Source organism: Micropterus salmoides, unplaced genomic scaffold (assembly GCF_014851395.1).
Source record: "Micropterus salmoides isolate LMB-PRFRI ecotype aquatic unplaced genomic scaffold, ASM1485139v1 Ms_hic_scaffold_8, whole genome shotgun sequence".
In the NCBI taxonomy this organism is placed as follows: Eukaryota; Metazoa; Chordata; class Actinopteri; order Centrarchiformes; family Centrarchidae; genus Micropterus; species Micropterus salmoides.
In genome coordinates, this window is record NW_024044570.1 from 3,680,079 (window position 1) to 3,945,152 (window position 265,074).

The window sequence follows — 265,074 nt, forward strand, 5'->3', positions numbered from 1 at the left end:
GTAGCGTGCAGCGTAGCGGGATGGTTGTAGGACAGAACGAACCAGAGGCCTGTTTCTGCTGACTTTAATCTTTTTATTAAACCTTTATTTGACGGCCGCTCGGCTCTCTTTACATCTTGTGTTTTCATCTTTCAGGAACTTGATCATCGAGGAGAAGAGTTTCGTTCCCTGTGAAGACCTGAAGTACGGCCGCATATCGTTCAAGGGCTTCAATCCAGAAGTCGAGGTGGGTGTTGAGCCATGTCACTGACCCGTCACACGATTCCTCTGCATGAGCGTTTCTCTCAGGGACCCAGAACATCAGAGAGAATAAAAGTTTCCACAAGAGAAACGCGCACGTCACTGTGTTTAAAACTCAGCCTCTTAGGGAAATGTTTGTTTGTTAATCTGCGATTGCAGCCCTGACCTTTGACCTCCTGGCCGTCTGTACGGCTCTGAGATTTACAAACCGAATCTCTGAGTTCAGCTGTAGAACATCGTGGAATCTGCCAACATGTGGACGCGTTTTATTTAAATCTGGTTTTCCCAGCGTTCTCTCCACGCCGCCGTCCTGCCGAAGAGAGTCGGCGTGCTGACCGGAGCTCGTCACTTCAACAAACTCTGAAAGTATATTCGCAGGACGCCAGCTCGCTGTGCGGGCGGAGTCAAATGCTGCCCCGTTGAGCGCCCGTCAGAGCCGGTGTGTGTGATAGTTTCCTTCCTGTCCTGGGCTGTTAGACCTCCTGAAGCAGCCGCGAGGATGGAGAGGACAAAAAGTCGTCAACATTTGTCTTAAATCTGGAGAAATGTGTCTCCGGGAGGAAGCTGGCAGAGGGAAATAAAAAGCAGGAGGCTTTAGAAGTCTGCTCTGGATGTTAAGAGGAGAAGCGGTGAGGGATTTTTTTTTTTTTAGTATCTCAGGTGAGCACCTTGATCTCTCTTGTGGGTTCTGCTGTGTGTTGAGGCGGATCTGTCAGAGCGCCCTCTGGTGGACAAGCACTCGAGACCCGAATGAAGGATCCGACCAATTAGCACCAGCCTCCAGCACAGTGCTGGTAAAACATGGAGGTGTAGATTTTTAAAAACTAATTAGATTACAAAAAAGCATCGACACGGACATTTATTACCGTCGCACATTGCGCTGTGAACACGACGGGATTATGATGGCACTGTTCGCAAAGTGAAACTGGCGAGGAACGAAGACTAAAGTGTCCAAAGTCTGGGATTATTTCAAGCTAAAGAAAACAACTCGAGTACGTCGATCGATGAAATAATCTGTAGAATCCTCGATCACTAAAATCATCGTTAGCTGCTAGTAGATCTGCTTCACTCTGAACTGTTGAGCTGCAGCGTTCACTGGCCTTTTGGCTGATGCTCAAAACGTTGATTTAAATTGTCATGATGAACAGAGATGAATCTGCAGCGAGCTGATGGAGGCCATCCTGCAGGATTAAAGTGTCTCATGATCAACAACGATGCTCTTATTGTGAAAGTACAACATTTGCATGATATTGATAGATATTCGTCCTCCACATGACTCCACTCTGTCTGCTGACAGCTTGGGTTTGTATCGTGACAGTGATGCATCACCTTGTGAAAGTAGAACACAAGTGTCTCTATCAGTCAGAAACTTTACTTATTGAACGTTGGCCTGTAAATCCACGTCAGACGCTCTCGTCCGGTCGCCTCCTCGTCTCCTGCGATGTCGCTGAAACAAACGTAACCCGTTCCTAAAGATGAAGTTCTAAATGACAAACAGCGGAGATCCGATCTGAAGCAGCGGCGCTGACGTTTCATTGTGTTGCTGGGTCACAGAAACTGATGGCGCTGATGAACCCGAAGGACGAAGAGGAGGAAGGAGAGGAGGAGGAGGAGATCAGCAGGATGCAGACAGACGTGACAGACGAAGAAATGGCTCTGAGGTACGAACTGACGTTCTGTTGAGGTTTCACCTTCAGACCTGTGAGTGAGCAGCTTAGCTGAGTCCATGTTTCCTGCTCGCTGTTGTGTTCAGGATCTAAAACTGTACATGTTGAGAAGCCGCCAGGAGCTCGATGAAGATCACGTGTGCGTTTGTTCTGTTTCAGGTACGAGAGTTTAGTTGGAAGCATGAAGAAGAAGTTTGCAAAGAAGCGCGAGAGAGCGACAATAGAAGAAGACGACGTCAACCACAACGTAGAAACCACAACCAAGAGAGTCTTTCTGAAACCTCAGGACTGACCCCCCCCGGACTTGAGTTTGGACCCCCCAGTGATGGACTGTATTTTTATATGAATGTTTTTATATTTCTTTTTTTACGTCCGCTCAGCTGTGTGGAGTCTCTCGGGGGTTTGAAGAGTTGTTCACGGCTGACTGGATGTTAAACGTCCTGTTTTAAAAGAGTTCTGTTTTTACCGCCTGTGCAGCTTCATTAAAAGCTCGGCTCCGTGTTTTCACGTCTCTGAGGTTCTTTAAACAGCTCTTAGAACAACAGTTCAGCGTTCTGATAAAGACATGTTTCCTCGCCAGGTGGATCTATATGCTAAGCTAACCAGCTGCAGCTGCAGCTTCATTATGAGCCTGCAGGCTTCTGCAGAGGAAATGGATTATTTCAACAAAACGACCTGTGGACGAGGTCATCTTCAAATAATCCACATGAAACAGCTCCACACTGTTGGAAACGGGCCTTCAAACTGGCCCGAATAAACCTTTGTTTCCGTCCTTTTAAATTGAGATGAAAAGGTTTTATGTAAAAACTGAAGACGAGGCAAAATTCTATTATTGCTATTAAATGTTTTTAAAACATGAAAGTCAATTGTTTTCTAACAAGTTGCTTATTAATCAACTGAAACACTTTCTACCATCACCCTCTTCTGGCCTCCAGGGGCCTCATTTATAAACCGTGCGTAGAATCCTCACTAAAAGTGTCCGTGCGGCCAAAAGCCAAAAATGGCGTACGCTAAAAAATATTCAGACTTCTAAAACCGTGCGTACGCACGCCTGTCAGCAAGTTCCCTTTATAAATCACAATCTGTGTGAAATGTGGCCCCTGTGAGGGAGCTCCATGTCCGAGCCTCCAAACGGCCACAGCTTCCTGTAGGCACTCAGTGAAGCTCTTTAATATTAATCCGTCCTGACTGCAGGAAGAAAAGGAGGCAGACTCTGAAAACGGGGCCCCCCTCTGAGTAGTGACGTCTCTGGCTGGAGGGGGCCACACAGACAGGATGACCCAGGTACTGATCTGGATTCCCCCGTTTGAAAAGAGGAAACCAAATGACTTCCTCTGAGTTTAAACATTTATTTCTACAAACAGGACGAGGCTGCTGACGAGTTAAAGAAATGTTTGTTTTATATGCCACACACTGAAAGATTTCTCTAATAAAGTTATATTATAATAATAGTTATTTTCTATAATGTGTTTTTACAAGCAGCGCATCATATCCACACGGTGGCGCTCAGCGTCTGGCTCTAAGGAAACGAACATCTGATAATAACAATGCAAAGAACTATGCGAGTTGTCTGTGAAGGTTCTCAGTCATCCAGGTCATAGTGATCCAACGAAGGTTGAGCTCGAAGGCAACTTTTTTTTCTTCTACAAAGTTCCGTTGCCTTTGACCTCAACCTTCGTTGGATAAAACTCTGCTCTCCTATTAGCTCGACTGATGCACTCAAAACAGCATCAGTTTAAATGTAATTTGTCTCCTGTTCACCTTATTTAGGAGAATAAATTAAGTATTACTCCTGGTGACTCCTGATTAAACTGTCCAACATGTATAACGTTCTTTTGCAGAAACAGAATCTCCGTTTGTGTTTCTGATCCTGAATCTGGATCTTTTTGTGGCTGCAAATGATCTTAATGATGATTTTTTGCCACTTCAGAGAAAATCTGTCAAACGGCTGATTGTTTATTCAGAAAGGCTTTAAGCCTGGAATACTCAGAGGGAATATTTGGATTTATTTTACACAGCAGTAGGCCTCTTCATTTCAAACCGTTTCATCCTTCTGCCATGTGAGGCGCCGTTTCTCTTCTCGTGTGCATGATTCAGAGTTTACTTACAGGACGCACGGTTTGGTTTTATAGATCACAATGTTTGCTTGGGAAGTGGCGTCCGCACGTTTCCAGCACTGTTTTGTACGTACACACCGTTTAGAAATGAGGGCCCTGGTTCTGACAGGGTTCGGGTTCTGACAGAGTCCTGGTCCACAGCAACACAGCTTTTATGGATCAACATTTTTTATACAGCCTTTGGATCATTGATCTCTGGGAGGACAGCAGGACCGTTAGAAGATCTGATAGCGTGTCAGACCCTGACTGGACCGCCAACTTTATTTTTATTTACTTTGTTTTCTCATTTGTTGGTTTGCTGGTAACGTCGGTGTCACCACATTATGCTGGTGGTTAGCCAGCTGAAAGCTAAAAACAATCCAAGTACAACTTTAGTAATCAGCCCTTAACACTAGCAGCTTTATTTATTTCACGGGGGAGACAAGACCGAGATACGGAACGATCTCTGTGTGAAAACAGCCGACATGGCGGTTCCGCGCTGGTTCTGCACATTTGTTCTGTATTCATTAAATCCGACATGTGCGGATATTCTTTCCCACAGATCTCCGTCTGAAAGCGGCTCCTCTCCCGACTCCACTAACGCCCAGCCCTTACAAATCTATGCCAGTCCAACACAGGTAACATGAAATGAACATCAACAACAAGCAGTGAACGCCGCTAATCCTTGTGCTACACGATTTAAGATCTCTTGGTGCTAATTTCCATCTCTGGGTTTTACCAATAAACCAGTGCGGCAGCTTCCGAAAAATTGCCAAGATGCCGGACAAAGAGGCCGGATTTGTGTTCAAATATACTTTTTTAAAGGTTTTTGGTAGTTTTCTCGCACTGATTATTGAAAAGTTAGCGAGATCTAAACCCTGAACTGTCATATCAGCCCGCGACCAAAACCAACCCAGTTTGTTCAGTCTGGTGTCAGAGACGTCTGTTAGCCATTTGGCTTTTCACAAGGTAGCTAGCTGATGCTAAGGCTAGCGTCTCTTCTGACAGCCAGAAGAGACGGCAGACGGCGTGCTGACGAGACATGATGCCGTCAGTACTGAAGGCTGTTGGAAACCGATGTTAAATGAGACCTATTATACTGCTTTTCCAGTCCTATATTGTAGTTCTGTGACTCCTGTATGGCAGCTTTGCATGATTCAAAGTTCAAAAAATATATTTTTTTCTTATACTAATTCTTCATGTAGGCCTTAATTTCAGCCTCTGTCTGAACAAGCTGTAGATGCTCCTGTCTCTTTAAGCCCCCCCCGCCCCCTCAGAGCCCACTGTCTTCTGATTGGCCAAGAAAAGAAAGCATGTTACCAGGCTGTTGTTGTTGCTCGGCGGAACAGGCAGACTGAGCGTTGCCCTTAGTGTGGGAGCACATGACCATATATGTAACACCGGCTCCGTCTGGCTCGCTATTGCATAGAACGGAGCCATTGGTAGAAAATGGGGAAAAGCATAAGAGGTCTCCTTTAACTGAGATGCCTTCACTTGAAAGTGATGGCCTCTGAGGCAGCTGCCTTCTGTCTCGGCATTGAGACTAAAATCTAATTTCTAAGTGATCAAACATCAAACAGGCAACAACGCCAACTCCAGGTAGAACAGAAACAGAGAAACTAGGCCTGATGTTTAGTCACGTGTTTATTGGCTGAAGTAGCTCAGTAACGACTGCAGACTTCAGCCTGCAGACACCAGGATGATGATGATGGGGGACTGCCCTAAACCCTGTGGTCCTGTGTTTCTTTAACTTGTTGCGAGCTCGTTACTCTCTGACCTCCGCCACAGGATGGTGACCTGTCTGCTAAATATTCACATTTCCCATGAGCCTCAGCTTCTCCTCAGGCCTGCTGGTTCGCAGTTGGTATGTTTCACGATGCTCGTGATGATGGCGTCGAACACGGAGGCGGGGCAGCAGCGGTGGAGGAACGGGAGCAGCCACCCCATCTGTCCAGGGGTGTACACGGGTCTGGGGTGGACCGAAAGCAGAGCGTGACGCATGGCGTCCAGCACCGGAGACAGATCCTCCGCCGACTGCTGGGACATCTGGGACAGGCTGCTAGGGAGAGACGAGATGTACGCCTTCCCATAATCCTCTCTGGCCTCAGAGGAAGCGGCGTTGAGGATCTCGTCTCTGTAGCGAGCAACGTCATCGCTGTTCCCAAAGATGCCTGAGGGAAAGAGAAAGAGGCTGACTTTATAACGAGGGACAGAGACAATCAGGAATATAACAGAAGTCTTCAGGTTCAACATGTGTATCTGTATGTTTATAAGCTGCGTTATTTCTAGTTTCTGATAAAACGCTTCGTCTTCGCCGCGTCACGCTTCTCAAAACAGGAAGCTAGAAGACCAGACAGAAATAACGTGAAACCAGAAGCGACAGAGACTCAAAGGTTGTGCCTACTGTTATCTGGTGATGTTTCCTGGTCCAATCCGTAACAACGATAAGGACGACAGAAGTGATCTGTGTATCCAGTGTGAAATGCGCCTTAATACAGCAGAGTGCACTGGTGGATTCTACTTTGGCCAGGCATCTCTTGATCTTTTTATGGAATTGAGAAATGAACATTCGGCGGTGAAGATGGCGATAATGGCGAACACGGGTGAAGATGGCACAAAGGATGGCATGTGGAATGGGGAAACCCCGTCGGCGAGTGGACCTGCTGGGACTGAGCAAGGAATCAGACCTGGAAGTAATGAGGCGATTGGTGAAATGTTTGTGCAACATGATCATGGATATAGATGCAAAGATGTGTCAACGCAAAAGAACGTGTGTGGGACAAAACTACAAACAGACGCGAATCGACGGAGGTATAACACTTCATTTTTCCAAATGCATAATCATGCTAAAGTCAGATGGGATATTCGATCAAAACCTAGAGGCTTACTAGGGTCACATTTAAATATAAGAAGCATTGCATCAAAGACTGATGAAGTGGAGAAACTCCTCACGGACTCAAACATAGACTTTCTTTGTCTTTCTGAAACTCGGTTAACACAAACATCCTCACATGCGGCGTTTGTTTTCCCAGGGTAGAGTATATATAGGAGAGACAAAAAGAAAGAAAAGTTGGAGGGTTACTTATTTATGTAAAAGATCATATAGTGTATAAGTGTAAACAGATAGAGATAAGTGAAAAGTTGCAGACAGAAACAGAATGTTTGGCAATCACCATAACCTTATGACCACAAAGGTCATTTATATTGGTTGGTATTTATCGACAACCCTCTTCAGATGTTACTTTTTATAACTCATTTAAGGATATTTTAAAAGATATGCAAAGCCATGGAAAGGAGGTGATTGTTTTAGGGGATTTTAATGTCAACTGGACAGATAAGAAAAGTAGGAAAAAACTGAAAGAAATTACTGGTCAGTATGGTTTTAGCCATGATAAATGGACCTACTAGAATAAATCGAATAAGTAAAACTCAGATTGATCTTGTATTTTCCAATAAACCTGAGAGAATTATCAAATCTTTTAATTTTGATCTCAATCTAGTACTCATTGCCAGGAAGTTAAGGTTTATTTTTTTACACTTTAGGATATGGAAGAAAGATTGAAAAACTCAGATTGGGATAGGTTAACTACTACTACAATGAAGAAACAAATGTATTTTGTAAGGCTTTTATAGATACTGTCAACAATGTTCAGGATAAATTTATTAAGAAAATAGATAATAGACATAAAAATATAAACCTACCTTGGTTGACAGAACATATTTGGAATTTGATGAAGAAAAGAGACCATCTACTCAAAAAGGCATTAAAATCTGGCATTGAAACTGATATGCGTCTCTTTAAAGAATACCGTAACAAAGTAGTAAATGAACTTAGGAAGGCGAAAGCAAACTTCTTTATTGACCTCATTAAACAGACTAAAGGAAATAATCACTTACTCTGGAAATACATTAATAAACTCTCTCGAAAGGAAAATAAAAGTATTAAGTTTTATGAGATGAAGATCAACAATATATTAACACAGGAGGAGAATGAAATCGTTTGTTTTTCAAAGACTCTGTTCATGCTTTAGTTGATCAATTTGGGATTAGGAAAATCAATATCATACCACCACATAGCACCTACCCTGTTTTTTCTTTAACAGAGGTCTGTGAACAAGAAGTTCTGAATATTTTAAAAGGTTTAAAGAACTCAACAGCTCAGGATATATATGGGATGGATTCCTGCTTGATAAAGAGGAATGCCATAACTTTGTGTTCCTCAGTTACAAAACTGATAAATAACTCTTTTGGACAAGCTGTGTTCCCTGAGAGTTTAAAAGATGCAGTAATCACTCCAATTTTCAAGGGGGGGGGACCATTCTGAAATTGCCAACTACAGACCAGTTAGTATCCTGCCAGTAACATCTAAGGAAATGCAGTTTAGACCGAAACGTTCAACAGAGACAGCTCTCTATTATTTTGTGGAACAGTTAAAAGGCATGTTGGATAAAGGAGGGGTGGTAGGAGCCATCTTTTTAGATTTAAATAAGGCATTCGATACAGTCAATCACAATGTGCTGTTCTCTAAATTATCAACTCATAATGTCTCAGCAAATGCTAATGAATGGATGGCTTCATATTTGCGTAATAGACAACATTGTACAAGAATTAAAGGAACAACCTCTTCATTCTTAGATTGTCCTACTGGTGTTCCGCAAGGTTCAGTTTTAGGCATGCTCTTATTCATATAAATGATCTACCATCTATCTGTCCAGAAGTTAATATGCAAATGTATGCAGATGATACGGTTATTTATGTCCATGCTAAATCTAAACAGCAAGCTGCATCTCTAATCACAGGAGCTATGGAGAAAATCGCAGATTAGATGACATACTCCTGTTTGACACCAAATTTATCCAATACGGTTAGTATGTTTTTCTCTATTAGAGGAAGTAAATGCACTCCTCCTGAGATTAGTATTAAAGGACAAAGGGCACAGGATGTTCAGCAGGTTAAATATTTAGGTGTAATTATTGATAGAGGTCTAACCTTCAAAACACATTAAGGTATAATCTGGCTCATTTCAGATTTAAAAGAAATCAAATGAATACAGATGCAGCAAAACTGTACATGCATGCAATGATACTGTCACATTTTTCATATTGTAGCACAACCTGGTCTCAAACAAGTGCATCCACTTCAGAGTCTGTATAAACAAGTATTGAAAGTCATGGATAAAAAAACCTAATTCTCCTCATTATTGTAATATAGTCAAAAAGCATAACCTGTTGACTTTTGAAAACTTCCTGTTTATGTCCAATGTTGGGTTTGTATATAAGATCGTTCATGACTTAGCACCACAACCTCTCAAACAGGATGTAACAATAAGCAGACTGGGCTCAAGGTTAACAAGAGCTTCCTCTAGAGGGGACTGTTGTGTTAAGTATTGGTCTACGACATTTGGACAAAACTGCTTTTCAGTAAAGGCAGCTGGGATGTGGAATTGTTTACCACTGAGTGTCAGAGAATGCAGTACACTCAAAAATTTTAAAGGTAGTGTGAAAATATGGTTGAAGGACAATCAGGTATGTAGTCACTGAGCTATGAGACACTGAATGTGGTCAGTGTGTTTTTTACTGTGTATGGTAAAATTTTTGTAATGACAGTTTGTTTATTTTTGTATTTGGATAGTTGATGTTGTTTATTATGGTTTTGGGAGGTTTGGTATTTTTTAGTTTGTTAGATTTGGCTTATTTCAATTGGTTGACGTTTATATATATATTTATGAAATGTAAGGTTTGGTTTTGGGATTATTATTATTTATTTTTTTTTTTTTATTGTAATATTTTTCACGCTATTGGCACCTGGCCAGGGACTACAGATGGGAATTAGATTTTAGCTAAATCTGGTACAGTACATATACTGTGCATTGTCCCTGTTAAATAAATAAAAATAAATTTTAAAAAATCTTTCATTTTGAATGTTTTACACGCTAATTTCGCTTCCAAAAAGGAAACGAATTGACCGCGGTTCACAGACCCTCTTCATTCTTTGTTCAAAAAGGATAAAATAAATTTCCAAAACAAATAACAGATATATGGTGGTTTTGAATTACAAATGAATTACAGATTACCCAATGATACCTGGACCGATGGAGCTCCTTTCACTGGTGACTTTGTGTGTTCGTTTAGACTTTTAATTGTAATATTAGCTTTAATTTAGTGTCCATAAATGTCTGCTGCTGTGAGCACGTCATCTTCGTGGTTAACTCGTGGACTACACACCACACCTGTACTCAGAGTTAATGAGATCTATTAATAAAATGTCTTTAGACTTGATCCTGACTTGTTCCTCTGCATCACGTTCAAACAGCAGCCCAGCCGAGATTTAGTGAGGAACTCTGAACTCATTAATGGGTTCTTAGATGGGGTCCATCTTTATAGGAATGATTCTAAATGTTTTCATTCACCCCCTCTCCCCTGCCTTCTGGATGCTTTTACTACAGTGGACCTATGTGCAGTTTCACCTTTACATCTTAATCATATTATACATAAAAGAAGAGTCCATAAAATACTAAATAAAGAATTGCAACACTGAAGATATTTACAATTTTACTTAATGCCCTGCCAACAAGCCTCCCCACCTCTGTCTGTCGCCACAGTGTCAGATTTAGCCGTTAACGTGTCTTAAAACTCCTCATATCCTGATACTGTCATCTGACGTTCTTCTGGGGAAAATACGGAGCATGCCACGTTATGAAGAAAACTTGAACACGCCCCTTTAATCCAAATGCGCACCAACTCTAAGTGTAGCGTCAGAGTTTGTTCCTTGATAACCCTGAGTTAAATCTGAGCAGGTCAAACTGCCTTCGTAATCCAGACCTCACATGAGCCACATAATCATTTCCTGTCTCTCTCTACTGGCTGTCAGAAAAATAAACGAGTGAAACAGGTGGAGTGTGACTGAGCAATGAGAAGGAGGTCTGACTTAAAGACAGGGTCGGTTCATGTAAAGTGTCATGGTGTCAAATCACAAGCGTTGATTTAGTTCCGTTGCACAGCAGGAGGTAGTTAACACAAGTTTAAAAGCAGACCTACTTGTTCTGAAGCCTGCAGGTTGAATTAAAGCCACCTTGACGCCCCACGCCGATAGCTCCATCCTCATCACCTTGGAGAAAACGCTCAGCGCTGCCTTGGAGGCTCCGTAAGCAGCAAACATGGGCATAGGCACCTCCCCTGCAGGAGAAGCATGAACACACAGCCATATGTTCATGAAGACTTTAAGAAACGTTCTCCCCGTTCCCTTTCCTCACGGCCGTTCATGTTCCTGTGAGGAGCTCCGATCCCTGAAACCGATAACCTAGTATGAAAAGGACAGACTTCAGTAAAGTACAAGTACTGCAAAGTTATCCAGTACAAATCTTAAATTTCACCTCTGACTGAAAGCAGAAACTCCCCTAAAATCCTCCGTTTGCTGTGGAAAACTGACGGCAGCCCATAAGTGAAACTGATTTGTAGTTCTTAAATGAAGACACGCCGCGGACCATTGAACCTGTATCAGGCCTACCTGCCATGCTGGACACATTGACGATGCGTCCTCTGGACCTCCTCAGCAGAGGGAGGAACACCTAACACATCTTCACAGCCGCCAGGAAGTTCACCTCCATACAGCGTCTGTAGGTTGTGAGGGGGAGGAGCTCTGCGTCCACAGGACAGTAAAGGACTCCTGCATTATTCACCAAAGCCCACAACCCTGCAGGGACGGGAGACAAGAACACTTGTTGGTGCGTGCAGTGTCTATTATTATATATTTACAGCAGCATGTCTCAGTGTGTGGTGTCAGTCCAGACTGAAATACACCTATTGGATGGATTGAGATGACTGAAAAGGTTTACACCCCCACCTGTCACTGACGCAGTGTTCAAGCTTACCTGTGTCAGCCACCTGAGTGCAGATGTAGCGGTGTGCTGTCTCTATCTGGGAGATGTCGGTCACGTCGAGCTGCAGCACCTGCAGGTTCTCAGATCTGCGTTCTCTCAGCTGCTGAGCTCCAGGTCCGTTCACATCCAGCACCCCAGCAAACACCGTCAGTTCGGTATCACTGAGCTGCTGAGCCAGAGCCAGACCGAACCCTGAGTCGCAACCTGGGATAAGAAGAAAAATATGTTCAGCAACTAGACCGAACCCCGAGTTGGAACCTGGGACAGGAAGAAAACAAAGTTCAGCAAGTAGACAGAACACCGAGTCGTAACCTGGGACAAGAAGAAAACCACGTTCAGCAACTAGACCGAACCCCGAGTCGTAACCTGGGACAAGAAGAAAAATATGTTCAGCAACTAGACCGAACCTCGAGTTGCAACCTGGGACAGGAAGAAAACCACGTTCAGCAAGTAGACAGAACACCGAGTCGTAACCTGGGACAAGAAGAAAACCACGTTCAGCAACTAGACCGAACCCCAAGTCGTAACCTGGGACAAGAAGAAAACCACGTTCAGCAACTAGACCGAACCCCGAGTTGCAACCTGGGACAGGAAGAAAACCATGTTCAGCAAGTAGACAGAACCCCGAGTCACAACCTGGGACAGGAAGAAAACCATGTTCAGCAAATACACAGAACACTGAGTCGTAACCTGGGACAAGAAGAAAACCACGTTCAGCAACTAGACCGAACCCCGAGTTGCAACCTGGGACAGGAAGAAAACCATGTTCAGCAAGTAGACCGAACCCCAAGTCGCAACCTGGGACAGGAAGAAAAACACGTTCAGCAACTAGACCGAACACCGAGTCGCAACCTGGGACAGGAAGAAAACCACGTTCAGCAACTAGACCGAACACCGAGTCGCAACCTGGGAGAGGAAGAAAACCACATTCACCAACTAGACCGAACCCCGAGTTTGTATGTTAAGCTTGATGTTTGATTATAGATATTATGAAATGTGTGCTGTGCTCTTTCAACCAGCTGACTGATGCTGGCAGGTTTCAGGTCTGTTTATGTTGCACATAAACGTTAGCGTAAGACGTGCTGCAGTGTTCCTGTTTTTCCTGTCTGTGCAGCTGCTGCTTAGCAAGGCAGACTTATTCATAAGCACCTGAACAGGAAAGTTCAGTTAGTGTGAAATATTATCACTTTTCAAAATGGGAAATGTTTGCAGACCAGCTGGAGAGAGACCACCTGGTCTTCCTCAGCTCGTCTCCACAGAACTCTACTCTGAGCAGTTCAGAAAGAACAGCTGGGTCTGTAACAACTGAAGCTGTCTTGAGACAGCGTCTTGAGTGTGTTGTCGCCTATGTAAATCAGACGTGTTGATTCTCTGTATAGCGGCCGCTTTAGGATGCAAATTTGACCTGCCCTACTCTGCCTCTGATTGGCTCTCACATGGCCCTTGCTGAAAGAACAGGAAGCTGTTTCTGCTTCTTCTACACGCCGTCTTTCAGTTCAGTGGCAATGGCAGTCTGCCCATTGATCCATGGGAGATCAGGTGTTATAGGTTTGTTGAGTCGTGACTCCTAACAGAATCAGAATTCGGTTTATTGCCAGGTACATTTTCAAATACAAGGAGTTTGCCTTGGTATAAATTGGTGTTTACAGTACACCATCCATCCATCCATCCATCATCAACCGCTTATCCTGCGTACAGGGTCGCTGGGTGCTGGAGCCAATCCCAGCTGACATCGGGCGAAAGGCGGGGTATCGCAGGGCCACACATAGACAAACAACCACTCACACTCACACCTAAGGACAATTTTAGAGACACCAATTAACCTAACCTGCATGTCTTTGGATGGTGAGAGGAAGCCGAAGCACCTGGAGAGAACCCACGCGGACACGGGGAGAACATGCGAACTCCACACAGAAAGGCCGCGGGCAACCAGGGTTTGAACCGTTTGCAGTACACAAGAACATAAATAAAAATTTACATATATAAAAAGTAAGGAGTTGGGGAGGGGGGCCTGATAGTCAGTGACAGTGGGGGTCCCAGGTCTTGTTGAGTAGGCCCACTGCAGTCAGAAAGAAAGTTGTTACGGCGGTGTAGAAGTGCATCATCATTGACTTTGTCAGGCTGAACTTCTTCAGCTGCCGCAGGAAGTACATCCTCTGCTGGGCCTTCTTGGTGATGGAGGTGATGTTCAGCTCCCACTTGAGGAGGGAGATGATGGTGTCCAGGAAGCCAAAGGAGTCCACAGTTGCGACGGGGGGCTCACCCAGGATGATGGGGGAGGGTGGGGCTGGGCTCTTCCTGACGTCCACGACCATCTCCACTGTCTTCTGAGCGTTGGACTCCAGACTGTTCTGGCTGCACCAGGTCACCAGATGGTCGATCTCCCATCTGTAGGCGGACTCATCCCCACCAGAGATGAGCCCAGTGAGGGTGGTGTCATCTGCAAACTTCAGGAGCTTGACGGACTGGTGACTGGAGGTGCAGCTGTTCGTGTACAGGAAAAAGTCAGTGGTGTGACGGGGGATGGTGACAGGTCTGGCCCATTGTTTTCAAAGCGACAATAAAACTGGTTCAACTCGTTGGCAAGGCGTGAGTCGTTGGATGGACTGAGGGGATTTAGGTTTGTTGCTGGTGATCTGAATCTGAATTCTCTCCAGACAGAAGCAGAGTAATTTCTTGAGAACTGGTGCTGTAGTCTCTCTGAGTAAGGCTGTTTAGCCTCTCGCACCGCCTTGCTAAACCTGTACTTTGACTCCTTAAACCTGGCCCGGTCGCCACTCCTATACGCCTCCTCCTTTTCCAACCTCAGCTGTCTGAGTTTAGCCGTGAACCAGGGTTTGTCATTGTTATAACTCACCCTGGTACGTGTTGGTATGCAGGTGTCCTCACAGAAGCTGATGTAGGATGTAACAGCCTCTGTAAACTCATCCAGATTGTTGGTAACAGTCCTAAAAACATTCCAGTCAGTGCAGTCCAAACATGCCTGGAGGTTCTCTACAGCTTCACTGGTTCAATGCTTTGATGTGCTCACTACAGGTTTACACAACTTTAATTTTTGCCTGTAAGCAGGAATCAGGTAGCTCATGACGTGGTCAGAGTGTCCCAGCTCGAGGGACGGCGTGACAGACACTGGTAACTGTGGTGTAGCAGTGATCCAAAGTGTTCCCCTTTCTGGTTGGACACTTCATGAACTTTCTGGATTTGAGGAGTTCATGGCTGAAGTTTCCTTTGTTAAAGTCACCAAGAACAATAACTAAGGAGTCCGGGAATGTCCGCTCTACCTACAGTATCTGGTCAGCCAGCGTGCGCTGTGCGTTGTGCACGATGGCATGCGGTGGAACGTAAACACCTTTTGTTTTGAGTTCCATGTTCCAGGTCCGCTCTGTAGACCTGGAAGCCAGCCAGCTGCAGCGTGGAGTCTGGTATCAGTCCACACAGCCACGTCTCCATGAAGCACAGAACAGAAGATGAATAAAAGTCTCAGTTTTAACCACCAGAAGCTGAAGTTCGTCCAGATTATTGCACAGTGAGCGCACAACGTCTCTCCTTCCTCCGACCCCACAGACAGGAAGTCAGACACACAGGAAGTTAGACAGGACAGTGTAGCCACCCTGACGTGTTCTCCATGTTTCTCAGACACCACATGCGAGTAGCAGCCACACTTTGGAAGGTTTTGGTGGCGTCTCTGCACGCTGAACTGCAGACTCGACTTCACCACTGACCGAATGGGCTGTAGCTGCTGCGGTAGCGGACCAATCACACGTCGCATTAAATCAAAGAATGCCGGTGCTGATGGCTGTGAGCAAAACCTACAAATAGTATTTTATTCCAGATTTGGTGAGAAGGGTCAAAAAGCAGGAATCATGTGACTGGAGACGAAGAATACTTAAGTCAGTACCTTTAAGGTATTGGTACTCAATACCCAGCAGTAGTCTTTGTGTGTGTATTAGTGTGTATCTGACCTGTGATCAGCACCGCCCTCCTCGCCGCCGGCAGCTCTTGTCTCCTCTCAGCCACACAGATCAGGATGAAGCTGTAGCTGAGGAGGGCCCCCCCACAGACAGCTGGAGGAACACTACAGTACAGAGCGGCCCCGAAGGCCCCGAGGGCCCCGGGCCAGTACCCGTACCCACAGGCCCCTCTAACCCTCCACAGCACGGTGAAGATGAACGCAGCTGCAGCGACGACACACACACAGATTTCCATCCTCCGACTGACTGACGAGGAAACAGCGTGTCGGTCAGAAGTCAAGTGTAACCTGAAACCTGGAGCCCCGCCCTCTCTCACCTGCACAGGTATGTTGCTGCCAACAGGTGAGTATGTGTCAGGACAGGCAGGTATCAGCCCCCCAAACAACAACGGCGGGCTGATAAAGATCTCAGTCTTGTTGTTACAAGTTTTCTTGTTTCCTGCCTGATTTTAAATTTACCCACTACTGCACTGAAGTACAACTTTGAGGTACTATGAATACTTACTTAATGATGATGATACTGCGATGCCGAACGTAACTCCGCCCCTGCTGACTTATTACCTCGTGGCCTGGATTTACCATGAGGATCTTGTATTTATTATCTGTCTGGGTAGTATAACATCTGCTGAGCCGTTATTACCTCCCAGATCAATAACGTTGGCAGAGTGGCCGACTGATCAGCTGATCTGATTATGTGACATCCCAAACAGGTGATGTTTCTAAGGTGAGAAGCTGCAGAAGAACTCAGGTGTTTTAAATATCCAGTACATGAAAGTACTGAAGCATGTGAGTATTTGTTACTTTACCCTGCAGACTGACTGCATCAGTACATGAAAGTACTGCAGTATGTGAGTATTTGTGATTCTTGCTCAGTTTCTGGACTGAACCAGACCAGCTGGAGAAGTGAGACCATCATCCTGGAGTTGGTTGGTGAACCTGCCTCAGGACGGGGGGGGTGAAGATCTGCTGAGGAGGGACCGTGACGCCGAAAGGACTGGTGGGTCTGTCTGTGGATCAGTAAATCTGTTGTTGGCGTTCACTTTGTAACATACTTCGTGGTTAATGTCTGACGTAAAGGTTCAGAGGTGTTGGGAAGGTCATGCAGGAAGTTCAGGTGATCTGCGGTCTTCCAGCGTACCTGCCGCAGTCTCACCTGGATCGTGTGACGGGCTGTGTTATTATTGGGTATGTTACGGTGCTCTGGTGTTGATTGGTTCATTCAGGACTCTGAGGACTCCAGGATCCACCTCACATCTCAGTCTAGCCTCGCTGAGGATCACCTGACACCTGAGTCCAGGAAGCTCCCGTTCCAACAGGTGAGTCTCACTTTGACCATCAGAAAACTGAACCAGGTAGAAACTGAGAACCTGCAGGTTCAAGAAACGCCCTTTCCCTTCCTTCCTTCTTCCTCCCTCCCTCCCTCTTTCCCTTCCTTCTTCCTCCCTCCCTCCCTCTTTCCCTTCCTTCCCTCTTCCTCCCTCCCTCCCTTCCTTCTTCCTCCCTCTTTCCCTTCCTTCTTCCCTTCCCTCTTACCTCCCTCCCTTCCCTCTTCCTCCCCTCTTCCTCCCTCCCTCTTTCCCTTCCTTCCCTCTTCCTCCCTTCTTCCTCCCTCCCCTCTTCCTCCCTTCTTCCTCCCTCCCCTCTTCCTCCCTCCTTTCCTCCTCCTCCCTCCTTTCCTCCTTCCTCCCTCCTTTCCTCCTTCCTCCCTCCTTTCCTCCTTCCTCCCTCCTTTCCTCCTTCCTCCCTCCTCCCTCCTTTCCTCCTTCCTCCCTCCTCCCTCCTTCCTCCCTCCTTCCTCCCTCCTCCCTCCTTTCCTCCTTCCTCCCTGCCTCCTTCCCTCCCTCCCTTCTTCCCCTCTCTCGTTCCCTCCCTCCCTTGTTCCCTCCTCCCTCCCCCCTGCCTCTTTCCCTCCCTGCCTCCCTCGTTCCCTCCCAGTAAACATCGAAGGTTAATTGAGGACAAACTGAGATGAAACAAACAATCTTTATTTTACAGCTCTGATTGAAAAACCAGTCGAGTACAAAAGATGATAAAAAAACTAAGTGAAACATCTGATTTACAGGAGAACGCTGAATATTTACAGGAAACAAAACGTCTCGTTAAACTTATGACTTCAGTTTCCCGTTACAGCCGATCTGATTGGTCGGGGTCAGGTGACCTGACGAGTCGGGTCTTCATCGAGCAATGAGTCTTCGTTTGGTCGTCTGCTCCACCAGTTTGTGATAATCCTCCAGTTTGTCTCGAACTTTATTATAAATCTGAAAACAGACGACAGGTTTCATTAATACAGGACAAGCAAAGAGCTGCTACAGTCACGGGTTCGATTCCCTCAGGGAACTTCTGCTGTCAACCCGTAAGAGAATCGCCTTAAACAACCTCTTATGTAGCAGTGAGGGGTCAACAGGAGGCAACATGGCGAGGGGTAAAGGGGACGTGGTGAGGGGTAGGATGACTCACGTTGCTGTTGGTTTGCGTCTCGTTGAGCGTCTGCAGCAGCTGGTCGATGGCTGTGTACGGCAGCCAGACTGAAGCGGAGGTCGCTGAAAGAGGCCTCTGAAACACACGGAGACGCTTCATCAGTTCGTTTGAACGTCTCGTTCGTCAGCAGCAGAAACAAAGACTTTCATTCGATTAAAAACATAATTAAACATGCATGTTGGAAGTACACAGTATGGAAGTAGAAGTTGAAGTACTCTTACTTCTATTCCAAAGTACTGGTGTCCTCTCCCCAGCAGAGCGTCCACGTACTCCATCACCAGCTCAGCTGCAGCGTCCAGCAGGTCAAAGTTCAGGTAGAGACGCAGCAGAGACGCGGCGTCCACGGCCTGAAACACACGAGTGATCACTGCCGCAGTGCATCATGGGAAACTAACCAGCTTCTGTGCAGTCACACTCTAGCTGATCGCTCACCTTGTAGGCCCTGACCAGCCAATCCGGCAGAGGGACGCCGTGTGACATCAGCTTGTTGATGACACAGCGGTGGTGGTGCCCGTTAGCAGAGGGATACCTGTCCAGGTACGAGGCCAGCAGGCGCCACGCCTCATCTGTGGCGCTGAACACAGAAGAAGAAAGTCTGCTTATTCAACCTTTACCTGCCATAGCACGATACGTGTGACGCTCTGCAGCTGCAACGCCAAACGCTGCCTGCGGTTTCTTTGTTCCACTGTGGGGACTTCTTCCCGTAGTGCCCTGCGCTCACTTCCTGTGAGTCCTCTGCTAACCTAAATGGAGGTAAAATCATCGTGGGGCTCTTCTTTAATAAAGTTACCGACTGGATGGATCAAACTGACAGTGAGACGTGTCTCGAAGTTGAGTTTTGAGTTCTCACTTTAAACATCAGAAGTTTTTAAGTTTTGTTTTTTTTTCTGTTTGTGCTGTGACTCACAGGAACGTTTACCTGCAGCAGGTGTTTCTGTTTACAGAAATATCCGTGTGCTCAGAGAGGAGGAAGTACACAGCGTGTTTTAGAGGCAGACGGGCGGACTTCCAGTGAGATGAACCGACTGCAAGCTGCACGTCATCGTGGTGATTTAAAATCTTTGGTAAATAAAAAACACACCTGGACTCTTTGGTGTTGACGACAGATGACAGCTGATTGGCAGCCAACCAGGTCCAGGCTTCGTTCTGAGTCTCCTCCCCCCCGAACTGTAGCTTGATGCACCTGAAAACCGACAAGGAAAATTAATGAAACATGTCCCAGTTTAATATTCAGATCACAGTATTTCAGTATTCTAATTATTTCACTTGGTGACGTCAAGATTTTGAGTTTTACAGTTTTAAAAACAGGAAGTCATAGAATATATGAAACAGTTAAGTTATATTAAACAAACCAAACATTTAGATGAAAAGAATCAGAAACTTACTTGAAGGTCAAACTGTCAAAGACCGAAGTCAGACTCAGACTGAAGGTCTGGCAGACGGACAGAGCCGAGTCAAAGAGTCCGGCTTGAACCAACAGGGCCACCATCTCCTCTGCTGAGGCGCTGCCTGCAGACAGACAGGTGAGAGACAGGTGAGGGAGAGAGACGGACGGGCAGACGAGAGACAGGCAGGCACTTTGAAAGTCAGGCAGAGGTACTGAAGGTGGCAACAGGTGTTCTGATACCAGCGATGGCAGCCGATGGCGGATGGTGCTGGGCGAGGGTGAGGCGGCTGCGGGACAGGATGTATTCCTTCTCCAGGTCCTTGAGTTCCAGGATGTCGACCTGACGTTTGACTGCAGGAGGAAACAGCAACAGTCAGAGAAGAAGAACACCTGGACAGGTGAACCATAGCGTCAAGGGTCAACAGGTTTGCTGGGTGCTAACCCTGTGATCTATACGCTTTAAAATAATGAAACAGGTGAGTTAAATATATAAAGATCAACCGGGGAGAAAAGTCCCAGATGAGTTACGATGTCATTAATAAAGACGCTCTGACTCTGTCCACTCTCAGGTTGCTAATAAAGTTTTGTTAAAGTCTCTGAGGTCACCTGGTTCAGAGGCAAACTCTCCGTCGGAGTTTCTCTTCGGAGACGCTCCCGGACGCTCATACTGCAGAACACAAACACATTCATCAACTAGACTCAGTACAAAATATCACCAATTGTAGTATGTGTGAGTACTACGTGCGTACTGTGTGTACAATTACCACAGCTCCGGAGGCCGGCTGGACGATCCAGGCGTACTCTGGTCTGATGAGCCGGAGACAGTTGAGAGCAGCCAGGTAACAGTTCACCTGCTTCTGAAGGCCGAGACGGGTCCGAACCTCACGACCCAGACGCATCCCGAACTCGAACATCACCGTCCCCGCTACGCACACGCACACACACACGCGCACACACACACGCACACACACACGTTACAGTAACCACACAGTAGCTTCAGGCGGCACACGTGCATCGTCAGGTAAACGTGTGGCGCCCTACGCTGACCACACGTGCAGCTTCCTGCGTTGTACCTTTCCTGTAGTTGTGCCTGTTGATGTGGAAGGCGTACAGCAGCTCGTAGTAGTTGTGGGCCAGCAGGTCCAGTCCTCTGGCTCTGGACTCGATGATGCTGACGACCTGATGAAGACACAACAGCCAATCATCTTCCAGGGTCACATTAACTGTTTATGGATATTAACGTTCTACTTCCTGCGTGCTGGTGATGCAGACAGGTGTAATCTACCCACTCTTATAACTGAAGACTTTACTGACGGCGTTCTGCTGTTGTGACACCACAGACGAGCAGAAAAATGAAACGAGTGTGTTTTTATACCAACTTCTCTGCAGAAATACAAACGACTCTTTAAATAAATAAAAGGAGGTTTGTGTTTAATTTCTGCTCCGTTATATTTAGAATATTCATGTATTACGATGTTGCTCCCTCTGTTTCATGTTAACACGCGTTAGATTATTTCTATAGTAAATAGAAACTAATAAATATCAGTTACATATTTATTCAGGTGTTTGCTGTTCGAGCAGATGGTGTCATGTTACTCTTACACGTACTACATCCCTGTGTTCACTTCAGATTAGTACTGCAGTACTAGCTCAGGTACAGGTTTTACCTCATCGTGCAGGTTGACGTAGGAGAACTGGACCAGATCCTGGAGCTGAGAGCGTTCACACAGAACCACCACCAGCTGACGGAGACAGTCCAGCTGCCTGAGACCAGAACACAGTTTACACACAGATTACTACTACTGCTACTACTACTACTACTACTACTACTACACACAGTGAGAAGCATCAGTGAGTACGCACATGCTGCTGTCGGGGTTCTGAATCAGGGCTTCGTACGCTTCACTGTTGTGTCCCAGATCCAGATGGTGTTTGAAGATCCGGGTCCACAGAGCGGCCTGAACAGAACCACAGACTTTATTAAGACTTAGTCACGTGGAGTCATTCAGTGAGACTACTCCTGATTTACAAACACAGCACAGAATATTAAGTATTTCAGCTTTCTCCAGGTATTTACAGGTAGATCAGCTGAATATCTTAGAGGACCTTCAGTAACAGACCAAGAGAACAGGTGAGACTGCAGATAGCAGTGTTTCCCCACACAGGATCCGTCTGACTGTTACCTGGCTGTTGACGTCGCTGGCGGCCTCTGTTATGGCCAGGGAGGCCAGCTGGATGACCAGCTCAGGTAGACCCACGTCCTCCAACAGCCGCAGCACCTGAACACACAGAAACAGGAAGTGTGTGAAAGGTAGTTGTGTAGTTTCAGGGACTGATGAACAGCTCTACCTGAAGATCACCTGTGTGCTGCTGACAGACAGTAATTATTTTCATTGCTGATTATTCTCTCATTAAAATTGTAAGACGTCAGTTTTCAGAACGTTCATGTCTCTCACACACCTGTTGGCCTAACAGCTCGACATCTGACATGTTTAATGCTCAATACTTTTTTTCCCCAGATCTGATTTGTTAGACAGTTCATACTGTTTAAATGTGGCTCTTATCAGACTTCGTGAACTGTCCGCGGCCTGAAAGTGACCCGCATGCATGAACAACAACACAAAGTCCCACTTCTGTCGTACAGAAGTAAACAGAGCCACATAGGTTAGCTCCGGATCACTCATACTTGCGAACCCTCACGATTTTCACAGGAGACTCCCGTTTTTCATCGTCCTCTCCCGGTTTCCTCCCGGGGTCAAACTTCTCCTGAATTATGACAAATGTTCACAACTTCCCGTCCTTTCTATGATATTCATTACGGTTTCTGCTGCTGTACAACACATCTACCCCACAACACTCTCTCGCTCAACTGCGTCCCCTCGGACAGGTAGCATGCACATAACTCAGAAGAAAGTGACCCGGTGGAACTGAGGTGGCTTCCAGGTGTAAGAAAGTGAATCTTTGAGCAGATGATCGTGAGGTAGAGGTGGAGAGACACACGTTTAATTAATGGCTTTTGTGAAGCGGCTCCGTCTACAGCAGAACTGTGACAACAGCTGCTCTGGAGTGACGTCGAAGTCGCATCAGTTCCGACCCGAGTGTCCAGACTCAGGTTGCATTTAAACCACATATGAAAGTGTCTCAAAAATCCGACCTGGAACAGATCAGCACTTCAGAGTGGCTGAGAAATCTGTGCAGCGCCGTCTTCCTCCATGTTGTCTTTGACCCACATCCAGCCAATGAGAGCAGGCAGCTGGCAGAGATGGCAGCTTCTTTTTCCACTGCAGAACACTTTACTACCCTCCAGCTCTCTGTGGCTCAGACGATCCCTGCTACCTGAGAGTGCTAATCTATCCTTTCACCCAGATTCTTTGTCTTTATAATAAACAACAGCTGTTTCGTGTGTAGGTTTGCGTCATTTCGTGCCACAACAACTTCGGCAAGTTGTGTAGTGTGAACGTCATAGCGATCTGCCGACGCTGAAAGGCGTGTAGTCTGCACAAGTACTGAAGCCAGAGACGTCAGTGAGCCACGAAACTACTGGTGTTTTCAGCTCTCCAGGTGTTCTGACAGCAGACGGTGTGTCAGGTGTACCTTGTTGTAGTACTGTAACCTGGAGGTGGAGGCTGCCTCGTCCTCCTCGGTGCCCGTTAGTTTCATCAGGAACTCCTCCTTCTCCACCTCCGTCGCTGCCTCCTGGAAGCACTGCAGAGCCTGAAGGGACAACAACAACAGAGGATATATGAGGAGTAAACAGAGCCTCCATGTGTGGGGCCACATGGTCACGGTGAACAGGTCCGGCGGCTGTGACCCACCTTCTGGCCCTCCCCGTTGGCCAGGTAACACTGACCCAGCATGAAGCGGCAGGAGCCGATGTTCACCTGACACCAGGGACCAATCAGCCTCACGTACTCCTGCACACACAGAACACACAGGTGAGAAACACCTGAGACGAAGATGAAGAGGTCAGTGTGATGAGGAAGAGCGAGCGTTCAGTAGCAGACGGGCTCACCTGCAGCTGCGTGTACTGACAGTTGGCCATCAGACACTCAGGGAACTGGAAACCAGGGTTACTGGGCCAACTGGGAGACACCGGTTAAGATTCAACAACAAACAATGACCACTGAAGAAAACAGGAAATCCACTGCAGCGGCTACAGAGCCGCCGCTGGCAGCGTGTTGTTCGGCAGGTGAAGGATACAGCAGCTGAGCCAGCAGCTGGACCACGTTAGAGATCATGTGACTCCAGTTCAGCAGGGAGTTACTCTGCTGCTGCTGCTGCTGAGAGTAAAGCTGAGAGATGATGATCTTCCTGGCTGCAGTCTGATAGAAGAGCTCCACCACCGTCTGAGGACTCAAGGCTGCTGAGACAGGAGGCACTAGCATCACCTCATACACCCTGAACATCATGTGCATCTATCGATCCATCTTTTGTTATATTTGGAAGTCATTTCAACATCTTCCTGTTACATTAATGACCCACTCGTTTATTTGAAGGTGTTGGACACAGACAGGAAACAGAACAGTTTAGTTTCACTGACCTGATCTGCCGCTGGAGAGCGTCGGCGTGTCGGACAGCTCCAACACCGTGAGGTGCTGCAGGTTAGCGTCTCTGCAGGAGGTCAAAGGTCAGAGGTCAGCACACCTGTGAACATGTCTTACTGCCTGCTAGGGCTGAACGATTTCACGATTTGTTTCTTTTCGTCTGTTTTAACGGTTTATTGTTGATGTACGATCGGGAGTCTGGGTGTTTTATTTTAAAAAACCGACCGGATTCTCTTTGCCGTTCTGTGTCGGACTTCCTGTCTGGTTCATCTGCTGCTTCACACGGCTTCCGTCAAAAATAGACGGGCAGTAAACTTAAATAAATAAATTGCTAATCAAGTCGTCGTCACAACATCTGATTAGGGACGCAACGATTACAGATTTTGTTGGTACGATTATTGTCAGAGAAATAATCATGGTTTCACAATTATTATGTATTAATTTCACAACACTGGTAATGACTTAAGTTCATTTTTAATATTTAATTACATTAACAATTATATTTCTATAGTATGTAAGTATTATTAATATAAGAGGAATATTAACTTTTATCCCCCAGGGGAAATTGTTATAAAGGAGGGGAATAAACTGAACTGTTACCGTCTTCAAATCTCATCCATACATGTGTTTTAGTGAAAATGATTTGAGTGCAGTGTTAACTGAAATGCAGTTAATTGGTATAAGCTCCTGATGTTTGTTAGTGTTTTACACCTGGCAACATTTTCTCAGCACAGACTGGATGTAACGTTATATGTTCAGTGACTGAAGGTCTGTAGAGGACGACGTTCTGTCTTCCATAAAGGCCCTTTCAGAAAAGAAGCGATTTGCACTGCGTGGAAGCTGCTCAGCGCTAAAGTTGAACTACGACACAGCAACAAACCACCCTGGCGCAGCGCAAGCCAGTGAAAATAATGGGCCTCGTGGCGCAGCGGGGCTGTCGTTGCGGTGGGTCTGAAAGTTTATACCTGCTTTGTTTGTTTATGTTGCACTGAAAGCTCGACTCTCATTGCTACGGCATCGATTGTAAGTGACACGTTTATATTTAATTCCCTACCAACATGCTAAGTTATTTAATATAATGTATAAGGCCTACCTTTACTCGGGCGTGCAAAGCTGGGAGGTGAACCCGCAGGTGCTGCATCAAGTTTAATGTAGTTATTCGCTCCTTTAGCAGGAACCTTTTAACTCAAGTTTTGGAACAGGTGATCTGTCATCTTCAGTTAACGCCCTGGTAAGACTTGGTATACACGAAATGCTCCCACACAGTTTCGTTCCGTGCAACAGAAACATTCGGTGTAGCAGAGCCTTTACGATTAATTAACCGTGCGTAAAGCGCGGTGAATAGTGAAATCTGGTAATCGCTACATCCCTACATCTGGCAGAAAAACTGGAATTTTTTCCCCCCCGAATGGTTCAGCCCTGCTACCTGCTTACACGAGTTTACTGGAACTAACATCTGATATTATTTATAGAAACAAACCAAAAACACAATCAGGATCTCGTTAAAGACTCTTGACGACCACGTTCTGATGTGAGAGCTGCTGCATCAGCAGTGAAGAGTTTCTTCAGAGAGACGAGGACTCTGAACTCGTGACCTCAGGGATTAGTTCAGCTCCGACGCTTTACTCTCTGTGGTGATTAAGAACTCGTGTAATATTAGAAAGGTGTATCTGTGTGTACTCACATGATATCCACGGGCACAGCGGAGGCCAGACTCTGACTGATGTGTTTAAGGAGGTAATAGGAGGACAGGAGGTGGGAGCTGCGAGGGATCAGGTCCTGCTGGAGCTGCAGCAGCTGAGCCCCCCCACCCAGAAACACCTGCGACACACACACACACACACACACACACACTAAAATCAGCTGACTACAGTATAACAACCATGTTGGAATCTGACCTAAGACATAAAGAAATAAAGGAAATTGAAACTTTCGTTTTAACACAGGGGAAAACTAAATATTCAAACTTTAAAGTCTGGCGGTCCAGCAGAGGGCGCTCTAATCTTTCACTGTCAGCTTCAATTGTAAACTCAGCTCATCAAACACGGGGGAGCTGATCAGATAATCAGCACACCGAAGCACAGTTTTATCAATTAGTAAACAATTAAATGACTTATTTTGGGTTATAAACGACCAACAAAGATCAGACTGTTAGTGAATTAAGTTGCTTCAACTTTCAGAGACACATTGATTATAAAGCTGTGTGCGTACGTTGTCTCCGAAGCGCAGGTAGAGTTTTTGCAGGATGAGCAGGTCTCTGCAGAACAGGGCACGGGTCATGGTCATGTGACAGACGGCCTGACAGACCACAGACACGGCCGAGCTGCTGCCGTACAGCTGAGACAGGCTGATCCTGGTGTTCAGACTCTGACCTGCAAGACACAGATCAGGGGAAACACACAGAATCAGGACACCAAACGGTAATATCAGAATACACAAAACACATTTTCACATGAAGTTCTCAAACGCATCAAATTGGAGGGGGAAAAAAGGCAGCTGAGAAAGAGGTTCAGAGACGGTTTCAGTTAAGCTGCGTTTCCACCAAAAGTAGGATCTCATCGCAGTCTAAAGACCTGCGAAGATTAGGCACATTAACCAGCTGACCTAGGCTGTAGGCCTGCACGCCGTACAAAGAAACGCACAGGCATCATTTATTACCACTATCCATCAGCAACATTTATAAAAAGGTTACCCCCCCCCCCGCCGATCCAAGTTAATCAGCTGTTTCTTACCAGGCGTGATGGGTCCTTCTCCTCCGACCTCCGAGTCCGTCTCCAGGTCCATCTCCCGCAGCAGGACCATCATGGCCGCCATCGGGTTCCGAACGTCCTGCAGTTTGTTCTGGATGTCCTCGATCACGCTGTCACTGCGGGACACAGGACGCCAGCTGTCAGTCACGTGAAACGATACCCAACCCAATCAGAGCGCCGCTTGTACGGAGACTCACTTGTCATTGGACAGCATGTTTTCCAGGACGAGGTCGGCCGCCCTCTCCGGTGACTGCAGGTGTTCCAGAGCTTTCTCCATCTCGTACGCCATCTCTCCAGAAACGGCGTCACTGATGAGCCGCAGACACTGAACCATCTGCAGCACGTCGCGGCCCAGATCCAGGTCTGAGGACAGAGACGGTGAAGAGGTCCGTTCCTACAGTAAGAATCAGTTTCTGACTGAAGACGAGTCGAGTCAGGTAAAGGTGTGGTTACCTTCAGCGATGGGCGTCTCCTCTTCTGAGAACAGGTACTCGTCGTAGGACAGGTACAGATGATCCACAGCGAAACACGGTAGGAGGAACGACACGAAGCCCTGGAACACAAACAGCACTGCTTTACAGAGGATCTCTCAGGTGAGCCTGCTGTCTGTTAGAAACCAGACATGCCAAAAACATCTGGAGCGCCCCCAGGTGGCCGGCTGCAGTACAGGTCATAAACCCAGCCTCCTCCATCGTACCAGCTGGGACTTTAGGTTCTGGTGGTTCTGGTGTGTTTATACGTTTTTGTTTTAATTTATTATTGGATGCTATAAAAAGAGGGTTCACAGATGATAGTACATCAGTACTGTACTAGTATGCAGTATTCTGCTTTTCGATTTATTTTGCAGTCTGCTAGGCCAGTTTCTAGTTTTGCAAAGTGAACAACAGGAGTATAAATGTAATTTAATCTCATGTGAGGAGACAGTTAACAAGTTGACAGGTATCTTCCTCTTGATGTTGCCGCACATTTCAACAGTGACGTTGAAGCCGCCTGATTATATAAAGACGACATTAAAAACACAGTTGTTGTGATAATAATAATATTAATAATAATGACGACATAATGAACAGCTGGCTGACCTTCTTCAGCAGACAGGCCATGTTGGTGTGCTGGCTCACAGTCAAACCCAGAGGCAGAGACAGAGCTTCCTGGTACTGAAGACAGCAGGCATAGAACTTGGACCAGAACTCCACCTGCAGCTGCCGATACTCCTCCTGAGAAAACTCAAACTCCGTCACACTGCTCTGCAGCTGCGGGGGGGGAGGGGGGGAGATTACTGCCTGCAACATCACAAGACAAACTTAACAGCCGTCCCTCTTTGAAACATGTCAGGGTGAAGTACCTCGCTCTCCACCGCCACTGTCACCTCCTTCTTCAGAGACTCCCAGGACCAATCAGCAATCCTCTCTGAACCTCTGCGGTAGATCTGAAACACACAACACACCTCATCATCCTCTGCCACGCCCGCCTAACTATAAGCATCTTCTCTGGTAGAAGGATCAAACACCTCTGTTCCAGTCCAGGATTGAGTAGCTTTACCTACGGCGGGTAGTCCCTCACCGGCAGAGCTTTACCTACTACGGCGGGTAGTCCCTCACCGGCAGAGCTTTACCTACTACGGCAGGTAGTCCCTCACCGGCAGAGCTTTACCTACTACGGCGGGTAGTCCCTCACCGGCAGAGCTTTACCTACTACAGCAGGTAGTCCCTCACCGGCAGAGCTTTACCTACTACGGCGGGTAGTCCCTCACCGGCAGAGCTTTACCTACTACGGCGGGTAGTCCCTCACCGGCAGAGCTTTACCTACTACGGCAGGTAGTCCCTCACCGGCAGAGCTTTACCTACTACGGCAGGTAGTCCCTCACCGGCAGAGCTTTACCTACTACGGCGGGTAGTCCCTCACCGGCAGAGCTTTACCTACTACAGCAGGTAGTCCCTCACCGGCAGAGCTTTACCTACGGCGGGTAGTCCCTCACCGGCAGAGCTTTACCTACTACGGCGGGTAGTCCCTCACCGGCAGAGCTTTACCTACTACAGCAGGTAGTCCCTCACCGGCAGAGCTTTACCTACTACAGCAGGTAGTCCCTCACCGGCAGAGCTTTACCTACGGCGGGTAGTCCCTCACCGGCAGAGCTTTACCTACTACGGCAGGTAGTCCCTCACCGGCAGAGCTTTACCTACTACGGCGGGTAGTCCCTCACCGGCAGAGCTTTACCTACTACGGCGGGTAGTCCCTCACCGGCAGAGCTTTACCTACTACGGCGGGTAGTCCCTCACCGGCAGAGCTTTACCTACTACGGCAGGTAGTTCCTCACCGGCAGAGCTTTACCTACTACAGCAGGTAGTCCCTCACCGGCAGAGCTTTACCTACGGCGGATAGTCCCTCACCGGCAGAGCTTTACCTACGGCGGATAGTTCTCACCTGCAGAGCTTTAACTATGGCTGAGGCTGTGAAGCGGAGAGGTGAGAAGAGAACCTCCAGATACGTCTCCTGTTAACACACAAACAGTTTTTTTAATCAGACAGTAAACATGATCAATAAACAGTGAGAGTTACCATGACGACATACCTGATCACCTGTCAGTCAGGATGATGATCTGGGTGCAATGTTTTACATCAACCGTAAATACAGAAACACTGTGAGCCTCCTGATTGGTCAGAATACTTGATTAACAATTACAGCTCTATGTTCAGCTTTAACTAATCATTCATCTGTTTAATAGGGCTGTAACGTCCCAGTCGATTAATTGGTCTGTACGTTCTGGTTCGACCAAAATTCTGATTGGTCGATTTTTTGCCGCATTCATTTCATCAGTTTTCATTTCATCAGTTTTGCCGCGCTTCATCAGGTGGAAACCACTAATTGCTAATGGGGGTGTTTTCAGAGCACCCCTGTTTCACAGGTAATAGTCTGTCTTAAGAACACCCCCCTTGTTTTTACTTTTTTGGATTAGCCCAACCCACCGGAGGAGAAGAGAGACAGAAGTAGGCTATAGAAGGTTTGATGCTAAATAGGCCTATTATTTATCTATAATTAACTGTGAGAGTGTTTATTAGTCAGTCTTCTAACATGTCAACAACAAAGAAATAGACAGTGTGGAAGCACTTTGTTAAAATTGACAACGGGAAAAAGGTTCAATGCAAAATTTGCAACCAACAGTTTGTTGTTTCTTCCACAGCTCGATGACAAACATGACGTACCATCTAAAAGCGGTAAGCTAACTTGTCTGCGTTAGGTTGCCCTGTCTGTATTTTGAGTAGGCTATATGAACATATCAAAATTCGAATTATTTCAATGTTTTAGTGTAATAATCATTTTATAAATGCAGGCGCATCCATCCATAATGACGGCATCCCCCAGACACACCCAGAGCACGCTGGATTTTAAGCCTCCTTTATCATTCAAACGGAAAAATAATATAACGGAAGGAATTGTTAACTTTATTGTTCAGGATATGAGGCCCATTGCTGTTGTGGAGGGCCAAGGTTTAAAGAACTTGTTAAAAGTTTTGGAACCTGGATATACCGTGTCAGCACGCCACACAATCACGCATGCACTAACCGCAAAATATGAGGGACTCAAAGAGAAAGTATCAGAGTTAATACAACACAGCGAGGGACTGAGCTTGACCACAGATATGTGGACATCTCTTAGAATGGAGTCCTATATGACAGTGACTGCCCATTTCATTGATGGAGACTGGAAAGCACAGAGTCTTGTGCTTGAGACAAAACAAATAGAAGAGGCGCACACGGGAATAAACATTGCTGCGCGACTATCTGAAGTTGCTGATACCTTTGGAATTCAAGAAGCAAAGAGAGTTTCTGTTGTATGTGACAACGCGGCTAATATGGCACTCTGTGTGGAAACACTAAAGGAATCACATAATTAAACATTAAAGTGGATGTGCCTTTTGTGTTTATTAAGAGCAAAAACTTTAAGTTAATCTATTCGTGTCTGCCGCCGCTCAGCTGAGCGCTCAGCTGCGCTCTGCTGAAATGATCATAGTGTCTAATAAACTTATTATTATAACATATGACAAAAATAATTGTCTAAATGATGTCGCATATTCCTCAACAATTCTTGTGATGACAAGCAACATAGTACTATTTTCGTAAATCGTAGGCTATGATATTGCACAGGTGCACGTGACGCATTGCTGTCAGAGCCGACAGACTCATTTAGTGCAAAATAATTAGATAAAAAACGATTTAATAAACTGCAAATAGCCTACTATTTTTTTAATGTTTATTTACAATTGATTTAGGCGGACAACAAGGCTACCAAGTACTGCGCACAGTGCACAGCTGACTAATTAAAAAATAATAATAATTAAGTCATTTTTAGTCGATTTTTAGTCGAAGATTTCAGGACTTTAGTCGACCAAGATTTTCTTTGGTTGATTACAGCCCTACTGTTTAATTTCCGTGTGTGTCCCCGAAAGGAGAGTTTTGTTTGATTGGTGGTTATTGGTGAGGAAGTGGTCTTACTCTGGGGTCCTGGTCCACTCCTAGATGGACTTCTTCCTCTGGTGGAGGCTGAACAAACACCTGGTTCCACTGGCCTGCGGTGTTACTGGAAAACACACAGTTACAGTTGCTGGCAGTCTTTTTCTCAGAGAGTTTTAGATCCACTCTTTATTCTTAATCATGTCCATCATTTCATCTTCTCCTGCTCACTCACGAGACTACTCACTGTTCAAAGTTGATGTATTTTACAACAGTTGTGTTGGAGTCGTCCACCCAGACGCCCCAGATGTCTGAGGAGGTCAGAGCAAAGTCCACCAGCGTCTCCTGATGACAGACAATAAATAAATACATGACGATACAAATATCTAAATGTCAGAACAGAAAACAGTGTTTCTCTGCAGGTCCTGATTCTTTATGGAGGAGCTCAGAGACTTGATCCTCATCTGAAATGTCACTTTTGTTTGGAAGATTGTTTTAACTTGGCTTCAGAAACGTAGCGTGAGTTGGTCAGTGTTTAAGATGGTTTCAGGAGGCTCGCAGAGGACCTGCAAAGAGCTCACGAGGCAGCAGGGCTGCAGTTTACCTGTGTGGTGAAGAGAGAGGAGATGTGGTCGAGGCTGTAGCGGTTGTTGTCGGTGGCGACCAGCTGCAGGACGGTGAACTGTCCCCTCTGAGGGACGGCCAGGTAGACGCTCAGACAGAGGCCGGTGGCGGGGGAGAAGGCCAGCCTCAGGCGGTGACCCTGCCCGGCCAGGTGCTTCACTCCCTTACAGGCCGGCATGTACTCCAACATGTCCGCCTCCAGCAGACACGCCTGCTCCTGCAGGGGGACACGAGTACTTGGTTAATGAAGCAGAACTCAAGTAAGTACTTCACATATTGGATCATCTGTACATCCGGTTACTGCACGCTTCATCAGAACTGTCAAACGCAGCTTCAGTGGGAAGTAAGATGACAAATCAAATCACATGTAGACGTCTAAGAACTGAATCTGTCAGATCAATAGTTTCAGACTGGATCACAACGTCAGGATCTCAAGGTGTTTTAACTTCAGGTCTGATCTGTGTGTGAAGGATTAGCAGCACTTTATAAAGACAGCGTAACACCTTCATGTTCATCCCGATAAATCAAACATGAAACATCTGCTGTGTGTGGAACGCCTCCTGCAGGTCTGAGGTGTTAGATCTGTGGTCTCACCTTGAAGGACCACATGCGCAGCTTGTGGTCCTGACACAGCGCGAAGATGAATGAGTCTTCCTCCAGCTCTCTGACAGCCAGACTGAGGACCAGGTCTGCTGGACTCTGCTCCCCACGGATCGCTGTGGGCATCCAGCCGGACAGCCTCTGCATCATGGAGCTCCTCTTCAGCTCCAGCACAGACACACTGCCTGCAACACAAACACAGAGTCCCTGTTCAGCTGTAGACCAGGTCTGACATGTTCAGACAGTCTCACCGGAGCTCAGCAGGATCCTGCAGACACTGAACCCTCAGACCAGCCTCAGATCAAACGAGGACAGAGGATCAAGTCACTTCAGGAGGAGGACTGATCCACAGCGGCATGTGGGCAGTGGAGTTTAAAATTAGGGGTGGGAATCTCTGGGCACCTCGCGATTCGATTACGATTCAGAGGTCTGCTATGCGATTATAAAACGATTATCGATGCATAATTTTTTATTTTTTTTTTATATACAGGATCTCTGGATAATTACTAAGCATTAAATTTGAGCATTAAAATCCAAAAGAAACATCTCCTAATTAGCTTAAAAGGACTACTCTGAATCCCTAATTTACCTCATTAACCTCAGCTCCATGGCCCTCATTTCTTTAACAGCCAGCAGTCAGACTGAAAACTGAGCTACAACTATCAGGATGTTCAGTCTGTCTACACCAGTTTGTTTTCAGCTTGTGCCAGAGGTTCTCAACCCTGGACAAGCAGGTAAGTTAGTAATGACATACAGCTGAGCTAATTAACATTACTTTGTTACATAACAGCTGTAAAAGGGAGATGTTAGCAGCCTTCACTTTTCCAGCAATTGGGGAAACTACAGACTTTTATTAACGGACACTCTGTGACCCTGCACGTTTACTGCCAGACTGAAACTTACCGCTAATATTTTTCTCCGTCATGTTGTGCCGCCCGCTCTCTCTCACGCAGGGTGGTGCCAGGCGTTGAGTGTCACCATGTGTGCAAGTTAAAATCATCACTAGCGCATTGATATTAATGATCGCGTGACATTTTAGTGAGGTTATCCATTCTCTATACATATCGCACACAAACCTGGCTCACTGCACAAGTTTGTTGTTAATTGTTAATCTTTGTTGTTGTTTATTTTTATATTGTCAATTTATATTTTTGTGTCCACAAAACTCTTCTATTGCAACACGTCTGCACAACACAAACCCAGAGTGATGCTCATGTAAATATCTGCCACGTTGTTCTTTCTCTGCAAATTGAATTGTATTATTTTTCTCTATTCTTTTTATTATTCTTCCATAACTTGCATCCGTTTATCCCAATTTTTTTACATTTATTTTTTTCTGTCAACTGTCTGTTTGACTGTGCGGTGTGGGGGAACACAAAGCCAGCCGGTCTTTACCCTGTGTGTCGTGGGGCGGCAGAGTGACCACCGTGATGCCTCCGGCGGGTGAAGCCAGAGCGTAGTGAGCCTCTCCGGACTGACTGAGCCAGGCCGTAGCGCTGCTGGGACTCCCCGTCTGACCCACCGGGCCCGGGATGACGGCGCTGTGCGAGGGGTCCTGCAGACTCAGCTTCCCCACATCGGTGAAGATGGACTGCATGTGGAGCTCCGTCACCAGCTCCTGGAGGGGACAGACGGGTCAGCAACACATCTACAGTCTGGAACACAGCCTCTGATTGGTCCACAGACTCGAGGCATCATGGGACTGACAGTGGATGGCCAACAACAACAACAGTTTTCAACATGTGGAAATGGATAACAGCAGACATTCAGCGTAGGGAAGTCATGAGAACTGTTCTCATTTTTCTAGGTTCTGAAAGTACCGCAGGTAAAACAAGGTCCAACACGAGGAGGATGGCGACAAGCACAGCTGCAGCTCCACCTCGCCATATGACGTTACCAATGGCTAAATGCTAGCATGTTCAGGCTAACTAACTTTTGGCACCACTGCTCTCTGTAAATTTGTCCATGACGGCTTACAGCATTCACTTAGCTGCTCCTCTGGCAGGTTAGATTGACAGGTGAGCAGCAGTAACTGCGGGGGCGGGGTTTAGCGGACACTTTACTCACGCTGCGGTACATGCGCGTGGGGTGAGGCAGCACCAGCCTGTGGACGCTCTGATTGGTGCAGACCAGGATGATGACATTGTTGAGGGTCTCCTGGATGCTGACGCCTCCAGGCAGCACGCTGCAGTGGCTGAACTTGAGTCTGATGGCGTTGTTGAGCAGGTTGGTGTCCAGAGACTGCTCCACCAGCTGCAGCGTGTCTCCTGACGTGGACCTGGACACAGCATGAACACACCTTTATAAAACACGGACTGTTTACAAGATAAGAAAAGCTTCCCGCTGCAGGACATTTAACATCACGTGTTGACTGTGAGATACTGGATGTGGTGAATAATTCATGGTCGGAGCGGATTCTACTAACCAGTGAACAAATCTGTTGCTGGTGACGGACAGCAGCTTCCCGCTCTCCTCATAATGAAATGCTCCGGCGCCGTCGGGAAACTTCACGCCACCAGGAAGAGCAGTCAGACCTGCAGACAGGAAGCAGTTATAATAAGGTTTCACTCTGACCTCTGTGCGTCTGCAGAGACCGTCAACACAAGACTGGATCACCTGACAGCTGAGAGGGAAACCAAACAGACGACATCATCAGAGGTGATGAGCCAACGTCAGGTTTAAGAAGGAAACAACAAATACTGTTCCTGTACTTTTCCCCCCTCTACTTTCAGTACTTCAGCTTGCTGTTATATAAATTTAAATCTTCTGCGTCTGTAATATGGGAAGATACGCCGCTTTTTGTAAGATCAGACTGGAATCTGTGGTACTTTTTACTTTGATACTGAAGTACTTTTAAAACCAGGTACTTCAATAACATTTTAGTGAGGAATTTACCACAGCAGGAGTATTGTTTCCACCGCTGCACGTGACGAACATCACAAAGATCTTCAGAAAGTTTTCAGCTGCTTTACAGAGTTATTTAGTGACTGAGTGAAGCAGAATCAACGATGAGCAGCTGAGACTCTTCAGATGCATGATGGGACGCAGAACATCACCAGACTAACTATTAGAGAAGTCCACTTCCTCCACTGCTGTCCAGCTGAGCGGACCGCAGCCAATCAGGAGAGAGGATTTCATACATAACCTGTGATGTTTGGTAGTGTTTAAAGCTGACATTAAAAGGGGAGTCAGGTAACACACGAGACTCCTGCAGCTGATATGAATCACTTATTCTCAGCTTTTATCATAGATTTGTTTTGTTTTTTATTTCATATTATTTGGCTTTTTATTGCATCTTCTTATTACCCTTCTCTTTCATGTAAAGCGGCTGCTGGAATACTTTTATTATTAATAATAATGATATTAATCATCATAATAATAATAATAATAATGAGCTGCATGAGAGAAAACACGTTAAAGTTTTTTATTACACGGACTGTGGCGCGTGCCATCGCTTTATGTCTCACTGCTCTTAACGTTAGCTGTGACACTGACACAACACTGTGCCGTCGGGGACCAATAAAGTGTTTCTGATGATGCTAAACGGTTTGACAGGTGAGCAACACGACCCCAGGTAAGGTAACCCAGGCTACACCAGGCTACTGTTATTATTACCCGGCTAACCGTCACTAGCCAGCGTGCTAACGGCGCTAACTGCTGTTAGCGTGTCACAACGTTCAGCCCTCGTTCAGAGACAAACGTGTGGATCCCGGAGAACCCGGAGCCGTGAAGGTCTGTGGGGAACCTTACCGAGGTTCACGGTCACTTCTCGGAACCGGTGCGGAGTTTCTCTCTCGAACCCGCAGATCTCAATGAAGCTGCGCTCCAACACCGCCGCCATCTTACCTCATGGAGCTGTGACGTCAGCGGGAGCGCGGCCGCGCGCTGGGCTTTCAAACGTTCACGCTGCGTTCAAGACAACGCGGAACTTTCAAACCCACGAAGCGTTCAAGACAACGCGGAACTTCAAAATTTCAATTCAGCTTTATTGGCGTCAATGTCTGTAAAACAGTATTACCAAAGCTCCAAGGAAAATACAAAAGAACTTTTTAATAAATACAGCTCATTAAAAAAAAAAACAACAAGATAAATAAAACAGTTAATACATGTGTGTTTGTGAGTGTTTGTGTGTGTAATGAGCTGAATGAATTCAATTCATACAGCTCATTAAATGAATAACATAAAACAGTAAGAGTGTGTGTGTGTTTAAAAAAACAATTACATTTACATTTATATTTCCTCATCTGGCAGATGCTTTTATCCAAAGCGACTTACATTTGAGAAACAACATACAAGCATCAACAAAGCAAACTGACAATATATGCTAGTAAGAGCTCATAACACATATATTGCATCTATGGGGTAAATACCTAGGGAAAGATGTACGAGTTAAATACAAGAATAGCACCGGAAGTGCATGTCAGAGGTTAGAGGTGTTATAAAAGAAAGTGTTCTTGGAAGAGATGAATTTTAATATATAGTTTAATATAGTTCATCAAATAAATGAAATAAAATAAAACAGTATCAGTGTGTATGTGCCATGGGTCAATAGTATAAAGAAGTAATTTTATGTTTAGGATCAATGAAGAAATTACAATATACTAATGAAAAAATCACAAGTATCAAATGTGAAATCTGAAAATAACAAACGAACTAACCGATGAAGTAGAGAGTACATCAAAAGGCAGAGTGAGCTGTGGCCAGACTAATGGCAGCTGTCATGTGCTGGTTTTCTCTCGGGCGGCGCTGACACTATTTTCTCCAAGTAGATGGTGCATTTTATTCTGCTCAGAGAGCGAATCAACATTTAATTTTTGTAAAGAACTTTGTTCTGATATCTTCATGTGTGTTTCAGCGTAGCAGGAAATGTTGCTCTGTCTCCACCTGAACTTTCGGACTTCCTGCTCAGTCTATGCTCCTACTGCAAAGCTCCACCCTGCGTTCAAGACAACTCGGGATTTCCAACCTCCAGCTAGCGACAGCAGCACTTGTAGAAGCAGCAGCCTATCAAACTTCACTTTTGTTTTTCATCAGTTTTTCCATCTTTGTTGCTGAAACACGTTTCCTCTGACAGAAATATAGTCACTGTTAAAGGAAGACGGGGTTTTGGATTAAAGAGTAGCGGACCACGATCCACCAACCGGATCAACTGGACCAGGTACCACGGCAGGTGACCACTCAGAGGAAAGAAAGCCGGGATAAGAGCCATGTTGGCCCAGCTTGGACTTACGGCTGCTCCTAAAGGTCCGGTCTGGACAAAAAGGGGCTCATGTTAGCCAAGAAACGGAAACCAGAGACTGTTGAGCCCACATCTTCACAGAGACCTGGTCCATCAGCATCCTGGATCAAGCACTCAGCGGGTGGTCCGTGTTCTGAGCTGTTAGATCAAGACTCCGGCCACTTTTATATTTCACTGACCCGGCAACCAAATTGTCCCCATAATTTAGTACAACAACATTAATTACAACAAACAGTAAACACTATGAACAGTTTGCACAAAGCTAACTGCGCTCAGCGCTGGAAGGAGATCGGCGGTGAAGTTCAGGTAACTGACAGGAAGTCAGCACACGTGCAGTTTGTAAAACGGATATACGTAGATATTAGGAGCCTAAATAATTCCCTGTCGTCAAACTGGTCTTCATCTAAAAAGTATCCAAAACTGTGAGCTGGATAACGTAGGACCAACACCAGCTACGCCCCCCTGCACCAATCAGAGTGAAGGAGAGGAAGGTCGGTTCCATCCTGTCCATGTTACACCTGAAGAAAGCTCCTGGACAGGACAGGCCCAGGTGCCACATGCTGCAGGAGTGCATCGTTCAGCTGGGCGGAGTGGTGGCACAGCTTGACAGCAGAACCATCTGCAGCTCAACGTGTCAAAGACGAAGGAGCGAGAATACTGGACTTGGCTGAAGATACTAGAAGACGTTTCGTCCCTCATCCAAGAGACTTCTTCAGTTCTGAACTGACTGGAAGGGAAACTCAGCCATTTAACCACTGGGATTGTTATCTAGGATTGTCGATACCGCTGGTTCGTTAGTGCTCCAGGCTGTGGTAACAACAATCGTCATGGTCGTTAGAGCCACTCGAGGCCAAGACTGAACAACCATCGTTGGCATCTTCACCTGAGGCCAAGAGGAAATGCACAAAATCATACCCAACAGCCTACACTTATGCTCTGCGACAAAAGGACACAGAGCCGGTATAATCTTGGAGAAAACACAACAACAGCTACTAAATGAGAGAGTGAGACAGATCCATTTCACCATTGAAGCTCTGAATAAAGAACCAAGAACTGGAAACACATCTGCCCAGTACAGTAATGGAAAAGGTCATGGATTTCATCAAGAAAGCTATCTCAACACAACAAGAGCAAATAAAGACAGACCTGAAAATTCCAAAACCTACAGGCAAGAGCCAGCAATGCAAACGAAACAGGAGAAGTGTCTTGGAGGAATAAGGACGACAACCCAACAAAATGGGGAAAAAGATAACAGATGGGTGAAAAATCTGTCAGATAGGTAACTCACCCAACCAGAGCAAGACATTTTGGCCAAAGGATTAAACCATCACACCACAGCAGCTCCCTATAGTGGACCTCATCACAGCTACAGAATTGGCCATTAAGAAAATCAAATTAACCGAAGCAGAACAGCTCAGGCTAACGTTTGTATCCTGGAGAAGCAATTCCTTGCATATATGGACTACCAAAAACACACAAAGAAGGAGCCCCACTCAGGCCAAGTATCAGCAGAATCAACTCTGCCACCTCACAACATTGCCAAACACATATCTACCATCTTAGCCCCTTTGGTTGGTAACACGCTTCATCACAACCAAAACTCCACTGACTTTGTAAACAAAGTCCGAGGACTGAAACTGGACCCAGATGAAACCATGGTGTCCTATGACGTGACTTCTTTGTTCACCTGCATCCCCACCATGGAGGCAATAGAATACGTAAGGAAACGGCTACTAAAAGACCTCACCCTGGACCACAGAACTAGCCTAAACCCTGACCTGATCTGTAAATTACTCGACCTCTGTCTAAACACCACCTATTTCCAATACAACAGAGGATTCTACAGGCAAAAGCATGGCTGTGCCATGGGTTCACCAGTGTCACCCAATGTGGCCAACATCTACATGGAAGAAGTGGAGAACAAAGCCCTCAACTCCTTCAGAGGAACAGCACCGAGCCACTGGTACAGATATGTGGACGACACCTGGGTCAAAATTAAAAGCCAGGAAGTGCAAGCCTTCACAGAACACATCAACTCTGTGGACAGTAACATCAAGTTCACACGAGAAGATGTTCACAACAACAGTTTAGCTTTCCTGGACTGTGCTGTACACATTGAAGAGGACAGGAGCCTGCAAATTGGGGTTTGCAGGAAACCCTCACACACAGACCAATACCTACTGTTTGATTCCCACCACCCACTGGAGCACAAGCTAGGGGTCATCAGAACCCTGCACCACAGAGCAGACCACATACCAACAAGTGCAAAAGCCAGAGAAAAGGAACAGAACCACCTGAAGGGGGCACTTGCAACCTGTGGATACCGTAAAAGGACCTTTGTGAAAACAGTCACAAAATCCAGGAAGAAGACCAACACTACAGGGGAGGAGGTCAAACGCAACAACATTGTGATTCCATACGTGTCTGGAGTATCAGAGAAAACAAACACCACATCCCTGTGTTATTTTAAACCCAAGAACACGCTAAGACAGATCCTGGTCCACCCCAAAGACCGCACACCCAAACACAAGAAAAGCAATCTAGTGTATGCGGTCCAATGCAGTGAGGAATGCACAGACCTGTATATTGGGGAGACTAAACAACCACTACACAAACACATGGCTCAACACAGAAGGGCCAACTCCTCAGGTCAAGACTCTGCAGTCTACTTACATCTGAAGGACAGAGGACACTCGTTTGAGGACCACCAGGGGCACATTTTAGACAGAGAAGATGGATGGCTTGAAAAAGGTGTCAAGGAAGCATCTACACCAGGGTTGAGAAGCCGTCATTGAACAGGGGAGGGGGTCTACGCCACCACTTATCCACCACTTACAATGCTGTCCTTTCATCACTTCCCAGGAAACTCAACAAGCATTTCCTCTTGGCCTCAGGTGAAGATGCCAACGATGGTCGTTCAGACTTGGCCACAAGTGGCTCTAACGACCAGGAGCACTAACGAACCAGCGGTATCGACGATCCTAGCTAACAATCCCAGAGGTTAAATAGCTGAGTTTCCCTACCAGTCAGTCAGAACTGAAGAGGTCTCCTGGATGAGGGACGAAACGTCTTCTAGTATCTTCAACCAAGTCCAGTTGCCCTTGACTTTGACCTTCTTTGGATAACTATGACCTGGATGACTGAGAACCTTCACAGACATCTTTATTGTCTATCTTGTCTCTACTTACAGGCTGCACCCCGGCCTGCTAGCAACCTACCCGCACTCTGGTTGATTAGACTCGGGTTCTTGAGCCTAAGCCTAGCCAGCGACCTGCCTGTCCTGAGCCTGGATTCCCTATCCCTTCTGCAGCCTTTTATGGACAAGTTGAGGAGTCATTCTGATGTCTAGCAGTCCACCAGCCCGACCGACACCTACTCCTTGTTCCCAGTTGGTGGCATGGCCTGCTGGCTCCTTGTTTGCTGGGTTCCAGTTCTGCACCTCTTGCCTTCTGCCTTTGTTGGTGTTCTCCAGAGGGTTTCCTTCTTCGTTTCTGGCCTCCAGCGGCGTCTTTCTTCCTGTTCTCCAAATCTGCATCTGAGTCTGCATTTGGGTCAGATTCCTTGTGTCACTGGTTACTCTGCTCACACAGTTAGTGAAAGCGTGTGTAGGCCTATTTGTGTGTGTGTGTGTGTTACAGTGTGAGTAGGTGTGCTACAGTGTGTGTGTGTGTTACAGTGTGTTACAGTGTGTGTGTGTGTTACAGTGTGTTACAGTGTGTGTGTGTGTTACAGTGTGTTACAGTGTGTGTGTGTGTGTGTGTGTTACAGTGTGTGTGTGTGTGTGTGTGTTACAGTGTGTGTGTGTGTGTGTGAAATAGATGAATGTTGGCAGCTTCATTCACAGATGAACAGAACCAGAACGAAGTTCTCATTTAACAAACACTCTTTGTGTCTTTTCTTCTTTCAGCTCGGGCTCTGTGTGGGTGTCTGTGTGCAGACGATGCTTTCACTGTTTCCAGGAAAAGTGTGACGTTAAAGTTCTGGAGAAGTTATGTGGACAACAGGAAGTCTGTTGAGTAAAAACACGCTGCTGGGACTGTGTGTGTATTACTATGATGAACAGATCACCATCAATTGGCAGGATGTAGTGAAGTCTGTTGCTGATGGACTGAAGCAGAGTCGTGCAGAGCTGCAGTTGAAACAACGTTCCAGACGACATCAGCGTTTCTATGGTGATGGCTGCAGAGCAGGGTGGAGCGAGCAGGGTGGAGCCAACATGGCTGACACTGAGAATTGTAATGATGCATCCCTGCAGATGTATGACTCTGGATGAACTGAACTTAAAAACAGTGAAGTGATACGAGCTGCAGACAAGTGAAGACTCAACCAGACAGACACACAGACAGACAGGTAGAGAGGACAGGTGAGACAGATGACAACAGGTGGATGCAGAGGAGAGACAGCTGCAGCCATGAAGAGCAGAAAACTATCATTTCTTGAGTTCTGGAGGAGCAAGAAGGAGCGAGGAGCTCTGCTGAGAAGAGCCAATCAGCTGAAACTCCATCCTTCACAGATGTAAGTAAAAAAATGGGTTCATGAAAATACAAGTTTGCAAAAAAATGTGAATAACGTGCACAGGTGACAAAGGTCCATGTGCTGAAATCTTAAAGCTCCCAAGTTTTCATTAGTGCAACATTTCAACCTGCAAGAAAAAAAACAGATATTCGATTTGAACATCAAAAATAAAACCAAATTATGTTCACCTCAATTAGATTTTCAGCCGATCTGCTACAGCTAACGGCCTCCTGACTGAATGCACGGACATGAGACTGATCTTCTCATCTAACTCTGCAAGAAAGTGAATAAGCGTATTTCAGAAAATGTCAAACTCATCATTAAGGCAGCAGCAGGGAATTCTTTTAAAAAGAACTTGTTTGCATATTTGTTGAAACTTGTGCAACATTATGTAGGTACAACTGAAGGTCTGTTACGCCCCCCAGAGGGCAGAGGCTGAAACAGACAGTGAGTGGAGTGTATGGGGCAGTTTTGAGTGAGCAGACTTTCAGAGAAGAAGTGAGGAGACTTGGCTCTTTGTTCTGTTAGGAATGTCTCTGAGGGCAGAGGGCAGAATCCCATCAGTCCGTTTGCATCTAGCATTCCTCCTCTGGAATTGCTCCTCCTCTCTCCACAGGGGGAGGCTGCTGGCTGACAGTGAAGTTCGGGCTGCGATACAGAATGGCAAGATGGCGTCTCTGCTGCCCCCTGTCGGAACGGAGGTCTTCAGACGCTTCACACCAGCCTCACTGGGCGAGATCCAAGAACGCCACGAAGCCGAGGAGAAAGAGCGAAAGAGGAGGAAGAAGAACAAAGAGGTACAAAACATATTAATCACCTTTAAACTGTCAATAACAAGTAATTAATACACTGAGAGAAGAAGTAATGATGTAATGCCAAATTCTCTCCTCTGATTGGCTGACTCTGTGGTTGATAGGTAGCGGAGGATGACCTGCCCAAACCAGTTGGTGACCTGGAGGAAAGGAAGCCTCTCCCCTTCGTATTTGGGGACCCGCCCCCTGAGCTTCTCTACACCCCATTGGAGGAGCTGGATCCCTACTACCAATCACAGAAGGTCTTCTGATACATGTGATCAGTTTGAAACCAGCTGTATAAAACATGATGGTCAGCGTGTACTTTGTTAAAGCAGCTTCTCAACCAGTAGATGACCTCTGACCTTTGTGTCCCTCTGCAGACCTTCATCGTGCTCAGTAAAGGAAACGTCCTCCACAGGTTTAGTGCTGAGCGGCCGTGTTACCTGCTGAGCCCGTTCAGCCCCCTGAGGACCGTCGCCATCAAGATCCTCATTCACTCATATCCTTTATGATGTCACACCGTACTCCTCCCTGATTGGGTTAAAGGATGAGCTTTATTGTCCTGATATGATACAGGACTGTGTGGCGTAACCTGACCCGAGTGGCTAGGAAGGTGGTAGGTAGGCAGACTCAAACATCTTGTTCCCAGAGGGGATCATTTTATTTACAGTGGCCTGCAGGAGGGCGTTCAATTACCACCCAAACTGCTTCAGCCCGTCTCATTCTGATGCAGGTTGATCTACTCCATAACCTTACTACATAGACATCACTTAACATTTGGAACTTAGTTATCAGTTCACTCCGCTCTCACTGACTAGAAAACAGGTCAGGGATCTTTACGCGTTTGTTTAGATTAACCAAAAACAACCAAAAGACACATTCCTACGAAGAAAGAAAACCCTCTACTTGGTTTGGCCCGGTGATGTCATCCCTGACACCACCCTATTCCTATAAAACAGGAAATGCTTAGGCCGGCCCCCCCCCAAACAATTGTCCTGCAAGTGGAAGTGAACAAAGGAACAAGTAAGTTTAACACAGGAAAACAGGTAAGCTGATGATACACAGAGTAACTTTTAGAGCAATCGTAAAGGGCAACATTGCCGTCAATGGTAATGAGTAAAGATTACTACCGTAATTACCCTTCCCCCACCACGCCGCTATACGTTCCCAACATAGCAAGATTGCTCAAAAAGTTGCCATATATCTCATCGGCTTTAAACTATGTTTGAACCATCAACCTAATAAAATGTAACTGAAACTAATGTATGTGTTGACTTATCACATGCTTTGCTGTACACTGTAACGTAATTCAAACACAAACAACCCGAGATTTTGTGCATCCCTGTGGTGGCTTTCTGTCTCTTTGTGCCTCTTTTTCATGTGGTTTTGTGTTTTTTTGTTTTGCAATGTTTTTTGTCTATCTGTGGTGACTTTCTGTCTGTGTGCCTCTTTTTCATGCGGTTTTGTGTGTTTTTGTGGTGTTTTCCATGTGTTTGTCACAGCCTAGCTCATGGACTGGACAAAAACGGGAGACACACGGGTAAACTAAATATCAAAGTGATTTATTAATAAGAAAATAAGCGAAACCAATGAGTGGGAAGAATCTGTGAAGTCAATAGTTTAGGGAGTGGATGAGTGAAAATGTGCTGTAAAAACAAAGACAAGAAACCAAACAAACAACAAAGCTGATGAAGGAGGTCCAACCCAAGACTGACTGCTGCTCTGACTTATATGCATGGGGCACACAGGGCCCATGCCGCTGATTACCCTGCCAATCTACCAGCCAGATCATTCCCCAGAATGACACTTATACCCTCAATCGGCAGAGCAGGGCGCACTGCCATCTTAACCTCACCCTTGACCAAATTACAGTCCAGCAACAATTTATGCAAACGACCTAGGAAACCTTCAAACCACGGACCGAGACAAACTGCCCAGTATCACTTTCCTGAGGGAATGGCAATGTTGAGGCCAAAACAAATTAATCCAAGGAACCAGTATCCCTCAAAATCTTAACTGGCACCCGTACAGAACTCCCCATTAATGATACAAAGCCATTTGACACAAATGGTAGGTAATCTGAAAGCTTAGCCTTCACATCTACCTGGCCACAAGACAAAGCAGAACCCGGCACAGTTCGAATGGATGCAGTCCCTCTCTCTCTCCTACTTTCTCCTGCTCGGTGTGTCAGATGTTCATTTACTCCTCTGCCTCCTTTAGCGGTACTGGTACATGTAATAAGTGTAGTTTATTTGTAGACATGGAGGCGAGGCTCAGTGATTTAGAAGTCCGGCTCCGCACCTTGGTAGATCAGTCCTTAGCTACTGTAGCTAGCCAGTCCCCGGTAGTCAGTGCGGAACGGCCTGAGTTAGCCTCTGGTAGCCGTCCCCCGGCATCTCCTGTGCAGCCAGGAAGGGGGGGCTGGGTGACTGTCCGAAGGAGGAATAGTCGTAAGCATTAAAAGCCCACGGGGCATCATCAACCTGTTCACGTTTCTAACAGATTTTCTCCACTCAGCGACACACCCGCTGAGAAACCAACTCTGATCATTGGCAGCTCCATTTTGAGAAACGTGAAGTTAGCGAAGCCAGCGGCCATGGTTAAGTGCATCCCTGGGGCCAGAGCGGGCGACATTGAGTCTTATTTGAAACTGCTGGCTAAGGATAAACGTAAATACAGTAAGACTGTTATTCACGTCGGAGGTAATGACTCCCGGTTACGCCAATCGGAGGTCACTAAGATTAATGTTGAATCGGTGTGTACATATGAAAAAACAATGTCGGACACCGTAGTTTTCTCTAGACCCCTGCCAAATCTGACCAATGCTGACATGTATAGCCGCATGTCGTCATTCCGCCGCTGGTTGTCGAGGTGGTGTCCAGCAAACAATGTGGGCTTTGTAGATCGTTGGCAGACTTTCTGGGGAAGACCTGGTCTGATCCGGAGAGACGGCATCCATCCCACTTGGGAAGGAGCAGCTCTCATTTCTAGAAATCTGGCCAAGTTTATTAGTGGACCAAATCCATGACAACCCAGAGTTGAGACCAGGAGGCAGAGTCGCAGTTTAACACACTTCTCTGCCCTTCTTTTTCAGCAGTTACCCACCCAAAACCCTACGCAGAGTCGCAGTCTAACACACTTCTCTGCTCCTCCATTTCAGGAGTAACTTAGCGAAAATCCTATAGTGACGGTGTCTGTCCCCCGACCATCGAAATTATTTAAAAAGGTAAACAGAAGAGGAGCTGTGCATAAAAACCTCATAAAAATTAAAACCACAAGAGCAATAGTGTAAACTAATAGGAGAGTTAAATGTGGACTGTTAAACATCAGATCTCTCTCTTCTAAAGGTGTACTAGTAAATGAACTAATATCAGATAATGATATTGATTTATTTTGTCTTACTGAAACCTGGCTGGGTGATGGAGAATATGTTGATAAATGAATCCACCCCTCCCAGTCATATTAATACTCACATTCCTCGAGGCACAGGCCGAGGAGGTGGAGTTTCAGCTCTCTTTGACTACTAATCTGCTCTAAACCTAAACTAAATTATAACTCATTTGAAAGCCTTGTTCTTAGTCTTTCGCACCCAAGTTGGAAATCACTGCAACCAATTCTTTTTGTTATAGTGTACCAAGCACCTGGTCCGTACTCTGAATTCTTATCTGAATTTGCAGAGTTTTTGTCAACTTTAGTCCTTAAAACGGACAAAGTTATTATTGTAGAGGATTTTAATATTCATGTGTGACAGCTTCAGTGCTGCCTTTATCTCTTTGTTAGATTCATTCCATTGGCTTCTCTGAGTGTTCATGAACTGACTCACTGTTTTAACCACACCCTTGACCTTGTTTTGGTTTATGGTATTGAAATTGAACCTTTAATAGTGTTCCTACAGAATCCCTCTTCATCCGACCACTGTTTGAGAACTTTTGAGTTTGTATTGCTGAACTACTCGCCATTGGGCAAATATTGTTATACAAGATGTCTGTCTGATAGTGCTGTAGCTAAATTTAAGGATGCGATTCCATCAGCTCTAAATTCATTATCAGATCACAAAGTAACGGAGGACTCCTATGCTAATTTCAGTCCCTCCCAAATTAATCATCTTGTTGATAGTGCTGCAGGCTCGCTGCGAATGACACTCGACTCTGTTGCCCCTCTAAAAAAGAAAATACTAAAACAAAGACGGTTAGCTCCATGGTATAATACTGAAACTCGCAAATTAAAGCAAATATCGTGGAAACTTGAGAGGAATTGGCGTTCCACCAAACTGGAAAATTCTTGTTTAATTTGGCAAGATAGTCCTAAAACTTATAGGAAGGTCCTCCGTAATGCCAGAGCAGCGTACTACTCGTCATTAATAGAGGAAAATAGGAACAACACAAGGTTTCTTTTCAGCACTGTAGCCAGGCTGACAGAGAGTCACAGCTCTATTGAGCTGTGACATAGCTCTCAGTAGTTACGACTTCATGAGCTTCTTTAATGATAAAATGATAACTATTAGAAACAAAATTTACCAAGACCTGCCCTCAACTGGCACCGACTTATCTCTAAACTCAGGAACCTTAGAAACAGCTGTAGAACCAGATAAATGTTTAGACTGTTTTGCTTCCCTCAATCTTTACCAACTAATTTCGATAATTTCTTCATCTAAACCATCACCCTGCCTCTTAGACCCCATCCCGACTAGGCTGCTTAAAGAAGTTTTACCCTTAGTCAGCACTTCTCTACTAGATATGATCAATCTATCTTTATCAACAGGCTATGTACCACAGTACTTTAAAGTAGCTGTAATTAAACCTCTTCTGAAAAAGCCCAAACTTGATCCGGATGTTTTAGCCAACTATAGACCTATATCTAACCTTCCATTTCTCTCTAAGATCCTGGAGAAAGCAGTTGCTAAACAGCTGTGTGACTTTCTACAGAGCAATAGTTTATTTGAGGATTTTAAGTCTGGATTTAGAGCTCATCATAGCACAGAGACAGCACTGGTGAAAATTACTAACGACCTCCTTATTGCATCAGACAAAGGACTTGTCTCTGTACTGGTTTTATTAGATCTTAGTGCTGCATTTGATACCATTGACCATCAGATCCTATTACAGAGACTGGAATATTTCATTGGCATTAAAGGAACCGCTCTAAGCTGGTTTAAGTCCTATTTATCAGATCGATTTCAGTTTGTACATGTTAACGATGAGTCCTCCATGCACGCCAAAGTTAGTCAAGGAGTTCCTCAAGGATCTGTCCTCGGTCCAATCCTGTTCACTTTATACATACTTCCTTTAGGCAATATTATCAGGAAATATTCCATAAACTTTCATTGTTATGCAGATGATACTCAGTTATATTTATCGATCACACCAGATGAAACTCATCAGTTAGCTAAACTTCAAATGTGCCTTCAGGATGTTAAAACCTGGATGACCTGTAATTTTCTAATGTTAAACTCAGATAAAACTGAAGTTATTGTTCTGGGGCCTAAGCACCTCCGTGATGCATTATCTAAAGATATAGTTTCCCTTGATGGCATCGCCCTGGCCTCCAGCACCACTGTGAGGAATCTTGGAGTTATCTTTGATCAAGACATGTCGTTTAAGTCTCACATTAAGCAAATTTCAAGGACCGCCTTTTTTCACCTACGTAATATTGCAAAAATCAGAAACATCCTGTCTAAAAATGATGCAGAAAAACTAGTCCATGCATTTGTTACTTCTAGGCTGGATTACTGCAATTCCTTATTATCAGGCTGCTCGAAAAAGTCCATTAAGACTCTTCAGCTGATCCAGAATGCTGCAGCACGTGTTCTGACAGGAACCAGGAAAAGAGATCACATTTCTCCTGTCTTAGCTTCTCTGCATTGGCTTCCAGTAAAATCCAGAATAGAATTTAAAATCATTCTTCTTACCTACAAAGCTCTTAATGGTCAGGCACCATCTTATCTTAAAGAGCTCATAGTACCTTACTACCCCACCAGAGCACTGCGCTCCCAGAATGCAGGGTTACTTGTGGTTCCTAGAGTTTCCAAAAGTAGACTAGGAGCCAGAGCGTTCAGCTATCAAGCTCCAGTCCTGTGGAACCAGGTTCCAGTTTGGGTTCAGGAGGCAGACACCATCTCCACATTTAAGAGTAGGCTCAAGACTTTCCTCTTTGATAAAGCTTATAGTTAGGGCTGGCTCAGGTGAGTCCTGAACCATCTCTTAGTTATGCTGCTATAGGCCTATACTGCCAGGGGACTTCCCATGATGCACTGAGCTCCTCTCTCCTCTACTTTCTCTCCCTCTGTATGCAACCTCATCCCATTATTGCATGTTACTAACACAACTTCTCCCCTTTCCGGTAGTCTTGTGCTTTCTCGTCCCTCTCCTCTCTCCTCCTATCACTTCCTGTAGGTGTTTCTGGCTCTGGAGCTGTGGAGTCTGGATCTGTGGCTGCGAGTCACCTGCTGCCCCCGTGTTCCTGCTCGACACCCTCTGCTGCAACAACTATTGTTACTAGTCCTCTTGTTATTATTGTTATTATAATCATTAATATTATGATTATTATCATTAACACTACTATAAATATCTGTACCATTTAGTCTATAGCAATATCACCTTTACTGTCTGTACCTCCTGTGTGTATATTGTGTAGGCTGCCTCCCTCCCCTCTCTCTCCTTTCTTCCATCCCTGTCTCTCTCTCTCTCTCTCTCTCCTTCACCCCCAATTGGTCGAGGCAGATGGCCGCCCACCCTGAGCCATGGTACTGCTCGAGGTTTCTGCCTCTTAAAAGGAAGTTTTTCCTTGCCTCTGTCTCCTAGTGCTGCTCTTGGTGGGAATTGTTGGGCTTCTGTAAATAACATCACAGAGTACGGTCTAGACCTGCTCTTTTATGAAAAGCGCTTTGAGATAACTGTTGTTGTGATTTGGCGCTATATAAATAAAATTGAATTAAAAAGTTCAGTGTTTGTCTGTGGTCATATTGTTTTGTCCTCTGGATTTGGGACACACTGTTGGTTTTCCTTAACACCCAAACTTTCTTCAGTTTGTTCATCATGATGACGCTTCTGACCAACTGCGTGTTCATGACGATGAGTGATCCTCCAGCATGGAGCGGGATTGTGGAGTGAGTTAACACACAAACCACCACAGAAGAAGAAGCAGCAGAGTTGATCACTGGCTCTCGTCTGGAAATAACATAAAACTGTAACTGGGTTCAGAGACAAAGAGTCCGTCTGTCCTCAGTGTCAGACGTCGTCTCAGAGCTAAAGCAGATGAAGGTCACTGAAGTTCACACATTTTCACCTCTGCAAAGTTTGAGCTCTGACTTGAATCTCTGTCCTCAAGAAATAAAACACTCTTTCAAACAGCATTTGAAATGAGTCCGGTGAACGGAGGCTACAATTTGCAGTGGAGCTGAACATGTAAAGTTTGTCCTGATGGTGGTGCTTGGGGAAACATTGTGGCTTCATATAAATGTAAAGTGAGATCAGCATGTTTCATCGCCAACTTTGTATTTCTACTTACCATCAGCTGAGAAGGGCCAGTAGACGTGGTGGAACAATGCCTTCTCATCCCAATTCTGTTTTTGTTTTTTTTACGTTTAGGGCTCTGTGGTTAAGTTTGCAAGACTAAATATGCAGCGGCTGGTTGGATTTCCAAAATGAAACTGTATATATATACTTATATGTATATATATATTTGACAGTAGATCAGTGCAGAAAACAAAGTTCTGTGTTCCTCTGAGACTGATGTGTTTTTTTGACCTTTACACTTTAATCTCTGTGTGTTGTGTCTTGAACAGGTACGTGTTCATAGCTGTCTACACGTTTGAAACCATCGTGAAGGTGGCGTCCAGAGGCTTCTGTGTCGGAAAGTTCACCTTTCTCAGAGACCCCTGGAACTGGCTGGACGTCATGGTCGTCACCACGGCGTAATAATCAGTAACACATCTGATTCACACTTATGCTTCACAGAGGGATTTTCGGCCCAAAGAGACACAAAACAAACCCAACAGAGGAGGAAGGCGGTTGATACATCTGCAGATATCAGAGCATCAGACTGATGCTTTGGTTAATCTGGAATTAATGAAAATTAAAATTGTATTTATTAATCGTCTCTCTGATGAGGTTTTTCATGTGTGGCCTCAGTTTGTTCGACTGACGGTGATGTGTCCTGTGTTTCAGGTATCTGATAATGTTTGTGAATCTGGGGAAGTTATCTGTGCTGTGGATGGTTCCTCGAACCCTGAAGCTCCTGGCGGTCATCCCAGGTGGGTGTGCGTGGAGATAATAATGATGAGAGAAATCTGTAATGATGAGATAGATCATAAATAATGATGACGCTCTGTCCTTCTGCAGTCTCTGGACTGAAGACGACTGTCCGAGCTCTCGTCCAGTCAGTGAAGAGGCTCGCCGGCGTCACAGTGCTTGCGGCGTTGTGCCTCAGCGTCATAGCCCTAACGGCGTTGCATCTGTTCATGGGAAGCCTGAAGCACAGATGTGTCATGATACCGTTGCATAGCAACCAGACGTCCTACGAGGACGTCACCTATGGTTACTACGACAACAAAACAGGAAGCAGTGTTTTCGATTTCAACGAATACATAAACAATCAAAGTATGATGATGATTAAAATAACAAAACAAATCAGAGCAGGAAGCAGCTGCTTCAGAGAAGCATCTCACATGTCTCTGTCTGTCTCTCTGTATTGCTGTGTCTCTCTGTCTCTCTGTGTCTCTTTGCGTCTCTCTGTGTCTCTTTGCGTCTCTCTGTCTCACTGTTTCTCCCTGTCTCTCTCTCTCTCTCTGGCTGTCTCTGTGTCTCTCTCTGTCTGTGTCTCTCCCTGTCTCTATCTCTGTCTCACTGTGTCTTTCTATCTCTCTCTGTCTGTCTCTCTATCTCTGTCTCTCTGTCTCTCTCTGTCTCTCTCTGTGTCTCCCTGTGTCTCCCTGATAGATAGCACCTACTTCCTGCCGGGTCAGGTTGATGCTCTGCTGTGTGGAAACGGCTCTGATGCTGAGTAAGTTAACATCACTGCATCCAGACATGATGATGAAACTGATAAAGATGATGATGATGAAGATGATGATGTGTTCAGGGTCTGTCCAGAGGGTCACCTCTGTGTGAAGGGGGGGAGAAACCCAAACTACGGCTTCACCAGCTACGACTCATTTGGTTGGTCTCTGCTGTCCGTGTTCAGACTGATGACCCAGGACTTCCGGGAGAACCTGGTGCAGATGGTAACAGACCGGTTCCGGTCCACTGACCTCTTGAACTGTTTCTCTGACTGTAGCTCTGTACCTGTCTCCCCTCACCTGTCTGTCTGTCTGTCTGCAGACGCTACAAGCTGCAGGTAAACGCTGCCTGATTTTCTTCGTGCTCGTCTTCCCCGTCTGTCTCTGCCTCCTCAGCCTGGTCCTGGCGGTGGTTGCCATGGCGTCAGGCGAGCAGGAGGAGGCTGACGTCGCCGAGGCAAAACAGAAAGAAAAAGAGTTCAGTCAGATCCTGAAGGTGCTGAAGAGGAGAGAAGAAGAGGAGGTGAGAGAGGTTATAAATCTTCGTAAGTGTAATAGGAAGCAGTTTGTCTTTGACTTAATCAGCAGCAGCATTTTTCTTCATATGTATTCAGCGAAATGCTGAAATGCGCTCTGTAGAGCAGTTTGTCCGTTTGGGCTACCATAGAAACATGGCGGTGAAACATGGTGATGTCTCTGTAAGAGGCCCCGCGGTGTGTGTAGATAGAAATGTCTCATTCTAAGGTAAAAACAATTCATTATGGAAGATTGTTACACAGCACTGAAAACATAGTTATGATATTTTCTTGCATTTCTGTCAGTAGACCCTCAGAAATATTACACACTGGACCTTTAATGCAGCAGGATTCAAATAAAGCTTTTCAAATGTGTTATTACAGCAGGCAGCCAGCAGGGCGGCGCTCTCAGAGGAACAAGAGGGTGAAAGCAGGCAGAGCCAGGAGCGAAGATCTACTGCCGTGGAAGGTACATACGCACACATTATCTGTTTCCCATCAGACTTTGGACAGCTCTGCTTCAGATTGGCCAGTACTCCAGCTGGCTAGAGGGTCAGGGAAAGCATAACACCACTGAGGGTCCTCTCAAGTATGGAAAGACAAACGTGTGTGTGTGTGTGCGGGTGGTATTTTAAGTCCAGTCCTGCCTCCTACTCTGCCTCTCATTGGTTAACCCTGAACCGAAACTTGATTCTAAACTGAACCTTAAAGAGGTTTGTGTAGTGGGGCTGGATGAGGTACTTATACACAGTTGGTGTATTACTTGCAGTAGATGGAGGTCAGCGTGTCCCTAGCTTGGAGAAGCAGAGAGTTGTACCAGAAGCTAAGCTACGTAGAACCAGTCCCTGAAACCAGAAGCTCTCTGAACCAAACAGTAAATGGTCCAGTGGGCTGCTTGCTGAGTCCATGTTAAAGGACGACTCCCCTCCTGCACGCTGAATTTCAGCTGAATGTTTATATTCGCAAAGTGCAGAACAAAGATGAAAAGAGCTTTGTTCTGTGATGACAGAAAATAGTTTCTCTTTACTTTGAACCTTTTTTATTTATGGACTTCTATTATTACTGTCTTATATTTGAACATGGACTGTCTACTGATTATGCATCGCTCTGCTCTGGGCCAGACGCTCGAAGCTGCTCTAGGACCAGCTGATGATTGTATTAGAACTTCATTGTTCTCTTCTCCTTTAATAAATATTATTATAGAATAAATATTTTATTTGCCAAATTCTCCAGCAGGAACAAGTTGCACAGATGAAGTAGAAGCAATATTGATTTGTTGATGATTGGAATCTTGAGTATACTCTCAACTGTGTACTGTGGATTGGCTGTATTTGTGAGGAGGATATATTCCCTACGAGTACAAAGTACCCTGAAGCTGAAGCTCCTGCTGTTGACAGGGTCAGCACCTGAAAGTAGGCCCAACATCAGATCAGAACTGCTTCTACAAACTGGGGACACGCTGTCCTCCATCTACTGCAAGTAATACACTGACTGTGTATAAGTTCTTCATACAGCCCCACTTTAAAATACAACCGCTATCCCTTTAAAACCAATTCTGAACCTTCTAATTCACCTTATTTTATTCAGACAGCAGCAGCTCACTTGTCATACAGAGCAGGTTTAGACCGGACTCTGTGGTAGTATTTACGGAGACACAACAGAACCCACCAGGACCAGCACTTGGCCACAGAGGCAGAAACCTCGAGCAGAACCTGGACTCGCTTGCTTCGACTGGGTTAAGGGGACAGAGAGACAGACAGACCTGACCCCGTCAGATAATCATCTTCTTGTGTTTCTAATCTCAGTGATATTACTCCTGCTGTCTGTTGATGTTCTGGTTGATCATGTGATTGTGTTTATTTATGGTTTGATATGAAAAAGGAAAGATGTCAAATCTTCTGGCTCATATCTAGATACCTGTCTCTGTCTCTGCTGGTCTCACTATGTTGCTGTGTTTCAGAGTCTGAGGAGGACCAGAGGACGTGTCCTCTGTGCTGGTTTGTCTTCGCCGACCTCCTCCTGAAGTGGAACTGTTGTGGTTATTGGCGGTGGCTCAAACAGCGGCTCTACACCTTCATCACAAACCCGTTCTTCGACCTCGGGATTGTCGTCTGCCTCGTCCTCAACACTGTCTTCATGGCTGCGGAACATTATCCAATGACGGAGGGCTTTTACTGGCAGCTAACTGTCGCTCATCTGGTCAGTGTCAAAGAAAATAATAATAATAACTCGTTTAGCTGACACTTACAGCTGGTCAGAGTCAAAGTCTGAAGTTTTAAACAGGAAGCAGCTTCAAAACAACAGGCAGTAAATGTAGTGGACAGGTACGTTACAGAGCTGCAAAGGCTGAGCAGGTGAACCTTGACCTCTGACCTCTGACCTCTCTCAGGTCTTCACAGTGATCTTCCTAGCTGAGATGATCCTCAAACTTGTGGCCCTGGGCCTGTACGGATATTTCCAGGTCAGACTTCCTGTTTGTTACCGCGTTACAGTGACCATGACGTCGTTCCCTTGTTTACACGTGTGTCTGTTCTGCTGCCATGGTTACAGGTGGGCTGGAACGTCTTTGACAGCATCGTGGTTGCCGTCAGTCTGCAGGAGCTGTTTCTGTTTTCTTATTTGCTGAATACTCTCCTACTGGTCAGTGACATCGTCATCGCCACAAACATTACCAAATAATGTTATTAAATACTAAAAATATAACTGTCACCTGTCTGTCTACCTGTCTCCTACCCGTCTGTCGACCTGTCTCCTGTGCAGATGCGAGTGTTGAGGCTGGCCAGGTGGTGGCCGTCCCTCCGCATGTTGTTAAAGTTCATTTGGACCTCTGTGAAAGCCCTGAGGAACCTGATTCTTGTTTTGCTCATTATGGTCTTCATCTTCACCATCGTTGGCATACAGCTGTTCCGCAAGGACTACAGAGACAACGTCTGTCACATCGCGCTTCCTCGCTGGCAAATGAACGATTTCTTCCATGCCTTCCTAATCATCGTCAGGATCCTGTTTGGAGAGTGGATCGAGACCACGTGGGACTGCATGGAGGCCTCAGGACAGACAATGTGTCTGATCTTCTTCATAATGGTCCTGGTCATCGGAAAGCTGCTGGTGAGTCTCTGCAGGTACACACTTTATGACCTGAACCTGGTTCCTGGACATCACTAATCATTCAGAGTCCTGCATCTCCGCTCTAGTTACAAACAGTTCCTGGTCTTGAATCTGTTACTAGTCTTGTTGAAGATCTTGAATCTGTTTTCACTCTTGTTGCCAGTCCTGCCCCTGCTCTAATGGCGTGTGGTAGCTTGTTCCACCATCGTGGTGTCACACAGCTTTGTGTGAAGGGAGCCAGGCAGTGTTCGTTGGAGGAGCGCAGTGGCCCAGAAGGAATGTAGGCTTGGATTATTAGGTAGATGGTGCAGACCCAGGAGTTACTCTGGATGCAGCATTAGGGACTTGGATTTGATTCTGGAGGCCAGTGGAGGACACTGAGTAATGGAGTGACATGAGTCCTTTTGGGCTGATCAAAAACCAGATGGACTGCTGCATTCTGAACCATTTCTAGGGGTTTCACTTTAGGATCGATCCGCACATCACTAGTAACGGCAGTCAGCACATTTTTTTTACCTTTCCTCTCTTGCCCCAGGCAGGTTACACCGATAAATCTGTATTTGGGGCTCGTTGTTTCCCTTAAATTAACTGAACAACTGAATTGTGGAGAATGGAACCGATCTAACGATTTGTAGCATGTCCATACTGACACATTGATCATACTTTTAAACATTAATATTTGTATTAACGATCTAAGCAGATTAGAAACAGCTAAAGCAGCGACCCGGCGGGTTTAAGATGTTTTATACATCCAAAGAACTTCTATAAAAACTAAACCAAGCGTCAAATTGAGGCAGGCGTTTATTTGTGAAAATATGTTCCCACACCAGGCCGGTAAACGGGATAGGTGGCTATTTGGGACTCTGCTATTAATTGAAGTTTTACGGGTATGTCCAAGAGACAGTCCGTGATCCGTGCCGAGACAGTGAGGTCGTCTGGGAAGGATAGGGTACATGTAGTGCCGACCTGTGCATCGAGCAGGCTGATTGGTTACTGTACCGTGGGTACATTTCCTCTCTGTTTCAGAGTTTGGGCATAGCTACATTTCAGCCTCGTACTGTCACAGTGATCTTTAACAGAACAGGAATCTCAACTCCTCTTCAAGTCACGTCACGTGGTCGCCCATCTTGCCATTTTCCGTCCCTTTATGTTGTCAAATCAAAATGATTTCACAGATGTTGTGGTTCATTCACACTGTCACCGGACTGGAGGTCCTAAATCTGTCCTTGAATTACTTCCTGGTCCTGTTTCAGGTCCTGAATTGGTTCCTGGCCTTGTTGCAGGTCTGCAGTGTGTTCTTGATTTACTTCCTGGTTTGTTGCTGGTCTTGTATCATGCCCTGAATGTTTTCTTGGTCTTGTATCATGCCCTGAATGTTTCCCTGGTCTTGTATCATGCCCTGAATGTTTCCCTGGTCTTGTATCATTCCCTGAATGTTCCTTGTCTGGTTTCAGATCCTGACTCTGTTCCTGACTTTATTTCAGACCCTGACTCTGTTCCTGACCTTATTTCAGACCCTGACTCTGTTCCTGACCTTATTTGAGACCCTGACTCTGTTCCTGACCTTATTTCAGACCCTGACTCTGTTTCTGACCTTGTTTCAGATCCTGACTCTGTTCCTGACTTTATTTCAGATCCTGACTCTGTTCCTGACCTTGTTGCTGAGCTCGGTCATCAGTGATAGTCTTGTGGCTCCAGACGAAAAGGAAAACAACAACCTGCAGATCGCCATAGGCCTGATAAAGAAGGCTGTGGCCTGGAACAAGACTTGCATCCTGGGATGTATCAGGACTTTACAGGGAAAGAAGGACCATGTCAACCCAGACCACAGAGGTAGGACCAGACCAAGGACTAAAGCAGACTTTATTTGATGACCTCTTTACTTTTCTCTCACTGTTTATAGTTGATTTGTTTTGTTATATGTTTTTATGTTTTGTAGTTTGGATGTTTTTGGGTTCAGGTGTTTCAGTTTGTGCAGACTGAATAATTTAACGTAAAGATTTTATGACTGAATGTATTTTGTGTGATTTACTGATTTTTTTTTTTTTCTGGTTGCATAATTTATCGGTAGCAGTTGACAGTATGGAAGAAAACAGGAAGGTGTACGTGGACTTGAACCTGGTGACTTCAGACCAGCCGGTGTCAGAGGTCAAGGCCCACATTGAATCCCAGAGGGTCCCCACAGCCGAGATCGAATTTAATAGGCCTGAAAATGAAGATGAACAGAAAAAGCAACAAGTAAACCATATTTTATTCTACTTCAGTATTTCAACTAATACTGAACTGTTGTGTCTGAAATAGGACGGATTCATACCTACTATCCTACATACTAGCACCCATACTACAGATGCTAAGACTAATACTTTATTTCCAGCCTTATTAATTTGCTGTCATTTTTAGACCATGTTGCTGCTGTCTCTCGCTTTACACAACATAAGAAAAATCAGACCTCACGCAATACACCAATTTCTCTTCTCAGCGACTGCAGTGCCCTCCTAGCAGGTCTTCCAACCACAGCGAAAGGGAAAATGGCAGTAAAACAACGACATGTAGTATTCACATTTTACAGAAATCAAACTCCGCCTCAGAGTTTTGTATCTCAAGACATCTCCATCCTTTTTGACATGTTCCTTTCCTGATAAATTTGATTCAGTGTTCAAGTGACTGAATGACATCAGTCTCTGGATGTCATGAAGTTTCCTGCAGCTTCACAGAGAAAAGACTCATATGTTCAGGATTAAAGGCAGCAGGTCTGCACCCACTTTGAGTCTTGGTCCCTTAGAACCACGACCACGTCAAACACCTGGGAGTTATTACTGATGCTCACCTGAGAGTCATCAGTGGTTTATCTCTGTGGATTAAAAACTGTCTGTCCTCCACGTTAGTCCAAACTGAAACATCAGCAGCTGTTGGGTGGTTGTGGTTAAATATGGTTCAGACCTTCATGTTTCCCTCAGGGTGAACTGTAACAACTTTTCTTCTAGTGGCATCATCAGGTCAACATGTAAATGTGTCCAACACTTTGCTTTATGACCAACTGATGTTGTCCCCATCAGCATCAGCTATACAGAAAGTGAAGCTCTGTGATTGGCTGTTTGGTAGTGAAATGCACCCTGGGAGTTGTAGTTGATGGCCCTCTGTCAGTTTTTACGTTCTCAGGCTTCTGGTAACTCTGACTTTTTGTCACAGCTGTTCATCTTTTGTTGTGAAGATTCAAAAGGAGAGTTTCATGTTGACCCAAACTGTGAGGCTCACATCGTTTCTGAGAAACATGAGGTCGGAAATAACTCCTCACACTACACACCTCAAATTATATATAATAAAAATAATAAATTTTATTTCTATAGTGCTTTTCAGGACACTCAAAGACACGGATGTGTGTGGGTAGGTAGTTCCAGAGGGTGGTGCCTGCGATGGTTAAAGCTCAGCCCTCCCCAGGTACATTGCTTGGTCCTGAGTGGTAGCGAGAGGAGGTTTGTGTCGGAGGAGGTTATCTGGGAGGGTTGTGGAGGTGGAGCAGGTCTGTGAGTGAGGAAGGTGCCTAGTTATGGGAGGGCTTTGTGGGTTCATGTTCAGAAACTACATGTGACCACTATAAACTGTTGAATCTGTTCATGGATCAGTCGACAGCTTCACCTCTCAGAACCTGAAATAATGCCTCCTCAACTCAAACAGGTCTGAGTGACCACCTGGAGTCAGGATAGTCCTGTAAACTGCTACAGGTGTTCATACAGAGTAACCAATCGCATCGCAGTTTACAGGACTGTCAGGACTCAATAATTAACATTACTGTCCGACTGTGTTTTGTTGCAATGTCAACATGAACATGTACAACACAGACTGTTGGTGATTATAACGAAAATAATGTTAATGATGATAAACTTTGTGTATAATCTGTTGATTGTTTTTGTTCAGTGTGATGACGTGCAGAAACATCCTAAAGTCCAGCAGGACGAAGACGATGAAGCTCGTAAAGGAAGCATACCTGAGGACTGCTGCAGCGACAGTATGAGTCTTTCTGTAGAACCGATGACGATCAGAAGCCAATCAGTGATCAGTAACAGTCTGATAAGTCTGCATGTGTGTTTCAGAGTGTTACCGTTGCTGTCCGTTCCTGGATGTAGGCACGTCCCAGGGCAGCGCAAGGGTCTGGTCTAACTTCAGAAGAGCATGTTTCTCAATCGTACAACAGAAATACTTTGAAATCTTAATCATCTTCATCATCCTGCTGAGCAGTGGCGCTCTGGTAAACACAAACATGATTATATTCATTCAATACAGATTTAAACAGCTGCTCAGAGCGGACCAGTTCCTTCACATGTTATCTGTCTTCTGAATTTGAGATCAGATGAAATGGTTGTAAAGGTGGTGGTGTAAGAAGGATGCTGTCGGTAGGCTGGTCAGGGTGGATGTATGAAGACCGGAAAGAGGAGACTCAGAGTGGGGGTTCCGTCTTGGAAGTGGTTTCGTCTGAGCAAGTTACTGGCCCCCAGATGTTACCTAGACGAGACATGAGAGTGGTGTGCAACGAGTTGAATAGGAAGGGATAAAGGGATGAGGGATAAAGGGATGAGGGAAGAGGGTATGGGGGGGAATAAGGGGAAAGACGAACGGATGAAGATGAGGGAAAGGGAGGGTGGGTCGAGCAATCTGAGACAAACGGTGCCGGCTGAGTAGCACGGGTAGATAGGCTTGACAGGTAATTTGAGGTGTAGTTGAATTTAGCTTTTGAGTATCAACTCTATTGCTAAGTAGATTCACACATATGAGGACTTTTGATAGATTTTAAAAAGTAGTAAAAAATTAAGTATAAAACTGACAAGATATAAAAAAAATATAATAGTAACATAAAGAACATGTCCAATGTTTCAGTTTGTGCAGTGATATGCAAAATATGTACATCGAATATACATTTGCAGACATTTACAGTATGTACTGTGCAGGTGTGGGGTGGGGGAACTCCCTAGAACCCCCTCAAGGACCCCTGGGGGTTCCAGAGACCCCACTTTTTGAGAACCACTGCTACTGTATATTGTCCGCATGCTGGGTTGATTTTTAACCCAGTGATTTTTATTGTGATTCTGTCTGATAATGACATGAGTTATAACATGATTTGATTATGGATTAGGGATAACATGTTAAAGTGAAGTAAAGTGTTAAAAGGATCAGATCTAAAGAGGTTGTCACTAAGTTGGCCACACTGTTGGAATCGTATATATATCAGTGTCATCTGCATAAAGGTTGATAGTGATGTTCAGATAGAAAGATGTAGATTATTAATATAAATGCTAATGCAAAGAACAACAGAACTTTGAGGCTCAGAAAATGTGTCATTTAATTCTTTAACATGTAAATATGATGCCACTTAGTTTTACTACATTGTGCATTATGAGCTGATAGTTTAGATAGTTTAAAAAGAACGTAGAATTACAAGACCAAAGCTTTGTCTAATAAATTGTATCAAACTGTATCAGGACCAGTGGTGGAAGAAGTACTCAATTCCATTCAATTTCAAGTAAAAGTACAGATACCACATGAAAAATGTTACTCAAGTAAAAGTTATCCAGTGTAAACATACTCAAGTACCTGGTTTTAAAAATACTTACGTAATCAAAAGTAAAAGTACTAGACATCAAATTCTATTAATCATACAAAACGCAGTCTATCTTTTTAAATTCAGGACAGGTTTGAATAGAGCATTATAAGTTATAGTAAATCACAATAAGGAAAACTGAGTCACTAGAGGACAAGTGGATATTTCCTATATCTGGGGAGGATAAGTCTGTGTTATTGCTCTGCTGGTGTGGTAGTGTCCCCTTCAGACCGTCTGACAGACACAGAACCTATTTTGGAGTTTGGGTATGTTAAGATGAGACAAGGAGGCGGAAACCAAAACCAACTGAAACACTTCTCAATTCACAATCGCATTGAAAATCCACACATGTTAACTTCAGGACCTTTCATAAAGTGAAGCTCACACTCCCACACAGCAAGGCTGTGTCTGGAATGGTCCCACAGATGTTTCTTGCTGGAATGTGGGAGTTTAATTACGTTCGCATGCATATGAACGCATTTCCACGCGCAACGCGGTCATCTTTTCCAAGCTAGTTTATAAACACCATGGCCCGTCTGCGTTTATTAAACGTAATAGTTATGTTTCACTCAACATTGTTCAGTCACAGTCTGACAAGCAACCAATACACAGAGATGTCAGAAGTCAAGTCTTTGAGCAAGAGTCCAAGTCAAGTCTCAAGTCTCTCGTGATTACGAATGTTGTATCCATTTACAGAGCACAACCATGTAATGTGCAATGCAATTGACGGCTTATTAAATACTGTAAGTCAAAACACTCCCCAGACTTTTAAACCCAGTGTACCGTTAACTGAATAAAACTGTGACATTGCATAAAAAATAAACCTGTAACCTGTTTAACTTACAGAGCACAACCATGCAGCCTAATGTTCAATTTGTCTACAATTAATGACTTATAAGCTTATAAACTACTGTAAGTCAACAAACCCTGCTGACTCTCAAACCCAGTGTAAAGTTAACTAAACAAAACTGTAAAGTTACATGGTCAATAAAGCTGTAACCTGTTTTTAACTTACCGAGCACAACCATGTAATGTTCAATGGAGTCAATGACAGCTTAAACTACTGTTAAGTCAACACATCCCCCACTCTCAAACCAGTGTAATGTTATAACTAAATGAAACTGTAAGGTTACAATGATCCACAATAAACCTGTAACCTTTTTCTAGCCAACGGTAATAATTAATGTGATGGCAGCCAGCGGGACGTAAATGATAACGTTAATTGACTACCAGTTTGGCAAGTATACAAACGCTCATTCATCTTTTCATAACGAACGACAGTCGGAGTAAACCTCTCGTAGGTTGTAGCTGAAGTAAGAAGCAAGCTAACATGCGTTCAGCACTTCTTTGTTTGGGTCTTGTTGTATGAAGTTTTAAAGCCAAAGTTTATGATGAATGGCTCAGCAGCTGTTTGTTGTCCTCTCTTGTGCGGCCGCGCACAGCTGAGACTATGTGTTACGTAGGCAGGTTATAGGTAACGGAAGGAGGGAATTATGGCAAGCTCATCAGAAGTTTCCTAAAAAATAAACATTGTTCACGAGTCCCGCACGTCGACTCTGAAGTCTTTTGAGGACGAGTCTCAAGTCACTGTGTGTGCACGATTTAAGTCGCACTCGAGTCAGAGTCTCTAACTCGAGTCCCCATCTCTGCCAAGACACAAAGAGACAGGAGCTGGTTAGCAGGACAGACTGCAGCTGCACATTAACATTAGGCTACATGTTATCTGCTGATCTCAGAGTTTGAGAGAAGAGAACACATGTTCACCCAGTTCACTCGCATTGAGTTTTTGTCTCGTTCCCAGAAGGATAAGAGTCCATATTCATCCCCTCGTCATAGTTGTAAACACTCGCTTTCACCTTTGACATGAGAGTGAGGCGGGGCCGTCCAGCTCTGCGCGAGAGTGACCTGATTTCTATCACTGCGTATGCCGGTGTTGCATCAGCTGGGCAAAGTTGATCCGCGCCGAGTCGGCTTTATCAGTTATACATTTGCTTTTCAGTGCTGCTCCACTCCGAAAAACACTACTTTGTTACTTTCCACCACTGATCAGGACTTTACTGATCCGTCTGCATGTCCTGGTCCTGCCACACCTGTCCAGGTGCTAACACGATTGTGTCTGTGAATAGATGTTTGAGGACATCCACCTGCAGCACCGTCGGGTCTTAAAGACGGTTGTGGAGACAGCAGACCAGGTGTTCACCTTCCTGTTCCTGCTGGAAATGTTTCTGAAGTGGATCGCCTTCGGACTCAAGAAATACTTCACCAACGCCTGGTGTTGGCTCGACTTTCTCATCTTAGATGTACGTACATGATAATAATAGTGCTAATGTACTGCACTGTAGTACTCAGTGTACTACATACAGAAGTGTCCAAAATGAGACACAATGTTCTTTGTAAAGTTGTCAGTGTTCGTTCCTTCAGTGATGCCAACTTACCTGCGACATGTTGTTTCTTCCAGGTGTCTCTGGTGTCTCTGACAGCTGACATGTTGGGATTCTCTCAAGTGGGAGCCATCCAGTCTCTGAGGACTCTGAGAGCTCTGGGGCCCCTGAGGGCCCTGTCTCGCTTCCGGGGCCTGAGGGTGAGAATAACACTAAACACAGACAGATAGTACCTGTACTAGGCATGGGTGTCATGGGAAACGCTGAGTGCAGTAGCAGGTATAAGAGGTGTGGACCCAAACGCAGACCAAAGGCGAAGGATGCAGTTCAGACAGATTTATTAATGCAAAAACAAAACAGGCTTATGTGCAAGCAAAAGCAAAATCCAAAGCTGAGATATATCCAAAAGCAATCCAAAGCACAGGCCGAGAAATCCAAACATGAGGGACTAAAACCATGAAACACAGAACAGGTAAAGAGAAGTGAGGGTTTAAATACCCAGGCAAATGAGCAGGGAGGGAGTGCACAGGTGAACAGCATCAAGTAATCAAACGACAGGAAACAAAGCTAGACAAGGATATAGAACTGAAGACTACAAAATAAAACAGGAAGTAAATGACACGGGAACACACAAGGACAGGGTTACCAAAGTAAAACGGAGAACGACTGCATACCAGGGCAGGGAACAGAGACAGAACCAAACAGGACTACACAAACATGGAGACATAGGACTAAAACACAAGGAGAGAACAGACAGGGCACAGTGATCAGAGGGGGAGCAGACAGAAACTAACAACCAAACAGAGAAACAGACAGAGACTAGGATGAAACAGAACACAAGGTACTGACACAGGAGAAGAAACAAACAGGAGCTGGAACACAGAACAGACTAAAACCTAATCATACAGATAGACTCCAAACTTAACCGGGAAAACAGACCGAACTAGGATCAAACAGAACACAGAGCAGACAAGGTGAAAAAAAACAACAAACACAGAAGCACACAGACCAGGAGTAAACACTAAGACATGAACTAAGGCACAGGACTAAGAACTAAGATAAGAGACAAGACAGATACTAAGTAAATGTAAACATGCGAATGAACAAAATAATAAACAATAAACGGCATATCCTACGGCAGACTTTGTCTTTTTCGACGGCTGCACTGACTTGAGGGGGAGGAGTCATGTTACTCTCTACGCTGCACACAACCTGCAGGATTCCTGCACAACAAATAAAAAGCAGCTCATAGTGCAGCAACGGTATAACAGAACATTTTAGTGGTTTTGAAACCTTGACTTTTTCACACCGCGTGATACTTTGACACCGGTAACTGGCCAATGCTAAACTATACCGCCCCCTTTACCTGTCTGTGTGCAGCTCGCAGTGGAGGCCGTGGTCCGGACCGTCTGCTCCACGTGGAACATGCTGCTGGTGTTTATGGTGGTCTGGTTGATCTTCAGCATCATGGGAGTGGATCTGTTTGCTGGACGGTTTTATCACTGTGTCAATGAGACGTCAGAGGAATCCTTCTCACCTTCTGTGGTGGACAACAAGACGGACTGCTTCTCTCTGATCAATGACAACTACACCGAGGCCCGCTGGAAGAACGCAAAGTTCAACTTCGACAGCGTGCCGAGTGGTTTCCTGTCGCTGCTGGTGCTGGTCAGTCTGAACACACACAGGAAGTGATTTGCTGTGAGCTAGACAATAAAAGCATCAGGAAGTGATTTGGTGAGACTAAACTTAAGGTTAGACTCTAAAACACTTGAGTGAGCCGCCACCCTGCTTGGTGTTCTCTGATGTTTCCACGGTTAAACAATGTTTTTCCTCTGCGTTCACTGCTCAGAAAGTAAGTCTGGTAAAGATCACGTCTGGGAGTCTCCTTCAGTAGCAACTCTCAATATCTGTTTCCATGGTTACAGAGCAAACAGGAACAGACCCTTCATGGTCCAAATTCTAAATGACCAAAATGTAAAGAAATGTAAGCACAAAGCATTCTGGGACGTGAAGCATCTCCCCAACTAAAGGACAGAAAAGGAAATGAACAAAATCCATAAATGAATAACATGATTATAATTTACTGAGACTCAGGTATTTACTGTGAGGCCACACAGGTTCAAATTCGTCTTCACTGAATACACTTTTGCTGTGATCTGAATGTAAATCTTTGTACTATTGAAATATGCAATAAAGTGCAGCCTCATGCATTTTCAATCACTGTCATCAAAACCTTAGCAAGTGTACATCAGAAAATACTTCAGAAAGTACATAGTTATACTGACCACATGGCTAATCATCGTTTTCGTTAACAATGACACAAGGGCTGTGTCCGAAATCACCCACTACTCACTATACAGTGACCTCGCCATTTTCTAGTGCTGTCCGAATGTATAGTGATAATTATTATACCCTATATAGTTCACTCAGTGTATCCCAGAATGCATTTTGAAAAGTAGTGTACAACCGATGGTCACTAACCAAGCCCTACATACCATCATGCATTGCGCTGATAGAAAACAACAGTCCACCAGCTGATGGTCTGACGGCAATGATGTACTTAGTGATAGCAGTAGAGTCCGACAGTGTGTGAGCTCACTATAGAGTGTGAGCTCACTATAGAGTGCTCTCCATACAGCTCCCCACAGAGGGGGTACGGAGTACTGAATGAGTTGTGATTTTGGACACAGCCAAGCATACATAAAGATTCACTTTTGAGACTGAGGATTTTGAGAAGGTTACAGGCTTTTGCAGGTAAACCCCTGTGTAGTGCTGTTTGTACGATCTGTTAAGGAAGAAATTTAAAAAGAGACTGAGAAAATCTGTAAACCGTCACCAGAGTTTAAAGGTGAGAGTTTGGCTGGAGAACAGTTCAGGTGAGTTAACATTGGAAACAAACTTTATCAATAATAAATTTCTGTGTTGTTTTTCTAACAGGCGACGTCCACACTCTGGACTGACATCATGAACGCAGCTGTGGACGCCAGAGAAGTCAGTATCCGACTGTTGGCTTCAGCTTTTGCCACCGAGCTAACAGCTGCTCAGAGTCCCTGTTTATAAAGGAGCTGCCCCCTGCAGGCAGAGAGCTGTAACTACACTGTGTGTGTGTGTGCAGGTGGACATTCAGCCGGAATATGAGGCCAATCTGCAGATGTACCTGTTCTACATCTGTTTCATCATCACCACCTTCTTCACCTTCAACCTCTTCATCAGAGTCGTCATTGACAACCTACAGAGACACAAGATATGTTTGTTTACTGACTGAGAGAGAGACAGGCAGAGAGACAGACAGAGAGAGAGAGACGGGCAGAGAGACAGACAGAGAGAGAGAGACGGGCAGAGAGACAGAGAGATAGACAGCTAGTTCAACTTTTATCTTTACTGTTTCTTTACTTTCACTTTGTTTGTGTCTTTACTCTGGAAGGAAACCTGTTTTCATGACAGAGGAACAGCAGAAAACTGTGAAGAAACTGTTCTTGGAGAAACCCCAGCATCCTGTCCCCCGACCTCAGGTGGTTTCACTTACTTCCTGTCCCACTGTGCTCAGAGTAAATACAATTGGGGAGCTCAGGTTAGACCAGGGTCCATATTCATCCAGCAAGTCAAAGAAAATCAATCTAGGGTGGTGCGATATATCAAAAGTTCATGTCCTGATATAGAACATTTTTTACGAAGCGAGGACACCAGGAAAAATGAACAACGACACAGTTAGTAATGTTACTAACGTTAGCTAGGCTGTGTAAGCGAAGTCACGCTACTTGCTGCTGCAAAGCTAACATGAGAAGACGAGACTGTCCCAGAGCAGCACCTCCTGCTGCTACAGCTAACATCACATCACGTCCTGGTCAACTACAAAGTAAGCTGTAACGCCACGATGCGCGTGTCACTCAGTTGACGTTCTAAGTTGGATTTTAGTTTTACATTGGATATTTGATAGATGTTGAATTCCAACTTCAAACTAATTTCCCTGCGGTGCAAAGCACTGTTCCCTCACCAAAATATTACGGTAAAGTGTGGAACTAATAAACGATAGAGCATTATTGTAAGCGATACATTTTTCTACCGTCAAACGATAGTGTCATATCGCACAGCCCCAGTTGACGTGATATCATACTGAAATTAGGAATGAAAATAAATGTAACTGCATGACAAACAGTGTAGATCTGCTTTAAAATTCAAAATAATTTCAGAATAAAGTGTGAGTAGTTTCTACGTTCCATCTGACCTTTTTCTGTCTCCGCAGAATCGCTGCCAGTCTCTGCTCTTTGACCTGGTGACCAGACCGTGTTTTGAAGTCTTCATGGTGGTGTTGATCTGCCTGAACGTGGTGACTCTGATGGTGGAGACGGACGAGCAGAGCTTGGAGAAAGAAGTCATCCTGTTCTTCATCCACTTCACCTTCATCATCATCTTCTTCATAGAGTTCCTTCTGAAGATCATCGCGCTCAGACAGCACTACTTCAAAGACAGCTTTAACATCATCGACTTTGTAGTGATCACCGTGTCCATTGTTGGTGAGTTGGCAGGTTTGATGACTGAAAATTCTCAAATAAACTATTGCTTTGTAGAAAGTCACAGAGCTGATGGGTGACTGCTTTCTCAAGGATCTTAAATGAGTTTTCTTTTGGAGAGGGGTTTATTGATTGAGTGAAAATGTTACGTTCTAGAGTGCAAGCAACAGTTTCGGTAATGGGGCAACGTGTCCTCCCCTCTCAGTAAGCAAAGGCTCTTTTATTATTTGCATTAGTAATGGAGCCCTTAGCAGAAATTATCTGATCTAATACCTCAGTTACTGGTATCCAAACCAAGGAAGAAATACACAAGATTTCTCTGTATGCTGATGATGTTCTTTTATTTCTGAGTAATCCCACATCCTCAGTCCCAGCTAATAATTAATGAATTTTAGGTGTTTTCTGGATAGAAGATGACTTGTATGAAATCTTTACTACTTGAATTTATGATGCTCTGATTTATTGAGCTACATTCCTTTTCAGTTGTTTCCTACGTGGTTCAGGTATCAAGGTATCTTTGTTTTTTTTATTCCTGATGATTTGATAAAAATTAATAAAGACCCAGCGGTGAATGAAATTTGAAGATGGAGCCCTTTATCATCATAAGTCCTTAAATGGGTTTGGATTACAAAGATGAATGTTTTACCAAGGATTTTTTATCCAATGCAGGTGTGTCCGAATTATGTTAGGCGTTTTTTAAAATCACTACATTGTATGATTTTGTAAATTTGTGTGAAAGTGTCCCAGACTTAAACTGGAGAAATTTACCGGTGGAAAAATGGGGAATAGCACTTTCCAGTATAATGTACTATCACTGGGTTTTCTCAAATTAGACAAATCACAGAATGGATAAAACATGACCTGCATTCTACATTTATGTATTTAGTAACTGCTGCATGTGATCCTGTCCGTACAGACGAGTCATTTATAAATAATGCAGTTTGTCTACAGTGTAACCCAGAGGAGGAACGGGGTGTTTCACATATCGTCTTTCTTTCCTTGCAGACATATTCTTGACTGACTTACTGGAGAAGTTCTTTGTCGCGTCCACTTTGTTTCCTCTGCTCCGAGTGGCTCGTGTAGCTCGTATCCTCCATCTCATTCCCTGTGCCAGGGGTACCCGGACGCTGCTTGTGGCCTTTCTGAAGTCACTTCCTGCCCTCTTCAACATTGGCCTCCTCCTCTTCATCATCATGTTCACCTTCTCCATCTTCGGCATGTTTAACTTTGCCTATGTGAAGAAGGAGGAAGGGATCGACAACATGTTTAACTTTGAGACGTTTGGGAACAGCATCGTCTGTATGTTTATGGTCACTACGTCATCCGGATGGGCCGGTCTGCTCCGTCCCCTCATGAACTTCCCTCCAGACTGCGACCCCAACATGGAGAACCCAGGATCCACGGTCACCGGGGACTGCGTCAACCCATTGGTTGCCATCGGCTTCTTCGCATCCTACATCCTGCTGACCATCCTGCTGGTGGTCCACATGTACATCGCAGTCATCCTGGAGACCTTCAGCTCAGGGGATGCAGAGACGCTGTGTGAAGATGATCTCCAGATGTTTTATAAGACCTGGAGGAGGTTTGACTCCGACGCCTCGCAGTGCATACAGTACAGGTGAGTCTAAACGCAGTGAAGCATGAATACCTTTCAGAGAATGATAACAATGATCACTTTTTTCAAACAACATGATTCTGTGATTGGATCATTGAGTTGGAGGAAGTTATTGGTTTTATGAGGACGTCAGACTGAACGTGGATCCAGACACACAAAGCTGTGTGACATTGGTGTAGAAATGAAAAGAAACCTTGTGATTTTCATTATTTGATCATGTAGACCTCGTTCCTCAGGTTTCTGCTCCTTCTTGTCTGTCAAAGACTCGAACATCCGTGCGAGTTTGTGGAAACAATCTTCATGTTGGGTTGTTCAGTCTTTGTTGCTTTAGACGACAGATAAAGATAACATGACGTAAGTCCTGTAAATGGATTCTAATGGACTCTGTCTTCCACAGTGAGCTGTCAGATTTCTGCGACTCTCTGCAGGATCCTCTGAGGATTCCCAAACCAAACACCATCAGACTGATCCACATGGATCTGCCCCTGCTTCCTGGAGACAAGATCCACTGTGTGGACGTCCTTCTCGCACTCGCCACACAGGTAACATCACCTGATCACTAGTTCTTCTTCTTCTTCATGTTCTTTATTATGATTATTCTTCCTTGTATTTGTGCAGGTCTCAGGTGATCCAGGAGAAATGGACTCTCTCAAAACCAGAATGGAGGAACAGTTAAAGGCCAACACACCCAAGGTTTTAAACTTTCTTTCTATTAGAGAGCAGTTTTGAGCTGTGATGTAAAGCCACTGTGTTTAAGCTTCCAGATCCTTCTTTTACATCAAAAGAGAGATTGTGAAGTAGATGGTGTTTTACTGGACTCTTTATGTTCAGCTCTCTAAATTAAAACACTGAGATTTATTTTGAAAGGTAATGTAACAGCTGGTAGTCCTTCCTGTCAGTGACTGGTTGTTGGTAGAAAAGCAGATTCTGCTCCTTCATTCAACACATTTCTCAGATCCGACTTGAACTCTTTCTTTTCCTTCCAGCCCTGAATTTCGCCTGTCAGGCAGAACGTTCAAATCAAATGTTTAGTCTGAGGTTTCAGGAGACAATTTCAGGGGAACTACACAGACTGTCAGATTTTATTTGACCTTCAGCTCGGATTTTTTCTAAGGTAATTTCTAAGGAAAAGGTGTTGAATGGTCATAATATTCAAACATTTATGTAATGTCACCTTTTTTTGGTTAAACTATTGTAACTTCTCTCACAAGAAAGTAGGCGTCATTCAGGGGTTCGTTCTTGCATGAGATTCCACAAGATCCCGTTTCTATGTTTAACAAACTGTCCTGAAGTCAAATGTGCAATGCTCCCTGATTTTATAGTTTCAGGTCTCTGTGAGTTTTGTTATCTGACCGTTTACATGTTCCCCTGTAGTTTTTATGAAAAGCACAATAACCAGTTTTATTTAAATGTTCTCATTTGCTCGATTTGACTTCATTGTGTCCCCATACTTCTGAAATCGAACATACACCAAATCTAACAGATAATTATTGTTGCCTGCAGGTGTCATACGAACCCATCAGCAGCACCCTGCAGAGAAAACAGGAGGAGGTGGCGGCGTCGGTGATCCAGAGAGCGTACAGGAAACGCCTCCTGCAGCACGGAGACGCCAAGGAAACTGCGCTCGAGTCTGTGGGTGTTAGCGGTGGTGTTTCAGGTTCCTCTCACCCGGGTGGAGCATTAGAGTGAGTTTACCTCCACACCAGTCGTCCCCCGAACGCTCCCGACTTCCTGCTCGATAAGAACCTAAGGGAGTCCTGCTCACCTGTGGACTGAGGGAACTCACCTGTGGACTGGCCTCCCCGTTAGCTTCTGCAGACGACAGCTTACACCAGCACAGATCCTGAACATCAACGACTGAACTGAAAATTTGCTGCATGTATTCCTTCGCTGCCTTCCTGCTTTGCATTTAAACACATTTTATTGCTGCATTTTAAAACCTTCTAACAAAGCTCACAGTGACTTTGAGGTCCGCTGAGACACTGTATTTAACTTCACTTAAGTAAAATAAGTACTAATCCAGGTTACTGGCAACACTTAGACATCATGTACTAGTATCATGTTATGAGTGATTTGAGACTGTAGGCTGTTAATCCATCTCCTCTTGTCGTTTCAAAAGTCTCGTGCCAGATCAGACTTTCAGTCACAACTCTGCGTCTCTGTTGGGCAGATCAGAACTCTTTGGTTTCGGGCTTCCTTTGGTTTCCTCCAGTCCAGGAGGCGGTTTTGTGTTTGGGAACTGACAAAAACACCTGAAGAGGAAACCTCAGCTGGACAGAGTGAAACCCTCAAACCGAGATGTGGTTTAAGCGATCAGACTCTGCAGTCAGAGATCTGATCCACCTGAGACACATGGAAGGCCTGGATAACCAATCACAGAGTTGCGCTTTGATGTGACATGTAAACAAAAGAGAAACAGTCCTCCACGATTCCACAAACATTTAAACCAGGCTGAGAGTCTGCAGCCGACCGAGCAGCAGATAAAAACCTGACTGTCTGTTCTCACTGCAGCTGTCTCTCAGATCCTGGGATGTTATTCTCCAAATATTACGACATTTACATTCATTTAGCTGACACTTTTATCCAAATCGACGTACAATTGCTTTATATGTCAGAGGTTGCACGCCTCTGGAGCAAGGGGGGTTAAGTGTCTTGCTCAGGGACACACTGGTGGACGTGTCACAGGGGGGGGATTTAACCCGGGTCTCTCACACCAAAGGCATGCGTCTTTTCCACTGTACCATCACCACCCTTAGCCACTGTTTTTAAATATAAATATAAAAAAGGCATTAGCAAAGTAACATTAGCATTAATGAAACATTACATTAGCACTAACAAAGTCATGTTAGCATGGAGGAGTTTATATGTTTGAGTCAGATCTGATCTAAACGTTTATTCCTCGAAGGCCAACATGTTCTGCTCTCACTGCAAAAAGAGTTTATATACGTTTCAAAGTCACAAAACAGATCACTTAGAAATCCCTGCATGTTTCACTCTGCTGTACTTATTAAGGTAACTACCAGTGAATCCACCAGGTGGCGCTGCTCCCTTTGACATACAGAGACCAGGGACAGGAGAGAGTGGATATAATGCTGATCTTCCGTTTTACTAAATAAAGTGCATTTGAGTACCTTTTGTTTATGAAATGTATCGTTGTGATGATTATTATTAGAGCAGCATGAAGCGTCTCCAGGGGCCTCCAGACCAGCTTCAGAGCTCCTGATCTCTGCTGGGGGTATGATCACCATCATTTCTAAACACTGTAAATATCACAGCCCCATTAGTTACACTCTTACTACTACTTTTTAACTCAAAGAGCTCCGACAGGTTCTGGATTTTGAAAATTAAACTAGCATTAATATTGTCCAGTCAGATGTGAGTGTTGACTCACTGAACTTTGGGATGTAAGTTATCAGAAGAAAAAGGGCGTGTGTGCGGAGAGAAAGTGTCTTCTTTAAAGCAGTTGAAACATGGACATGATCAACATATTAGACACTGCTGATAAGTCACTTACTCAAATCCAACTGAAATGTGGACACTTTGCGGTAAACAAGGTCTAGAGCCACCGGTGGAGGGCAAACCTGACACAGAACTCAAACTAATGTGGAACTTAAATCTTCAGTTGAAAGGGTAAGGAGGATTAATCAGTTGTTTTAACTTGAAACTGTGAGTTAGATTATTATTATTATTATTTTAACTCAAACTTAAAAAAAAGTTTGTCTTATAGTGCAGCTTTATTTAATCAGGTGGTTCAAAGACCAGATCCAGAGAGAGCTGAGGACAGCAGAGAGACAGACCGGAAGAGTTTAGATCATCTGGTGTCAGACACACTGCTATAGCTGCTCCAGAATCTTCCATATGTTCATCCTGAGAGGGTCAGGAGACCTTCCCGACCCTCCACAGGGACCGCTGCATCTCAGAGCAGCAGACGTGTCTGGGAAATAAACCATCACCGTGTTAAATAAATAAACTAATAAATAAAAAGCTGTCTTATACCCCCCTCCCCCGACCGGCTGCTGGACCCTGATTGGCTGCTGGACCCTGATCGGCCCTTAGAGCTGGTGGGAGGATGAAAGTTTGACTCAGTGTGAAACATGGAGAGGAGGTGGAGGGTTTAGTGTCTCCGTTATGGATTTCTCTGTGAACCTGGTCCAGATCTGCTGTTTGTTTCTTCTTCTGCTAGTCAGACTGAAGCCCTGCTCCGGATCCGGGTCCGTGCTGCTCAACGCCTCGGTGGGACCCGGTTGGATTTATCACATTGACCGGGATTTAACTCCCGGTTCCGTCCTCCGCTTCATCCACATCCAGAGACGAACCGGGGTCGTTTTTCTCTCTAAAGTGCCGAGATGCGGGTTCCGGAGGAGAAACTCTTTTCCGGTCTATGTTCAGCTCCGATCCCTGACTGATCCACAGGAGTCCATCGTGATCCGCCTCCGGCTGCTCCTCCACAGCCGGGACTGTGTGATCCGACCCGCGGGACAGTCCGTCAACTCAGCGGTAAGCGTTCACTTGACGCTCAGGTCCGGCACGGTGCCGCCATGCGCCCTCACCGACCACCTGCGGAGCAAAGTTCATCATCACCTGCCGCATTTCCTGCGCAGAAACCAACATTTTCAGATTTCCTGCGCAGCTAAAGGTAAGAAGAAAAGTTTCTCTGGTGGTTTAAGTCCTGAATGTTTGACGTCTGAGCTGGAGGCGGTGTGCGCGTTATGGGACGCTCGCAGCCACCGTACCTCCACGCTCGTGCTCCTGAAGCTCCGCCCCGCCGACCCACCTGCTGACGTAACTCCAGTGTTTGCTAAGCGCAGAAGACGTGCACCTGTGAACTCAGCGCCTCACTTCCAGCTGCCCAACTATCAGGTCTCTGTACCCGAGAACGAGCCAGCGAGGACACGTGTCATCACGCTGAAAGCTCTGGATGGAGACCTCGGAGCCGCTGGCCAGGTGAGCTACCACATGGAGGCTCTGTTCGACAGCCGGTCCAACGACTACTTCCAGATCGACCCGTTCACCGGCGGCATCTCCACCCTGCAGCCACTGGACCGGGAGGTCAAGGACACGCACGTCTTCAGGGTCGTTGCTACTGATAACGGAGAGCCGAGGAAGTCATCCACTGCGTACCTGACCGTCACTGTCAGCGACACAAACGACCATGGGCCGGTGTTTGAGCAGACCGAGTACAGGATCAGCATCAGGGAGAACGTGGAGGCTGGGTTTGAGATGCTGACCATTAGGGCGTCAGATGGAGACGCTCCGTCCAACGGCAACATGATCTACAGGATAATCAGCGAGGAGGACACCGCTCCCTTTGAGATCCATCCCAGGACCGGGGTGGTACGGGTGACAGAGCGTCCCGACAGGGAACGAGTAGCTCAGTACCGGTTGGTGGTGGAGGCCAGCGACCAAGGCAGAAATCCAGGACCTCTCACCTCCACGGCCACCATGTTCGTCAGTGTTGAGGATGAGAACGATAATTACCCACAGTTCATCCAGAGACGCCACGTTGTCCAGATGTTGGAGAGCGTGGCGGCGAACACCAGAGTGACTCAGGTGGAAGCCACAGATGAGGATGAGGGCGACAACGGCAAAGTCCACTACAGCATCATCAGTGGCAACGTCAGGGGCCAGTTCTACATCCACTCCCTGACCGGCGTCATCTTCCTCATCAGCCCTCTGGACCACGAGACTGTCAGGGAGTACAACCTGCGGGTCAAAGCTCAGGACGGCGGCCGCCCTCCTCTCATTAACACCACCGGGCTCGTGGTCGTCAGGGTGGTAGATGTGAATGACAATGCCCCCATGTTCGTCAGCACGCCGTTCCAGGCCACCGTCCTGGAGAACATGGTCATTGGTCACTCTGTGATTCACATCCAGGCCATCGACGCCGACTCTGGTAACAACTCTCACTTGGAGTATCGGCTGACGGACGCAGCGCCGGACGTCCCCTTCACCATCAACAAAAGCACTGGGTGGGTGACAGTCACCGGCGAGCTGGACAGGGAAACCACAGAGTTTTACATGTTCGGGGTGGAAGCCGTGGATCATGGAGTTCCTGCCATGTCGTCCTCCGCCTCTGTCAGCCTGACGGTCCTCGATGTGAATGATAATGTTCCCACGTACACTCAGGCGCTGTACAACATTAAGATCAACGAGGACGCGGCTGTGGGAACCAGCGTGCTGCTGCTGTCTGCCGTCGACCGCGATGCCAACAGCATCGTGATCTACCAGATCTCCAGTGGAAACACCAGGAACAGGTTCTCCATCACCAGCCAGAGCGCTGGCGGTTTGATCACCTTGGCGTTGCCGCTGGATTACAAGCAGGAACGACAGTATGTCCTGACGGTGACCGCGTCAGATGGCACGCTCCAGGACGCCGTGCAGGTTTATGTCAACGTCACTGATGCCAACACGCACCAGCCGGTGTTCCAGAGCACCAACTACCAGGTGATGCTGAGCGAGGACCGGCCTGTTGGCTCAACCGTGGTCACCATCAGTGCCACGGACGAAGACACGGGAGAGAACGCTCGCATTAGTTACATCATGGAGGACAACGTGCCGCAGTTTAAAATCCACCCGGGAACAGGCGCCATCACTACACAGACTGATGTGGACTACGAGGACCAGGCCTCTTACACCCTCGCCATCATCGCACACGACCACGGCATCCCTCAGAAATCAGACACCACGTACGTTGAGATCATAGTGCTGGACGCCAATGATAACGCTCCACAGTTCCATCGGGACCTCTACCAGGGCTCTGTGTTCGAAGACGCTCCGGTTCACACCAGCGTGCTGCAGATCTGCGCCTCCGACCGAGACTCTGGTGCTAACGGCAGAGTCAGCTACGCCTTCCACAGCAGTGAAGATGGAGACTTCTTCATCGAGCCGTACTCTGGCATCATTAGGACGGCGAGGAAACTGGACCGAGAGAACGTGGAGGTGTACCACCTCCGAGCGGTTGCTGTGGACAAAGGTGTCCCCCCTCTCAGAGCCACAGTGGACGTCCAGGTTTCTGTCCTGGACATCAATGATAATGCTCCTGTGTTTGAGGAAGACGAGATGAACCTCTATGTGACAGAGAACAGTCCTGTGGGCTCCGTCATTGCTCGAATCACCGCAACGGATCCTGACGAGGGAACGAACGCCCAGATCCTGTTTCAGATTGTGGAAGGAAATGTCCCCGAAGTCTTCCAGCTGGACATCTTTAACGGGGACCTCATCGCGCTTGCTGACTTGGATTATGAGTCAAAATCCAAGTATACCATCATCGTTCAGGCCACTTCGGCTCCATTAGTGAGCCGGGCCGCCGTCCACATCCACTTGCTTGACGTCAACGACAACGTCCCTGTCCTGCAGGACTTTGAGATCATCTTCAACAACTACATCACCAACCGGTCCGACACCTTTCCTTCTGGAGTGATCGGGTCGGTGCCGGCCCGGGACCCAGATGTGACTGATAAACTGAGGTTCAGTTTTTTGGAGGGAAATGAGCTGAACCTGCTGATTCTGAACCAGGCCAGCGGAGAGCTGCAGCTCAGCAGGGACCTGGACAACAACAGACCTCTGGAGGCCTCCATGAAGATCCGAGTGAGCGGTAAGAAACCTCAGAAACACCTCCGAACAATTTAATTCAACGCAACTTCATTTATCGGAGCAGAGGCAGACGGGGAAGGAAAGAAAACTTTAAGTTTAAAAACGGGTTCAGAGTCCTTCATTCATAACGTTCCTGCTGTCAGACTTAAACCTCGTATCTAAATATAACAACACTCTCAGAGATAGAGTCTGTATGGAGAAGGTGCATTAAGTGTTGGAGTTACTGCTCACTCTGAATTCAGTTAAAATCAATCAGTCCTCAACAGCAATATTAGGAATGAACCATTATTTGGATTATTGATTAGTTTGCTGGTTAAAATCTGTTAAATCAAACTCGGTGTAGTTGCATTAACTCTTCAGAGTCAGATATGTGGAGGCAGCTTCACCAGAAATGTAACTCCCCTCAGTTTACTGTAAAAAAACCTTGGTACTCCATTTCTGGGGATGTTCTTGTTCAGTCACTTTGAAAAAAGAATTTTATTTAGAAAACATTTTGACGTCTAAAGCTCACTGTGACATAAACTATTTTCCTCTCATGTCGATAGAGCCGTGTGAAGCATTTAGAGAGTAGAGAATGTTTTATCTCTGCCTCACAGTCAGATTCCAGGCTGCGAAGGAGGATTCAGGTTCAGTTAAAATAGATGAAGACAAACAGAAGACAGGATGATGTCACACAAAACACGCGCAGTCCAGCAGTGATCGATTAGTTTGTGTGTGACAGAAGCTAGCAATGCTATTTCCACATAGAGATTTTAAATGATTGTAATGGCAGCGGTAAAACGGATGAATAATAATAGTAATCCTGGCAGCGGGTGTAGAACATAAGGGTCCACCTGGAGCAAAGCTCTCAGGCTGCAGCAGCAGCTACAATCCAGGACCTTCTTTTGCTGTGTTCTAAACGTCACCCTCATTCAGAGAGAAGCAGTGTCACGCTTTTAGTTGAATGCAACATTAGGATGTGTGCGGTGAGGACTACAAATAGAGAGCCAAAGTCATGACATCACTTCCTGTCTACCCTCTGTTCCACCAGCTTCTGTAAGTTGTAACCTGAAAGTGTCTAACTGAAAAATGAACCATGGAGTTTCCTTTCTACATTACTGTTATTACAGATGGTGAACTAACACCAGGTTCTGGTTCCCCGTTGCTCTGTGTGGTGGATCTGCGTATGAAATGTCGTAGTTTGATCTTCCGGTGTTTGTCGGTTTCTCTTCTTCTGTGGTGTTTCTGACAGAGTAACTGCTGATGGGACATAAGTGTCAATTCAAAAGGAGTATTCTTCTTCTTAGTATTAGTAAAACATCAGACACAACTGAAACCAATTTGACTTGAATTATTAATTGCGATTAATCACATTCTTACGCGCTAAATTGAATAATAAATTCTAAAGTAGTGTGTTGCCACTTTTAATTGTGCTATAAACACAAAGTGCAATAACATGTGGTTTGTAAACACTTTACAAACCACATCGCCGAAGCTGAATTGTCTTGAATCTCTCACTGTTTGACTAAACAGGACACCAACAGGAGGGAATTCACATGGCAGAGCATCCCCGCAAAACTAGATGAAGGCCTGTCCGGTAAAGTTATTAGTTATGTAGCCTGTAATTTTAACCTAAGTTAAATAGGCTACAGCTGAGTAGCGCACAGAAGCCGTTGCCATGGTTACTCTCCATAGAGCGCCTGCCGTTTACTCGCAGAGCACCGTCTCCCTGTCTGATCACCTGAGAGAACCTAGCGAAGCCTCTCTCCGCTGCTGGTTTGGGTGGCTGATTCCAGGGGCGTAGGAGCGACATTGAACCTGGGGGGGACGCTGAAATGCTAAGGGGGTTCGGGGGAATGCCCCCCCCCCCCCCCGATTTTTATTTTAAATAAACTTAATGCTAATTTCTAATGACTTTTGAAAACAGAATGTACTTGTTAGTGTGGTTGAAAGAGGGTCTTTGTAGTGACAGAAGATGGAGAATTTTTTTCTAATCGTTTCTTTGTGAACATTTTAAGTACATTTCAATTGTTTATGGACACGTAGCAGAGACACATACACACCTCCTGGGACAAGTTTTTAAGGTCAAGGATGGTCACAGACGGAGGCAAAAAAGTGGCCCAGGAGTTTGTCCCTGGTGAGCCTGCTCTCCAGACAAAGCATTTGTCGGGCCTTCTTGAGAATTTTATGCAAGTAGAGTACATAACCAAATTTAAAAAACACCCATCTAACACTCCTAAAGTAAAGTAATCAGTAGATAACTAAATAAGCCATATCATCATCAATCTAACCATAAACTGCTGCTTTGGCCTGTGCTAGCTTTGACTCTGTTCTGCTCTTGCCCTCATCTCTGCTGTCTGTCTCATGTTCACCATGACAGCACTAGTGCTGGTCCCGCTGGCCAGTGGCAGGTAGAGTACTCAAAATCTTTTCTCAAGAAAAAGTACAATTACTCCCATAAAAAGTGTATAAATATAATAATATATTTTTTCTGCTGTTCATCAGGTTCGAAACAGCTGCAACATGGTTATTTCTAAGGAATGCAATTTGCTTTGCTGGTTGATTATCTTTAGCTATTTCTGTTTAATAATTATTTTTCTTTTTAAATCTCCATGAATGTGTTGATAAGATCACTTTAAAATATCAGTTTGCTGCCCAGCCGCTATTGTTGCCTGTATCTTTTATTATGGACATGTAGCCAACCAAACCGCTTGCTTTGCAGCAGCACAGGCAGCCAAAACAATCTGATTATTCCTAAAGCATCTAAATAATCTTTACAACGCAAAGAATTATTGTGGCAGTAACACGGAGCAGCTCGTTGCTGAAGCAGGGTAAACTGCATACAGAGGAAGCTGTGCGTCATGTGTAAAGCCCAACAGGACTGTTTTATCCACCATATTTTCTCTCTCTGTGCATCTCAAATATGATTGTTTCCTGAATAAATAACAGCTGGTAGCTGCTGAGTGAAGCCAAGATTCGTTTCACCAGCGACATTCTGTTTATGGACTCACTATAAAACAGGTGAATATCCATCAAAAGAAAGCGATGCTCTTTTCAACAACAGGATACTGTTAATTTCTCAGAATCAATCTAGTGATCATCTAACTTAGATGTTACAGTGTGAAGTTTAGGTTTTCTCTGCAGAAACTAAATACGCTTTAATACGCCGTTAATGGAAAGTGAAAGTAGGTGCCGGCCGGCTTGAGCGACGCAGGCTTTCCAACAGGCCACCAGTGCCAAGGTGTGCGCTCACTGGATTTCAGTTGTATCAGTAGAACAATTAAGCCTTAAACTGGGGTGGTGATGGCACATAGATAAGATGCTTGCCTTTGGTGTGAGAGACCAGGGTTCAATCCCTCACTGTGACCCATCCACCATTGTGTCCCTGAGCAAGACACTTAACCCCTAGTTGCTCCAGAGGCGTGCGACCTCTGACATGTATAGCAATTGTATGTTGCTTTGGATGAAAGCGTCAGCTGAATGAATAAATGTAAACTGCAAAGGTATTTGCCTGATTTTCTAAATGTTTTCATCTGCCCAGCTCATTCATCTCTGTGATAAGCGCCCGTCTCTGTACCACAGAGGAGACCTGGTGCTCTTCTGCGTAACTGCGCGCACACAGCCTGGCTGACAGCTCATTCGGTTAACGAAGCCTAATGCAGATTACAGACTGATGAAGGTATGAAGGAAGGAAAATGTAGCGAAATTTAAAGTATATTGCTGGCCCACAGAAAATACTGGAGTAAAGAGTAAAAGTAGGCTACAGTTTAAAAAAAGGAACGCGAAAAGGTGCCAATTACTTTATTTTATTTTATTGATTTATTTTGCAAAATTATGTTACTTGTAACAAGTCACTACACCCCCTGCAGCAGGCGTCCTCACTGCTGTCTTCAGGTACAAGAAGAACAGCACAAATGAAACGTAATATTGAGGCACTTTGTTGCACCTGCCTCCCTTAACTTTTCAGCACCACCTTTGCGTTGTGTCGCATGTTTTCTATCGGCCTATGTGATTTTTGTCCCGTTTCAACTGTTTAATTATGTCTTGATTGATTATTGATTGATTGACTCAAACTAGCCTGGCTATGAGCCCTCTCCAAAATCGCCAGAAAAAGTGAGGGGGACAAAACAGATTTTGAAATGTGGGGGGGACATGTCCCCCTCATGCATAATGGCTCCAACTTGTATGGCTGATTCTCAGGCTGATCAACATCCCCCAGAGCCAGCAAGCAGCAGACTTTCAAAATAATAATAAAAAACACATTGACGTGACAGAAAATAATTAATGCGTGAACGCGATAATAACGCGATAACGTGCACAGCTCTAGTTAAAACAGAACACACTGTCCTCGGCTTCTGTCTCTTTCTGCTGTCTTCAAGGTTCGATGTTTGGAGACTTTGTGCACTTCAGAAGGAACGTTGTGTCACGCTTTAATTTACCAGACGTGTTTTTACAGTAACGACATGAAGCGAGTTTAAACAGCAGCAGAATCTGGATCAGAGTCTCAGTAGGCGGTCTGATGGGGTCTCACAGGGAGGGGGTCTTTGGCATTCTATCAGAATGTGTCTCCATGGCAACAGAGACCAGCTCCATGTTTGGGACATGTTAAAGAAAAGGGGAGAGAGGGGGAGGAGGTCTTTGTCCTGATGCAGATTAAAGTGAGCTCGCGCTGATCTGTCTGTGAAGCTGCTTTGCTCGCACACCAACAGATGCTTACGGCACTTGTGTGAATAAGACGCTTGCGTCTGTTGGCTCCTGAGGGCCTCCTGAGCGTTTACACTGCACCGTCTTACAGGATCAGTTTGTTTGTGTCCAGGAGTTTCCCGTTAGACTTGGCCAGCAGGTCTACAGGAGGGCAGCTGGGACAGGCGGAGGTGTCAGGGTGGTGTTGGGGCGGGTGCAGAGCCGGGAGCGGGGACAGGGAGAGCCCCACGCAGGGGACGCAGGGGATGGTGGGCACGCTGGGCACTTGGTGACACTTTGGACGGTGGGCACAGTGGGGACGCTGGGCACACTGGTGACACAGGGGACGCTGGGCACGCTGGGGACATGTCTCCACTTTCTGAAGGGGCTCATTTTGTCTCCCCAAGCATAATTAGTTAAAAATGAAGAATATTTTGCACTAAGAAATGTAAACTGAGAAATGAGAAAATTAAATGCAAGTTGAACATAGAAGAAGAAAATGTGCACTGTCCAAAAAAAAGTAACTTAAACTAAAAAAAAACAATCTGATTAAAAATGACTGAAAACTAACTTTAGCAGCTTCTGCACTCAGTTTCTTCTTGTCCCAGTTTTCCGTTCTCTCCCTGTGAACATGACAAACTCGCTAACGAGGCAGTTTAACTGTTAACTTTGTTCCTGAAGTTGTTTCTTTGTTGTCAGATGTTCGGTCAGGGATGCTGGACAGGCCTGTTGTCTTCTCTGGGCTGACCTACTGTAGGCGTGGTTTTGCTGTTGGGTGGTGTTGTAGGTTTGGGTCTCCAAGCTGACATCTTTTATTCCAACAGCTGAAAAGATTTCTAAAGTTATGTTTCATGTCACAGTAAAGTGAGACTGAGATCCAGAACAGAGAACAAGCTAATTAATATTAATAAATAATTATTATACATGGCTTAACTTCAATTTCTGCTTCTTTGATCTTGTTCTACATTCAGTCAGAATTCACATGAAACCCGTCACGCTGATCTGGATCTGGTTTCCTTGTCAGTGTTCGGCTCAGCAGGTCCTGGTCTGCCCCTGGTCTCATTCGGACAGTCTGACTGACGGTTACTGTGGGAGACAAGGGGGACGTGTTGAAATCTGCCCCAGAGCTCAGAACTAAAGAGCCTCCGTCAGACCGGAACACAAAGAGGGATCGGTTCAGTCCCACAGAGTCTGAAAGAAGGTTCCTTTCAAGTCGCTAATAAAAACGAGGAGCTTTCTGCTGCAGCAACAGTTACTGAGAGTTATTGACAACATGAGATTTTCTGTGGTGGTCCAGGGATCAGATCTTCCTCATGCGGTGCTCACTTTGGTGTTTTAGGAACGTCACTCTGAGCGCACGCTCGCCCCCCTAGTTTTTCTGTTAGAACATTCTTGAGTTACGAAACGTCAGATTTTGCTGCGTTTAAGAAAAGTACAGAAAGCTAATGTTGCACTTTGTTAACAACGCGTTCTGTGCAAGAACCTTTTAACAACGTTTCTGATGTAGAATCCAAACATTAAAATCCCAGATAGGGTTGTGAGAAGTTCCATTAACAGTCTGTGAATTCAGAAGCTTTGACTTTCAGAGTTCAGTTCTTGCAGCTGCTGTGTGTCTGACAGTGATGTTTAGTCCTCATCAGACGCGTACAGATCTGTTGTGGTTCTGGTGGCCCGCTTCAGGATGAGGTTCAGGTAAAACATGAAATGTGTATGGGTCAGTTATCGCACTGAAGTTTCTCTGACCTCATGTATTATGACTTTTCTTCATCATCATCATGAAACATGTTTGTAGAATCAGAGCTTCACTTTGACTCTTCAGCCTTTAAGCAAGTTATTTTCAGCTTCATCACATTATTTGAACCAATCAGAGGCCCCTGTTGTCACAGCGAGTTTGTTTTACTGTTTGACATAATGTGAGCAGACAGTGGAACAGAGCGGACGGCTTGTTTCTTTTGTTCAGTCATTACAGATGGGGGTCTGTGGCTGTCGGGTTGGGGGGGGGGTGGCTCCTTCAGTCTGTTGGGATGCTCCAGACTTATCGAGTCTTCTGAGACTTGTGTTGTGTCTGTATGTTCTCTGATGGTTTCAGTTTCCTCAGCAGTTCCAGGCAGTCGGTGCTTCAAGCTAAAGGTTAAAGGCCGTTATGTTTTAGCGCCATCGTCACCACAAACTGGACTCACATCTTTCCTGAACTTTCAGGGTTTTGCCCACAGCACAAAGACCTGAATAAAAACAATCCAGGTGGACTAAAAAGAATCAACATTTTTCTTTTCTTACCTGAATTTTCACGTTTTGTCCTTTTCTCCCCCAATTTTGAAATTGGGCCTTCACCAGATGTACGGGATTTCCTTTCAGACTTGAATGAACAAAAGCTTTAAAACAACATTTATAATAATAATAACAATCTTTATTTATAGAGAACTTTTCAAAAACCATGTTACAAGGTGCTTTGACAAATGCAAAGACAAAAAAACAAACAAAACAGACGATAGGATCCACAATCCACAAAGCTAGAAAACACTTAAAATACAAGTAAAAAAAGAGTTTAAATAAATAAATAAAATCAGGAAAGGCTCTCCTATAAAAGTATATTTTAAGAAGAGTTCACTGACTCAGCCAACCCGGTTTCCTCGGGTTGTTCCAGACTTCAAACTACCTTTAGTTTTCAGTCACAACTCCGAGGATCTGATGGTGCGTGCTGGTGCGTTTGGGATAAAAGGTCAGAGATAGAACAGGGAGAGAAGCCATGAAGATCATAGCTCATCATGGTTCTTTGTTCTGGTTCTGCAGCCTGGCAGCTGAGTTCTGGACAGTCTGGAGTCCATCAATAGATTTTTGGGTCACTTCTTCTGAGGGGCAGGTAGATGATGCAGAGTCTAAATCAGAAGAACCCATTCGAGACAGTGTCCCTGATACCAACACAGAGCTCCAGACCAGAAATGAGAGTCAAAAGCAGCAGTCGGATCTAAGAGCACAAGAACAGCAGATCACCAGAACCAGTTAAAAAGATTAAAAACTCATGCACATCTAAAAACCAAGACCCACCAGAATCTTCATGTATAGACGGGTGGACAGTCACCTTACAGTATTTGGACACTTGGTGAACCTCTGTAGATCTAGGAAGGAGAAATATCCCCAGACAGGAAGTACCCTTCAGATTTGCCGTTAGCATTGCATGTGTTCACACACTGTTACCTCGCAGGACTCCGTAAAACAAGTCTTCATCCATCTTTGGAACGTCTTCGTCACACCTGAAGCTGGCTCACTTTATGCCTCTAACACTGTGACCCTTCCTCCATCGCCACGCTCAGGACAAGTTTGTCCACGCAGTGTCTGTCCCACTACTCATGTTGGTCTGTCTGTCCGTCCTCAGATGGCGTCCACCAGGTGACAGCTCTCTGCTTGCTACGCGTCTCCATCGTCACCGACGACATGCTGACCAACAGCGTCACCGTCCGATTGGACAACATGTCTCTGCAGCACTTCCTGTCCCCTCTGTTGTCTCTGTTTGTGGACGCTATGGCTGCCGTCCTCTCCACCCGCCGAGACCACGTCTTCGTCTTCAGTATCCAGAACGATTCCCAGGTGGAGGGAAACGTCCTAAACTTGACGCTCTCCGCCATGCAGCCGTCTGAGGACCATGATGCACTGGGAGGCGGCGTCTTGTCTTCTGAGACGCTGCAGGAGCAGATCTACCTGAACCGGACTCTGCTGACGCTGCTGTCCAATCAGAACGTGCTGCCGTTCGATGATAACGTCTGTCTGCGAGAGCCCTGCGAGAACTACATGAAGTGTGTGTCGGCGCTGAGCTTTCACAGCACGGCAGCGTTCACGGCGTCCAACACGCTGCTGTTCAGGTCCATCCAGCCGGCGGGGGGGCTGAGATGCCGCTGCCCGCCGGGTTTCACCGGGGAAACCTGCAACATGGAGGTCGACCAGTGCTACTCTTCCCCGTGTCTGAACGGAGGGACGTGTCACCGCACAGAGGGAGGATTCAACTGTCAGTGTCCTCAGAGACTCAGCGGTCAGTTTATTCTGTCCTTTTATCCACTCATTTCCTGTCAGTGTCCTCTTCTTCAGACTTTCACCTGATAATTGAACCATTTTCAAGTTCTTTCAGAGTAAAAGTAAAGAGGTGAGGGTTAACACTGATGGAGTTTTGATGACTCCATGACTTTTCCTTTAGTGCTGAACATCGAAGGTTTTTACAGATGAAATTATTCAACATGTAATTCATGCTAAACATCTTAATGCTTCATCTTCTGTCTCTGTCCAGGTGCACGGTGTCAAGTGGACTCTGGGTCTGGACGTTGTGTCTCAGGTGTGTGTAAGAATGGCGGCAGGTGCGTCGACCTGCAGGTGGGCGGGTTCGTATGTCAATGTCCTGATGGAGACTTTCAGACGGTGTACTGCGAAGAGACGAGTCGAAGCTTCCCGAGACGGTCCTTCATCACCTACAGCGGCCTGAGACAGAGGTTCCGCTTCCACCTGTCCTTCAGGTGAGACAATGTGTCCCTCAGGTGAGCAAACCTGTCCTTCAGGTCCAACATGAAGTCACTCAGTGACAGATCTTTCCCGGCATTCTCCGAGAGTTTCCATGAACCTGTAAGCATTGTCAACATTTTGTTCCCGTAAATGTGGCCTGGTTTTTCTTAATTTGAAAATGGAGTCGGGGGACCCTGTCCTTAAAGGGTAATGTTGGTATTTTTTAACCCTGGGCTGTTTTTCCACACATGTTGGTGAAATAACGAGCTGGTACAAAATGTTTTGGTATCCGTCAAAATGGCGTCCACAGAAAGAGCTTCTTGTTGCCAGTGACAGGCTCAGACTGTCACACCAGGTGTCTGATGGATCATCATGAGAAGGATCCCTATGAGGGACTCCCCCCATGACCCCCTTTGTTTTTAACAGGAAACTGAAGTCTCGCTCTGAAATCTCATGAGAGGCTGGAAGAGTTGTTGCAGGAAGACGCCGGTGGAAACACATCCATGGACTGTAAAAAAAATCATCTTGAGAAAAATGTGCTTCCAAAGAGTCTAAGCTTTTCTTGAAGCTTTCAAGCACATCTCATGGTCTTAAATAGCTGCTAAGCTATCATTTATTAAACTGTACGTAGGAAAGACTCCTAAAGGCACACAGGAAGTATGTGTACACAAAAATGGCACCTGCGCTCGTATTTGCTCGACCGAGGCAACAAAAACGGCATCAATTTAAATGAAATGTTTCCTCCTGTGAAAATGAATTGCACTGTGTGCAAGTAGACTATTAATTATTATGACTCCTGATTAAACTGAACTACATAATTGAGGCGTTCTTTTGCAGAAACGGATTTCTCTGTTTGGGATTATGATCCTAAATTTTGGTTCTGTTTGTGTGCGCTGCAAATAATCTTAAATTATGTTTTTTATTGCGCACTGATTAATCAAGCAGGTGTTTAGAAAGGCTTTCATCTGTTTTACAAATTAACTTTTTTTTGGTTTATACGTCTTTAATACTCTTTTGATTTATTTTACACAACAGTATCCATTTCAAATGTTTCATCTTTCCATCATTTGAGTCGCCGTTTCTCATTTCTCCAGTCTATGTGCGTCTGCATGTTCCAGGCAGCGACATTTCCCTAAAAGGAATCTTTAGCTAACTATAATTAGTGCTGCAGCTAACGATTATTTTCATTGTTGAATAATCTGCTGAGGATTTTCTAGATTCAACGATTGATTGATGGTCTGTAAAAAATCAGAAAACTCCGGAGGCGAATTGGCGTCTTCAGATTGTTTGTTTGCACCAACACTAAATAAAGAATCAGAAAGAGAAAAAATCACTGTGAGAATCTGGAACCCGCATATTTTTGTTATTTTGCATGAAAAGCGTCTGTTGATTGACTCGTTGATTGATCAGGCTTCAGCGGTAAATATCAGGTTTGAAGTAAAGAGAATCTGATCCACCTTCAGTTCATCTGCTGAGCTGCAGCCGAGTTCAACCCGTTCTCACTCCCAAATTGTCACAAATGGACGCACGGTCAAGACCCGTTGGCAGCAGTTTGTAACGCACTGTGGAGCCCCTTAGCGGCATAGTTCAACACACGTGAGGAAGCCCTGTAGCGTCATTTATGAACGGTAAAGGTAGGTATGGCATATTTAACAGAAGAGTCCAACAAAGGGGGTGGTTGGGATAGACGGTGGGCCAGAAACTGGACTTTCATCCAGTGTTCGTTTACTGTGTATAACAAAAAGACAACATTGAATTAACCCTAACACTAACCAAGTGGTTTTGGTGTCTAAACCTAACCAAGTACGTTTGGTGGTTCTCAGTCATCCGGGTCATATTTATCCAAAGAAGTTTAAAGTAAAGCGCAAACGAGCCCACTGAGGTTAAATAGCTTAGTTTCCCTACCAGTCAGTCAGAAGTGAAGAAGTCTCTTGGCTGCAGGATGAAACTGTAATTGTTGCTAACTTGACCTTGGAGCCCTAAACGACGCTAAAGGGTACCCAAGCCGCTATAAAGCGATGCCAACAGGTCTTGACCCCAGCCAACATTTATATGTGTGGCCCATGTGGGTAGTAAATGGGCTAAAAATGGGTCCTATATTGTCCATGGGTTCCATAATGGCCCAATGTCATTTGCTTACATGGGTTTTATGCAGCATTACACTGGGTCTTAGGCGAGCCCCAACTGGGCCCCATTTGTGTTGCCCATTGTAAGCCTATGTACTCGTTTCCCATTAGTGACTAACTAAGACCCACAGATTTGCCCATTTGGGACCTTCTTAGTTTACGCACATGGGTCCCAGATAATATGCCCATTTGGTACCCATGTAGCCCAAGCAAACCCAGATACACATGTTGGCTGAGACCAAGCGTCCATATGTGACGAGTTTGGGACTGAGTATATGTTGGTTAGTTTCAGGAGGATCTGATCTGAGGTCAGATCTGAGGTCTGATGATCAGACGTCAGACCAGAGGACAGGAAGTGATGGGTTGTGTTGGACAGAGACAACAGGAAGTGGCTCTCTCCTGTTCCTGTCTGTCCTTTATCTCTCTCTTTCCACATTCCTCCTCTTCCTGAACTCTACACAAAATTTTCCTGCTTTTAGAAATCACTTCCTGTTATTAATGTTGGCTGAGCTGATTAGATGATTTGACTGACCCTGTCTCTGTGAAGGAACAATATGACAACAGTTTATTGGCTGAGATTTAATAGGATTATAATCAAAAGAAATTTTTGCAATTTATCTGCAGAATGTTTTACAGTAAAAACAAAAAACTTTCGAGAATCCCAAGTTATTAAATTATTAGAATGAGATTATCATTTTTATAATCAATGAATCACAATATAAATATCTGCCAGTATACAGTATAACAGTATATCCAAGATAATGCTGATAAATGTCCGTCTGCTGGACAAAATGTAAATGACTCATTTTTCATTACATATCATTTAAAAAAAATCTAATTGCTTTATTTTACTTTACATTAGATGTCATGTTACATGTGATCTGTCATGTTATATGTGATGTTACATGTTATGTGTGACGTTTCATGTTATATGTAAAGTTACATGTGATGCTACATGTGAAGTTACATGTTATATGTGATGTTACATGTTATGTGTGACGTTTCATGTTATATGTAAAGTTACATGTGATGCTACATGTGAAGTTACATGTTACATGTGATGTTACATGTGATGTTACATGTTATGTGTGACGTTTCATGTTATATGTGAAATTACATGTAATATGAGATGTGTTTTTTCACTGCGTCAGGTTTGTGACCAGAGACAGGGACGCTCTGCTGCTGTATAACGGGCGATTCAATCACAGACACGACTTCATCGCTTTAGAGATCGTCAGCGAACAGGTTCAGCTCAGCTTCTCTGCAGGTAAAACTCTTCTTCGTCTTCGTCATTCTTCAGATTGTCTGTTGGGTATGAAGCAGCTATTCTGTCCTCTGCAGGTGAAAACCGGACCTCTGTGGAGACGTTTGTGGAGGGCGGAGTCAGTGATGGAGAGTGGCACTCAGTTCACCTGCACTACTACAATAAGGTGTGTACTGATACTACAACATGCCGTATTCTGTATTTCATTAAGCACAGAGTCAAACCAGCAACTGTTACAGAAGCTTCTCAGCTGAGCCCCAGACCTGAAGCAGTGTGTTGATATTTAAAAAGCTGCCTTTGGACCTGCTGAGCACAGTCGGCCTCTCTCTGCAGCTCTGACGGGTGATTTACTGAACCAAAACCACACAAGCTTCCAGTCCTGAACCCAGAGTGGTCTGACTGAGGCACGCTCCCAGATGCACCGGGGCGGTTTCCTGTAATTTTAAACTCAGGCCTGAGGGGCTTTGTTTCTAAGGGGTCGTCTGATACGAGAGTTTGCAGGAGAGATGTCTGTGAAGGTTCATCTAGGTCGGAGTTTTCCTAGCAAGGGTAAAATAAAGATACTTAAAGATGTTTCCCCTCATCCGAGACGCTTTTTCAACGTTAAACACTCACATTTGTGCGCCAACACCGGTCGTTCAGACTTTGCTTACGGTGACTCTAAGACTATTACGAGCAGCCAGGAGCACTAATGACCCCACAGAGGTTAAACAGCTGGGACTCCCTGTTGTCAGTCAGAACTGAGGAAGCCTCTTGGATGAGGGACAAAACGTCTTCGAGTCTCTTCAACCAAGTCCAGCTGCCCTTGATTTTAACTTTGCATCGTTTACAGGAGGGAGTTTGATGTCTCGGTGCTGATATGAATGATGGAGTGTTGTTTCTGTACTGTGGATGCTTGTTGTTGTTGTTCATGATGGAGGTCTGCAGCTCTCACTGAATCACCTGTTGCAGAGTTTGCATCTCTTCTGCGGTGGAGTTCAGTTCATATGAAATTCTTCAGTATTTGAATGCATGAAAAAAGTCTCGGCTCCGGTAGGATTTTCCCGGGACAAAGGGGGTCAGGTTCAGTGGAGAATTCCCAGGAAATTCCTCTTCATCGACCTGCTTTCAGTTTGAGTCTGTGGGGAGATTTTTGTCCTTCACTGACAGGAAGAAGGAAAAACATCATCCACGTCACAGAGCTGCTGCTGTGGTACGTGGTGAAGGTCTCATCCCTGACCCCAGTGCATTCTGGGAAACACCTGCTGACCTGGCAGATTACGCACTGACCCTTCATACAACAGAGGATTAAAATACTGCAGAAGCTATAACAAGTAGATTTTTATTAAAGACCGAAAACAAAGGACAGAAAACATGTAGAAGAGTCGTCACTACAGTGCGCCCTGCTGGTCAGAGTGAAGATAACACGCCGGTGTGATGAAGCAGCTGAAACGCAGCGAGGGGGCGAAAGTAGAACCGCAGGCTTAATCTCTAACATCATGTTTGAGCAACTGCAGCTGTCAGAAAACAAACAATACTTTAAGTATTAAGTACAAGCACTGAAGTACAGTAGGCCTACTTGAGTAAATGTACTAATAAAAGCAAAACTTCCGCGTAACATGTCAGAGTGTTCAGATTCAACTGGATCAGGTTTTGGGATCAGACTGTACTCACGTGGAGAGCCCGGCTGATAACAGGGCCTAATTAGTTATCGGCTGATTTGCAGATGGTGTCTGTGTTTATAACAGCTGATTAGTGACAACCTAAAAAGGAAGTGGAGGTGGTCCTTCATTATGAGTGTTGTTGCTGCACAGTTTGACCACCAGAGGGCGCTCAGCAGCACACAAAGCATCGATCAGCTGACATGATTAGCTGTAGGTTTCTTTTAAACTGCAGGATGTCATGTTATCTTGGTGAGGTAACACCTGTGGGAGAATCTGTGTTTCCAAAAAGAAGAAAAGAAGAATATCGGCCGTACAGGATATTTTTTTGTAAAATTGAATATCTCACTAGGGGAAATTTGTCTGCAGTTGGGAATTAAAAGATGTTTTAAAACCAAACTCTGTATCTTAACGTACCGTATCTGACGGCTGTAGTTTGGATGTAAACAAAGACATTTTGGATTATGAGTTTTCTCTTTCCAGAATGCTTTGCCCCCTGACCTCCTCCCTCTCCTCTCTCTCTCCAGCCGAGCATCGGGCGTCTCGGCCCATCTGGTGAGAAGGTGGCAGTGGTTGCCGTGGACGACTGTGACGTGGAGCTGGCGATTCGTTTTGGCAGCCGGATCAGAAACTATTCATGTGCAGCTCAGAGCGCTCAGACCGGCCCAAAGAAGTGAGGGGGGGTATTGTTGTGTAAATGGACCACATTCAGACGCTTCAGTTTCTTTGTGTTTTTCAGCAGCAGCAGTTTCTGGGTCAAAGGTCATTTATTTACATACACTGAGCTAAACTACGGCAGCCATTATTAGTATTTACAGTAAACTTGAAACTCACCCACTTGAACTAACCCTAACCCTGAAATGAAGTGTTCAATGAGGACGCTCAGACCCCCCACTCAGATATTTCAGCTTTGATTATTTCTGTAGTGTTAAAATATATCCTCGTCTTGGTCTGGTGAACAAACATTGTGCATCGTCACATCTCTAATCTGAGCCCTGATGTCGCCCTCGCGTCCATGTCTGTCGTTCTTTGTTAGTTTACTGATGCAAATATCACAATATAAACATCCGTGTGTCTTGTAGGTGACATTTCATTCAGTATTACCAGTAAATGATTAATTTTATCAATAACATTTAAAAGCATTTTATAAATGTAAACAGTGTAGCCAACGTGCTGCTTTATATTATTGTTGTTATGTTTATCTGTGTATTAAACTCAGGTGAATCTCAGGATTTAACATTCTCCCGTCCTGCAGGTCGTTGGATCTGACTGGACCTCTGCTTCTTGGCGGTGTTCCCGACCTGCCGGAGGATTTACCCGTCAGGAGTCGAGACTTTGAGGGCTGCATCAGAGACCTGAACATCGACGGACGGCAGGTGGACATGGCCCGGTTCATCGCCAACAACGGCACCAACGCAGGTACGACTGAACAAAAGCCCTCCAGGTGTGAAGGAACGAGAGACTGATCCCTGACAGGTTTGTTCTCCACTCGCTGCTGACTCTGGATCAGCCAACACGTTTACCTTCCATAGTATCGGCCAGCATGAGTGGAAGCTTTACACTGCTGACTGACTGGCTGTCTCGCTGCCTGTTTTACTTCCTTCTGACTGCCTGTTTACTGCCTTCTGACTGCCTGTTTTCTGCCTGTTGTCTGCCTGTTTGCTGACTGTTTTACAGCCTGCCTGCTGCCTGTTTCAGGGTGTTTGGTGAAGCAGGACTTCTGCAGCAGGATGTTTTCTCTGAAGGGAAGAAAGAACTTTGAACACTGTTCCTGTCTCGCTGACTGTTTTACTGCCTTCTGACTGCCTGTTTGCTGCCTGTTTTACTTCCTTCTGACTGCCTGTTTGCTGCCTGTTGTACTTCCTTCTGATTGCCTGTTTGCTGCCTGTTTTACTGCCTTCTGACTGCCTGTTTGCCTGCCTGTTTGACTGAGTGTTTTACTTCCTTCTGACTGCCTGTTTGCTGCATGTTTGCTGACTGTTTGACTGCCTGTTTGCCTGCCTGTTTTACTTCCTTCTGACTGACTGTTCGATTGCCTGTTTGCCTGCCTGTTTTACTGCCTTCTGACTGCCTGTGTGCTGACAGTTTTACAGCCTGTTTTACTTCCTTCTGACTGCCTGTTTACTGCCTGTTGTCTGCCTGTTTGCTGACTGTTTTATAGCCTGCCTGCTGCCTGTTTCAGGGTGTTTGGTGAAGCAGGACTTCTGCAGCAGGACGTTTTCTCTGAATGGAAGAAAGAACTTTGAACACTGTTCCTGTCTCGCTGTTTTACTGCCTTCTGACTGCCTGTTTGCTGCTTGTTTGACTGCCTGTTTAGCTGCCTTCTGACTGCCTGTTTACGGCCTGTTTGCCGACTGTTTGACTGCCTGTTTAGCTGCCTTCTGACTGCCTGTTTACTGCCTGTTTGCTGACAGTTTTACTGCCTGTTTTACTTCCTTCTGACTGCCTGTTTGCTGCCTGTTTTCTGACTGTTGCCTGCCTGTTTTACTTCCTTCTGACTGCCTGTTTGCTGACAGTTTACTGCCTGTTTAACTGCCTTCTGACTGCCTGTTTATGGCCTTTGTGTTGACAGTTTTACTGCCTGTTTTACTTCCTTCTGACTGCCTGTTTGCTGCCTGTCTTCCGACTGTTGCCTGCCTGTTTTACTTCCTTCTGACTGCCTGTTTGCTGACAGTTTACTGCCTGTTTAACTGCCTTCTGACTGCCTGTTTACTGCCTGTTTGCTAACTGTTTGACTGCCTGTTTAACTGCCTTCTGACTGCCTGTTTACTGCCTGTTTGCTGACAGTTTTACTGCCTGTTTAACTGCCTTCTGACTGCCTGTTTACTGCCTGTTTGCTGCCTGTTTTCTGACTGTTGTCTGCCTGTTTTACTTCCTTCTGACTGCCTGTTTGCTGACTGTTTGACTGCCTGTTTGCTGACAGTTTTACTGCCTGTTTTACTGCCTTCTGACTGCCTGTTTAGCTGCCTTCTGACTGCCTGTTTACTGCCTGTTTGCTGACAGTTTGACTGCCTGTTTTACTTCCTTCTGACTGCCTGTTTGCTGCCTGTTTTCCGACTGTTGCCTGCCTGTTTTACTTCCTTCTGACTGCCTGTTTGCTGACTGTTTGACTGCCTGTTTAACTGCCTTCTGACTGCCTGTTTACTGCCTGTTTGCTGACAGTTTTACTGCCTGTTTAACTGCCTTCTGACTGCCTGTTTACTGCCTGTTTGCTGACAGTTTTACTGCCTGTTTAACTGCCTTCTGACTGCCTGTTTACTGCCTGTTTGCTGCCTTTTTGACTGCCTGTTTAACTGCCTTCTGACTGCCTGTTTATGGCCTGTTTGCTGACAGTTTGACTGCCTGTTTAACTGCCTTCTGACTGCCTGTTTACTGCCTGTTTGACTGCCTGTTTGACTGCCTGTTTATGGCCTGTTTGCTGACAGTTTTACTGCCTGTTTTACTTCCTTCTGACTGCCTGTTTGCTGACTGTTTGACTGCCTGTTTAACTACCTTCTGACTGCCTGTTTACTGCCTGTTTGCTGACAGTTTGACTGCCTGTTTAACTGCCTTCTGACTGCCTGTTTAGCTGCCTGTTTAACTGCCTTCTGACTGCCTGTGTGTTGACAGTTTTACTGCCTGTTTTACTTCCTTCTGACTGCCTGTTTGCTGACTGTTTGACTGCCTGTTTAACTGCCTCCTGACTGCCTGTTTACTGCCTGTTTGCTGACAGTTTGACTGCCTGTTTAACTGCCTTCTGACTGCCTGTTTACTGCCTGTTTGCTGACAGTTTTACTGCCTGTTTAACTGCCTGTTTACTGCCTGTTTGCTGACAGTTTTACTGCCTGTTTAACTGCCTCCTGACTGCCTGTTTACTGCCTGTTTGCTGACAGTTTTACTGCCTGTTTAACTGCCTTCTGACTGCCTGTTTATGGCCTGTGTGTTGACAGTTTTACTGCCTGTTTAACTGCCTTCTGACTGCCTGTGTGTTGACAGTTTTACTGCCTGTTTAACTGCCTTCTGACTGCCTGTTTACTGCCTGTTTGCTGACAGTGTTACTGCCTGTTTTACTGCCTTCTGACTGCCTGTTTAGCTGCCTTCTGACTGCCTGTTTACTGCCTGTTTGCTGACAGTTTTACTGCCTGTTTAACTGCCTTCTGACTGCCTGTGTGTTGACTGTTTTACTGCCTGTTTAACTGCCTTCTGACTGCCTGTTTACTGCCTGTTTGCTGACAGTGTTACTGCCTGTTTTACTGCCTTCTGACTGCCTGTTTAGCTGCCTTCTGACTGCCTGTTTACTGCCTGTTTGCTGACAGTTTTACTGCCTGTTTAACTGCCTTCTGACTGCCTGTTTACGGCCTGTTTGCTGCCTGTTTGACTGCCTGTTTAACTCCCTTCTGACTGCCTGTTTACTGCCTGTTTGCTGCCTTTTTGACTGCCTGTTTAACTGCCTTCTGACTGCCTGTTTATGGCCTGTTTGCTGACAGTTTGACTGCCTGTTTAACTGCCTTCTGACTGCCTGTTTACTGCCTGTTTGACTGCCTGTTTGACTGCCTGTTTGACTGCCTGTTTATGGCCTGTTTGCTGACAGTTTTACTGCCTGTTTTACTTCCTTCTGACTGCCTGTTTGCTGACAGTTTTACTGCCTGTTTAACTGCCTTCTGACTGCCTGTTTGCTGACTGTTTGACTGCCTGTTTAACTGCCTTCTGACTGCCTGTTTGCTGACAGTTTGACTGCCTGTTTTACTTCCTTCTGACTGCCTGTTTACGGCCTGTTTGACTGCCTGTTTGACTGCCTGTTTACGGCCTGTTTGACTGCCTGTTTGACTGCCTGTTTGACTGCCTTCTGACTGCCTGTTTTCTGCCTGTTGCCTGCCTGTTTCAGGGTGTTTGGTGAAGCAGGACTTCTGCAGCAGGACGTTCTGTCTGAATGGAGGAGTCTGTGTGAACAGGTGGAGCTCTTACAGCTGTCAGTGTCCACTGGGCTTCGGAGGACAGAACTGTGAACACGGTGAGCTCGAGTATTGAAGTCCGATGCAGTTCAGACTTCAGCTCCCACCTACAGAGCTTTCAGCTCTCTCACATGGCCTTCATCATGTTTACCCTTGTCACGCTAGCTGCTGTCTGACTGGACATTGAGTTAGTAACATGCATTAATGGGATAAAGCCCTGGATATATTTACTTTTAATTACGCGTTCGCATACGCAAGATGGCTGCCACACGTTTCCTGCGTTCCTTAGGAGCGTAGGTTGTGGGCTTAAGATGGAGAGGGAGAGGAGCTCAGTACAGGGAAGTCTCCCTCTGAAGTTTACCTTTAACGTGTCTTTAACGTGTCTATAGTCATGCCGTCCCCCCTGAAGTTTAACGGCAAGGCGTTGGTATGGTGGGCGGAGCCAGAAGTGACCATTAGCGTGCCGTGGTACCTGGGTCTGATGTTCCGGACGAGACACAGAGCTGGAACCCTACTGAAGGCCGACGCTGGAGAATCATCCAGGATCCATCTGCTGGTGAGGAGACGGTGAACTGAACTTCATCTGAATCTCGTCTCTCTGACCCTGATGTAAAGATTTCAGAACATCAGGTCTTTGGGTTTTGTTGTGTCTGTTCTGGTGAATTCTTCTTCTTCAGCTGTCAGTTGGTTAACAGTCTACCTGTCCTCTCCCAGCTCAGCAGCAGTCACCTGAGTTTCCAGGTGTTTGTGGGTGTAAAGCGAGTCGCTCTGCTGGACTTCCATCAGACTCGAGTCGATGACGGAGAGTGGCACCATGTCCTGATGGAGCTGAAGAGCAGCAAAGACGGAAAGGACGTCGAATACATGGCTGAGGTGTCTTTGGACTACGGCTTGTTTCAGGTACTGACATTGAAAAACTCAAAACTCAGTTAAAAGAATAATCTGCTGCAGTCTCTGTACAGGAGGACCTGTTAGTGAGGAACAAGATGCACTGAGACCAGTTTATCAAGTACACCTAACACATCCAGTTTAATGACAACAGCCTGCAGTTGATATTTATTATGAATTAAAGAGCTGGAAAGACAAAGCAGGTGTCCCGCTGGAGTAGAGTAAACACAACCTGGACACCAAAAGTTAGCTCATTAATGGTTTCTAACTGATCTGTAAAGCATTAACTGTTAATAGCCCGAAGTCACAAATATAAACCCTTTAAAAATAGTTTGTTATTAGACAGTGAATGGCTCCGTACAGGTTCCCTGTGGCACTCCGCAAAGTAAAAACCAGTGTAATGAACTAATCCTCTATGAGACAACGGTGTTCTGTTTCTGTTCAATCAAAGATCCTTTGGTTTGAAAACCTCCTGATGATGATGACATCATGTCTGTATATTTCTTAGCGTTGGTTTAACTATTTCCTGTCGTGCAGCGGACGGTGGAGATCGGTAACGAGCTGCCGGGTCTCAGACTGAAGAGTCTGTTTGTTGGAGGATTGATGAAGAAGAATGGCTCGGTGGTGAACGGATGGAGAGGCTGCATCCAGGTGAGACTCTTGCTTCTGGACCTGTTCTGCCAGTAATCTTCAGCCTGATGAAGACGTTATCGACTTCAAAGCTCATGTTTTCAACCAGCTGTTATAAATATTACCTTACAGACTCATGTCAGGTGTCCCGTACATGACTCCTGCTGACAATCGCATCATTCCGTCCAAGATTTAAGACCGAACTCATTTTATAATTTACTAAATCAAGGTTCCAGCTGTGATGTTGATTATCACAGATCAATACCTCCTCAGGGTATAAGGATGGGTCAAACGTCCATGAAGCTGGCTAATGTTGACCTGCGGGGGGGCCAGAAGGTCGGAGTGGAGGACGGATGTGACGTGGCTGACTCCTGCAGAGACGCCGTCTGTCCGCCGCACAGTCACTGTAAAGACCTCTGGAAAGGTCACGCCTGTATCTGCCTGCCAGGTGATCATTACCAGCCTGATTAATGGTGAACATATTGATTGATTGATTGATTAGGTAATGGAACAGTGTCACGGTCCTTTATTTCACAGGATTCTTTGGGAGAGACTGTGTGGACGCTTGTCTCTTAAACCCGTGCCAGAACAACTCCACCTGCGTCCACCAGCCGAGCTCCGCCCACGGATACAGTTGTCACTGTGGAGACCGTTATCATGGAGACTACTGTCAGTACAGGTAGGTCAGATGTTTGATATGATTGATGACTGACTTTCAGTTTGTCAGTAGAACACCTGGAGATATCATCAGCATCAGTGTCCGTGAATGTTCTCAGTCCTCCAGGAGGGTTAAAACCAAGGGCAGCTGGACTTTGTTGAAGATACTCGAAGACGTTTCGCCTCTCATCCGAGAGGTTTCTTCAGTTCTGACTGACTGGCAGGGAGTCCCCAACAGTCGCTCTGTGGGTTGTTATCCAGGTGATGGATACTTGGTTCGTTAGTGCTCCTGGTTGCTGTGATGACAGACGATGTGGTCGACTGTCGTCACTATGACCTGGATGACTGAGAACCTTCACAGACATCTTGCTAAGCATTTTGGGATGAACACCCTCAGAATGGAGTGCAGGAAAACTGCAGACTACAGAAACAACCTAGGGTTTAACCAGAGATGCCAACAACATAGACTCATACCAAACAGCCTAGATCTAGGCTCCACAGTGAAAGGACGCAGAGCTGGAATGATCCTGGAAAAGGTACAACACTGGCTATTGAATAAGAGAATGAGACAGATCCACTTCACCACTGAATCCCAGAATAAAGATACTGACAGCTTACACCACAAACTGGAAACACATCTCCCCAGTACAGTTCTGGAAAAGGTCACTGATTTCATCAAGGAAGCACAGCTATTTCGACACACCAAGATGACGGACTTCCAAAACCTACAGTCAGGAGCCAGCAACACAAAAAACAGAAGAACTGACCTGGAGGAATAAGGGAGATAACTCCACACTGCAACCTGTCAGATAGGGAATTTATCCAACCAGAGCAAGAGTAGTGGACGTCATCACAGCAACAGAATCAACTTAACAGCTCCGTCCAACCTCACCATACAGGCAAGGATCAAAACATCACTATTTGTACCTGCTTATAAAGGAAGATGCACGGCGGTCCTAAACACAGCGGACTACCAGGCCTCGATCAACACACTCCTCAGTGATACTAACACATATAAGACACTGAGGCGAGACCCCACCAGTGGATACAAGAAAAAGGCCATAGAATGTCATCAACAGCTACAGAAAGAAAACATCATCACCTGTGATCAGTATTATCATTTGTATCCTGGAGAAGCCATTCCATGTATATACGGACTACCCAAGATACATGACGGAGGAGCCCCCCTCAGGTCCATTATCAGCAGCATCAACTCGGTCACCTACGACATTAACAAACATTTGTCTTCTGTTCCAGCCCTCTTGGTTGGCAACACGCCTCATCAGATCCAGTACTCCATAGACTTTGTGATCAAAATTTGAAGACTCAAACTGGACCCAGATGAAACCATGATGTCCTATGATGTGACCTCCTTGTTCACATGCATCCTCAACATGGAGCCAGTTGAAACTGTAAGGACACGACTGCTTTCCAGGAGGTTTAACAAACAGTCACACTTGGCCCCGGGGGTCTCCAATGACCACGACTGTCATTATAGCAGCCAGGAGCACTAACGAACTAAGTGATCTCCATCACCTGGATAATGACCCCCACAGAGGTTAAATAGCTGGGGCTCCCTGCCAGTCAGTCAGAACTGAAGAAGCCTCTTGGATTAATGTCTTTGAGTATCTTTAACCAAGTCCAGCTGCCCTTGATTTGATCTTGTGTTGATCGTTTAGTGGTGATTTCAGATCAGACTTGCCGTGCGCTCGGGGCTGGTGGGGGGGTCCAGTCTGTGGTCCCTGTAACTGTGATGTTTCTAAAGGATTCGACAGAGACTGTAACAAGACTTCAGGAGAGTGCCGCTGTAAGGTAAAAAGAGACAAAAATACATAGACATAGATTCTGTACAGAAACACAAAGCTACAGTGCAGAGCTGTGTTTTCAGATGGAACTTGTCTTTTCAGGAGAATTATTTCCGTCCACACGGCGGAGACTTTTGCCTCCCCTGTGACTGTTTCCAGCTGGGCTCTGTGTCTCGGACCTGTGACACTCAGACCGGTCAGTGTCTCTGCAGGACAGGTGTGATCGGACGTCAGTGCAACACCTGCGACAACCCGTACGCCGAGGTCACATCCAGAGGCTGTGTGGGTACGAACAAGGCTTTAATGCTTGACCACATCCACTGTGGTCTTATCTGACCACAGAAGCTGCTTAGTCACTTACTCAGCTCCATGTCTCCTTCTTTGTCTCCTTTTGTCTTTCTTGGCTTTCTTTCCTGTCTCTTTTTCCGGCCTCCTTGGCTTTTTGCCTGACACTTTCCTCCTTCCCTCCTTCCCTGGCTCCTTTCCTTCCTGCTTATTTCCCCATATCCTTACCGGACTCTTTTTTCCCCTCCCTCCTTTGTTGCTTCCTTCCTCCTATCCTGACTCCTTCCCTGACTTCTTGTCTAGCTCCTTGTTTCCTTTCTTGAATCTTTCCCAATCTCCTCATTGAGCTCCTTTTGTGCCTCCTTCTTTGCCCCCTTGCCCTCCCTGTTCTTGCCTGCGTCCTCCCTCCTTCCCCCCATTTATCTTTCAGTTGTGTATGACGTCTGTCCGAGGGTGTTTGAATCAGGACTCTGGTGGCCGAGGACCAAATTTAATCAACCTGCAGCTGTGAGGTGTCCCCGAGGCTCCACAGGTACACACATGTACATATACTTACACACATATACTGTTTATTACTATAAAATGTTTACATTCAAACTGACCAATCAGAAGCTCTGTTATCTCACTCCGCCCCACCTCTGCAGGTACTGCAGTACGTCACTGTGACGAGCAAAACGGCTGGCTTCGCCCCCTTCTCTTCAACTGCACTTCACTGAGCTTCAGACACCTGCACTACCAGGTACTACACTATACTGCGCTTCATTTTACTTTACTTTACCTCACTGAGCTTCAGACACCTGCACTACCAGGTACTACACTGTACTGCGCTTCATTTTACTTTACTTTACCTCACTGAGCTTCAGACACCTGCACTACCAGGTACTACACTGTACTGCACTTCATTTTACTTTACTTTACCTCACTGAGCTTCAGACACCTGCACTACCAGGTACTACACTGTACTGCGCTTCATTTTACTTTACTTTACCTCACTGAGCTTCAGACACCTGCACTACCAGGTACTACACTGTACTGCGCTTCATTTTACTTTACCTCACTGAGCTTCAGACACCTGCACTACCAGGTACTATACTGTACTGCACTTTACTTTACTTTACCTCACTGAGCTTCAGACACCTGCACTACCAGGTACTACACTGTACTGCACTTCATTTTACTTTACCTCACTGAGCTTCACACGCCTCCACCAGGTACTACACTGTACTGCACTTTACTTTACTTTACCTCACTGAGCTTCAGACACCTGCACTACCAGGTACTACACTGTACTGCACTTTACTTTACTTTACCTCACTGAGCTTCAGACACCTCCACTACCAGGTACTATACTGTACTGCACTTCATTTTACTTTACTTGCTGGTAAAATCAAATCTAACGAGGTGTAAAATAAAGTGAGTGTTTAGTTTTTATGACCCACATGGATTCAGTTCTGATCTCACCTTTGACCTCTCAGGAGGAGGAGCTTCAGAGAAATGGGTCACGGTTAGATGGTGAGAGGTCGCGGAGGATAGCTGTGATGCTGCGAGAAGCGACCAATGAGACGGCAACTCTTCACGGCGGTGACCTGCAGACGGCGTTCAGCCTGCTGAGTCTGTTGCTACAGTACGAGAGCCAACAACACGGCTTCAACATGGCTGCCACACAGGACCGCCACTTCCACCAGGTAAGCCTTTGTTCTTATATTTCATTTATGTATTTAGCTTTACAATCAATCAATCCTTTATTTACACACTGCACACAACAACATAACTAAGGACAATCTGGCAAGGGGAGCGGAAAGACCTGGTTTAGGACTGCAGGGCTGACGAGGCAGAGTGGGAACAGGTGAGCAGCATGCTAACATGCTCACATTGACAACGCTAACGTGCTGATGTTTGGCAGGTTCATCATCTTAGTTTAGCGCATTAGCACGCAAAGATCAGCAGTAAACACAGCGTGCAGCTGAGGCTGATGGGAACGTCATTAGTCCTGCAGATGTTTGGTCATAAAGCAAAGTTTTGGACACGTTAACATGCTGACCTGATGATGGCGCTAGAGGAAACTCAGACGATCATAAAAGTTATTCCAGTTCATCCTGAGGGGAACATGAAGGTCTGAACCACATTTCATCACAATCCATCCAAGAGCTGCTGATATGTTTCAGTCTGAACCAACGTGGAGGACAGACAGAGGTACAGACAGACAGGTAGAAAGATATCCATAGAGCCGCTCTGCTAATGTGGCTTGAAAACTGACTAATTTAAACACTTACAGTTAAAGGTTCAGTGTGTTGGTTTTAGTGGCATCTAGTGGTGAAGGTGCTAATTGCAACCAACAGCTCAGCCACCACTCACCCCTCCCTTTGCAAGCGGGCAGGAGAAGCTACATTCATTATGTAAGGTCTTTATACCCCACTGAAAACATAGTTATGGATATTAGGAACGCTATGTTATGTTATGGAAAGCTCCTTGATTCTGATTATATTGCGTTTCTTTCTCCTAAATATTACACTCTGGACCTTTAAAGTATTGAATGTTTTAATGCAGATTTATTCACGTCCAGTTCCTCTAGTGTTTTCTGCAACCTAAGATGTGTTGGAATCATTTTTATAAGTTCAGAAACAGTTTGAACCTCCTCCATATTCTGATCATTCTGATCATCAGTGAATAACTACTGTGTGTAGAATATCGTTCAGGCCGGTAGCGTCCTTTTGGAGCGGAGTGGCGAGCTGCAGCATCAGGTTCAAAGGTCAGAGGGCGGAGCTTCACGTCTGCTGACGAACTTTGAGCTTTATGCCCAAACTCTGGCAGAGAACATGAGAAAGACCTACCTGAAGCCCTTTATCATCCTCACGCCAAACATCAGTGAGTCTGCACTTCTACATCTTAATATCACAGGCGGTAGTAACATCTCTGTAAAGATAATAGCAGGTACATAAATAAAACAGAATGGTTACATAAAGTCCATCTTTAGATTGGTTAAACCTTCCAGTTATCTGTCCTGTGTGTCTTTAGTTTTCTCGGTGGACTTCCTGGATGGCAGCAGGATGAAGCCCCGCCTCTCTGACATCCAGACTGAACTTCCTGTTGACCTCCAGGCAGCCGTCGACTTCATTTCACATGATGACTTTAAAAGTGCGCCAGGTATCACAAACTGTCACTGGGAAAAAAAGTTTTTAATTTCATGATCAACAGTCAAACAGAAATGTTCTTTTCTGGTCTGTAGTTTCCATGGAGACGCCAGCTGAACGGCCTGGTGATGTGAGTCAGACTATGTTGCCTCCGTCTGATTTGTCCATTAAAAGGAGGCGTCACACGGAAGCCTGGAGCTCGCCGCTGGTTGCTGTGGTGATCGTCTACAGAACTCTGGGAGATCTGCTGCCCCAGAGCCCAAGGTGACAACAAAGCCCACAAGGCTTTACAGAAACACATTTCTCTGTTTGTAATCTCCTCGCCTCCTAGGCACCTCCTCGCCTCCTAGGCACCTCCTCTTAGCAGTTAAGCATGACATGTAGCTGAGCTGCAGCATCTGTTCTGCTCCAGCTGTGATGTCTGTCAGCAGATGTCAGCACCAGATCCAGAAACATGTCTGTCAGCATCATGACATGCAGAAATATCTCCAGGTCTAATAAACATTACAGCATCATCACCACACAGAAACGGTAAGTCCCTCCCAGGCTTCTGATTGGCTGTAAACAGTAGGTCATTTCAGCCCTGATGAGGTCATCGTTTCATCATCCAACTGTGTGACCACATGACCAGCAGGTCAGTGCTGAACGCTCCTCGAGGTGCATTTTAGAAACGTCCTTTAAGATGACGCTCTGAGGACGATTTCTGGGTCACATGCAGGACAGAGGAAATGCAGAAATGAGAAGAGCCCGCTGACAAAAGCAACAATTAAAATGAGCACCGCTGCAAAAACACGTTTTATTGTTGTTGTTGTTTCTTATCTGTCGTTCTGTTCAGAGCGGCGAGTCAGCCCGTCATCAAAACACCTGTTGTCACCATGGTAATGTCCGGCGAAGGTGTGTCCTGGCCCCGCCCCATCACCCTGCATCTCCGCCTACTGGAGAGCGAGGGCCGAGCGAGGCCGCGATGTGTCATCTGGAGTCACTCAGCAGGGTGAGCCACGCTAGGCTAAAAGTTTCCTTCTTCCATGCTGTGTCTCAATTCGCGCCCTTACTTGCAGTGCACTGTGGGTACCCGGATGGTGCACTCATAACGGCCAAAAAGTTGAGAGTGCGCAGTATACGCAGTGTACGCAGAAGTAGTCATTGTGCTAAGCTAGGCTAACAATTTCTCTGGTGTTCCAGGGTGAACGGGTCGTGCGGCTGGTCTTCTGCAGGTTGTGATCTCATCGGCAGGAATGAAACTCACGTCACCTGTCGCTGCGTTCAGGCGTCCAGTGTTGCCGTGGTGATGGATGTCTCCAGGAGAGAGGTAGAACCACGCCCACCTGAGACAGGAAGCTGTTTCCACCCCAACACCTGAATAAAATTAAACTGGTCTGAACTGTAAATAAAGTTGTCTGTTTTTGTCGTCAGCTACCTCTGAAGCGCCTCACCTTCACCTCCCTCTCCTCCTCGCTGCTCCTCCTCCTCATCACCTTCGTCCTCCTCCTCGGCCTCACTGACCTGCAATCCAACCTGCACAACATCCACCTGAACCAGTTGACCTCCGTCTTCCTGTCACAGCTTGTCTTCCTGCTGTCCATCGACCGAACACAGAACCAGTCCGTGTGCAAGCTGGCAGCCATCTTGCTGCATTACTGCTGCATGTGTTCGTTCTGCTGGATGCTGGTGGAGGAGCTGCACGTCTACCGCATGTTGACCGAGACCCGCAACATCAACCACCGCCACATGACCTTCTACTATGCTATTGGCTGGGGCATCCCTGCTGCCATCACAGGTGAGAAGACTTCCTGGAAAACCTGGAATCCCTTTCTGCAGTTTTGAAATCCTTGTAAAGTCTAGAATACATTATACATGTTATGAAAACAGCAACTTTCCCGCAAATGTCCCCACTTTCCATAAATGTCCCCACTTTCCATAAATGTCCCTACTTTCCATAAATGTCCCCACTTTCCATAAATGTCCCCACTTTCCATAAATGTCCCTACTTTCCAAAAATGTCCCCACTTTCACTTTAATAGAACAGATCCAACATGGCTGCCTGACACAATGTCCAACACCCGGTAGAGGACACAGAGTTCACCTGCATCATAAACTAACATGGTTCATCATTGCTCCTGGTCCTCCTGCAGGTCTCTCTGTGGGTCTGGATCCTGGTGGTTTTGGGAGCTCAGAGTTCTGCTGGCTGTCTGTTCAGGACTCTGTACTGTGGACCGTCGCTGGACCCGTCTCTGCTGTCCTCACGGTCTGTCTGCTCTCAGGGTGCATGCTGGGACATTTTAGAGTCTTTTTATTGCAGGTGTTTTAAGGATGCAGGTCTGGTTTCTGATTGATCTTGTCTTTGTCAGGTTACCATGGTTATGTTTGTCCTGGCTGTCAAACAGTCCGTAGGAAAGAAACAGCTGATCGCTGAGACGGCTGCTCTCAGGTCAGTTTCATGTTTCAAACTTTAATCTGTTTGTGAACCAGCAGATCACTGAGGTTAGACTCCTCCTCCTCGCCTCCTCTCCCTCTCTCCTCCTCTCCTTCTGTCCTCTCCTCCTCCTCTTCTCCTGTCCTCTCTTCCTCTCATTCTTTCCTTCTCTTCTCCTCTCCTCCTCCCCTTCTGTCCTCTTCTCCTCTTCTCCTGTCCTCTCTTCCTCTCCCTCTCTCCTCTCCTCTTCCCCTTCTGTCCTCTCCTCCTCCTCTTCTCCTGTCCTCTCTTCCTCTCATTCTTTCCTTCTCTCCTCCTCCTCTATTCTTCTCCTCCTCTCCTCCTCCTCCTCCCCTTCTGTCCTCTTCTCCTCTTCTCCTGTCCTCTCTTCCTCTCCCTCTCTCCTCTCCTCTTCCCCTTCTGTCCTCTTCTCCTCCTCTTCTCCTGTCCTCTCTTCCTCTCATTCTTTCCTCCTCTCCTCTCCTCCTCCTCCCCTTCTGTCCTCTTCTCCTGTCCTCTCTTCCTCTCCCTCACTCCTCTCCTCCCCTTCTGTCCTCTATTCCTCTCATTCTTCCCTTCTCTCATCCTCCTCTTCTATTCTTCTCCTCTCCTTCTCTCCTCCTCCTCCTCCTCCTCCTTCTGTCGTCGTCTCCTTCTCTCCTCTTTCAGCTCCTCTCTGAGGTCGGCCATCTTGTTGGTGTTGCTCCTCAGCGCCTCCTGGTTGTCTGGTCTGATGGCGGTCAACAGTGATGTCATTTCCTTGCACTACCTGTTCTCCACCTTGAGCTGTCTGCAGGTAAAAAGTAATTTTTTGTTGTCATGTGACCAGTGTTGGGTAGTAACTAAGTAGTGTAATTAATTACTTTTCTAAAATGGTAATATTATTACTAGTTACTAAGGCAAGTAACGCTGCGTTACTCGTTACTGTTGTTGTTCATGTCGCTGAGAGCCAAACCGTAAAGGAAGAATGGAGAACGAGGGAGAGAGACGTAAGTAGCTGCTGCCATTATTGTGTGTTCAACCGCGAACATTTCTACATCTGATTTATTGAAGCATCTGCTAAAGCAGCACAGCAACGTGAAACTTACAGAAAAAAAGTCCAGCAGCTGCTGTCACTGATGCTTGGACTTGTCGGGAGAGAGTGGCGTTATTGTAACGTTTTGTAACTACTGAATACTGCTCTTATAAACATGTGCAGTAAAACCGCTGTTTAAAAGTGGATGGGATTTACTTGCTTTATTCTTTTTATTTCAGCCGGTGGTGTTAAGAAACGTTGCTCCCTATGCTCTGTAAACACCACAGTCCTTGCTGCTGTTATGGATATGATTTTAGTTAGTCGGGAGAGACTGCTTTGTTTGGGGGTGAAGAGGGGTGGTAGGGAAGGCAGTGTTTCCCATAATTAAACAGTAATTTGGATAATTTTTGATTAAGGAGCTGTATTGAGGAGCATATATTGGACAAACCTGTCCAATGTTAGAATACCCCCCCCTCCCCCGTCATTCTGTGGGAAACACTGGAAAGTAATATAGTAACGTAACGAGTAACGTAACTAGTTACTTTTATCACCCAGTAATAAGTAAAGTAATAATATTACTTTTTTAAGGAGTAATAAGTAATTAGTAATATATTACAATTTCTGAGTAACTTGCCCAACACTGCATCTGACTAAAGAGAGAAACAGACAACACTATTTCCTGATTTGTTGAGCTGTCATCATGCTGCACTGTGATTGGCTCAGCTGCTTCAGAGCAAGGAGACCAATGATGTGATTGGCTGAGAGAATATTTAGTAATCACCACACTGTCTGAACTCTGAAGTAAAGCAGCAGGTGGCCCGGTGAGACCACAGCTGGCGGTCCACAGTTACTGCAGCCTTGCGTAGATGGATTTCCCATCAGGGGACAATAAAGTTTATCTTGATCTAAAGCAGCGCCACAGTCGCTTTCAGCTCGTCTGCTGGTTTGTGACGTTGATTTAAACTGCTGTTTGTTCAGGATGGTCTGACCTTTAACCTCCTCTGCGCCTCGCAGGGCGTCTGCTTCTTTTTCTCCTACTGTGTGTTCAACAGAGAGCTGAGGAGGAACCTGAAGGAGCTTTTTATCAGGAAGAAGTCCGGCAGAGAGCTCAGGAACAACCATGCCGCCGCCCTGACTGTACGTCACATGCTTTTACGTTTATTACAGACTCGTCATCAACTATTTTCAGTAGAAAATAAACGTTACTGTTTTGATTAGTGACCAACAGATTTTCACCACCTGTCCGCTTTTATTTTGATAAAGCATTAAGAATGATTTCATTTTATCTGGATATTTTTTGTTGTTCAGTGACAATGTTCAGTTTTATTCTTATTTTTTTTACGCTGTTAAGGGTTTTAAGTTTCCAATTCCTGTCACTGTGGCGTGAAGTCATCTAAAGGGAGGGGCGTGGAGGCGTGATTTACTTATGTGATTTGATTTATTTATTATCTGCATACTTATGAGCAAACGGGTTCACCTGGAACTCTCAAACAGGAAGTGTGTTTCTCTCTGCTGGGGGTTCGTCATGTAGAACCGGCTGATAATGTTATCTTTGAACTGATGTTTTGCTGTTCTACCAAAGGGAGATGGAGAACAAGTGCTAACGTTCAAAGTAAAGTTAGGCTCTATGTGAACCGACACAAACGATCAGTCGACTGCAGGCAAGACTTGACAATTCTGATTCACTATGTAAGCTCTTAGACAGGCCTCCTCAAAAAAAAAAGAGTGACATGAGGAAACGATTGTCAGAGAAAAACATGCAAAGCCCCCAACCACAGCTCCAGGCCCCACAGATCCAGACCCAATAGCTCCAGACCCTGCAGCAGATCCAGACCCCGCAGCTCCAGACCCCACAGTTTCAGAACCAGAAACACCTGCAGAAAGAGGGACAAGAAGTCTCTGGCTCCCGTTCTACTACATTTGAAAATGCTTTTTTATGTTCAAAGTTCATGATGGCAACATCTGATCGGCTGACAGAAACAAACCAGTTCATTGGTAGGTCTGTGTTACTTTTGTTCTCCAGCGCTCTCTGAACAGGAATCAGTCGTTCCCTGGGGATGAAGGTCTTTATCGAACCGCCATCGGAGAGTCAATGGCATCTCTGAACAGGTAAGTCTATCATAACAGCTGATAAACCTTTTCAACCAGATACACCTTAGACCACTGATACATGTTTACTGACACGTTTACTGTCATGTGTAAGTAAATGTAAATGCTCCGTACTTGTATAGCGCCTTTCTAGTCTTTTCGACCACTCAAAGCGTTTTTTACACTACATCATCATTCACCAGTCATACACATTTATACACTGAGCCTAAGTGATCAAACGGGAGCACAGCCGCCAGGGGAAATTCGGGGTTCAGTATCTTGCCCAAGGACACTCCGACACGCGAGCTTCCGATTAACGGCCAACCCGCTCTACCTCCTGAGCCACAGCCGCCCATATCACAAACATTCATACACTTCGAGGAGGAGATGGGGATTGAACCGCCGAACCGCTGATTAACGGGCAATCCGTTCTACCTCCTGAGCCACAGCCCCCCGCTGTGGACACGGTTACTGTCACGTTTACTGACGCAATTAGTGACGCATTTACTATCATGTTTACTGTCATGTACAGTGACACATTTACTGTCATGTATACGGACACGGTTACTGTCACGTTTACTGACGCGATTAGTGACGCATTTACTGTTATGTTTACTGTCATGTATAGTGACACATTTACTCTCATGTGTACCGTCATGTTTACGGACAAGGTTACTGACACGTTTACTGACGCGATTAGTGACACGTTTACTGTCATGTATACCGTCATGTATACCGTCATGTTTACGGTCATGTTTACGGAAATGTTTACTCACACGTTTACTGACGCGATTAGTGAGACGTTTACTGTCATGTATAATGTCATGTTTACGGACACGTTTACTGACGCGATTAGTGACACATTTACTGTTATGTTTACTGTCATGTATAGTGACACATTTACTCTCATGTATACCGTCATGTTTACGGACAAGGTTACTGACACGTTTACTGACGCGATTAGTGACACGTTTACTGTCATGTATACCGTCATGTATACCGTCATGTTTACGGTCATGTTTACGGAAATGTTTACTCACACGTTTACTGACGCGATTAGTGAGACGTTTACTGTCATGTATAATGTCATGTTTACGGACACGTTTACTGACGCGATTAGTGACACATTTACTGTTATGTTTACTGTCATGTATAGTGACACATTTACTCTCATGTATACCGTCATGTTTACGGACAAGGTTACTGACACGTTTACTGACGCGATTAGTGACACGTTTACTGTCATGTATACCGTCATGTATACCGTCATGTTTACGGTCATGTTTACGGAAATGTTTACTCACACGTTTACTGACGCGATTAGTGAGACGTTTACTGTCATGTATAATGTCATGTTTACGGACACGTTTACTGACGCGATTAGTGACACATTTACTGTTATGTTTACTGTCATGTATAGTGACACATTTACTGTCATGTATACCATCATGTTTACGGACACGTTTACTGACACGTTAACTGACGCGGTTAGTGACAGGTTTGCTGACATGTATACCATCATGTTTAAGGTCATGTTTACTGACACGTTTACGGTCATGTATACTGTCATGCATAGTGACACGTTTACTGACACATGTTCATGTTATGTGACATATTCGCTTCAGTTTTGTGGAATGATGAAAAAAGAAAGTGAGTTAAGATGAAGAGTAATGTTCATCTCACATGACTGTTAGTTTTCTTCTTAACATGCAGGCTGAATGTATATGTATTCTTTGTTCAGGAACCACTCAGGACTGAACTGCCCCCCCTCTTCTGGCTCCATCAGGAAGTGTTTCCACGATAACAACAACTCCCTTATCTTAACCCGGAAACAGTTCAGAAAAGGTTTGTATACTTTTATGTCTTAAAGAAAACATGAACATCTCAAAAAGTCCGATGTGGCCATCAGATACTTCACCTGTAAAATCCAGTGTCATCATCCAAGACATCACGTTCATACACAAACATACACACCTGGGCCCTGTTCTTCAAATGTGGCTTAACAAATTTGACCATTCATATGATTGGCTGAGTGCTGGTCATGTGATTGGAACAACAACAATTTACAATTAACAACAAATATGTGCAATGGGCCAGGTTCGTGCATGTTACGACATGAAGTGATATTTACATGTGCAGAGATGATTGTATTATTTAAGGAGGGAGAGTGTCAGTGGGGGGCCCGGGCCTTGTTGATGAGTTGCAGATGGGTAGAATCTGTTTTTGTGGCAAGAGGTTCTGGTCCTGATGGACCGCAGCCTCTTACCAGAGGGGAGAGCCTGAAACAGTTTGTGGCCAGGATGGGAGGCATCAGCTGCAATCTTTCCTGCTCGCCAAAGGAGTCCTGGAGGCGTGCAGGTCCTGAAGTGATGGAAGATTGCAGCCAATCACCTTCTCAGCAGAGCGAATGATTCGCTGCAGTCTGCCCTTGTCCCTGCCGGTGGCAGCAGCGTACCAGATGGTGATGGAGGAGGTGAGGATGGACTCAATGATGGCGGTGTAGAAGTGCACCATCATTGTCTTTGGCAGGCTGAACTTCTTCAGCTGCCGCAGGAAGTACATCCTCTGCTGGGCCATCTTGGTGAGGGAGGTGATGTTCAGCTCCCACTTGAGGAGGGAGATGATGGTGCTCAGGAAGCGGAAGGAGTCCACAGTGGTGACGGGGGAGTCACTCATTCATATTCATTCATAAGTCTTATTTTATGTGTGTTCCTTCATCTAGTTTAACGTTTTGTTTCCACACATTGATCATTGTTAAACATGCAATATTACCAATGACTGTGGTAAGACAACAATTAATGCTGCTGCATGAAAGGGGAGGTTTAACTTCTTTATTGATTATTTACATTAAAGTGGCGCCTCTAGCCGGAGATGCCCCAAACACATACAGCTTATTTCTATTATGGTCCTTTTAGGGGAGGTAGAGGGAGGAGCATCACGAAAAGGCAGCAAGTATTTTACTAGCAGCTTCTGAAATACATATTATTTTAATGACAATACAATACAATGATAGTTATCCATAAACAATCTTGGATAACTCATTTATCCACGTACGGAGAACGGAGCTCTACAGTTTAAAATAATTAAGTTTATATCTGCTGTATTTGTTTGTTGTACAGAAGTGTTCAGCAGAAACCTCCAAATCAACAGAGTCTCCTTGGAAATTCTTTTAAAATAATCTACAGGAAGCAAAATCTTGAAAACAAGAAAACTATTTTATAGTTAAAATGTCAGAAACATTGAACTTGGATGTGTTTCTGGACTCTTCAGATATTGGTTATTTAAGGTCTTTAGGAAATAGCTTAGTGCAACATGAAACCATATGATGATTCTCAAATTAGACAGCAGGGGGCGTTAGAGGTAACAGAGAGGTCTGAATCTTCTGCAAACAAAGACAACGTCACCAGAACAGGACGTTCACTTTTGAAGTAAATTTATTGAGTGTTTGGTTCAGATTTTCTCTTTTGTTGTCATTTCAACTTTAAGATTCTTTCATGAAACACTTTTGAGAGTTCATTCTATAACAGGATCAGTTTAAATGTGTGATCCTGGTCTGATCCTGATCAAGGTGTGTGTGTTGTCAGGGTCTTGCAGCTCAGACAGCAGCTCTGACGCGTCACTACACTCGTCTGACGGCGAGGACGAACATCTGAGGAACAACCAGAGACAAGAAGAGAAGGACAGCACCACACAGCAGGGTGAGACACTGGGACACCTAAGACCTCCCGCTGTCCAGGGACTTAAAGGGGTCCCCAACAAAAATTCCATTCATACTCCATACTCTATTCAGATGGGTGACCCTGGGGCAAAATCTTATCAAATGGAGGTCTATGGTCTAATCGATGTCAGTTTAGGGGTCATGACCTGTCATGTGACAGTTGGGTCTGCTTCTACTGGACAGACAGACAGCATGATGTGAGAATGTGCGTTTGTTCATCCTCTTGGATGACTTATTTATCCATAACCTGATTGGGTTGTGTGTACCAAATCTTATGGTCACTGATCTGAATTCATTCATTGGCTCTCATTTTCCCTTTTCTGTCTCTCACACCTGTGACTCCGCCTCCTCTCCTGTCAAAGGTCAAACTCTGTCCAATCACGTGAGGCCTTACTGGCAGGTAGAGCCCCCCACAGCTGCTGACAGCGAGCGGCTCAGTGAGGGAGGAGGTGTAGTTGGGGAGGTGAATCAACTGAACAACCAATCAGTTGCTGAGAATGAAGCCCTGCCCACCACACCTGACGGCAGCCAGCAGCCAATGAGAAAACGAGGTAAGGATCATGTGACTATCTGCCCAATCACAATGCTCTTCTGAATTTAACTGATGTTCAGTGTTTGTTTTCAGGGATCTTAAAGATGAGGACTCCTCCTTCCCCCACATTGGCAAACAGGAAGTACCTCCTCAGTGAATCCCCGTCCCCTGGCTGCCCTGCCGCCTACTCTCCATCCAATCTCAGCCTGCGTCAGGTTGCCGGGGGAAACAGAGTCCTCGTTAAAGTCATCCCACCATCTACACTGCTGCAGACACGCCCACCCCTGTCACCACGCCAACAGTACAGTGGCGTCACCAAGATGACCAGGACAAGGCTGGCGATTGTGGGCAGGACCGAAGACGAACACGAATCTGAGTGAGTTTCTCTATTTTGGTTGTTTTGGTCGCGTTTCTACCAGAACAGGAGCGTGACGCTAATCCCTGTGAGGAGAAAAGCTCTGATTGTTTCTGGTGCATTGTGGGACGTGTGCTCTAATCAGCTGATGGTGTTGAGTGTGTATCGGCCTCCAGATGGCAGGACAGCAGAATCATCAGCCTCTTCCTCAGAGGTCACTGTCTAAAGCGTGACACTGAAAACCAAAACAAATCTATGATTGACCAAACATAGAAGCATGATGATCAGTCACAGGTGGAGCCAGAAAGCAGGAAGATCTATTCTTTGGATTTTTGGTCACACAACACAAAAATATTTCAGTTTGGTTTTTAGATTTCTTTCTGAATGATTTCAGTCACTTTAACCTGAAGTTTCTGACTTCCTGTTGCCTTTCAGTTGCAGCGATGAAACTTCGGTCTGAAGATGAACCTGAAGCTGCTGAAACAGGAAATAGTGAAGAAGAAGATCATGTCACTTTGTTTGGTAAAAGCTGGAGGTCAAAGGTCAAACTCCATCACTCCAACATGGGAGGTGAGTTCTCACGGACCTCTACAGAGCAGCTCCAGACTCCACCTGGAGGTTTACCTGCTGGAGGTGGAAGGCTGCGTGATCACTTTAAATGACCTTAAATCTACGATCATGTCATTGGCTGAAGCAGAAGGAGCCCTCTGATTGGCTTCGGATAATTTCCTGTTGGGCAGTCTCAGTTCACACACACGACGAGCAGTTTGTTAATGCAGATATCACAGTTGGTGTGTAAATTTAACAACATCCAAATATCTGACATGTATTTAAAGCCAGGTCTGTTCTGTGATGCATCAAACGTTCAGGGAAGTCGATCTGTAAAGTTTGTTGATGCAGATGTGGTTTATTTTTGATATTTGTATGAATCAGACAACTGATGTTTGTTTTTTTAAATATGTGTTTGGATTATAAAATAAAAGTTTTTGATTATATCATTATTTTTAGTCTTCTTGTTCTTATTGCTATTATTCTTTTTTTTACTATTGGTTTATCAATACTATGACTTTAGATTTCTATGTAGATTGTGTTGCATTGTTCTGACCCAACACTACATACAGTGCTTCATCAGATCCACCTGCTCAGCCTCCTTCGTGTGGCGCTCCTGGGCTCCGCTTTGTTGATTACATCATGGCGGCTAAGATGGATTCGGGGCAGACGATAGGTAAGACTAATCTTTCCACACCAAGTGGTTTTGGTGCCTAAACCTGACCAAACTGCAACAGTTGACAATGCAAACTAGTAGTTTTATTTTGAAAGTCTAACCAGACGCTGCATATTTATTGTTGCTACTTTGACCATGGAGCCCTACATGTTATTTGGATACTTTCTAAATCTGTTGTTGGTCTCTCCAACGTTGCTGACCCCAGCTTTAAGCTAAGCTACATAATGTCTGTAAGCTGCGTAGCATATTTGTTAATGCTAACTTGACCTGACGTAGCATATTTATTGTTCATTTGACCGTGGAGCCCTGCACTTCCAGAAAAGACACTAAAAGGTACCCAATGATATGTTGTATGCTGTGTCTTGTTACCTGAAAACACCTGTGGTAGTTTCTGCTGAATACTAAGCTTCCTGTTTCTGTTTCATTTCAGAGTAATATTCTCTACTTGCACAGTGTAGAGTGATGTATATGTGTTTAACCGTGCACGTTTGTTTACTTCATCTCCACAGTAACGTAACAGTGCTTTTCACGTTCACTTCTCACTGTTAGCTCTGTATGTTTTGTATATAGTATTTATTAATTGTTTTTGGATATAGTGTTTTTGAACATTTTGATAATCACCTCTGTATCTTAGATAACCATTTAGCAACGTTAGCTAGTCAGCGAAGTAGCCAGATGTTACCCTGATGTCTTATTCACCTGTACGTGTACAGACACCCACTCAGTATTTTATTGATTCATTTTCAGGCTGTCATCTAAAGCATTACTGTTGATTATGAGTTCAGTGTTAAACAGCTCAGGCAGCACATGTATGTAAGTGAAACAGAACTTTATTGATATGTTCTTAGTGTTTCCATGGTGACTCTAGTAGTAAGAGTCCATGATGCGCCTCATGCTCATGAACCTCATGTTGCCCATGCCCATGCTCATGAAGTTCCTGTACTCTCCAGGCCTCATGTACATCATCCTGCCTCTGTAATGGGGCTGCTCGTACATCAGCCAGTGTCCGTCCATCACGTGACATGACATGCAGTTGGACATGCGGTAACGGTCCATGATGTTGTCGCAGTCGTCCATCATCTCGTACATCTGGCCTCCGAAGTTCTCCTTCTCATAGATCCTCATCCTGTAGGACCCGCGGTGCTGAAACACATCCATAATCAGTAATCAGTAATTGCTCATCATTCATTAGAACACCTGAGCTGGTCTCTGTAGTGTGCTGTGATTGGTTGTGCGGTTACCATGGGGATCATGCGGCAGGACCTGATGCACTCGTTCATTCCCATCATGCTCATGTAGTCGGAGTACTCGCCCCTCCTCAGGAAGTACTGGTTGCCCATGAAGTTGGGGCGGTCGTAGACCATGAAACAGCCTCTCTCCACCCTGCAGGAGTGACACCTGCTCAGGTAGGACGACATGTCAGCAAAGTCGCCGCTGCACTCGTAGGAACGACCCTGGAAGTTCCTGTCCTCGTAGAAGACGACCTGACCACAGGAGAGGAGGAGACATGATGCCTCAGAGTGAGTCAAGAAAACGTGAGAGCTGACTGACTGACTGACTGTGAATCTGCACACGTTTCTCTGATTTTAATACCCAGACAGTAATAAAGTACTGTTTACTGTGGGAACCTCGGGACATACAGACTAAACAAACTGTGCACAAATATTTTCTTCCTGGATCTTGTGTAGTAGCACTTTCATGGTAACTGGTGGTATTTCTGAGAAGCCCAACTTATTTTGAAAATAACAAAATGAGACGTGGTGTGTGAAGTAATAACTAAAGTTATTTTATATATATTTGTATTCTGACATTTAAATCAACTTAAAGACTTAGGGATTTATTAATGATGAACAACTTTTTTTTAAAGTGAGGGAAATATGAGGGAAAACAGATATTTAAAAATAAATCTCTGTAAAGAAGTTAAAGTTAGAGGTTTCCTGATTTAATAGAAGCCATCGTTTTGTGTGTGTTCTTCTCACCCTGCCCATCATGTTCATGCTGCTGGTTGTCATGTTGCTCTGGTTGCTCAGCTGGTTGCTGCTGTGGTGGTTGGTGGGAGCTGTGTGTTACCTGTGCGGCAGCTGCTGCTCTTTATAGCACCTGAGCAGCTGAAGCCTTTTGTTCAAACAGCCTGAGCCAGCAGCGCGGCATAAAAGAGACGCTCAGTATTCGGCATTTCTCTTAGAGAGAAGAGACAAAGAGCTACAGATAGCAGCTGTGTTCTCCTTCAGGCCTCTGTTCACTCTGTCCACAGCGCTTCTGGAACAAAAACCTGAAGACAAACAAAATGACTGAGTCACATTTTAAACATTTCACTGAAAACATCACAACTCATGAAACACATGATGTCACTTTGTCCCAACACAAAGCTTCCGTTTCTGAAACAAGCAGAATATTATATGAATCTATATTTAGCCAAAACACATACGACTTTTATTTGAAACAGGTGTTATAAATTCTGAAAGTATCATATTCATTCATATACAGCGTTTTGGACTCGTATGAAAGCATATTTCATATGATTATAAAATTATTCTGTGATACAGAAGGAAAGAAAAGGCTAGAACACATTGTTTTAAGTTTAAAAAACGTTGAAAGAACATTTTATGAACACAAAACTAGACTTACTAATTAATAATTATAAACTTTAATTTAACAGAAACAGAGGAAACGAGAAAATTAAAAGTGGAAAAATGTAAGAAATGAATCCAAAGCTTTAACACATAAATAAATTTTACAAAAATGTTTATGAACTGAACTTGTTACCATAAACATGATTTTCATGAGTAGTTTTCTGATGATCTGGATCACAATAAAGCAGTAACATTATAATATGAAATAATATATATCTAACCTTTTCTATCTCTCTCCGATAGAAAGCAATCGCCAGTCAGTAGAGTGACTTTTTTATTTTTTATTTTACCTTTATTTTACAAGGAAATCCCTTTGAGATCAAAAATCTCTTTTACAAGAAAAACCTGGCCAAGGTAGCAGCTATACACAAACACAACATACACTGCTTTATATAAAAATATACCAGTTCTGTTGTCTGTGGGTGGTCAGTGATGTCCAACCCACCAGATCATAAAGAATGCAATGGTGAATAAGGGACTTTGCATTTGTAATAAACTATAGAGATGCATGATACACTGAATCAAGGCTCCATAAGATGGAGGAGGCTGCGTGAATATATGTCACCATAAACAATCGCAGACAGAAAAGTTGCTTCCGCAATTTTTTTTTGGCATTGAAAGTAAAGCTAGATTTATTTCTAAAATAAAAGCCAACCTTTACTTTGAGCTTCCTAACTAGATTAGCAATATGTATATAAAGAATAAAAGTTTGTCTTCTATTCATACCAAAGTGCTTGTACGAGGGCACAATCTCAATGGATTTACCACCAGACGTGAAAATGCTAAGATCATCAAGAAACTATAAGTGAGCTTTTGAGAAAATTATGAACTTCATTTTCTGAGGATTTAAAACCAATTTTAAATTGAGCAGACCAGTTTGTAATGACTGAAATGCAGTCTGAAGCTCTTGCACCGCCTGTGCTATGGAGGAAGCTTGCTTATAAATGACAGTGTCATCATAGAAGTGTATTTTTGCTTGATTGTCCTTACCTAAGTCATTTTTAAAAATAAAGAATAGAGCAGGTCCCAAAATGGAACCCTGGAAGACCCGTTTAGTTATCTCAAGAAACTGATTTGTGGCTCTCTGTATGGACACACTGAGTCTGATCTATAAAATAATTTCTAAACCATTTAACAGTTTTAGAAACCAGGATCCCAAAGTTTGCTCAGCAACAATTCATGGTCAGAGGAGTTTGAAAATCTAGCTTGGACCCACAGTTTATTTCTTAAATGAATTAGCTCTTCTGAGGCTTAAAAACAAGTATCTTCTCCCCCTCATCGACCCCGTTCTCTCCCACCAGTTAGGTCTTGAGAAGTCAAGTTCAGAGCCAGAGACCATTCTCCCTCCTTCATGCCTTGTGGCTGTAGCTTTTTGGGACATTGAGACCGTGGTTCAGGAAGCCCAGTGCACCCATTCAGATCTAGTTACGAGTCCTCTTAACTGCTTGTTTGTACCTGATCAAGTTAGGTCCCAGGTGTTCTGGTGGGGTCTCATCTCTAAGCCTGCATGCTATCCAGGACTCCACCGCACCTTATTCTTCATTTGACAACATTTCTGGTGGCCGTCCACGTCCCAAGACTGCTGCTCTTTTGTATCTGCCTTCTCCATCTGCGACTGCAGCAAAGCATCCCATCAACCTTCAGTGGATCTTCAGCAGACCCTGGTCTCACATAATGGTGTTGTTACCAGTCTGCCTCCATCAGAAAGTAATACAGTTATCCCGACTATAGTTTCTGATTTTCCAAAGATGTACACTTGTTCGTCTCTCTAAATTGCCCTCTGCAGATCTGCTGGTCATCTGACGCCATGCTGTGTCTCAGCTCATGAACAGCTAAATCAGGCTGCAACAAGCAACTTATGTCAAGTTTGTCCAGTTAGGAGAGTTACTGAAACACTCGTAGCAACCACAACCCCACAAAGGAGAAAGATATTTAGGAAAAATATAAACATTTTGTTACTATAGGCTGTTCTCTGGTCCAGGACTAAAGCCTAGATCAGCCTCCAGGGAGTCAGTCCAAGACTGATCCCTCTGTTCATCTTCAGCAGGTTTCTGCCTACACCTGATTCAAGAATGTTAAGGTGTGTTCACACAGGAAGCAAAGTGAATCTTTGCCATGCGTTACTATAGCTAACTATATGAACCCAAAATAAAATATTTTGCTGTGATTTAATTGCAATAAATTACTCAAAAGGGTACTGTTTTCTGAACAGAGAGTGACAGGGCTATGCTATGCTCACTTCTTTCATAGTAAAGTAGCTGGAATCAAGTAACAAACACACATTTTCAGAATTTACCAGGTGATTCAACTTCCACGCTTGGCAGGTGACACATAATGGTAATTTCTGTATTTCCACAATCGGGGGGGCTTTTTGAGTGTTGTGTTGGGAGGACTTGGCGGAGAAGAGGGACAGAGCTGCTAGACATGATCACTGTGTCTAAATTAACAGGCCATGTCCCACAGTCCAACACTCTTTTCAGTCTAAATTTTCAGGAGGCAGCTGACTTTGTGCTGAGTCCAGGTGTGTCCCCTGCTAGCCAACGGTTTGGTAACAAATGCTGTGCTAGTTCACCAGTCATCAAAAAAAAGTGACACATACAATGCTATGATTCCTGTGATCGGTTCAAATGGTGTTTCCACCAGAAATGGACTGCTCCAGAGTTCACTTGACAGTGGTCAGAGACCAGAAGACCCCTTCAAGGTAGACCAGAGAGCGGTTGTTTTATTGGCACCAGAGTTCACAGCAACAAAATGAACTGCGCCAAGAGGGTAAACACAGCAGGGTTAATTTCAACCGGACCAGTGGTCAACCCGCACTAAGGGTGCACTAAAGGTTTGTGTGAGTAAAAACGTGTGCAAATGTGATATCACCAGCAAATTAACACATAAGCTGATCTACTAATGGTATGCATGCAGAATGACGTCTTTCAATAGTGCAAGATAGCACCAGTTGTTCATTTACTACTTTTGCCTTAATGAATATGCAGTTTGGGGCGTTTCAATTTTATTGTGCAAAGTAGTGGGAGGGTAACATGCAAATACATTTATTTACTACGCGCAACGTGATCTAACAAGCCTAAACGCAATTTCATGTGAATGTAACAGCATCTGTATTTAATACATTTGAAAGGATGGTGCAAACTGCCAAGTGTTGCAGAGATGGCTGCTGTTATGTTTGCGAGAAGGAGACACAGCCGTAATGAAAGAATATAATATTATTCTATATGCAATACATAGAAATAAAATTATTTTACTTTATTTATTAAACTGCATGAATTGAATTGTTCTTTTGTATTTTCCTTGAAGCTTTGGCAATACTGTTGTATTAACATTCATGCCAATAAAGCAAATTTGAATCGAATTGAATTGAGAAAGAGGTTTTTCCATTTGTTTTGGCATGACTAAGGAACATAAGCACATTTTGCCTCTCCAGCCATAGTGGAGCTGTTGGCTGACCTAAGGGCTGATTTGGAGCCAGTTACAAGAAGGAGTCGCGCAATACCTGCCTGCCCAAACTTCTTTGCAACTCTGCTTTTCCACGTGTCTGGGTCATTCCAGCATACTGTATCTATTTCTGCTGGGGTTTCCCAAAGCAGTTTTTCAGCTGTGCTGTCCCAATCAGAATCAGCTTTATTGCCTGGTATGTGTACACATACGAGGAATTTGACTCTGGATTGTACAATGCTCGTGATGTGCTTACTTATACAATAATACAGTAATAAAATCAAACGCAGGCTACAGTATACAGAATGCATATATACACACTATAAACAAAACAAACAGATTGAAACAATAGTGCAAAGAGCAGAGTGCAAAGGATGCTGGAGTATGTACATGTCGGAGGTGGATGTCATATAATTGGTACATACACATACAACCAAACATGTACACGGTGTGATGAGTGCAAAAAATGCTGGAATAAATAAGTATTATGTGCAGGAGTTATCTCATGAGGTAGGTGGATTTGGTATACAGTATATACAATATGACAATATAACCGCTCTGAAATAGAGAATGGTGAATAAATACTAAGAGGTAACCAGTAAACAGGTGGCTGATTAGAGTTACTGAGTTATTGCTTAGGAATTGTTCCTGACATTGTGTGTCAGAGTCAGCTGTTCATCAGAGTGATGGCTTGTGGGAAGAAACTGTTCCTGAGTCTGTCTGTTTTGGCGTACAGTGCTCTGTAGCACCTACCAGAGGGAAAAAGTTGGAACCGGTTGTGTCCGGGGTGAGATGGATCTGCAGTGATGTCTCCTGCCCGTTTCCTGACTCTGGAAATGTATAAGTCCTGAATGGAGGACAGGTTTGCACCGATGATCTCGTCCTGACTGTCCATTGTAGTCTGCTCCTGTCCTTTTTGGTGGCAGATCCAAATCAGTAAAATGCTCCATATTTGTTTCTAGTCTTTTCGACCACTCATCACCACTACATTGCATTCACAATTCACACACTGAGATCACACACAATATATATATAGTTATTTTACCAGACCTTACTTTACCTCTTGCCCTAAGTGGCTCAAACAGAAACTAACATTCACTTTACTGGAAGAATAACCACAAGGGCCAATTCCGGCCCAAGCTTGCTCAACCACTCAAAGCGCTTTTACACTACATTGCATTCACCATCGCAAACATCCGTTCTACCTCCTGAGCCACAGCTGCCCGCAGAGGACAGACTGGATGATGGCTTGGATGTGTAGAAGTGGATCAGCAACTCCTTAGGCAGGTTGAGCTTCCTGAGCTGGAGCAGGAAGTACATCCTCTGCTGGACCTTCTTGATGATGGTGTCAGTGTTGGGTTCCCACTTCAGGTCCTGGGATATAGTGGATCCCAGAAACCTGAAGGTTTCCACAGCAGACACAGGGCTGTTGAGTATGGTGATGGGGGGGGGCAGAGTGGGGTCTCCTGAGGTGCAGTTGTTGGTGTAGAGGGAGAATAGCAGGGGGAGAGCACACACCTGGATGATAATGTGCTTATTGTCATGGTGCTGGATGTAATGTTCCCCAGCCTGGGTGAGTTTGGTGCTGAGGATGTCCGGGATGATGGTGTTGAACGCCGAGCTGAAGTCCACGAACAGGATCCTTGCATATGTCCCCTGGAGAGTCGAGGTGTTGCAGGATGTAATGCAGTCCCAAGTTGACTGCATCATCCACTGACCTGTTAGCCCTGTAGGCAAACTGTCCGGCCTGTAAAGTCCTTCAGGTGGGCCAACACCAGTCTTTCAAAGGACTTCATGACTACAGATGTCAGGGCGACAGGCCTGTAGTCATTAAGACTCTTCAGCTGATCCAGAAAAGAGATCATATTTCTCCTGTTTTAGCGTCTCTGCATTGGCTTCCTGTAAAATCCAGAATAGAATATAAAATCCTTCTGCTCAACTACAAAGCTAATGGTCAGGCACCATCTTCATGAAGGGCTCATAGTACCTTACCAGCCAGAGACAGTGCAGAGGACAGGTTACAGTGCAATAAACAGTCTGGGTTCAGGAGGTAGACACCATCTCCAAGAGTAGGCTTAAGACTTTCCTCTTTGATAAAACTTAGAGTTAGGGGATTTGGAGATGTTGCTTTTTAAGAGGCGTTTTGAATTTCAACACTGGGCACTGTAAGCCTTAGAAGGTTAAATGAAGAATTAGATATTTCTGTGGAGTCTGCTGGATAATATTTGGTCTCCTTTAACAGGCTTTCATTGAGAACAATCTTGGATAGAGGTGTTCAGTTCAAATGTAGATGGACGTTTACATTAATTTATATGTCATTTATAAATGTTAACGGGGCAGTGAACAGAGGATGGTGCAGTGAGGAGAGGACAGTGCAGTGAACAGAGGACTGTGCAATGAAGAGAGGACGGTGCAGTGAACAGAGGACGGTGCAGTGAAGAGGATGGTGCAGTGAGGAGAGGACAGTGCAGTGAACAGAGGACGGTGCAGTGAACAGAGGACTGTGCAGTGAAGAGAGGACGGTGCAGTGAAGAGGATGGTGCAGTGAGCAGAGGACAGTGCAGTGAAGAGGACGGTGCAGTGAACAGAGGACTGTGCAGTGAAGAGATTACAGTGCAGTGAACAGATTACGGTGCAGTGAAGAGGATGGTGCAGTGAAGAGGGGACAGTGCAGTGAAGAGGATGGTGCAGTGAAGAGGATGGTGCAGTGAACAGATTACAGTGCAGTGAACAGATTACAGTGCAGTGAACAGAAGACTGTGCTAAGAAGGAGATCCGTCTGAGCGCTGAATGGCTGTGGTCCTTCATGATGCCATGTGCCTTCTTTGGGCACCTCTGGTAGAGGAAACCCTCTGGCCAGGAGACTGTTGCTAGTGATATGCCACCTCCACCGCTCTCTGTAGTGATTTGTGGGTGTGGGCAGAGCAGTTCCCGTACAAAGCTGTGGTGCAACGCGTCAGCAAGCTCTCGATGGTACACCTGTAGAAGTTCTCCACTGGAAATAGAGCCGCTGATGTTCTTTCTTGACAATGGTGTCTGTGTGAAGTGTCCAGGACAGGTCCTCAGTGATGTGCACACTGAGAAAATTGAAAGTGCTGACCTTTTTTTAACCTCACCAGCACCAGTGTAGATGGGGAGGTGTCCACCTACCTGCTTTCTCCTGTAGTCTACTATCATCTGTTTTGTTTTACTGACATTGGGAGTGAGGTCCTGGCAGTAGCTGGTTTATGACATCACCTCTTCTCTGTAGACCGTCTCCTCATAGTTTGTAATGCACACAGCCTGGTGGTGCACCAGTGTTGAGAATCAGCAGACTGGTGTCAGAGCAACCATGTGGTAGTCATTTAAGCAGGAGACCACTGGTTTCTTGGGAACCGGAACTATGGTGGATGCTTTGAACAGGGTGGGGACCACAGTTACAGGATGAAGATGTTGGTGAACACCTCTGCAGGTTGATCAGCGCATGCCCTGAGATGCCATCCGGCCCTGGTGCCTTGCACAGGTTGACCCTTTAAAAAGACCGTCTCATTTCATCCGTTTGTAAAGTCAACAGGACAGCCCCCTGCCCACACGTGGTGGGGTAGTGGGTGCTGTGTTGTCCACATCGAACCAAGCGTTAAAGGTGTTAAGCTCTTCCGTGAGCGTTGCTGAACAATGTCCTTGTTTTTCCCTTTGTACTCCCTTTGTGATGCAGCATAACCCATTCCACTTGCATCTGGGGTCAGAGCTGAGGTAGCTGGACTCCTCTCTGTCCCTATAGTCCCTCTTGGCATTCCTGGACTTCCGGAGGTCATATTTGGCTTTGTAGGCATCAGGGTCCCCCGAGTTAAAAGGGGCGGTAGGTGCTCTTAGTTTTAATGCGGATCACATGGCTGACCCAGGGTTTCTGGCTGGGGTACGTGCAGACGGTAGCTTTTGGAACAACGTTGTTGATACACTTATATAGGCTATAATGGAGTCTGTGTGGTCAGTGATGTTACCATCGGCTGCAACCTCAGACATCTGCTAGCCCAATATCTCAAAGCAGTCCGGTATGACCTCATCAGCCTCTTTGTTCTGTTTGTAAAAGTTGACTGTAATGTGAAAGTGTATTTATGGTTGGAGGTATTTTCTGAAGAAGATGACTGTACAGCTTAGTATTCGTGGTATCTATGGTGATATATGTGTTGATGTATTGTACATAAGGAAAGCAGGGGGGTGTACTGGAGAGTCGTGCCATGTGGTTAGGGTTGTGATGGATTGTCTGCACCCCCTGTGCTCGTTCTCAAAAATAAAAGGATTTTATTGTGAAACATCTTTTAAGGAAGTGTTGAGTTAACGATAGCTTAACAATGATGTGAAAAAGTGGAGTTAATCAGAAAATAAACCGTATTATTGATGAGTGGTGATCCTGTTGTATTGATAAATCAATGATGACTCATGCTGAATTCACCATGTGATCATTACTGACCACCTTTAAATGAGTGATGAACAGTTTATCTTTGCGTTGTGGTTAATGAAACAGACGGTAAACTTTATTTAAAGAAACTTTATTGATATGTTCTCAGTGTTTCCATGGTGACTCTAGTAGTAAGAGTCCATGATGCGCCTCATGCTCATGAACCTCATGTTGCCCATGCCCACGCTCATGAAGTTCCTGTACTCTCCAGGCCTCATGTACATCATCCTGCCTCTGTAATGGGGCTGCTCGTACATCAGCCAGTGTCCGTCCATCACGTGACACGACATGCAGTTGGACATGCGGTAACGGTCCATGATGTTGTCGCAGTCGTCCATCATCTCGTACATCTGGCCTCCGAAGTTCTCCTTCTCGTAGATCCTCATCCTGTAGGACCCGCGGTGCTGAAACACATCCATAATCAGTAATCAGTAATTGCTCATCATTCATTAGAACACCTGAGCTGGTCTCTGTAGTGTGCTGTGATTGGTTGTGCGGTTACCATGGGGATCATGCGGCAGGACCTGATGCACTCGTTCATTCCCATCATGCTCATGTAGTCGGAGTACTCGCCCCTCCTCAGGAAGTACTGGTTGCCCATGAAGTTGGGGCGGTCGTAGACCATGAAACAGCCTCTCTCCACCCTGCAAGAGTGACACCTGCTCAGGTAGGATGACATGTCAGCAAAGTCGCCGCTGCACTCGTAGGAACGACCCTGGAAGTTCCTGTCCTCGTAGAAGACGACCTGACCGTGGGACAGAAGACAGATTTAAAGTTAGTGATGAGCTCTGACAGACTGACTGATGAGTCTGAGGATCCTTCTCCAGGTGGTCCAGATCCTGTCGAGCTGGTCCGGTCTCTAAAGCTAATTTCCCCGTTCATGACAGCTGTGCAGGGGGTTAATGTGTACATATCGCACCAAATTATGCATAAATAAGGACGTGGCCCCTTTGAGTGACAGGTGGGTGCCCTCTCAGATGGCTAGCCGCTAGGTGGTAAATCCAGTTCATGTGTGTGTTCATCTCATGTGAAGCCATCTGGGGAAATAATTTACCTTAAAATTACATAATTATTGTTGCTGTGAAAACATGGATCTCCGTATCACTTCGTAAAAATCTGTTAGTGATCCTCGGATGTTAGAAAGTCATGTGACCTTTTACCTGGAAAATGTCACTAAACTCAGAGATACGTGTTTTCCATCTGTCCCATTCTAAGTCTGTGTAATGGGGAGAAGTGATGCATGGTGGGACTTACCCTGCTCATCGTGTTCTTGTCGGTGGCGGACATGTTGGCGTGTTGTTGACGTGCTGCTCTGTGCTGAGGGAGGTGGGCTGCCTTCATACCTGTGTGAGCTCTCAGCTTTTATACACCTGAGCGGCACTCGCTGCTTTGTGTTTCAGAGTGCCGAGTCAGCACACACACAAAGCCTCTTTGAAAGGGTTAACAAAGACTCGGAGGCCTTCAGCTGCTGTTTTTATCAGCACCAGCACTTTGTTAACCTGTTCAACTCTGAACAGCAGAACAACACACCTGGCACACCTTCCAACCTTCACATTACTCTGAAATGAACCTTTAAGCTTCTTTAAACTGACGGCGTCACAGAAACACCAGTTTTCATTAAACATACAAACAGTTGTGTTTCTCAGAGACGAGGTCAGATCAACATGTTGAATCAGCTGCTACTAACAGTCCATGGTGATCACCTGTAGTTTCTGAACATGTATGACAGGAGTTGTGTGAAGTGTGAGGAGTTCTTTCAGACGTCATGTCAGAGACGAGGTCAGCCTCACAGTTTGGGTCAACATGAAACTCTCCTCATCAACAAAAGGTGAACAGTTTTGTGAAAAAGTCAAAGCTACAAGAAGCCTGAGGACGTAAAATCTGACGGAGAGACATCAACTATGACTCCCAGGGTGCAATTCACTACCAAACAGCCAATCACAGAGCTTCACCTTCTGTTATGCAGCTAAAGACGACGCTGTTGAAGAAACTGAAAACCATCCGCGGCTTAAATCAGTTCACGTTTCATTTCAGGCGCTACAGCGGGAGGTGTTTCACTGTACGACAAAGCTTTATGGATTCACGCTCTGATTCCCTCTGACTGAATTCTTCTCCAGAGCAACAACAGAGGCTCATGGGTAATGTAGTATTTAAAGCAGAGGAAATCCATGCGTAAACCTGATGATGGTTCATCACCCAGCAGAGTGTCTGTGTTCAGATTATGAAGATTAAACACTTCACAACTCAGCAGTCAACATAAAATATATTTATGAAAAATAAAAGCCCTGCTAAATCCTGTAAAGAAACAGTGATCATGTGATTACATTTCTTTATTTATTAGGAGACAAACGTTAATGAAATTTCTGTAAATGCGATCATTGTTAACCAGCAGGTTCACTTTCATCATGAAGTAAAAAATCAGGCAGACAGAATTATCATTCTGCAGTCAACAGGAAGATGCAGTAAGAAAAGAGTCACTGAGTCATGCAATAAACAATAAGACATAAATAAAACAAGACAGTCTCCATCAAAGGGTCAAAGATGAGTCACGTAATATTCCTCAGAAGAGTTTGTCAGACTTTTACAGAAGAAGAATTTTGACCTGAGATGACCTACTGACCACCAACATGAGAGTATGAAGCACACACGCATTTATTATCATCATTATTAATATAATTATTATTTTTACTCTCTGCAGCGTTGTTACAGGATGTTACTCTCCACATGGTATCAGCGTTTCAGAGCTGAAGAATGGGAGCCAGATGAAACCACATCAAACTGAGCGTCCTCACCTCTCAGCCGGATCCAGACAAACCTGCCCCTCCAAGGTCCCGTTTCCTGTTTCCCACCTGGAAGCTGTGACGTAGCTGCTCTTAGCAGAAACAGCTCCACCTGCTGGAGATACCTGAACACAGGTCAGACAGAACCCTGTGCTGGATGATATGGATTCAGTTATGTCTAATAGAATGACATTATTATTGTTGTTTGTTCTAATTTGTCTTTTCCGCTGTTCTCAGAAGACCATCAGTGGTTCTCTGGTTCTGTGCCAGTAACAGGAAGTGCTCACTGACAGAACATGCAGGAAAGTGAAACCAGCAAAGATCAGGACCAGATCTGGTTACAGTGAGCAGGTGAAGACTCACTCCCACCAGTCAGGAGCATGATGATGGGTTTCTTCTGATGGACCTGCCGGACGGTCTTCACTTCCTGCGTGAGTGTTTACCTCTAAAGGGCAATTTATCCATCTGCGTCAAATCGACGGCATAGGCTACGGGGCTACGCAGAGGCTACGCCGTCGCCTGACGCACCACGACACGGACCGTAAGCTCTGTGATTGGTCGGCTGGGTAGCCTCGCAATGGGCCTTAAGTCGACTTGTTTGTGAGGAAACAGCTGCTGAAACCTGGAACAGGCTGAGAGCTAAAGGTTTGAAACCTGGTTTTAAAGAATAAAAGTCTTCAGTGGGTGGTGGTCTTCAGTAAAAGTCCTCAGACAGAGTTTTGTTTATCTTCAGTTTGTCAGAAAGGTCGGGCAGTCTCTGCAGCGTGGGAAGTGAGGAAGTTATGAGCTGTGCTGACGGTCCTTCAGAGTCCAGACTGAGATGGCACAGCGAGGGGAGAGACATGTTAAACCTGCTCTGGACACATGGTGAGACGTAGGTCAAGGTAAGCTTAGTGTCTTGCTTTGAAGCAACATCCAGTAGGATCTTCACACAGAGGGACTCTCTGGAGGAACATCCCCAGACTGGAAGTTCCCTTCACATTTCGGTGCTACACTGGACCTTACTCATTTCCCTAATTTATGCCTCATCACCTCCTCAGTCCTCCGTCCTCCGTCCTCCTTCCTGTGACCTGGAAATCGATCTGCCATCATGAAGGACATCCCAGATCCTAAAATGCACCTCAAGGATTGAGGATCGAGGAGGTTGTTGTACATGTTGTCTGTTTATGAAGCTGGGTCAGCAAGCACGCTCTCCTTCCAGATAAACAAGTCTTTTCTTTCTGCAGCAGCTGGAAAGTCCTCAGTCCTCCTCCTACCCAGACCACCGGCTGGCGGACTCCTCCTCAGCTCCTCATGCCGCCTCATCTCAGCACCATGCGCACCTGATGTTCCCCGCAGTCACTTCAGGGTTCTGGGAAATGTAGTTCCTGCTCCGGACTTGGGATCACCAGGTATTCACCTCAGTGTGGATTATTATCGAAGGGTGATTATTTCTACTGGGCTTTAAATCAGCAAGAGAATATTTTACTGGCAGCCCGGGTTCACTTAAATATAACTTCTTTTCATTTCTCCGTATGAAGAAAGACATTAAGAAAAGCAAGGCAGGTGGGCCAGGTGACCCGGAAGTTAAAGTCAGTATATCATAATAATGGCCGTTCTGTAACATTATACAGCACTAACGTCATACCAGGGTCCCGTTAGAAGAACAAATAAAGAACTAAAAAGCGGAGTGATGGAAGTGTTAGCCACAGCAGCCTCGCTGCATTTATCTGTGTGCAGTCCAGTTTAATGGGCGCATTGCTCGGTTAACCTCAGTAGCTGGTGTGTGCAGAGCTGTTACTGTCAGCACTGATATCTAACGTGGTTTTCACCTTAACGTGTTGCTGCTTGAGTGAAGGCAGAATGAAAGTAGGTAAAGCTGATGTCTCCCTACTCTACCAGCAGGTGGTAGTGAGAGTGGCTTTAAATGTTTGCCTGCTTTGTGTCTTTGTTAGCTGTTAGCTTATCTCCCAACATTTATCCAGATTATTGATCCAGTTGGATTTAATGCCGTCATTTCATTCATTCATTCATTCATTCATTTTGCGCAGACGTCTATATGGAAATGATTTTATCATGACTTCTCTGGTGACGTCACATATTCAGCAAGACCTATTTAATATAGTATGATATGTCATATAATGTTCATACATTAATGTTTTTATTTGGCATACTGTAAGTAGTCAAATAGAGGTAGGGCCTTTATTCACAACAACTGGCCTTTAATTGGATCAGGCATACATCAGAGACAGGCCTTTGGTTCTAACTCCCTCTGTCTGATAACAATGCTTCCTCATATTTTAGTATGAAGCCACCTTGTTTTGTAACACCATGGGGTGGTGATGGACAGGACACATGCCTTTGGTGTGTGTCCCTGAGCAAGACACTTAACCCCTAGTTCCCCCAGGGGCTCCCGTTTGGCCTATAAAACATGTGTAACTGCTGTTAATAGAAACTCAACACTTCCTGCATCTGTTTGAAATTAAAAGCCCTCTATGTCTCAGTGGACAGAACCCCTTCATGTAATAACAAGGCTTTTAGTGTGAAACATTTGCAGGAACTTCAGTCTCTTACACTCTTTTAATAAAGTGCCTCAAATGTAGCTGCTGCCCTCTTGTGGCACGTGTATGTTACTACACAATACCATTTGCCTGATCAACATACTCACAGTCTCAGGAAAAAGTATGTGGAATTACCTGGATTTCAGCATAAATTGGTCATAAATTGTGATCTAATCTTCATTTAGTCAAAACAACAGACCTGAACAACAGTCAGGAGGAAGTTTGGACCCTTCCTCTTTACAAATCTGTTTCAGTTCAACTAAATTCTTGGGATGTCTGTGTGTGAATTGCTCTCTTGAGGTCATGCCACAACATCTCAGTCAGGCTGAGGCCAGGACTCAGACTGGCCCACTCCAGAAGGTGTATTTTTTCTGCTCTGTTGTTGATGTACTTCTGTGCTTTGGGTCGTTGTCCTGTTGCATCACCCATCTTCTGCTGAGCTTTAGTCAGCGGACAGATGGCCTTATATTATCCTTCAAACTTTCTTTATAAACTTTGGAATTCATGTTTCTGTCAATGATAGCAACCGTTCCAGGCCCTGAGGCAGCGAAGCAGTCCCAAACCATGATGCCCCCTCCACCATACCTCACAGTTAGGATGAGGTTTTGTTGGTGCACTGTGCCCTTTTTCTTCCACATAGGGTGGTGGGTTCCTTCCAAACAACTCAACTTTGGTTTCATCTGTCCACAGAAGAGTTTGCAGTAGTGCTGTGGAACATCCAGGTGCTCTTTTGTAAACTTCAGACGTACAGCAGTGTGTTTTTGGACAACAGTGGCTTCCTCTATGGTGTCCTCCCACGAACTTCACTCTTGTTCAGTGTTTTGTGTATCATAGAGTCATCAACAGAGATGTTAGCATGTTACAGAGATTTCTGTGTCACTCTGGGATCCTTCTTAACCTCGCTGAACATTCTGCGCTGTGCTCATGCTGTCATCTCTGCAAGATGGCCACTCCTAGGGAGAGTAGCATCAGTGCTGAATTTTATAGACAGTTAGTCTTACCGTGCACTTGTGATTTTTTGGAAGGTGGTGAAAGACTGAGTTTGAAGTCCTCGGTCACTATCGTCTTTTCTAAATGACAGCAGCTCTAATCTGACAGCATAAATATTTCTACTCTAGAGAATAATGCAGCTGAGTGAAGTCTGACAAACTGGACCCCGCTGTTCCTTAAAAAGCAGCCGCGCTCTGAAATCTACAGCCGAACCCAATGTTTCTGTTTCATTCATTAATAAAGCTTCAGCTGAAACACTGCTGTGAGAGCATGTATGTAAGATTAGCAGCAACAATGGGAGTATACATGACTCTTTGTTTTTGAATTATTATTTGAATATTATGAATATGGACATTCACAAGCACTCGTTCAAAGGGGCACCAGCCAAGTTTTAAAGATCTTGACAAACGTGGAAATAGTTGAGGTGCAATTGATTCAGTAATTGTCAGTCTCTGAGTTGTTCTCCAACCAGGAATATTGAACTCAAATGTATTTGCTAAACTAAACCAGAAAGAGACAGACCTGCTGGAATCAAACCCGGGCCCCTGCATTAAGTAAGCTCTACCAGGCGAGATGATGAACATGAGTTCCATCAGCTCGTGGTCAGGTCATGGTATACTTGGTTCTCCGTGACAGGATGGGAGATGTTCTCTTTCAGCCGACGTCAGCATGTAGTTCTTTGCCCTGAGTGCTTTGACAGTGTTCTGTGCTCAACATTCATCGTTCTGGAGGTACGTTCTCCACATTTTACAATATATTTTCATCTCAGCCCAGCAGGGTTGCAGCGCTGTGGCTGTCGACAGATGTCACCCTGTTTGTTATAATAACTATATTATTAAACTACTAGTAATGCACTGAATCAGTTTTGACATTAGTTTGTGGTCAGTGTTATGCTGCCGGCTCTCTGGCTCGTCTCCTGGTTAAAGTTCTAAAGAAGCGGCGCAGAAACTCCATCGTCTCAGTGCGTCACAACAACAGCTCAAAACACCAAAGCAAAGGAGAACCTCCCCAGCTCCGGCTTTCCTGTTCTAAAGGAGACGAAGCTTCAAGCTAGAGTCAACAACAAGGTTTCTGTGGGAAAGAAGTCCCGCTCACCTGTGCAGGTAATATTATCCTGACACAGTCTGTTAATCTAAACTGTGTGGCAGCAAACATCATCAAACCAAACTACAGACAGATGCCTTCACTGGTGTTCAGAGAGCCTGGGATTTTTACATGAAGCTTTTATTAAAAATCATGTTGGTTCAAAGTTTTGGCCACGTAGAAATAAAAAAAACAGGAAATACACAGCGAGGAAGTAAAGAAAGTTGCAGTCACATGGTTTAAACATTCACTGTTTCAAATTTCAATGATGGATTTTATGACATTCACAAACACATTCAAAACATGACGATGCATTCAAGAACGCTCAGACGTCCCTCTCTAAAAGTTCAAACATTCAGTCTTTGTCATAGTGGTTTCATAGTAAAAAATAAAATCTTTGGTTTCATTCAAACACGAGAATCTAATTTTGGTTGTTTTGTTTTCTTCTGACTTTCACAGAGGAAACTGTTCTATGGAGATCACTTCTGATTGGCTGCTGAGAAATCATCCGAATACGACCTTCGACCCTAGAACAGACAGGCGCTGTAGACGTGACCTTTGACCCTAGACAGGCGCTGTAGACGTGACCTTTGACCCTAGAACAGACAGGCGCTGTAGACGTGACCTTTGACCCTAGAACAGACAGGTGCTGTAGACGGTGACCTTGTGGCTGATCTCCTGCAGCAGGTCCTTCACGGCGGCCTCCAGCTCCACCAGCTGCTCCGCCTTCAAGTCCAGAGTCCGCTGGTTGTCTTCGTAAGACTTCTCCAGATCTGAAACACACATGGTAATCGCTGTCAGCCTGCACAAGATCAGAGATGGAAACTCCACAGTTTACAGAGTTACGGTGTCTGAAACGTTTTCTCGAGGAACGCCGGGTGGACCAGGGTGGAACTGTTAAAGAGGTCATATTCTATATTTGGCTGTTCCCCTCTCCTTTATTGTGCTATACATCTTTTTGTGCATCTAACAGTTCTGCAAATTGAAAAAGCCCAAAGAGTTCCCGTCTCCCACAGAACACTCTGCTCCTGAACTCAAACGTTCAGACGTCCATGTGGCACTCTGTTAATGTGGAGGTTCCTGTTTTACATCTGGATGCAGAGGGGACAGACGGTTGGAGACGGGTGTTGCGTCAGTGTGAGGTCACCTTTGAGCAGCTGCAGTTTGTCGCTGGCTTTCAGCAGCAGCTCTTTGGCTTCCTGCTGCAGTAGCCCCGCCCTCTTTTTTGCATCAGCCAAGCCCTCTGCCTTCTGACCAATGAGCCGCTCCACTGTGGCGTATTTATCCTTCAGCTCCAAGTCCAGGTCCTAAACACACACACAAAACCATAAACACAAAGATCTGGGGACTGGACGCTCCTGCAGGAACACGGATTCACTGACCGAGCTGATTAACTGTTAACAGTATGACAGGTGCGCTCACCTTCTTCACCTCCTCTGCGAGCTTTCCGATGTTCGCCGCGTCCTGATTGGTCAATTCAGTGCTCAGAGTGACATTCAGAGCTTTGTCTCTCAGCAGTGTAACGTTCTGCTCGAGCCGCTGAAGCCTCCAGGTGGCGTTGTTCAGCTTCAGCTCTGCATCTGCTGTCTCCGACTCCACCTGAAGACAACACGGACAGACGAAGTTGTTACCTTCACTTTTCTGAGGTCAACGTTTGACGTGAGGTCAGTAAAGGTAATCGTTTGACGTGAGTTCAGGGAAGTAAATGATTAGTAAACGTTTGACGTGAGGTCAGTGAAGTTAACGTTTAGTAAATGTTTGACGTGAGGTCAGTGAAGTAGACATCTTAAACCCCGGGTCGGTACTGACAGAAGACAGCAGCTTGTTGGTGTTCTGGATGTCGGTGGAGGCCTGCTGGATGGCGCTGCTGGCGGCGGTCTGAGCTCTCTGGACTTCCTTCAGAGCTTGCTTGACCTTCTCTGCAGAGTCCTTCACGTCTGCTGCCTCCTCACTGACAAACAAGAAGAACATTTATTAAAGCTGTTAGAGACTTTTCGACCAAAGGGGGTCACTGAAAGATTCAAACGTGATGAAGAACCTCGTTAAAGTCCCATCTGACTCAGAGTTCAACGAGATGTTCTGAAAAATCTAAAACAGAGATAAGTGGCTCTGTGCAGCTACTGGACCGACAGGTAGGACTCACCTGGCTCGGCGGGCCTGGTCCAGCAGGTTCTCGGCTCTCTCGATGTCGTCGGCGCTCTGCTGCAGGATGGTCTCAACGTGTCCCAGCTCTCCCACCTTCTGTCGGATCTCGTCGGTCAGGACCTGCAGCTGAGCCGGCGTGGTCGGCATCTGCATGGCCAGAACCTCGTTGGCCACCAGCTCGATGCTCTCCAGGTCCGCAGCGTCCTCTGAAACAGACCAGCGGGCACGTGACTTATTGTGGTTTTATGACCTTTGCTGCGGTCTCAGACTGGTTTTACTCTGGCAGGACGTTCAGCACCGCTGCAGACGGGACAGAACGTCTACAGCGTCGTCTCAGTTTCCATTTTCAAAAGAAGCTTCTCAGAAATTTTCCTTTGATTAGAACATATTATTTATTTTTGCTCTGTTGAGATCCGTTATTAAGATCAGCAGGACTCCTTCAGGACTCCAGGTCCTGAAGGAGTCCTGCTGGAGAGACTGCATAATGTCTTCTGAGGGTTTCTGAGGATTCAGGATCCTCTGGAGCTGCTGGGGTTAAAGAAATATTGGACACTTGTTGATTTAGAATGTGAAACGTCTACAAATGTGCATTTGTTGTAAGAAGCCACGCCCACTTCAGTCACCAAATTTGCCAAATAAATTTATAATACCAAATATTATGCATCGACTGAGCGCTGACAACAAAGAGGGGTTCAGGAAGGTGGGTCAGCCTTTGGGAGGTGACCCCGGTGCTGTCAGAGAATCACTACGCTGGGCTATTAGACCCGGGAGACACCGCAGGTTTTTTTGTTATAAAACTCAAACTGAGTATTTCTGTTTGCTAGCTGGGATCTAGAACAGGAGGTTCTGGTTGAGATGTGGAGGAGCCCTGACTGACCCTGTGGCGAACTGTGTGTTTCTTGTCTGTCGGTACCGTTGAGGTCCTGGCTGTAAGTCACTGTTAGAAGGTGGACTCGTGGACTGAAAGACGGTTCAACATGCAGGTAATGTTTGTGTGTAAATATGACTTTTTAAATGATGTTTGAACCATCTCCATGTTTTTACTTCATGTAGGACACACCTGGGGGACCTGAAGGCCTCATGTCTCAGGACACCTGGTCGAAACAGGAAGTGAAAGACCTACGTGTGAGGAAGTCTCGGATCTGTCTGATGAGACTTCTCAGCTCCTCGTTGCTCTGGTCCACCTTCTGTTTGGTTCTGTTGGCCTTGGTCAGGACGTCCTGGGCGCTAAGCTTCGCCTCGTCTGCTTGCAGCTTGGCCTCCGACACCTGCAGAAAAAACATAGGTGAGAACATCCACCACAGTCAACCGGAACCGGAACAGACCGGGACCCGTCGGACTCACCATCTTGGAGAGTTTCTCCACTTCCTCCATGGCGCTAATGATTTCCTGTTCAGAGTCCCGGGCCTTCCTCCAGGCGCCGCTGGCCGTCGCCACCACGCCGTCACATCCGTCACCTCCACACTTGGTGCGACCCTCAGGGTCCACACAGCCCAGACCTCCACAGGGAGAGGACCAGCACGAGTCCTGACCTGACGATGGACTGCCGCAGGTCTGTAAGAACCAGGATGTAATCCGAAGGATTGATTAGTTTCTTTCACTGAAATGTCAGTAAACAAGAACAGAACCTGGTTCTAACTTCCCACCTTGTGGCTGAGCTCTGATAGGTCCAGAGTCTGCAGCTCTCCTGCCAGGTCGTCCAGTCTCTGAGCGTGCTCAGTGTGTCTCCTCAGGAACTCCTCTCTGGTTTGGTTCAGTTTGTCCTCTGTGTGTTGCCGTAGAGCGCTGGAGGTTTCCACGGGGCTGCCGGGGTCGGTGGTCGAGGCGTTTGCTTGTGCTTCGGCAGCCTGAGACCGCAGGAAGTACTTACTGACACTGTCTGTCGCCCCTGGTAACAGACAGGAAGTACAGATCAGCTGAGAGGTCCTGAATGAAGCCCCCCCCCCCAACCCGACCTTTGACTCCTCTCACCTCTGACATCGGAGTTCTTGATGAACTCGACCTGATCAAGCAGCTCCTGAACCGTCCGCTCCAGTTTCTGAGCATCCGAGGTCACCGAATCCAGTTTAGTGTCTGCATCCGAGTCCGAGTCCTCCACCTGGACCAGAGTCTGTTCAGTGTGGTTCAACATCTGGGTCAGTGCCCCCATCAGGTCACTGAGGGACACACACAGGTCACATTGATCTGAGCTGCTTTAATCTCTAGATTAATAATAAATAAGAAAATAACTAATGACAAATCAGATTAAAGTGTCATCTGTAAACATGCACACGTTCTAAAAGTTTGTGTTTAGACTCCAGATTAAGAGTAATCTCACCTGGTTTACTGCAGCAGGTTTAGACTCCAGATTAAGGGTAATCTCACCTGGTTTGCTGCAGCAGGTTTAGACTCCAGATTAAAGTTTATCTCACCTGTTTTTTGCAGCAGGTTTAGACTCCAGATTAAAGTTACTCTCACCTGTTTTTTGCAGCAGGTTTAGACTCCAGATTAAAGTTACTCTCACCTGGCTTGTTGCAGCAGATTTAGACTCCAGATTAAAGTTACTCTCACCTGGCTTGTTGCAGCAGGTTTAGACTCCAGATTAAGGGTAATCTCACCTGGTTTGTTGCAGCAGGTTTAGACTCCAGATTAAAGTTTATCTCACCTGTTTTTTGCAGCAGGTTTAGACTCCAGATTAAAGTTACTCTCACCTGGTTTGTTGCAGTAGGTTTAGACTCCAGATTAAAGTTACTCTCACCTGTTTTTTGCAGCAGGTTTAGACTCCAGATTAAAGTTACTCTCACCTGTTTTTTGCAGCAGGTTTAGACTCCAGATTAAAGGTAACCTCACCTGGCTTGTTGCAGCAGGTTTAGACTCCAGATTAAAGGTAACCTCACCTGGCTTGTTGCAGAAGCTCCTGGATCTCGGTCAGCGGTTGCGAGGCTGGGTGCTGGTTCAGGATGACCCGGATATCTGCGACACTCCTCTCCATGCTGTCGATGGACTTCGTGTACGGTCCGCTGACTCCGCTGGCTTTGACAGCGTTGACCTTGTTGACAAGCCGGTGCGTCTGATTGGTCAGCTGACCGATGACGTGGTCCCACTCGCCAAAGCACTGATGGCAGCGGCGGCAGTCAGGGAAGGTCCCGGAGAAGCCACGGGCGCAGACATCGCAGCGTGGCCCAGAAACTCCTTCGACACAGACGCAGTGGCCGCTGACTTTGTTACACTGCTGCGCTGAGATGCCGCGAGGGTCGCAGTCACATGCTGAGACAGAAAGTGAAGGTTAGACACACCTGTGACCACGCAGTGATGTCACAGCATCTTGAGGACACCTTTACATCACTTCTGCACAGCTGATCACGTGTCTGTTCCATGCCCAGCCTGTCGGTTTTACCCAGCTGTGATCAGATTAATGGATGACCAGGGAGCCGGAGTTTTACAAAATAAAAGCTTCATCCTGTCATCCATTAGTCTGAACCCGGCGTTTGTATGAAAAGAACTACTTAAAAGTTCTGCCTCCGTCTTCAGTCATGAACTCACACATTTCTGCCCCAGATGTTTGTCTCTGACGCTTCTTGTAAACGTGTTTAAACGAAAAGAGCGTGTGTGTGTGTGTGAGTTCAACATCTGGTTTGCATCAAACACAGCTGAAACTCTTCAAACTGCAGAAACAACAAACCTGAACCAGACTGAGACTTCCTTTGAACTAACAAACCCACAGACGGGGAGGGGGGGGGTTGATGATATAAACTAAATATATTTGATTGTTTTTATTTTACTTCCTCCTCTTCTTCTTCTGTGCTCTATTTTTCTCTGTTTTCTGTCCCGTTCCTAATCCCCCCCCGCTCTTCTTCACACTAACAAAGCCTCTTTGTGGACGGGAAGGAGATTTGGGGGGTTCAGACAGATCCCCAGTCTTGTCTCCATGGCTATGGGACAGCTGGGCCTCAGGGAACATCTGGTCTTAATATCAGTCACAGCAGATCACAGCGGAGGATGCTGGGAGCAGGAATGTTCCCACGATGCAGCAGGGGTTGGTTTTTTACTTAAAGGCTTGGACTCGGACCTGGACCCTGCAGGTTCTCCTGTCGAGTCCCTCACGTCCATGTTCATGTGAAAATTCATCTTTCCGTTTTATTTCCAGGCCTCTAAAACTTCCAGTTGTTAAATTACCACCAGTTCTCCAGTCACATGGAGGGAACGTACCGTGACACTGGACCTCTGGGTCTCCCCAGAACAGCTCTCTACACTCGCTGCATGTTCTTCCTCCAAAGCCGGGCTGACAGGAACACTGCCCGCTGACCTGTGGGTCAAACAGACGGTTTACATTCAGAAATCGACAAACTCACTTTAGCTCACAATGTTTACCTTCTAAACTTAATAATAATTCATTGTGAAGTTTGTTGAGCGTCACGTGACAGCGTGCTCCTCACCTTGTTGCAGGACGTCCCGTGTGAGTGTTTGGGGTCGCAGTCACAGGTCTGACAGCCGCGGCCGCTCGCCATGTTCCAGGTGTCGGCCGTGCAACGGTCGCAGTGTTGACCGATCACATTCGGGAGGCAGCGGCACTGACCGCTGTTGAGGTCGCAGTGACAGTCGCCGGATGACGGACAGGTGGAGGGGTCGCTGCCCAGCTGGTTACAAACGCACTCTGTGGACAAGAACCAGGATTCATTCAAATTAAATGTCATCACTTGTCAGATCTGATGGTCTCTGGTAACCCAGTAAACCAGTGCACTCACTCCTGCAGTCCTGCAGCAGGGCGTTGCCGTAGTAACCCAGCTTGCAGCTCTGGCAGGCGGCACCCTCGCTGTGGTGAAGACAGCGCAGACACTCGCCGGTTCGGGCGTCGCAGGATTCCGGGTCCAACATGTCGATGTTGTTGTTGCAGTGACAGGGTTGACAATGCCCCCCCGCCTCCCCAGGGTTTCCGTAGTAACCAGGTGAGCACTCGTCACAGCGAGCACCTGCAGAGAGGAAGTGACAGAGTTACAGACCTCATACACGTCCAACAACACATCTGTTCCTCACATCATTGACTCTTCAGCTGCTGGGATCATTTTACAGGCTTTTCAGCACGCACACTTCCCCTGATTTCACTTCCTGCTCTGTGATTTGGGCTGCGGTCGTAAAGTCAAAAAAATCTCCTTTCCTAACCACCTTTAACCAAGGAGAATCCATAAGCACTTAGGAAAAGAGGACCGCGGGGCTTAGAGAATCCGACGTTGCCGCCGCAAGGTGGGGCGCCATTCTCTCCTTTCCTTTCGTAAAGGATGGTCAGGTGTACCCTATGATAAAGGAGATATGAAAGGAAGCATTGAGTCACCTTTCCTTGGCTTTTAGAGAATTCGAACAGCTCTCATCATGGCTGCCACTGAAATACTTCCGGTTCACTTCACTCAGTTAGGAACCTTCCTGAGCAAAAAGACTTTTCGAACGCAGCCTTGGATTTCCTGCTGTTGTTTTGGTAAGCCTTCCTCTCGGTGTATTTCACTTCCTGTCTCAGTGTTGTGTGTTCCTCGTGTAATTTATTTATTTGTTCTGTTTCATGTTTTACTTTGGTATGCTCCCCTCCTCTCTGGCCACTTCCCTTCCTGCTTCCTTGATTGTTTCCACCTGTGTCTCGTCAGTCACTTCCCTCTTGGTGTGTAGAGTCTGTGTGTTTCCTCTCGTCAGTTGTCAAGTTCATCACACGTCTTCTTGTATTTCAGTCAGTTTTCTCGTGTTGACTTTGATCATGTGTTTCCCGTGGACATGTTCCTTGGTTGGACTGTGGTGTGACCCTGCCCGCCTCACCTAGTTGAAAGCCTTTTTTCTTCCTTCTTATCTTTGGTTATATTCGTGTCACTGACTGTTTTCAGTGCTTCACTTCTAACTCCGCTACAGTCCAAGACGCTTTGATCTGTTCACAGTGTTTCTACCTGTAACTGTAAGCAGGCACACTTTCTTCACAAATGTAGCAAATTCTATTTTATAACTGGATCTTTGTTTAGATATTAAAACCTGGCGGCCAATCAGAAGCCAGTGTTGTCATGCTGCAGCTTTGTATAGACAGAATATTTTCCACTCTGTCTATGTCTGTCAGCAGTTGAACGTCACATTCCTGCTCTGCCTCTGATTACATGACACTAAATCACAAAGCTTCTTCTCCTTAAATTAAACCTATTTGTCTCCGCAGGGCAGCTGAAAAACTTCCTGCTGAAAACCACAACCAGCTGAAGTCACAGAAAAGCTGTAATTATACTGTCTGTGTTTCCGCTGCACTTTATTGTCACATCTGGTTGTTTTTATCGGTCTCTGAAATCAAACTGGTGGACATGAAAAGGGTGAATAAGAAGGCATCAGTTTACCATCTGCATCTGTCTCAGTGTTAATAAAGTTTTACCTCTGTATCCGGCTCATTGTTAATAAAGTTTTACCTCTGTATCCTGTGTTGCAGACACAGATGGCTTGCTGGGAGTCGTCACCACGGTAACAACTTCCTGCGAACTGCCGGTGGCTGCCGGGGCCGTCGGGACACATACAGGGGCGACAGTGATCACCTGACCCCAGCATTGGGTTGCCGTAGTAACCATCCACACACCTGAACAGAGGTATGAGAGAGGAAGTGATGAGTACAATTATTCAAACATCTGGTGAAAACAGATGGAGACAGATGTGGGATACCTGCCCCCAGTCCACTGCACTTATTCCCTGGACCTCCCCAAACAAAACCAAATGTCTAACTCAAGGCTTCAAAACGGCGGCCCATAAACCAACAGGTGACATCACGGTGGCTACGCCCACTTCTTTTATACCATCTATGGTACATCTATGGTGTATCTCACCTGTCACATGTGTGTCCGGTGCTGTGGTCCCTACAGTTGATGCAGCGTCCAGTGTCGGGGTCACAGTCGTCGGCGTGTCCGTTGCAGGAGCAGGGCCGGCAGGTGGGGAAGCCCCAGTGACCCGGCAGACAGCGATCACACTGCCGACCGTACGCTCCCGAAACACAAAGACACTGACCGGTCAGCTGATCGCAGAACGGATTCTGTGAACCCTGGGGGTCGCACGCACACGCTGCAAACACACAGCAATCCAGTGTGTATTAGCTCCTTGTTCTGGACTCCATATAGCAAGCATCGTTATAAATATTTCACTGTGGGTTGTCTCAGTATTGCCTCACATACAGGATGCTATCATTACAGGTCATACAGAGGACCAGTTTCATTACGTATTGATTATGAATCATGTGATCAGGGTTCTGACCTCTGCAGCCGCTGGGTCCGAACTGGAACGTGGTCGGAGCACATCTGTCACAGTTCCTGCCGACCACATTGGGGCGACACTGACACTGACCCCCACTGGGGTCACACACGGTGCTGAGGGAGCCCTGAGGGTCACACTGGCATTCTGGGAAATAGAGTCCAACACAGGAGACACGTAAGACATCAAATAAGCTTCAACTACAAAAAACTACCTGTTCCCCACAGTTCCTCTCTGACAGCAGCCATGACGACAGATTTATGAGCTGGAGCGTCGGAGGACGTTTGAGGAATGTGAAGAAGAAGAAACCAGAGTTTTTTTCAGAAAATTGAAGATTAATATGACGGAAAGATCGATGAGCGACAGCACTCAGACCAACAGCACTCAGACCAACAATGAAAAGAAACAACAACAAAACAAGTACATTTACTCAGTACGTTTGGTACTTTGGTACATGCCACGCCCTAGATTAGCGGGTCTAAGTAAAGGTTTAGGACGTAAGCTAAGGTTGGGGTACCATCTACATGTTCTTCACTCACGTCGTTCACTTTGTGTAGAAACACGGGGGTCGGCCACCTTTGTATGTTTTGGCTTCGTTTCTTTGGCATTGTGTTGTCATAATTTTTCCTCCTCTCCACCGGTGAGCCTTTAGCCGGCCACTAGTGGTGGGAGGTCGCCCTCAAAGTAGAATACATAAACACGTTTGTAACATGACCCTGCTGTGCGCTCTGAAAGTGGAAGTTACCTAGGTTTCTGGCCATTAGACGTCATCTTAGACTCCAGACCTTTTTTCACTCATGTGATTTAACATGAATGTATGCTACAGATGTGTTTACTGGTGTGTGGCATTATTGAATTATTGTGTATGAATGGAAAGAAAATCAGGAGAAGCTGTCTGGCATATTCCAAGAAAAAAATAGTCTCTCACAAAACAATCCAGTCCCAATCCCCCCTAGGGCCCCAGAATGGCTAGAGCCAGCTCTGCCTCCACCTGACAGCTCACATAGCATTTTTAAAATCACTAAGGACTGAAGCTGCTGGACTCAAGAGTTCTACTCCAGACATTTAAAGTCAAAGTCACATGATAAGCTTTGTTTCATATGTGACGTGGTTTTAGGGGTTGTTATTATCCTGACTCCCCAGTCTCTGGCTGGGTCTTCTTAAACGCTGGAGGACGTTATTTTTCTCACCCCTAGTCTCTGCTGAGTCCAGACAGAAACGTTAGTCCCTAGAACATAAAGCACCTCTGGTTGGGACCAAGCTTGGACAGACAGTGGGAGGGTCGGATGGTGTACCTTTAGCTCCCTGGTGCAGCAAGGCGGAGATGCTGAAGATGAAGTTTCTGCAGATATCGGTCATCTGTGACTTGATGACGCTCTGGCTGTTCTCCAGACAACGGTAACGCTGGAAAGTTTCCCAGCTGCTGTTCTCGCCGGAGTCTCCTCCCTCTGAGGTGGTGAACATCTCCAGGTTCTTACAGTGGGGCATCAACACGATCTGAGGATGAAGAGAACCATGAGACTGACCGAGAGCACAGGTTTCTCCAGACATTTGTTGATCATGTTGATGCCATCAGGCTCTCTAGCTAATGTAGTTTTGGGAGGAAGTTACTATGGTCGCTCCCAAATCTGTGCTGTGCTGAGCTCGGTACTTCCTGTTTCTGACAAACAATGAATCGACTGAAAAAGTAATCAGCAGACTTCTCGATAAAGCTCTCAGTGTTTGAAAGTCAGGGTTTCCTCACCGAGTCGATGAGTGTGTACGGAGACTGGACATCGCTGAGGGCCGAGTACAGCGGCAGACTCAGCCGGACTGTGTAGTTCAGACCGGATTCAAAACAAACCGGTCTGGGAAGAACCACGTGCCTGAGGGGACAGAGAGGACACAACAAAAGCTCTTCACTCACAGAGACCCGACGGGGCTGGTTACAATCCTGGAATCTGGTTCTATGACCCAACTTACAACTGCATCAAACAAGAGCACACAAGAGCTGAGGACCCGCTCTGAACACAGGGCCGGGGACCCGCTCTGAACACAGGGACGGGGACCTGGACACAGGCTTTTATCCGGGTTTAGTGTCAGATGACCCAGAAAATATTAACACATCCGTGTATGAAGTGTTCTGGTGATGTCGCCGTTGTCCAGCTGCCCTCTAGTCTAAAAACTACTTTCTGTCGTACATCAAATATTTTTAGCAAACGCCGTTGCTGATTGTTACCGTGAGCCAGGGTGGAGTGAAATCATCTGGTTGTCGTCGTCAGGCACAGTGTTGACACAGCGACTGTCCGCTCTGATTAGTCCAGGTCTCATCACTGTCATCAGAACCTCCTCCCATTGGTCAGGCAGCTACAGGACCAACAAACGGTTTAACTTAGATTCCCACATGGACTTTGTCTTCTCCTTTGTTTGGTCATTTTTCTTCAACTTCTTTTCTATGACCTGATTTATTCACACTCTGCACACCCCCTTACACACAAACCCATTATTCTGATTCTTATTATCATTAAAAAGAGAAACGTGGAGAGCAGCTAATCCAGCAACGACAGAAGTTGTGTCACGAGGATGTGGGTTGGTCCAGCTGCGGGAAATCCTCCACTTGTAAAGAACGGACTGAAGCGTTGTCCTACCTGAGGTTCGTAGCGGATCAGGATGTCGTACTCCATGGAGTGGGGGATGTTGTCCACAGAGAACTCCAGGAAGGCCCCCTCTGGGACGTTGACTAGGCCGATACCTGTCCAGGTGGGACTGCGGTCCAGAGGATGGGGCCTCGGGACCACCGTCACTCCCTAAAGTCACGAGATGAAAAGTGATGAAGCTCACAGGTGGTGCTGACGTCGTCATCACCCCCCTCACTTAACAACAAACAGTGAAGGAAGTCGAGGCCTGAGCATTTTCTGCAGTCTGACTGAAAAAGATTGACTGAAAAATAAAAGCTGTGTCATCAGCATAAAGTGACACGTTCAGCCAGGAAATAAACCTTCTCCGTGCAGAGAGGAAATATCAGGGGAGCAGCCAACGAGCCTCTTTAACAAAATGCTCTTTAAAACCTTCAGTTTTTAACGCAAACTGATTTGAATGTGTGTTACATTGTTACTCGTTTCAGATTCTGGCAGCTTCCTAAAATCTTTTGTTCTGATTCTTGAGCTTTAAATTAGTCCAAACAGGAAGAAGAGCATAACGGAATTTTACTATATTTATGAGCTAGAAGGACAGGCAGTGTGTTCCAGCTGTGACCCAGAATGACTTTTTGCCTCAGATCCAGCCCACGCTTCAAGTCCACTACAGGTTCTGTCTTTTTTAAACGTAGCCCCACAAACTATCCTTCCATCCAACTGGGTTAGGGTTTATTTTTTACTCATAACAGATCTTCCAGAGAAAACGATTAGAACATAAAGAACAATTCTGTTCTAAGGTCCGAGGTTAAGAAGAAGACTCACAGGTCCGAACTTGGCATCCTCGGCCTCATAGGTGTAGTGATCCAGAGCGATGAAGTAGAATCCAGACTTCACCTGATCACAGCGACGCCCGAACATGTGATCTCTGCAGACGCACTGGCCGCTCACCTGATCACACCTGCAGAAAGACAGGAAGTGGAAAACGTCAGAACAAACGACGCAGAGAAGGAAAAACCGAACAAACGAGGAAGGAAACATGTCGAGAAAAGAGAAGAATTGAGAAGGATGATGGGAAGGTAAAGATGACAGACAGATGCGGATCTGTCTGTCATGAGACCAGCAGGTGTTCCTGTAAGCCTGTCACACCCTGGTCCTCCTCTTCTGCAGGACAGCTGAAGTCACATGAACTCCTCCAGATGCTTGCCTCTTCTCTGCTGCAGTCAGCGCTCGCTTCATCTGTGATTCATTCTGTTCTCCCCCAACCCTGCTGGGTCCGGCCTGCCCCTCTGCCTCATGCCCTGCTTTCCTAAAGTCCCTTTCCCCCTGGAAACCCCTCTGGATCAGCCTCATCATAACCCTCCTGGGAATATTGGTTCCTCCGGATTCACACCGCTCGTGGTGTCGAGAGGACAAAGACTGTAGAGACTGTTAGAAGTTAGCAGCTAGCTGTGGTTTGGATGTTGACTCACTGGTTGTTGATGGATCCTCCCACGTCACAGTCACATGGTCTGCAGCCGTCCATGTCGTTACTGAGCCCCCAGTGTTCAGCCTGAAACACAGAGAGACGGATCATTAAGTCCTGTTCTGACCCGACAGCTGGTTTCTGTCTGATACAAAGCTGTGAGGGGACTTCAGGCTTTCATCTGCTCCACTAACACACACACACACACACACACTAAACACACACACAATAAAGACACACACATACACAATAAAACACACACACACACTAAACACGCACACAATAAACACACACACACACACACAATAAACACACACACACAATAAACAAACACACACACTAAACACACACACACACACTAAACACACACACACACACACACACAATAAACACACACACACACACACACAATAAACACACACACACACACAATAAACACACACACACACACACATAAACACACACACACACAATAAACACGCACACACACACAATAAACACGCACACACACACAATAAACACACACACACACAATAAACACGCACACACACACAATAAACACGCACACACACACACAATAAACACACACACACACAATAAACACGCACACACACACACAATAAAACACACACACACACACAATACACACACACACAAACACCACACCTGTGGGCACCTTCCCTAAGACCCTTGCACACGTGCACAGGTTGAACATGCTGCTGTAATGTTTTCTCACCACACACTGGTCACAGTCTCGTCCGGTCACCAGACGTTTACAGAAGCAACTTCCTGTTTCACTGTCGCAGGGATTTCCTCCAGGAAGTGTTCCTACAGGGCTGCAGGTGCACGCTGAAACAGGAAACCACACACACACTGACAGTCAGTCACAGTCTGAGGATCTGGGCTGAAAGAAGGTCGACCTGAACCCTCCTGGGAAATGATTTACTGTCAAAACATCGTGTTGATCAATACTGTGATGGGAAAGCGGAGCTGTGTCCTGGTGAGGTGTAGGTGTTAGGGGGAACAGTGAGTGCCTGAAGGTGGCACGAGGGGAAGGCAGGTGGGAACCAAAAGTTTACAGTTTGTTCTGGAGGGCCAGGTTTTAGCGTTGCACCTCTAGAGAAGCAGGCGGGTGAAGCCTGCCTGATTAGCTGGTGGTGTTTGGAGAGTGTGATGTTAAGGTCTCTGCAGACAAAGACAGCAGGAGAGCTGATACACTGTCTCAGCAGGAAAAGGAGACACTTCAGCTCGTGGTGACGCAGCTGGTAGCGACAACGATGCCTCAGTCTAAAGATGCTCTGTGAATGTTTAGTTACTAGCTGAGTGCTTGATGACTTGGGAGGGGGTTTAATTCTGTGTTTAATATTCCACTCTGAGTTAATGTAAACTTTTGTGCAGGTTTATTTTGACATTGGTGATGATGAATGGTGCTGAAACAGAAAGGAACGACACAGTGCTTTTATAATGAATTTACGTGTTGCTGTTTATTTTAGGGTTATCAACCTCTTTTCTCTAATATTACTACGCTTACTGAACTGGAACAAACATGATGATAGTTGAGTTCTCCTTCAGTTCTGAATCAAGATAAGACGAGATGTCCCTTTAGTGGAAATTCAGGGTTTTTTAAACAACAACTTGCCGGTGGGTGTTGGTGTTGTGTGTCTTGTTGTGTAGTGTTGTGTAACTTTGTACCACTGCAGCCTTCGGGTGCGTCGCTCAGCCCGTAGTGCGCCTCCCTGCAGCGCTCGCAGCGCTCTCCCTCCACATTGGCTTTGCAGCGACACTGGCCGGCGATCAGACCGGCTCGGACGTCCGTCATCCGGTCACAGATTCCTCCGTTCAGAGAGCCCAGAGAGTCGCAGTCGCAGGCTACGGAAACACACACAGGACAAACCTCACTGAGAGGATGAACATAGACAGAGTCCTTCATCAGCTGCAGACACGAACCCGGTTTAACCTGAGACCTCTGAAGGAGGTTTCTTAAAGCTGCAGGAGCTATTTCCAAAGATCATGTCCCTCAACATTTCCTCACTTCCTGTCTGTGGCTCGCTGGTACCTTCTGAAGCCCCTTTCAGATTCAGAACATTTATTTAAAAGCTTTTATCGATGAACAGGTTGGACCCCCGTGTTTAAAGCTCAGTCCGGACTCACGCTGGCAGATGTTGGGGTCTCTGACGTCCCTCTCTGGATGCTGGTAGTAGAAAGGTTCACACTGCTCACAGTTGTGTCCGGTCGTGTGGTGCCGACAGTCATCACAAACGCCTCCGCTGACGTTTCCCGAAGCCACGAACACGGCCATGTCGAAGTGACACGAGTCCGAGTGCTCGTTACAGTTACACTCTACAGACACCACAGAAGAAGAAGAGAGAAGATTCAGTCACCAAGTTAGATTCATCTTTGATCTGACGGCTGCTTTAGGGTCAGCTCAGAAACACAAACTGGATCTCAGGCAGTTCAGTCCTGCTGTCAAACTAGGTCCAGTCCACCAGAAACACATTCTACCAGCAGAGACCAGTGGAGACCAGTAGAAACCAGAAAACAGTAGATAGTAATTAATGATGGGTGATGGCGCAATGGTTAAGACACATGCGTGCGACCTCTGACATGTATAGCAATTGTAAGTTGCTATGAATGGAACTAGTAGAGACCAGTACAGAGCAGCAGTGGTAAAGACCAGCATGGACTCACTCTTGCAGGCGTTGGTGTTGCGTCCCTCGGCCGGTCTCCACGGCAAGTCGTGGTGGAAATCCAAACACAGCTCACAGTTCAGACCTTTAGTGTTGTGGTTACACATGCAGTGACCGTGAACCTGAAAACACAAATGATATAATCAATAAATATTGATTACATTAATATCAGGGTTGTCTTAGAGTTACAACCTTGTGATGTACTGAAAACTGGGGCCAGGTCAATGAATGACATGTTTCCTTGCAACGTTCTGCCAATTACCATGTCAGTCACTCAGTCTATGGATGCAATGCAGCGCTTTGCTTTGATGTAAGCACAAACATTTAGTAGAAAGGCTGCTCCGGCATGAAAACATTGAGTTTCCCCTCGCAGGAGAGAAGTATATCTTCTTCTTCCGGAGGAAGTGTGACTTTGTTGTTCTTCCTGTTTTCACTGAGAACAGTCAAATAAAATCTGAACTCAATAAACAGAATCTGTGGATTCATTCTGAAGCATTCTGAGACCCTTTCTACAGCAAGATCCACCACTGATTCTCCACAGCCTGCCTGTCCCCTTCAGGACCCACCCTGACCCCTTCAGTATTCAGGATTCCCCCTTCAGGATTCCGCCTGCCCTCCCTCAGGACTTCACATGCCCTCCCCGGTCTGCCCAACCCCCTTCCAGACTCACCATGCCCTCCCTGGTCTGGCCGGATCCCTGGACAGGGGCACACTCTGAAGCATGTCCGTAGCAGAAGCAGTTTCCTCGGACCACCATGTCGTAGATGGCGTAGTAATACTTCTCCTTGATCTCCATTCGAGAGTCCAGCAGGTTGTCTCCGAGCGTGTGCAGTCTGGTGAACTTGACCCGCAGGTTGGTGATCTTCAGCATGTCTGGACAAAGGGTCAATAACAGGCGATCAATGATGGTGATCGATGACTGATCACCCAGACGGATAATACAGTAGTTGTTGTCTTATGTGAGAAGACCTACTCTGGATTCTGGGGCTGTAGGGATCCTCAATCCTGAAGGCCGGGTCCAGAACTCTAAAAATCACCTGGGGGAAAACATGTGACTATGTGACCTGACTTTTAATGACAACTTGATGAAAAGATGACATCACAGTGACGTCTCATCAGGTGGGTTATGACATCCTTTCCTCTTTAGCCTGGCAGTTAGCAGAATGCTGCATACCTCTCCTTCAGTGGACGGCTCGATGTCGGAATAGCGTGAGTCGCAGATGACATCATCGACCTTTTGCATTGGACCCTGGGAAACCGACGGGAACGACGTCTCACAGTCATAGGCGAAGTAACGGTAAACCTGCCACGTCTTCCCGAAGTCAGCTGACCGCTCGATCACCATTGCAGCAGGTCGAAATGTCTTAGGAGAGAACGATGTCAGAACACACACTTTAAATATCACGTGACGGTTCTGGTGATCTGTCTGAACAGTGCTGCTCATGTGATCAGGATCCTTTCAGCCTCGTGTTAGTGCACTTCACTGTCTCTTTAAATAATACCAATAATCATTTCCTGCAGGTTAAACAACATTTAATGTCTTAAATCTGTCTGAACTTCCTGTGGAGCTGGACCAGCAGACAGCAGCATGTTTACAACATCGAAGGCTGAGCTTTCACAAAGCAGGCACACCCTTAACAGATCAAACTCCGATCTTACAGAACCTCTGTCCTGTTAAAATGCAGCCATAAAAATGTTCTTAAAATAAAGTTTAAATCTACAAAATTTCAACCTTTCACTGAAATGTAGACAGTTTTAACATTTAGACTTCTTTTGTTTCCTTCATGTGAGAAGACAACGGTTGTTTCTGAATGAATTGTCCTAACCGCTGCTTATATAACAGACCCCTCATTATTGCTGACAGCTGTAACTCATCTGTACGATGCGGAGCATTGCATTGTGGGACTATAGTGAACATATTATTAACATTATATAATGATACATTTACACACTCATAGGGCTGGGCAATAAAACAATAATAATGTGATTAAAATTTTCCTACATTACATCATAAGAAAGTTTAAATAAATGTTTTTTCTTCATTTGAATAAGGAACTAATTAGCACTTCATTTTTCTATTAAAGGTTCAGTGTGTAGGTTTTAGAGGCATCTAGTGGTGAGGGTTGTGAATTGCAACCAACTGCTCCCCCCTCCCTTTTCAAGCGAGCAGGAGAAGCTACGGTGGCCGACACGCTCTGTCGGCTCTGAGCTAAATAACACGTGTGGTCTTCCATTTGTCCAAATTTCACTTGACTTCTCACTTCTAACAAACCAGGCGACGACTTTTACTTCGACTAACAACTACTACTACTACTACTTCAACTTCCACTCCCGTTTGGTGGGCGTGTCACAAGTGTTACCCAATCATCTGCGACAAGTTTGTAAACACTGTGGTGTTAAAAAGGCGCTTGCGTACACAACAGGGTGTTCAAGGCTCCACCGTTTCTTTTGACAAAAAAAAACTTTTTGCTTCGGCATTGAACTCGCCCCTGGTGTCTCAGACCTGCAGGTTCTCATGAACTAGTGTGTCAGAGATGTGAGATGTAGACTGGATCTTAAGTCATAGACACTTTTAGACTTGATCCTACATTTCCCATAATGCAACTAGATAGTGTCTTTTTTATAACATTCCACAAACTGGTGCAGCCTGTCACCACCCAGAATCCCCTGGTGAGTGTAGAACTCACCTTGAAGGTCATGATGAGGTGAGTAAAGTGAAACTCGGCCTCCAGGTCCAGCTGGATGGTGACGTTCTCCAGACCTGCAGACAGCAGAACAACATCAATAGATAATCAATAACGTTTCGCAACAGCTGCAGTTCCTCTAATGTCCTCTGGGTGGCGCTGTGATCAAACACCGTATCTGTGTATCTGTCTGGAGCTGCTGTGCTGTCCTCTCTGCATGCTCTCTCTCACCGTTCTCAGACTGCCACCACGTCTTGAGTCTGTTGGGGCCATAGGTGGTGACCACGTTCTCGATCCGATGGCTGTTCGTCTGATCCGCCTGCTCGTCGTACAGGTCCACGGAGTCGCACACAAAACACTTCTTCTCATCCTGGTTCACGAGAGCAGGAGACGGGCGGGGGGGGTGGAGAGACACAGGAGAGGGGAGAGAGAGACAGTGGTAGACAGAGGGGGGAGAGAGACAGAGGGGGGAGAACATGAGTGTGTTGCTGTGACTTCAGTCTGAGCTGGTCTTGTTCTCTCCTCACAAACATCTGGACAAACAGAGTTTCCTTATAGGGAGGTGAAGTTAGACAGGAAGCACTGCAGACTGCAGCACACACACTAACTAAACACTTGGAGTGTCCAATCACAGTGAAGCAGAACCCTGCAGGAGCTATTCAGACTGAAGTGTGTGTAGTTTAGGTGGTTCAGGAGTACAGCCTGTTAATCGGAAAATCAGCAGTTTAATCCCCGCCTCCTCCTGCATGTCTAAGTGTCCTGGGTTAAGGTGCTGAACCCTGAGTTGCCCCCGAAGGCTGTTCAATCAGTGTGTAAAGCACTTTAAGTGGTCGGTGTTTATTTACCTGTAGTTTGGAGTATTTATTTACCTGTAGTTTGGACTGTCCGGATGTTTATTTACCTGTAGTTTGGAGTATTTATTTACCTGTAGTTTGGACTGTCCAGGTGTTTATTTATCTGCAGTTTGGAGTATTTATTTACCTGTAGTTTGGACTGTCCGGATGTTTATTTACCTGTAGTTTGGAGTATTTATTTACCTGTAGTTTGGACTGTCCAGGTGTTTATTTATCTGCAGTTTGGAGTATTTATTTACCTGTAGTTTGGACTGTCCGGGTGTTTATTTACCTGTAGTTTGGAGTATTTATTTACCTGTAGTTTGGACTGTCCAGGGTGTTTATTTACCTGTAGTTTGGAGTATTTATTTACCTGTAGTTTGGACTGTCCGGGTGTTTATTTACCTGTAGTTTGGACTGTCCAGGTGTTTATTTACCTGCAGGTGGCTGACGATGCAGAACGGCTCTGGTCGGTTCAGTCCACAGGTGGAGGTGGATGACAGTTGGTGGGATCGGCCAATCAGAAGATCTCCTGTTGCCGGGTAACAGCTGCCCTCTGTGCACACGTCACTGAGCTCTGGGAGGCCGACCTCCTCCTGGGCCCTGCCCTCCTGAGCGCAGGTAAACGCCTGCAGAGCTGAGAGGAGAGGCTCTTACTGAGAGCGGACACTGAGTGGACCTGGGACCAGAGACCTGATCCCATCAGTCTGACCTCATTTACACATCAAACTGATCTGAGACCAAATTCCCCTGCAGCCCTGATTCAATCTGAGTCCTCTGAAACATCTTAGCTGATCTGAGGTCTGCTGCAGTTACTTTCCTTCATACATTTGACCCCCCCCCCCCCCAGGGGGTTTGAGTTTCAATGTTAAAGCGCGACATAAATGGTAATGCTTTAATATTATACATTATATATTATTATTATTATTCATCCATCGTCAACCGCTTACCCTGCTTACAGGGTCGCGGGGATCATTATTATTATTATTATTATTATTAATAATAATTCTTTGTCTGAAATCATCGACTAGTTTCTTTCATGAGGTTCAAGTACCCGAGTGGAACCGTTAGTTCAGAGTCCAGGTTCGGGTTTTGTTCCAAAGAAAAAAAGACGTTGTTAAGCTCTGATACTTCTGCTTGGAAGTATGAAGTATTGCTGTATAAGTATTTTGAGTATTCGTAAGTATTATAAAGTACTGGTGTAACTGAGAAGAAACTCACCGAGCAGAACCGCCAGCTGGAGCTGCATCATGCTGCTGATCCGGACTCGGATCTCTGATTAACGGCTGAAATCCGTGACCGTTAAAGCCTCCTGAAACCTGAAACCCTCCGAGCGTCTGAACCTCCTGAAGACCAGTGCAGACTTCCAGAGCCCCGCACCCCGCAGACCACCTCATACCGGCACCCGCACCTCAGGACGACACATCCGGGCTGACCTTCAAAATAAAGCTGGGTGTATTTCAACAGAAACGTTCCTGGTTATATTTTCTAAGAATCACAGTTAAATACAGCTGAAACATACGAACCAATAAAAATACACAGCAGTCTGTTATTCAGATAAAGAAAGCAGGCGCTCTCTGAACTTGATCCAGCAGCACAGAGGCTCGCACTGGGCCTGTTCAGGGTCACCACAGGCCATGAGGAACAGAGGACGCCTGGCCTGCAGGTTAAAGGGGACAGGACCTGAGGACAGGACCTGGCGACGCCTGGCCTGCAGGTAAAAGAGGACAGGACCTGAGGACACCTGGCCTGCAGGTAAAAGGGGACAGGAGCTGAGGACACCTGGCCCACAGGTTAAAGGGGACAGGACCTGAGGACACCTGGCCTGCAGGTAAAAGGGGACAGGACCTGAGGACAGGACCTGGCGACGCCTGGCCTGCAGGTAAAAGGGGACAGGACCTGAGGACACCTGGCCTGCAGGTAAAAGGGGACAGGAGCTGAGGACACCTGGCCCACAGGTTAAAGGGGACAGGACCTGAGGACACCTGGCCTGCAGGTAAAAGGGGACAGGACCTGAGGACACGTAGCCCACAGGTTAAAGGGGACAGGACCTGAGGACACCTGGCCTGCAGGTAAAAGGGGACAGGACCTGAGGACAGCACCTGAGGACACCTGGCCCACAGGTTAAAGGAGACAGGAGCTGAGGACACCTGGCCTGCAGGTAAAAGGGGACAGGAGCTGAGGACACCTGGCCCACAGGTTTAAAGGGGACAGACAACATGAAGGATGTGGTTTATTGTGAAAAACAGAACTTACAGATGGTGTGGGACTGACTAGGACGGGGTCAGAAAGTGCCAACAACCAAAATAAAAAGTAAAAACTGGAAGAAAAGCAAACTAAGTATAAAGTGTAGATAATCTCTGAAGTGTGTTTAGAGACTGATTCTGATTTTATGCTGCGTTAAAATCACAAAACGCTTCAAAATGTGAAAACATAAATGAATTTGAACTCATTGTTTCAGTCCACCCGCTGTCTGATGCTTTTATTCTGAAAATAATCTGAGCTGACTTCCTGTCTGACTCTTGCTCCTTAAGTTTCCACCAAACGGCCAAAAGTATGTGGACACCCCTCCCCCGGTCTGAGTGGCTTTCCTGTTTGACTTTCAGATAAGAGAAAACTTCATGTCACAGCAGACAGATGAACGAGAGAACGAGGGAACAGATGAACAGATGAATGAATGTATTTTCTTGTAACGGTGTCCAGATGAAGAAGTGAAACAGCTGGAGCAACATTCATGTGTTCACCTTTTTTTTCTGTCTTAGTAGAGTCGTGAAGAATCTGGTACCCCCGTCCGTCTCCCCCCGTCTCGGCTCTGTAACAGACAAAGACATTCCTGACCCCCCCCCCACACACACACACACACACACACACACACACACACACCACACACACACACACACACACACACACACACACACACACACACACACATACCTCCTTTGTTGTTGCAGGTGAGGATTAACTGTGGGGGAGGAGTGTGTGTTTGGGAATCTGACCCCCCCACCTGAACATCTAAAGACTCATTCAGGAGTGCCCAAGTGCATTGTGGGTAATGACTGTAAACGTGCAGCGGCCTGCTGAGCCGAGCTCTCAGCCAGTCAGAGAGCAGCTCATCTGTCTGAGGACAAACATTAACAACTGAATGGAAATGGCATTACACAAACACACAAACACACACACACTCATCTTGATCCAAAGTACTACCTCAAAGTAAAAGTACCACAGAGTAAAGTACTAGTACCAGTACATGTTCCCACCGCTTATGAATAAAAACTTGAAATGTTAAAACAATGAAAATATTTGAGAATGGTTTATTTGCACAATAAGAAAACATACAATGCAGTTTAAATACAGAAGAAACAAATGTGCAAAAGTAACTTCAACTAAAAAACTAGCTAAAATAACCCAAAACGATCAGCGACTTCAACAACTTGTTGCCACAGTTTGGTTTTGCTGTTCTCTCGCTGTGACTGTTACAACCCCCACCAAAGCTCGTCACAAGTGGCGGTCGAATTAAGAGTCCAGGAGTTGTGCCAAAAAACATACGTTTATTGAAATAAACATGAAATAAGTTCAAAATTTAATTCAAACAAAATAACAAATCTGATGGGCCGGCCAAAACAAACAAACGGAAAGGAAGCCCTCCAGACCAGCCCACAAAGGGATGTAGGATCTGGAGGCTTCCCCTCTACCCTAAACCAATCCCAAACTAAACAAACAGAAATAAAGCCACGAAAACTAAACTACCAGTCCCATCAGAAATATGAGAAAGGAACAACCATCAAAAGAAATACAAATCAGCAGCAGTCTCTGTGGTCTGTTGCTGCCATTGCTGGAAGGTGGACAAGAGAGAGAGCGCCAAAGTTGTTTATGTTGTATGTTTATTATACAGGTTTACAAAGAAGAAAACCTAAAACACAGACAACGCACAAACAAATGGATCAGAAACCATTGAAGGGCAACAACAGCAGACCAGACAGCTCTCCTGCTGGGTCCAAAGCCTTGGAATAACAGTGAGTTATTAAGTTCCTGTGGAGGAGGCTCCTCCCACATTTTAGGGGCTGCTGCTAAAAACGCACGTCGCCCTGTTTTTAATCTGCTTTTAGGGTCAACCAGCCGTAGCTGATCAGTGGACCTTAGTAAACTTGTAAGAGGTCTGAGATATAACGAGGTGCCGACCCATTTAGAATCAGAATTAGGAACATTTTCCTTGGCATAAATTGGTGCTTACAGTACACATGAACATAAATCCACTGAACAAAATTATAAAGACAACCATTTGTTTTTGCCCCCATTCATCATGAGCTGAACTCAAAGCTCTAAGACTTTCTCTATGTACACAAAAGGCCTATTTCTCTCAAATATTGTTCACAAATCTGTCAAAATCTGTGTTAGTGAGCACTACTCCTTTGCCGAGATAATCCATCCACCTCACAGGTGTGGCATATCAAGATGCTGATCAGACAGCATGGGGATTGCACAGGTGTGCCTTAGGCTGGCCACAATAAAAGGCCTTAGGCTGGCCACAATAACACAGCTACACAGCTGATTTCTCACAACTTCTCAGAAGTGGATTAAGTGATGAAATAACAATTGAAAATTGTAAAATATAAAACTTTCTTTTCCTGGCCTCTGTCAGACGCGCAAAGATGATGCAGTGAATAGTGACGATTCTCTCTGACCAATCAGCAGTCTGCTGTGTTTTCACATCTCATTTTCGTATCGCCTCAGCTCGCTTGGAACCTTGACGGAGGTGATACGAAAAAAAGTACCTGGAAGCAGGTACAGGTACAACTTTTCCACAGTTGAAAGCCAAACAAAGGTGAGTCGAGCTGTTAATGTGCAGTGAAAAAGGGGCCTTAGAGAAAGTCTTAGATCTTTGAGTTCAGCTCATGATGAATGGCGGCAAAAACAAAAGGGTTGCCTTTTTGAATTTTGTTCAGTGTAGAAATAAGAACATATAAAAAGTAAGGAGATTTACAACTATATATATTATATTATTAATATTACAATAACACTAATGGAAAAAAGCGTGCAAAATATACGGGATAATTAACAAGTAAACATTCACAACATGAGCATAAACACAGTTGAGCGTTATGTAAAGTGTCAGGATGTGTATGAGTGTGTGTTTGGGAAGGGGGACCTGGTCCTTGTTGAGGAAGCCCACTGCAGTCGGAGAGAAGCTGCTTTTGTGGCGAGAGGTTTTGGTCCTGATGGATCGCAGCCTCCTGCCAAAAAGGGGAATCTGAAACAGTTTGTCTCCGGGGTGGGAGGGGTCAGCTGCAATCTTTCCTGCTCGCCTCAGAGTCCTGGAGGCGTACAGGTCCTGAAGCAATGGAAGAGTGCAGCCATTCACCTTCTCTGCAGAGCGAATGATGCGCTGCAGCCTGCCCTTATCCCTGCCGGTGGCAGCAGCGGACCAGATGGTGACGGAGGAGGTGAGGATGGATTCAATGATGGCGGTGTAGAAGTGCACCATCATTGGCTGTGTCCGAAATCCCCGCTCATTCACTATATAGTGGACTACATAGTGAGCTCGCCATTTTGTAGAGCTGTCCGAATGTATAGTGAGAGTTATTATACCCTATATAGTCCACTTAATGTATCCCAGAATGCATTTTGAAAAGTAGTGTACAACCGATGGTCACTAACCAAGCCCTACATACCATCATGCATTGCGCTATTAGAAAAAACTGATTGTCCGACGGCAATGACGTAATTAATGAGGGAGATGATGGTGCTCAGGAAGCGGAAGGAGTCCACAGTGGTGACTGGGGAGGCACTCTTCCAGAAGTCCACGACCATCTCCACTGTCTTCAGAGCGTTGAGCTCCAGACTGTTCTGGCTGCACCAGGTCACCAGATGGTCGATCTCCCACCTGTACGCAGACTCATCCCCACCAGAGATGAGCCCAATGAGGGTGGTGTCATCCGCAAACTTCAGGAGCTTGACAGACTGGTGACTGGAGGTGCAGCTGTTGGTGAGAAGAGCAGAGGGGAAAGAATGCAGCCTTGAGGGGATCTGGTGCTGATGGTCCTGGAGACATGTTTTCCCATCTTGACATGCTGCTTCCTGTCTGTCAGGAAGTCTGTGATCCACCTGCAGGTGGAGTCAGGCACGTTCAGCTGGGAGAGCTTGTCCTGTAGCAGGGCTGATGGTGTTGAAAGCAGAGCTGAAATCCACAAACAGGATCCTGGCGTAGGTTCCTGGGAGTCCAGGTGCTGATAGTAAATTTTGCACTTCCTTTGGAAATCAAGGTCCCAGAGTCTGGAGGAAGAGAGGAGAGGCACAGAATCCACGTTGCTTGAAGTCCAGTGTTTCCACAGTCAGTGATGGTTTGGGGTGCCATGTCATCTGCTGCTGTTGGTCCACTGTGTTTTCTGAGGTCCAAGGTCAACGCAGCCGTCTACCAGGACGTTTTAGAGCACTTCATGCTTCCTGCTGCTGACCAACTTTATGGAGATGCAGATTTCATTTTCCAACAGGACTTGGCACCTGCACACAGTGCCAAAGCTACCAGGACCTGGTTTAAGGACCACGGTATCCCTGTTCTTAATTGGCCAGCAAACTGGCCTGACCTGAACCCTATAGAAAATCTATGGGCTATTGTGAAGAGGAAGATGCGATACGCCAGACCCAACAATGCAGAAGAGCTGAAGGCCACTATCAGAGCAACCTGGGCTCTCATAACACCTGAGCAGTGCCACAGACTGATGGACTCCATGCCACGCCGCATTGCTGCAGTAATTCAGGCAAAAGGAGCCCCAACTAAGTACTGAGTGCTGTACATGTTCATACTTTTCATGTTCATACTTTTCAGTTGGCCAACATTTCTAAAAATTCTTTTTTGTATTGGTATTAAGTAATATTCTAAATTTCGGAGATACTGAATTGGGGGTTTTCATTAGTTGTCAGTTTTAATCATCACAATTAAAGGAAATTTGTTTTGGACTCTTCTGCGTCTTGTAAAGCTGCAGAAGAGTCCAAAACAAATTTCCTTCGGGTACAATAAAGTATATCTTATTATTATTATTATTATCATTATTATTGTTATCTATAAGCATACCAAAATTATTAATAACAATAGTAATAATAATAATTGTAAAAGAACATAAAAGATTAAATGTAAACACAATTTTCTGCCATAACACAGCCGAAGGTGAGCAGCTGTTAAAATCAGCTTGGACTCGGCGCTGCAGCCTTTTTCATACAGTTTATGGCGCAGCCACATCAGGAGAAAAGGCTGCTCTTCTCTTTCTTTCAGTGTGTTGCTTCCGTATGTGGCTGCAAGCAAAACCGTACAGTCATTTTTTAAGTTGCGATCTGGTTGCAAAAAGTATCGATTGAAGTTCTGGTTTGACTGGAGATGTTTCGATTCTACTCGATAGCGGGCTGTTTCTGTCTATACCATAAAGGTATGAGCAGCAACTCCCATCCCCAGTCTCTGTGGAGGTGGGCATGTCCTGCTTTCAGTTGCAGTGTGGAGAGGTGGGAGGTGGCTCAGGTGTCAGCTGTCTCCTCCTGCATTCCCTCTAACTGCAGGAGTGTGCTGGATGTCCTCTGCCAGCCTGCACAGAGTCACAGGGGAGACGCTCGCACCTTTAGGGCGCCGTGTGCTACAGTCTCGTTACCACATAAGTGAACAATGAAATGTCCTCATGGAATCCTCAAAACCCAGTACCTGGGTCTAGTTGGTGTCTCCTACCCTCGCACGTATTATCTTCCGGTTGAAACTGAGCAAACATCTACGGTCGTTGGGTTGTTGCTCCTCTCTGGAGGTCAGAAAGCTGAGCAGCTCATCTTCATCCAGAAGGGGTTTTTGCTCCTTTCCTGCCGTCAGTATTGCCCTTTTAATTCAATAACAACTGTTTTTGCAGATGTAGTTACTGAGTGGGACCTCTGTGGGATGTCTCCTGTCTGTGGTCCCAGCAGGTTTATTCCACATCTGCATTTGTGACGGTAGTGTCCTCTGATGTGGACAAACGGTGCGCTCCATCCAGAAAGAAGCATCATGTTAAAGTTCCTTCCTTTTACATCCATCTCTTCCTTGAAAACCTGGAGTATGATGAAACTAATCGATGGCATAGATGTTGATGAAGGCGTTATATTTTTCCACATAATAAATGACACACATTAACAATGTCTTGATAAAAGACAATGTTTGGTGAAGGACATAAAAGTCTGTCAGACACAGACCATCAGGGTTGACTGTTTCATGGCATTTGTCTGTTTGTTTAAGGTAAGTAGACGGTAAACTGTGCAGAAAAGACAAATTGACTTTAGGAAAGTCGGTTTGACAGTTCAAACAAGTCTTAACCGGTCTTTATTTCAGAGCGGCAGGAGAGCAGCGGTTCATCTCAACATCCCTTCATTTGGTAAATTCAGCCTGGGCCTGTGGGGAGCTTCTCTGAAAACACCATGTGGAGAATTTGCAGCAGAGCTCTGGTAAGTTCAAACCTTCAGCTAATTCTACCTGATGTCCATAATGTAGCTCCCTGAAAACACTTTTTAAAATCTTTAATGTGGTAACTCATTTCACCCACGCAGGGACTTTGTTCTGCAAGATCCAAACTCATTTCATCAGAGAACAGAACACAAGAGGAAACATGATGTTATAGCATCAGAAATAAATCACACTGTTGGTTCTCTTTCAGGGATCCAGAGCAGATCCCTCTGCTGTTTTAATACTTCTGAACTATGAGATTTGTTTGTTGCTTTAAGTTTCTAAGCCAGGAGTTTCAGAGCTTTTGCTGTAATATATCAGGGGCCAGAAGGAAATGATCCCGGGCCATGTCTGTTTCAGTTCATCAGGCTGAGACGCTTTCTTCTCTTTCCATTAATTTTATATTGCTCTCAGTTCTAAAACCTCTTTTTCTTGTTCCTTCTTGTTAAGACATAATTTTGTCACTCTCCCTCCTCATTATTTCTGGATAATTCTTAATTACTTATTTTTTGAAGTCTTGCAGTGGAGCCACTAACTGGTGTGACAGGATCAGGGTCAGATCACATGGGTTGAGCAGCTTTTTACAGCCCGTCCTCACCAGAAAACACACGGGTGGGATGTTCAGCTGCTTATTAAGAGGCTGCTCCCTCTAGTGGCCCTATGGAGGAAGTCCAGTATGAAGAGCGACAGTCTGTGGAAGAATGACAGGTCAAACCCAGGACTTTCACACGGAGCTGAAGTCCTGCAGAGTTTGAATTAAATAGTTTCCAACCTAACAAGAAAGTAAAAGGAAGATCTGTTGAATATTTAAGTTTTATTTCCAGTCGTGTTTCATTTAGTCTCAGCCGTGCTCTACTGTATGTAGGTGATTCCACGAGATGGTCTTCCGCTATGTCTATGAGACTATTGACTATTTTATTGATCCAGAATAATTGCAAAAAGATTTGCGGGCTGAAATCTTCTCTTTAATACGTCTTGAATTCCATAAAGGTCAATGACTCAGTCTGTTTCAGAACAGGCAGAGGAAAGTAAGTGTGAGCTGTAGATGAAGAATCTGATAAATAATGTGCAGACTTAGGATAAAAGAGGATTTACTGTAAACGGGGGGAAAGAGAGGTGGATGGTGATGCACTGAAACTTTACCTCCTTAAAGTCTATGTAAATTTTTTTAATTAGGGATCCAAGAAGCAAAACTGCTGGAACCCTATTGTTTTTCTTCTCTTTCTTTCTCTCCGCTGGAAGTCTTTGGGCAGCAAAAACTGCTGGACGAAAACTCACCAAAATGTGCAGATGGGTTGTAAATTCCACCCACTACTCAGGCAAAATAAAGGCCCTCGTAGACCTCATGGTGGCGCTATAACAATCAACTTTAGGTTTTTGCAATTGTCTCCAACAGCTTTTTTTTTTTTTTATCTCTGGATTCATCTGCATCTTTGCTCCGATGGTCTTCTGCTCTAAAAATGTCAAGTTATACGACTTTTTATCACTTTTCGACCTGAAACTTTGGCAGGATCATCCACGGACGTCGCGGATCAAAAGTTTCAAAAGGTTTACTTTTGTGCATTTCTGCACAATTTTACATAAATGACTGTAAATCAAAATTGGCTTAAGTTATTGTCACCAAACTTGACGTGTCTGCTCAGATGCTTGTCCTGGGCTTTGCTGAGCAGTCCTGTGATATTCTTCCACTACCTCATAATTCGTTGCATGGATTCGTACAAAATTCGAATTGTGCGATCAAGGGTCACTACTCAGTTCACGCATAAAATTTGGTAATGACTGCTCAAAGTGGGTGTGGCTTATTACAATAAATGTAAATTTCTAGACGTTTCATTCCAAACTTCAAAAAATCTAACAAAATCATCTGTACGTCCTCGAGAGCTGAAATATTTTCAGCACATCCGCTGATTTGCCTCACTGCAACCTATGGCCAACTCAGAAGTCAGTCACTCGATATTTTTCAGAATATGCTAATTCTATTAACATCTGTATCTCCACAAGTCTTTCTTCAAACGTTACCAAAATCAACACAGACATTCTCTAGATGGCTGATACCAATTGTTTTAAGGGGTTTTCAGATCGGTCAAACAGTGAGTCTGCAGTGATCTTCAGTATGTTGCTGTAACTTGTACAGTATGAACAACATTTTCTTTTTAACTCAGTTTTGGATCAAATGCCACCAAAATAATTAACAACACTCCAAAAACTCCCAAAAATGATTTTTTTTCAGAATTATCTCAAGTTTAAACTGACAAAACTATCAGGTCTGGCACATGTGACGTCACTGAGCCACCTGCTCTGCAGATCTACAGGTCCTGGGTTCAAATCCCCAGGTGACTGAGTCAGACTTTATGACAATAAGGGTGTTCAGATCATGAGTTTAAGGTGTCTATTTTATTTTTCTCTGCTTAAAAGTATTTGTGCAGCTTAAACTTTAAACGCTGGAAACAAAACGTCGCAGGTGGGTTGAGCATGTCACCCAGCAGTCAGGTACATATGATGACACGCTCTGATCTGAAGGTGATGCTGTAAAAAGGGTTGCGGTAAGGCTGTTCCTGTGTCTGCTCCAGATAGGCAGCTCTCAATGTTATTAGTATGAACTATGCATGTATTTGAGTCCATTCTGGTGTCTCTCAGGTAAAGGTGGGGAGGGTGAGGACTCTGGTTGCCGGCAGACACCTGAGCCACCAGATGGGACTACCCAGCGTGCCCGTCCCCCCTCTGCAGCAGACCTGTGAGCTCTACCTCAGCATCCTGGAGCCCTTCTTGGACGTGGATGAGCTGAAGCGCACAAAAGAGCTGGTGAAGGACTTTCAGAAAGCAGGAGGGGTCGGAGAGAGACTGCAGAGAGGCCTGGAGAGGAGGGCACGCAGCACTGAGAACTGGGTGAGTTCAACAACTACACCGGCCGCTGATCCGGTCCTGAGAGGAACATCCTCCTCTCATTACTGGGACCTTCAGACACACAGAGCTCACTAGATCTGAAGTGCAGAAAATAGATCACATTTATCTCCACTACAAGTTACCTTCTGCTAACTGAACGTTTTCCTGAGCTGTACGATGATCAGTCTGCAAGGAGAGAAACCTTAATGTGAAATGAATGACAGGGGAAGAGCTGCTGAGATACGCAGTCAGATGCTTCATGCAATGTTCTGATCGTCCACTTCAAATTCAGGATCTCATTAAGGCAGCATGAAACAGCTTCTTTACAAACTCCAGAGACTTAATCCCTCCGGTCCTCCTGATTATCTCTGTGTGTTTGTGTTTGTAGTTAACAGACGATTATGTGAAGAGAGATTTTCTCACTGAACGGATGTCTTTGGTGGTTCTCTCCAACCCTGCCATAGTTTATCCCCGAAAGGTCTTCAGAGAGAAACAGGATCAGATAAGGTACGTGCACACACACACACACACACACACACACACACACACACACACACACACACACACACACACACACACACACTCTTTCCTGGTTCCTTGAAGGTGCTGGAGGATGCAGTGAAGGGCCAGGTTGGTTCTGTGGGAGAATTGCAAGGGGTCCAGGACTTGGTTTGTGATGGATTTTCAGGTGTGACACTAAAAGATTTGCTTCAGTCGATAAACTTCATTCAGAAGAAACTCAAAGATGAGATGCAGACGGGAGCTTCAGGACCAGCTGCCACTGTATTTTCACATTATGTAGTCTGAGCTGCCTCTCGCAGCCACACTGAAAACATGGCCACTCCCAGCATGCATTGTGAGAGAGAGAGAGAGAGACATAACCTGGTGTCAAGAAGAGCCTGTTTTCTGCCACTGCTCCTCCACACCTGGTCAGGCCAGGAAGTGGCCCCCATCACTTCCTCCAGCAGTTTCTCCAGGAAGCGTAGAGATTTAGCTCCCCCCTGATCTCAGACCTGCTGGCTCTTGGAAGGATTCTCTGCACTCTGCCAGAGCTGAGCTCTCTCCTGACATTTACAGCAGTGCTCCATGTGCAGACGACAGACTGGAAAAAGGACTGGTCCTGGACAGACCCATTGTTCCCAGGTCTGTACTGTGGAGGTCAGTCAGTCTCTGTCCTCCTGACACAGCTGAGATCTTGCCTCTGTGGCTCTGGAGGCTAAGTTAATAACCCCGATGATGTCCTGGTGAAGTCTGTATTGTGTTGAACTTCCTCTTTAACATGAACGACACCTTTTCTCTGCTCAGGTGTGCTGCAGAATACATCAAGGGCTTTTTGGATGTAAAGACTTTGATTGACACGTGAGTACAGAGCTTGAAATGTTCTCCTTTTCCCAGACAGTTTTATTCATTTCTCTGTGATGATTTGTTGTTTCATACAACATAATAATGAAGTATTTTGATACCAGCTGCAGATAATCAGTTTATCACCTACAAACATCAAACATCATGCTCTCTGTCTTTATAAGAACACTCTCATCTGTGTATTCTGACTTTGGATCAGGACTAGTCTTTCTGTTTTGCACTAAAATCTTTTTGTAAAACGATTATGAAACATAAAAAAGAAATGGCTAAACCTGGGATGACTTCCTCCTCAGTTTGTTTTCATTCAAACGTTCTTAAAAATATCGTGTGTGCATCAAACACGTCATATCTGCGGGAATCTGTGCTCTGACTCTCAGAGCTACCATCTAACTGTGTGCAGGTAAACCTGAGTCAGAGGTGGGGGAGTTACAGAGCTACAGCTGTCGGAGCTGTAAATGATTTTGATTGGCTGTTAAATGTTTGTTTTGCAGCAATACTCTACCAGCTGAGTACATGAAAGGGAAGCCGCTGTGTATGAAGCAGTACCAGCAGCTGATCTCATCCTGCCGTGTCCCAGGTCTGAAAACGGATTCGGTGGTGTTCTACGCCAAGAGCTCCAACCCCCCAAAACACATCACTGTAGTACACAACAACCAGGTGGGGAGCTCTTCCCTTTGTCCTGAACAGACCCTGATCTTTCCTTTCAGAATAAATTTACTCTTCAGGTTTATTTATGCAAATGCGCAGAATCCTTTGATAAGTCAGTTCAGGGTCTAGCTGTGCGAGCAGGTTTTGGTTTCCTGTTTCCATTGAAATCCAGGACTTTTCAGGTCACTAAAATGTCTGGAAACTCCCTGAGAGGCTCATACTGAGTCTTGTGAAGAACGGTTTGCTAAAGAAGGGTCACAGGACTTTACTATTAATCAAATTACCACAAAGTCATTTCCACACAGTTAGCCTGGGGCCTTGGGGTCCCCGTCTGTCTTTGGTCCCGGGGCGTTGCTCAGTTGGTAACCCACTCTTGCTTTTGCATGTGTTCTCTCCTTGGATTCAGTTCTTTGCGTTGGATGTGTACAACAGTGACGGGACCCCGCTGACATGTGACCAGCTCTGTGTTCAGCTGGAGAGGATCTGCTCCTTCTCACTACAGACCGACACCGAGCCTGTGGGCATCCTCACCACCCAGCATCGGGACATCTGGACCAAAGCCTATATCAACCTGATCAAGGGTGAGCTCAGCTCTGTCTAAGAAAAGGCTCTTCTAGATTTCAAATGATCTATACCAGACTCTGCCTGTTGTTGGAGCGACTGAGTGAGCACCAGCAGCAGCCGACGCTCTCCCTTTATGATAGCATGATGATTGTGTTAATCTCATTACTTGAATTTAACACCATTCATTAATCCTCGTGGTCACGGCAGGCACACAGCCTGGCTCCCTGAGAGTCCCTGTTTCCCTGCATGGTAACTTTCTCCCTGCTAACCGCCTCGGCCCACCGGGACAGTCCGGGTGGCCAGTCCAGCCCTACCTAATGCTTCATGGAAACACGTGACACAGACTTCTTGTATACAGTTAGGACACTCCTGCTGTAGTGCTGCCATCTCTGTGACCTGCACCTCCTTTGGTGGAGTGTTCCTTTAAAGTCCAACTGAAATGAAAAAGCATTTTTCAGTCTGTTACAGCAGAAATATCTGCTCTGAAACCACATGCTCAGTGTTCTCCTTTAAAGATAAAACTCAGAAACCAAAGGGAGGAATTTAGATTTGACATGTTTTACATGCACTCATTTGTTGGGATACTGTTCTCCGTCTACGTAGAACTTGTTTCCATACAGCAAATTAAACCTTTGCGGAAAGCAGTAACATCATTGTTGTATCATCGACGGACTGAGACACTAACAGCCAGACGGCAGCTACACAAGAACAAACACATGATACAAATGCGCTTTCTGCTAAAGTCTCCTGCTTTGAAAGAGGATTACCTTGTGAACAACATGTGAAGATAAACTAAGTGTCAGTTCATCACGTGAAAACGTGTAGAGTTGTTAAGCTGTTGCCGTCTGGCTACATGATAACATGATGTTTCTCTGTGTGCACGTCCTTGATGTGTTCAGATAAGACCAACAGAGAGTCAGTGTCAGCCATCCAAAGCAGCATCTTCACAGTGTGTTTGGACGGAGCGATGCCCCCGGTGTCGGAGGAGAGGTATCGCAGCAGCGTCATCCTCTGGCTCCTGACTGGAGGAGGCAGCCAGTGCAACAGTGGCAACCGCTGGTTTGACAAGGGGCTGCAGGTGAGGTGACACACATGTGCACTTTATGCAGAGATCAGCTGTGGGACCAAGATCACTAACCAGAACATTCAGCATCAGCATCACCAGAGCAGCACAGTCACACATTTACAAACAGAAGCATGAGGAGCTGGGATGTAATGCTGATGTTTGGTTTATGTTTCTCATCTGTTTTCCAGCTCATTATTGGAGAAGACGGGATATGTGGTTTAAACTTCACACATGCCACTGCTGATGGTATAACCGCAATCACGCTGTCTGAATATGTTATAGCTGACATGTAAGTAGACCAAAACTGAATGAGCTTCTGGCTTTGGGTGTTATCATGCATTGTTGTTATCACATGACTGAAAGTTCAGGCAAAGTGTACACAGAGACTTTACAGCCAAAACATACTGATAGCAGAACGGGCAGGTGGAACTATTGAAAGGTTGTTTCTCTTTACGTTCAGTGTTATTGGTGAGTTTCCATCGCTCTCAGAAACAATCAAAAGTTGGTGCGTCATACTTTGTTTGCATTGTTACGTCCTTCTGGCAACAATAACAGCAGCCATCTCTGCAACACTTTGGCTGTTTGCGCCTTCCTTTCAAACGTATTAAATACAGATGCTGTTGCACTCACATGAAATACTTTGCACACTAAAACTGAAACGCCCCAAATTGCATATTCATTTAAGCAAAAATACTAAATGAACAACAGGTGCTATCTGGCACTTTTTCTGCGTGCAAACCGTTAGTAGATCAGCTTATGTGTGAATTTGGGAGTGATATCAAGTTTGCACAGGTTTTTACACACCTAAACCTTTAGGAAATCTGGCCCCTAGTGTAGAAATTTTGCCTAATGGCGTGTAGTCCAGTAAAAGGATTATTATTACTAAATAGTAGTCAGATAAAGGGTACATTTAAGATATAAGGATTATATCTATAAATGTTTAATTTCAATGCCATATGCCAGAACATATTTAATTATGACATGCAGTTGATGGTTTGGTTTTTCTTTAAATTCCATTTTGTTACATCGTATTCATAATTTACTTTCTCTTCTGTATAGAACCAGGAAAAAGCCACAGATGATGCGGCCTACTGTGGAGCCTTTACCCATACCCCAGAAACTACACTTCAACATCACACCTGAGGTCACGAAGGATATTGAGGAGGCCAAGCATGAAATGGACATGTGAGAGCAGCTTTTAGTTGTCGTACATAGATACCCAGTGATCACAGTGATAGAAACCCAGAAGTAGACTTCATGTCATGATTACAGCAGTTACATTTAGCTTTTATCCAAAGTGAGTTCCAGCTGGAGGCCACCAGAGCCGGCAGCGTCGCGTTCCGCTCTCTGTGCAGCTTCGTATCCCACCAGAAGCGTTTTGCTGCCCGATGTTATTGTTAATTTGTCCTTTTTTGTGTCTCTCCCGTGCATGGCTCTGTCGTTCCGCCCTCTGCAGGGCTTTATACCCCAGAGGAAGCATTTCAGATGCAGATTGTTTTGCAGGCCTGATTTTGCTAATTTGCTCAGATTTTCCTGATTTAGTCATTTGTCGTTGATTTTTAAGGTTCTACTGTGGCTCAGGAGGCTGTGTAGTTAGAGAGTTTCTCTTTTGTCTGCTTTAACTGTGTTTATTGTTGATATAAGATCGGGAGTTTTATTTTGAAAATGTACTGGATTCTGTTTGCCATTTGTGTGTCTGACTTCCTGCCTGGCTAATCTGCTCTGTGGAGCTTGACACAGCCAAAACTAGAGGAGCCAGAGCGTAGAGTCAAGAGCATTGTCCATAATGACCGCGATCAGCTAATGCAGCCATGCCCCTTGGAATCCAGCAGGCCTAGGTCCAGGTTTAGGTAGCAGAAGCTAAACAACATGGCAACTTGGAAGATCTGGCAGGGAGAAATGGAAGTGGACAGGAATGTCAGTGAGTGACGAGGGAATGATGTGCAGGTGGGGAGGGGGGAGGAGAAGAGTGAGGCGATTGCAGGGGAGATGGAGTTAGCAGGATCAGCAATGATGGGAGGGACAGAGAGAAAGAATGAGCAAAAACAGGGCTGAAGCAGATGTGACAGAATCAATAAAGGTGGTGACGTTGATTTTTGCATCTTTGTTAAAGTTAAGTTGCCATTTATGTTAACAGACTCAGCTTCCCCACTAATCCTTCAGGTCAGTGTTTTAGGCCTTTCCAAACTGACCTATTATTCCACTGGGCTTTTTTCTTATTTCTGCAGTGACCTTATTCCTCAACATAAGAACATTTTACATGTCAGCATGGAGCATTTAAAATCACACACATTTGACTGTGTGTGATTTTAATTGCTTTTTAAAATCCTCTAAAACAGCACCTTGTATGCAGTCTGACCAGATAATTTATTTGATCTTAGTTAGCATCTTAGTCCTTGGTATTCCCACATTATGTGTGTATTGTTCCTTGGAAACCCATCACCATCTTGTAAAACGTAATCACCTTCTCTGGATCCTCTCAGGATAGATTAGTGTTATTCTAGCAGCTGGCCAAAAGTATCTACAAGCAACTTTAGAGGTTTCCTGTCTGTTTTTCCAGACGATATTAGAAGCATCTGACTTCGTTAACTAAATGACCTTAATGCTCCAAGCTGCTTTGGCAGAGGCTAGGCGGTGATGGGTTATGGACCAAGGTGCAGGCTGAGATGAGTTTTCGGTCAATGATGGAAGATGTGCAGAGTTTCTGCTGTCCTGATGTCGATGTGGAGAGCGTTAGTTGATTAGAACGAATAGTGGGGGACTGCATTGTAATTTTGTCATTATGGTCACTATGAATTATTACTAACACGACATTAAGCAATGATTTCCTTTAAAACAAAGAATTAGTATGGCATCTCTTTCAGCGTGTTTTTAAGGCCATCTATCCGCCAACTGAAGCGCAACAGAAGATGGGTGATGCAGCAGGACAATGACCCAAAGCACCCCCCCAGTTGTTGCTTCTGTGTAACTATGCTATGACAAAACTCACTCTTGGGGGTTCATATGTGGACTCCAGTCGAAGGCTCTGCTGCAGGCGCTGCCATCTTTAGCAAGCTAACAATGTGAATCACAGCAGGGCGAGTTAAAGGAAGCTGCTGCTTCATCTGGCCATACAGAGGCTTCCCGTCCATCTGACATGAACTAGTACTGCAGGAAGTGTGTAATGGATCACATTTTCAGAATAAATGAGACTCTTATACTTATCATTAGGCATATAAATATGCTGATTAACATTTCTGCAATCATCCGTGAAACCAGGCTCACTGTCAAATTTCTTCCTTCCCCCACAGACTGGTCCGAAACGCAGATCTGAGCGCTGCAGTGTTTGATGACTTTGGGAAAAATGTCATGAAGGCCCACAAGATGAGCCCCGATGCTTTCGTACAAATGGCTCTCCAGCTGGCCTACTACAGGTGAGCTGCTGAAGGGAGATGACCGTTTTCTGCATTCTAAACCAAAGAGCTTTCACAGATTATACAGTCAGGCAGCAACAGACGTGTTGAATCCACATTTCAAAAGCCTTCACGTTGAACTCTAAATCAGGGCATGAGTGATCAGGAACCACAGGCATTACAGAGGCTGGAGTGATGGATAATCATCAGCTCAATCAGGGGATAGTTGTTCAAACATTATCCCCACTGTGTTTGCAGAGCTACAGCTTTTATTCACCATTCACCATCTTTGTGTTGGAACAGTCTGTTAAAATATTTCTCCCCTTCTTTCGTCAGGATGTACCAGCGGTGCTGTCCAGTATTGGAACCTGCCTCCCTGCGAACGTTCAGACTCGGCCGTCTAGCTATGATGAATTCAACCTCCGGAGCTTCAGCTTCCTTCGTCAAGGCCTTCGATGACCCCAGAAAACAGGTTTGACCGTCAGGGTCGGCCGCTTTGGATCATACTGTCGCTGCTGCACAGCATTGATAAACACTGATAAACACAAACATCATGTCTTCTTCCTGTCTGCAGAACTCAGAGAAGGTCGATTTATTGGAGAACGCTTTAAAAGCACACAGACGGAACATTAACATGGTGAGTATCATTCACAGCACCGCTCAGTTCTGGAGTTCAGTGTAGAGCTGTTCGGGTCCTGAGGCATGCCAGAGTTTTAATATTCACAGTCTGCTGGAAGCCAGTGATGGGGGTAATGTGGGGTTTCTCTGTTTGGCCTCATGGTGGCGCTGTTGTCTCACTGTTAGGTTGACTAAATAAATGAGCTTCCTGTCACAGTAACATGATGGTGCAGCACTAGGGTGTCTGAGATGAAGATGAACTGATTTTGTGCCATTTCTGAATCATTTAGAAGCAGGACCGGAGCGTGAGCACGATGCCGTTTAAGATTAGACAACGGTCAAGATACCATCTGAGCAGCTTTCCAAGAGATGCTCCCTCATCTGCCTCGCTGCTACAAACATGTAATCAGTTGTAGATTGACGTTGAACTGTCTCCATCCTAACAGGCGATCAGCGGACACTCTGTATTCGGACACCTCCTGGGTCTTAAGATGCAGGCTGTTGAGGAAAACAGCGCCATGCCTGATCTCTTCACAGACTCCTCCTACTCTAAAGCCTTTGACTTCAGAGTCTCTACCTCTCAGGTAAGGCTCAGGGATGAAACTGACTATACGGTCCACTCTGCTAACATGGCTAACGCCTCCCCTCCAGCAGTGGCTCCGAGGTGTTGTGGCATCTCTGATAGGTGCCACTCCAGACTGTGGCTGATGAGAGACTGAGAACTAATATTATAGAGACAGTTCCCTCCCTGAGCAGCACCAGACCCCACAGATCCAGGCCCCCTAGATCCGGACTCCATATGTCCAGACCCCACAGCTCCTACAGAAGGAGAGAGCTGAGGGACAAGATGGCACAATACTACAGGAAGGGGAAGAAGTGGAAGTCATATGCATTAAGGGGACACAGGGGCCGATGTGACGCCCACTTTGCTTTTTGTTCAAAATCTCAGTCTGACATTGGTTTCTTCTGCAGCAGGGGTCGGCAATAGGCGGCCCGCGGGCCAATTTCAATTATTAAAAAATACTTTGATAGCGGCGGGGTCATGGCAGCAACTGTAACTCACAGAATCATTTCCTCTTAAGTGATTGTGCCCTTAAAATAAAAGCGTGAGAAAATTATACGCAGCACTGCTTTATTTCGTGTTGAATTGAAAGCTTTTACTTTGAAAAGTTCTGAAAGAGATTCAAAAGAGTCTGTGGCATGCTTGACACACCTCTCAGGAAACGTGAGAGTGGATTCCCCTGAAAGAGAAGCGCAGGAACTTCCTCTCCTGGAGATGCTGTGAAATGGAAATAAGCGTCTGTAGGTTAACGGATGCGGATCAAATACTGAAACACATAGGATGGGGGTTTATCACATGCACAAGTTGGTAATAATAATAATGATGATAATAGTAATAAATAATAAGCATTTGGCCCAGTCGGCAGTGGCCATCCTGGTCCTGAGATGGGCTCACCGACCCGATCAGATCAGAGGTTACAAATTGCGACATTCAGTCAAAATTAGTGGTGGGAAGAAAACGGTGAGAAACAAATGTACTTTGGGTTTGTAACCAAGTGTGCAGTAGAGAATGACAGCAGACTCGGGTGGACAGTTCTAAACGTGTGCTCTTTGGAAACCGGTCAGCAGCGTTTGCCAGTTACTGCTCATATTGTTGTAAGTAGTGAATGCGTGTTCGTAACCATTGCTATATATGTCATAGGTCGCACGCCTCCGGAGCAACGAGGGGTTAAGTGTTTTGCTCAGGGACACATTGGTGTCTCACAGTTGATTCCAACCCGGGTCTCTCACACCAAAGGCATGTGTCTTGTCCACTGCGCCATCACCACCGCTTCGTGAGTGGGGATGCGTGGTAATGTGGGTCCAGTGTGGCTGCAGTGCCAGGGCTGAATCTTTGTCCCAGTCTGGCCTGTTCACAGCGTTTGATGGTTGGCTGGTCTGTCAGTCTTGGAAGAGTAATGCTCTGGCCATGTGGCTCTGCACGCCTCTATACATGAAGACATTTGTCATGGTGACTGCCAAACACTGTTAAAAAATACTTGCTGAGTCCCAAAAGAAGATTAATTTCATCTGGCAGAATCACATATCAGGGGTCCCAGAACCATACCTAACGGTGCACTCTCACTTCTGTCTCTGTACCAAGGTAACGTTAAAGTTTGGCTGTCTGCCGTGTGTTGGCCCTGAAGATCCCGGGATCTACAAAGTGACCTACAGCATCATGGACGATCACATTGACTTCATGGTGTCCACCTTTGAAACTTCTGACACCTGCAAAGAAACGAATGCACCCCTTCTGCTCCAAGCCTTGAAGGACGCACTGTTGGACATGAGGACCCTGCTGGACCAAACACCAAGAGCCAGACTGTGAGCTTAATCCAGACTCACAGCAGACGTTGGATATTTAGTTTGATTTCTTGCAGAGTTAGAGGAGAAGACCTTTTAAATGTAAGATTACATCCAGCAGCCGGTTAGCTTAGCTGAGTAAGGGAGACCGGGGATGGTTCGAACACGGGTCACTTCTAACATGTCCAGTTTCTCCAATCAGGAACATGTTACAAACCACCTGATTCACTCTGCCTATGCTCAGTTTAGTCCTTATTCCACATGGGGAAAAAGAAGCAGCTCAGACAATTTTAGAATGAAGAAATCATTTTGATGTGAGAGTCTGTTTTCTTGCAGGTTGTTAATACTGCTGTTTTAGCTGTAAGTTAAGCTAGTTCCTGGCTGCAGGAGTTGGTTGTATATATGTTTTATTTAAATTTCCGTATGTGTCCGACGCACACAGTAATGTTTAATTATTTTATTATCATGTTCAACAGTCATTGTCAGACCTGCAGCCTCTCTGTGGGCCATGAGGCCGGACGTCTGTCACCACTGTAACACACACACTCAGATCCAGCTGGTGTACTTTATTATAATGTTCACTACTATTACTGACAGTAACTAATATACTTGGAACCCCCCCCCCCCACACACACCAATTATGTTTAAACAGCATTCAAGTGTTGAATAAAAAGCTTTTACCATCATGTGTCTCTCATATACCTTCTTACATAATGGGAAGTGATGAACAACAAGGTAATTCAAAGTGCTACATAAAACATAAAAGCAACAGGGAAATATAAAAAAAGCTTAAAAGTTTATTATTTTTATATATATGTTGGAACTGGTAGTGTGGTGTCCGAACGATAATGCTGCGATGATGTGTTGAGAAGAAATCCGCTTGACACTGTTCTTGATTATAAAAGTTTATTACATCAAAGAATTCAGCATCAATTACAAGCTCTGCAGCAGCTTGGAGAGTGACCCAGCCCGATGGCCACTCTGTCTCTCTGTACATCGAACACAGCTTATATAGGACATGTTTAGGTCTCTGCTAAAAACCATATAAGGGCACAGTCCCTTCATACACACTAATCTCTACTCCCCCTACCACTGGGTCAGAGGTCAAATTCCATAGGAGGGTTCACTCTTTGCACACCCATCAATCATTACTTCCCCTTAAGGGTTCACTGTGCCTCTCTCCAGCTGCAGAGTATTATGTTAAACTGTAATGGTCAAATGCACATATGTTATACACCACAGTAGGCTAGCAATGGGGCTGACCATCTTAGTCCGAATAACAACTTTCAGTTATTTATAGACATTCCCACCATGAGCAAGCACTTGGCCACAGGGACAAGGAAAACCTCCCTTTAACAGGCAGGATCCTGGAGCAGAACCAGGACTCAGGGTTGGTGGTCCTTTGCCTCGAACGGTTGGGTTGAGAGGGGTTGCAGGGGATTGCAGTAACCCTATAGCAGCATAACTAAGGGATGGTTCAGGACTCACCTGAGCCAGCCCGAACTATAAGCTTTATCAAAGAGGAAAGTCTTAAGCCTACTCTTAAATGTGGAGATGGTGTCTGCCTCCTGAACCCAAACTGGAACCTGGTTCCACAGGAGAGGAGCTTGATAGCTGAACGCTCTGGCTCCTAGTCTACTTTTGGAGACTCTAGGAACCCAAGTAACCCTGCATTCTGGGAGTGCAGTGCTCTGGTGGGGTAGTAAGGTACTATGAGTTCTTTAAGATAAGATGGTGCCTGACCATTAAGAGCTTTGTAGGTAAGAAGAATGATTTTAAATTCTATTCTGGATTTTACAGGTAGCCAATGCAGAGAAGCTAAAACAGGAGAAATATGATCTCTTTTCCTGGTTCCTGTCAGAACACGTGCTGCAGCATTCTGGATCAGCTGAAGAGTCTTAATGGACTTTTTCGAGCAGCTTGATAATAAGGAATTGCAGTAATCCAGCCTAGAAGTAACAAATGCATGGACTAGTTTTTCTGCATCATTTTTAGACCGGACGTTCCTGATTTTTGCAATATTACGTAGGTGAAAAAAGGCGGCCCTTGAAATTTGCTTAATATGAGACTTAAACAACATGTCCTGATCAAAGATAACTCCAAGATTCCTCACAGTGGTGCTGGAGGCCAGGGCGATGCCATCAAGGGAAACTATATCTTTAGATAATGCGTCACAGAGGTGCTTAGGCCCCAGAACAATAACTTCAGTTTTATCTGAGTTTAACATTAGAAAATTACAGGTCATCCAGGTTTTAACATCCTGAAGGCACATTTGAAGTTTAGCTAACTGATGAGTTTCATCTGGTTTAATAATATATTTCCTGATAATATTTGCCTAAAGGAAGCATATATAAAGTGAATAGGATTGGTCCGAGGACAGATCCTTGAGGAACTCCATGACTAACTTTGGCGTGCATGGAGGACTCATCGTTAACATGTACAAACTGAAATCGATCTGATAAATAGGACTTCAACCAGCTTGGAGCGGTTCCTTTAATGCCTATGTTCCTGTCTCTGCAATAGGACCAGATGGTCAATGGTATCAAAAGCAGCACTAAGATCTAGTAAAACCAGTACAGAGACAAAGTCTGATGCAATTAGGAGGTCATTAGTAATTTTCACCAGTGCTGTCTCTGTGCTATGATGAGCTCTAAATCCTGACTGAAAATCCTCAAATAAACTATTGCTCTGTAGAAAATCACACAGCTGTTTAGCGACTGCTTTCTCCAGAACCTTAGAGAGAAATGGAAGGTTAGATATAGGTCTATAGTTGGCTAAAACATCTGGATCAAGGGTGGGATAGTAACGCTTAATGTGCCCAGCTGTTTCTAAGGTTTCTGAGCTCAGAGATTAGTCGGTGCCAGTTGAGGGCAGGAGATGATTCATTCTGTCTTTAGTATTTAGAATTTTATCATTAAAGAAGCTCATGACTGCTGTGATCCCCTGATAACTGCACATCTACAGTGATGGCTTTAATGAGTTCACCGGGAACTTCCAACCCACAAGTAAGTCTGTTTCTCTGTTGTAATTTTTTTTATTTAACCAGGAGAGTTCCATTGAGATTAAGAACCTCTTTTACAAGGGTGACCTGGCCAAGACAGGCAGCAGTGTATAAAAAAGAATACAAACACAAAAGGTGCAGACAAATAACACAAAAGACTAGTAAGCTTACATTTCATGAAGCCATTTAAAAAAAAATTTACAATCTAAGAGCATTTACAAGAGCATTGTCCTTGTTTGTTGCCTAACTTGCTGTCATCAGGGCTTAAAGCAAGAACATTTTCTGTGCCTGAAATACGTTCGGGTAAAACGTTTGTGCCACCACCTATAATCTATGATTGAAGTGGAAAAAGGGCTGGGTGATGTGACCAGAAATGTTATCAAATTTCATATCATTGGAAATCGATAATTATCACAATAAATGTTAGATCATTGTTTCTTTAGGTTTAATGGCTGATTTTTGCTCCTGAGTGAAAGTTGGAGTTAACAGACAGTTAATTGTGCCACTTAATGCCAAACAGTGGACACTTCACAAATCTAAGCGCAGAACATTCAAAACAATTATGACAAAATCATTTTTCAACAAATATGCATCAGGAACATTAGGTAAAATCTGTTTTCAGTCCCTTTTCCTCAACAAAATAAATATCTAAATAGAAAAATACGTGCTGATTTGTCCATGATTCAAATGAATTAAATTAAACATTTATTGAACATTTGTTATATTGTAATTGAGGAAAATTATATTGAGATAATTATTGTTTTATTGCCCAGCCGTGCTAGTCTTTTCAACCACTCAAAGCGCTTTTACACTACATCTGCATTCACCATTCACTGACATTTATACACTGAGCCTAAATGCTCAAACAGAAACTAACATTCACACACATTCATACAATTTGGGTTCAGTATCTTGCCCAAAGACACTTCAACATGCAGCTTGGAGGAGCCAGGGATTGAACCGCTGACCTTGCAATTAACGGGCAACCCGCTCAAACCCCTGAGCCATAGCTGCCCGTAAATGTTCACAAAATATAAACTTTGAATCATTTATCACCATTGATGAACCCCACAAAGAATATTATAGCGTTTAAAAGCAGTATTTGGATGTGCATGCAATTCTTGGCAGGCAGGCAAAACTCGGCAGCTTGGGAGAAGTCCCTGTACGCAAGAAAATGTCCCGGTACGCGAAAGAGTAAAATGTCGAGGTGTCGGTACTGCGTAACGGGGCGTACCGCCTCACTTCAGGCACTGCTAATAATCAAAATTGACTCCACTTACCAGAAAAGCCGTAGCCTATGAATGGATTATATTCAGACAAACCTGGTCTTGTTATGTTGGCAAAGGTCCAGACGATCCAATCCAGTAAAATTTTCAGTCGAAAATGCATTTTTATATCAATAAATACACACGGAATGCTGTTATAGCGTTTAACTACAGTTAGCATGTAAACAACAAACAAGACGGTACACCTTGACTTTTGAGTGACACCTTAATTGACCCAATAGAAAATTTGATGCCCTGTCCACGGCCTTCAATAGCCATGAGTCTCCATGTAGTCAGGAAGTGCCAGTCCCCTTCTTTTGTGCATACACCGACAAAGATTGTGCTGAGGACTGGCGCTTCACACACACATCATGCGACTGTTTTTCCATGGACATAATTATATATTGTCGAATATAAAAACGCTCCGCGCCGGAATTCCGGCACTGTGCCGGAAAAGTTTAAGCCCCATGTCATGTATTAGCAAAATGTACATATTCTACTTAATTACTTAAGTTGACTTAGCTAATTCCTAATTATTCGATCTCTGTCTCTGTAGTTGTAACCCTGTCTCTGTAGGGTCAGTGACCCTGACTGAAGCCAGAGAGATTCAATAGATAGCTGTGCAGGGTTCAATCAGGAGCCGGGTCCGAGTTCAGGTCCGACAATGATAATACTTCTTAGTTATGTATCAGTCGTGACCCTTTAACAATCGCTAAGAAGGCTTCAAAGGCATCAGCAGACACCATGCACGCAAGATGTTCCCTGTCAGTAATCCACAGTTCAACCACCAGTGAACGAGTGGCACAATCCCAGACTTTGAGGCGCGTTCCCAGGAAGTCCATGAGGACCTTCCGATTAACGGGCAACCCACTCTACCTCCTCAGCCACAGCCGCCACAGTTTGAGCCCTTTATAGTCCCTTTTCGCAAGTTCACATTTCTGCAGACTTTGCCTGAGAGAATTGCCCACAGTTCATAGTGGTATGACGTGAAGCCCGGAAGCGAGAGAAAAATCACAGCAAATTTGCGTTACAAGAGAAGAAGAAGAAAATGGTAAACAAACAAACATCAACACCAACGCTGATGTTAAAATTGTTAGAATTTTTCTTAAGATTGTAAAAAGAACACATGAAGTCAGAGTCATGCAATCACCTTATCACACACTGAGTTTATTCAACTATTTATTATAGTTTTTGCTTAATGATGCTGTTTTGACCAACAATAGTGTATTGATTATTGACAAATATATATTGACATTTACCTCTCCTCCACTCTGTAGGGCGAGAGCCTGCAAGGTTAGGGTTAGGGAAAAGCATAAAATAAAAAGTGTGCAACGTGTTTCAGCATCGTCAAGGTAATAACGTGGCAAAGTGCTGTCCCGTTCCTGTTTACAGCATTTTGAGCCCTTGCAGCCTCTTGCACTCAATTTCCAAGTGATGTCAGTAAAGTCTGTGAGGGCTCAGGGCTTAGGGGGGACATTGGGATTGGGCCAACATCTCAGTTCAAATCACAGCAAGAGCTCAGCTGGAGTGTGTGTTTAAATCATTCTCTCATTCTGTCTCTCACACACTGACACTGACGCCCTCAGGCTATATTAGTCTCAGGTGTGCTGCTACCTGCCCAGGTGTGCTCATTCTTTCAGTGTGGCAGCAGAAGCAGGTAGGTTCACATTCATTTACTTTTTAATACATTAAAGATGTTTTTTAAATCAGTACTCGACCATTTTTTTGCTCATTTCAGTATTTTGGATGAGAAGTTGCTCTCTAGTATCTAACAGAGACTCTTCAGTCCATATAAAATCTAAACTGAGCTCATACTTGTGTGTTTAGTTTATTTCAGCAGCTGTGAGGCAACAAAAAGAGCTTGAAACCGTCTCTGGAGCCACATACTGCGAGGTAGTCCATCATTTAACAGACGTGTCCTGTGTGATGGTGAGACAGCAGGAGAAGAAGGCAGTGCTGGTTATTGAGAATGTATAAACTGACAGAAGTGAGGACAGATCTATTCCTGTGATCTTGAGTTGAACTTTGAATGACATGTGGACGCTTGGTCAGGCATCATGTTTTAATGCGCTGGATTCACCTTTAGTATAACCGTTCAGTGCTAAAAGTAGGTCTAGTATAAACTGCTGGAGAAGTCCATGTTGGAGGAGGTCCGGTGGTGGGATGGGTCAACCGGAGTCCAGGAGACTGGTGGTGTCTGGAGAGTGGACGAGATGATGTGATGTTTCTGGGTAGATCAGAGATGCAAAGAAAGTTTTAAAGGCAAAGTCTTTGCAAGAAAGCCAGGCAGTTATACTTTGGGAATAATTCAGAAACAGACCGACAAGGTACAGCACAGGTATTAATGTTTGTTTGGTTTTTAGCTGTGTTGATGTTTATTTCTGTACACTGAGTCACATTTCTTGTATATGTTCACATACATGGCCAACAAATGATTCTGATAATATGGATACAGGAGCACCAACTGCACACTGTGACTGAAACAATTATTCTTTTAATTCTGATTTTACCTTGATGATCAACTTTATTGGCCACATACAATCTTATACACACTTTCATACACAGAGTACAGCGCGTGTGGATGTAGTTCTGACTCGAACCCAAAGCAAAGATCCGTGCTGGATCAACAAAGGGTCTAGTGGTGCTTATGGCTGCACTCTCATTTCTTTTCTCCCACATTTTCAGTCCAAACTGCACATTTTTCTCTAAATCTAATCTGTATTCAGTCTGCAGGGCAAAACATCACCAGCTGACTGACTGAAGATCTGTATTTCAGCAACAACTTTCAGCACGGGGCCTTGAGTGGTTGATGAGGTTCCACTGATCATTAAAAGTTCCAGTGGCCTTTAACAAGGTTTCACTGGTCGCTGATGAGGTTCCTGTGGTCATTAGTCAGGTTCCAGTGGTGATTCTAGTGAGGTTCTACAGGGTCAGTGAGGACACAAGAGACTTGTTGACCACAGCGCAAATACCACTGAGGTAAGCTGACGATCTGGCGAAGAGTGAGGTGAAGTACCGGGTTGCTATACTGCAGAGTCTTGATTAGTAGAATGCAGATCAGGTGTGGAGGTGGAGGTCAGCGCCAGAGTGAGAAGCCACGCCCAGACAGGCACACAGACAGACAGACTGGGAGGGAGAAGAACATAGACACAAGGTGTAGGGAGGAGAACAGCAGACTCATAACAATTTCACTTTGACAGGAAGCCAGCGACAAACGATTAACAACTTGATAAAGGTGTCATTCTATAATTTAAATAAATCAGACATACCCGCTCAGAGGCAGAACATTTATTCTCCGGTAGATATTAAAGAGCCGTTCCAGTCTGTGCTCACACTGAAAATGAATTAACAGCGTTCAGAAAGTTGACTGAGTGACACGGCCCTGTCAAAATTCACGCACTATCTAGCTAAAGTCCAAGTCAAGCCTCTGAGCCAGAGTCCAGGTCAAGCCTCAAGCCTCTCGTGGTTATAATGAATGTTTTATCACCTGCTGCTTATAAAACTGCATGGCTATAAGGGATTCTGTAACTGTAACCTGTTTTTCTCTTACAGAGCACAACCAAGTGATGTGCAATGCAACTAATGACAGCTTATTAACTATTAAGTCAAAACCCCACCAAGACTCTCAAACCAGTGTAACGTTATAACTAAATAAAACTGTAACGTTACATGATCAACAATAAACCTGTAACCTGTTTGCAGCCACTGTTGTTAGTTAAGGTGATGGCAGCCAGCGGGACGTAAATGATTACGTTAATCGACCACCACAGGTTTGGCAAGCAAACACTCATTCATCTTTTCATAACGAATGACAGTCGGAGTTAACCTCCTGCAGGTCGTAGCTAAAACAAGAAGCAAGCTAACGTTGGATGGCCAATGCTGAGATAAACATGTTTACCTCAGGTTACTAAACTATTTTGCATTCAGAGCTTCTTTTGTTTGGGTGTCACTGTGGGAAGTTTTAAAGCCAAAGTTTATGATGAATGGCTCAGCAGCTGCCGGTGTGTGTTGTCCTCTCTCATGTGGGGTCGCGCAGCAGATATTACGTGTTACGTAGGCAGGTTATAGGTAACGCAGGGAGGGGAATAACAGCACGCTCATCAGACATTTCCTAAAAATAAACATTGTTCACGAGTCCCACACCTCGAGTCAGAGTCAAGTCTGAAGTCTTTCGAGGACGAGTCTCAAGTCAAGTCTGAAGTCTTTGTGTCTGCGACTTAAGTCAGACTCGAGTCCCCATCTCTGGGTTCACAGTGTGAGTTCCAGAAATAAACCAGAGATACTTTACATGTTCTGCTGAAATAAAGTAAACCACATAGACACCCTCTAAAAGAGAGAGGCTTTATGAGCAACCTCAATCCCTCATCCCTTCATGTCTGGGGTCTGGTTCCTCAGGTCAGTGGCCTGTTTTGACCCAGCTGATTTTTCCATCTGTTATGCTGTATGTGTTGTATGTTTTCTGTCTATTGATCAGTTATAAACTAGTATCTGGTTAAAATATATCATTATAAAACTACACGAGACTCGCAGAGACCACCCCCCACCACGCCAATGACCTATGAACGTCTTTTCTCATAAGTCGGGTCACATGCTAATGTTGCAGATCAATGTAAAGCCACAAGTCAGACAATAAATTATACAGTTTATCACATCATGTGTTTGAAAAATCAATGATTTGTGCTCCACTAGAGTCCATCAGATTCCACAAGAGCCCAGAGACCAGCAGGTGTCTCAGCACAACATGATCTTCATCATCTTCATTGGTGAGTTAGTAGAATTAAGGTAGGATGCATCAGATGAGGGTTGGGTTCCCACTGTAGGAGATCCAACAGTTTTAAAGGCTGCTTTTATGTTTGCTGTGGTGATTTGAGGAAACTTTTGTAGGCCTATAGCGACATCATCCTACAGAGACTGACTGAAAGCCGTGTAAGCGAAGTCCTAGGTTTTGGGTTTTAGTGGCATTATGTTCCTGTTTACTCTTCCTAGTGTGTGTTAGTGTTTATCACTCCCTGCCTCTGTGCTCTTTTAGGTTCTGTTGGTACGCTCCTGTTTCATGTTCTCTATTGTACTTTCGAATACTCGTCCTTGTGTATTGTCGCTAGCTGTACTTCCTGTTTTATTTTGTGATCGTTTTTTCTAGCTTTGTTTCCTGTCTCCCATGATTCCTCATGTGTCTCACCTGTGACTAATTACCCTGCCTGCTTGTGTCATTGTCAAATATTGAGTTTTCTGCCTTGTGCTCCGTTTTCCCCTGGATTTCTGGATTGTTCCCTTGTTCTTGGATTACTCTGCCTTAGTTGGACTTTACCCCTGTGTTTGGATTACCTCGCCTTTTGTATTTAAATAAACCTGTAAACTGATCCAGCCTTGTTTGGTGTCTGCATTTTGGGTCCACACCTCTGTTTCCCTGCCATTGCACTCAGCCTTTCTGACAGTACGACGCAACCAACAATGGACCTAGCAGACACTCATGGACTTGGTTTGTGAGTTAGTGGAGCTCAAAGCCATGTGGAGCCAACAATGGGGACCCGTCAGGCCGTCTTCAACAGGTTCTGTGGCGGTCGCCGGAGGAGACGTGCCCATCACGGCTGCCGAAGAAATCATCAGCCTCAACCACCCCTTACCCCAGAGTTTCCCGACCAGCACCGCCTGCGCCGGGGCCAGACCGACTCCTGCTCCAAGATCTCCATCGGTGGTCCAACCAGCTCAAGGCCCCAGTGCTTAAACAGATTGTCATCCCTGCTGTCCAGTCGCTGGTCCTCAGCCTTGTTCCTGGTTCCCTGTTCTGCTGCTTCGCTGCTGGACTTCAGACCTGCCCCGCCTCCAGAGGGGTTCCGCCTTTGTCGTTGGTCCCCTGGCTTGCCTCCTGAGATTTTCACTCCTCGCCATCGACCTCCAGTTCAGCCTCCAGAGGGCTTCTGCCCTAGCTCCCAGCCCCCCTGGCCGGCCTTCTGACCTGTTCTGCTTGTCTGGTCGACCTACTGGTCATCGCCCTTAAAGTCTCCTGTGCCCCCTCTGCCCTGCCTTCAGACTGCCCGCCTAAGCCTCTGGTTCCTCTGCTCTGCCCTCGGGCCGACTGCTAGAGTCTACCTGTCCGGCCATGTTCCCACTGTTCTGCCCTGTCCACTCTCCTGTAATTCCCTGTTTTGCCACCTTCTGATATGGACTATTTCTGTTGGACTTTTCCCTGTCGTTGCACCTTGCCTTTCTGACAAGCTCCTGTTGTAGGTTTTCATAGTAAACCTACTTCCTCTACTGAGCCTTCTTGGTGAGGGAGGGAGATGATGGTGCTCAGGAAGCGGAAGGAGTCCACAGTGGTGACGGGGGAGTCACACAGGATAATGGGGGAGGTTGGGGCTGGGCTCTTCCTGAAGTCCACAACCATCTCCACGGTCTTCAGAGTGTTGAGCTCCAGACTGTTCTGGCTGCACCAGGTCACCAGATGGTCGATCTCCCACCTGTAGGTGGACTCATCCCCACCAGAGATGAGCCCAATGAGGGTGGTGTCATCTGCAAACTGCAGGAGCTTGACGGACTGGTGACTGGAGGTGCAGGTGTTGGTGTACAGGGAGAAGAGCAGAGGGGAAAGAACGCAGCCTTGAGGGGAACCGGTGCTGAGGGTCCTGGAGTCAGGCACGCAAGTTCAGCAGATGGAGTCAGGCACGCTCAGCTGGGAGAGCTTGTCCTGTAGCAGGGCCGGGATGATGGTGTTGAAAGCAGAGCTGAAATCCACAAACAGGATCCTGGTGTAGATTCCTGGGGAGTCCAGGTGCAGGAGGATGTAGTGAAGGGCCATGTTTACTGCATCATCTACAGACCTGTTGGCTCTGTAGGCAAACTGTGGGGGGTCCAGGAGGGGGTCTGTGATGGATTTAAGGTGGGACAACACATGCTGGTGGAGGCTTTTAAGCAGGCTGGCACATTCAGGTAGTATACATCAGGTGTGGTGATGTTACAGCTCCAGGATTTTCAGAGTTTCCACTAAGTAAAAAATATGCCACAGATGTTTTTTATGTCATCAGATCTCATCATCTGAAACATTTTACAGTAATTACAAATTTATTAATTTAGCCCATAACATTTGACATCTCCCCTAGACTTTAAAATCTTTCTGACCCATCTATCCTTCTGCAGTTTTTCTTCCAGTTGCTCAGCTCCAGGACCTCCAGGACCAGTGCCCCGGCGGCTCCTGTAACCCCCAGCTTGGTGACCTGATGGTTGGTCGAGCGGATCAGCTGTCAGCCTCGTCCACCTGCGGTCTGGATGGACCACAGGACTACTGCATCATTGGATACCTGGAGGTATAACGGGGGGTATGATTAGTATTTAAGTAGTATGAGTTTCACCACACAGTAACACACACATGCAAACGTATCCACCCACGTGTCCTCTGGTTTTTCTTCTGTGTGTTTGCAGTGTATATATCCATGTGCGCTCCATGTGCTGCAGATGAACTGTGTTCTCCTGCTGTATATTTCCTCCTCTCGCTTCACTTCTCTGTCTGATTGATGTGTTTCTGGCTCGCACTCTGACTTTCATACTGAAACATGTTCTGATCCGTCCCGTTAGAATTTCACGCTGTACTTTCCAGCCTGAGGAATTATTTCTCCTTCTCATTCCTTCAGTCCTGTCGTTCCTCCAGGGCTTTATTCTCTCACAGAAATATTTCTTCAAAAATTCAGAAGAAAAAGAAACTGTTCAGATGATCTGGCCCTACCTTAAAACACCTGCTTTTAGAATAGTTTGGTTGAATATCTGTTTATAGTCTGACCAACAATAAACAAGTTCAACATGTCCTCATACGTAACAACAAAACAGTTCAAGGCCGTCCGTCCGTCTGTCCCGCCTGCCCTCCATCCCATCCTCCTCACTTGGCCTTTGTCGCTCTGTATCCTGCATCACCTGACCTCCTGGTGTGCGCCTGTCATATGTCGCAGCCTGACAATAAATGTAAATATGGTAACAAGCTGCTGCGTGGGTTAGAGTTAAGGTCCACCTGCTGAGGACAGCTGAAACTTTATTGTACACAATGAAAACTTTACTGAAATGGGTCAAAGAGACTCCATGATCAGTAACAGTCTAAACTGTTGATGGTAAACGAAGTTCTGATGATCAGCTGGAAGTGATGTGGTGTTGTTCATCAGGACGAGCAGAAATGCTTCAAGTGTGACTCACGGCTGCCGTACGATCGCTATAGCAACCCCAACAGCCATCGCATCGAGAACGTCATCACGACCTTCGACCCTGAGAGGAAGACGAGGTGGTGGCAGTCTGAGAACGGTGAGTTCCAACGTCTGTCCAATCAGAGTTGAAATGTTTTCAACTTAATGTTTCGTCTGCAGAACTTATTTTCTTTCCGCTTCTGTCAGATCAGTGACTTTCAGTTTTTTATGTGGGCTAAAAAATGATGTGTTGCTGCTGAAACCTGGAGAGATCTGACCAGAGAAATTTTCTCAGAGGTTAGCATAGCTGCTGTTGCTAGTTAGCAGAGCTAAAGGTTTCGTGACAGTGTTCACTGTGAATTCTGTGAAATGTAGGAACATTGTTATTGATTGAACATCAATAATCACTGTTATGATGGCTAACTCACCTGTGTACCTGCTGCTGTGTTGTCTGCAGGAGTTCATCAGGTCAGCCTCAGGTTGGATCTGGAGACCGTGTTCCAGTTCAGTCACCTGGTCCTCACCTTCAAGGTAGCACACTAAACAAACCATCAGGAGAATTATTCATGTTCACACATACACTTCTTTGGTGTCAGTTTATTTCTCTCTAACCGTATGAGGATGAACTTTCCATGCTGACTATATATGCAGTATGTTAACATTGGGGTCAACTAACCTGTGATGTCACTTCCTGTGCTTGCTCTCTGCAGAGTTTCCGTCCGACGGCCATGTTGGTGGAGCGATCGAAAGATTTTGGACGAAGTTGGAAAGTTTTTCGTTACTTTGCAGAAGATTGTTCTCTTCATTTTCCTGCAGTGTCCAATCAGGCGGCTGACAGCATCGATGACGTCATCTGTGACAGCAGATACTCTGGATCAGAACCGTCCACCGACGGAGAGGTCACACGTTCAACTCCACTTTATTTAAACTTACACAACCCTCACTAACAAATGAACACAAATCTAACTCAAAATAAAACCTCAGTGACCCGGACCGCCACCCATAATCCTCAGCATCAAGGTAACCAATGATGATCTAGTTCAGAGGTTCCTGACCTGAGGGCCGGGACCCCTCAAGAGGGGCCAGTTAAATCACATCTCAAGGTCACATGATGGTAATGAGACACTTATAATAGTCACACTTCAGTGAAAAAACAACCAAATGCGTTATCTTCAGTTTCTGAAAAGAGAAAAAAAGGAAGTTAGAGAAATAAACTCTTACTGATGAAAATGACGGATAGGTTTGATCCAGATGATATCAAACCAGAGATTACAAATTGTGTCAGTGAAGAATCAGACAGATTTAAAACTGGAACAAATGAGAATAAAGCTGAAGCTTTTACACACGTACCACTCCTTCTTTTAGAAACAGTTTTAGAGAAAAGATCTTTTTCTTCTGTTTCTCCACCAGGTGGTGCTGAAAGCTCTCGATCCCGTCTTTCAAATAGTAAACCCGTATGCACAGAAAATCCAAGGTGAGAACCCTGCTCTCTGATTGGTTGTCAGCTGCGTGTTCAAATAACTCGCATAAACAGTTAAAGCAACCTGTTAAATCAGATCTTGTATTAGGTGTATTAACCTGCAGGTAACCATGGCAATGGGACTGAGCTGATGTGTTTACATCAGACACAGAAAGAAGAACTTATGCAAACTTGTTTAATCCTCATCCTCAGATCTGATCACCTTGACGAATATCCGTGTGAACTTCACTCGTCTCTTCACGCTGGGCGACACTCTGCTGGGACGAAGACGCAGGAACCCTCAGGACAAATATTACTACGCTCTTTACAACATGGTGGTCCGAGGCAGCTGCTTCTGTAACGGGCACGCCAGCCAGTGTACACATGTGGACCGTGGACGGGGGGACGTCTTCACCCAAACTGGCATGGTACGGACCAGAACAGAAATCAGTTATGGACCTGGTATGCATTGGTTCTGGGTAGGAGTTTACATTACAGCTTGGTAATAACAGGGAAATTGTTTGATAACAAGGTCATAATGTAGTAATACCATGTAATTACCAAATTAATAATTAGGTAATAGCTTGGCATTGACAGTAGGGATATCTGGGTAATATTAGACTGATATTTATGTGACAGGGTAATAAGGGATTATAAACAAAAGGGAATAATGGGGAAATGCATTTAAAGATGTCAACTATACTGAACAAAAAACCCTTTTGTTTTTGCCCCCATTCATCCTAAGCTGAACTCAAAGATCTAAGACTTTCTCTATGTACACAAAAGGCCTATTTCTCTCAAATATTGTTCACAAATCTGTAAAAATCTGTGTTAGTGAGCACTACTCCTTTGCAGAGATAATCCATCCACCTCACAGGTGTGGCATATCAAGATGCTGATCAGACAGCATGGGGATTGCACAGGTGTGCCTTATGCTGCATTCAGATCAACTGCGAATTTTGGCCTCGCGACGCTTTCCTCACGTGAGTACATTTGCTTAAAGTGTTCACACACAACGCGAGAAGGCGATTTTAAGGCGATAACGTGAATAAACACAACTCGCCACAACTGTTTGAACCCAAAGTAAACAATTTGCTGTGATTAAATAGCAATAAATGGATTAAACTGATGCCGAAATAACTACAACATGATGCAGATTTGTTAAACATAGGAATTCATGCTTTGACAGATCTGTCAGCAAGACAGCAGGACAACATCTTCTAAAATGTTTGTTTTCTGAATGGAGTTCGGATCGATCAGGGCTATGCCAACTTGGTCACAGTAAAGTACAACGACAGCTGGAATAAAGTTACAGACACGTGTTTTCAGAACTCACCAGGTAGTTCAACCTCCTGGCATTCTTTTCTCCCAGCAATGTCCAGGTTTGTCTGGTTTTTATAGCTAACAACGCTAACAACAACACTGGAACCGGATGTGCACGGAATCTAGCTGCTGAGAAACTCCAGTGAAGATAAATCAACATTGAAATCCCAAAAACTAAAGTAAAAAGCTAATTTAATAAAAGCAGTTTACTCCGAGCTCCTCCCGCGAGTAAACTGCGTAGTTGTCAGAGCAGAATACGACCGACTACGGGGGTTTATTTGTCCAATGGTTGTAGCGCTGCTCTCTGCCCAAGTTTAGCAGCTCTCAACCGATTTTCAATCCCCCGCTCTGCCTGGCCCTCTCCACACAACGCTCTGAAGTCTCGGTGAAGTACGGACAATCTCAACACTGATAGGCTATCGTGACTCAGTCGTGCGACTTCTTCACTTGAGTTGAAAAAATTCAACCCGACAGGAAATCGCGGCTGTATGCGTCTTTGCATTGACTTAGTATGTAAACTCACCGCCCCAAACGCTCGCTTCGCTTTTGGTCTGAAAGCACCTTTAGGCTGGCCACAATAAAAGGCCACTTGAAAATGTGCAGTGTCAACGTCGATCACATTAACTCAAAGATGAGGGAAAAAAACAAACTCAGGCCTCCAAAGTCCCTTTGGGCCCAACAGCCTTCATTTGCAGGTAAAGCTGTTTTCTGCTCTTCAGGTTCACGGTCGATGTGTTTGTCAGCACAACACAGCTGGAGAGAACTGTGAGAAATGTCAAGACTTTCACCACGACACCCCCTGGAGGCCGGGAGGAGTAAACACAGTCAACATCTGCAGGAGTAAAGACTCAATCATTTCCCCCTCATGTTGATAGAATCATCCACCAGGCTTTTCTTGCTGTTGGACATGAGTAGACTAGCAAATATAATTTGTAGGAGACAGACATTTCCTAGTTCAGTTTCATATTATCTAAAATATATATTTAAAACCAAGTTTTAACTCTGAACTGTGAATCACTTATCTCTTAATATTTAACATTTAGTTTAGACCCCTTGTTCAGACGGACTGGTAACACTGGTACTGCAGTATAATAAAAGTTTGTATCAGAAGTTTGTCAGTGTTCATCTTTCTATTGACAGTTTTGTTTTTTAAGAATGAATTCATTTAGTTTTCAGTTTGTAATCATGTCCTTGTGTTTCACGTCTCTCTCAGGATGTAACTGTCACGGTCACTCGGACTCGTGTCACTTTGATGCCGCTCACTTTGAATTGACTGGCGGAGTGAGCGGTGGCGTGTGTGATGACTGCCGCCATGACAGGACGGGGCCCCGTTGTGAACGATGTCGACCTTTTCTGTATCAGGATCCACAAAGAGCGACGGATGACCCGCACGCCTGCATACGTACGCTTCAACTGCTTTCATTTATTTACTCTGTGTGTGTGAGTCACAGTTACGTTTGACTTTGATTAGATTAAAAATGTGGCAAATTCCAAAATCCACAGTTAATAAGATCTGAGAAACATAACTGTTTCCAAAAGCATGATGTAGTGTTCTCCTGCACAACATTCCCATCAACCCTCATCACCCACACAAAGTGCATTGAAAGATACATACAGAGGAACATTAAATGTAACAATGGTTATACAGAGAAAGCTGATTTGACAAAATGCCATCATAATCCAACATAGGCAGTAGTAGCTGTGTGACAATTATTTTCCTCTTCTGGAAACTGAAACAGTTTGTGGAGCGATAAAATTTACTTAGGTTAGGTAAGTGCTGGATGCTCAAGGGGAATCTGTTGTTAAAATATTTAAATCTGAGGTACCTCTAAGACTAATTTTAGTCTAAAACAATGTACTACATAATTTCTTCTTAAGTAATAGCTTATTGAATAAAAACCTCTTCTGAATGGAATCAAACTCAAGTTGTAGCAATCTTTCAATTGTAAATTTGTTGACTTTAGATAAAATATATGTAAATGTATCATCTGCATATAAATGTGCTTAACAATCTTTGGGAAGGTCGTTAATATAAATTGAGAATATAGACATTGAGAGATGAACCTTGTGGAATCCCCCGCTCAACAATTAAATAATTGGAGAGACTTCCATTGAGTCTGACACACTGTCGTCTGATTTGGAGGTAGTACTTCAACCAAAGTAGAGTATTTTGAGAAACAGATGGAGTAAAATTTGGAGTAAAAGAAGGCAGGACAACAGGAAATCCATCAGCAGTTATCCATTATGGCTTGAGCTTTTTTCAGGGCAGTTAAAGTGAGGTGTTAGTTTTGTCGGACCCATTGGTTTTATCAACAGTAAGTCACAGGTGTCTGAATTTTTTTGCAGCCCCAGAACCTCCCATCTTGTATTTTCAGGGTTTCGAACATCAACACATTTGCTACCTTTAATCTGCATGTGGGTGCATGTATAGACCCTTCCCTTCATCAGTCAGTGCTTGCGTGTAAAGACCATGCTACAGAGCTTTTTGCCTGAGTTGTTTTTTTTTCTAGGCTAGCTTGCATCCAACCATTAGTAAAATCCAGAAGAGAGACAGTGACTCAGATTGCATCCACATTTCCCTCACTTGCGTCTTTTCCTTAGTCCCATCCACTGGGGATGCATGGAAAGATGCAAGCAAACCATGCGAGGAGAGAAGGAACGAGGAAATTAGACATCCTTTCCTCCGAACCGTCACGTGAAGCGACATCCATTTCTGATCACAGCTGATCTCAGCTGTCAGTCGGCTCTTATAGCTGGAGAGGCTTTTGGTGGAGTTAACTGAGTTGATAAAATAGGCTTTGTCAGGCTTCCTCAAAGCGTATGTTGACTCTATTTGAAGCCCTGAAATGAGAACGTCTAATTCTGTTTTACTGTCTCCTGCTCAGAGACACAGGATAATTTCTACAGGCAGAAATCATCATCTAAATCATGTAGACTTAATAGGCTAAATGTTTCAGGGGAAATTGAAATAATGCAACTCCCATCAAATCAGACTTCAGCTCGGAACCAAAACCACAATCAGATTCAGCTTTATTGCCAGGTATGTGTACACATGCAAGGAATTTGACTCTGGATTGTACAATGCTCACGATGTGCTTACTTATACAATAACACAATAATCCAGTAATAAAATCAAACACAGGCTACAGTGTGTGTGTGTGTGTGTGTGTGTGTGTGTGTGTGTGTGTGTATATATGTATGTATATATTATATATATATATGAGACAATAGTGCAATGAGCAGAGTGCAAACGATGCAGGAGTGAATTATTACCATTATTGTTATTAATACATTGTTATTAAAAAGAGAACTGTTCAGTTTAAGGCTTTTCATTTATTTCCTCTTCGGATATCCTTTAACACTACTCCACACATTTTATTTGCAAGTCACATCAATGATCGATCACTGCATTCCTTCAGATCAGTCCAAGGCTTTTTTGTAGAGCAGCAACACTTTTGTTCACAGATGCAGTCAGTGAGAGTGGCTGGATGTGCAGCTTTCTTTTCCTTTGCTTGAGTCTTTAGTGCAGTTTAGTGACTTTAGTCAGAGTCCTTACTACGTTTTATTGTTGTCTATTTGGACTAAACTCTCAGGAATGATCAGCCTCATGTAACTGAATGGAAGTGGTGATAAATTAAGTAAAAAGTGTTTCCTGCTGACAGAACAACTCTCTGACTTCAATGATGACCATAATAAAAGTTGATGAGGGAAATAACAGAAAAGACAAATTTGTTTTAGTAAATGCAAAAAATTGTCTGTGGTGCTTTTGTTGTTCAGACCTAAAGTGAACGCAGATTTTAACAAGATGCCGTTTGGGAATACAGGAGCCAGTCCTCTGCCCCTTGTCCTTTACTTCCTGCTGTCTCATTTGCACCAAAGCCTGAACAATTAATATCTCTGAGCCTCTGCCATTAGCATTACATGGAAGTGTTGATGTCCTTCCATTGAGTCGGCTATCATTACTGTTTCTAAAGGGAACCTAAACCCTTTGGTTAAAGTCTTATACTGAGGCCACATATGATCCTGTTGCAGATACAGACTTAAGTCTCAAAGACAGAAGCTACTTTCACAATTAATGCTGAGAGAATGTCCGGCAACATGCCGCATCCACTCATTCATACTGAACAAAAGATTCCGGCATAATCCCGCAACCATTTGTGCTGTCACATAGCGATCTGACTTGCAGGGTTAGATCTTAATACAACAGCCACAGTAGGTTGTGCATGCCGGCTTTTCACACAGACATTGTTCATCTGTTACCACAATTTCTGTCTACATTTATTTAAACATGTCCTGGATTATATTTTGTTTGCATTTGTTCCATGTTCAGTGTCTGTCCTGTTTTACTCAGTAATGACCTGTCTCTGTTCCCTGGCTCTGCTTCTTCTGTGTTGGCCCTGATTGCCCTGATGCGTCTCACCTGTGTTTGATTACCCTGCCTGTCTGGTATCAGTATTTACTTGTGTCCTCATTGGTATGTTGAGTGTCTGTCTGTTCTCTGTGGAGTTGTGACCTTGTTGGATTATTGAACAGTGCTTGGGTTCATGTTGCCGTCTATGTTTTGGACTTTTCCTGCTACAAACACCACAAACTGTATCCATGTGTTACGTTTACACCTCAGTTTACCTGCCTCCGCACTCAGCCAACCCTGACAGATACAGATCATAAGTTATGATTGTAATTATGGATCTGAGTCAGAAGGACGGCCGTCACCATCCCTGAGGCGATCAAGATAAGAAGACAAGCCAGAGCTGTTTTACAGTACGGGTCACGGGCATGACTTTGTCTCCATCTGGTCTGTCCTTCGGTTTAGTCTGTAGTCAGAGTGAGGTCAAACACACTCATCAACTAACTTCTTCCTGGGTTTCAGCATGTGACTGCGACCCAGCTGGTTCGCAGGGTGGCGGTCTGTGTGATGCTCTGACCGGTCAATGTGTCTGTAAAGAAAACGTGGAGGGTCGACGCTGCGATCGCTGCAAATATGGCTTCTTCAGTCTGAGACAGGACGACCCAGCTGGCTGTCAGGGTGAGAAATAACTTATTTGACCTTTTCATAAACAGAGGAGCTGCTGTTCGTCATGTTGGTCTGACGATGTGTGTCTCTCTGTGTGTTGTGATTTTCAGTGTGCAGGTGTCATGTTATGGGAAGTGTCGGGTCATGTGATCAGCTGACAGGAAGTTGTGAATGTGATCGTTTGGCGAGTGGACCACTTTGTGATCGATGTCTGGTAGGTTTTTATCTTAAAGGAGCAGTCTGTAAAATAACTTTAGTTCAGTAATCTGCAGTTTGAAACCAACTGACCCTGACCTCGTTATGATCCTGACCTAGTTATGACTTTTGTTATTCTCTGATTACACTGTAAAATATTTATTATGTTTGTACAAACATCATTTGTCTAACAGAAAAGGAAAACGTGACAACACAGACAAAAACGTTGTTTTATTTAAATGAAAAAATAGAACTGTATTGTCCTCCAGGTTGGACATTTGTCCTCAGGTCAGAGAACAAAAAAAAACAAACAAACTTTTAAAGACAAGGTAACGAGCAGGGCGGGACCACAGCAGGTGACAGATCAGGCATTCAGACACTGACATGCAGGCAGGTAAAGTGATGTAAACCGAAATAACACGGATCACAACAGAAAAAGGGAGACTGAACTGAAAGATCATTAAACTAATGGAACAGACAAAATACGCAATATTCCCAAATAATCATAAACACAAGCAGATGGATCAAAACCAGATGAACAATAAAAAGTCAGAGGTAATAAACTAAGACAGAGTGTAAACTATAAACCAAGTACACTAAACTAAAGAGAACAGCAAACTGGCAGTCTGAAGACATAACTAAACAAACAGGAACTGGACTAATAACACAGGATGGTTAAAGTAGACTAGATAACACAGACTAGCTCCACTTTAGGACAGGACCAGGACCAGACCACAATGCAGAAACGCATTGAGAGACAGACCAGAATATGTGAGCAGCACAGACGGACAAAGACAAGGAGACTAAAACAGAACAGACTAAAGCAGAAAACTGGCAGAGATCACAAGTAACACTAGAAGACAGAATAAACAGAGAGCGCTCCACAACCAAACAGGCAGAGATCCGGATCGTGACAGTCATGATAAACATTCACAGCCTACAGGTGAAGACAATCATCAGTCATTTATTAAAACGTCATATTTTTGAATGTGCTTCTGTCTGTGTTTTGTGGTCAGGCGGGATTCTGGGGTTTGGGAAACTCGGTGTTCAGATGTTCACCCTGCGACTGTGATATCGGAGGAGCTCACAGCACCACGTAGGTTTCTGCTTTCCTGGTATTTACTGTCTGAATCTTTACAACGGTTTGAAGAGGAAGTAATGATGACGGTCAGGTCGTCTACAGTCCAGAATGAGTCTCATGAGTCTCAACACCCTCTTTAAGTTAAAGACAAACCACAGAACCAAAGAAACATCAGGGAGGAATCCTTCAGCAGCACAGACAGATATCAGGTTATACAGGAAGAAGAAAGACGTGGACAAGAGACAAGACCGTAATCAAAACCTGGGAGAAATAAGCTTTAAAATTTCTATGTTTGACAGTAACTATTTGTTTACATTTTCATTCATTCGTTTGACTCCTGCTAAGTAACAGAAAACTGTTGGACTCTTGGAATCAGCTGCCTCTCTCATTTATCTTTCCTCTAAATCTGTCTGAAGTGAAACGTGTTGCACTTCCTGACTCCTCAGGTGTTCTCCGGAGGACGGACAGTGTTCCTGTTTGCCTAACATGGTGGGTCGGCGCTGCTCTGACCCTGCCTCTGGGTACTTCCTGGCTCCACTGGACTACTTCCTGTATGAGGCAGAGCTCGCCGCTCCGCTCCACGGAGGAAGCTCTTCTTCTCCTTCTACTCCTCCTTCATCATCTTCTTTCGTGAGTGCAGTAAGAGTATCAGTGTATACTGACAATATAATGTGTTTTACATGTAGTATCTCTGTGTACTTTCAGCTGAACCCAGATGTACCGCAGTGTGAGCAGTATTTCAGAGAGCAGGGTTACAACTTTAAGTTCACTAACGGACGAGTCGTTCTAGTTCGGAGGACTCGGGGACTCGTCCGCCGGAGGAGACAGGGACAGGTGGGACATCATTATGGGCTGCTGTGGCTCAGGTGGTAGAGCGGGTTGTCTACAGTTCGATCCCTGGATCCTCCACTCTGCATGTTCAGGTGTCCCTGAACAAGACACTGAACCCTGACTGTCTTCTGAAGGCTAGAGTCTGGTGAAAGTTAGTTACATTTTGAGGTGCAGTTGGCAGCGTGCAGGTTAACCACTGCTATCGGTGTAAGCATGTGTGGAAACGGGTCAGTGTGACATCTCAGAAAATTAGAATATTGTGGTAAAGTTTTCAAAAAGAGAAATTTTCATAGATTCTAGTTTCATTACACGTCAAGTGAAATATTTCAGGGCTTTCATTGTTTGAATCTTGGTGATTACATCTTACAGCACATGGAAATCAAAAATCCATATCTCAAAATATTAGAATAAAGAACATTTAATACAGAAATGTGGACCTGAGGAGAGCCTTTAATATCAGTCTGGTTCAGACCTCTGACTCTACAGTTGTCCAGAAAATGCTCATTGACCCCGTCCACAAGGAGGGTCAGCCACAGAAGGTCTCTGCTGTGAAATGGGCTGGGGGCCAAGCACGCAAGGCAGAGTGGCTCCCAGTACCCTCGGTAGGCAGCATTTTGGCCCGTAACTCCCAAATAGTGCATCGTACCTTCAAAAACCTTAAATCTCCCCGTTCCCTGAATTGAGCTGCATCTTGTGATTTAGGCCACGGCCGTTTCTGCCCTTCAATATTTTTTGCAAAATCAGGAAATGTGAGAAACTCCTCCTAGCAGTGAGCACCTTTGCAAGTAGAATCTATGGACCCTCCTGATCTAAATTAGAAGAATTTTGATAATCCAAAAAATGTGTAACTTATAATGTATGTTGCAGTTAAACAGGAAGTGATGTCATATCTCCACACAGAGCTTGGCATGAAACTTGGTCAAGTACCTTCACATGCTCGGTCGAGGCTCCATGCAAAATTTTCTGCCAATTGGTCACAATGTGGCGCTTTAAATGAAGTGATCTCAAATCTCCTCTTTGGTCTGTCCGAATAATGCTAAACTTGGGCCAGTAGTTTTCTGTGCCACACTGAGGCGCTGCCAAAAAGCAATCGGCCTCTAAATTGTGTTGCTGCTAAAAAAATCATGAATCATGCTTTATATGAAACATGCAGTGAGAACTTTTGTTATAAAATGGCGCTATATAAATAAAAATGAATTGAAATTGACCTTTCAGCCAATCAGAATGTCATCCTCTGACTGTCACTGATGATTGTTTCCCCACTGCAGCAGAATAGCATCCCTTTGGACCCGGGTCACGCCCTGCAGATTGTTCCTCGTCAGAGGACAGTTGATCAGCCAATCACCTGGACCGGCCTGGGATTGGTCAGAGTGTTGGAGGGGGGGGGGCTTAGGTTCACAGTGGACAATCTCCCATCATCGTTGGATTACCAGCTGGTGATTCGCTACGAGCCAAAGGTGAGAAACTGTCGGGGACCATGTTCAGGTCCTGGTTATGGTTGGCACCACTGAAGTGCCCTTGAGCAAGGCCCATTACCCCAACTGCTCAGGCTGCTGTTGTTCTGGGCAGCTTCCAGGTGTGATTATGATCAGCGGCGGTGGCCCGGGGGGGGGGGGGCCTGGAACCTGGAATTTTTTTTTTTTTTCCTTTTCAACAGATATTGAACAGTTCCATTTTTCTTTTCTGTATTTCTAAAACATGAACTTATTGTAAATGTTATAAAGGATAATTTACCCCAAAAAGACAGGAAAGAAAACCAAACAGGATGATATCAATAAACAAAATTCTGATGATGAATTAAATTGGCATGAAATGGTCACATTTAAATCTTATATTAACTATTTGAAATAAAACCACCTTTTATCTTATTTAGTCTTTCATATTTCTTCTGGTTCAGCAGCTTTTAAAGCTGCATATTAATGACATTTATTAAATATTTCTACAATTTGTAAATAAACCATTTTATCCACAAGGTTTATTGAATTATATGTAATTTACAGTCTGAGATGTTTATAATCTAAAAGTAAACTTTATTTGACTTTTTTATAATGATGATTTATTTTCTGACAGCTTTAATGTGAAATTTATCTTCCTGTATTAAAACTTCAGCTGATCGTCCTCTGCAGGCTCCATCTGATTGGCTGGCTTCAGTCAGCATCATCACAGCTTTGCTGGGCGACGGCGGCTGCAGCAACAACCCAACAGGAAGCAAACCTCTGATTCTTCCAGGAAATTCCAGGTGAGACGCTGTCAGTAAACAACAAGGTCACATGACTGCTCAGGTGTGACATAAATTAGCTTAGAGACACAGAAACATTCTGAGATTTTGAGGACTATAAAGAAAAAGGTTTGATCTGATTTCAAGTAAGTTTTTCAACACAGCTCATGGAAATCAAAAATCCCTATCTCAAAAGATTAGAACAAAGACTGTATAATACAGACATGTGGACCTGAGAAGAGCCTTAATCTCTGTCTGGTTTAGACCTCTGACTCTACAGTTGTCTAGAAGACGCTCATTGACCCCGTCCACAAGGAGGGTCAGCCACAGAAGGTCCCTGCTGAAAGGGCTGTGCTGGATCAAAGCATGTTCATGGAAAGTTGACTGAAAGATTAAAGTGTGGGAGGAAAAGGTGCACAAGTGTGGCGTCCCCCGGGACGTCCTCATCTCTGTCTGGTTGGTCTGAGTATGCATGTGTGTTCTGTTGTAGGTGTTAGTAGGTGGGGTCGTCATCATCAGGTATTGGGGCCACCTGGGGCCTGGTGTTCTCCATATTTAAAGCAGATGCTACCTGATGGAGAGGAGGGAAACAGAGTTCGCTTTACTCCTCGCTCCTCGTTATTTTGCTTTCTTAACACTACATTGCACTGACTATCATACTACACTGCCTTATTTGAGTAGTTATGTTAATTAAATGTTTGAGTTCTTGTAAAATAAATGTAATGGTACCGTTGCTGAAGCCTGTTGTCGCCTTGTGATTATTCATGTCAGGGTTTTTGAGTCAGCCTGTGACATAAGCAACAGGGATCAGAGGACTTTCAAGCAAAGCTGATTCAGGAACTTGGGGGGAGCTTCCCAAAGAGTGGACTGAGGCTGAAGTCAGAGTCTTAACTGGGCTAAGGAGAAACCGAACTGGACAGTTACTCAGTGGTCTAAAGTCCTCCTTTAAATTCTGCATTTCATTTGGAAATCCAGGTCCCAGAGAGTGGAGTGGACCAGAATCTAATTTGCTTGAATTCCAGTGTGAAGTTTCCACATTCAGTGATGATTTGAGGTGCCATGTCCTCTGCTGGGGTTGGTCCACTGAGTTTTCTCCAGTCCAGAGTCAAAGCAGCATCTACCAGGAGATTTTAGAGCACTCCATGCTTCATCTGCTGACAAGCTTTATGAAGATTTTTAGACGTAACTCATGGGGGAAAATGACTTTTTCATGATATGTAACTTTTCTACCTGTTCAGCTTGTTTTATTAACACCTGTGTGTTATGTCCTTTACTGTTTGTTTGTCTGCAGAGGAGTTATTCTAGACTCTCCGGTGTGTCTGAATGCAGGCGGTCGGTACTTTGTGGATGTCGTATTTAACAAACTGCCCGGATCTGATGGCTCCTCTGGCTCACAGATCCTGATCGACTCGGTGAGAAGGTCATCATCTGTTCAACTGAATCTCATTGAGTGATTAACATTTATTCATTTAGCTGACGCTTTTATCCAAAGTGACGGAGAAACTGGACCAAAGGGCTGTTCAGTTTAGCTGTTCAGCATAAGTTACCATGACTGTGTACCCCAGTAAGAAGTGAAGTAACCATCGTAGGACTGAAAGCCTTCAGTAAATCCTGAATTTGCATCACTAAGGTCAAATCCTGCTTCATAGCACAGGCCCCTGGTGTGTCAGTGTTTGAATTTGTCCACATGTTGGAGCAGTGCACATAGAGTAGTCAGAGAGAAACTCATAAAACATAGATGGTTGAGTCCATTGCCACCTTTCGGAAATCAAAAATACAGGAACAAAAGAGAAGGGAACACATTAAACAGTGTATTTCTAACAAAACTAGATAAATGATTTGTAGATGGTTTATCACACATGATGAATTTAATTGTTTACTGAAATATTTTTTTAGATGGGTCTGATTCCACGCATAGAGTCTATCGAAGATTTCTGCTCCCAGAGCGACCTCGACTCTTTCCGCCGCTTTCACTGCATTGGATTGGCTTCTGAGCTTGGCCTACAAGAATCGGTACCAGACGTCTGTGAGGGGCTCATCAAGAGCATGTCGGCACGAATCCACAACGGAGCCATTCGTAAGTAGTTCAACGTGACAACGTAAATCCACAATAGAGCTGTTCATAAGTAGTTTAGCATTTAAACTTAATTAAGGTATTTTCAGTTTGACATTTGACTTTAAATATTGCCACACTAATGTTTCAGGTAACCCCAGCACATAAGAGTACAAAACGTCATGGCTATGGCTCTTTTTGGGGGATAAAAGACCCTATAGATGTCAAGACAAACTGAGGTGTGTTTAGATTACAATTTTGACAAATGTGTATGCATTAATTTTGTCTTATAGACATGTCCAATAATTATTTTCCAATCTTGGAAAAAGAAACAGGACGTTAGAGTCTTGTACTACAAAGGGAGTTAACCTACTCTGGGTTATGAAGGAAAGGATGGGTTGACAAACTCTGACTTCCTAGATCAGTAGTAAAAGGAACTACGACGGTGAATAAGATGTTAATTGATTCAGTGTTAGCTTAATTGGAACACATTATTCTATGGAAAAAATTGTGCACGAAATACGCACAAACTCCACTTAACAATTGGACCAATTAACATTGTTTCATAATGGCGCATTTTCCCTATGCACAATGATAATGTCAGAGTATGTGGAGTGGAAAGAAAAGTTAACTGCCAAATCTAACACCGTGGCAGCCAACACAGCCAGGGAGGCTTGTTGGCAGCGCATTAGGTACATTGAAAGTGTTCTTGTTGTAATTCTCCATTTTGTCCTATGGATTCTTCTTTTATTTGTGATATGACTGAGATGTAAAGGTACAACTGTTATTTAGGGCAATTCTCTGCTTTAAAAAAATACGGAGCCGGGGGAGATGGATAATTATCTGAGATAAAACTTGAAAAGAATTTCCAAAATGAAAGTGGTAAATTTACAGAAAAAAAAAAAACAATCTGCAAGTAATAAAATTACAATTCTGGATGTTATGCACTGGAGATGACATGTTTTATATCTAGCAACCTTAGGACCTGTTTGAAAAGCGTAGACTGAAAATTTGTGCCTCGATCAGTCTGTACAATTTTTGGCAAACCGAAGGTAGAGAACAAGGTAATTAACCCTGAATGGAACGGAAGTGATTTTGCGTTGTTCTACTGCTTCGGGATGACGAGTGGAAGCACACATGATGGTGAGTAGGTATTGGTTCCCTGCTTTTGTTCTGGGTAGTGGACCACCACAGTCCACTATGTCCCACTTGAATGGCTCTTCAAAAGCAAGTATAGGGCACAATAGAGCGGGTAGAATGTTCGGCTTGCATGCTAAATGGCTAGAGTGGCAGTGTTGTCAACATCGGACTTTAGGCCAGAAAGTGTTTCAAAATGAGTTTATAGGATTTGTTGAAGGCAACGCTAGGGACGCCTGGCGAGGCGTTACAACACTGGCTGGCCTCCCCATTAACAACTCCACCACGCAACGCATCATCAGGGACAATTGACTCTGTCAACATGGACCTCAATCAACTCTACTCCAGGTTTGACCAGTCTGATTATTCACAAGAGATGAAGGAGCTAATAGCTGAGCTCACTCCTATGATACCTGCCCAAGCAAACCTGGAGCTGCGGCACGAGGAGGTGGCACTCATGCTGAAGAGGATGAAACCAAACAAAGCACCAGGACCTGATCACATCTGTCGCTGGGTTGCTGAAGGCCTGTTGCAGCCAGCTGGCAGGTGTTTTCTGTTATTTGTTCAACCTCTCCCTGTCGGAACATTCAATCCCATCAGCCTGGAAATCCTCGGTCATCTGTCCAATAGCCAAAAAAGCAAACACCGGCCTGAGGAGGTAATGGAGACGGCACCCAAAACAAACCAGGAAATCTCCCGCGGTGAGTAAGTCAACGCCAATTTTTGAGGCTCTGCGTAATTATGCAGGAAGGACACAAACTGGTTTGTGCCACCATATCATCTCGCTCTGAGAGCTTTGGTGTAGTGTTTAACACTTCGAGTGCAGGGGTTACCCTACCCCCAGCAATATTGTTCCCATACAGCACAGCAATACCATGGATTGGCAATGCTGAACAGACAGCTACAGGGAAACGATTGTTGATTAACCAAGACTACTACCCTGCATTATGGCATGAAAAGAATTCCCTCTCCTCTCGGTGCAGTGTGGGTTTGTTAACATTACTGGAGCAGCACAAGGTTTGTCAGAGGGTAGGGAAGAATATGTAGCTTTATGCGTAAGCACATCAGCCAAGACAGCTGCAACAGATAGAGACTTCACCTTTTGTCTGTTTAAATATATCATCATGCACTCAGGCAATCATCTCTTAAACTGGGGTGGTGATGGTGCAGTGGATAAGACATCCATTGGTGTGAGTCCCGGATTCAATGTGTCCCTGAGCGACACACTTCCCTCCAGAGGCATGCAACCTCTGACATACATAGCAAGTATAAGTCTCTTTGGGGTCATAATCCAAAACTATCCTGTAGAGAGAATGCTGAGACTATCTCCTGGGCTTTCCAATGGATTCGACACTGTAACAGTAAAGACCACATATCTGTGGGCCACCAGGCTTCGTCTGCTTCTATTTCCAGCCGTTTGACTTGCAGGTGGAGCTTAAGCTCTGCTTGATGATCCAATGCTTTTTGCTGAGCCTTCTGATGGAGACAAGCTTGGCATACCTACAACCGAGCCTCTTCTCGCGACCCAGAAGAGCCAGAGACAAGGAGTTGAAATGAGGAAGAGTAACCGGCGTTCACACGCCCCCGACCTTAAAGTCAACACCAAAGGCCAGATGCGCCATTAGCTCCTCTACAGCACCGGGAGTTTTTTCCTCATGGCTACCTTTAACCAGAGCACCATAATCCTGCACAAAAGACTCTGGAGGTGCTGACAAAACAATCACCTTCAATTCAATTTTATTTATATAGCGCCAAATCACAACAACATTTATCTCACAGCGCTTTTCATGAAAGAGCAGGTCTAGACCGTACTCTATGATGCTATTTACAGGAGAGAGAGAGAGAGAGAGAGAGAGAGAGAGGTTGCTATAGTACAGATATTTATAATAGTGTTAATGGTAACCATCGTAATGTTAATGATTATAATAACAATAAGACTAGCAACAATAGTCGTTGCAGCAGAGGGTGTCGAGCAGGAACACGGGGGCAGCAGGTGACCTGCAGCCACAGATCCAGACTCCACAGCTCCAGAGCCAGAAAACCTGCAGGAAGTGATAGGAGGAGAGAGGAGAGGGACGAGAAAGCACAAGACTACAAGGGGAGAAGTTGTGTTAGTAACATGCAATAATGGGATGAGGTTGCATACAGAGGGAGAGAAAGTAGAGGAGAGAGGAGCTCAGTGCATCATGGGAAATCCCCCGGCAGTCTAGGCCTATAGCAGCATAACTAAGGGATGGTTCAGGACTCACCTGAGCCAGCCCTAACTATAAGCTTTATCAAAGAGGAAAGTCTTAAGCCTACTCTTAAATGTGATGGTGTCTGCCTCCTGAACCCAAACTGGAACCTGGTTCCACAGGAGAGGAGCTTGATAGCTGAACGCTCTGGCTCCTAGTCTACTTTTAGAGACTCTAGGAACCACAAGTAACCCTGCATTCTGGGAGCGCAGTGCTCTGGTGGGGTAGTAAGGTACTATGAGCTCTTTAAGATAAGATGGTGCCTGACCATTAAGAGCTTTGTAGGTAAGAAGAATGATTTTAAATTCTATTCTGGATTTTACTGGAAGCCAATGCAAAGAAGCTAAAACAGGAGAAATATGTCTTTTCCTGGTTCCTGTCAGAACACGTGCTGCAGCATTCTGGATCAGCTGAAGAGTCTTAATGGACTTTTTCGAGCAGCCTGATAATAAAGAATCGCAGTAATCCAGCCTAGAAGTAACAAATGCATGGACTAGTTTTTCTGCATCATTTTTAGACAGGATGTTCCTGATTTTCGCAATATTACGTCGGTGAAAAAAGGCGGTCCTTGAAATTTGCTTAATGTGAGACTTAAACGACATGTCCTGATCAAAGATAACTCCAAGATTCCTCACAGTGGTGCCTGGAGGCCAAGGCGATGCCATCCAGGGAAACTATATCTTTAGATAATGCGTCACGGAGGTGCTTAGGCCCCAGAACAATAACTTCAGTTTTATCTGAGTTTAACATGGGAAAATTACAGGTCATCCAGGTTTTAACATCCTGAAGGCACATTTGAAGTTTAGCTAACTGATGAGTTTCATCTGGCTTGATCCACTTCACTAATAAACCTTAAGGAGCCGTAACATCCTTTTTTACCGCCTGTTTGGGAACTGGTATACTGAAGTGGGCAGAAATTATTTTTTAAATTAATGAATTTGTCATTTAGCTGATGATTTTTATCCAAAGAGACTTATTGCCATATTTGTCTACTGGGGGTTAAGTGTCATGGTTAGGTTGAGTGAAGTGGCAGGAAACTGAAGTGTGGACCTAAATGCAGACAATGGCAAGGAGGATGCAGTTCAAACAAACGATTTATTAAGCAACTTAAAACAGGCTTACTCAGGAGCACAGCAGTCAAACAGTCCAAACAAAGGTATCTCCAAACAGGCAGAGTAATTATCCAGAACGGGGCAGAGAAATAATCCATGAAACAAAAAACGGGAAGGAACACTGAACATTTGACGACAAGGACGCAACATAGACAAAACTGAACTGAAGGTTTAAATGCACAGGCAAACGATCAGTGAGGCAGTGCACAGGTGAAAGTCACGAGGAACTAATTAGGCACACAGAGAGACACAGTGAAGCAGGGCAGAGTGAAACATTAAGGCGAGACAGACCATGAAACCGAAACGGAACCAACCAGATTAAAGAATAAACCAAAAACACAAGCAGACAGATCCATTAACAAAATTACAAAAACCAGGTTATAAACTGAATATTGAATGAACAAGACTAAAATAAACTAACAGAACAAAGCTAGACAAGAACACCAGACACTGATGATAACATGAATGAAACAGGAAGTAAAGCACACAACAATACTCAAGGATGGACAAGACATACTGTAAATAACAAAGGACGAGGAACGAGAGAAACAAGGAACGAGAGAAACGGAGACAAATAGAAAGACACATGAAACAAAATGGAAAAACCAGAAAAACACAAAAAATACAACCCAAAACTTTTTACAAGTTAAGAGTCTTGCTCAGGGCCACAGTGGTGGATGTCAGGGTGGGAATTGGCCGAGATGGCCAGCTCCACCCCCTCACCCGTCTCTCATCTCAGAGAGGGACGTCAACAGACTATTAAGAAGGCAGAAACCTGGACCTGTGGTCCTTGGTTTGTCACCCTGACCTGTGGTAATGAAGTCTTTTGACCGCCTTGGGTTGACCTGCCTTAAATACATCACAGACCCTCTCCTGAACCCCCTGCAGTTTGCCCCTACAGGTCTGTAGATGATGTAGTAAACATGGCCCTTCACTTCATCCTCCAGCACCTGGACTCCCCAGGAGCATACGCCAGATTCCTGTTTGTGGATTTCAGCTCTGCTTTCAACACCATCATCCCGGCCCTGCTGCTCTTCTCCCTGTACACCAACAGCTGCACCTCCAGTCACCAGTCTGTCAAGCTCCTGAAGTTTGCGGATGACACCACCCTCATTGGGCTCATCTCTGGTGGGGATGAGTCCGCCTACACGTGGGAGATCGACCATCTGGTGACCTGGTGCAGCCAGAACAGTCTGGAGCTCAACGCTCTGAAGACAGTGGAGATGGTCGTGGACTTCAGGAAGAGCCCAACCCCACCCTCCCCCATCATCCTGTGTGACTCTGTCGTCACTGTGGACTCCACTTCCTGGGCACCATCATCTCCCAGGACCTCAAGTGGGAGCTGAACATCACCTCCCTCACCAAGAAGGCCCAGCAGAGGATCTACTTCATGCGGTAGCTAAAGAAGTTCAGCCTGCCAAAGACAATCATGGTGCACTTCTACACCGCCATCATTGAGTCCATCCTTACCTCCTCCATCACCATCTGGTACGTTGCTGCCACTTCCAGGGACAAGGGCCGGCTGCAGCGCATCAATTGCTCTGCAGAGAAGGTGATTGGCTGCAATCTTTCTTTTCAGGACCTGTACGCCTCGAGGACTCTGAGGTGAGCAGGAAAGATTGCAGCTGACTCCTCCCACCCTGGACACAAACTGGACGCTGCAATACGTCTGCACCACACAAACCCAGAGTAATGCACATGTAAATATCTGCCACCTTGTTCTTTCTCTACATATAGTTGTATTATTTTTCTCTATTCTTTTATTTTTCTTATATAACTTGCATTATTCCATATTTATATAATTCTACATCTATTTATGTTGTTTGTCTACGTGTAGCACCTTATCGCCAAAACAAATTTCTAGTATGTGTAAAAGACTACTTGGCAATAATCAACAACAAACAAACAGAAGAACCCACCTCTCTAGACTGACAGATCTCTACCACCTTACTACTGAAAGAAACTAAATCAAAACCATAGCTGGCTGTACAATTCTTACCTGTTGAAAACCGTGGAATGTGGCTGACTTTTCAGATACTGCAACAAACATGCTGAGCATAAGCGACTCTGTGTTTGCTCATTTCTCGCGCTGTCTGTGAAAGGCCACACCAAGGTGTGTTACACAAGTATAAAGAAAGCTTGAGTACACATGGACATAACTCCACAGTAGCATTTGTTTAATATAAATTTTGATATATAAACATTTTGTGTGTCACTAAGTTTTCTTTAATTTCTGGTTCTTTACTCAATCATTTGAAACGTTTGAAAATTTAGTTTTTTGTTGATCTCAGATTTTTTTTCCCCATTGTCAGTTTGCAGGTGTAATGTCATCGGCTCTCTTGGACCATTCTGCAGTAAACTGGGAGGATTCTGTGAATGCAAGCCCAATGTGATTGGCCGTTGCTGTGACACCTGTGCACCACTGACGTTTGGCTTTGGACCTGATGGCTGCAAACGTAAGGAACTCTTACAACTAAAATGAAATTAATCCAAACACACGATTCAACAAGAATTTTTTTAGGACAAATGAATTAAAATCAGTCCATGATGATTTTTTTTCCTGCTGATTATTAACAGCATGTGAGTGTGACCCTCGGGGTTCGATGTCAGAGCTGTGTGATCAGATCAGAGGTCAGTGTGCGTGTCGTTCAGAGGTAACGGGTCGTCGCTGTGATCGCTGTCAGACGGGATTCTGGGGTTTCCCATTCTGTCGACACTGTGAATGTAATGGACTGTCAGAGGTGTGTGATGAAGAGACCGGAGAATGTTTGAACTGCAGGGAGCACACCACCGGACCAAACTGTGACAGGTTGAGTATACACATAATACAATTACACGTCATACATCAATCATATAGCTGTGTGTTATGTAGGGTTGTTTCATTCCACAAGGTAAAATAATGCAAGAGCAACATTTATTTACCTATATGTTCCTTTTTTAAAATTTTGTAAGTTAACCAGAGTTTTGTTACAATCAACTTCTGTGAGTTTGTTTTGTCTTTTGCAGACCTCATTCCCATTTGAGAAATAAGTTTCCACTGTGGCTCAAGACTGAGAAGGACTTTCTCCCTTTCTCCCCTAAACTCCACATCTGTTCTTTAGCAAGTGTTTTAGTTATCTTTTTCTTCGAGTCAGCGTCTCTGCATACACTACAGTGTAGAGAGCTGCTCTTCAGCTATGGAGTTGTATGTGTGCCACGTTCCTGAGCGTGCAGGGGGCAGCGAGAAAATCTAAATTTGAGCAAAGACAAATCTGTTCTGTTTGCTCTAATCCCTGCAAACTGCTGCCAACTCGACTTGGCACAGCGTTACCATGTGCCATGAAAACCAGACAGACACAGACAGAAAGTTATCCTGTTATCAATCAGGTCGATATCTGGGGTTCGACATTGTGAAAGCACTGTCACGCTACATCAGGTGGCTTGATTCAGATTCCAACATTTTATAGTGCTACAGTCGCATTGTTTCACCATATCTTCACATTTCTCAAGCCATCGGCTGATAATGTACAAGGATGTTGGATTGCCCAGTCATCCACTGAAGCACATGCAGAACTGCAAGACACTCTGGCTTTTCAGATGCTGCACAGTCTGTTTCCCCGGCTACATTCAAATGATGATCTATGCATGTACAGTATGTCATGGAATTGAAAAACAAGTATTACAATTCTGATTAAAGCTGAAGGCAGCGTTGGGCGGGCCCCCAAACGGTGACCCACGCTGCAGCTCTGCCGACGCAGCTCTGAATTGTCGCGCACTTTGGAGGCTGCACGAAGGACTTAAACATCACTTCTTGTGTCCCCTAGGTAGCGCTAGAGCTCAAGAGTACATCAAGTGTGGAGCAGATAGTGAAACTTTCATGTAAATTGTGTGAGTGTCGCACAGAGCTTCCTTCCTGTTGCCAGCTGGTGGCGCTATGAATGAGTGAATATTGGCATGTAGATGTGTTCCGGGCAGGATGGTTATCAAGCACGTAAAGTTTGGTACAGATTTGAGCACGTACAGTGACGTCACAACAACTTCCTGTTTCATGCTGAATGATAGATTTTTGACACCACCCCACGGGCCCGCCTTTAACGACAGTTTGTACAACTTTTGATCACCAATGCAAATATTTGAAGTCGATGGGATTAAGTTTGTTAAAGTATGGGGTTTGTAAATCACACAAAATGACCGTTACATTAAAAATCGCTCCAAGATGCTTTTTTGTATGTCTGGACATGAACATACTTCTCAATGAAACGTGTCGTGGGGGCAGCTCTTTAGGGGGCGCTATTTGTTTGATCAAAATTAGATTTTTTCTTCAAAATACCATTTGTGTGCTTGTGAAAGTCCCAATGCACGCTCAGGAATGAGGCACACATGTAACCCTAAATCACTTCCTCTGCTACTCTTATGTTTTGTAGTAACTTCTTTATTTCTTCATTTCAACCTGTTTTAACTCATAGGCTCTCGTGTTTCTTGTCAAATTTGATCTTTTTAGATATTTTACACTGAAATGTTTGAGTACATGAGGTCCTGTAGATGTTCTGATAACACACCTGTGTTGCTGATGCAGGTGTGTGGAAGGTTACTATGGTAATCCCGTCTCCAGACAGCCCTGTCAGTCCTGCCTGTGTCCAGACGTTCAGAGCAGTGGACGATTCTTCGCCACTTCCTGCCAACAGGACCCACAATCCCTCAGTGTGACCTGTAATTGCAGGGAAGGGCACACAGGTGAGCTGACTCATGTCTCAGCAGAGTGTCAGTTTGACAAGAGGGGAGAAAGAGATTCTTTTTTTTGTTTTATGTTCATAAACCTTCCGACTCCCTCAGGTCCACGCTGCGACCGATGCCGCCCCGGTTTCTATGGTAACCTGGTTTTGCCAGGTGCCAGGTGCGAGAAGTGTCGCTGCAACAACAACATCGACCCAGACGACCACCACGCCTGCGACAGCCTGACAGGAGAATGTCTGCATTGCCTCTACAACACAATGGGACCCCGCTGCCAAGCCTGCAGACCTGCTTACTATGGCAATGCCCTAGACCAGGATTGCAAAGGTAAAGACAAAAAACAGATGAAAGTTTATATATATCGCACATTTCATACAAAAAGCAATACAACACACTGTCTGTCCATCCGTCTATTTACTGCCTCCGGGTCTAACCCTGGATTGCCTCCCAGCTGGACGTGCCCAGAAAAGCTCCTCACCCCGTCTCCAAAGCCAAGTCCAGGCACCCTGCAAAGGACACTGATTAGGGTTCTTTCAGTCACTAGTCAGTAGGGGTGCAATGGTTCAACAAGCCCACTGTTCGGTTTGTGTTGCAGTTTGTGGGTCAGGGGTTTGGTTCGGTTTGTTCAGCACATTAGGAAGAATAAAAACATGACAGTCTGTGTTCTTTCTGTATTTTCTCTGCAAGAATAACATTGTCTTATATACAGACATGTGAATATATGAAATCAAAATTTTGTTACTCAGGCTATTTAAAGCAAAAATACTTTCAGTATAGCTGAAATCTTTGTTTTTCATTAACTGCAAAAATAACATTTTCAATTTAAACATTAACAAAAAAATATAATTATATTAACAGATAATCTAGCATCTCCGCGACCCTGTACGCAGGATAAGCGGTTGACGACATCAATTATGTCTGTAGTGGCTTTACATGTGTGTTTAGTTTGTTACTGTCCTCCATTTTTAGGTTCTTCTGCAAAAAGATAAGTTTGCAAACACTCTTTGCTGCAAGACTAGATCTGCTTGCACTTACAATGTCCCCTGCAGTTGAGAAAACTCTTTCACTTGGTACAGACATTGCGGGGACACAGATGTTGCAACATGAGGATAGTTACTCCCATTTGCCTCCCAATTCATCAGCTAAGTGTGTGCTTGTGTGGCTCTCATAAAGGGGACGTGTTTGTAATACTGCACTTTTCATCTCCCAGCTCAAAATATAATGAACACTCTCAGTCAGATAACTCTCAGTTGCCCTGGAGGTCCCAAGATTGCTGGTAAGAGCTGTGTTAGAAGTTTTGGCCAGTTGGTTCTGAATTCCCACACGAGTCTGTTCATAGAACTCAAGAATTACTCAAATGTAATGCAAAATGTGATGCTGCTCAAGGTTTTTCACCAAATGGCAAAATCCTGCAACGGTAATAACTGAAAATGGCTGTAAATCTTTAGCTATGAACACCCCAACAGCTTTAGTTACTACTTTGTGTTTTTCTGAATTTGTCTGAAATGTCTTTTGAAAGGCAGCGGGAAGGAGAGATTGTTGTTTATTTCCTGTCAAGTGCGAATCTTTCCTCGTTCCGACCGGGGATATGTTTGGGTGATGCCGGCGTAAATGTGCCATCATATTAGATGTATTAACGTTAGCATACTTTACATGTGTCAAGCATGTGTCATGCTTACAGACGGTCTCCGTTTTAGTGACGACCTTCGCTCCATCGGTATTGTAGTCAACGCTAAATCCAAACTGCTCCCATACAGGTGACTTAAAAGACAATGGGGCATCCTCATGTGTTAACTTTTTGCCTCCACACGCCATCTCCACATGCCTAACGGTAGCATCCGTATGATTTGCCCCTCTCCAGTTTCTTCCAGTAACGTTACGTGATTCGTTATCGATATACTGACAGTTCATTGGACACGTACTCTCCAGGGAAGGGGAAGGACAAAGGGTCTTGGGTTGTGTGCAAAGGAACCGAAAAACTGCGGATTACATGTAAAAACCGAGCCGTGGTTTGTTTATTCAACAATTCGGGTTTTTGCGGTTCGGTTTTGCACCCCTCTAGCCAGAGACCATGACAACAGCTAAGGAGTGGAACAGATTATGTATCCAGAGCTTCACTTTGAGCATCAAAACCTTCAGAACCACTACAGTCTGGTTCAAAGTCCACATTACTACTTATGCTGCTCAGATCCACCTGTTGATCTCACCTCAGTCTGAGCCTCAGTGGTGAACAAGATACTGGATCTCCTTCACCTGGGGCAGTGACTAACTCCAACCAGAAGGGAACCATCCACTGTTTTCCAGCAGAATAACATGACCTCAGACTGGGAGGAGCTGGATCTCATCCTGCTGCTTCACACTAACCTGTAAAGTGTTCCAGAGTCTTAGTCTGATGAAGCCAAGTTTACAAGGCACACTGGTGAGCAGTTGGACAGCTCGGCTCCTCTTTTTAACCAGGTGTCCATTACACAACGATCTCAGCCTCAGGTGTTCTGGAACCACCTACAATTATCAATCACCTTGTGCTCCAACTTAGGGTTCGTTATGGACAATCTATGACTATTACAGACAGGTTCAGATCAGGTAGGATGTTTCTCCCTATCACCCCCTCCATGTTGCTCCATCATTGTTCACGTAAGTGTTGAAGTGTCCCAGCTGACCTAGGGAGTTCCCAGGCAGTATGTTCTCTAGGACTCTCTGGAGACTCCCAGAAGGCCACACACAATGCTATTTGTTGTATAATCCCAGGAACATTTGTATTCTCATGATACAATTTTGTATTCTTGTGCCCCTTCTCCCGAGACTGCTTGTGCAAATTTGCAGCATGCTCTTATTGACTTGAAGCTGATTTTGGTTGCTAACAAGATTAAGGCTGGTATTTGCTAGAAATGTCAAGGTTCCAGCTCTGTCTATGAATTCCCTTCAAGGTGTAACTATCGAGCTTGTTAATTTTTCTATGGCTTCACGTAAACAGCTGGTTGCAGGTTTGTTCCTGTCTCAGTTATGTTACAGCGACTTCATCGGTCGCTTTGCTTGTCCTACAACTTTGTCCAAACTCTACCCTCTTTATTATTCTGCTCTCAGATATATTACAGATGCAGCCTATAAGACACATTGTTATACCTTTTATACAGCTTAGTAAACTGGACATCCCATGGAACACGAACGATGCTACCCTGGAATACTTTCATCTACAAGGCCATACTTTGCTTGTTACCTACATATATAAGGCTTAATGTGTACAAAGTAGATATAATTTAAGATCTAATGCTGGACTGTAATGCAAGGTATTGAATGTGTGAACTGAAGCTGGAGGGAGTTTTATTACGGCCCTTGGCCTTGGAATGAGCTTCGTTGTTAGACTTAAGTTTGTTACACTATCCCTTTGGCTGCCATCAAAAGAAGGTTCTAGAAAATCTTAATTAACAAGCACTTGCTTTCATGCTTAGTCCAACAAGTTATATGGATAACATGTATGTACACTATCTCACATTTTAGTAAATATTTGATTATATCATGTGACAACACTGAAGAAATGACTCTTTGTTACACTGTAAAGAAGTGAGTGTATAGCTTGTTATAACAGTGTAAATTTGCTGTCCCCTCAAATTAACACATCAAATTGGACCAAAAGTGTCAATATTTTGTGTGGCCATCATTATTTTCCCGCGCTACATTAACCCTCTTGGGCATGGAGTTCACCAGAGCTCCACAGGTTGCCTCTACTCCTCCATGAGGACATCACGGAGCTGGTGGATGTTAGAGACCTTGCGCTCCTCCACCTTCCGCTTGAGGATGCCCTGCAGATGATCAATAGGGTTTAGGTCTGGAGACATGCTTGGCCAGTCAATCACCTTTACCGGTAGCTTGGCTACCGGTACATTCAGTGTCAATGAACATTAGCACACATGACAATCAAAACACAACACTAAAACTAATTATTATTATTGTTCATGATGTCACCTGTCTGTCATAAGGAAAAACACAACTGTGGATATGTAACAGCGGGTAAATCATAATCTTTTGCCTAATTTTTATTTAATTAATTTCATCAGTGCGGTGTCTGTCACATCGGTCTGCTTCACTTTCCCTGTCCTTGCAACTATAACTTCCACTAAGAAAAAGAAAACAAAGTGTTACTTTGTGGCTTTAACAACGACACAATGTAGGCTACAGATAACCTGCAACCCCTGCTAGAGCAAGATAACTACACAACGATCAGTATTTAATGATTAATTAGGCTATAATCAAAACTCATGTTAAGTCTAACCTTCGGGACAAACTGGACAGGAGTCGGGACAACTGCTCCTAATTCGTGACTAACCCTAGATTGGGCATTTGAGCCTTTAGGATTGGGCATTTAGGATTGAGGTGTGTATGCAAATGATGGGGCGTGGCCCAAAGACTGGAGGCTTGGTTTGAAATGACTGACCCAAAAATCTCTTCATAATTTTGAGGGGACAGCAAATTTACACTGTTATACAAGCTGTACACTCACTTTCCATTGTACATTACAAGTGTCATTTCTTCAGTGTTGTCACATGAAAATATATAATCAAATATTTACAAAAATGTGAGGGGTGGACTCACTTCTGTGAGATACTGTATCTCTGTCATTGCTGCTTGTGTAAGTTATTTTCTGTTTGTTTTATTTTAATTGTGCTGTCCTCTTGACCAGGTCTCCCTTGTAAAAGAGATTCTGTCTCAATTGGATGTTTCCTGGTAAATTAAACTAAAAATTTAAAATTTCTAGTCACCCACATCCACCAGTTGCCTTTCACAGTCCCCCATGATGGGAGGCGGGGGAGGCAGACAAGGGTTTAAACGTTGACTTCTGGACTATTTTTCTTTAAACCTCAGCAAACTGAACATTTCCATGTGCATCTGGTTTATGTGTATATTTCTTTATTTTCCAGAGTGCTCCTGTGACCGGCGGGGGACAGAGGTGACTCAGTGTCCTCTGGGGAGCCCTTGTTTCTGTGATTCGAGGACGGGACAGTGTCCCTGCAGGAGGGGGGTGGTGGGCATCCTCTGTGATGCGTGTGAGGAGGGATACTGGAACCTGGATGGAGCATCAGGGTGTCAACCCTGCAGCTGTGATCGTCTTAACTCTTTCTCCAACACCTGCAACAAGGCAAGACCACCACCAACCACATGTTCAAATCAAAGTGACCACACTGAATACTTTGAATATACCTCACACTACAAACCAGAATCACATCAAGCACACCCAACTGTAAGAAACCTTCTGTGTAACTTTAAGGGATAAATTAATTGATTTTGTACGTCAGTAAGTAAAGTTTCTGTATATTGCACGTTTCAGGTGTCACATAGTGTTTAACGATAAAGAGGACATAATAAAGAGACATACTGTAAAGGTAATTACAGTAGATGATAAAACATTTCTTAAATGTAGCTGTGATGCGTTCAGGTGACGGGACAGTGTCCGTGTCGTCTTGAGTTTGGAGGAAGACAGTGTGACGAATGTGGAGAGAATCATTTTGGGAATCCAGATCTGCAGTGTATCTGTGAGTGAAAACAGACTCTAGCGTTGTCTTTAACTCTTTCTGGGACAGAGCTCCAGGTAGTTTTATTTAAAGAGGTCATGTCTCGTTCTTAGCTTGTGACTGTAACATGGAGGGAACGGAGCGACCGTCATGTGACCCTGAAACCGGGGAGTGTATCTGTCGGACTGGCATCACTGGTATCTTCTGTGATGAGTGCGCCCCGGGCAACAACTCAGCGTTTCCAGCCTGCGAGGAGTGCCACCCCTGCACCGCCCTCTGGGCCGAAAATGTCACAGATGTCCAGCGAGCCGTGCAAAGGATGAGAACTTTGATCCCTCGCCAGAGCCACGACCTGCTGCCCACAGACGGTCACCGGCAGTGGATGCTGGAGATGCACTCCAAGCTGGACGGCCTCTGCAACCTGACGGGCCTCTCCCCACCGAAGGTGAAGCAGGTGGAGAAACAGTATATGATGATTGGGTAAGTTCTAACTTATTAACTAATAATCTGTAGTTTTACATCAGAAAACACAGTAACACCATCAGAGTTCATTAAAACACTTTAAAGGGTCTACATAGTCCACAGTGTTCATTTAATTTGTTCAGCTGTTGTTGTTTTTGACTCTATAACCAGTGATTGAAGTGGTTAAAAAAATACCCCGTATTACATTGATATACAGTATCCTGTCTCGCTCCTCCTCTGCTGGGTCTTATGGTAAGGTCTCTACCTCCACACACATTCAACATTAAAACAATAATGTGTTCTACCCTACAACACTTCTAACATAATAAGACTGAAATGTGACAAGAAATAAGACCTCATCTTAATATTAGCAAAACATTGTAAATGCACACCTGGTTAACATCAACACATGCACTCATGTGCTGTGCCACAGCCTTTAGAGTTATAGTCACTTCCTAACTATAGTATAGTTAGGAAGTGTAACCTACAACATTGACTGACTTGAGGGTTACCAACTGATGTAGCTAGAGGGGTCCACATATTTGTCAGTTGTTGCAGTTAAACTGCCGTCCTTTGAAGTAACACCTAAAACACTGCTGAGGGTCCAACTGTGTGCACACTTTGTCACGGTCTGCCATGGTTTTCGTTCACTTTCGGCATCATGCACCACCGTGCACCTGGAACGCATTGAGGTCGGAAGTTTCTATTCGGAAATATCCCAGTTCCGACCGGTTTCGAACGCGGCATTTGTGTCCACTCAGTTGAATCCTCAGCTGGTGTTGATTTAAAATGAGTGAAATAAATACAAATTACTCGTTAATTGTGTTGTGTTTCACATTTTAAAGTTTTCCTGAATAACTGTGTGTAGAGAAGACTACATTCAGAGACAGAGCCCGACAATCGCATAGGGGCAGGAAGTGTAGTGAAGAGGGAGGAGAGGTGAGGAGCAGAGAAAAATACAATGGTCTCATGCGTTATACGTACCTCTGACTACATTTTTGCAGCTCCACAATTACGTACTCTCAGGCACATTTTGCCACAGTTTTGTGAAACAAATGTCCACTGGGGGTGCTAAAGAGACGGACAGTAATGGAACACTACGATCACATTAGAAACCTCAACTTTTATACTTGTATATAAATATACTATTTTACAGCAGTGAACAAGTGTATGTACTGTCACAGCCCAGTTCTTGGACTGTAACAAAAATGGGAGACACACGGGTAAACTAAATAACAAATTGATTTATTGATAAGAGCAAAACCAATAGAGTATCAGTGTTCATCAGTGTTCCGTTGATCTTTTTGGTTGTGATGACAGATTTTTGGTCAAATTAAACTGTTAAAATTCACTCTTAAAACAAACTGATGTTCTCTCTGTAAAAAGTTGAACTCGATAATCAAACAGTTTTAAATGCTTTCTTCCTAACAGGAAGCTAAAAGACGCCATCGGCCTGAACTTGATCCTGATCGACCCGTCTCCTCTCCTCAACACTGAAATCGACAACATTCGTTTGGAGTTTATGAAGCAGCTGAACAACCTGAAGGAGAAACTCATGGATGATCCAGACCATGCAGATGAAGACCTAGAGGGTACAGAGATGTTGTTCTTGTAATGTTTTAACACCCATCCATCCATCCATCCATCCATCCATCAAGCACCCCCATGTGTCATGTTGTTAATGCCGTCATCACAGACCAGTCTGTGCTTCTTTACGAGCTCCACTTCTTCTTCTGTAGTTTATTTCTGAACTCGGTGTCTCCTCTGATCCTGTTGTAGAGCTGCAGGATGAGATCCAGAGGCTTCATACAGCCTTCATGTCGGATGAGAAGAGGGTCAGAAATGCCAACAAAGCTCTGGAGCACTCAATGGACACCAGACAGGAAGTCAAACTCAAACTGAGCATGTGCAGCAGCAGAGACCCAGTGCTGCTGGAGAGGAAGGTCAAAGAGCTAAGCGCAGTCAACCTTAACCTAAAGGTGAGTATAAACCTGCTGAGTCACATGACCCACACACCAACCAGTCAGAGGTATATGAAGTAGCTCCTGTTTGTCTTGAACCCTAAGCCTTCATACCTTAACCAACATGTTGTGGTTTGATGTAGATCTGTGGAGGACAAGGTCTGGAGGACTGTTCTGGATGTGGTGGAGCTTTGTGTGGTCTGAATCTGGGAAAAAGGAAATGTGGCGGTCTAAACTGTGATGGAGTACTTTCTGTCAGTCAGATGGCTTCAGAGACGGCAGAGAGAGTGAAGGACAAGCTCATCCTACTCCCAGCCAGACTGCAGGAGTCCAACAGCAAGGCAGGTTTAAACTGGGAGAACTGGTGACTCAGAGGTCCAGTCCACTTCCTGGTCCAGATATACCAGCTTTTGAAGAATGTCATTTAAATCCTGTGACCAGAATGAATAAGTTCTCCTGAAGTCTCGTTAGAAAGAGAACTGGTTCAACAGTAACATTTAAACAGCCTCAGCAGCAGCTGTAAATTCAAGTTGCACAGGTCACACCTCACAAACTAGTTCTTGCATAGAGATGATTTCCACCCACTAACTGCCAGATGTGACGGCCGCCAGCTGATGGCCAACAAACAACTCCGTACAAACACTGAGGCTTCACTGTTGAGTAAATGTTATAACTGTTCATTGTGTGTCAGATCAATGATGGCAAACAGGCGGCTCGGGACACCAAAGACCTGCAGCACCGGATCAATGACAACATGGACTCCTTTGAGAGAGAGAAGAAGAAAACCAAGGATCTCATCCTGCAAGTCAAAGACCTGATGGGTCAGTGTTCAGGTGATACCTCAGGATGCTAGTCCTGACCTGGAGAACCGGGTTCAGTCAATCGGTCAGTTCACAGATGGAGAGGTTCTCATGATGCATTGAGCGCCAAGTCAGACCTATCAGAGCTGGTAATTGTGTCTTAAAATATACAGTCTCAGGATGTGAACCCCGTTTAATGACCTGGATTTCTGGTCATAAAATGTGATCTGACCTTCATCTAAGTCTCAACAACAGATAAACACAGTCTGCTTAAACTAATACCCCACAAATGGTTTTATGTTGTCATGTTTATATGGAACACACCGTGTAAATATTTGTGACAGCACAGCTGTAGGAAGTGATGCTACGGGGTGTGAGCCACACTGACATCAGCGCTTGCTGTCTGCAGTATTCACCTCCGTGCCGTTTGCTGTTCGTTCAATGGAGATTGAAAGATTGAATTTGGGACCATTCCTCTTCACAAATCTGTCTCAGTTCAGCAATATTCTTGGGATGTCTGGTGTGAATCGCTCTCTTCAGGTCATGCCACAGCATCTCAGTCAGGCTGAGGTCACGACTCTGACTGGGCGACTCCAGGAGTTGTATTTTTTCTGCTCTGTTGATTTACTTCTGTGCTTTGGGCCATTGTCCCGTTACATCACACATCTTCTGTTGAGCTTCAGTCGGTGGACAGATGTCCTTACATTATCTGTCAAACTTTCTTTAGAAATTTTGGAATCATTTTTTCCGTTGACGATAGCAACCGTTCCAGGTCCTGAAGCAGTCCCAAACCATGATGCCCCCTCCACCATACTTCCATTTCTTCCACATAGGGTTGTGGGTTCCTTCGAAAAAACTCGACTTTGGTTTCATCTGTCTATGGAATATTTTGCACTAGAGCTGCGGAACATCCTGGCGCTCTTTTGTAAACTTGTTGTGACAGTGGCATCCTCCCATGAACCTCATTCTTGTTCAGTGTTTTATGAATCGTAGCGTCATGTTAGCGTGTTCCAGAGTGTTCAGCTGACCCTCTTGGATCCTTCTTTCCTCATTGGGCATTCTGCACTGTGCTTGTGTAGTCATCTCTGCAGGACGGCCACTCCTAGGGAGAGTAGCAACCCAACTGCCCTGTGAATGTTTACACGGTGTGTTCACTAAAAACATGAAAACACAAAACTATTTGTGTGGTCTTACTTTAAGCAGATTGTGTTTGTCTGTAGTTGAGACTTAGATGAAGATCAGATCACATTTTATATGGAATTCCAGGTAATACCAAATGGTTCACATACGTTTTCCTGCAACTGATCAATATGGTAACTCTAACATAATATGAACACAAAATTTGTTTTAGAAAAGTTTCAGAAGGCCAAGGGTAGCAGCTCAAGAGTTTTATACTGATAATATACTTAAACAACATCATGTTTGCTCCCCAACAGATGAGAGGGTTCCTCCAGAAGACATTGAGAAATTGACCCGAGCTGTTCTGGACAACCAGCTGCCACAATCACCTAATCAGATCCGATCAATGATCAATGAGATCAGTAACCTGCTGGCCAGTGGCACCAATTTCCACGACGACCTGGAGAACCTGGAGGAGCACGCCAGGACTACCCAAGACCTGCTGCAGAAAGCTAAGCAACTCAAGTCAGTGAATGAAAACATGAAATAACTGTGAAAACACTACACATCTGTTAGCTCGGTGAAAACTTTAACTAAAAAAGGAAACGCTGAATAACAAAACTGGAAACCCTCAGCTGACAAAACACAAACCTTTTACTAGAAACATGAAACCACCTTTAACTTTAGGTTCCCTGGAGGATGCATCCCACTAGTGTGTTTTGATGTCCTGACTCATTGATTAGTGATCGGCTGAGTGACTACTCTAATCTGATATCTGACCACAGTCCAGGGCCCAGTTCTTCATATGTTTTTCATACTTTCTTCATATGTGGATAACCAAGTAATCCAGATTAGAGTGTTACAATTTGACACAAGTCTGGTTTTGTTTGCTTTTCTGAAGCTGGCATACTGATCGGATCAGTTCAGTCATCACAGCCTATCTTCTAAGTCTGGGCTGAGTGATTCATTGTCTGAGTGGATTACAGACTTTCTTTGGACCCATGCTCCTCAGCCTGCAGCCCTCCAGACTTCCTGGCTGCTAGCCACCAGTCTTCCTCCCGGCCTGCCTGCCTGTGTTCTGGACAATCTCCCTGCATCTTGGCCTGTTGGCCACCCCGGCATCCAGCCTCTTCTGACTTGTCTTTTCAGCTTAATCGCTGCCCAGCTCCTTGTGATCGCTGCCGTCCAGTGTTGCGGAGGGCTTACTAGCCGGCATCCCAGATACGGAGCTGCCAGAGACTTTGTTGCCTGGTTTAGTAGAGACCATGCTACCCAGCTCACCAGAGATCCAGTTGGTTAGCATGCTACAGGCTCAACTCATCAGAGCTCCAGAGAATGTACTGGCCGGCTTCAGTGTTTGTTTTCCAGCGTACCAGAGACTTTGCTGGCCAGCTCTGAGATTCAGCAATCCAGCACCCCTGAGCCTATGTTTTTCTGTACCACGGAGCAACCACCGGTCCCTCTTTGTTCTCCGACAGCGGCCAAGCAATCAGCTGCCCCTGCTTCTCCATTGGCGATCCGGTCGACAAGTTTCCCCGACTCCACCAGCTCTCCTGTTTGGCTCCCAGTTTGTCATTGGTCTCCTGTTCTGCAGCCCTGTTGGCGGTCTCTGTTCCTGCTTTCCAGACTTGGATTTCGGTCACGTTGTCCGGCCTCCAGAAAGCTTTTGTCTTTGCTGCCTCTGGACCTGCTCAATTTTTCTGTTTAGCCCTCTGACCATTCACCTGAGACACCAGCTCCTCGGATACGTGCCCCTGGATCCTTCCTCTGGACCCCCTTCATCCACCCAGTTTGATTTGGACTTTTTTCCACCAGCTATTTGACTATTGCTCTGCTAACCGGACACTTATCCTTGGTATTTAGCAGCTTTACCTCGTCTGTCCGTCTCTTCCCCTCTCACATTTTGACAATTTTAAAATAAGGGTGCACCTTCATTCAAGATAACTTCATCTTGGATAACAAATTAATCCTCAAACTGCTTTCAAAAGCCAAATTGGCTGGATGAGAAAAAAACAAGGTTATTTTAGCCTGATAATAACAGCATGTTGAATTGACATGTTGACCTGAATTAGTTAAAACACATTTGAAGGGCCCTGAACTGCTGGAGAAATCCTTGTATTTTGAAGCTGTTATTTTTTGTTTTTAGGGAGCAGACAAAGAACATTGATGTGGAAGAGATCCGCAGAGACATTTATGAAGCAGAGAAAACTCAGAACAAAGCTGACAGCAACCTGGAAACAGCCAGCCAAGATACAGACATGACCAGAGACCAAGTCCAAGGCGTAAAGATGGACAATATCTCAAATCTGTCACAAGTTCAGAACAGCATGTTTTTGATGTGTTTAAACATGTTTTTTCCGTCATGTTTCAGATAAAAAACAAACTGAATGACATTGTGACAACGCTGATGAATCAAAGTCCTGAAGATATGCAGGATGAGATTGAAGCCCTGAAGAAGAAAACTGAACAGAACAGAGAGATGACCAGAGCAGCCCGAGATGCTGCAGACTCTGCTTTAGACAACACTCCTGACACACAAACGGTGAGCTTTAAATTAACACGGACAGGGTAACATTCAGGAAGTATTCGGTTTGAGTTTTAAAGTGTTGGTTTGTAGTCAGTTTAAGTCACGACTCCATTAGTTACAGCAACATTCCTATGGTTGCCACTGATGCCTGTCAGACAACCAGACTGTCGTTTTGATGTGTTGTTGCATGTTTTGACTATCTTAACAGGAGCTGGACCATGTGATGAAGCAGTTTGAGCGCTTAAAGCAGAAAAACCCGAATGCGGCGGTTCAAGGTGAAGCTAGACTTAAGAACATCATGGAGGAGGCAGAAAAGATGAAGAGACAGATGGAGGACAAACTCAAACTGACACTAGGTAGTATAACTAATTTTATTTGATTTAATTAGTCTGGCGATCATATGTTTTAATTTTAAATGATCACCATGACATTTATTGTAGTATGTACAGTAGCAGTGGGATGAAGTAATACTGGCAGTATTATATACACTAGTTGTATTTGCATTACTACTGTGTGTGTACACTGCAGATCTGGAGTTAAGGATCCAGCGGCTGATCAAGATTAAAGAGGACAAAGCAACTGAAGTTGACAAGTTGTTGGAGACAGTGGATTCACTTCAACAGGAAATCTCTAAACGAGCACAAGGATACATCAGCTGTACTGCATAAATACTACTGAGTACTACACACTGAAATACTGGGGAGTTTTTCCTTATCTGAATCGAGGGTCTTAGGCCAGAGGGTGTTGTATACTTTACAGCAGGTGTCAAGTTAAAACCACTTGTGAGGGTGCCTGGTTAGCTCAGCCAGTAGTGCACAGGCCTCTCAATCCGAGGTTTGTGTGTTTGACTCCAACAGTGCGGGAATTTATTTTCCCTCTTCTACAAATTAACTAGGAAAAGACTGTTTCACATACTCACAATAAAGTATGTGCTGTAGTGTGTGCGTACCGGCGGTTGATCCACATCCATCAACCTAAGGACTGATTTTCATTTCCCAGTATCTTCAGAAGGGGAAAGTCCTGCGCTGAACTGATCAGTCTGGTATTTTTATAGATTTGTTTTATTGTTAATCCGATAAAAAGACTAGGACTGTGTGAAATTGGTGGCCTGTACTATGAAGCGAGGGAACTGGCTTGTCCAGGTAACTTCAAGTGTAACTTCCTGATTAACCCGTACTACGAAAGGTGGATAGGTGTTAACCGAGGTCTGTTGCCATGGCAATTTACGCCGCATCTCTAAACTGTTCCGAGCAGGTTTTGTTGATGCTTAACTCGAGGTTACTCTGCAGGTGGACTACACACCACATCTGTACTCAGTGTTAATGATGAGAAGTAGGATATTAATACACACCACTTCATAAAATGTGTTTAGATTTCATCCTGACTTGTTCCACTGCGGTTGCGGCTGAAATTAAGTTATTTACGTTCAGACAGCGAGCTCTGCAGCCTCGGAGATTTTAGAGAGGAATCTTAATTAACGTGACAGTTTCTGAGATGTAGCCCATCTGTAGTCTATAATTGGATTCTCCTAAGTGTTTTCACATATTTAGATTGACTATTTTACATGTCCAAAAAACAGGGGGTCGGGGTTAAAAAAAATCCTAGATGAAAGTATGAAATTTACAAGAAGAAAAATCGTCACAAATAATATTACAATGGACCTTATGTGCAGTTGTACCTTTACATTTTAATCATATTACACATAAAAGAAGAGCCCATAAAATACATAATAGAGATTTGAACTACAATAAGAACACTGAAGATAATTAGGCTACAAATTAACTCAATGCGATGCCAACAAGCCTCCCTGAATTTGTCGGCTGCCGCGATATTAGATTTAGCCGTTTAACTTGTCTTTACATTCCTCATATCCTAACACAAACAACGTACATTCCTCTGGAGAAACAGCATGAGCCGTTGCAAAAAAGTCTGCCTGCTCGGCCGAACACGCCCATTTTATGTGAACGCACACCAACACCAATTAAGTTAACACTGACTCAACTGACCAACATCTTCTCCACCGTCGTAGTTTGACTCCACTGATTACCCCGAGTTAACTCTGAGTAGGTTGAAGTCCCTTCGTAGTACAGGCCACTGGTGTTACCCATGGATAAAGTTTAGGATCCTTGTTGTTACATCGATGATCTGCTTAATGTTTGTAAAGTGACATCTGATATTGTAGTTGGAAACAACACTTTAACTTTTACGGTCACAGAAACCTGAATAATCCTCACTGTCAGTCTAAATAATTTACTTACTCTGGTGCAGGGCAATAAGTTTGTATGTGTGTATGTGATTGCTTAAACAAGTTGCCTAAAACAGGACTTCATATAAATTTCCTCGGACGTATTAAAATGCAGTTTATTGATATAAATCTAATGACACCATACAGAGACTAAAATCCCTTATACACATTTTTTTATGATAGAATTTTAGAATAAAATGCACAATAACCTGTTGGTAATGTGTTTTTCTGTGTTTGAACTAACCTGTCTGCTGTAAACCATCTTCAAACCTGAGACTCTTCTATCGGTCTGATGATTAAAAACATAATGTCCAAACAAAGCTGCAAAGTGATTTTCAATATATAATCATGATCAACATGCCACTGCAGATGGCTGCCACTGTGTGTTTGTTTTTGTTCATAAATTCAGGTTTTTGATGTGGTACCTGGAGCTTTCTAACTAGTGAAAAGCTCATGATCAGGGGAACAACAGCAGCAGCAGATATATTTACCACTTTTCTCATGTCAGTGGAATTTGTAGTGAAACGGCGGATGAGAGGGAAACATGCTGCCGCGGACTTCCCACACCGTCATCAGGAATATTTCTCACCAATGTCCGCTCACTGTGCAGTAACCTGCATGAACATCTGCTGTACGGAAGATGGAGAGTTAGAGGGTTTGAGTTATCTCTGTGACTCCCCCTGTCCTGCACAATGACTTGGTGTCACAGAATCTCTCCTTTGCCATATTACACCTTACTTGTTTTTGTGTCCCAAAGGATTTGGGGTGTCTGTCAAGATCCTTTTATTAGAATATAAAGGTGTTTTATAATACAGTCTGTAAAAAGGTCTGGTCTAGGTGATGATTGACTGAGGTAAGTAGAGTTTTCGAACTCTACATGGCCCGCTGTTTGTCCTGAGTCGGGCTCGTGTCCTCCGCCTCCTCTCCTCTCTCCTGGTTCCAGTCTTTGAGGCCCTGAGGCAGACTCGTGTCCACCTCAAAGCTCCCCGTCCCCTCCACAAAGTCCTCGTATGTCAACTTCTCGTCGAACGGCCGCGGGCCCAGCAGCTCCAACATGTCTGCCTTGTCCAGGACCTCCTTCTCCAGGAGACGCTTCCCCACCCGAGGAAGAAGTCAGGATTTAATCCTGGGAACTAAAATACATTTCTTTACTTCTACTCCCTGGGAAAAATACCTTAGCATCCAGGAATGTTCTTTGACATGCATGTCACTGTGTCACATAGTGAACATTACTGGGTTTGTTTTAGAATTTTCCCTCAAATACAAAAGAAACAGCACTGTTAACAGGCACCGTGTCAGCAAAAGGGAGAAAAGGCTGAAATAAAATCAAACATACAATCATAAAATATCAGACCTACAGACCTCCATCCAACCAATCGGAGCGAAGAGCAGCATTCAACATCGAGTGCAGAAGTTCGCTTGTCTTTTTCCACCTCAAAGATAAAACAGCCTTCCACAACATTTCATGAATCAATATCCTCTCCTTCTTCTCTGGAACTTTTCTTCTTTGAATTTCTTTGTGTAACAAGATGGAAAAAAAAAATTGATACAGCTGGAAAATGAACCAAACTTATGCAGATGTTGAGGTAAAGCTCTTGTTTGTTGTGTCTTTTCCTTGTTTATGTTTTGCCTTCGCTGTTTCTTTTGTCTCTGGAATCCACTTGAACTTTAGAATAATTAAACGGCACACACCGTGAAGTTCCAGGAGCAGGAGACCTTAAATAACACCACATTATCTTCCACTGCAGACTGTCTCAGATGTGATGGGGGATTGGAGCTCGTCAGCTCGAGTCACGTCTGAGAACAGCTGATGTTGTTTTTAATCACATGATTTGGTGTCATTAGAAACACCATCAACTGTTTTTCAGCTTTGATACCAATCAAACACAAAAAAGCTTTTTTAGACATTAAAAAAATAATTTTGCTTTTGTTAATTTAAAAAGAAAAAAGAGAAAAACAAAAGACTTTTGTCTCATTTATAAACTGCTCTTCAGTAATTTGTGCCAGTATGCAACACTTCTTATAGAAACAATGATCAGACAATAAATAGTTTAGAATTTGGCAGCCAGACATTTAAGGAACGTGTAAATGCTTCTTATTTCTGAGGACATTGTTTTCTGATGATTTAACAGTGTTGAAGGCAGGTAATGCAGTTATTACAATAAATTAGATCAAATCTATCAGAGTGTTGAAATTGGTGTGTTGTAGCAACGTGACATCGAAGAAAAACATTTACAGAAAACAACGCATCCTAAAAATAGACCAGACCCTCCTCATAATCCACAAACACCCCCACCTTCTCAGGCTGAGACTTCAGAGAGAGACGGACTGGAGGGCCAGCAAGAGCTTCATACTCATTTTTATTCCTCAACCATATCATCCAGTAACCATCCTGAGGAGTTCGTTTTAAGCCTAATACCCTCGGTCTATTTGCATCTGTAGATTTAGTCTATATTACCCAAAACAAGCTAATCTGCATATTTACAAAGCGCATTTCAGAGGAAAATAGCCAACTCTTAATGTAAGTCATTAACTGGGGGAGTTCTGTGGTGATATGCTTTGTGATTGATTATGATTATTTTCTTTATCCCATTTACCTGCAGTGTCTTGTCAAATGTGTGCAAATTGGGGCATTTTAATTAGGCTCGTTAATGCTTAATTTGCATATCAATGTTGTGATTGTGATGACGTTATTAGACACAAACGTAACTGTTCACCTGTAGTGTCTCCATCAGTACATTAGGTTGTAAGGCCATGAGATATTGCCTTAGCTAAACTTCAGCTAACTTATTACATTAGCTCAGCTCATGAGTCATGCGTTAGCAAGACATAGGCCTATATTGTCTTCTGTTTAATTAGCGGTAAACTAGAGGCACTGGTAGTGTAGTAGCTCAGTCTAATACTGAGGGCTACTGAGGTGATTTAGCCCAGAAGTGCCCTGGCTGACGCGCTGTTCCTTTGTCTTAGTGTTACCGTACTGTATCGTTTAAGAATCTCCAGACTTTATTGTGTTGCTGATTAATAAGTTTATTTGTTTTACCGTGCAGAGTAGAATGTTCATTTAGCCTATCCAGTTTTAACGGCAAAACCATACACATACAATCGACTGTCAAACAAAAGGTTTCCGCGCCAATGCGCCACAGCGGTCAAAAACCCTTTGCCCTTCTGGGTCAAAAACACCTGCCTCCAACAGTCTGGATGCTACCTATATAACCTTGACCCCAGGTAATATTAGAGCGACACCCAATGTATAAACAAGAAACAACACCCAATATCAAAATGCACAAAACACCACATTTGGCTCCTACAGGTAGTTTAGTCTTTTGTTCATCACCACTCACCTCCACACAAACCAAGAAAAACACTGCTGGGAGAGAAGCTGGAGGGGAGAGAGAGAGAGAGAGAGAGAGAGAGAGAGAGAGAATCGGAACTCCAAAGTCTCATCTTCCGACCTGATAGCCTATTTAGATCTTTCCCCCCCAATAAATATATTTGTTTGACGGGAAATCTGTTACAAACAGGAATAAATATACGGTATATTCATTTATTAAACAACAAAAAAAAAGCAGCCTGGAAAAAGGGCACTTTCTCTTAAAGAAGAAAAAGGGCAGGTGCTGAAGCCCCTTTTGATGTCTATGTGTGCAAGTGCCTGGACAACAATATGAACTGATGAACACATGATGAAGTGAACTGTTGATGATTTTGGACTCTGAAGCAGCGAACGACTGTTAAACGGCTTCAGAGTGAAAAGTTAAAACAACAGTGACAGCAGCCAGTTGCAGCAGCTGATCACACTCATCCTCCTGCAGGTTTATGCGTCACTAAATGAACACACATTCCTCCAACCAGCTGCTCCAGATCCTTGAAATATTAATATGTAAGCGGTACTTTAATGTTGTCATTGGTCGAGGTGGAGCTAGTTTGAACTACTTCATTCACAGAAAGAAGAATCACCACCGTCTGTTGATAAAAGAGACGCTTTAATAAAACACAGACTCCAGTTTGTTCATGACGACAGGTGTGTTTGTATTAAAGTGTCAAATGTGGTCAACTCTCCTCTCTCCTGGTTCCACTCTCGGGTGTCAATCCACAATGAGTGTGTGTCTAAAGTTATTGATTGTATGCATGTCGACCAGTTAACCCTACAGCGCCACACATCGGCCGGAGATAAGGTTAACCTCCATTGTGTTGCTGTGCAGACTCCGGTAACGTCACTGACACCCGTCGGCACCATGTTCGGCTCTTGCAGAAGTTTCTCAACTCCGAAAACATTTGAACACATTTTTGATTCGCCATCATTTTTTGGAAAACTGCCGATATTCAAAATCTACACAGTTTATTTCTCGCCTCAAAACTTCCATCAGGTCTGCAGGCTGCAGCTGGATATACTTGCCCAGAGAACCTGATATGGAGAAGGCAGAGGAGAGTACGGCAGCTTGGAAGAAGTCCCGGTGCGCCAAAGAGTAAAATGTGGAGGTGTCGGTGCTGCGTACCGGAGTGTACCGCCCCACTTCAAGCACTGGTAACGAGCATGGATTAGTTCAACCTCAAGCTGATAAAAATCTTACTGTAACATTGCAGTGGGAGTTTACCTGAGTTTCCAACATGTGAAGCTGCCACCCTGTCTGTCGGTCTGTCTCTATCTATATTTTTTTTTTCGGGAGTATAGTTTTTGCTCCCTTGGAGAGCAAAAAAGACGTTATTTTCTGCTGCCTGCCAACCAGGAAGCAAGTGAGACACTGTTACTTTGAGTTTGTTAGCCTACTTTTTGTGCTGCCAAAATGCTGGATGGTTGTTGTGCTTTTGGATGCACTAATCGAGGAGGAGACAAGCCTGGGCTGTGTTAGGTGAGGGATTCCCCAGAAGGTAAAAGTAAACATTACCGCAGTCGAGCGGCGGCAGGGACCTGGCGGTTTTTAACTGTAGAAATGCGGCAGTGGATGCTGTAACGTTCTATGGATCAGATATGCCCAACACTTTTTGTTCATATCTTTCTTTTTCTTAAGTTGAAAGCTGATCCACATAAAATGTGACTGCGGCGTCTCTACGGGGAAGTTGCGGTGTTTGTCTGTTGTTTTGCCCTCCAGGGCACCGCTCATGTCACGTGACTGAAAACTATCGCTGCGCTGAATGAAATGTACGGAGCCGGCGTTGTTCTGCCTCTGAGCCGGGAACACTGAAGTAACAGAGCCTGAACATGTCTGAGTGAAAAGCCACAGCCTGCGTGCTGGTGCTTCTGCGTTTATTGCAGGATTTCTGTATGAAAGCGTTTGTGTTTGGGATTATGCTCGCTCATGAGTTCAAGCGAGCACACGCCTGGTTGCAATCTTAAAACCGCACCGCTAGTGGCCGCTGAAAACTCCATAATGCCCCTTTAATCAGACACAATAAAAACATTATTTTTTTTGTTTATTTAAAAAGAAAAAGAGAAAAGGAAAAGACTTCTGTCTCATTTATAAACTGCTCTTCAGTAATTTGTGCCAGTATGCAACACTTCTTATAGAAACAATGATCAGACAATAAAAAGTTAAGGAACGTGTAAATGCTTCTTATTTCTGAGGACGTTGTTTTGTGATGATTTAACAGTGTTGAAAAACTGCACATCGGCAATAAATTTAAATTTATTACATTAATTGTAGAAAATCAAATGGCTGTTCCACTGGTGATGATCAGAGGGGCAGAGTTTTTACCACCCTTGTTTATACAAGGACTAAAGAATGGGTAGAGTTTCTCAGTGAAGCAGCAGCCAGTAAAGGAGTAGATAAGAGCTGCAGCATCAACGTCATAAAAGGAGACCAGACCCTCCTCATAATCCACAAACACCCCCACCTTCTCAGGCTGAAACTTCAGAGAGAGAATGACCGGAGGGTCAGCAAGAGCTTGGTACTTGTTTTCATTCCTCAAACATATCATACAGTAACCTTTCTTAGGACTCGCTGTGATTTTTCCCTTCCTGTTGATCGACTCTCTGGCCACTCCTAAATCCCATTCAGTCTTCCCTTTAACCTGAACCTCGTAGTAAAATCTTCCTGAAGAGAAACTCTGCTTTGATAATATACAGGGACAATAATCAAATCTCTCTGGATTGTCCGGGAGATTCTTCTTTACATCACCACAGTTTACTTGTTTTCCATCATCAGACAGGATGAGAGCAGGATGTGCTGTATCAGGATCGAGTGTCACATCCACTGCATACTGCTGGACCCTCTTCAGCTCGGCCTCAGCGAGCAGCTTCTTCATCTGTTTACTGAGCGTCTCCTCCAGCTGATTCACAGCTCTCCTCACAGTCCCCTCATATGAAGGTGGACGGACGCTGACTTCTGTCCAGTCCTTGGTGGGTGGAGCAGCGTTCAGGGACGGGAGTCTTTGGAGGAGGTGGAGGAGGTCTTCAGAGCGTGAGAGCTGCTCCACCTCAGAGCTTCTCTTCTTCAGCTCAGAGATTTCCTGTTCCAGCTCTTTGATGAAGCCTTCAGCCTGTTTCTCTGTCTCTCTCTGCTTCTCTTTGATCGTGTCGATGAGCTCGGCCTGGCTTCTCTCAACAGACTCCTTCAGAGCGCTGAAGACCTGAACACCACCTGCTATCTCTCTGTCTGCATCTTCCTTACTGAGCTCCACTGAGCGTTTGATCTCCTGAATCTTCAGTCGTCTCTTCTGGATCATCTGCTGAGTTTCAGCCTCTGTCTTCCCCAGCTCGGCCTTCTTTCCTTCATATTCTTCTTTCAGAGGAACAACATCATGTGTCTTGTGGTCTAAAACAGTGCAGAGCATGCAGACACACATCTGGTCGGTCTTACAGAACAGCTCCAGCAGTTTATCGTGCTTCGTACACATCCTGCCTTCCAGGTTCTCCACAGGGTCGATCAGCTGATGTCTTTTCAGGCCTGCCATTGTCAGATGAGGCTCCAGGTGAGTCTCACAGTAGGAGACCAGACACACCAGGCAGGACTTCAGGGCCTTCACTTTGGTTCCAGTGCAGACGTCACAGGGAACTTCTCCTGGTTTGGCAGCTTGTTGCTCTGAGCTGCTGCTGCTGGCTTTCTGTTGAGCTGACTGTCTGAACTGAGCAGCCATCTCAGAGATGAAAGTGTTGACCTGCAGCTCAGGTTTTGAGTAGAAAACCTTTTTACAGTTGGGACACTGATACGGGACATTAATATTCCAGTGTTCAGTGATGCAGGTTTTACAGAAGTTGTGTCCACATGGTGTGCTGACTGGATCAGTGAACACATCCAGACAGATGGAGCACAGAAACTGATGTTCAGTCAGCAGACAGCTGGCAGCAGACATATCCACACTCTGAGGACAACAAGTGAGATAAGCTATAATTACATATCTTCTGTTTTTGGCAGGTATTATAATTTCCAAAGATAAAAAGGTTAGAGAAACATCCAACATAGAAAATATCATTCAGAACAATAGAGCTATTCTTAACAGTTGGCTTCAAAGAGACTTATCTGTTTTTGGACGCATTTTACTTACTAAAATGCAAAGCTTGTCAAGACTAACCTTTCCAGCCTACTCATTGGATATACCCGACAAATTAATTAAGAAGGTTCTCCACTACTGGAAACTCATATACAAACGTAACTTTACTCCTCACAACGTCCCAATATGGAATAACAGAAGTATATTAATTAAGAGGAAATCTTTTTTTCTACGGTGAATGGATGGAAAAAGGTGTCTGGTCGATTGTTCATTTATTAGATAATTGTGGTAACTTCTTAAGATATGATGTCTTCATTCGGAAATACAGTTTGATGTGCACTGAGAGGCAATTTAAAACAGTAATTCAGGCAATCCCACAAGCTCTGATCACTTTAGTAAAAGGTATGTTAACATACTCTGAGCCCACGTTACTCATAGATACATGTAATTTCTTAGATAAAAATAAATGTAATCATACATTTTTTAGAAATGTCCTCACTTCGATCTGCTTCCCCTCACCACTCAAGAGAAAACATATCTTCCAGAAATTTACCAGCAATTGTATAGTGAAGATAAGAACCAGTTACCTTTCTTTTCCTGTTTCAACAGAGGTAAAAGTTCACTTCAAAGTGATGAATGAGATTTATCCATGTAACAACTTCCTGCATCAAAGATTTAATGTGGATGTGAATGTTTGTACAGACCTTCTGGACAATACACAAAATATCCCAATTTTAACATATGAATATGTTAAATTTGGACTTCAAATGGAGAACCAAAGAACTGAATTTGGAATGAATAATCTGATTTTAATGGCAAAATACTTCATACACAAATGTAAATTTCTTAAAACATCCCCCGTCTTTAATGCCTTTCTAAATGATATAATTCTGTATAAAGAATCCCTGAAATGTTGCAAAACAAAAAAACCCCCTACTTTTTCATGAATACTTATGGAAACTCATCTCCTAGTGTCTACTGCTGAGTCCCTTGTTTTCTTTTCCCTTTATTTATCCTTGTTTGTCCCTTTTATTTATTTATTATTATTATTATTTTATTTTTTCTTTCCTTTTCTTTTCTTGGAAAATTATCAATATGGTACTCCGTGATATGAATGCAATGTGCCTTGTTGTATGTTTGATATGAATCTTTAAAAATAAAATAATTGGAATATATATATATATATATATATATATATATATATATATATATCCAGCTGCAGCCCGCAGACCGCAGAAAAACGTGACGGAATTTGAACTTCCAAATATGGTTTGTCCCAGAAGACACCGCGCACAAAACGTGATGTTCAACTTCCGTCACGTTTGTCTGGTTTTTATATACAGTCTATGGTTTGTCTGAAGCTGCAGCTGGACCCTTCTCCCAGCCCTACTGAACATTAAAGTTACATCCTGTTGCCTCCTCCTGTTTGTGTTGAGAAAATGTTGCCAGGTGTAAAACACTAACATAACATCAGGAGCTTCTAAACTTCCAGGACTGTAGGTTACCAATCGCCTGCATTTCAGTTATTAATACTGTAACACTGCATGAGAGATGTTCTTAATTTAATTTTCACTAAAACTTGAGAGTTGATGACACAGTTCAGTTTATTCCCCTTCTCAGTAACAATTTCCCCTGGGGGATAAATAAAGCTAATATTCATCTTATATGAACGAATAATAGACGTATAATTGTTAATGTAATTAGATATTGAAAATCAACTTAAGTAAGAACTAGTGTTGTTGAATTAATTAATGCATAATATATGTGATAATCGTGAAACCGTGATTATTTCTCTAACTATGATCATACCAACAAAATCTGTAATCGTCCTACTCATCACAGAGACAAATTTAACAGATTATCTGATCCCCAATTTGGAACACAAGTGTATAAAATAATAAAGTATTTTGTTTGTGCTCTTCTAAACTCTTCTACATTAAGTCCAGATTCTTAGAAATATCATTGTATTTTAAATGATCAGAGTAGCCTTGATTATGTCATGAAGCAGTTAAAAAGAAAAACCTTTTCTGTAAACTGATCACTAGCTGAAATAATTCATGGAATTATGGCCCAGCATATTTTTGGTTAAGCTTACACTAAAATTGCTATACCTGCATGGACAAATCTTTAGGCTTTTTGTAAGCTTGATGATTTGTACAGTTACACTCACACAAACTAATCATGTATTCCTTTTTTAGGATGAGTTGGGGCAATCCAGGAGGGAGCAGTGGCTCTGGTGGCAGCAGTCAATGAAGAGGAGGTGCCTGCAGGAGTTCCCTTTGAAACTCACCAGTGTCAATCGTGCTTGAGGCTCAGGTTGTACTGTCTCACATATCTTGGACAGATTCATTGGTGATTTATTTATTTTTGGACTGATAAATGCTCTCCATTTGAGCTATCCTGAGAAACTAAGTGGCTTCTTTGAGTTTGTCCAGGCTGTACTTTTAAACCTTAAGCAGCTCAAACCTAAGTTACATGGCTTGAGAAAAGAGCTAGAGTAAAGGTGTCCACAGGTTCTGTTGTTGAAGATAAGCAGTGTTCTGAAAATTATATTTTGGCTTGCATGCCAAAAACTGCTTTCTCTTTAGATTGTTGTGTGTTGAAACTGGTACTTGTCTACATAATTACAAATGGGTCGGTTTACTTCACCTGGAGGGAGAAACACAAGCACAAATTAATAGTGTTGTAAATCTTTCAGTTTACAGGTATTTTTGTGCCAGTAGAAAAAGTACGATCAGTTATTGAAAATATTGGACCTCAGCTGGTATGACATACACATTTTTACACTACAAAAGGTTTTATGAGTCTAGCTGTGTATACTTCTATCAAAATCTGACTATTAAAACTCACTTTACAATTCTATATTTAGTAATAATAAAGACGCTCTAAAGAGTTTCTCTAAATTTCCTTCAAATGTTGTGAGGTAAATTTTCTTTCTTTCTAAATGTTGCCTCACAAATGACACATTATTTGGTACAAAACCTTTCCCAGAACAGTTTATTACAGTTGTTTGAAATGATCAGATGGTGTACTGTCATCATTGAGATAAATATTCTATGTTTTATTTCTTTAACTTGAATTGTAACTTTTTTTTATTTTTCATATTTATCAGATAAACTAAAACTAAGCAAATTCAAAAATACTAGTATACAGTAGCACACTGTATGTGACACGATAAACGACAGTTCAAATACTGTATTACCACAATTAATTTATTTATATTATTTTAATTTAACAGTTTTTTCAACATACACTTTCTGTTGAAAGCTGTGGACATTGAAATGTTTTAACATTGATACGTAATTCAGTCATGAATGTTTAGCATTCAACTAAATAAATAGTTAAAGTTTAGTGTCAGACGTGTGTGTTTATATTGTGTTAATGCAACTTAAAAGGTTTAAGGCAATCGGTTTCCTCAAATTAATTGTGTAGCCGCAACAGATTTTAAAGTTGTCAGAACTAAAACATAATAATTTGCTTTAGTGGAAATAAACTGAGTAAATAAAACGTAAGGGGTAACATTTGTGTAAAGAAGATGGATTTAATTTAGTCTTACTTAAATCATATAAATTCTAATAACACATTTTTAACAAGTTTGGAGAAATGCATCATTTGAGTGCAGAATACTTCATAGATTTAAGTTGAATTAACTGAATAGAACTGGTACTATACACTTTATTTACCCAACTTACCATAACAATAAGTACGTGAGTTACTTGGACACAATTCAAAAGATTATTTAAATTGTTTGAGTTAATAAACTTAACTGGTTTAGGGCAGTCGGTTTCCTCAAATAGTTTGAGTTGAACTAACTCATCAGGTTTTAAAGTTGGAAGAGTTAATCAGTATGATTTAGTGACGTCAGGCGTTCATGTTACATGTTAAACGTGATAAATATGGTGTTTGTGCAGGTCTGTATACTATATGAATAATGGATAACCAAATTCCCCCAGGCGTAATTCTGGCTCGCATTAATTAGTTGTCATAGTAACCAGCCATAATTAAACATTTGGGGAAACATATGTGACTGGTCTGCAGTGTAGAGTGTTAGCTAGTGTTGTTTCACTGTTAAAGTTGATCTGAAAACTTTTCATGTAGTTCAGCTGAAGGCTGGAGCAGATATGACGTGAGGCAACGAGCACGCCAGAGTCCGCTAACTGAGCTTCCTGTCAATTTCCTGCTTTGAGCAAATTTTCCAAAGGTCAGACTGAGTTTGTTTGTTTGGTGGATTTTCTGACACTGAACAAGTCGAGGTGGATCACTCTGCCTTTTGTTCCCTGTGGTTTTACATCATGTTTTAGGGCAACCTCTGTCACATCGCATAGTAAATTTAATTTAAAGACCTTTAGACCAGAGAGTCAGTTGGACAAAGAGGAGGCGCAGAGAGAGAAGATGATGATACAGAGAGCGGAGAATCAGACACATTAAATGTGCAGAAGAAAAGAAGGAAGCTGCTCTGGACTGCAGGAAACTGTAACAGCGTCTCTCTACAACCCCCACAGCCACCGATGGAGCTCAGTTAAAAAAGGCTACCGCCCTGAGAGGAACTTACTGTCTGAGTTGAGCTCAGATTTTAATTAATACCAGAAACAGGTTGGAAAAAAGCGGTAAATTAGCTTAAGTTTTTCATATGTTTAATCTGGTAAAACAGAGCAGTCAGATTTTGAATGAAATTAAACTTTGACCAAATACTGAGTCAGAGCATTTTGGCTTTGTAGGGCCGTGTACTCACCAGGGTTTGGCAGAGATTCTGCTATTCTGTTGAGAAAAACCTGATGGATTCAGTTGAAAGTTTCTTCAGAGAGAAACAGAGAGACTTGTCTCGACTGCAGCTCTGCTGTTGCTCAGACACACTTTCACTTTCATTTGAGGAAATGTGACGTTGCAGCTCTCCTCTTTCACTGTTGCTCCTCCTCTCAGTGTAAAAGTAAGGTATAACTTTTGGGAACTTTTGTCAGTCAAACTGCTTATATTCCTTGGATTCAGGTTTTTAAAAAGTAATTTTGCTATCAGCACCAAAACTCAGGTATAATATTGGAACTACTATAAAAATGTTGACAACAATGTTCCTCAGCAGTGAGTGGTCTGTTTTCCTTAATGGCAGTGAACATAACCCCACAGTGAAGTGCAACAGGATGAAATCCCAGTAGGTGCAGCGGCGGCCGGAGTCGTGCCACTCCTACCACCCAAAGGTCAGTGCTGAGTTCTCCAACTGTCAGCAGACATTTAGACAACAATATGATAAACACATGATGAAGTGAACTGTTGATGATTTTGGACTCTGAAGCAGCGGACGACTGTTAAACGGCTTCAGAGTGAAAAGTTAAAACAACAGTGACAGCAGCCAGTTGCAGCAGCTGATCACACTCATCCTCCTGCAGGTTTATGCGTCACTAAATGAAAACACTTTCCTCCAACCAGCTGCTCCTTTGTAGAAATGTGTTCACTAAATATTTACAGGCAGTAACCAGTGATGGAAGAAGGATTCAACTCATATACTGAAGTAAAAGTAGCAGTACCACAGTATAAAAATACTCCATTACAGGTAAAACTCCTGCGTCCAAGTAAAAGTACACAAAATGTACTTAAAGTATCAAAAGTAAAAGTACTGATGCAGAGTGGCTACTGTCAGTGTTTTATTATTATAGTATTGATCATTATTATTGATATATTAATATGTAAGCGGTACTTTAATGTTGTCATTGGTCGAGGTGGAGCTAGTTTTAACTACTTCATTCACAGAAAGAAGAATCACCAGCGTCTGTTGATAAAAGAGACGCTTTAATAAAACACAGACTGCAGTTTGTTCATGACGACAGGTGTGTTTGTATTAAAGTGTCAAATGTGCCGCTGAGGACACGACGACCTCAGGTGACCTTTACACGTCTGTCAGCTCTTTTAGTTGAGTGGAGGGAAAAAGAGAAAGTTATACCTCCACTGGTAATTATTTTCTCTAAAAGGTCAAATTAAACTTCTTTTTCTAGTCAGATTATTTAGTGGAGCATATTGTCGTCACGGTCGACAGTCTCAGATCCAACTTTCAGTAAACCAACAAAAATATGGTCCTGGAGTACACCTGTACATCACTGCAGCAAGGTGAGAAGTTAAACCACTGAAGGTCAAAAACAAGACGTTCAGGTTAACTTACTCTAAACTTCTTCTTCTTTGTTGAACATGTGTTGTACTTTCCAGCTGAGTTGTAGAGATCCAGGAAACGTGACTCCAGTAAAACAGCATCCAACAAATTGTGACGAGCGAGCCTCCTACAGCTTCATACAGTTTTACTTCAGCACATGACTGACAGCTGGCAAACAGAAGGTTAAAGGTAAATACATTTATATAACCTCCATGTTTCTGTCATCACGTGAGGTCACAGGAGGGCGGAGCTTCAGCAGGAAATACAGTTCATGTACAGGAGCGTTCAACTGATAACTGATGTGTTTGAGGCCAACATTAAACCTGATAAACCTCTGAAGCAGCGTTCAAAGACTCACGTGACACTAAAGTCTGCAGCTCTTTCAGATTCAGCAGCTGTTTAACATCAAGTCTCTTCATTGGTCAGTCGGACCGTCCTGCTGTTAACAGACTGCAGGAACACAGATTCACAGCAGCTGCATGTTCACACTCTGCACACAGTCAGTGACGTCGCAACCTGCTGGACAACTGCGATGACACTAACGTCACATTAAAAAGACAAAGTTTCCTAAGCAGTGTTAATTGTTAAAACAAGTTAATAATACTGTGCAAACTTGTGATTTTATTATCAAGTGAATTTAAGAATTGCATGATAAGTACAGATCTATATCCAATGATAACTAAACCAACATGGGTGACCACACATAGTACAACTATTATTGACAATATATTTACAAATATACGTGGTAAACTAATTAGTGGTATATTTATGACAGATGTGAGTGATCATCTCCCTGTATTTATAATCTGAGAAAAAATCTTACGACACTGTACAAGATGAATTTACAACCTTCATTCGAGAATAATCTAGTAAGGCTTTAGAGGCCTTCAGAGAAGATTTGAAGAAACAGTTGGGATAGAGTGTACACAGATAATGTAAATACTGCATATGAGGTTTTCATGACAATATTAAATAATCTATATGATAAAAATTGTAAAATAACCAAAGCAAATGTTCTTACCAAGAAAAATACTGTTAAGAATCTATGATGACAAATGGACTGAAAAATGCCAGTAAGAAAAAAAACTATTTGTACCGATTGTTTTTAAGAGCAAGAACCAAAGATGCTGAAATTAGGTATAAAAAATATAAAAACAAATTAGTTTGAATCATAAGAAGGCAAAAGAAGGATTACTATACTAAATTGTTAGATAAAAATAAGAATAATACAAACGTATTATAAATTCTGTTATGTTAAGGTAAAAACAAAATTTCCAAATCAGTTTACAAAGAACAATGTTGATATTTGTAACAAACTTGAAATTGTCAATGAATTCAATAATTACTTTGTAAATATTGGCCCTACTTTGTTACAACAAATACCAATGGTGGCACAATACCAGATAATGTTAGCAGTGTTTTTCTTGAAAGTATACAAGCTAGTGACAATTATCCAGAAGTGTGCCAATAAAAAATCAAATGATTATAATGATATGAATATGGTATTGATAAAGCAAATTATTGATGTGATTATTGAGCCTTTTACCTATATCTGTAATTTGTCATTTACTTCAGGGATATTTCCAGACAATCTGAATTTTCTAATTATAGACCAATATCATTACTTCCACAGTTCTCTAAAATTCTGAAGAAGTTATTTGCTATTAGACTGAATAAATTTCTAAATGATTTTAAGATTTTAAGTAAGTCAGTATGGGTTTCGTCCTAATCATTCAACTGCTTCAGCAATTATGGAACTACCTGAGGAAATTACCAATGCTATAGATAAAATGCACTATTTAATAAGTATCTTTGTGGATCTTCAAAAAGCATTTGATACGCTGGATCACAAGATATTATTGAATAAATTATATAAATATAGTATCAGGTGTGGCATACCAATGGGTTCCCAGCTATTTAAAAAACAAAAACAATTGTCGAAATTGAAAACACAAAGTCTAAAAATTGTAACATAACTTGTGGGGTACCACAAGGATCGGTCCTAGGACCTATACTTTTTCTTCTATATGTAAATTATATTGTGTTTGAGTCTCAGATACTTAGGTCCATTCTGTTTTGCGGAAATTATGAAGTTGTTCAATGCCAATAGATTGTCCCTGGATATCAGCAAAACTAAATTTACGATATTTTTTAGTAAAAAGAAATGTTGAAACGTCGTTGTTAATCAATGGATTGGAAATTGAAAGGGCACATGAGATTAAGTTTCTAGGTGTCATGATTAGTGAACATTTGACATGGAAATCACATATTGATAATATCAAAGGTATCCCAAATAATAGGTTTGCTGTATAAAGTCAAAGATTCTCTAAATAAGAATGCATTGTTTTTGTTGTATAATTCATTGATTGTTCCATATCTGACTTATTGCATTGAAGTGTGGGGAAGTGCCTGCAAAATATACATTAATCCAATTTTACTCTTACAGAAAAGAGCGATTAGAATTACCAGTGGAAGCGGATACAGAGATCCAACTAATCCGCTATTCATACAACTAAAAACTCTGAAATTTAGTGAATTAGTAGAATATAACCTTCTAAAAACCATGTATAAAGCTCATCTGGAAAGCTTACCAAACAATTTGCAAAACAGATTCACCAAGAGGAAAAATATAAATGAACTAAAAGGTACTGAGGTTTTCACAAAACCCAGGTTGTAAAGAAAAAATGTATCACAATTGAAGGAGTCAGTTTGTGCAACAGCCTTGATTGTAAAATTAAAACTTCTAAGTCCATTTATGTGTTTAAGAAGTATGTTAAAAAATCAATGCTGCAGAAATATAATACTGCAAAATAGCAGATCAATTTTATTGATGTAATTTTGTGTTTTGAAGTCTTAGAAAAAGAGACGGCTGCATGAGACAGCTCGAATGAATTGGAACTGTAAATGATTTTGTGTTGATAGGGGGCAGACATAAGTTTTTACTTCTTTCTGCTCCTTTTCATTCATGTTAAATGCTGTCGTTGCATTGTTTTAAATGAATGAAATAAACAATTTAAATACAATTTTTTAATAAATATTACTGATGTTTCTGCAGGTCCTGAAGTCTAAAATGGCTTCAATTAAAGGCCTGAAATTTAGAAAAAATCCCATGAAAATCTTTTCTTGGTGTTAAAATGTACAGAAATATTTTATTTTATTTGTCTTCTTGTGTACTTTTTATCCACTGATTTCTGGCTTACAATCAAGCAAGTCTTACTTTGATTTAAATTCAATTCTTAAATTTTAATCTTCTATTTGATTTGGAACCAGTCAAATGAGCGTGTACTTCTACTTTTTAACCTTTTAATTTTTTTTTTTAAAAACATTGTTTTTTTAATTTTTAAACTTTAAATAACCTACATTCTGCTACGTAGGTGGAGGTTTGCAATCTGCATTTTAACCCTGTAGCTGTCGTTTCAGGGACTAAAGACACAACAACTGAATTCCACATATCAGGACACGTTGTTGTATTTTATCTTTTATGTTAGAAGACTTTTCAGAGAGGAACACTGTGCACTGTAACAGTACCTCTCTTATGTGTTTATAATAGTTTAGGCAGATAAAGATAGTACTTGTTAGTATAAGTTTAATTGGATTTATCCTTCAGGGGAGCGGATGATTAACATAATTAAAACTCTCTGGCTCTCTGGAGGAACACTTCTGACTGAAATATTCTCTCAAAGTGGTGATTAATAAACTTAGATTACTTCATTTGTGTCCTAATGTAAGAGCAGGAATTATCATTTAATTTGCCCTCTTCTTTCTCTTTTTTTAAACAGACAAAACCCAAATGTCTCGGTCCAAAGTTGAAATGAAATCCGAGAGTGCTGGTCATTTATATTATAAAAATCCCGCCTCACACCTCCCTGGCTCTGTGAAACTCTGAAGAGAAAAAAACAAGTCAACACTGAGTCACAGAGTTTTCAGACTCTACATGGCCCGCTGGTTGTCCTGAGCCGGGCTCGTGTCCTCGGCCTCCTCCTCTCTCCTGGTTCCAGTCTCGTGGCCCTGAGGCAGACTCGTGTCCTCCTCGAAGCTCCCCGTCCCCTCCACAACGTTCTCGTACGTCGACTTCTCGTCAAACGGCCCAGCAGCTCCAACATGTCCACCTCCAGGAGACACTTCCCCACCTCAGGAAAAAAATCAGGGATGAATACTTTACTGCTACTTCACCAGCAGAAGGGAGAAAAGGCTATTATATTTTAATGTATAAATCATTTCTCAGTCTTGGTAGAAGAGTATTTTCATCACATGACTCTCTTAAAGAGGTCATATTCTGCCTTTTGCTCTTTCCTTTATTGTGTTTTAAATATTTTGTGCATGCACTAGGTTTGCAAAGTGAAAAAGTCCACCCTGAAGGGAGTAACCATCTCCCACAGAAAACAGCTGGATTGTAGTTCAGCCTTTACTCCTGTAACATATCTGTGTCACTAACATGCATCATAATGCTCACCTAGCAGCTAGTGTGGCACGCCCTCGAAAATGAAACCATGTAAACCTGTTCTGGTACAACCCCTAAATAACACTCTGAACCTGAAAATGAGCAGAATATGATGAAGACAACTGTCGTGGCTAAATACTAAAATAAGATTGTTTAAATGTCCTTGAACAGCTGATATTACTGAAACGTGACTCGATCGGTTTCTCATCTGCAGTGGTTACTTCCAACAATCTTTCATACTAAAAACTCAGTTTAACTGTTTTAATAGTTTTTAGAATAACTGCCTTTATCAGATCAGCAGACCTCCATCCAACTAATCAGGCAAGGCAGGAGGGTTGGACTTGTTCATGAATCAATATCCTCTCCTTCTTCTCTGGAACTTTTCTTCTTTGAATTTCTTTGTGTAACAAGATGGAAAAAGAAAAAAAAAAAACTTAATCAGACACAATAAAACCTTTTTGTATTTATTTAAAAAGAAAAAGAGAAAAACAAAAGACTTGTCTCATTTCTAAACTGCTCTTCAGTAATTTTTGCCAGTGTGCAACACTTCTTATAGAAACAATGATCAGACAATGAAATGTTGCAGTCAATGTTTGATCTAATGTCGTCTAATTTATTCTAATAACTGCCTTTAAGGAATGTATAAATGCTTCTTATTTCTGAGGACATTGTTTTCTGATGATTTAACAGTGTTGAAAGCAGGTAATGCAGTTATTAGAATAAATTATATGACATTAGATCAATCTGAGCTGTAAAATTGATGTGTTGTAGTAGTAAGTAGCAACGTGACACATCAAAGAAAAACAATTACAGACAAATAAATGGAGTAAAAACGCATAGATCAGAATCTGAAAAAGCAGCAGCGTATCAGCAACAACTATACATTTATTACATTTTGGATTATCTCATATTCATAAGTTCTATAAATTTTCCTTTATCTTTTGTTTGTCCCAGACAGATGTTATTAGTGTGTATTTAGTGAATTAACATGTGTAGCTGTGCCCGTAAGTTTGTCCTGTTAACTCAGCGCTAAGTGCCATAAAAGGCAGCTAAGTGTAGTAAAAATTAGGTGAGAGCACCTATTGGCACGTGCTGCAGTAAAAAAGGGTCAGCCAAGCAGGACATGGAGCAACAGTTTTCTGACCGTCGTGTATATCAATAGGACATTTTGAAGTTACCTGTGTGTAAGTATGTTTGATAGAACACAGGATTTAGGACTCTGGAGACGTTTATTTTGTCTTTTTTTGTCAAATAAAACATCGGATATTTTTTCTTCTTACATCTGCTTCCTTGCATCACTGGATTATACAATTTTGCCCTCTTTGGGAAGCAAAGTCAGAAACTTTATGTACTGCAATAGTGACAAAAGAAGTTTAGAAAGTTGGCACTCCAACATTAAATGTAGAAAAGGTGAAAGTAAGCTGGCCCGATTGACTGGACTTCGGATCGTTTTGGTAGAAAGCGGTGTTGTTTCAGGAATGACTCAATTGCGGGCATGAGATGCAGTGAAATGAAACCGAAGAGAGTGAGCATGGACGTGACAGCGAAGCGTGACAGCGTCAAGTGAGGGAAGCTGTAACTGACGCAGATGGTGTGGATGCAGGCCGGACGGAGAGTCTGCTGTAAGAGGAAGGCTGCCGGGGTCTTGAAATGTCTCTTGACGTTGAGTGCCTCTAAGAAGTTGGGTTATGCGGGAATGCGTTTGGAAGCCAGTGCTTCCGCTAAGATGGACTTCAGTGGAGTGTATTTTGTTGCCACTGTGGGTGTGTTGGTGAAATGAGAAGTGGTGACGAGATTGAATGACGGGGAGGTCGTGTTGTGCTTGTTGTGACGGTGGCTAAGTTCTTTGAAGCAAGTCTGAAACCCGAGAGAGGGTTATGCTGTTGGTAGTAGCGTTTCGGGGACCATTTTCCTGCAATTAGTCTTCTTTGTAGAACCCCCAAAAACCTGCAGAATATGTGGCAGCGGCGTACGATTGGGATCTTGGGGTGTCACGGTTGTTTGTGAAAAGTTGAACCGGTCCCGTTGGTGAAGTTTGAGCCAATGCGAGGAGGAATTGGTGATCAAATGCTGATTGCATGGGCTTTCAATCCAGATTAATGTGTGAGTGAATCCTAGAAATCTAGGGTCTTGGGAAGACCTGCTGTTTCTATGCAGACCTTGGAACCCAGAGGTTGGAGAAACCAGAGAGCTTGGAGCAGCGGCAATGGGTTAGAATGAGACCGGGAACCGCTTGGGGGGCATGTTAGGGTTGTATGGTCGAGTGGGCCCTGGTTAGACCACTGAAGCAAGCTGTGGCTTGGGAGCGCTGTGGATTTTTGGTAAACCCCTGCCTCTGACTTGGGGACTGTAAAATCTTTCTATATTTGGTTCACAGGAGTTTGAACATCACCGTGGTACATCGATAAGAATGCAGAAGGGACAAATGGTTCCGTTTAAGCCATTTATTGCCACTATTCACACATGAGCAACAGGAGATGATGAGGTTCGAAGGTTATGGTTTTCTACAAAATGATAAACAAAGAAACACAAGAATTACAATACAGTGAACTAATGTATAACATGACACTTAACTAGGCGCCTAACAAACAAACATTTGTACTCTAACCAAAGAGGGTGAAGGGTAGGCCTACCACTACAGAAATGATAAAGTACTACATAAAGACATTCATTTAGCAATTACGTATAAGAATTTCATCATGGTCTAGGTTATATTGTTTTCTGCCTTTCCTTAAGAACTACAATTAACAAACCATGTGCACTGCGCACTTACACACAATGTGATATCTGCAGTCTCAAGGCAAACAATCACGCTGAGGAATATAGCATCCACTAATATGTATACTAGTCAAGCATTCAATCAGTTCACAAATAACCATTAAGATACAGCAAATATGAAAAAGGCAATAAACTCACGTTATCACGCACAACCATAGATGTGTATCTGAATCACAGAGAAGGAGGGGCCCTCACATGTGGTTTGTATTGCTGCCAGCCAGAACAAAGGAAATGGGTGGACCTTATAAAATAGACCATTCATTAGGAGTAAGTGAGATCAGGTGAGATTGGGTGGGTTCCTTGCCATGGAAATAAGCAGAGCGTTGCTGAATAGTATGGCTCTATTCTACAGGGACTGAATCTAGAATAATGGCCATGTAATCGTTTTAGTGTATGGAGAAGGTGGGCGCAACTTTTTGGAGTGAGTTCCCTCAGCTGGGTGGATGTTCTCCCTTTCGGGTAGATGTGCCCGTCGAGGGATCTATTAGTTGGCAGTTGGTGATGAAAAGGCATGATAGGAAGAACAAGATATCATGTAGTTTACGATGTGTTTGAGTAAACTAGTGAGCTTCAAAATTAGAAATGGAAATAACTTGGTTCTGTTAGGGCTATGGAGGAACGCTGGGTGCCAGTGCCGGAGCTTCTAGCTGTAGTTGCTGGACTGGTAAGATGAGATGCTGGAGATCCTGGCTCCTGGTGCCAGAATCCCAGACTGGAGCGACCTGCAGAGATTGATGGATGTGGGCTGCGAGGGGTTTTGCATCCCGGTGCCTAATGACCCGACTAAGCTAGCCCGAAACTGTTTCCAACCACGAATTGGATGGTTCTATCTAACGAACTGACTGATGCAGTCAGATTGGTGATGACTGGGAGTGAGCGGCATCCCGGTGCCAGAGCCCTTCAATTTGAAACGATCGTTCGTTCAAAACAACTTTAGTTTAAATTGCGGTTTGTTTGGAATGACTTTGCTTTGAAACGGCTGTTCGATCGAAACGACTATCCGACTAACAGTGGCGCTGACGTCACGGCGTGCGTAATGCGTCACCTGGAAAGGAGCTTGTGTTGACGGAACTGAATGCATGGCACGCTGACATGATAGCTTGAAAAGTTTGCTGTATTGTCTGTTCTCTAAATCGGAATTGTTACATTTATAACCGTTTTCTGAAGAGTAGCTATAGTTCGTGTCTTGATTGTTCGTGAAGACTGTGTGACCCGGGACCTCGCTGGCGCGTGGAAACGCTGTGATCATCTGTTTGATGAGAGGCAGGGGATTGTTCGGGTGCAATGTTTCTGATTGTTGAGGAAAGTGGACCGTGGAAGGTGGATGGCGTTAAGGCTGGACTCACCCGCTCCCTGGCCGACTTTAGGATTGTAGAAAGCGGGGTCTCAAGCGTGGAGACGGAGGAGAGAATTCGGCTTCTGGTGCTGGGTCTGCTGACGTGAACATGGAAGATGTCTCGAGTCCGTCCGAATAATTCAGCGTCCGATGGGGATAGCGATGTGACGACACTTCTCGAAGAGGTAAGTGGATGGAAGTAGCTGGTAATAATTTGCGTTATTGGATTTTAGCGTAGCGTGCTCGACGCGATGTTGCTTGGTCTCGGTTCGTCTGCGGAATGCGAGGGCCATGCAGGATACGAGTGCGAAGGGGAGGACTTAGGGCGTGTGGGTATTTATGGAAATGCTGGCGATGACGTGCTTGACGTGTGGTCCCGCTCCTGAAACTCTGCTAATTAGCACCACATTATACAGCAGCCTAACGTGCCTATCCATGAGTAAAATATTAATATCAGATTTGCAGTAAATATATTGAAGTAATAAGCTTGATACACTATACGAATAAACACACTCACACACTATTAAAATTCAACCAATTTAATAATAATCTGGATCAAGCCACCAAGTTCTTAAAGAACTCCAGCACAGAGAGAGGAACAAAGAAATATTAACACATTATATAAACGCAGCAGTTTGGCAGGTCTGGACGCAAAATGGGCCACATCAGGTCCGGATTCTGCAGACAGAGAGAAACACACATGAGCACATCGCTCTCACACACGGCAGGTTGTTCACCAGTCACGAGCTGTGAAACAACAGCTCGGCTCTGTTGGTAAATAAAAAGGAAAAGTTACATTGCGTTCTCTGGTGGACCTGGATCAGCTGTTGGCTGTAAACACACCACAGGGCTAACGCTAACGTTTCTACGTGGCTGTGTTTTAATGTTTTAATGACCGGGTCTGTTTGTTTTGGAGAGGAGATGACCTTGGAGGTAATTCGGCTCCCGGTAGAACCCTGTCAGACCTCTGAAGTGGACCCAGAACAACTCTCATCAGCTGTTGGCTGTAAACACTAGCAAAGTTACAGTAGGGCTGTGTTAAAACTATAGCACAACATCACTCCGCAGTAATAACGTTATGCTGTATTGAATGTCACATAATTAACAAAATAGCAATATAATCTCAGTCCCGGCTGTTCTCATCTGTGACACCACGATGGTGGAACGAGCTACCACACGCCATCAGAGCAGGGGCGTCACTCTCTGACTTCAAGCTCTTGAAAACTGTATTGTCAGTTGTAGATCTGTATTTGAAGCTCTGTTGATGCTTGTATGTTGTTCCTCAAATGTAAGTCGCTTTGGATAAAAGTGTCTGCCAAATGAGTAACTGTTGCTGCAGTAGCCCATAGAAGTTTACATAGGCTACAGCTACATAGGGTTTGTATTAGCCTGTCAAGCCCAATAATTTATATTGTGATCTGTCAACACTATAATAAAGTGTGTGAAATAAGAAATGTCTTGCTTACAGACTCATTGAGTACCATTAGTAAAAGTTTTTCATCAACGCTTTGTGATAACATGATATCTTTGTAAAACCACTGGTCCCGTAATAGTAAATTTAAAAAACACCAAAACCTCAAAAATAAAGCACTTTATTCATGGCCAGTGAAATAGAAAATATATATATTTTTATTATAATGCACAAAGTAGCAAAGCCATAACATTTAGAGAAACTGTCCAGATCATGTCCCATCCGGGTCACAGTGGTCTTCATGACGCATCTTCCTGGGGATGCTTAGATTTTCCTGATGCTGCTGGCCGCTGTGGTGTCTTCAGGCCTTTGCTTTGCTTTTGCTTGACTGAAGCATGACAGACTCACCTGTGAGTCTGGTGGGTCCGGAAACACCTCAAACATGAGTTTCATCAGGTCACTCAGATGATCTGTAAAACACGACAGAGTCACTGTTACTTTCAAACCAACCTCCTGAGTGGACGAGGCCCAGTCCATCCTGAGTAACAGCCAGTGCGCTGCAGCAGCACCAACCGGAGTGCCAGCGTTTGTATTTAAAGTCAAACTTAGTTTCTCGTTTGCTTGCTGGAATTCAGAAGAGGAGGCTTTAGTAAAAATGGACTCTTGACATTTGAGATAATGACTTAATTATTGGTGGTTGGACTGTGGGTTTTGTAATGAGCACTGACTGTGTAATACACTGTAATAAACTTTGTTTGTTGTTATCAGTAGGTACCTGATGATTTATTATTTCCATTACATTTCCATGCATTACAATTATTTTTAGAATAGATTAATCTAACGATTGGTTTTTCAATTAGTCGATTAATCTAATGAATGATTTCTGCTTCAGCGTGGGGCAAAGAAAACTACTGAAAGGATTCACAGACTGTACAGACAGTCAAACATGGTCTGTAATGTTAGATTCAGCGGTGACTCACAGCAAAGCACCAACGTTACAGTGACTGCTCCTAAAATGAGTCGCTAAACAGTATACTGCCTCTTGTGGTAAAAGTGGGAAATAACGTCTACTTTATGTTACAGAAAAATACACGAAGAAACAAAAAAAGAAAACATTGTTAATAGCAGTATTCACATGCTGTAACTATTACAGCTATGTAGTTGATATGACAGACAGACTGACTCTTCCTATAACATTAACTGTGACGGAGCTGCGTTATTGTCACTAATACTAGTATTGCAGTAATGTGAAGTATATCTCTGAATGAGAATGGGTTTGTATTAGCATGGGCTTGACAGGCTAATACAAACCCTATGTAGCTGTAGCCTATGACAGACAAATGTAGTGCAGTAAAAAGTACCATATTTCCTCTTAGATGTAGTGGTGGGAAAATCTAAAGTATAGCAACCTGATTTTTTTACTTTTATATGTCAGTAAATGTACTTAGTTACTTCCTGCCTGCCTCAGAATCCTTCTGATTGGGCCACAGCAGCAGATTAATGGGCTTCTCTCTGATTCTACCTTTTTAAAAGTACAATACTTCTTAAGTCAAAGTAAAGTTGCAGATTTTAGAATGAGAATAAAAAAACTACAAAACACATAAAAAGCTCATCAGTGATATTAGACAGAGTACTTGTACCAGTTAGACTTAGATCTCATTGAGCTCCTGCAGTCATGTAATCTGCTGCAGCATCAGACTGTGTAGTTATTCAGAGCGCGTCCTCATGTGGCCACAGGCTGCAGTTTGTTATGAACTCCACTAGAGGGCGTCCTCAGGTGTCACTTATTCTCTACAAACTAGTAGCTCTGGTTTAGTGTTCATATCAGCTGCTCAAACACAACTCAAACCTTAAATAACACCACATTATCTTCCACTGCAGACTGTCTCAGATGTGATGGGGGATTGGAGCTCGTCAGCTCGAGTCACGTCTGAGAACAGCTGATGGTGTTTTTAATCACATGATTTGGTGTCATTAGAAACACCATCAGCTGTTTTTCAGCTTTGATACCAATCAAAAACAAAATAACTTAATCAGACAATGAAAACATTATTTTGCTTTTGTTTATTTAAAAGAAAAAGAGAGAAAAACAAAAGACTTTTGTCTCATTTATAAACTGCTCCTCAGTAATTTGGGCCAGTATGCAACACTTCTTATAGAAACAATGATAAGAATATAAACAGTTTAGAATTTGGCAGCCAGACATTTAAGAAACGTGTAAATGCTTCTTATTTCTGAGGACATTGTTTTCTGATGATTTCACAGTGTTGAAGGAACGAAATGCAGTTATTAGAATAAATTAGACGACATTAGATCAAATCAATCAGAGCGGTAAAATTGATGTGTTGTAGCAACGTGACACATCAAAGAAAAACATTTACAGAAACAACATCAAAGTGTACAGAGTACATCAGCAACAAATGTACATTTATTACATTAAATATAGAAAATCAAATGGTTGTTCTACTCAGTGTGATTGACACGAGAGATGATCAGAGGGGCAGAGTTTTTACCACCATCGTTTATACAAGGACTAAAGAATGGGTAGAGTTTCTCAGTGAAGCAGCAGCCAGTAAAGGAGTAGATAAGAGCTGCAGCATCAACGTCATAAAAGGAGACCAGACCCTCCTCATAATCCACAAACACCCCCACCTTCTCAGGCTGAGACTTCAGGGAGAGACTGACTGAAGGGTCAGCAAGAGCTTCATACTCATTTTCATTCCTCAAACATATCGTCCAGTAACCTTTCTGAGGCCTCACTGTGAGTACTCCCTTCCTGTTGATCGACTCTCTGGCCACTCCTAAATCCCACTTAGTCTTTCCTTTAACCTGAACCTCGTAGTAAAATCTTCCTGAGGAGAAACTCTGCTTTGCTAAGACATTAACACAATAATCAAATCTCTCTGGATTGTCTGGGAGATTATTCTTTATATCACCATGTTTAACTTGTTTTACATCATCAGACAGGATGAGGTAGGGATGTGCTGTATCAGGATCGAGTGTCACATCCACTGCATACTGCTGGACCCTCTTCAGCTCGGCCTCAAGCAGCTTCTTCATCTGTTTACTGAGCGTCTCCTCCAGCTGATTCACAGCTCTCCTCACAGTCCCCTCATATGAAGGTGGACGGACGCTGACTTCTGTCCAGTCCTTGGTGGGTGGAGCAGCGTTCAGGGACGGGAGGCTTTGGAGGAGGTGGAGGTGGTCTTCAGAGCGTGAGAGCTGCTCCACCTCAGAGCTTCTCTTCTTCAGCTCAGAGATTTCCTGTTCCAGCTCTTTGATGAAGCCTTCAGCCTGTTTCTCTGTCTCTCTCTGCTTCTCTTTGATCGTGTCGATGAGCTCGGCCTGGCTTCTCTCAACAGACTCCTTCAGAGCGCTGAAGACCTGAACACCACCTGCTATCTCTTTGTCTGCATCTTCCTTACTGAGCTCCACTGAGCGTTTGATCTCCTGAATCTTCAGTCGTCTCTTCTGGATCATCTGCTGAGTTTCAGCCTCTGTCTTCCCCAGCTCGGCCTTCTTTCCTTCATATTCTTCTTTCAGAGGAACAACATCATGTGTCTTGTGGTCTGAAACAGTGCAGAGCATGCAGACACACATCTGGTCGGTCTTACAGAACAGCTCCAGCAGTTTATCGTGCTTCGTACACATCCTGCCTTCCAGGTTCTCCACAGGGTCGATCAGCTGATGTCTTTTCAGGCGTAAAGCTGTCAGATGAGGCTCCAGGTGAGTCTCACAGTAGGAGGCCAGACACACCAGGCAGGACTTCAGGGCCTTCACTTTGGTTCCAGTGCAGACGTCACAGGGAACTTCTCCTGGTTTGGCAGCTTGTTGCTCTGAGCTGCTGCTGCTGGCTTTCTGTTGAGCTGACTGTCTGAACTGAGCAGCCATCTCAGAGATGAAAGTGTTGACCTGCAGCTCAGGTTTTGAGTAGAAAACCTTTTTACAGTTGGGACACTGATACGGGACATTAATATTCCAGTGTTCAGTGATGCAGGTTTTACAGAAGTTGTGTCCACATGGTGTGCTGACTGGATCAGTGAACACATCCAGACAGATGGAGCACAGAAACTGATCTTCAGTCAGCAGACAGCTGGCAGCAGACATATCCACACTCTGAGGACAAGAAGTGAGAAAACATGGACAGTTAAAATTAAGGCAACTGGACTTGGTTGAAGATACTTGAACTATCTTAAACTTTGAGCAAAGAGTCATTGTGTCCTTTGTGGAAACTCATTCTGTAGGTTACATGTGGTGTGAAAAGGTTGAAAAGTGAAGTTTGCTGTAAAGGGAGTGTTGTAGCCACTGAGCCATAGATACAGGATGTTCTTACATGTGTTGACCTCTTTTGTTCTGTTGTTTGACTGTTAGAGCATGCTGTAGACTCCAGTATAAGAAAAATAAAATTAAACTGTGAAAAGTCTCCAGTAACCACAACGTGCCCTTTAAAGCCTTCAGTGCTTTGCTCCAAACTAAATTCATCTTCTACCAAAAGAAAAACATCACTAATCAGGTCAAATCTGAAAGGCAGCAAAACCTCACCTGCAGAGCAGAAAGAGGTGGAGCAGCACTGGAAAAGCACGACAGTTTAAGTCTCACATGATCAAAATGAAACTAAACTTTAGTCTGAGTGTCAGCAGACCTGCAGTCGAGACAAGTCTGTTTCTCAGGAAAAGAAAAGTTAAACTGACTTAACAACACAGCAGAGTCTCTGCCAAACAAGTACAGCTGATAATATTTACTGTTTCAACACTAACACAAATCTCTGACATCATATCTTTTATCTGGTAAAACAGATGTAAAACAGTCAGATTCTGGTTTGAACTAAACTTTGACCAAATACTGAGTCAGAGCATTTTGGCTTTGTAGGGCCGTGTACTCACCAGGGTTTGGCAGAGATTCTGCTGTTTTGTTGAGAAAAACCTGATGGATTCAGTTGAAAGTTTCTTTAGAGAGAAACAGAGAGACTTGTCTCGACTGCAGCTCTGCTGTCACTTAGACACACTTTCGATTTCATTTGAGGAAATGTGACGTTGCAGCTCTCCTCTTTCACTGTTGCTCCTCCTCTCAGTGTAAAAGTAAGGTATAACTTTTGGGAACTTTGTCTTTTGTCAGTCAAACTGCTTATATTCCTTGGATTCAGGTTTTTAAAAAGTAATTTTGCTATCAGCACCAAAACTCAGGTATAATATTTGAACTACTATAAAAATGTTGAAACAATGGTCTTCAGCAGCGAGCGGCCTCCTTAATGGCAGTGAACATAACGCCACAGTGAAGTGCAACAGGATGAAATCCCAGAAGGTGCAGCGGCGGCGGGAGTCGTGCCACTCCTACCAGCCAAAGGTCAGTGCTGAGTTCTCCGACTGTCAGCAGACATTCAGACAACAACATGAACTGATGAACACATGATGAAGTGAACTGTTGATGATTTTGGACTCTGAAGCAGCGAACGACTGTTAAATGGCTTCAGAGTGAAAAGTTAAAACAACAGTGACAGCAGCCAGTTGCAGCAGCTGATCACACTCATCCTCCTGCAGGTTTATGCGTCACTAAATGAACACATTCCTCCAACCAGCTGCTCCTTTGTAGAAATGTGTTCACTAAATATTTACAGGCAGTAACCAGCGATGGAAGAAGGATTCAACTCATTTACTGAAGTAAAAGTAGCAGTACCACAGTATAAAAATACTCCATTACAGGTAAAAGTCCTGCGTCCAAGTAAAAGTACACAAAATGTACTTAAAGTATCAAAAGTAAAAGTACTGATGCAGAGTGGCTACTGTCAGTGTTTTACTATTATAGTATTGATCATTATTATTGATATATTAATATGTAAGCGGTACTTTAATGTTGTCATTGGTCGAGGTGGAGCTAGTTTGAACTACTTCATCCACAGAAAGAAGAATCACCAGCGTCTGTTGATAAAAGAGACGCTTTAATAAAACACAGACTGCAGTTTGTTCATGACGACAGGTGTGTTTGTATTAAAGTGTCATATGTGCCGCTGAGGACACGACGACCTCAGGTGACCTTTACACGTCTGTCAGCTCTTTTAGTTGTGTGGAAGGAAAAAGAGAAAGTTATACCTCCACTGGTAATTATTTTCTCTAAAAGGTCAAATTAAACTTCTTTTTCTAGTCAGATTATTTAGTGGAGCATATTGTCGTCACGGTCGACAGTCTCAGATCCAACTTTCAGTAAACCAACAAAAATGTGCTCCGTTGCACCTGTAACCACACCCACCTGTGATGTCACAGGGTCCTGGAGTACACCTGTACATCACTGCAGCAAGGTGAGAAGTTAAACCACTGAATGTCAAAAACAAGACGTTCAGGTTAACTTACTCTAAACTTCTTCTTCTTTGTTGGACATGTGTTGTACTTTCCAGCTGAGTTGTAGAGATCCAGGAAACGTGACTCCAGTAAAAAGCATCCAACAAATTGTGACGAGCGAGCCTCCTACAGCTTCATACAGTTTTACTTCAGCACATGACTGACAGCTGGCCAACAGAAGGTTAAAGGTAAATATGTTTATATAACCTCCATGTTTCTGTCATCACGTGAGGTCACAGGAGGGCGGGGCTTCAGCAGGAAATACAGTTCATGTACAGGAGCGTTCAACTGATAACTGATGTGTTTGAGGCCAACATAAAACCTGATAAACCTCTGAAGCAGCGTTCAAAGACTCACGTGACACTAAAGTCTGCAGCTCGTTCAGATTCAGCAGCTGTTTAACATCAAGTCTCTTCATTGGTCAGTCGGACCGTCCTGCTGTTAACAGACTGCAGGAACACAGATTCACAGCAGCTGCATGTTCACACTCTGCACACAGTCAGTGACGTCGCAACCTGCTGGACAACTGCGACGACAATAACGTCACATTAAAAAGACAAAGTTTCCCTACAGACTCTGTTATTGATGAGTCAATTATTCCAGCAGCTGCTTCAGAAACCTTGAAATGGAAGCAGTATCTGAGTTATTAAGACTGTGCAAACTTGTGATTTTATTTTTAATGTTTCTGCAGGTCCTGAAGTCTAAAATGACTTCAATTAAAGGCCTTAAATTTAGATAAAATCCCGTGAAAATCTGTTATTTGTGTTAAACTAAAAATAAATCTTTTCTTTTCATCTTGTGACAAATGTTTTAATTTCTAAACATAAAGACTTTGAAATATACATTTGTACTTTCTACACACTTATTTCTGGCTTACAATCAAGTGAGTCTTACTTTGATTATAATATAAGGCGTTAATGGTGTCTTTAATCGCTTCAATTTGATCTTGACTACTTCTACTTTTTAACCTTTTATTTTATTCATTTCACTGTTTTGAATGAACTTTAAATAACCCACATTCTGCTACGTAGGTGGAGGTTTGCAATCTGCATTTTGACCCCGTAGCTCAGGTACTAAAGACACAACAACTTTATTCCACATATCAGGACACGTTGTTGTATTTTATCTCTTATGTTAGGAGACTTTTCAGACAGGAACACTGTGCACTGTAACAGTACCTCTCTTATGTGTTTATAATAGTTTAGGCAGATAAAGAAAGTACTTGTTAGTATAAGTTTGATTGGTTTTATCCTTCAGGGGAGCGGATGATTAAAATAATTAAAACAAAGACAAGCCTTTCACTCTGCTGCAGAGATGGATCAGAAAACTGTAGATTTTTCCCTTGAATCAGCAGAAATCCTTCATAGAAAACTGAAATATTAATTCCCATCAGTCAGTGGATGTAGCAGCTTCCTGTTTAGTCATTATCACACAAAATGTACACAATCATCTCCACATCTTTTTACAGCATCAAGGTGTTTGTATAGAAGAAAACCAAACTCAGCAGAGCTCAAACTGACAGTTGCTGTGGTGTTTAAGACATGAACAGTGAAACATTTGGCTGCAGAAAAGGTACCATTACTTTTATTTTAAACTAACAGAAACAACTTAATATTCCAAAAATCATATGAAGTATGATAATCAGTAGAGCAGTCATGTCAGCGGGTATGCATGCTTGAAAGAATAGTGAGTGAAGTGTTGTATGGTGAAAGAAACAAAATAACGAGGAGCGTGGAGTATAGGGAACAGGGTATCCCTCCTCTCTAGCCCCCAGTGCAGAACAAAAGACGTGCTCTTATAGTGGAGAACACCGGGCCCAGGTGGTTCCAACAACAGATGATTTTAACCACGCCTCCTGACATCTGCAACACAGGACACAAAGAGACAGACATCCCAGCAGCCGAAAGATGGGGATGTCACAATGGTGCAGAACCCTGGTGGCTCTCTGGAGGAACACTTCTGACTGAAAAATTCTCTCAAAGTGGTGATTAATAAACTTACTTGATTACTTCATTTGGGTCCTAATATAAGAGCAGGAATTATCATTTCATTTGCCCTCTTCTTTCTCTTTTTTTAAACAGATAAAACCCAAATGTCTCGGTCCAAAATTAAAATGAAATCCGAGAGTGTTGAGGGGACAAACTGGATGAAACTGAGACCTTGCTGCTGGTCATTTATATTATAAAAATCCCCCCTCACACCTCCCTGGCTCTGTGAAACTCTGTGAGTCAGCGTTGACTTGTTTTTTTGCAGCTGGATGTAAAGTTTGCTTCTCTTCAGAGTTTTCGGACTCTACACGGCCCGCTGGTTGTCCTGAGCCGGGCTCGTGTCCTCGGCCTCCTCCTCTCTCCTGGTTCCAGTCTCGTGGCCCTGAGGCAGACTCGTGTCCTCCTCGAAGCTCCCCGTCCCCTCCATAAAGTTCTCGTACGTCGACTTCTCGTCAAACGGCCCAGCAGCTTCAACATGTCCACCTCCAGGAGACACTTCCCCACCTCAGGAAAAAATCTGGGATAAATACTTTACTGCTACTTCACCAGCAGAAGGGAGAAAAGGCTATTATATTTTAATGTATAAATCATTTCTCAGTCTTGGTAGAAGACTATTTTCATCACGACTCTCTTAAAGAGGTCATATTCTGCCTTTTGCTCTTTCCTTTATTGTGTTTTAAATATTTTGTGCATGCACTAGGTTTGCAAAGTGAAAAAGTCCACCCTGAAGGGAGTAACCATCTCCCACAGAAAACAGCTGGATTGTAGTTCAGCCTTTACTCCTGTAACATATCTGCGTCACCAACATGCATCATAATGCTCACCTAGCAGCTAGTGTGGCACGCCCTCGAAAATGAAACCATGTAAACCTGTTCTGGTACAACCCCTAAATAACACTCTGAACCTGAAAATGAGCAGAATATGATGAAGACAACTGTCGTGGCTAAATACTAAAATAAGATTGTTTAAATGTCCTTGAACAGCTGATATTACTGAAACGTGACTCGATCGGTTTCTCATCTGCAGTGGTTACTTCCAACAATCTTTCATACTAAAAACTCAGTTTAACTGTTTTAATAGTTTTTAGACTAACTGCCTTTATCAGATCAGCAGACCTCCATCCAACTAATCAGGCAAGGCAGGAGGGTTGGAATTGTTCATGAATCAATATCCTCTCCTTCTTCTCTGGAACTTTTCTTCTTTGAATTTCTTTGTGTAACAAGATGGAAAAAAAACTAAATAACTTAATCAGACACAATAAAACTTTTTTTTGCTTTTGTTTATTTAAAAAGAAAAAGAGAAAAACAAAAGACTTTTGTCTTATTTATAATGGCTCTTCAGTAATTTGTGCCAGTATGCAACACTTCTTATAGAAACAATGATCAGACAATGAAATGTGACACATCACAGAAAAACATTTACAGACAAAAAAGGAGTAAAAAGACCTAGATCAGAATCTGAAAAAGCAGCAGCGTATCAGAAACAACTATACATTTATTACATTTATTCTTTTGGATTATTTCATATTCATAAGTTATATAAATTTTCCTTTATGTTTTTCACTTGGTACCTGTGTGTAAGTATGTTTGATGGAACACAGGATTTAGGACCCTGGAGACGTTTATTTTGTCTTTTTTTGTCAAATAAAACATCGGATATTTTTTCTTCTTACATCTGCCTCCTTGCCTCACTGGATTATACAATTTTGCCCTCTTTGGGAAGCAAAGTCAGAAACTTTATGTACTGCAATAGTGACAAAAGAAGTTTAAAAAGTTGGCACTACAACATTAAATGTAGAAAATCAAATGGTTGTTCTACTCAGTGTGATTGACAGGAGAGATGATCAGAGGGGCAGAGTTTTCACCATCATAGTTAGGACTGGGACTAAAGTATGGGAAGAGTTTCTCAGTTAAGCCGCAGCCAGTAAAAGAGTAGATAAGAGCTGCAGCATCAACGTCATAAAAGGAGACCAGACCCTCCTCATAATCCACAAACACCCCCACCTTCTCAGGCTGAGACTTCAGAGAGAGAATGACCGGAGTGTCAGGAAGAGTTTCATTTTCATTCATTTTCATTCCTCAATATCGTCCAGTAACCATTCTGAGGACTCTCTATGATTTTTCCCTTCCTGTTGATCGACCCTCTGGACTCGACTTAAAGGTCAGTGCTAGTTATGGCAAGTTTGACTCTTTTGACTGACTCAAATCTTCAAATCTCGTTCATTAAAATGAACTAATCTTTTTTTTGAGTAATTTCGTTCATTTGAACTAGGCTGGTTATTGCGGCGCTGCAGCCCTCTAGTGGGCGATTAAAAAAACAGCGCCGTTCTCAAACACGGAAGGCTGCCTGGCTTGCTTTAATTGACAAAGTATAATGCACAAATTCACCTCTTGATCACTCTCTATCATCATTATATAACCCCCCTAGGCCCACAACCAAAATCAAGCCATTTATAAGACCGGTGCATATGATCTGTATCGGATGCTCTGGAATGACACCGCGGTAGCCTGAATGTTAACTCAGATCCTGGAGGAGTGACCAAAGTAATGGATGGGAGAATACCTTGTGAAAGAGTACCTTTGGCGGAGCTGCTGGTAGAACCAGAATTGAGTAGCTGCTAGACTGGTCTCAGACGATCTCGCATGGTTGTGCGCCGGATTTCCCTAAAGTTCACGAGGGTCTTAGAGGGTTCAGAGATGACTGGACTTTGAAGAAAAGATGAAAGTAAGCTGGCCCACTGGACTTCGGATCGCTTTGGTAGAAAGCGATGTTGTTTGAGGAATGACTCAATTGCGGGCATGAGATGCAGTGAAATGAAACCGAAGAGAGCGAGCATGGACGTGATGGCTAAGGTTCAAGTCAAGTGAGGGATGCTGTAACTGACGCAGATGGTGTGGATGCAGGCTGGATGGAGAGTCTGCTGTAAGAGGAAGGCTGCCGGGGTCTTGAAATGTCTCTTGACGTTGAGTGCCTCTAAGAAGTCGGGTTATCTGGGAATGCGTTTGGAAGCCAGTGCTTCCACTAAGATGGACTTCAGTGGAGTGTGTTTTGTTGCCACTGTGGGTGTGTTGGTGAAATGAGAAGTGGTGACGAGATTGAATGACAGGGAAGTTATGTTGTGCTTGTTGTGACGGTGGAGTTCTTCGAAGCAAGCCTGTAACACGAGAGAGGGTTATGCTGTGGGTAGTAGAGTTTCGTGGACCATTTTCCTGCAATTCTTTGTAGAACCCCCAAAAACCTGCAGAATATGTGGCGGCAGTGTACGATTGGTATCTTGGGGTGTCACGGTTGTTTGTGAAAAGTTGAACCGGTCCCGTTGGTTAAGGTTGAGCCAATGCGAGGAGGAATTGGTGATCGAATGCTGATTGCATGGGCTTTCAATCCAGATGCATGAGTGATTTGGATAGTGTCGAGAGTGAATTCTAGAAATCTAGGGTCTTTTGAAGACCTGCTGTTTCTATGCAGACCTTGTAACCCGGAGGTTGGAGAAACCAGAGCGCTTGGAGCGGCGGCAATGGGTTAGAGTTAGAATGAGACCGGGAACCGCTTGGGGTGCATGTTAGGGTTGCGTGGTCGAGTGGGCCCTGGTTACACCACTGAAGCAAGCTGTGGCTTGGGAGCGCTGTGGATTTTTGGTAAACCCGTGCCTCTGACTTGGGGACCGAAACTAGAATAATGGCCATGTAATCGTTTTAGTGTATGGAGAAGGTGGGTGCAACTTTTCGGAGTGAGTTCCCTCAACAGTTATACCTTTCGGGTATATGTGCCCTTCGAGGAATCTTTTAGTTGGTGGTTGGTGAGGAAAAGGCATGATAGGAAGAACAAGATATCATGTAGTTTACAATGTGTTTGAGTAAACTAGAGAGCTGAAGAACGGGAGATGGAGATGAAGAACGGGAGATGAAGAATTAGGATTAGCTGATGGCGGCGTAATGGGTTAAGAGGAAACACCAAAATTAGAAATAGAAATAACTTGGTTCTGTTAGGGCTATGGAGGAACGCTGGGTGCCAGTGCCGGAGCTTCTAGCTGTAGATCCCGGTGCCTAATGACCCAACTAAGCTAGCCCGAAACTGTTTCCAACCACGAATTGGATGGTTCTATGTAACGAACTGACTGATGCAGTCAGATTGGTGATGACTGGGAGTTAGCGACATCCCGGTGCCAGAGCACTTTAATTTGAAACGATCGTTCGTTCAGAACAACTTTAGTTTAAATTGCGGTTTGTTTGGAATGACAATGCTTTGAAACGGCTGTTCGATCGAAAAGACTATCCGTTGAGACAACATTGGCTCTGAATGACATGGTTTAAATGAATGGAAACGACTGTTAGCTGGATGTTAGCTTGAAACGATTGTTTGCTAGAAACGCTGTTCGCTCAAAACTATTGTTATCTGGAGACGAATGTTAGCTCGAAATGAATATTGAAAGGAATTATGAAAGCTAGGAAACGACTGTTTACTTGAAAACGACTATAGCTTAAACCAAATTAGCTAGAAGATGACTGCTTGTAATGACTTAGTTGGAAAATGGCTAAGCTAGGAAATGACTGTGGCTCAAGACGATTGTTAGCTCGACACAACTATGGCATGAAATGACTATGGCTCGAAACGACTGTTTGCTCAAAGCGACTTAGCTAGATATGACTGTTTGCTTGAAATGATATGGTTAGATAACGACTTAGCTAGGTAATGACTCTTTACTTGAAACGACTTGGCTTGAAAACGACTGTTAGCTCGAAACAACTGTTAGCTAGGTCAAGGTTTGCTCTAACGGCTGTTAGCTCAAATTAGCTCAAAATGGCTGTTAGCCCGAAGTAAGCGCAATGCGCCTGTAAGCTCGCTCAAAGTAAGCGCGAAACGGCTGTAAGCTCAAAGTAAGCGCGAAACGGCTGTTTTCTTGCTCAAAGTAAGTGCAAAACGGCTGTTAGCTAGCTCAAAGTAAGCGCGAAGCGCCTGTTAGCTGGCTCAAAGTAAGCGTGACACGGCTGTTAGCTCGAAGTTAGTTTGAAATGGCTTGTAGATCAAAATGAGCTTGAAACGACTATTAGTTAGCTTGAAGTTAGCTCGAAACAGCTGTTAGCTTGAAATGACTTTGCTTGTAATGATTAAGAACTCGAAACAACTGTGCTTGAGTGGTTAGCTTGTATGCTGCTAGCACCAGTTATAACAGAACTGGAGATTGCTCTGAAAGATAAGCGAAGAACGGCATGAAGTTCCTGTCCTGTGAAACGGTTTCCGTCAATGACTTTTCGGATGGTTCTGTGTAATGGACCATTTTGTGCGGTCAGGTTAGTGGTTGATGGGAGCAGACGGTGGGCATCCCGGTGCCTAATGCCCCTACTGAGGCTGCTGAGGTTGTTCGAGGTGTACGACTGGGCGCTAGCATCTCGGTGCTGGGGCCCCCTATGGAACTGGCTGCTGTAGCTGCTGGAAGTGTCCAGCTGTGGCGCTGGTGTCCCAGTGCCGAAGGCCCCTAATGAAGCCTGCTGCTGTGGTTGCTAGATGTAGATGGCTGGGGTGCTGGCATATCCCAGTGCTGGGTACCTGAAGCTTCGGGAGCTGGATGGCTGGATGCTGACGACTCGATGTGGTTGTCCTGTGTGATGTAGGCTGCTGGTGCGGTCAACCCCGATGAGAGGGGGAGGCTTGGAATTCTGGTGTTGGTTGACGTCCTGTTTTGCTTTGGTACCGACTTCTCTGCTATCTTGAGATGGAGGTAATATGTGAACTGTCCCTTTAACAGTGGCGCTGACGTCATGGCGTGCGTAATGCGTCACCTGGAAAGGAGCTGGTGTTGACGGAACTGAATGCATGGCACGCTGACATGATAGCTTGAAAAGTTTTCTGTATTGTCTGTTCTCTAAATCGGAATTGTTACATATATAACCGTTTTCTGAAGAGTGGCTATAGTTCGTGTCTTGATTGTTCGTGAAGACCCGGGACCTCGCTGGCGCGTGGAAACGCTGTGATCATCTGTTTGATGAGAGGCAGGGGATTGTTCGGGTGCAATGTTTCTGATTGTTGAGGAAAGTGGACTCGGTCTCGGTTTGTCTGCGGAATGCGAGGGCGAAGAGGAGGACTTAGGACGTGTGGGTATTTATGGAAATGCTGGCGATGACGTGCTTGACGTGTGGTCCCGCTCCTGAAACTCTGCTAATTAGCACCACATTATACAGCAGCCTAACGTGCCTATCCATGAGTAAAATATTAATATCAGATTTGCAGTAAATATATTGAAGTAATAAGCTTGATACACTATACGAATAAACACACTCTTATTAAAATTCAACCAATTTAATAATAATCTGGATCAAGCCACCAAGTTCTTAAAGAACTCCAGCACAGAGAGAGGAACAAAGAAATATTTACACATTATATAAACGCAGCAGTTTGGCAGGTCTGGACGCAGAATGGGCCACATCAGGTCCGGATTCTGCAGACAGAGAGAAACACACATGAGCACATCTCTCTCAGACACGGCAGGTTGTTCACCAGTCACGAGCTGTGAAACAACAGCTCGGCTCTGTTGGTAAATAAAAAGGAAAAGTTACATTGCGTTCTCTGGTGGACCTGGATCAGCTGTTGGCTGTAAACACACCACAGGGCTAACGCTAACGTTTCTACGTGGCTGTGTTTTAATGTTTTAATGACCGGGTCTGTTTGTTTTGGAGAGGAGATGACCTTGGAGGTAATTCGGCTCCCGGTAGAACCCTGTCAGACCTCTGAAGTGGACCCAGAACAACTCTCATCAGCTGTTGGCTGTAAACACTAGCAAAGTTACAGTAGGGCTGTGTTAAAACTATAGCACAACATCACTCCGCAGTAATAACGTTATGCTGTATTGAATGTCACATAATTAACAAAATAGCAATATAATCTCAGTCCCGGCTGTTCTCATCTGTGACCACGATGGTGGAACGAGCTACCACACGCCATCAGAGCAGGGGCGTCACTCTCTGACTTCAAGCTCTTGAAAACTGTATTGTCAGTTGTAGATCTGTATTTGAAGCTCTGTTGATGCTTGTATGTTGTTCCTCAAATGTAAGTCGCTTTGGATAAAAGTGTCTGCCAAATGAGTAACTGTTGCTGCAGTAGCCCATAGAAGTTTACATAGGCTACAGCTACATAGGGTTTGTATTAGCCTGTCAAGCCCAATAATTTATATTGTGATCTGTCAACACTATAATAAAGTGTGTGAAATAAGAAATGTCTTGCTTACAGACTCATTGAGTACCATTAGTAAAAGTTTTTCATCAACGCTTTGTGATAACATGATATCTTTGTAAAACCACTGGTCCCATAATAGTAAATTTAAAAAACACCAAAACCTCAAAAATAAAGCACTTTATTCATGGCCAGTGAAATAGAAAATATATATATTTTTATTATAATGCACAAAGTAGCAAAGCCATAACATTTAGAGAAACTGTCCAGATCATGTCCCATCCGGGTCACAGTGGTCATCATGACGCATCTTCCTGGGGATGCTTAGATTTTCCTGATGCTGCTGGCCGCTGTGGTGTCTTCAGGCCTTTGCTTTGCTTTTGCTTGACTGAAGCATGACAGAGTCACCTGTGAGTCTGGTGGGTCCGGAAACACCTCAAACATGAGTTTCATCAGGTCACTCAGATGATCTGTAAAACACGACAGAGTCACTGTTACTTTCAAACCAACCTCCTGAGTGGACGAGGCCCAGTCCATCCTGAGTAACAGCCAGTGCGCTGCAGCAGCACCAACCGGAGTGCCAGCGTTTGTATTTAAAGTCAAACTTAGTTTCTCGTTTGCTTGCTGGAATTCAGAAGAGGAGGTTTTAGAAGAAATGGACTCTTGTGGACATTTGAGATAATGACTTAATTATTGGTGGTTGGACTGTGGGTTTTGTAATGAGCACTGACTGTGTAATACACTGTAATGAACTTTGTTTGTTGTTATCAGTAGGTACCTGATGATTTATTCTTTCCATTACATTTCCATGCATTACAATTATTTTTAGAATAGATTAATCTAACGATTGGTTTTTCAATTAGTCGATTAATCTAACGAATGATTTCTGCTTCAGCGTGGGGCAAAGAAAACTACTGAAAGGATTCACAGACTGTACAGACAGTCAAACATGGTCTGTAATGTTAGATTCAGCGGTGACTCACAGCAAAGCACCAACGTTACAGTGACTGCTCCTAAAATGAGTCGCTAAACAGTATACTGCCTCTTGTGGTAAAAGTGGGAAATAACGTCTACTTTATGTTACAGAAAAATACACGAAGAAACAAAAAAAGAAAACATTGTTAATAGCAGTATTCACATGAGTTCAACAGCTAAGTACAAAGCTGTACTTGAGGAGGAGTTCTCTGTTGTCTTCTGTCAGCCTGGCAGGAAACTCCTCTGCTGGCCAGTCTGTAGGAAACAGTTTAACCTTAGTCCAATTTCATCTCTAGTGTGTAGTTATGATGACGGTTTAGCACTGTTCATAGCTGTAACTATTACAGCTATGTAGTTGATATGACAGACAGACTGACTGTTCCTATAACATTAACTGTGA

The 265,074-nt window shown here is 44.3% G+C and overlaps 12 protein-coding genes and 2 long non-coding RNA genes across 19 annotated transcripts in view; 6 read left to right on the top strand and 8 right to left on the bottom strand.

Moving 5' to 3' along the window:
- The window catches only part of mphosph6 (M-phase phosphoprotein 6), a 3,356-nt gene extending 942 nt beyond the window's left edge, over positions 1-2,414 (top strand). Inside the window, exons 3-5 of the mRNA XM_038706049.1 lie at positions 136-226; positions 1,795-1,901; positions 2,067-2,414. Of these exons, the coding sequence (XP_038561977.1) occupies positions 136-226; positions 1,795-1,901; positions 2,067-2,199 (331 nt within the window). The 3' untranslated portion in view covers positions 2,200-2,414. The remainder of the gene's footprint in view (positions 1-135; positions 227-1,794; positions 1,902-2,066) is intronic.
- Positions 2,415-5,629: 3,215 nt separating this feature from the next.
- Positions 5,630-16,214, bottom strand: hsd17b2 (hydroxysteroid (17-beta) dehydrogenase 2). The gene is given in 5 exon segments (XM_038707169.1): positions 5,630-6,174; positions 11,041-11,178; positions 11,510-11,695; positions 11,874-12,086; positions 15,845-16,214. Coding segments are annotated over 5 exon segments (1,122 nt in total). The 5' UTR covers positions 16,089-16,214; the 3' UTR covers positions 5,630-5,833.
- Positions 16,215-17,816: 1,602 nt separating this feature from the next.
- nup160 (nucleoporin 160) lies at positions 17,817-36,561 on the bottom strand. Its single transcript, XM_038705796.1, has 34 exons — positions 36,434-36,561; positions 35,109-35,217; positions 34,751-34,961; positions 34,079-34,301; positions 32,678-32,868; positions 32,064-32,300; positions 31,707-31,804; positions 31,502-31,586; positions 29,433-29,501; positions 28,354-28,437; positions 28,091-28,261; positions 27,465-27,564; positions 27,209-27,374; positions 26,994-27,127; positions 26,473-26,633; positions 25,946-26,082; positions 24,258-24,328; positions 23,918-24,077; positions 23,730-23,799; positions 23,533-23,631; positions 23,312-23,431; positions 21,901-21,996; positions 21,581-21,675; positions 21,385-21,481; positions 20,791-20,896; positions 20,482-20,642; positions 20,324-20,384; positions 19,958-20,068; positions 19,716-19,839; positions 19,412-19,513; positions 18,763-18,904; positions 18,552-18,677; positions 18,310-18,405; positions 17,817-18,110 (listed from the first exon to the last, which is right to left on the bottom strand). The coding sequence occupies exons 1-34, from the start codon at positions 36,522-36,524 to the stop codon at positions 18,027-18,029; spliced, it is 4,188 nt and encodes a 1,395-aa protein (XP_038561724.1). The 5' UTR covers positions 36,525-36,561; the 3' UTR covers positions 17,817-18,026.
- A 5,416-nt stretch (positions 36,562-41,977) lies between these two features.
- On the top strand, positions 41,978-72,623 carry LOC119893835 (sodium channel protein type 4 subunit alpha B-like). Of its 2 annotated transcripts, none has more exons than XM_038706190.1 (31): positions 41,978-42,437; positions 43,054-43,234; positions 43,354-43,491; positions 43,612-43,730; positions 50,247-50,336; positions 51,015-51,143; positions 51,397-51,482; positions 51,571-51,828; positions 52,168-52,231; positions 52,310-52,451; positions 52,549-52,749; positions 53,126-53,210; positions 54,702-54,940; positions 55,131-55,202; positions 55,292-55,381; positions 55,502-55,846; positions 57,481-57,679; positions 57,918-58,084; positions 59,762-59,852; positions 59,938-60,092; positions 63,566-63,739; positions 63,898-64,020; positions 65,201-65,485; positions 66,758-66,811; positions 66,936-67,064; positions 67,237-67,332; positions 68,064-68,334; positions 69,337-69,949; positions 70,344-70,488; positions 70,565-70,639; positions 71,450-72,623. In XM_038706190.1, the coding sequence occupies exons 1-31, from the start codon at positions 42,295-42,297 to the stop codon at positions 71,633-71,635; spliced, it is 5,145 nt and encodes a 1,714-aa protein (XP_038562118.1). In that variant the 5' UTR covers positions 41,978-42,294; the 3' UTR covers positions 71,636-72,623. The 2 variants fall into 2 exon arrangements, with proteins under 2 accessions (XP_038562118.1, XP_038562119.1); XM_038706191.1 differs by having other exon boundaries at positions 41,979-42,437; positions 57,921-58,084.
- Positions 72,624-73,666: 1,043 nt separating this feature from the next.
- Positions 73,667-115,152, top strand: LOC119894011 (cadherin EGF LAG seven-pass G-type receptor 1-like). 3 transcript variants are annotated; one of them, XM_038706493.1, is made up of 34 exons: positions 73,667-77,540; positions 85,575-86,225; positions 86,478-86,700; positions 89,964-90,079; positions 90,154-90,242; positions 92,244-92,389; positions 92,972-93,135; positions 96,581-96,706; positions 97,037-97,203; positions 97,362-97,547; positions 98,073-98,186; positions 98,439-98,613; positions 98,703-98,844; positions 100,502-100,634; positions 100,730-100,913; positions 101,343-101,444; positions 101,557-101,651; positions 102,388-102,597; positions 103,597-103,777; positions 103,928-104,047; positions 104,139-104,307; positions 104,879-105,034; positions 105,226-105,352; positions 105,457-105,820; positions 106,176-106,288; positions 106,392-106,471; positions 107,126-107,252; positions 108,486-108,608; positions 109,495-109,580; positions 111,301-111,404; positions 113,144-113,257; positions 113,640-113,828; positions 113,903-114,185; positions 114,600-115,152. In XM_038706493.1, the coding sequence occupies exons 1-34, from the start codon at positions 74,075-74,077 to the stop codon at positions 114,622-114,624; spliced, it is 8,850 nt and encodes a 2,949-aa protein (XP_038562421.1). In that variant the 5' UTR covers positions 73,667-74,074; the 3' UTR covers positions 114,625-115,152. The 3 variants fall into 3 exon arrangements, with proteins under 3 accessions (XP_038562421.1, XP_038562420.1, XP_038562422.1); XM_038706492.1 differs by having other exon boundaries at positions 73,668-77,540; positions 103,928-104,056; XM_038706494.1 differs by having other exon boundaries at positions 73,668-77,540; positions 100,514-100,634; positions 103,928-104,056.
- A 1,101-nt stretch (positions 115,153-116,253) lies between these two features.
- On the bottom strand, positions 116,254-117,419 carry LOC119893863 (gamma-crystallin M2-like). Its single transcript, XM_038706234.1, has 3 exons — positions 117,369-117,419; positions 116,631-116,873; positions 116,254-116,532 (listed from the first exon to the last, which is right to left on the bottom strand). Exons 1-3 carry the CDS (start codon positions 117,399-117,401, stop codon positions 116,254-116,256), a joined length of 555 nt encoding a protein of 184 aa, XP_038562162.1. The 5' UTR covers positions 117,402-117,419.
- An 8,590-nt stretch (positions 117,420-126,009) lies between these two features.
- Positions 126,010-129,184, bottom strand: LOC119893044 (gamma-crystallin M2-like). Its single transcript, XM_038704968.1, has 3 exons — positions 128,697-129,184; positions 126,407-126,649; positions 126,010-126,308 (listed from the first exon to the last, which is right to left on the bottom strand). Exons 2-3 carry the CDS (start codon positions 126,581-126,583, stop codon positions 126,030-126,032), a joined length of 456 nt encoding a protein of 151 aa, XP_038560896.1. The 5' UTR covers positions 126,584-126,649; positions 128,697-129,184; the 3' UTR covers positions 126,010-126,029.
- A 140-nt stretch (positions 129,185-129,324) lies between these two features.
- LOC119893966 lies at positions 129,325-136,626 on the top strand. The gene is made up of 4 exons (XR_005442854.1): positions 129,325-129,568; positions 129,725-129,827; positions 129,911-130,075; positions 136,496-136,626. It is a non-coding gene; the product is annotated as an uncharacterized LOC119893966 (long non-coding RNA).
- On the bottom strand, positions 133,420-154,202 carry lamb1a (laminin, beta 1a). The gene is made up of 33 exons (XM_038706401.1): positions 154,172-154,202; positions 153,388-153,587; positions 152,349-152,487; positions 152,121-152,194; positions 150,608-150,796; positions 150,407-150,470; positions 150,104-150,306; positions 149,435-149,555; positions 148,898-149,086; positions 148,439-148,615; positions 147,483-147,595; positions 146,754-146,833; positions 146,107-146,242; positions 145,297-145,455; positions 144,888-145,015; positions 144,414-144,534; positions 143,965-144,166; positions 142,673-142,816; positions 142,252-142,483; positions 141,844-142,007; positions 140,167-140,391; positions 139,858-140,075; positions 139,631-139,727; positions 138,319-138,688; positions 137,414-137,598; positions 137,089-137,330; positions 136,787-136,996; positions 136,566-136,710; positions 135,441-135,648; positions 135,107-135,248; positions 134,720-134,896; positions 134,445-134,604; positions 133,420-134,070 (listed from the first exon to the last, which is right to left on the bottom strand). The coding sequence occupies exons 1-33, from the start codon at positions 154,200-154,202 to the stop codon at positions 133,931-133,933; spliced, it is 5,385 nt and encodes a 1,794-aa protein (XP_038562329.1). The 3' UTR covers positions 133,420-133,930.
- Positions 154,203-161,272: 7,070 nt separating this feature from the next.
- On the top strand, positions 161,273-174,901 carry LOC119893041 (carnitine O-acetyltransferase-like). The gene is made up of 14 exons (XM_038704964.1): positions 161,273-161,398; positions 164,034-164,282; positions 164,668-164,786; positions 165,585-165,638; positions 166,133-166,298; positions 166,696-166,870; positions 167,753-167,931; positions 168,108-168,208; positions 168,979-169,104; positions 171,210-171,332; positions 171,648-171,783; positions 171,886-171,948; positions 172,376-172,513; positions 174,073-174,901. The coding sequence occupies exons 1-14, from the start codon at positions 161,372-161,374 to the stop codon at positions 174,295-174,297; spliced, it is 1,881 nt and encodes a 626-aa protein (XP_038560892.1). The 5' UTR covers positions 161,273-161,371; the 3' UTR covers positions 174,298-174,901.
- A 5,542-nt stretch (positions 174,902-180,443) lies between these two features.
- On the top strand, positions 180,444-223,137 carry lamb4 (laminin, beta 4). The gene is made up of 36 exons (XM_038706930.1): positions 180,444-181,517; positions 183,228-183,301; positions 185,673-185,839; positions 186,683-186,818; positions 187,158-187,231; positions 187,411-187,599; positions 188,111-188,174; positions 188,373-188,587; positions 190,202-190,322; positions 190,696-190,884; positions 194,353-194,508; positions 194,607-194,710; positions 195,708-195,787; positions 196,219-196,402; positions 196,478-196,641; positions 197,214-197,242; positions 197,867-198,060; positions 198,730-198,842; positions 200,113-200,233; positions 200,718-200,898; positions 207,670-207,813; positions 207,935-208,166; positions 209,913-210,070; positions 210,170-210,394; positions 214,984-215,201; positions 215,499-215,595; positions 215,688-216,054; positions 217,468-217,628; positions 217,816-218,015; positions 218,141-218,338; positions 218,689-218,818; positions 220,234-220,441; positions 222,063-222,198; positions 222,288-222,458; positions 222,652-222,799; positions 222,972-223,137. The coding sequence occupies exons 2-36, from the start codon at positions 183,280-183,282 to the stop codon at positions 223,109-223,111; spliced, it is 5,436 nt and encodes a 1,811-aa protein (XP_038562858.1). The 5' UTR covers positions 180,444-181,517; positions 183,228-183,279; the 3' UTR covers positions 223,112-223,137.
- A 6,988-nt stretch (positions 223,138-230,125) lies between these two features.
- Positions 230,126-236,969, bottom strand: LOC119894210 (E3 ubiquitin-protein ligase TRIM21-like). Of its 3 annotated transcripts, XM_038706813.1 has the most exons (3): positions 236,846-236,958; positions 234,284-234,762; positions 230,126-231,984 (listed from the first exon to the last, which is right to left on the bottom strand). In XM_038706813.1, the coding sequence occupies exon 3, from the start codon at positions 231,973-231,975 to the stop codon at positions 230,332-230,334; it is 1,644 nt and encodes a 547-aa protein (XP_038562741.1). In that variant the 5' UTR covers positions 231,976-231,984; positions 234,284-234,762; positions 236,846-236,958; the 3' UTR covers positions 230,126-230,331. The 3 variants fall into 3 exon arrangements, with proteins under 3 accessions (XP_038562741.1, XP_038562740.1, XP_038562742.1); XM_038706812.1 differs by lacking the exon at positions 234,284-234,762 and having other exon boundaries at positions 236,846-236,969; XM_038706814.1 differs by lacking the exon at positions 236,846-236,958 and having other exon boundaries at positions 234,284-236,768.
- An 8,150-nt stretch (positions 236,970-245,119) lies between these two features.
- LOC119894088 lies at positions 245,120-245,675 on the bottom strand. The gene is made up of 2 exons (XR_005442877.1): positions 245,607-245,675; positions 245,120-245,194 (listed from the first exon to the last, which is right to left on the bottom strand). It is a non-coding gene; the product is annotated as an uncharacterized LOC119894088 (long non-coding RNA).
- A 4,589-nt stretch (positions 245,676-250,264) lies between these two features.
- On the bottom strand, positions 250,265-253,268 carry LOC119894275 (E3 ubiquitin-protein ligase TRIM21-like). The gene is made up of 2 exons (XM_038706944.1): positions 253,099-253,268; positions 250,265-252,331 (listed from the first exon to the last, which is right to left on the bottom strand). Exon 2 carries the CDS (start codon positions 252,320-252,322, stop codon positions 250,679-250,681), a length of 1,644 nt encoding a protein of 547 aa, XP_038562872.1. The 5' UTR covers positions 252,323-252,331; positions 253,099-253,268; the 3' UTR covers positions 250,265-250,678.
- Positions 253,269-265,074: the final 11,806 nt, after the last annotated feature.

Excerpts from the sequence above, each read along its gene's own strand:
- nup160 (XM_038705796.1), bottom strand. The coding sequence starts at position 36,524 with ATGGCGGCGGTGTTGGAGCGCAGCTTCATTGAGATCTGCGGGTTCGAG. Across the intron at positions 35,218-36,433 it reads AGAAGTGACCGTGAACCTCG|GTCTGACTGCTCTTCCTGGT; the intron begins GTAAGGTTCCCC and ends TCCTGTCTGCAG. Across the intron at positions 32,869-34,078 it reads GCCGCCCCACGACACACAGG|GCAGTGTGTCTGTGCTGGAG; the intron begins GTAAAGACCGGC and ends TTTGTGTTGCAG.
- LOC119893835 (XM_038706190.1), top strand. The coding sequence starts at position 42,295 with ATGACAACAGGTGGATGCAGAGGAGAGACAGCTGCAGCCATGAAGAGC. Across the intron at positions 64,021-65,200 it reads CTCGCTTCCGGGGCCTGAGG|CTCGCAGTGGAGGCCGTGGT; the intron begins GTGAGAATAACA and ends GTCTGTGTGCAG. Across the intron at positions 67,065-67,236 it reads ACAACCTACAGAGACACAAG|TCTGGAAGGAAACCTGTTTT; the intron begins ATATGTTTGTTT and ends TTGTGTCTTTAC.
- LOC119894011 (XM_038706492.1), top strand. The coding sequence starts at position 74,075 with ATGGATTTCTCTGTGAACCTGGTCCAGATCTGCTGTTTGTTTCTTCTT. Across the intron at positions 105,035-105,225 it reads ATCTGGAGTCACTCAGCAGG|GGTGAACGGGTCGTGCGGCT; the intron begins GTGAGCCACGCT and ends CTGGTGTTCCAG. Across the intron at positions 105,821-106,175 it reads CATCCCTGCTGCCATCACAG|GTCTCTCTGTGGGTCTGGAT; the intron begins GTGAGAAGACTT and ends GTCCTCCTGCAG.
- LOC119893863 (XM_038706234.1), bottom strand. The coding sequence starts at position 117,401 with ATGACAACCAGCAGCATGAACATGATGGGCAGG. Across the intron at positions 116,874-117,368 it reads GCATGAACATGATGGGCAGG|GTCGTCTTCTACGAGGACAG; the intron begins GTGAGAAGAACA and ends TCCTGTGGTCAG. Across the intron at positions 116,533-116,630 it reads CCTGCCGCATGATCCCCATG|CACCGCGGGTCCTACAGGAT; the intron begins GTAACCGCACAA and ends GATGTGTTTCAG.
- LOC119893044 (XM_038704968.1), bottom strand. The coding sequence starts at position 126,583 with ATGTCATCCTACCTGAGCAGGTGTCACTCTTGCAGGGTGGAGAGAGGC. Across the intron at positions 126,309-126,406 it reads CCTGCCGCATGATCCCCATG|CACCGCGGGTCCTACAGGAT; the intron begins GTAACCGCACAA and ends GATGTGTTTCAG.
- lamb1a (XM_038706401.1), bottom strand. The coding sequence starts at position 154,202 with ATGATGCAGCTCCAGCTGGCGGTTCTGCTCG. Across the intron at positions 146,834-147,482 it reads GAGACTGTGACCAGTGTGTG|GCTGAACACTGGGGGCTCAG; the intron begins GTGAGAAAACAT and ends TCTGTGTTTCAG. Across the intron at positions 135,249-135,440 it reads GACCAGGCCCGCCGAGCCAG|TGAGGAGGCAGCAGACGTGA; the intron begins GTGAGTCCTACC and ends CTTGTTTGTCAG.
- LOC119893041 (XM_038704964.1), top strand. The coding sequence starts at position 161,372 with ATGTGGAGAATTTGCAGCAGAGCTCTG. Across the intron at positions 164,283-164,667 it reads CACGCAGCACTGAGAACTGG|TTAACAGACGATTATGTGAA; the intron begins GTGAGTTCAACA and ends TTGTGTTTGTAG. Across the intron at positions 164,787-165,584 it reads GAGAAACAGGATCAGATAAG|GTGTGCTGCAGAATACATCA; the intron begins GTACGTGCACAC and ends TTCTCTGCTCAG.
- lamb4 (XM_038706930.1), top strand. The coding sequence starts at position 183,280 with ATGATCTTCATCATCTTCATTG. Across the intron at positions 188,588-190,201 it reads TCTTCACCCAAACTGGCATG|GTTCACGGTCGATGTGTTTG; the intron begins GTACGGACCAGA and ends TCTGCTCTTCAG. Across the intron at positions 210,071-210,169 it reads TTGCAGGGAAGGGCACACAG|GTCCACGCTGCGACCGATGC; the intron begins GTGAGCTGACTC and ends CGACTCCCTCAG.
- LOC119894210 (XM_038706812.1), bottom strand. The coding sequence starts at position 231,975 with ATGTCTGCTGCCAGCTGTCTGCTGACTGAACATCAGTTTCTGTGCTCC.
- LOC119894275 (XM_038706944.1), bottom strand. The coding sequence starts at position 252,322 with ATGTCTGCTGCCAGCTGTCTGCTGACTGAAGATCAGTTTCTGTGCTCC.